The sequence below is a fragment of the Mesoplodon mirus genome (assembly GCF_964341445.2).
Source record: "Mesoplodon mirus genome assembly, chromosome: 1".
Taxonomy (NCBI): domain Eukaryota; kingdom Metazoa; phylum Chordata; class Mammalia; order Artiodactyla; family Ziphiidae; genus Mesoplodon; species Mesoplodon mirus.
The window spans coordinates 4,539,969-4,828,326 of record NC_138976.1 but is presented as its reverse complement, the minus strand read 5'-3'; the positions used below and the strand labels follow the sequence as shown (position 1 = coordinate 4,828,326).

The following is a 288,358-nucleotide window of genomic DNA, read 5'->3' as shown; positions in this document are numbered from 1 at the left end:
ATGACTGCGTGCTTAATACCCATCTCTCTTGTCAAACCGACAGCCCTACATGGGCCTGGGCCCCATCTGCCTCGATTACAGCCGCATCCCTGGGTGAAATGACCTGGCGCTCCCTGCCCACCCAGGGAGTTCCCGAGCTCTCCAGGACCATGAAGCCGGGCTCAGGTGAGGCCTCGAGCCCGGGGCGGGTATTGGAACAGAGAATGTGGGATTCAGGTCCCAGCCCCTCTCCCCAGGGAGCGAGCCATCAGGGCTGACAGGGGGTAAAAGGTGATCAAGGCCTCGCCTGACACTGGGTAACTCGCTCCAACCTGGGGTGTGGGGGCGGCAGGACTGGAGGTGGCAGTATCTCTGCCCCAGCTTTCCCTGAGCTGCTCCTGGGGTCACCGGGGACTGGCCCCCTGCACAGGCTTCCCACATCCTCTCAGGGGGATCTGCCTGCCCTCGAATTGAAGCCCGAGCTTTCTAAAGGAACCCTCCACCGTTGGTCTCTTTCCCCACCCCTCTACTCTGCAGGGAAGACAGAACAGTGCTCCCCCCAAGAAGGCCACATCCTAGTCCCTGGAACCCGAGTATGTTACCTAACACGGCAAAGGGACATTGCAGATGGGATTAAGGTAAGGATTATCCTGGATCACGTGGGTAGGCCCCCTGTGATCACAAAGTCCTTGTAAGAGGGAGGTGGGAGGGTCAGAGTCAGAGAAAGAAAATGTGATGACAGAAGCAGAGGTCAGAGACAGAGATTGACTTTGAACGTGGAGGAAGGGGCCGGGAGCCAAGGAAGCCTCTAGAAGCTGAAAAAGGCAAGGGACAGAGTCTCTCTGGAGTCTCCAGAAGGAACCAGCCCTGCTGACACCTTGATCTGGGGACTTCTGACCTCCAGAACTGGAGGGCAACAAACATGTGTTGTTTCAAGCCACCACGGCTGTGGTAATTTGTCAGAGCAGCTCTGGGCAACTACTATATATAACAACTATGCAATTTTGTATTTGCCCCCCCACCCTTGATTTCCATTTTGATATTTATTTATTTGGCTGCACCCAGTCTTAGCTGCAGCACACGGGATCTTTGTTGCTGCGTGAGGGATCGTTAGTTGCACTTGAATCTTTAGTTTGCACTTTGATCTTTAGTCGTACTTGAATTCTTGGGTTTTGCAACCTTGAAATGGCCCCTTTGGAGGATTTTTCAGCTTCCCTTTTGGATTCTTTTCAATAGTCCAGGCCACTCGAGTTGTTCATCCAGTGATTTCTGGACGACTGAGGTATTTCTGATATTAAACATTTAAAAATCACCAGCTTTGGACGGACTCCATTTTGCAGAATGGACCTTAGGGTCCTCGGTCCTTAGAGTGAGATGCTGGAGCACCGCAGACAGTCCTCTGCCCCGGGCGTGCCCCTCCTTCACTGCCCAGAGGCGAGAGTCAGAGCTGTCCGGCTTCTCGCGGGACCCCCGCAGCTCTCCCCCACCCGCCACTGTCCCCAGGCCATGCCATTAACTGCTGGCCTTGGCAAATGCACACAAAGGGAAACTGAGGCACAGCCAAGGGAACGTTGGTGAGAGGCAAGAGCCCTCCCTACCTGTTGCTCTCTCCAGGTCCCCACCCCTCTCCTCCTCCCTGCCTGGCTAGGACAAGGGGGCAGATGGCGGAGGCTGCAGTTTGCAGCTGCTCCTGTGGCCCTGGGGAGGGGGGAACGAGAGTCTCTCCCTTTAAACACGGATTAGCAGCTCTCTCCCCAGCTCCCCCTCCTCAAAAAGAGAACTTGTCAGGGTTTACATCAATAATAGATAACAGTGCATCGCTGTGGCAGGCTCCAGCCGGAGGCTGTTTTGATATTTTCTAGAGAATTTGTCAGCAATCGCAGAGTCGAGGAAGAGTGGGGGCGGGGGGGGGGCGGCGGCGGAGGAAGTGCCTTCATTAATTTCTCCTCATTTGCATTCTCGCTGTTAAATAATGTATTGATCGCTTTCCGTGTCTGCAGCCCTCCCCCGCCCCTGAGCCGCGCTGGGGTCCTCCCCAATATGAGAGATGAGCTCATCACTGGCCTTTGACAGCCAGAGGGCAGGCGGCTGCTGCGTGTCTCGGGGACACCCCACAGCCTGGCTGAGCCCGCCCCCCCACGATCCTTGCGGACAGGAACTCCCGCCGTCTAGGGCATCATTATCCACTGTTTATTAAGTCCTTACCAGGAGCTGGTCCAGAACCAAGTGGTTTATGAGGATGGCACTGTGAAATCCTTGCAATAGCCCCATGAGGTCAGCACTGTTATTAAACCCATTTTACAGATGAGGAAAGTGAAGCTCAGGCAGGTCAAGGGCCTTCCCCAGGTCACAGAGCCAGGAAGTGGTGGAGCTGGGTTTGAATTCAGCTCTGCTTGGCTCTAAAGACAGGAACTGTCCTACCCATGGCCTGGCTGGACACGAGGCCCCCCTGGATGCCGATGCCGCCTGCTGACCCCCACCCGCCTCTACTCCCTGCTTCCCCAGTGGCCTGGCCTGGTGAGGTACCACGCCCATCCAGTGTTTCTCGCCTCCACGCCTGCGATGCCCTCCTTCCAGCCCCTCTCTGTCTCCTGGGAAACTCCAAGTCGTGCTCTGCGACCCACTCAGCACCCAGTGGAGCGGCTAAAAGCCAGGAGGCTGACAACACCAAGTGCTGGCGAGGCTGCAGAGCAGCTGAAAGGGGCGTGTGTTCCCACAGGAGCACGAGGTGCCTCCTCGTGGGAGGCCTGACCACCGTTTCCTGTAACATCCGGCATCCACCTGCCCTGGGACCAGTAGTTAGATTCCTGCGAACTCACCCAAGAGACTGGAAGACACGTGTTCACAAAAGACGTGCTTGAGAGTGTCCACAACGGCCTGATTCATGATGGCCAGAAATGTCCACCAACAGGTGAAAGGCTAGACACCCCTATTACAGGATGCTGCTCAGCTATGAAAAGGAAGGAACTGCTGGCTTGCAAACATCATAGACCGCCCTGGAGACAAGCCCAGTGAGTGTGTGGGGGGTACGTTTAAAGAAACCCTAGATCAGGCAAAAGTGGTTTATGGTGACAAAAATCAGAACAGTGGAGGAGGGACAGTGATGGGGACGGTTTGTATCTTGCTCTGTGCCAGTCACATAGGCGTATAAACTTACCCAAGTGCACGTGTGAGATCTGGTACACTATACTGTACCTGAATCATTCCTCACGTACCTATCTGTATGTATCTCTGTGTGTGTTTGCGTGTGTGTGTGCAGGTGTGTAAAGACCCCCCTCCTCAGGCCTTACCCTCCCAGGGCTGCTTCCCCGATGTCCCTCGCCCCCACCGCCAGCTGAGGCAAGAACCCCTCCTTCGTGCTCCCCCGTCAGCATCTCTGTCTCGCCTTTGCTCCATTGTAATCGTGGGTCTGGCTGCTCAGCAGCCCCAGCCTGCAGGGCGCCGCTGGTGGACACTGGTGGAGCTGCATCCTCTTCACCCGTGTGTCACCCTGAGCCCAGCACCACTCCTGCCGCCTCTGGGGGCTCAGTAGGCGTTTACTGAACAGACAAATGAGGAAATGATTGCTGTGTCTTTATAGTTATGGTTTAGCTACAGTCTAGATACATGTTTATGTCCGTAACCTCCATTTCCTGTTTATATCGATCTCTGTTAAATCCATATAGAGCCATAAACTCAATTTCCAGTGCATCTGGTTCACTAACTCTCTGTGAACCTAACTAAGCTCCTGGGATGGTATAGGCACCAGTCAACCCACAGGTCCTCAGGGTTCCCGTGGGCTGACAGACCAGCAGCCTCTGCCAGCCCCTCCAGCCAGGCTGGCCTGCTTCCAAAGACCCCCTGCCACCTCCCCCTTCTCGCCTTTCTTGTCCCCTGCCAGTGTGGGTGTCTGCCCCCTGCTCTAACGTATTGCATAGAGCTCAGGGGTTCTGAGGTCAGGCTCTGAGCTGAAGAGTGCTCGGTTTGATTTCTGGCTCTGCTGTGTGACCCTGAGCAAGTCACTTATTCTCCAGGTCTCAGTTTACTCATCTGCGAAATAGGACAGTATCAGCACCAGCCTCGTAGGGATGTCAGGGGGACCAGGTGAGGTTTTGCTCATAAAGCTCTGAGCTGGGTGCATGAGGGGAACTGGCCAGCCAGGCACACCCTGTGTACCCCACAGGGGTTGTGTGACTTGAGGGGGGTCTCCAGATGCAGAGTGATGCCAGCCTTGCCCCACCCCTGCACCCGGGCAGCCTCCGGTGGCCTTCTCAGCACAAAGAGCATTTTCAGCTCAGACCAAATAGCCCTAAGCTAATTTTAAAATAAGGCTCACATGGTGGCTACAATTAATAATACTGTTATATACTTGAAGACTGCTACAAGAGTAGATCTTAAATGTTCTCACCACAAAAAAAGAGATGGCAATTGTGAGAGGTGATGGAGGTGTTAGCTAACGCTATGGTGATAATCATTCTGCAATGTGTAAGTGTATCAAATCAACACATTGTATATCTTAAACCTATACAATGTTATATGTCAATTATATCTCAATAAAGCTGAGGAAGAATATTTTAGTACAAAAAATTAGAAGGACAAAGGTTTTTAATAAGTCTGTCATTTAAATTAAAAGAAAATTAACAAAGTGATTTATATTTTTTTTAAAAAATTGGGGGACTTCCCTGGTGGCGCAGTGGTTAAGAATCTGCCTGCCAATGCAGGGGACACGGGTTCAAGCCCTGGTCTGGGAAGATCCCACATGCCACGGAGCAACTAAGCCTGCAAGCCACAACTACTGAAGCCCATGTGCCTAGAGCCTGTGCTCAGCAATAAAGACAAGCCACCGCAATGAGAAGCCTGCGCACCGCAAGGAAGAGTAGCCCCCACTCGCCGCAACTAGAGAAAGCCCGCGCACAGCAACGAAGACCCACCGCAGCCAAAGTAAAAAAATAAATTGGGAATTCCCTGGCAGTCCAGTGGTTAAGACTCTGCGCTTCCACTGCAGGGGGCATGGGTTGGGTTCAATCTCTGGTCGGTGAGCTAAGATCCTGTGGGCCATGAGGCTCAGCCAAAGAAAAAAAAAGAAGGCGGATTGGAGACCACAGACTGCCCACCCCCACCCAACTACAAGAGAAAAAGCAGAAATGAAAACTTTGAAAAAATAGTAGCCAAATGCTGGTGTGAAACTCGGTTCTGGGCAGAAGGGGGAACCTGTCCTGAACGTGGCGAAGCTCATTTCTCTTTCCTGGTGGAGGCAGCGACCAAAGGCTCTTTACCTGAGGAAGGACAGAGAGGCGGGGCCGTGTCATCAGCCCACAGAGCTGGGACCTGGGTTGTTGCCCGGCTCCACTCCTTCCTCAAAGCTGTGTGACCTCTAGTAAGTCACTGAACCTCTCTGAAGGGTCTGTCTGTTTCGGTCCCAGATCCCTCCGCAGGGCTGGGCATAAGTGGGATGCTTGATACAGACTTGGTAGAGAATGAAGGACAGTCTGAGCTGGGGGGGAAACTGAGGCATGGAGGAGTTGCTTAGGGTGACCGCAGAGGAGCATGGAGATGCAATGGCAGATGTCACCCCAGATGCTGAAGGCAAAGTCCCTGAGGGCGTGTGTCTTCCCTCTCCTGTGTACTCTCATGGCCCTGATAATCACACAAGAAATATATGTCCAGGAGAAATTAGGAACTGTAGGAAAATACAAAGAAAAGAAAAATCGCCCAAATCCCGCCACCCCGAGCCAGGTAGAGGTGAGACTGCAATGCACCTTCTTGGCCCTTCCACGCACATGTTCACATATGCCTGGTGGGCATGATTTTTATACATGGGATCACACTCCTCCGGCTTCAGGCCCAGCACTATTCACAGAATGATAATTGTGCACATCTTTTTCCATCAATAAAAACACACCTCTGGCATCATTTTTACTGGCTGTGTGATACTCTGTTGTGTGGACAGATCCTAATTTAATCAGTAAATCCCCAGTTGGGGTAGAGATCCCTCAGTGGTGTTTGTTTGTTTTCAGATATAAACACCGGAAGTAGGTGCCCCTGGCAGGTGGACATCCTTCTCTGAATCACCCCAGGTGACAGATGCTTGCTATTCCCAAGGCAGCCTCATTCCATTGTCAGGTGGCCCCAGGGCTGGGGAATCCTTCCTGAAGTGGACCCCAAATCTGTCTCCCAAGAACTTCCACAAGCCGGTGTCAATGCTGCATTGGGGTGACTCGGACTGTCCACCCCCTGGCCTCGGCCTCGGCCTCCTCCTCCCCACCCGAAGACAGCCAGCATTTTCCCAGCTCACCGCACACCCGCCCTTTTCTCTCACTCAGTTCCAGGCCTGGCTGGACACGAGGCCTGTCCTTTAAAGACAGGAACCTCTAAACTGCAAACCTCACACCCACCTGGGAGGCTTCCCAAGGCCTGTGGTGGTCACCCACGTGGAGGACCCCGATGCAGCCCAGTGGTTTGGGCTTGTCTGGCAGGTCGCTGTTTCACTTGGTCCCCACCAGGCGAGCCGGGCAGGCAGGGATGCTGCCCCGCTTGTAGGGGAGGCGCTGCCACCAGCTCTGCAGCTCCCACCGAGGCGCCTCCTGCTCTGTGTGGTGCTCTCTGGGGCTCCCCGAATATCCCACACTGTCCTGGGCTCCCTGGGGAGACCGGTGAGGCTAGAACCAGGGTCCTGCCCTCTAGGAGCTTACAAGGTAGGCGGCCCGGATGAAACCATTCCGGGGAGTGACAGATGTGTCCGAGGGCCCACCAGGTGTCAGGTCCTGCCCTGGGCACTGGGAGTCAGCGGGGGACCAGTCAGATCCGCCCTCATGCCGCCGAGGAGCTAAAACACCGGATACCAATGAAAAGGAGAACCAGAGGTGATGATAGTAATAACCGTAGCTTCCGTTTACCACCTGAGTCCTACGTGCCAGGCGCTGGGCTGATGTGCAAGCGGGGGCTGTGACCACGACAGAGGGGGTGTGGCTGCGGGCCGGTAGCAGAAACTCGGGGGGTGCAGTGCTGCCGCCCTGGGCCTTGACTCCCTCTTCTACAGGCCGGGGCAGCCCCAATCCCTGACTTGTGGCCACGGAGAGGATTCGGTGCCATAACGCACGCAGTCAGCCAGGGCTCTCCCCAGCCCTCCCTCACGGCTCTGTCCCCAGGGCCACCAGGCCCAGGTGACAACAGTGGCTGCTTCCTTCCACCTCACCGAGACCCGCCCTGGGACCCGAACTGGGAACCGTGACAGATGCCCGAGGAGGCGGGTTCCATGCTGGGCACGGTGGCCCCTGGGAGCCCCTGAGACCAAGGCTGTCCCTGGCTGAGGGGGACCACAGGGCATGGGGTGGAGGGGAGAAAAGGCAGGGACGCCCCTCCCCCGAGCTCCGCAGGTGCAGGAACGGGCTGCTGTGTACAGTGGGTGAGTCTGTGCGGGCAGCTTAGCACAGGGCCTGGCCTGGGGGGAGGGCGCCGGGCACGGGGATGTGTTATCATCCTCACATCCTTACCATGTCCTCATGACCGGGGTCAGGATGCTCAGTGTGTCCAAAGCCAGTCTTGGGCTGAAGCCACACTCAAGAAAACCAAAGTGCTGTGGGCTGAACTGTGTCCCCCAAAAGGTATGCGTTGAGTCCTAACCCCCAGGCACCCGTGGATATGACCTCTTTTGGAAATAAGGTCTTTGCAGATGTAATTAGCTCAGAAGAGGTCCTGCTGGATGAGGGTGGGCCCTAAATCCAAAGACTGGCATCCTTATAACAAGAGGAGAAGAGACACAGAGCCACGTGGGGGAGGCCACAGGAAGATGGCGTTAGAGAGTGGAGTGACGCGTCCATAAGACACGGGATGTCCGGAGCCCCCGGAAGCCAGGAGAGAGGCCTGGACCAGATCCTCCCTCAGAGACTGCAGGAGGAACCAACCCTGCCAACACCTTGATTTTGGACTTCTGGCTTCCGGGACTGAGAATAATTTCCTGTCGTGTTAAGCTACCCGGTGTGTGGTACTTTGTTGCAGCGGTCCTAGGGCATGAATACGTGAAGCCAGGAGGGCCACTGCCCCCTCTGCCTGATGCCTTCAACCCAGATCCCACCAGCCAGCTCCCTCGCCTCCTTCAAGACTTTGCTAGGACCTCGATTCTCAGACACCTTCCCCACTCACCTCTTTGACAGCACCCACCCCCCGACTCCTGATCCGGTGGCCCTGCTTTATTCCCCGCCTGGAGTGAACCATCTCTCAACATTCTCTCTGATGTCCTTACTGATGCTTGCCTGCTCCTAGGAGCAAGGCCCTCGTGACAGGGCTGGGTCCCCAGCATCTGGCACAGAGGAGCCCCCATCAGTATCTGCTGAATGAATGGCTGGGTGGGTGACTGGGTGGATGGATGGCTGGGTGGGTGGATGGGTGGGTGGATGGATGGATGGATGGATGGGTGGGTGGGTGTGGATGGATGGATGGGTGGGTGGGTGTGGATGGATGGGTGGGTGAGGATGGATGGGTGGCTGGGTGGGTGGCTGGGTAGGTGGATGGATGGACGGATGGGTGGGTGGATGGCTGGGTGGATGGGTGGATGGATGGCTGGGTGGGTGGATGGGTGGGTGGGTTGGTGGATGGCTGGGTGGATGAGTGGGTGGATGGCTGGGTGGATGAGTGGGTGGATGGGTGGGTGGGTTGGTGGATGGCTGGGTGGATGAGTGGGTGGATGGCTGGGTGGATGAGTGGGTGGATGGCTGGGTGGGTGGATGAGTGGGTGGATGGCTGGGTGGGTGGATGGGTGGGTGGATGAGTGGGTGGATGGCTGGGTGGGTGGATGGATGGACGAATGGGTGGGTGGATGGCTGGGTGGATGGGTGGATGGATGGCTGGGTGGGTGGATGGCTGGGTGGATGGGTGGGTGGGTGGGTGGATGGCTGGGTGAATGAGTGGGTGGATGGGTGGGTGGGTGGATGGGTGGGTGGATGGATGGGTGGGTGGGTGGGTGTGGATGGATGGGTGGGTGGGTGGGTGGGTGGATGGGTGGCTGGGTGTTTGCATCCTGCAGCACCATAGAGACCCCGTGCGAGGCTCAGCTGCCTGAGTTCCTGCAAAGGAAACCTACCCAGAAGGTACGGGTGTGAGAGCCGGATTTAGGGTGACAACTCCCCTCCCCACAATGAAGCATGTGGATGGTTTTGCTTCATCTGACCCCAGGTCTGCTCTTCCCTGTGTAGGTGATTAGCATGCGCTTTAATTGGCTTCGCAGAGCCGTGGGCTAAGTGAGGGGAGGGCAAGTTTGCTTGCTACCCTCCTGACCCACTAGGACCACACAACTGAAACGCAGGAAGAACAGCCACCTCTGTGGGGACGCTGGGGGCCTGACACCTGGGAAATGGCAGGGAAGCTCCGAGTCATGGCTGGGGCTCCATGTCACGGGTCTCCCATCTCCTTCCCGCGTAGCCTTAGCTCTCGTGAGCGTAGGAGTTGCTCTGCCCATCACCGGGGTCCCAGTGCCCAGCTAGCACAGCCCGTGCAGGGCTGCCATGTCGCACAGCCCAAGGGCGTGCCCATCACCTCGGGCTGTGTGGGAAAGGTGGCCCCTGGGCTTGTGCACCTTGGCAGGGCTGGTCCCTGCATGAATCAGGAGCTCAGTAAATGTGCCACCGAGGAGGGATGCTCAAGCTGCCACACTCAGACTCGCCGACCCTCCTGGCTGATCCGTGGACCCTGGACACAAATGCTTCTCACCTAATGGAACGTCCGGGTCCTCTTAGGCTCAGCTCAAGCGCCCGTCAGAACGTTACCCTCTTTCACGTCCACATCCACGCTTCTACTCCCACGTCCACGTCCACCCTCGTGAGGGCAGCGGCCACAACAGACCTTTGTGAGGTGCTAATTGTGTGCTGGGCACTGAGCGGTGGTCCTAAACAAGCCACCTCATCTCATTCTTACAACTACACGGGGTTGTTGCTATCCCCCACTTTACAGATGACAAAACTGAGGCCCTGAGAGGTGAAGCAACTTACCCAGGGTCACACAGCCTGGACGCGGCAGACAAAACGGTAGCGGAGGCCTTTCTGACCCAGACCCCACTCCCCACATCCCAAACTCTGAACCCCCCAGCCAGTGGGCATTTTAGATTCACTACAGGAGAAGGTGCTGGTTCCAGATGTCCAAGTGTTCAGGTTTGAAATGGATGGGGAATCAGGAGGGGAAGGGGAAGAGAGACAGGGAGAGTGAGGGGGGAGTCGTCATTCGGAGGCACCTCTGGCCAGTGAGCGGAGAGGCAGAGAACCACAGGTGACAGGGCAGAGCGGGAAGAAAGGCAGAGATGAAATGTGCTGGAAGCACCAAGTTAATGGAACTATTAAGTGGTTCATCCTTCCCAGCTAATGAGGCCCCCTCTACGGGAGGGAGGGGCCGGGACAAGAAGGCACTGTGGCTCAGTTTCTCAAGGCACTGGAGCTAATGAAGTCACCGGAGACTCGGAATTCCTTGGACACATCTGGCTCGGCTCCGTGGCGACGCTATTTTAAGTTCAGTCTGAGGATGACCAAAGGAGAGAGAGTCCCCTGTTAACATGATGAGCTTGGGGGACAGGAATTTGGAGGGGGGGACAGGAGCTCAGAACTTGTCTAACACGGACAAAGGACCCAGGATGGATGCAGGGATGCAGGGACCCCGAGGGGGCTTCCAGGAAACGTGTTTGAAAGGGTGGAATGAAGCTGCAGCCCACAGGATGAAGCCAGGGTTCGAGGGCAGGTGTGACTTGCTGTCCTGGGAGGTGGCGTGGCATGCACACTGCAGACACACTCAAACACACGATGAAACCCGTCAGCTAATATTTATCCAGCACCTCATGTGTGCAAAGGGCAGAGACCAGTAAGGCTCGGATCCCACGGGGCCGAGGTCTGTGGGACTCCCAGCTTGAAGCACCATCCTGCTTCTCTCGGCAGGAAGCCCGCGCTCCTCCGGGGCTGTCTCTGCCTCCTCTCTGGACACGTCTGGCGTGACCTCCTCCCTCCCCAGGGCACCGGCCTCCTGGGTCCTTCCTTCAGCTCCTCCCTCCGGGCTCCGGGCACCTGCCATTCCTTCTGCCTGGCGCGCTCTCTGCTCTTAGCTTCCGTACAACCTCAGGTCTCTGCTCCAACGTCACCTCCTCAAGGGACTGCCCCTGACTCCCTACAGGGTTGGTTCCCTCTGGAGGCTCTGACTTAATCTGTTCCACGCCTCTCTCCCAGCTTCTGGTGGCTTCTGGTAATCACTGGCGTTCCTTGGCTTTTGGCCGAATCACTCCAATCTCTGCCCCCATCTTCACGTCACCCTTATAAGGACACTGTCATTGGCTTTAGGGCCCACCCTAATCCAAGGTGATCTCAATCCAAGGTCCTCACCCTATTACCTCTGCAAAGGCCCTTATTCCAAGTAAGGTCACATACTGAGGTTCCAGGTGGACATGGCTTTGGGGAGGACGCTATTCAACTCATCCCCTGGCTGTAGAAAATTCATCACAATTGGAAATAATCCGTTATTGGTGTAATTGTCTGTTGGATGCCTGTCTTTCCTGTTGGACGTTCAGGTCTATGAGAACAAAGACTGGACTGGGCTACTCCTGCAGCCTCTGCAGTGTCCAGTCAGGGCAGGCACACTGTGACTGTTTGCAGAATGAATGTTGAGGCTGGCAGGCTCCTGGAAAGGAGGTGAGAAAGGGCACGCCCAGGGCCACCCCTGCCTTGTGCTGCATCTCCCGATCCCAGGGGGAGGAGGGTCCAGGAGGTCCCACAGATAGTAAGAGCTAGAAGGGTTCCTGCAGATTGGCTGGCTGTCGGCAAGTCCTCAGGACAGGATGGGAGGGCACAAGCGGGGGGGCCCCAAGGGGCTCTCAGATGGGGGTGCCAAGGAGAGGGTACCACAGGCCAGAGTCACTCCCACTCGCTTAGACATCAGGAGTTTCCTCTCCGTGTCTTCAGTTTTCCTTTAAATCTTTTCATTTTGCTTAATTATCGGCCAGGTGAACAGTAAGTGAGAGAACACAAAGGGTTAAGGAGGGCCGAGAGAAACTTACCTCAGGGCTGTGAGCTGGAAGAGGGGAGGATGTGGGGATGCAGAGGCCGAGGGAGATGAAGAGTCTGGTCACAGCATTAAAACGTTTTGTTCCCTTCACGAGGCCAGCAGGTCAGCGTGGCTAAGAGAGTGGGCTCTGCACTTAGACTGGCCTGGGTTTGAAACCCAGATCGCCACTCGCTAACTCAGGGAACTTGGGTGAGTTCTTTAGCCTCTCGGAGCCTTGTTTCCCCAACTGTAACACCAGAATAATTGTGTCTCCTCCCAAAATGCATTGAAAGGATGTGCTGAGAGCACCACACTGTGCCTGGCACAGGGTAAGGGCTCAATACATGATGGTGATGAAATACAGCAGAGGTCAGGGGAGGTGTGGGGCAACTCAGGGCGTTGTAACTAGGTTCAAAATCTCCGAGCTGGATTCTAAACGGCTTTTCCATTCAGTCTTGAAGGCCGGGCCATGCCTGTCCAGTCACCCGTGTAACTGTCCCAGCACCCAGCAAGGCTCTAGCGTGTGAAGGACCTCCATAAATACTGTTTAATTGACTAGAAGTTGAATGAATGAGTAAATGAATGCCAGCAACCCTTCTGTTCTCCAGCTGCCGAGGACGCTGGGTTATTTCTCACTCGACTGGCTTTTCCTGCTTTCTGAGGTCCTCGACCAGCCTCCAGACTGCGTTGGGACAATTGCTATTCACAGAATCCTTTCTAGTGTTGATTGCTGAGGTGGAACAGCCCCCCACCCCAAACTCAGCCACCTTCCTTACCCCTCTCCACCACTGGTGACTCCGGTGAGTTTCATGATCAATTCCCCTCCAGAAACGTTCTGATGAAGCCGCAGGCTTGCGCCAGGCAGCCTCCCAGATCAAGGATTATTTCACAAAGCTGCTTTCCTCTGTGACTTGTGTTCATTAGCTGCTGCAAGGGTCACACAGTTTCGCTGGTTCAGAGAGGCCATCTCTGAGCAGACAGTCCCCCTGGAGGGAGGCTCTCCCCAGCCTGCCCCCTGGGAGAGTGGGGAGTGATTGGAAGGTCACTACTGACCAGACCCAGTGGCCTGGAGTCTGTGGAGGGAAGCAGATACCTGGCAGGGGGTGGGATGTTCTCAAAGAAGAAGATATATATATATATATATATATATATATTTTTTTTTTTTTTTTGCGGTACGCGGGCCTCTCACTGTTGTGGCCTCTCCCTTGTGTAGCACAGGCTCCGGACGCACAGGCTCAGCAGCCATGGCTCACGGGCCCAGCCGCTCCGCGGCATGTGGGATCTTCCCGGACTGGGGCACGAACCCGTGTCCCCTTCATCGGCAGGCGGACTCTCAACCACTGTGCCACCAGGGAAGCCCTCAAAGGGGAAGATATTAAGATGAGCCATATGATATTTCTGATATTCAGCCATTTGTCGACTCAGGAAAACGGCATTTCAACCTAATAGGACCATCTAAGTTGCTCCTATAGAGAGGGAGGGTAGGAAGAGGAGAAAGGAGTCAGGAACCAGGTCTGGTCCTGCTCCACTACTGGTCAGGTGGGCGGCTTAGGGAGCTTGGCCTCCTCGCTCTGCGCCTGCTTGTTGAGCACCAGTAACCATGGCACCGCCTCACAGGGAGGGCCTGCAGCTTCCCCGCACCCGTACGCATCACCACCTGCCTCGGCGGTCACTGCAGAGCCAGGGCACAGTCAACAGCAGCTGCTTCAGCATTAACTAGAAGCTCCTCGGGGCACTGGCAGGGTGTGGCTGTTCTCCTGTTAGCTTTCCCAGCACTCGCTTCTTCAGAGTTGCTTTTCTGGCAAAGGCACCCCGGAGCTTCCAGAGACTTTGGAGAAAATGCGCGTTAGCTGATACCAGAGAGGTCCTCTGTGGCCCACTCCCGTTGGCAGGTAAGCCGAGGCCTCGCATCAGTACATTGCCCGACACACATAGTATACTGGGCAAACGCCTGCAGAATGGATGGGCAGGTGTTTTTTTTTTTTTTTTTCTTTTTGCGGTATGCGGGCCTCTCACTGTTGTGGCCTCTCCCGTTGTGGAGCACAGGCTCCGGACGCGCAGGCCCAGCGGCCATGGCTCACGGGCCCAGCCGCTCCGCGGCATATGGGATCCTCCCAGACCGGGGCACGAACCCGTATCCCCTGCATCGGCAGGCGGACTCTCAACCACTGCGCCACCAGGGAGGCCCTGGCAGGTGTTTTTGTTGACCTCTTGGGAGACTGAGAACTAGGCTTTGTGAGTATGAGACACACACACACACACACACACACACACACACACGCCGGGAGTGGAGGTCTGAGAGTGGGCACAGTAGGAGAGTGTGACCAGCAGTCAGAGGAGAGGAGATGAGGCTTTTATGGGGCCATGGAAATCCCTGGCATTTCGAGCCCACCGTCCAGGCGGGGCTTGCCCCCTGGGTACTCTCTGTGGTGCTGACCCACCATCTTGGACCAGGGGCCCAGCAGCCTCGCCTCTCTGCCGGGGCTCAGTTGAAGCCTCTCCGAATTCCGAGCCAGGGGAGACAAGAAGTGGCGGGGTGGCGAAGGGTGGATAGAGAGTGAGAGGTGACACCAGACAAAGGCTGCTGGTCAGACACAACCAATGCCGGACCACTGGAGGGTGGGGCTTTTCTTTTTACATGACTGCAACCCCTAAGCAATAACCCCCCACTGTGGGAAACTTGGGCACTTCTCCCGCACCCACTGTGCTCTGACGACACCTTTACGGTGAAAAGCAAACCCATTCCACGTCTCCAGACCTAAGATCTGTGCTCACACCCCTCGCCCTTGTCCACCAGCTCTTTGCAGGCCATTGCACTCACTCTGTTCCTTTCAGCCCAGGCCTTTTGCTCACCTTCCCACTGTCTCATCTATCCACCCCTTACCTCCTTCCAGGCCCATCCTCAGTGTAGCCTCCTCCAGGAAGCCTCTCTTGACCACTGCAGCCCCCTCTGCCCTCCTACTGAACTTAGAGCCAAGTTTAGCAAGCAGTGCTTCTCTAGCTGCTCCCCACGAGCCTTCTCCTTCTCACCACCCAGCCGCGGGCTCTCAGAGGACCTGATTCTTGTCCAGAAGAGCCGAGCCTGGACTGCGCGAGAACATCCCCGTCGTCATCACGATCAGCAGACCGTCAACCGCCATGAATGAGCGCTAACACCGTGCAATGGCCGTGCTGGCACTTTTTCTGCTTCATCTCACTGAAAACTCAGAATAACTCTTTGAAGCAGGTCCAGTTATTATCGTCATTATAATGGGAGGCTCAGAGGGACTGAGTAACTTGCCCGAAGCCATAGATGCACCAGACCCAGGGTTCAAGAGAAGGTCTGTCTGACCTCAGAGTCCAGCTCTTAACCGCCAGTCCATCAGATTCATAGCAATGACCCATAACTGAAACACACGCTGAAACCAGCTCAGCTCTGCTCTTTACTTACGGTGGAACTCCACCCCCCAGAGAATCAATGCTAGAAGAATCAGAGACAGTACGGTTTTTTACCGGGATGGACCAGAGCCCCGCAACCTTCCCCTGCCTCTAAGAGTTGCACTAATTTCTACAAACATTTATGGAGTCCCCATTGCATGCCATGCAGTATGCAGTATAACGAGTACTGAGTCAGACGGTCATAAATACAACACATGCTGACACTGTCAACCTGCGACAGAAGATTTTAGAGAATCAGGAACGGAGTCGGTGGCCCAGCCCCATCTTTCTCCTGGAGGCCCAGCCAATAGGTGGCACCAGCTTCTCTGCTTTCAGAAAGACCTTGGAGTATTCTGAAAATTGCACGGACTCCTGGAGAGACAAGAGGGACATTTGGGGCGGGGGCTCTGGAGTGTTCAGGAGACAGTGAACCATAGATACGCCTTATCTGGTGGCTGCTTTGCATTGTCAGGCTGTCGGATAACATCAGACCGGCCAGGGAGCCAAGCCGGTCCATCAGGATGGGATTCTGTGTATGTGTGTGGTGTCTGTGTGGTGAGAGGTGCACGTGCATGCCTGTGCACTTCTGCATTTCTTTTCAGTTAGAGATACACCAATCCTGACAAGGAACAGGTGCAGGAACACGATGAAATCATAAGGTTATTGGAGCATGGGTGTATGATGGGGAAAATAAGATAAGTGAAAATCACTTCCCTCATGTGTGTGTGTGTGTGTGTGTGTGAAATATCCAGCCAATGAGAAAATGCTGCTTCCGCCGCTCTCAGAGCTGATGCTGAGCAGAGCAGGGTCTACCTGGGGAGCTCTTGGAGTTGCAAGGTTGGGGTTAACAGGGGCCACTAAGATGCTTGTGAAGGGGCCTGGTCAAGCTTCTCTCCCTCCATTATTCTCCAACATGGCCCTCTGGGCCGTTCCTTCCTGCTCTGAGCCTCCCCTGCCCCTTGTACCCTCTTCTCTGTATCTTTCCCAAAGGGGCTGTCGTCATGTCAGAAGCCCAGGGCTTTTAAAAAAGCCCTTCTCTCCTCATCCTTTGATTCTGCCCCTGTTTCCCCCGGGTCTGCTAGAGAACAAAGTGCATGAGTGAGCGGGAATGGAATGGGTCCCTCGTGTCAGCCTTCCTTTCAGGCTCCTGTCGATGGGGGGAGTTTCGATTGCTGGCTCAGTGGCTTCCTCCTCTCCCCGCTGTAGGGAAGTCAATGTCCCCATGTCCTTGAGAGTGAGAAGGGCCTCTCAGTCACGACCACTCAAAAGCAGGATTCTATCAATCACTCCACAAATATTAGTGCCTACTGTATGCCAGACACCATTATAGTTGAGGGGATCAAGCAGATGTTGAACCTTTAGACAAAAGCTTTGGCTCTCCTGGAGTGGCTTTGCCATTTACCAGCTGTCAGACCTTGAGCAAATAACCTCCTTTTTTCCATCTTCAAAATGGAGAGAACAAGAGTGTATTGTTGGGACTTCCCTGGTGGCGCAGTGGTTAAGAATCCATCTGCCAATGCAGGGAATACGGGTTCAAGCCCTGGTCTGGGAAGATCCCACATGCCGTGGAGCAGCTAAGCCCGTGTGCCACAACTACTGAGCCTGTGCTCTGGAGCCCGCGTGCCACTACTACTGAAGCCTGCGAGCCACAACTACTGAGTCTGCGAGCCACAACTACTGAAGCCTGCGCGCCTAGAGCCTGAGCTCCGAAAAGAGAGAAGCTACCGCAATGAGCAGTCCGTGCACCGCAACAAAGAGAAGCCCCCGCTCACCACAACTAGAGAAAGCCCGCGCGCAGCAACGAAGACCCAACAATGAAGACCCAAAGCAGCCAAAAAAAAAAAAAAAAAAGAGTGTATCGTTTATTGCTACTATAATGCTGCATAACAAACAACCCCCAAATCTCAGTGGCATGCAAAAATAAGCACTTATTTCTGTGGGTGGAAGTAATATATGCCACTTCCAGGCCTGGCCCCCAAAGCCTGCTGTATGATCCCCCAGAGCTTTCTCTTTTTTGGTCTCATCAGATACAGAGGGCCCAGTGAGGGACTCCAAGGCTCTAGGGCAGTGGTGGGAAAGCTATGACCTCCCTCTGTTTTTGTAAATAAAGTTTTATTGGAACATGATCATGCTCATTCCGTTCTGTGTTGTCTATGTCTGCTTTCATACCACATTGGCAGAATTGAGTAGTTGCCACTGTATGGCCTGCAAAGCCTAAAATATTTGCTATCTAGCCCTTTACAGAAAAAGCTTGCTGGCTCCTGCTCGGGGGGATGGTGGAGCCACTAGCTGGAAGAAGCCTGGGTCCCTGGGTGACTGCATGGGGCACAGTCTCCCCTCCTGCAATAAGCTTCATTGGAATGTGCCACAAACAAGAAAGAAACCTTCATTGTGTTGAGCTACTGAGGTCGGGGGCCATGAATACACACTGCCCAGAGCTCTGATTCTGGCAGCAGCAGAAACACGGCTGCCAGGCTGTCCTCTCACCCTGTGCCCTGCACACCCTGGTAGGGAGGCTTGTCTCCAGGCCAGGGCTCCTGCAGGACCACAGTCACTTAGGCCTGGTGACCTTGAACTGTGGTCTGGGTGAGGTTACTTTTACAGAGTGGTGGGGACCCTTTTCTCCTCATGGGAGATTAAGTAGTAAGAAGACCTGAGTGTGGGGAGAGGGAAGCCCATGGGCAGCCTGTACTGGTGCCAGCCTGTTGGTCTTGGAGAGGCAGCCTTGTTCTCAGGACGGTCATCTTAGGGAACGTGACCTTGAGGGTTTGTCAATTACTGGCAGTGTGATGCTGGATAAATTACTTAACTCTCCCTCCCCAAGCTTCAGTTTTCTTATCTGTGAAACGTGATCAAGAGGACCTCTCTCCTAGAGTTGCTGGTAATGTGGGACCTTCGGCAGGGAGGCATGTCCCCCCCCTCCCCCTCCCCAGTGGCATTTACATATGGTGTCCCTTCTCGCTCGTATTCTCAGTGCTTTGGCCCCTGGAGCCCTATCCCTACTGAGGATACCCTGCCCACAGCCCTGGGTTCCCAGGCACAGCCCTGACACCCTGGGCACCGCTGCCTGCACTGGGGAGCCCGTGCTCATCTGTAGATGGGGCTGAGCCATCCGCCTTTCTCTCCTGGGATTCTGACCTAGGAGGGACTGGGATGATGTGTCAGCGGAGAGGTCATGCTGGACCACGTACCAGAGGAGCAATCGGAGGAATATCCAATGAGAGAGAAGAGTGAAGCAGACCCAGGAAGAGGAAAACCCACGTCTCTAGGAAACAGTCCGTCCAGTAGCACCTTCTGATGTGCTGTGTCCGCACGGCCAGCCGGGGCGGGCGGTGGCTTTCAGGCTCAGCCTCGGTTATAACGTGTGGCTACTGACCACCTGAGGTGTGACAAGTGCAGCTGAGCCAATGGACAGTGGGCTTCAGTTACGTGAGAGAAACGTAAACTCTGCTCACATTTATTTCATTAAATTAGTTCTAATTCAAATGTGGCAGCTGGCGGTCACCTCGGACAGCGAAGCTCTAGTGCCTTGCTGCCGTTCCTCCAGGCCGAGGTCTTTCCTGGGTAGAGGGGCCGGGAGCAACCCCTGCCACCGCGATTAAGCTGCCCCGGGTGGGGTTTCCCAGGCTGGGGGCTGGGACCTCCCAAGGCTATAGCTGCGTGCGTGTGAGTGTGAGTGTCTGTGCACGGTGGGAGAGCATGCCACTCGGGAAGGGAGGTCAGGCCAGGCAGGCCTGATGGAGAAGCAGGTGAGGCCCACCTTCTCCCCTCCAAGGGCGTGGCCTAGAACCTCAGTTTTTGTGTAGTAGTTTCCCTGAGTAGAGCCCTTAACGACAGAACTTTTGAAGTGAGCTGCCCTGGGAATACGTCTGCCAGGCCATGAATTCCTTAACCAGCATCATTTACGCCTTTCCTTCTCTGGCCAGCTCTTCATTCTGCTCCTGCATCTGACAGCTCTGGTCACCCTGGGCAAGTTAGTTAACCTCTCTGGGTCTCAGGTGACTCATCTGTCGAGATGGGGAAGTGAGCCACAGAGAAGGCCTTACAGTGGGCCAGGGCCTGGTAGCTGGGTCACGCCACACACGCTGCCTGCTGAGCCCAGAGACAGCCAGCAACTTGCTTATAAGCACACAGCCGGTAAGGAATAAACACAGCCGAAGTGCCAACTGCCATAACTCGGTACCTTCACACTTTGGAAATGAAGGAACTCCACAGACAATTAGATCTGAATCCTAGGCTAATCTGTAAAAGGGGAAAAGCTGAGGCAGGTGATGGGGGGCTGAGGAGCTGCAGAGCTGGGGGGCAGCACCAGGGCACCTCAGAGCATGGGGGGTGGGGGGGGTGCCATGATCCTAATTAGGATCTTGGAGCCGGAGTGACTGTGGGGCTCCTGGGAAGAGAATTTGGAGGCCAAGGGGCCGTGTCCCCGCCCTCCCACCTCGGCTGAAGTGTTGGCAGATTCCATGATCCTGACTGAGCCTTGGTTTTCTCATCTGTAAAATGGGATAATCTTAGCAACTTAGCAATCTTAGGTTACATACATGAGGGGGTTGTGAGAACTCAGGGCGCTGTTGTATCTAAAGCCGGCGCACAGTAGGTACGCAATCAGTGGTAAAGGTTGAAAACTCCAGCGGGTGCAGAGGAAGGCTGTTCAGAGAAAGAACTAGGAAACAGCCTGTTGGCACCTCTCCTAAGAACAGTCCCTCCTAAAGCAAGGCTGAGAGGGACCCTGACAGAGGAGTCCTGGGCGGGAGGGGCCTGGCCGTGACCATGGGTGACCCTTCCAACTCTAAAAGGCAGGAGGACGCGGGGAACCTCCTGGTCCTTCAGTTGAAGCCCCCCACCCACCCCCGTTAAGGAGACGCAGGGGAGGGGAAGGAGGAAGTGTTTTGGCTTCTATCCACCCTGACTTGCCCTGGGGTTCCCGAGAACCTTGAATTCATTAGCGACTGCAGCTCTGAACCTTGATTCAAAAGAGGCATCTTTTTTCCCCTTTCTCTTTCCCCCTCAGTTCTTTCCTGAGCAGTGATTTCAATTTGCAGCCGACTCTCTGGGATGGGGAAGAGGACGGGGCTGGGAGCCAGCTCCCCGCCTACCCAGCCTCCTCTCCCCTCCCTTTCCTCCTCTCCCCCTCCCTCCCCTCCCTCCCCTCCCTCCCCCTTCCCTACACCCTCAGTTGCAGGCCTGGATCCGACACACCTGCAGTGTGCATTGATTGCCTGATTAAGGGGGAGATTGATTGGTCCCTGCTGTCACTAGCATACAGTTAGCAGTGACCTCTCTGCCTGGCCTCCCGCGGGTGGCTCCGACCTGAATGGATCAGCGAGTCTGACAGGAAATGGGAACCTGGGGAGAGGAGGGGCAGGGCAAGGGTGGGGGGGACCTGAGGCTTCCCAGTGCCCAGGTGGGCCGGGAGTGGGGGAGTGTAGGGGGAGGCCCCTCGCCTGGCTTGGCCCAGGACCTTCCACTGCGACCAGTGGACCTCAGTTTTCCTCGCTTCTAAATGGGGAGATGAAGTGCAGTGTTTCCTAAGAAAGTTTTGTCCGAGTCAGAAAAGCGGGGGGCCCTTGCCACCCCAAACTCTTCATCATCTCCCCCACCCTCCCAGCCCCTCTGCCCACCCGGACCGGAAGCCCCCTGAAGCTGAGCTCTCCTTTCTCTCTCCAAGTACTTTCACCCTCATTGTCCCGCAGAGAGGAACGGCAGCTGCTGGGGTGTGGGCAATGGAGGCGTGGTTGGAAGGTCCAGGCCCACCCCTGGGGCGCCCACAGACCTTGATATGCACCCACACAGGACCTGAGAGCCATCGGGGGGCTGAGGGCGGGGTCCCGGGTTTATCCACATCTGTGGTCCAGCACAAACACTCTGTAGTGGGCTGAGGGCTGCCTGTCCCCCTCCCAATTCCCAGAGAATGATTTGAAGCTGTCAAGAGTACGGAAAACTAGCTCCATACACTGTAAAACAAAGCCACTCTTCTATTTGCTCAGTGGCTGTGTGACTCGAAACTTTTTCATAAAGCAACATTCGGAAACGCCAGGTGCTCTGAGAGAGGTTGGGGGTAGGGGGTGACCCCAGAGCCCCCGGCCTGGTGGAACTGCCCCTCCTGGTCCTCAGAACGACACCCTGTGCAGAGCATGTGGGCCGAGCCTGGAGAGGGAGCATGCCAGGGTGGTCTCAGCACAAACTTTGGGGTCAAGTTTAAACCCCAAATGGGTCCCTTAGCAACTCTGTCACCTTCTGCAAGCTCACAACCTCTCCGAGCATCGCCTTCCTCATCTGTGACGTCGGGTGATATTAACTACCCTGAAAGGATCTTTTAAGGGCTTAAGTGAGATCGCCGACGCGTGGTGTGGAGTGGGCCCTCGCGATGAGCCGTAGGAGGAGGACTGACTTGGTTGTTTTCACCCTGGTGAGCGAGGATATGACGCTGTATAATACGCTTTGCTTATTGACCTCCCGAAAGCATATGCCTTGAAAACAAACGTAAAGGATCACTGTGAGTTCTGTAACCACAGCAAAGCCCAGTCTGATCCGTCCTAATGTGATCGACAGCGCTGCCCAGTACCTGGAACACTGCAGGTGTGCAGATGTCGGGCGAGGTGAGGCATCTTGGACTCAGAGTGTTCCCAGGCTCTGTCCCAGGGTGCCTGGCTCAGCCCTGTGGGTTGGGACACCTCCTCCAGGGCTCTCACAAGGTGACGATGAAGTCAAGCCCAGACCACTCCCCCAGCTCCTCGGAAGGGAGATTTCCACCTGGCCGCAGCGAGAGGATATACGGACCAGTGGATGGCCGTGGCGGGGGCTGGGTGGGCATGACAGGAGAGCAGGCCTGGTGAGCACCCCTGGGCTGGGCAGATGTCTGTGTCCAGGCCACATGCTGAGATCCTGGGGGGTGGAGCCCATGAGATGGGAGGCCTCTTGGGTAAGGTCATGTATTCCTTTGCCAGGGCTGCTCTGACACAGTACTGCAAACCGGGCATCTTAAACAACTGACATTTGTCTGGAGGCCAGAAGCTTGGGATCAGTGTGTCGGCAGGAGTGGCTCTTCCCAAGGGCTCCAAGGAAAGGATCTGCCCCAGGCCTCTCTCCTTGGCTTGTGGATGGCCGCCTTCTACCTGAGTCTCTTCTATCTGTGCGTGCCTGTGTCCACGTGTCCCCCTTTTGTAAGGACATCATCTTGGAGTAGAACCCGCCCTAAGGACCTCATTTTTTTTTTTTTTTTTCGCGGTACGTGGGCCTCTCACTGTTGTGGCCTCTCCCGTTGCGGAGCACAGGCTCTGGACGCGCAGGCTCAGTGGCCATGGCTCACGGGCCCAGCCGCTCCGCAGAATGTAGGATCTTCCCGGACCGGGGCACGAACCCGCGCCCCCTGCATCGGCAGGTGGACTCCCAACCACTGCGCCACCAGGGAAGCCCAGGGCCTCACTTTAACTACGACCTCTACAAAGACCTTGTCTCCAAACAAGGTCACACTCTGAGATACTCGGGGTTAGGACCTCAACATATGAATCTGGAAGCACGGCTGCGCCGGCGCACCGAGGGGAAGCGGTAGCAGCCGTGATGGATGTGCTCCGCACGATCCGGCGCCACAAGACCACCATCTTCACAGACGCCAAGGAATCGAGCACCGTGTTCGAGCTGAAACGCATCATCGAGGGCATCCTCAGGCGGCCGCCGGAGGAGCAGCGGCTGTACTAGGACAACCAGCTTCCGGATGATGGCAGGACACTGGGCGAGTGTGGCTTCACCAGCAAGACAGCACAGCCTCAGGCCCCAGCCACTGTGGGGCCAGCCTTCAGGGCCCAGGAAGCCTTTGAGGCCCTGTGCATTGAGCCCTTCTCCAGCACATGCGAGCTTCTGGCTGTGACGAAGCCGCCGGACCCAGGAAGCCGCGCCAGTGAACAAACTGTGCGGTGAGAGACCACTCCACTGCCCCCCCGCAATAAAAGAGATTTGGGTGTCCCCCCAGAAAACTATGAATTTGGGTGGGGGGCACACATCAACCTAGAACAGGTCACTTTGAGCTCAGAGCAAGGATGGGACAGAGAGGTAGCTGTGGAGAGCTTCCTGCCTGGTCCAGCCCACGGGAGGGCAGACAGAAAGCCCCAGGGACTCAGGAAGCAGCAGCTCTTAGGGGACAAGCATGGGGGGCCAGGCTTTCAGCTGCTGGCACCTGGCTGAGACGCTGGGAGCCTCGAGCAGGGCCTGGCAAACCCGGGCGGTACCGGCCAGGGATGCAGGCCCAGCTGGCTGGGCCGGAGAAGGCTTCCTGTGAAGTCGCAGCCTTTGAAACCTTGACTAATAAGGTTTTCTTCTCTTTCTAAGTTGAATGCATCAGTGGCTTCATATAGGATCCCATCTGTCCGCTCCATTGCTGCCAGTCGGATTCTAGGCCCCTGGCCAATTAAAAAAACCAAACCAGCTTAGCATGAATATGCTTGACAAATAGTTTTGTGAGCGTTCTGTTTTCCCTCGGTGGAAGAGAGGCCTCTTGACTGCCCTTCTGGGTCCTGCTTCCAGAATAAATCTAGAATCCTGAAGCCAAGGAGCCTGGGTGGCGTTTGAATTAGCACCAGGAGGTGGAAAGCGACGAGACGGCTGTCAGCTAAATGCAAGGAAGGCGTTTTCCACCACGTTGCTCAAGGTTGGAATGGAGGACCCACGGCACCCTGGGCCTGTTTCAGGTTTAGCACTTGGTCCATGGTAGTGTGAGCTTTTCTTCACCTGGACGTCTCTCCCACGGGCCCCTCGAGCACAGTGCTCGACGCTTGTCATTAATAATTAATAACTTGTCATTAATTGTGGGATGATGAACAAGCGCCCAGGGAGGGAGCCAGGGCGTCACCAGGACTGGTCACCTATGGGTGTTCGGTCTCTTGGTGGGACCCTGGGAGGACATCCACACCGCAGCTGGCCGATGGCAGTGCCCTGGGATTCCCCAAGGCCGGACACGTTGCTGGAGGGGGTGTGTGTGGAGCGGTGGCAGGGGGCGGTGCGGGGGGGGATGTTTGCCGCTGGGCAGTTACCTGACTTCTCTGTGAGAGGGTGTGTGCCTAAAGGCGGGAGCTCATGAGGGCAGGCGCCACCCAGAGGCCAGGCTCCAGCAAAGAGTAAGCAGAATCCCTAGTGGGGGTCAGAAGAGTGGCTGCGAAAACCAGACATCTTGCTCAGACACAGCTCTTCCAGCAACAGGCAGACACGAAGCGGTCTGTGCCCGGCCTGCAGCTGAGCAGAGAAGGCCTCGGCTCCTGTGACAGCGGGCGGCCCCCAGTAGCAGAGAGACAACATCTGTCAACAGAGGAAGCAGGCAGAGGACACTACACTGGGGGCTATTTCTGCAGGGGAGACACCTCGCAGGACAGTCGACCTGTTAATATGCTCAACAAATCTCCAACAAACCCTGATGTTTTTAGGACCCTCACCACGTTCTATCAGAGCCCGGCCCTGCCCTCCAGCTGCCCTGGCCTGTGGTTCCCTGAATCCTCCATGTCCGTGACCCCTCACCACAGGGCCTTTGCACACACGGTTCCCTCTGCTCCAGGGCTCTCTACTCCCCTCCCCCAGCAGCCGACCTCTGTCTTTTGATGCCGACATGATCAGATGTCAGATCAAGCCTTCCTTTCCTGCCTTCCCTGACTCCTAGGCCGGCCCAGGGCCCTTTGTCCCGGGTTCTCAACCAAACCTTACCACTTTCCCTCCGAGCGGGACTCTCAGCTTGATGCCACACTCCGAATCACATGCCATGTGCCCGCCTGGCTGTAGGATTCCCGGGAGAGGGGACGTTGTCTTACTTGGTCACTGTTTTAGCCCCAGAGGCCAGCACAGGCTTGGCTCACAGGGTTTCTCAGAGGAGTGATGCCACCAGAGCAGGAGCCCGTGCTCCTTGGAGTGGCCAGAACTCCTGACAAGGGGGGTCAGTGGTTTAGAGAGTGTTCTTAGACCCGGCCCTGGGTTCGAATTTCCATTCTGCCATTGACTGACTTAGTGGTGGCTTCAGGTAAGTCAGGTAACCTCTCTCTCTGAGAGGTGGTGTCACCTGTTCCGTAAACAGGGCAGTGGGAGGAGTCAGTGAGAATATAAAGGCCAAGGAGCCCTGGGTGCAGGGCCTGGCACAGGGCGGGCTTGGCTGCCAGGGGGGCCAGCGATTCTGCCAGTCCCTCTCTCTCTGCAGGCCTGGATGCTGCTTATTCTTGCCCCAGGGTGGGAGCAGGGGACCTCCTCTGGCTGCCCCGGAGCCATGCAAAGCGGCAGCTGCCCTGAGCTGGCTGGGTAGGCAGGGCCCTGTGGAGACCTGGAAGGCTCTGGGCTGCAGGCACAGTCGGTGGCAGTGGCTCCAGTCCAGCCCAATGACTCTGAGAGGAGCTAGTGGCATTCACCACCGGCCCCTCTGCGTCCTGGGCCAGCGGAGCCTTTGGGAAGAACAAGGAGGGGTGGGCGCCCTGCAGGAAGCCAGCCACCTACGCCTGCCCGGACCCGCTGCCCCGGGGGCCCATGGTTTCCCCAGAGCTGCTCAGACACCAGGAGATGCCCAGCTGGGATGGAAGCCAGCAGCACAATCTCGAGGGGCTCACTTAACCTCTGGAGGCTCAGTTTCCTCATCTGTGGGTTGGGGGTGAAGATCCCTACTGTGTGCAATGCGAAGACATTCACAAAACTGCCTGGCACGAAATAGGTCCTCAACAGTCTCGGTTCCTGACTCTCAGCCCACAACTTCCCTGCACTGTGCTCCTGGCCCCTCACCTCCATCCTAGAAGCAGGGTCCTTCTCTATGGTCTTAGGAGAGGATCCCAATCCCTCTCCGACGGCAGAGTTCAGGCACAGAACGGCTTCTCCCCAGCAGGAGGCGGCGTTGATGAGAAAGACTTTGCCATTAGCCATGGGAACTGGGCAGTAACAGTGACATTTCAGGACTGGCTCTTGGGGCAAGAGATTTTCAGGCTGAATGTGACGAATGAGGGGGTGGGAGGAGGGAGAGTGAGGAGACGCTGGTGTCCCCCAAAGATAAGGCGTGAAATGCAGCTTCTCCACTCCCTGGCTGTGTGACCTTGGATAAGCCTCTTGACCTCTCTGAGCTTCCTCCTCTGTGAAATGTGGGCGGTAACTGGTGCCGATTCCTATCCCCCAGGACTGCTCTGAGGACCACATGGGCTCCATAGGTGAAGCCTCTAGGCTGGTGCCCAGCATGCGGCACGCCCTGCCCTTCCTAGCTGCTGCTGCTGTGCTTACTTTCTATACTAGGAGCTGGTAGAGCATTCGAAAAATTCATCAGCCCCAAAACCTCGTCTCCCCAGCAACAGCAGCAGGGCTATGGGAATACAGCTCGAGGCCTGGGGAGGGGCAGACATTTCCAGACTCCTACCAACCTGGCTGCTTTGAGAAAATACCTAACTTTTTGCCCTTGGACTGGCCAACCGTGTTCACGGCTGGACTGGCTTCTAGAGGGAGTGGAGGCCCAGAGAGGCCGAGGGACTCGGCCAAGGTCACTGTGCCCAAGAACCTAGAACCTATGTTTCTCCATAAACCAAGCTGCCTTCTCCCAGTGCTGCTGGTATTCCTGAGGGCCTGGCTGGTGAGAGCACTGGGGAGGGGGGAGCTCTGGACAGCCAGCATCTTGAGGCCATGGGACGGTTGGAATTTTCCAGGACCTGCCTGCAGGAGCAGCGACCCTGGCCAAGCTGCCAGTCTGTGCAGAGCTCCTGGCACCGACCCAGAGGCAGCTTCCAAACATTCTTAGGCAGAGGGCACTGGGAGGCAGCCCAGGCTCCCCCGATACCCGGGAGGGGAGTCGCCTGTCTCCGCCCAGAAGGCGGAGGGGGGAGGCTGACCAGGGCCTGGCATGGAGAGGGAGATGGCGAGGGTACAGCCGGGTGACAGGCATCTCTGTCCCCATCTCCCCTTCCTGCAGACAAGCAGAAGGGCCAGATGAGGAGGGAAAGCAGGGAGATGCAGAGGGGGAGGGGAAAGAGAGACAAGGCAGGGGGGCCTCCTTGGCTATTAAGCAGGAGTGAGGGAGGTGGCCTGGCTGTGTCCTCATGGATGTCATCATACGCTGCCATGGCCCGGGAGCAGTGCTTTTCCCGTGAAATGGCCAGGGTTTCCTCCCCTCCCTCAATGCCACCTTCCTCTGGGGTTTGACACCATCCTAGTAGAAGAAGTAATTAGGTGACCAAGTGGCCACTATGGTGGCCACTCCAAGGGTCACACTCCTATGACCCTGTCCCAGGTGGGGCCCACCTCTCCTCCCCCAGGAAGCCTTCCTGGATTGCCCTCAGCTCCACTGAGCACCTTTACCCCTCTGGGCCCGGCCACACTCTAAGCAGTTGCCATGAGGTATATGGAGGGGTGGAGGGGTGGAGGGGGCGCAGGTCATTTCACATCCATGGAATAGTGGACCCTTCACAGTGAACCATCCAGTTCTGAGGGCCTGACGGTGTCCAAGCAGCTTCCCAAGTTCACGGTCAGTATCCTGAGATGGACCAGTCTTTCCTCTGCGTGTGTCTGACACACTGGGGGCAGGGAAGGAGGGGGAAGGGAGGAAGAGACTTTGACTCTTTTTCTTAGGCTGGTTTAGTGGCATGAATGATGCTAGATGGCCCTTCGGTACATTGAGTAAGAAAACAGCAATGCTGCCCCCACTTTTTCAGCACTTCTTACTTGCAGGGACCAGGCTAAGTGCCTCCTACGCATGCACCTCTGAGATGGGCCTGACACTATCCCCACCTTACAAAACAGAGGCCTGGAAGTGGCCCAGGGTCTCACAGCCATGGCAGGAACTGGCTCTCAGCCAATGGGGAGCGTTCGAAGCCAGATGAATCACCAGCCCCACCCGTGAATTCATCCCCGTTTTAGAGACCAGAAAATAGAGGCCAGTGAGTTCAATGACCACCTCGAGGTATCACGGGTAGATCTAGAGCCTGGGGTTCTTCCCCCTGACCGGGGATGGCAGACATTTCACTGGCTGCCTGCCACGAGTCGATCTGGCTGCCTGGAGCCCTGGGCTAAGAAGGATTCAGAAGCCATGTTTGGGCCCAGTGGGAAAGGGCACTGGGTTTGATTAGCAATGCCTGCCAAGGGTGTGGGCAGGGGAGCAGCGGCCTGCCTGTCACATGTTGCCCTACTGGATTATACCCTGTTAGCCCTGAGCTGACGGACGCCTTCCTACCCTGGCAGTCAAGAAGTCAATTTGATTTCCCTGGGGGCCTTACAGGCCCATCGGTCCTAGAGCTACAGTCTGGGGGCTTCATGGAGGGACTTAGGGGACTGTGACAGCCTTTGAGAACCTGAGCTGGCACATCCACTGGGCATTAGTGGTGATGCCCTGGTGCCCAAGGCTTTCTGCACTTTGGGTTTTAGCCTGAGCCACAGCAGGGAGAATGCTGGGGGTTTTAATAAACCTTTTCAGAGAACAGCTTTTGGAGCTGGTCTGTATTATCATAGAAGAACTGCCCTGGGATCTGAAGATGAGGGGGGCCATTCGGAATCTACGGCACCATTTTCATAAGAGCCAAATAAAATTCAAACTCCAGCTGCCTTTGGCTCCCAAACCACGACCTCGGGCTGCTTCTGCATCTCAATGCTGCAATAATAAATCTTCCTCCGTGACACGTGCAGAGGTGCATTTCCCTGACCCGCTGTGGGTGTTGGGAGGCAGCGCAGGTCCTTGCGACATCGAGGGTATATTATGTGTGTCAGAGAAAGGAAGGAACAAGTGTGCAAGTACGGCACTGGACCTGCTTAGCTGTGCTGACCATACTGGCTAAAAAGAGTTTGTCTCGGAAATTGGTTTTCCGCCTTTGTTTGTCCTACCTTACAGGGCTCAGGAAACGGGGGCTCATGGTCCTCATCCAGAGCAGAGGAATCTGGAAGTGGAAATGAACAGGAGAGTAAGAAAGGCAATGGTGATGGTAATCACAGTGACGTGCCAGGTGCCACGTGCTGGGGGCTGACCTCGTGCCAGGCTCTGTGCTAAGTGGTTCAGGTTAATTTCTGCAACAGCCCCATCAATGGGTGGTGTTACTAGTCACAGATGAGGGGATGGAAGTCCAGAGAGGGTACGTGACTTGCCGGGGGGTCACACAGTCAGTAAGAGGCAGGGCTGGGATTACTGCCGCTGGCTTCTAAAGCCTCTGCTACTAGACGCATCTGTGGTGGAATTGGGCTGCCCTGGCTTTGGTGTGTAAGGCTATAGGGCCAGCCCCGGGTCAGGAGGGAGCTGGAGCCTCTATCCCAGGGGAGGTATGGGTGGGATCTTCCCAGTTCCTTCCCCTGGTCCCTCTTGGACTTCTAGTCTTGGAACTGGACCTTGAGCCAGGGCTGGGTCTCACCCAGGAGGTTTTAGAACTTTCTGGACTGCCAGAACCTTTAGACTGTAGCAAAAAATGATCACACTTTGATCCACTGGCTTGTTAGCATGAGTCTGGACTGCAGCTGGGAACAAATACATTCTACTGGAGGCCTCCAGGGACAAGGTGAAGGCACCTCAGAGGTCACCCAGGTCAGAGATCACAATGTCAGGTAAGGAAAAAGGCTCCTGGTGGGGTATGGTAACCCAGAGCATGCCCCACCTTTCCCCACCCCCAGTTTTTGTTTGTTTGCCTTTAAGTATAACCCACATAGGAAAGTGCCCAGAGCGTACGTGAGTATGTGAATGAGTGCCCACGAGTGTATGAATTTACACACACTGGACGCCCATGTAACCAGCACCCCAGAAGGTCCCTCCCATCTATGTGTGCATTTCTTGTAAGTGAAATCATACAGCATGTCCTCTTTGTGTCTGGCCCGTGTCACTCAAAATCATGCCTGGGAGATTCACCCATGTTGTTGCCTGTCATGGTAGATGACTCACTCTCATTGCTGTATAGTATTCCTTTGGGTGAGACTACGACAGTTTACCCTTGCTACTGTTGTTGGGCCTCTGGGTGATTATAAACATGCTATGAATGGTCTGAGGCATGTCTTTCCTGAACATGTTTATGTGTTTCTGGTTGGAGCAGAATTGCTGGGTCATTGGGTATGCCTATGTTCAGCTTTATTAGATTTGCCACACAGTTTTCCAAAGTGTTGTTCCAATCTACCTTCTACCAGCAATGCATGACAGCTGCAGTTGTTCCACATCCTTGCCAACTTCTTGGTATTCTCCATCTTTTCATTTTAGCTGTTCTAGGGGGTGTGTAGTGGGATCACACCACGGCTGCTCTTTGCATTTCCCCGATGGCCAATGAGGTTGAGCCCCTTGTTATATGGTTATTGACCATTTTTCTGGGCCATGGTTCTGGCCCTTTTTTTCTCCTGGTATGTTTGTCTTTTTCTTACTGGTTTATAGGCATGTTTTAAATACAAGTCCTTTTATTGCAAATAACTTCTATTCTGTGGATTACCTTTTCCTTCTCTTAGTAGGTTCTTCTGTTGAGTAGATATTCTTACAACAGTCCAATCTATTAATTTTTAAAATTTATGGTTAGTGCTTTTTTTTGCCATATTTAAGACATCTTTGCCTATTCTGAGGTCACAAAGATGCATCCTCTAAATGCTTTATTGCTTTGCCTTTCACATGTAGAGCTGTGATCCACGTGGAATGTGTTTTTTGTAATTTGTGAGGTATGTTTTTGAGGTGACTTCCTTTCTCCATTATACTGTAGGGGTGCCCCTGTTGACTGTGCTGGGTGGGTGGGGGGAGCTTCTGTTTTTGGAATCTCTCTGTTCCATTGGTCAGAATGTCTATCCTTGTGCCAATCCCATGCTGTCCTAATTACTACGGCCTCAGAATAGGTGCCATCTTGCTCTGTTTTCTTCTTGTTTGTTCTTGGCTCTTTGCTTTTTCATATAAAATTTTATATCAGCTTGTCAATTTCTACCAAAAAGAAACCACTGGCATTTTGGTTGGCATTGCATTGAGTTTAGGTATTAATCAGGGGGAAAGCATATTTACAGTATTGTAGTTTTCCAATCCATGAACAGAGTATATTCCTCTATAACCTCATTAATTTCTCTCAATAACATTTTGTATGTTTCAGTGTAAAGGTCTTGGGTGTCTTCATAGGCTTCTTCTGACTTTCAAATTTACAGCTAATTCACAAGAATAAAATAATGGCAATTCTAAACCTTGCCCACCTGCCCTAAAGATACAGCTGTTCTGCCCCCAGCTGAGTCGGCCTGTGGGAGAGGGGCCCGTCATGGCCAAATGGTCTTCAATTTTGTTTTAAATCTTGGACTTTAAAAACCCTAGACTTTGGTGTGTGTGCAGGAAAGAGGTAGCTGTGCCATAGCAGGCCTGAGACAGCTACCCTTTGAAAGGCCTGCATGCAAGGTGGGCCTTGGACTGGCATCTGGGAACTTGGATTTTGGGAGAGTGCCCACCACTCCCTAATATATGAGTGGCTCACTGTGCCCAAACTGTTGGTGCAAACCATGTGGTTTGCACCAACATGTGGGATCTAGTTCCCTGACTAGGGATTGAACCTGGGCCCCCTGCACTGGGAGCGTGGAGTCTTAACTGCTGGACCACCAGGGAAGTCCTGGGGAATCTGGATTTCTGGCATGTGCTGGGCAGAAGGTGGCTACGTGACCAGCTGCCAATAAAAACCCTGGGTGCTGAGTCTCTAAGGAGCTTCCCTGGGGGACAACACTACAAGAGCATCCTGCATGACTCCACTGGGAGAAGACTCTTGGAAGCCCGCACCTGGCTTCTTCTGGATTTTGTCCCATCCGCCTTCCCCTTTGCTGATTTTGCTTTGTGTCCTTTTGCTGCAATCAGTCATAGCTGTGATACAACTATATGCTGAGTCCTGCCAGCCTTTCAGTGAATCGCCAGTCCTGGGGGTGGTCTTGAGGACCCCTGACACAGAGGATCAGAGCCTGCTGCTCCTGGGCCAGGGCTGCTTCCAGGAGGGTGTAACTGCTGGGAGAAGAAGTAGGAGGAAGCAGGTTACATTTCACCTTCTGACGGGAGAATGTTTGCAATCTAACGCTGTGTGAAAAAGAAGTGGGTACAGAGCAGTCTGTACCACATGACATAATTTCATTTCATAAATAGGATGTCTCAGCATTAAGAAGTAAGGAAATCCTGACTCATGCCACAGCTTGGATGAACCTGGAGGATATTTTGCTACGTGAAACAAGCCAGACACAGAAGGACAAACACTGTATGATTCCACGTGTATGAGGTCCCTAGAGAAATCGAATTCATACAGACAGGTAGTAGAATGGTGGTTGTCAGGGGCTGGGGGAGGGGAAACTGGGAGTTAGTGTTTAATGGGGCAGAGTTTCAGTTTGGGGAGATGAAAAGGTCTGGAGATGGATGGTGGTGATGGCTGCACGGCAATGTGAATGTACTTAATGCCCCTGAACTGTACACTTAAAAATGGTTAGAATGGTAAATTTTGTGCTACGTATATTTTACCACAGTAAAAAAAAAAAAAAAAAAAAAAAGAATACAATAAAATAGGATGTCTCTGTGTTCACACGGTCACAGTCCTGGAAAGGCACAGACCGACCCGTTCATTCATGGCCGTCACCTCCGGGTGAAGGGATTGTGGGAGATAGTTCTCTTTCTGCTTTTCTATTTCCCACTTTTTTTGGCATGGGATATAAATTGCTTTTTTAATGTGAAAAATTTCAAATACAGAAAAGCATGGAGAAAAATAAAACAAACATTTATGTACATATTACTTTTGTAATTTGGAGAAAAATTCTATTAACAATAGATACTATGAGGGGGAAAAATATCAATGTCCTCAACCAAACAGAAATATTGGAAAAATAAGGACAACCTACTTGTTTTGCAAAAACACCTCAAGCCATACTCCAATTGGAAAATACTCTGTGGAACGTGCCAAGCCCTCTTCTGAGGAAACTGTTTCTGGCTGGGCAGTGGCCACCGGGGTCATGACTGGGAGGCCCGCGTGGATTCCTGGCCACCCAGACCTCCGACTCGGAGTCCCTAGGGGGCCCGGGTGCTGCACGGTAAAAATTCCAGGTGGTCTGACGGTTCACTGGGCTTGGGAACCCCTGTCTCTAGGTTCCCTGACACTGCGTTTGCGAAGGCCTCCTTCACCTGCTGTGGCTCTATTCCTGTTTGGTTTGGATCCTGATCCGAGTGTGAACTGGGTCCTTAAAGCCCGTCTGTAGCCAGACCCCAGGAAGTGGTGCCGTCACCCCCAGGGAGCCAAGTGGAAAAGATGGGATGTGCTAGAAGAATCCGTCACCTCTAACAGCGATGGCCCAAGGTGCTCGCCCGTGGAGGGAAAGCGCCTCACCCCACATTGTCACTGGGATTCTACAGGGAGAGGGCAGGGCTCAGGCAGCCTGTGTGACCTGTCCAAGGTCATCCAGCTAGTGGGTCTGCAGGACGGAGGGGTCCTGCAGCCCCGACTCCATAGGCCCTCTGGAAGGGCGCGGTCAGGCTGACACGGAGGGGGCGGGCTGTGTCCCGTGGCCCTTGTCTCTGGGACGGCAGACCCTGGACCGCTTTTCCAAGGACCGCTCTCTCCCAGCCCCAGAACCTCGCTTTAGCTCTTTTCCACCTCCTGGAAAAACATCTGGGGGCGACAGCAGTGGGGAGACCAGCAGAGGGACAGGCGGGGGCAGGTCCCGTCTCCCCACCCACACCCGCTCCCCACACCCTTCGCTCCAGCCCAGCTTCGCGGTGGAAGAGGTCTGCTCAGAATTCACAGCTGCTCAGGGGCTCATGAATTATGTACGGGCGCCAGATCAATCTGTCAGCACCCTGTCAGAGAGGAATCAAAGGCCCCGGCGGCTGGCCGACGGCTCTCTCTGTGCGGAGCAGCAGCGACGTGGCTTTCAAGGCCGCCGTGTGAGCCCTGTGCCCGTGCTGGCGGAGCCCTGGGCTCTCTGCTCCCCGCCCCTCCCCAGTGCCCCGTCTCTCTGTTTCTCTGCCAGGCGCAGATTTGACAAATGTCTTTAAAGGCAGGGGAGGGGGTAACAACAAAAAACCCCGGTCCGTGTGTTTTGAGCGTGTTCCAAGATGCTCCTTGGGAATAATTGATGCCAGCGCCAGGTTTGTCATGAGACAGTCACCTTGGGTGGGGATAGTTTCAGCCACATCACAAGCTTCCTGTGGAGCTGATGAGACGGCCACTCCCAGCCCACACCCCCGTCCCAGGGGCGGGTGGTCTGGCTCCTGAACAGGAGGTTCTGAGTTGCTCCGTCCAGGCCTCAACAGCTGGCTAAGCGGAGGGCAGGGGAGAGCCAAAGCAAGAGAGTGGAGGTGGGTGGGTGGCCACTGGGCAGCCCTGCCCTCAGAGAAGCTGGAGATGGACCTGGGAGGGCGATGTATCCATAACAGATGCCAACAGACCGAGTGGCTCAAGATGACAGAAATGTACCTTCTCATAGTTCAGGAGGCCAGCGTCCAAAGTGTCAGCAGACGGAGGCTCCGAGGGAGAATCTGTTGCTTCCCCTCTCCTAGCGTCTGGAGGCTCTGGCACGCCCCAGCCTTCCTTGGTTTGTGGACACATCACTGCGGTCTCTGCTTCCATCTTCACACGCTGTGTTCTCCTTTGTGTTTCTGTATCTGTGTCTCTCCTTTCTATAAGGACACCTGTCACTGGATTTAGGGCCCACCCTAATTCAAGATGACCTCAAGATCCTTACTTTAATTACAGCTGAAAAGACTCATTCCAAATAAGGTTGAGCTGAGGTTCTGGGTGGACACATCTCTGTGGGGCGGGGGGGCGCCACCATTCAACCCACTTCAGCGGGAGACACAGCAGCACGAGGTACAACAGGGCCAGAGCCGCCTGGGCCAGACGGTGGCCGTGACCTCCTCCTCTCAGGGCACAGCTAGGCCCCAAGTCTCGCCTGGGACGGAGTCCCAGGACCCCTAAAGGAAACCTCTGGGAGCCGCTGCTGGCCTAGCTCCCCACAGCTGCCCACCGCGCCCAGGTTCCAGCTGCTCTGGCTGGGACGGGATGTTTTATTACCACTTAACAGACGAGGGCTGTGAAACTCAGAGGAAGTGACTTTCTCGGAGACCCAGGCCAGGGAGCGGCGGCTGGGTCACGGTTGGCGTCTGGGTGACCTGAGGACTCTACCTTCTCTCGCTCTGGGCTGCCCAGCTGTGCTCCGGCCCCTCTGTGCTCCATCGTCTGTGCATCACCTGTGATGCCGCTTCTACCTGCGCCCATCCCCCAGCCTCGTCTGCCCTCCCTCAGCCACACCCTCCGGGCCAGCCACTGCAGCCTCTTTGTGGTCCATGGTTCTCAACGCTACGCTACATTCAGGTTCCCAACCCTGGAAATTCAGATTGAAGGGAGCGGGGTGTGTGTTTTCCAGGCACACAGCTCATCCTCCAAATAGCCTTGTACTCCTGTCGAGCAGGGGAGCCCTCTGAGAATGGGCGTAGCCCCTCCCCGCTCCCCCAGGGCCCTGCACACAGGAGGTCCTACTGCAGCTGAAAGGGGGCTGGCTCCGATGAGCTCCTCGTGGCCCCGTGGTTCAGAAACACATGACAGTCTCCCCTCCTGGATCAGTCAGGGTTATTGGGGTCTAAGCAACAGAAAGTGATGCTGGCTAATATCAGGAAGAATAAAGAAGGATTTGTGGAAGGAAATGGGGCTCACAGAATCAAAAGCAGCAGTAAACGTCTCACACCCACGAGGACGGCAATGATCAAAAAGCCAGAATACAGCAGGTATGGTGAGGGTGTGGACAACTACGAACCCTTGTGCGCTGCTGGTGGGAAAGTAAAATGGTGCGGCCGCTGTGGAGGGGTCCTCAAAAAATTAAACATAGAATTGCCATTTGATCCAGTCATTCCATCCTGGGTATATTCTCAAAAGAATTGAAAACAGGGACTTGAACAGATGTTTGTACACCCGTGTTCACAGCAGCATTATTCACAACAGCCAAGAGGCGGACACAACGTAAATGTCCCTTGACGGATGATAGATAAACAAAACGCGGTCCATCCACACAACGGAATGTTACTCAGTCTTTAAAAGCAAGGAAATCCCAACACAAGGTGCAACGTGGATGAACCTTAAAGACATTATGTAAGTGAAATAAGCCAGACACAAAAGGACAAATACTGTATGATTTCACTGATGTGGGGTATCGAGAGTGGCCCAATTCTCAGAGACAGGAAATAGAATGGTGGGTGCAGGGGCTGGGGGGAGGGGGATGGGGAATTAGTGTTTCACGGGGGCAGAGTTTCAGTTTGGGAAGATGGAAAGTTCTGTGGACGTATCGTGGTGACGGTTGCACAGCACCGTGAATGTACTTAATGCCACTGAACTGTGCACTTAAAAATGGTTAAAATTGGGCTTCCCTGGTGGTACAGTGATTAAGAATCCTCCTGCCAATGCAGGGGACATGGGTTCGAGCCCTGGTCCGGGAAGATCCCACATGCCGCGGAGCAACTAAGTCCGTGCACCACAACTACTGAGCCTGCGCTCTAGAGCCTGTGAGCCACAACTACTGAAGCTCGCGTGCCACAACTACTGAAGCCCACATACCACAACTACTGAAGCTCATGTGCCTAGAGCCTATGCTCTGCAACAAGAGAAGCTACCACAATGAGAAGCCCGCGCACTGCAATGAATAGTAGCCCCCGCTCGCCGCAACTAGAGAAAGCCCACACGCAGCAACGAAGACCCAACGCAGCCAAAAATAAAATAAAATAATTTTAAAAAACATTAAAAAAATGGTTAAAATGGTAAATCTCATGTTATGTATATTTTGCTACAATAAGAAAAATTAAACTGAAAAATACAAAGCAAAGGTGAAGAAGTCGGTGGCGGAAAGGGCAGGTGGGAGGCAGCTCGGGGGCGAGGGGAACAGGAGTGAGGCCAGGCTCTTCCTGGCTCTGAGGGAGAAGAGGCTCCAGCCGGCGTCCAGCCCTCGGATCCCTCAGCTCAGGGGTCAGCATCCCAGGGAGCGGGGGTCAGCTGGCTTGGTGAGGGCCTCGTGTCCATCCCTTGTTCAGGGGAAGGGGGCGCCTCCAAGGACAGCCCTTCCAAGACAGCATACGAGTGTCTGGCCTGGGCTGGGGGCTCCCAAAGTCACCTCAGGGTGCTGCCTCAGGATAAGGTGGGACGGATGCTGGGCCCGCAGAAACGAGCACGGCTGTGCCGGGAGAGCATGAGCAGCACTTGGAAGCCCGCCGACCACCGCAGAGTCTGAACTCGGGGACACCAGCTGTGGCTCCAGGGACATGTGCAAGGTCAGCTGCACGAGCTGCCTGCGAGCTGGAGCTGGGTGAGTTGTTGGTGGGACCTCCTATCTGGCCTCCTCCGCCCGCTGTACGGAAGCTGAGACACTTCTCCGCTGCTCACTCTGTGAGTGGGAACCGGGAGCTCCAGTCGGGTAGACCCAATCTCACCCAACGATCAACCCGTCGCTTTGGGCAAACGAACTTCCCGAGTCCCACACTGCACTACTCCTTCCCAACCTGGCTTCTTGTGGTGCAGGAAATGGGATGGCGGCTGAGGGCAGGGGTCTGTGGGTGCACAGCAGCTCCATCCTCGCAACTCTCTGCTGGGAGTGGCTGCCCAGGAGCCCTCAGGACTGAGCACTACTGGTGAGGCTTCAGGTAATGTCCCGGCACTCCCTCTTGCCTGGGCCCTGGGGTTCTTGCTCTCTGGCTGGCCCGGTCCCCCTTCCCAGCCCCTCTGTGCCTCCCCCGTGTGCTCCAAGTGACCCCTGGCCTCTTATCAACCATCGCAGCCTCGGCTGCAGGGTCCTCACCGCTTTGCGAGCTGGCCCCACAGACTCTCAGCTGCTTCCAGGCATGTGGGGTTGCTGCAACCCATCCAGGCCATAGGGGAGCTGCAGGGGGCCAGGGTTTCCCAGGTTGGCTGCGGGCAGCCTGGGAAGTGATCTTTTCCCAGAGTCTCAAATGTGAACTTGGACAGAAACCTCCCTGCTCCCAGTTTTCCTCTGGACCAATGTAGCATCCCTTTGGGCCAAAGTCTGGAGAGAGGGCACGGGGACACATGTGCTCCCCTCCTACTCTCCTCTGCATTTCTCCACTTCCTGCCCTTCCCTGTCTACCTGGAACTTCCTCTAGTTTGCATGGGTGGGAAGGGCTGGGCTTCAGGCTTCCCACTTCCTCTCCATAAAGAGAACATGCAGGGATGGATTGGTAATGTCTGCCATGGACAAGGCAGTGAGGAGGCAGGTCTCTGTGCTACTCATTTGCCACCTGGGGCTTATCCACTTCTGGCTCTGAGATATGTCTGGCCATGTCTAGCAAATGTTGGGTGGGACCGAGGACCCCTGAGTGAGAAGCTGTCCTCTGGGGAGAGGGCATCGGTTGACTAGCCTGATGGAGCAACAAACCTCAATGTCCCCTGGTGGAGATACCATTCTGAATTGGACAGTTACTTGAGTTTACCCTAGGTCTACCTCCTCAAAGATTCACACCCACGTCCAGAGGACAGGGAGGATGTGGTTGAAAACTGAAAGATTCCACTGAGATCTCTCTAACAGAATGTAACAAAAAACGAGGAGATCCTGCTGAGCTTGGAGGGTTGAAAACTCAGAAAGTCCCACCAAGAAGCTTACCCTGATGATGCTTCTCCACCAGGTTTCAGGACTGTCTCCCTTTTGCTGGGAAGACAATGATCATCAATTTCTACATGTTCCTTTTGATGACTGCTCGAGGATGCCGGTTTCAGCATTCTGGCTCCTCCAAGGGAGGACTAAGTGATATTGGTTTCTAGACGTGGTATTCACTCCTGCCAGCAAAATCATCCATCATTGTGTGCAAACGGCTTGCCTCCTAAAGGCCACATTATGAGAAGATGCCAATAAGCGTATTTACATTTGCCGTTGCTCCATCAGGGCAGCCGTGCAGGAGCATCTGCTGAGTCTGGACTTTTGTCCACATCCCCATCTGCTTCTCCAGCCCTCTTCATCAATTGTAGATTGAGTCCGTCTTGGGTAACCAATTGTTGGTGGGTTGCTGGGCATTTTCTTTTCCTTTTAATTTTCTGTATCAGGTTTAATTAAACCAAGGTGTGCCTGACCCTGTCAAATCATATCAAAACAGGTCTCCCTGCTGCAGGAGGAAAAACACCAGCATAAATTATCGATTAATCTTCATTCAAACTAATCTATCAATGACTTTCTCCGGCTCGGTGGACCTGGGGAGCCCTTAGATATTTCAACGCAAACAACATTTGAAAGCTTCATTTCAAAGACATCTGAGACTCATTCAATAGCAGTCAATTGCTTCAGCAGCAGTGGCGGGCTGCCCCTGAAATGCTGAAGTGCAATCATTCACTTTGGCCCCAGTTCAGCAGTGCCTGTGATGTGTCCTGTCTAGTCAGGGAGTTCCATCTGGTCCCTGCTCTAGGAAGGGGGCAGCTCACGGCTCAGTGCGGGGGAAGAAGGGGACAAAGATAGACACATGCACAGAACATGCAGATATAATTTGTTGGGTGCTATGATAAGGGTATTATGGAGTAATATTGATAATCACACAGAAACCTATTGTGATCATATGGAGATCTAATGTTTAAACTGACTTGGGGAAGATATCAGGAATAGCTTTATGCAGATAAATTTGAAAAGTGAATGAAACAGACAAAATGTTTTAAAAACATAACTTATCAAAACTATCACAAGAAAAATACCTATCTATTAAAGAAATTAAATCCAAAATTAAAACTCTCTGACAAAGAAATTTCCATATGGCTTCACTGGTGAAATCTACTAAACATTTAAGGAAGAAATAACCCCAATTTTACACAAAATCTCCCAGAGAGTACAGAAAGAAGGGATACTTCCAAGTCATTTTATGGGGCTAGCATAACCTTAATACTAAATCCTGACAAGGACATAACAATGAAGGAATATTATGGATCAATTATTTTCAAGAAAATAGATGCAAAAATGCTTAACAAAATATTACCATATCAAATAAAACAATATCAAAACCAAGTGGAATTTATTTTAGGAATGCAAGGTTGGCTTAACATTCAAAAATCAATCATAATGTAATAAAGGAAAAAAATACATGATCATCTTCATTGATGCTAAAAAATTATTTGATGGAATTCGATACCACCCATGAAAAGAAAGCTCTTAGCAAACCAGAAATAGAATGGGACGTCCTTAACTTGATAAATGATATATATTAAAAATCTACAGCAAACAGCATACTTAATGGTAGATTACAGAAACTTCCACTTCCCTGAACCTCAATCCTGAGACTGGAAGTGAAACAAGGTTTCCCATTACTATCACTTTTATTCTACATTGTACTGGCAATTCTAAACAATGCAGTAAAGCAAGAAAAAAAATATAAGGAGTGAAAGAAAAAAATGCACACTTGTCATTAGTTATAGATGATATCACCATATACATTGAAATTCCAACAGAATTTACAACAAACTACCATAATTCATAAATGAATTCCGCAAGATTCTGGAAACAATGTCAGAATACTCACTTTCCTTATTCCAGAAACAAACAAAAAAGAAATGAAATGGAAAATAACATTTACAATAAAATAAAAAATAAAATACTGAGGAATCAATCTATGGGAAGACATACAAGACCTGCCACTATACTGAATAAAGCCTGTAGTCTGTTTAACAGCATTGTACTGACGCCCATTTCCCGGTTTGGATATTGTAGTGTAATTATGTAATATGTCACCATTGTGGGAATCTCGGGGGAAGGGTACACAGGACTCTCTCTGCTATTTCTGCAACTTCCTGTGAGTCATCATGATTTCAAAATAAAAAGTCTTTAAAAAGTGTACACCCCTTGATTTAGTAATCCTGTTTTTGTGATTCCAGCCTAAGAAAAAATTAAAACGTACTCAAAGGTTTAAAGGATACTATATTTTTGTGCTAGGACTGCCATGACACAGAACCATAGACTGGGTGGCTTTAATAACACAAATTCATTTTCTCACAGTTCTGGAGGCCAGAAGTCCAAGATCAAGGTGTGGGCAGGATTGGTATCTTCTGAGGCCTCTATCCTTGGCTTGCAGACAGCCACTTCCTTGCTGTGTCCTCACATGGTCCTCCATCAGTGTGTGTTGTGTCCCAATCTCCTCTTTATAAGGACAGCACTTACAGTGAATTAGAGCCCATCCATGTGACCTCATTTCACCTAATTCCCTCTTTAAAGGCCCTGTCTCCAAACAGTCACATGCTCAGGTATTGAGGGTTAGGATCTCAACACATGAATTTGGGGAGGGGGGGACATAATTCAGCCCACATTATCTTATCCAAGCATTGTCTCTAGTAATGAAAAACTGAAAACAACCTATGTGTCCACTAATGGGGGATTGGTGGACTGAACTGGGGGGCACGTATGTGATGGAACACTAGGTAGTTATTTGAAAGGACAGAAACGTATGCTTATTAATGTTTAAAGATGCTTACAAGATGCTCGTGAGTAACAGAGCCAGTTACACTATGGCATGTAGTAGTAGAACCTGATTTTTTTTTTTTTTTTTTTTTTGTGGTACGTGGGCCTCTCACTGTTATGGCCTCTCCCGTTGTGGCCTCTCCCGTTGCGGAGCACAGGCTCCGGACGTGCAGCCCCAGCGGCCATGGCTCACGGGCCCAGATGCTCCACGACATGTGGGATCCTCCCGGACCGGGGCACGAACCCGTGTCCCCTGCATCAGCAGGTGGACTCCCAACCACTGCGCCACCAGGGGAGCCCTAACCTGATATTCGTTAAGAAAAAAATCTGTATCTATATCTGGAAGGGTTTGCATCCCCATAGTAACTGTGCTTCTTTCTGAGTGTCGTGCTTATGAGGAATTTTTATTTCTTCTTAGTGATATTTTCTATTTCTTGCCTTTAAAAGTAATGAACATGTATTATTTATGTAATAACTTTTAAAAAAACTTATTAAAAAAGAACTTTATAGCACATTTTATTGCCCTGGGAATTCACTAGAGAAAATCACGAAGAGAAATTCCAACAACTAACAGTGTTCTTATTTGTAAGCAATAGAACTAATTTCTAGCTGATTTAAGCAGAACATGGATTCATTAGAAGGGTGCGGGGCTCACAGACTCTCTGGAAGAGGCCGAGGACCCAGCTCAGAGCCCCTGAAGCCAAGAGGGAAGAACCAAAGCCAACAGGATGGGTTAGTGAAGACACCGCACTGCCGCTGGGCACAAGATGCCATGGGTGCTCTGACTACCGCTGCCCCCGGGGCGCCATCACCCATCACCAGGACTGATTCCGCAAGGTCCTCACCGCTCGCCTCTGGTCAAGGTCGGGGTGGGTGCCGCTAATGGGCCGAGTCTGGGGCACATCCGCCATGGTCAGCTTTGACAGTGGAAGGGGGAGGCCTCTGCAGACCCAGGAAGGCATTTCAGGTGTTGGTGACCAAACAGAATGGCATCCTCGGCCCTTATGAACCAAGAACAGGGTTAGCAAACTAGGGCCTGTGGGCCGAATCCAGCCCAAAGCCTGTTTTTGTATAGCTCGTGAGCTAAGAATTGCTTTACATTTTTAAATACAGTAGTAAAAAAAAATTAAAAGAAAAATAGTATTTCTGGACATGGGACAATGTAATGAAAGGATAATTTCAGTATCTATAAAGTTTTATTGGCACACGGCCACATCACATATTGTCCATGGGTTTTTTTTTGTTGTTTTTTTTTTTTTACGGTACGCGGGCCTCTCACTGCTGTGGCCTCTCCCGTTGCGGAGCACAGGCTCCGGATGCGCAGGCTCAGCGGCCATGGCTCACGGGCCCAGCCACTCTGCGGCATGTGGGATCTTCCCAGACCGGGACACGAACCCGCGTCCCCTGCATCGGCAGGCGGACTCTCAACCACCGCGCCACCAGGGAAGCCCCGCCCATGGTTGCTTTTGCACGATGATGGCAACTTCAACAGGGATGAGCAAAGTTGTAAATATTTACGCTCAGGCTCTTTACAGAAAGTTTGCTGACCCCTGACCCAGAACGATGATGGCCTCCAGCCACAGCCATGCCCTGTTCACTGTTCTCGTTCGTAAGGACCAAGGGATCTTTTGGGGCTCATGCCCAGGCAGGATGTAAGACGGCTTCTCAGAGACAGGAGCCGGGTCCTCACGTTGAGCTGCTTTGAGCATATGTCTCAGGTGTGTCTCCTGGTCTCTGCTTCTCATCCTGCATCTCATCAGAGCTCCTGCTACCCACCTGCTTCTTTACTGTCTTCTCTAGAGCTTTTCTCGGTAGCTCTGGGTTTTTGCTTTCTCGCAGTTTCTGATTCCTCATCGTCCCAGCTTGCTCCTGGCCCTTTCCAGGCCCTCGCTCCACCTCAGGACCCTCTCTCCCTGAATCTTCTCAGCTCGGCTCTCTGGTTGGTCCAGCCTATCTAGGCAAAACTTCTTATACCAGGTCCCCTTGTGGGCCAGTGACCAGTAAGGGCCTAGCCACTCTTAGTCCCCTCAGCATGGCCGGGGCGGGGGAGCCATGAGATACATGGCATAGACACCTACAGCTGCCCACACACAGGGAGATGTTTCTCTTTGAAGATGCTGGGGGGGGGGGTTTGGCAGATACCACCATGTCCAAGGAAACCATGGAGTGATGCAGACCAGCGATGCAAATCCTGCACACACTGTGATGCATTCAGAGGCATGGGGGAGGGCCGTGCAGAGCTGCTGAGAGTGTGCCAGGCACCCTTTCCATATACTGGGCCATTTACTCCTCATATAACCTTGAAAGGGAGACCAGTGGGCTGGTCAAGGCTGTCTCCCTTTTCTCCCAGGCACACAGCTGGATGACATTTCCTAGCTTCCTTTGCAGTTTGGTGGAACCATGTGCTGAATTCAGGCCATGGAACATGCGTGGAAGTGATAGATGCCACTTCCAGGGCTGGCTCATAAAATCCTCCTGTGTCAACTCCCTGCTTTCTCTTTGCCAGGATCTGCCAGCTGGATGTTGACACCAGGGCAACCTTGGAAGCTACATGTAGAAAATGACAGAGTGCCTTTAAGCCTGGGTCCCTGAGTCACTGTATGGAGCAGAGACCCTCCTGGTCTGGGTCCCTGAGTCACTGTTTGGAACAGAGCTCTTCCTGGCTGCTGACTGCACTTTTCATGAATGTAGTAGATTAAAGAAGGTCACAAATTCTGTGAACTTTTCCCATTGAAAGGAGGGGTCTATATTCCCTCCCCTGAAATGAGTGGGCCTGCTAACTGCTTCAACCAACAGAATACAGTGGAAATGATACCATGTCTATTTCTGGCCCCAATCCTGTTTCCTGGAGCACAGGCTCTTGGGGCTGAGCTGCTGTGTGAAGAGGGTCTACCCTGCTGGAGAGACCACAGGGAGAGGCCACAAGACCACAGGGAGAGGGAGAGGACCAGTAGAGGCCAGGCTTCCGGCGTCTATGCCAAGGCACCAGATGGCTGGCAAGTGAAGCCACCTTGAACCCTCCAGACAAGCTCAGCCACCAGTTATTTCAGTCAATGCCACATGGAACACAAGCTCACCCAGCCAAGCTTTGCCTGAATCCCTGGCCCCCGAAATCATGAGATTTAAAAAAATGGTTGCTGTTGTTAAGCCGCAGTTTTCAAAGTAGTTTTTTTTTTTTTAAAGTAAAGTGGTAGATAACCAGAACTATGAGTGAGAAATAAATTTCTATTATGTCATATCATTGACGTTTTGGGGTTTGTGTGGGTGCTGGTGTTCCCTTAACTAATTTGGGAGATGCTATCATTAGGCCCCCATTCCAGGTGAGGCACAGGATGTCCTGCCCAAGCTGATGGATAGGTGGTAAGTGCCAGAGCGAGGAAGCGGCTCCGGACCGGCTGATCTGGGCTGGCTCGGTTGGCCGACTCTGCTTCTGGCTGATCTGGCTGGGCTCGACTGCTGGGTAGATCCAGATCTGCTCTATCCGTGTTCCTTCTGGGGCAGCTCTTGAAGGCAAGAGGCAAGCCCTGCTGTGCAAGCACAACGCTAGCCAGTGCTTGTGGTGAATCTGCTTATCTTCACGGGCCCAAGCCAGTCCCAAGGCCACGCCCAGGGTCAAGGGGTGGAGGAAGTCCACTTCGCCCACTGGGAGGCCACAGCAAGGGGTGAGGACACACTGCTGTAGGGAGGGGAGGGATCAGGACCAATAATTCAATGTATCCCAGGAGGCCGAAGTCCGGATGGACGGGAAGACGAGGAGGAGGCGACTTCAGGCTAAAGGAAAAACCGCCTGGAGCTCCTAGTCTTAATACTTTAGTCCACGTGTGACAGCCTCAGCCCATCTTGGGTATTTTGTCCTCTGTCCACATTTTTTTGTTGTTGTTGCGGTACGCGGGCCTCTCACTGCCGTGGCCTCCCCCCTTGCGGAGCACAGGCTCCGGACACGCAGGCTCAGCGGCCATGGCTCACGGGCCCAGCCGTCCCGTGGCATGTGGGATCCTCCCGGACCGGGGCTCGAACCCGTGTCCCCTGCATTGGCAGGCGGACTCTCAACCACTGCGCCCCCAGGGAAGCCCCTCTGTCCACATTTTGACATTGCGAGTTCTTGTCCTCTGGGGGGGGGTGAGCTGTGGGTCCTCCACCCAGTCCCTGGGGGCTCTGGACCACCCTTCCTCCCAAGCCCCTGGGCCGGGCGGCCCTCTTCTCCCCCTCGGCTTGTTCTGTCCCCCTTGCAGGTGTGAGCAGCCTTTGGTCGCCGAAGATTTCCAGTCCTGCCAGACTGACCCTCCCCATCGCAGGCCCACTGGCCTGGGGGCAGATGAAGGGTGCCCCCCGCCGCCCTCTCCCTGCACAGAGCAGAATCGATACAAACTATCCACGCAGCTGGCAGACTTGTTAGAGGGAGCCTGGCGGGAAACTCGGGCTCCACTGGGAGAGGCAGGCCTTAAAGACGAAGGTATTTTCAGCTGGAAATTTTATGAGAAGAAAGGCTGTGTCAGGCCCGAGAGGGCCTGTTGTCCATCGCGGCCGAGGCTCCTCTGCAAAGAGGGGAGAAGCCCCACGCCTGCTTGAAGAACCCCTGCTGCTGGGGGTGGTGTCCCCTCCCACAGCTTCTGAAGACCATGCGAAAGTGCCTGGTGACTATGGGATTTGCAATTCCCGACCTCCAGCTTTCCAAAGTGTGAGAGTGAACCTTTCTGCTCAATAGCTGTGTTTTCTCTTTAGTGGGAGATGCTCCAAAGTGTCTGGGGCCCTTCTCTCATCCCAGCGTTGTAGAACCTTCTGGGTCCTGGTCCCCTTTGATGGAGGCTGTAGACCTTCCCCCCCCAATCTCGTGCAAGTTTGCCAATGAAGTCAACTTGTCTGTCATGGGGCCCTGGAGCTGGGAGAGACCCCTGGGGTCCATGGATCCCCGATTCAGATGGCCTCCCTACTCTACGGGGCACTGGACACAGGGGCTTCCCTGCTACCCTACCTCTCTCCTAGGGCAGGGGGAAGGCAGGGGTTTTTGAATTCCAGCCGTGGGACTTGGCCTCTGGTAGGAGGTGCGGGGTGAGCCAGGCTCCCAGTGATGGCAGCTCCTGTCCCAGTTTTCTGGACCAGCCTGCAGGTTTCCCACAGATGCTCACAACCCCAGCACCTCTTGCTCAAAATCCACCTGTCCTTCCAGGCTCATTTCAAATGCCACCACCTCCAGGAAGCCCTCCTTGATACCCAGGACCCTTTTCTCAATTCCCCGTAGCCTTTGTCTGTTCTTTCCTGAGGGCCTTGTGACCCCCACTGGACTGCATGCATCCAGAGGGAAGAGCCCGAGCCCCAGAAGTGGCAAAGCTTTGGTGCACACAGCTCTGGGGTGAAAGCCTACCTCCTCTACCTTATAGCTTGTGACCTGGGGCAAGTCCCTTATCTGCTGGTGGGCAGTGAGACTGTGGGCAGGGGGAAGGTTCCCCTAGAGAGGGAAGGGGGAAGCTGGTGGGCAGCCGAGCCTGGGATCCTGCCCTGACCCAGGCTGGAGCTGAGCTTGGGGAGGGAGGACAGGTACAGCTTTGGGGTGCCTGCCCCCCACTTCCAGTTCCCCATGGACGGCGCTTCTGGTGATGACACCTCACTGGGAGTTGTCAGGCCCGGGTGTCTCTGTGTCTCATTTCCTTCACACCCTCGACCTGTGACCTCCGAGGTCGTATCACTGCCCTCCCCCTCACCATCCCCCTCCCTGTACTAGCCAGCCGAGGAATAGGAGGCAGTTCTGTTATGAACACTGGCCTTGAAAGGGGAAACACATTCACACTGAAAAACACATTCATGAAAAATTCCGGCTTTTAGTACAACTAATGATCTGGGGGCCAAAACAGATCTGGAATTTCACTTCCTATTCCCCCCACTTTCTCTTCTTTAAGAAAACAGCACGTCCACACATCTCAAAAGCCTGGGTCCTCTGGTTGTTTGGGATGGAGCCAGTCCCGAACTCACTGGAGCATTGTCCCAGCTCACTGCGTAAAATGAGGCTGATTATGCCAAGGACAGACCTACCCTCTTCTTTCCCTCTGAAGGATGTTTCATTTTCAGCCTGGAAACCAAACATGGGGCTGGGCTAAGAATCCAAGTGCTTTGCTTTAAACTGATCCCAAATTACTGTCATAGCCACGACCAACAGTAACAACAAAACAGCAGCAGCAGCTGACTTTTATCTAACGTGTTTGTTGAATCTGCACAAAATCGAGGTATCATTCCTGTCAAGGAGGCCTCCAGACTGTGCTTGTTTGCCTCTCTCAAGAGGGAACTTACTACTACGAGCCACTGAGTTTAGAGGATTCCAGGCGTGTGCGCCCAGTGTCTTCCGGGGGTGCTGGCAGATGCTGCAACGCTTTTGCTTTCAGACAGCAGGGCTCCTGGTTGCAACAGCCTAAATGGACTTTGGCACCTCATACAGGAAAGCATGGGAATGGAGGGATGTCGGAAGCTTCCAGAATCAATAAGAGAAGCAGAGAAAGGCAGGAGCCGAGGCTGGCGGGGCAGCCGGAACCACAGCTGGGCAGGCGGCTGCTGCTGCCGGCACCCGGGCTGGCACCAAGGCCACTGGATGGGCACTCAACTGTCCCTGAATCTTCGCTCCGTTCTCCCAGAATCCGAAGCCTCCAACTGGTTGAGCCAGGCCCATGCCTGGCCCAGCTGTTAGTGGGGCGGGAGGTGGGGAAGAGAGGGCGGGAGGTGACAGGAAGAGCCGGCGTCCTCCTAGGACTCACACGCTGGGAACCCCGAGCAGGATGGGTGAACTCGGGCCCCCAGGCAACTACTGGGCTCACCACAGCCCAGGCCAGAGGGTCAAGTCGGACCAAGTTTTACGTGACACCCTTCTCCACAGACACAGCCTCCTTCCATCACTAGAATAATACACATGCTGAAATAAGCAGTGGGTTATCTGGAGGGGCAGGAAAAGAGCCTGTCAATGTGCTGCCTGCCCCGGCTGCCCTGGGGGTTTCATCTCAGGATTGTTTCTCATGGTTTTGGCCTCATGTTTCCAGTGGTCACAGTAAACCCCACATCTTGGTACCAAGGAGGGCCTGAATGACTGCCTTTTGCTCCTTCTCAAGGTCTGGAACCAAGAGAGAAGATAAAGACCCATGTGACATCTGTCCTAGAAGTCACCCAGCAGGGAGGAGCCAGGATCCCAGCTTCACTGTCGAATGAAGCCGTGGCACAGGAAGAAAGGTGGAATCACCGGCTGGCCAACCTGTGGAAAGGGAAACCCAGAACACGATACCCCTTTCCCTGGCGGGAGCCAGGTGGTCAGACAGAGCATGGTGTCTGCTCCTTAGGATGAGGAAGGGCCAGTCACCTCAATTTCATCTTTAAAATCCTACTATTCGGCCTGAGAGGCAGTGCGATGGTGGTTATGAACTTGGGCCCTGCAGCCAGGAAGATGTCCGGCAGCATGCGAGCTGTGTGACCTTGGGCAAGTGACTTAACCTCTCTGAGCCTGCGGCCTCATCTGCAAAAGCACCTCAGGGTTCTGTTCTGATGGCAAAGTTGGATCACGCAGACAAAGGGCTTGTGGCGGACATGGAAAGGCGCTGCCCGTGTCATCTCCAGGAAGGACCTGCTGCCCAGCTCCTGCAGTGTGGTCACCAGAAGGGCCCGGCTCTCAGCTCCTTCAGCGGGGCCTGGACTGCAGAGACCTGCCTCTCCACCCCAGGCTGTGTTCTTGGGGACAGTCGGCATCCAGTGACTGAGAGAGGCAGGCGTATAGGTCTGGCTGTTTGGGACCAGCGTGGGACCCTTGGAAAGACAGTGCTCGTCTGAGCTCCCCCCAGGCTGGCTGAGTCCTCACAGGGCCAGTGTCACCATTCAGCCACTCCCTCCGCCCAGTCCTGCTTCTGCTCTCTCCCCTTCGCAGGTGCTGATCGCTAATAAACCTCTTGCATCCATCTCAGATCCTGCTTCCAGAACCCAAGCCACAGTAGGGCTTTGCACCACGCTGGGCAAACGGTGAGTCTCCCTGAGTGTCCTATTAGTCCTGTTACATCATCACCACCATCATCATCAGCATCATCATCACCACCACCATCATCATCAGCCTCATCATCATGCCTATCCAAATATCAGGTTGAAAGACAAGTAGATAAGTTCAAAATTGGGTGGAAGTGAAAAACCAGTGGCCAAAACAAAGTGAAATGCCCAAAGAGCAAGCAAAAAGTCCTGTCTGGGAGAGGGGCTTGGAGACCTGCCCTCAAAGTAGCTGAGACTCTTAAAGGCCCAGGAGCCAGAATTTAGAAATGCATGTAAATCGAGGTAAGAAAAAGAAAATCCAAGAAGTGATTTAAACAGGGGGTGCTGTCATTGGTCACATGTGTGGCTTCTGATGTTTTAACTTGGGGTGCTGGCCACGTCTGCAGACCGAGCTGTTCTAAGCCCAAATGCCAGCCTCTTGCTGGCACCCTTGTCTGTATCACCGCCCATCCAAGTTCACGGGTGGCAGGTGACAATGTCTCATACTCCTCGGCATGTCCAACTGCATGAATCAGGGCTTGGGGGAGTCGGAACTTGGACTAGAATATCTTGGTATTTAATAACAGCGAGAAAGGATGTGGATGGGGAAATCAAAGGACTTTGTCGCTAAATGCCTTAAAAAGCTATTTTAAGTGGAGTTGATGTTTTAAGTAAATTCCACTCAGCCCTCCCATTAACCCCTTGAAATTGGTTGTGAAAGATTTTGCTCGGTGATGGTCAGAGAACCATCCGTGGAGCTGGAGGGCAGCGACGGCTCCGGCTGCACCTGGGGGAGAATTAGCTCAAGGCAGAGATGCTGGCCCCCTCGGGCTTCTCCAGGGAGCTGGGCAGCACCTGCTTGGGTCCACACTGACCACATCACTCAAGGCCACGCTTAGGAACAAACTCTTTGTCCCCGTCTGAATCCCTCCACACCCGGCACCAGTCATCCGCCAGAGGAGCAAAGGGACAGATGGGGGATTTTACAGGGCGGACACTCAGGCTAGAGTGAGAGGGGAACTCAGGGCTCCCTCATTCAGTCAGTAAGTCTCCGGATGAGGTGCTGGGACACACAGGGACTCAGTCCTTGCCTTTCACTCCAGGGGGACACAGGACACTGCTGTGAGGTCCTGCACGAGGTGGGTTGGGGTGCTGCATATATGCATTTTTCTGAGCCACTCGAAGGTAAGCTGAAGACATTCTAACCTGCTCCCCTCAGTACATCAGACCGTGTCTCCTAAGAACAGGATACGTTCCAGCATCAGCCCCCAGAAAACGGACGCTGATGCCACGTGATCTGCTGTGCAATCCCCACTCTAATTTCTCCAGCACCTGGGACCACATCTCAGGCCGCCCTCCCCAGCACGTGAGTATTGACTCCTCCCTTCCTTCACTCCACAAACATTTACTGAGCGTCACTATCTGCCAGGCCCTGTGCTAGGTGCAGGCGACGCAGAGTGAACAAGAGGATCCAGGTCCCTGCCCCTGGGGTGGGGGGCACCAACTAGTCAGGGAGAGAAAGTCAGCAGGAAGTGAGCAAAGCAATTCTGGAGATCGACACGGGCCGTGAAGCACATAAACTGAGTGACAGACTTGGAGGTGACTTCTGGGCTGGGACTTGGACGACAGGCAGGGACAGCCATGCCCCTTTGTATCGGGGTTCCAGACGGCTCCTTCATTCATTCACTCACCCACTGTCTAGGGAGTGAAGGCACCCCTGGTGCCCAGCGCTGCCCCAGGAGCTAGGGACGAGGGAGGTGTTTTCTCCCGTGCCTGACCTGGGCCTGTGAGGGCAGATCACTTGGCTCTTAGCTCACAGGTCTCCAGGTGGAAGGGAAGTGAACTCCAGGAGCTGCACTTAAGGGACTGCCTATCGTGAGGAGCTCCCTCCTACCTGGATGACGAGACCAGGACTTGGAGCCAATGCTGTGACGGGCTGAGACTTTTTTGCAGCGGGGAGTATGTCTGCACGTCCACTTGTGTCCAGAGGGCACAGTGTGATAATTTGAATATGTCCACAAAGTGTGTGGCACGTCCTCCTATAGCGGAGCCTAATTCTGCTTCCCTTGACTTAGTGACTCATTTCTAACAAAGAGAAAACAAGCGGAAGAGATGGCACAGGAGGCTAGGTCATAGGAGGCGCTGCAGGTTCCTGCTTGCTCTTTCTCTCGGTCCCTTGCTCTGCGGTGGTTGGCTACCATGCGGGCAGCACCCTTAAGAAGCCCTGCGCAGGCCTTCCCTGGTGGCGCAGTGGTTGAGTCCGCCTGCCGATACAGGGGACACAGGTTTGTGCCCTGGTCCGGGAAGATCCCACATGCCGCGCAGTGGCTGGGCCCGTAAGCCATGGCCTCTGAGCCTGCGCGTCCGGAGCCTGTGCTCCGCAACGGGAGAGGCCACAACAGTGAGAGGCCCGCGTACCGCAAAAAAAAAAAAAAAAAAAAAAAGAGAAGCCCTGTGGAGGTGCCCATCTGGCAAGGAACTGGGGCCCGAGTGGCATCTAAATCGAGGATGTGGTTTCTTTTAAGTTCATCTTCTTGATTATCCAAAACACCCACAAAACAAGGGCAGGGCCAGGTAGAGGCTAGTGGTGGGCAGGATGTGGAAAAATCCTCTGCTGGTGGTGAAACGTAAGCGGGGAACACGGTACAAGGTGAGGAAGAGAAGTGAGGACCTGGAAGTTGTTTGCTGTTACTTGAAGGCTTAATCAGCCTATCAATACGGTTCACAGGGCAGAGGGAGTTGCAGGCGTAGTGAGTCGACATGAGAAACGCACGAGGGGCCGGGGGCCTGGGAGGAGAGAATGAAAGAGCCAGCCTGTTCTATTTGTCCAACACTGGCCAAGAAATTAAATCGGAGAGGAGGAGACAGGGCGCCACGGGGATGCTGCAACTCAGAACATACGTGTGCAGCCACTTGCTCTTCACGAGGCCAAAACATGCTAATTAAGTGGCTTTTCTTAACTAAAGATGGATTCAATAACCTTTAGCAGTGTTGAACACCAGCAGAAGCCGAAATCGTGTGGGTCTCCAAAGAGGCAATAGGGGTGTTAACGGTCTTGAGAAAGGCAGCCAACGTGCCACAGGGGAAGGAGCGCTCTCAGCACTGGCAGGGCCTTGGGTGCAGCTGTGATGAACACCACATCCAGGAACGAAAAACGGCAATTGGGGGCTTCCCTGGTGGCGCAGTGGTTGAGAGTCCGCCTGCCGATGCAGCGGACGCGGGTTCGTGCCCCAGTCCGGGAGGATCCCACATGCCGCGGAGCGGCTGGGCCCGTGAGCCATGGCCGCTGAGCCTGCGCATCCAGAGCCTGTGCTCCGCAACGGGAGAGGCCACAACAGTGAGAGGCCCGCGTACCACAAAAAAAAAAACAAAAAAAACCAACGGCAATTAACTGGAACTCTCAATTAGCTCCCCAGTAAGGTGAGAGAGAAAGAGGAAAACAGGCCTCTACTGAGGTTTGTTTTAAAAACCCAACTTCACCAGTTGTCCTTGTGCCCATTAGGATCAAACTCAGCCGTAAGTGAAAGTACATCCAGAACAATGGTGCCTTACACAAGACATTCTAGCTTTCTCCTACATAAAAGAAGAGCAGGGATGGATGTCAAAGTTACCAGAGAGCCAGGCTCCTTCCATCCTGCTGCTGTGGCATCCTCAGCACGTGGTTTCTACCTCATGGTCCAGCTTGGCTGCCTGAGGCCGGCCATCATGTCCACACTTCCACCATCAGGAAGAAAGAAGGTGCAGAAAAGGCCTCCCTCCTCTCACCCCCCACTTAAGAACCCCCTCCAGCAGCTGGACATCATTTGAGTCACATCTCAATGGCCATTTAACTGTAAAGGAGCTGGGATATGAAGTCTTTATCCCAGGCTCAAATTGGGAGCCTTATTAGGGAGGGAAGAATGGAAGTGTGGCTACTGGGGAAGGCAAATAGCAGACTCTGGCCATGTCCTGAAGTCAGAATACATTCAGCCCGAATCAAAACGATGTCTCGCGTCAAAACAAGACATTGCCCTTGAGTGCAATGCAAGAGAAGGGGGAGATCGACAAAGGCGGATCATAAGCCCCACCCGGAAGGGGGAAAATGTAATGCGACAGAATGTTAAAAGGACACAGAATTGGTCATGCAAACTCTGACATTTAAGTCATGATGCTATTCATGCTGCAGAAAAGGTAAACTTTATCCAGACAGAAAAGAAAAGCCTACCTGACCATATCCACGTATTCAGCTCTCCAGCTGGCCCTCAGCACCCTGATACTTTAGTCCCACTTAAGGCACGGCAAGGTCCTCAGTCTGGACCCTGGGCTCCATGGCATGAGAAAGATCTGCAGAGTTAATAATTCTTGATCTGCACAGTTAACCATGAAACAAGCCATGAAAAAAGAAAATCCTAGGTTCCTAATATATACCTACTAATGTGCTTACAACCTATCAGGGTAACAGTCAGACACTGATCAAATATGTCCATGAACAAATAGAACATTTCCCATGCAGTCAAGGCCAAGAAAGCCAGTAAGGGGGCGTGTTAGGACCGGATTAGGCTGTGAGGGTTGGAAGACACATGTAACTGTGGCTGAGACAGACGCTGACTTCTCTCTCGACCTCTAGGGCTGGGGGTGGCAGCTCTGCGGTGCATCTGTCCTAACTTGCTCTGCACAGCGGCCTCCTTGGTCCCAGAGGGCGGCTCCTCCTCCCACAGCATGAATGGGAAGGACGGCCCCCTTTCTGGTTTTTAAACAAGTTCACACATTCTTTTTTTTTTTTTTTCATATAAAGATCCCATTTATTTTATTATTATTATTTTTGCTTTATAACAAATTTAATCAGTTATACATATACATATGTTCCCATATCCCCTCCCTTTTGCGTCTCCCTCCCACCCTCCCTATCCCACACATTCTTGACACACCTCTTATCTAGAGGTGGGGATTAAGGTGGCCACTGGTGAGGGCTGAAAGGGGAGTGAGGAGAGAAGGGGACCCTTGTCAGGCAGTGGCAGGGAGTTAGGCAACGCTGTCCCTGTGGATCAAGTGCGAGCCAGGAAACCGCCCAATGGACTCAATCATCCTCTTAAGGATACTTCCAGGCTCCCTGTTAAAGAAGCTGCCTTCCTTCTTATGGGCTAAAAGGAAACTTCTCAGTTTTTAAACTTAAAGGAAATATAAAGGAGCCATAACTTGCTGGGTGTGAAAATAAAGCTGGTTCTCATTCCTAGCCTCTCCAGATGGTGTGGGGGCAAAAAAAAAAAAAAGAAAAAAGAAAAAAGAAAAATCTCAAATTAAAAACTGGCCTCTGGGCAAAGATCAAACCAGGGAAGGCTTGTGCAATACCTCAGAGACACCTAGAGCACGGCCTCACAGCGCCAGTCACCAATTTACTGCCTTTCAGCTGCAAATTCACCCTTCATTGCCTGATCTATACAATGGATCTGGGCCCTTCGAATACTTCTTCTTTGCCTTCTGGCCCTATGTTAAGCACTGACCGCACACACTGCAGGAAAAGGGACCTTCCCCTTCCCCACCTGGCCCAAGCTGTACAGGAGTGAGCTAGGTTCCTGCAGGGGGCCCTCCAGCTCCTGGTTCCAGCAGCTTCTCAACCCCGTCTGTTCAAGTTCCATGGAAACCAGTGGTACTTTTCTCTTAGCACCCCAGCAAGACATAACTGTGTGTCTTTGGTGGGGTTAGAGCACGTGCCCACCCCTGAACCAGTCACAGTAGGACTGTGTGTGTTGGGTGAATCTCATACTAAGCTTGGCCAGGACTTCCTTCCCCTGGAGTGGGGGTGGGGAAGGGCACACTGATGAGAGACAATCTAACTGAAGCAGGTGCATTGATGGGAGGCGTCAGGGGTTGGTTCCCCAGAGGCAAGGCGAGCTCCTGTTTTATCCCAAGAAGGGTGATACCACCATGGTGTCTGGATGCTTGTGGTCACGTGCTCCCCATGCACAAATGCGGCTCATGGTAGGACAGCATCCCTGACATGCACTTGGCTGCCTGGGGCACTCAGTCATCAGGCTGTGGCTCCTGAGAACTCACAGCCTCTATGCAGTGAGGTGCTGAACTTGGAAATGCTCAGGCCCAGGTACAAGATTCAGCAATGAGACACCTTCACTGTGGGCAACGGAACTAGGCTCATCTTATCCCACTTGCCTCACATCACGGGTGTTTATATTCTGAGAAAGGAGGCAGCTGTAGGGGCCCCCTTGTCCCTTGTCACCTTCAGCCCTTCCCCTGCAGTCCAGGTACGGCACTCCCTGCCCTGAGCAGATGGCCTGGCCTGGGGTCCCTCACCGAGGCTGAAGACAGGCTAAACAGTGTCACAATTCACCCATTTACAGGTTGTCCAGGTCCGTGTGTCAGGCCCATGGCTAGGACTGGCTCACACGGTATTCAGTGTCTCTTGCTGGTATGATCTCATAACCATCCTTCGGCTATGGCCCCTAGGTTCTAAAAAAAAAGTTTTATAACTACCTGCCTGCTTCCTAATTACATCCAGCTTTCATGCTCAGAAGTTTTCTTGAACTTTGCTGGTTTGCAAACTAATGGAAAGAAACAGGTAGGAGAGCAAATTAACTCTGGCCTTTTGGCGATCATTAATATGACCAACTACCCTTTGGAAATGAAAGGCCAGTGTGTATTAGCTTTAGGGGCATCGAGTGCAAAGTCAAATATCAAAAGGCCACGGCAAGAAAGGGACTCGATTCTAATCAAGGCAGGGAGATGCAGCACGTTTCACAGAAATGCAGATAGGATAGAGAAATGGGGCGGTGTCCCGAGACCCTGACATTCTCTTCTGAGTGCTTCTGCTTTCCAAATGGCATTTTAAATCTCTTGTGCTTAAAAGATGATCTTGATGCACAGCTGAGGCTGCTTCACAGAGGGGAAGCCTTCCCCTGGGGTTGCCGCCTACCCTCTGGATTCCTTGTTCTGAATATTTTCTTCAGAGCGAGCAAAGAGAGACAAGTGGGTGTCACCAAGGCCATGGCAGAAGATGGAACAGGCCCACCTGGGTGACCACTGCCCCAGAACAAACTCACTGTGCCTGCAATGGATGTCACTGGCAAAGCTGTCTTCACTGTCGGGCCCTTTCTCGTTTGCCATGTGAATTGCATCCCTGGCACCTAGTACCTGCACACAGTAGGTGCACAATAAATATTTGGTGTGATCACTAACAGGACTTCCGCACTGGATGGCCAGAGTCACTGGCCCAATTCACAGATGAAGTACCCACACTCAGAGGGATCAAGTGACAGCCCGCCGTCACCTACTTAGGAGCAGAGAAGACACCTGAGCCTGGTTTTCTTATTCCTTTCCACTTTCGGCAAATATTTATTAAGCACCTACTGTGTGCAAGGGGACAGGGCAGTGCCCTAGACAGACACGGTTCCTTCTTCATGGAGTGGACCCTCTTGTAGGGGGCGTGGACAAGATAAACAAACAACTAATGTCCAGTGTGGTGGGCGCTCTGAAGAACAGCAGAGGAAAGGGGCAGGAAGGCATGGAATGTCCACGCTTTTAGCGAATGGCCAGGAAGGCCTGTCTGATAAGGTTGCTCCTCCTGGGAGAACAAGAGAACAGCCTGAGCTGGCACTCTGTGTGCTCTCTTCTAACTGAAGTGGAAGATGACTCGGACTCAAGCTAAGGTAGGAACGGGAGAAACAGTAACCTCTACCATCTAAAAAGAACCTACTGTCCGTGGCACTGTTTCCAGTGTATCTGTATGATGTTTGGGATAAATGACGCTAGCAGCTATTATAAAAAGAACACCCCAAATCTCAGTGATGTAACACAATAAAAGCTTTAGAAGATTACTTCTCTCACACAAAATCCGCCACAGAAGCTCCTGGTTGGGTGGCTCACTGGGGCAGCTCGCCTCCAGGCAGTGACTCAGGGATTCAGAATCCTTTCATCATCTAACCCTACTATTGTCGCGTGTCGCTGCTGACGGCGCCTCAGAAAAGGAAGAGAGAGCATGGGAAATGCGTGTCTTCTTTTAGCTGCCTCTTCTGCTCATGTTCCACGGCCCCACATAGATGCAAGGGGCCCAGGCAATTGTCTGGCTGGGTGTTTAAGAAGAGGAAATAGGTTGGGTGAGCATATGATTAATAACTGGAAAAATAAAAAAAGAGCAAACCATGGGGCTTCCTGGAGGCAGGATGTCTAGGCAGAGAACAGCCCAGAGGCCAGGAGGTGGGAACGTTTGGCGCTTCCTGAAAAGGATTCCACGTTGGAGGCTCTTTCCACGCCCCAGCCCGGTGCCCCTCCCCCTGCCATGTTTGAGGATGGTGTCCTCCCAGAGGAAGGTGACAGCAAGCATGAGGCTGGGGTGATGACAACCCCTTGTCCTGAGTGTGGGCCCCCAGGAGCCTGTGGGGGAGGGACCCTAACCCTAACTCTGGGCATCCTTGGGCATGTGGGGTCCTGCCTGGGAGGGATGGGTGCTGAGTGCATCGCGGGAAAGGGGCGGGCGATCTGCTGAGGCAGATAGCTCCTGCACCCGGCACATCTCTGGGCCCCCTCCGTCCCCTTCCCACAACAGAGCCATCAGCATGTGGTTTGGGTGGCTCGGCAGTCTGGAGGGTGGCAGCTGTGATGGGGGTGGGCGTCACCCCCAGGAAGCTCTCCCAGATTCACCTAGCAACCTCACACAGGCCTGGTTAAGTGCTAGGGACTCGGCCCCCAGCTGCCCATCTGACCGCAGGATGCTGCCCGACTGCCATCCCATGACAGGGAGGGCGAAAACCCCTGATATTAGACCACGCCTAGCAGAGGGCCTGTATCAGAGCACTGCTCTCCGGGGCCCAGGCCGAGCGGTAGAAACAAGTCTGTCACTGCCAACGCTTTCTTTTAATACGCTGTGCTGTAGCAGATCTATTTCATTTGGACACTGCAGTTCAAGTGTTTTCCTGAGAAGAGTTTTGGGGAAGTGGAAATCACGTTGACTGAGGGAGTTTCGTTCTGGTCCCCACGCTGTCCCCGACCTGCTGGGTGAGTGAGGAACAGGGCTGCAGGCCTTGGACGCCCTGAGTGACTGTCTAATAGACAGGCTGAACGAGAAGGCAGCTAAGGTCCCTGCTGGGAGAGGGGGAGAGACAGAGACAGAGGCAGAGACAGAGAGAGATGGAAGGGTGGGGGGGACCTCCAGAGAGAGGGACAGAGAGAGAGAGAGAGAGAGAGAGAGAAGGGTGGGGGAGGGGGGAGGTAAGGGCGAGCAACAACGTTCACTACAGCAAAACCACAATCTGAAACCCAGCAGGTTAGACTCAACACCGAAAGCACAACCCATGATCAAAAAATCTCATAAATTGGACCTCATCAAAACTGAATATATCTGCTTTGCAAAAGACCCCATTAAGAGGATGAAAAGAAAAGTGACAGTTGGGAGAAAATATGTGCAAATCATATGCCTGCCAAGGATTCATATGTAGAATATATAAAGAACTCTCAAAACTCAGCATTTAAAAACAATCTAATTAGAAAATGTGCAAAAGACATGCACAGACAGTTCACCTAAGACAATATCCAGATGGTGAAGAAGCACGTGAGAAGTGGCTCAACATCATTAGCCACTGGAGGAATGCGAGTAAAAAACACAGTGAGGTATCACTCCACACCTAACAGAATGGTCAAAATAAGAAATAGTGACACTACCAAATGCTGGTAAAGATGTGGAGAAACCGGATTACTCATACACCGCTGGTGTGAATGTAATGTGATACAGTTTGGCATTTCCTTTTAAAGCTAAAAATGGACTTAATATATGACCCAGCAATTGTACTCATGGGCATATATATTCCACAGAAATGAAAACTTATTTTCATGCAGAAATCTGTACACGAGTGTCCATAGTGGCTTTACTGATAATGGCCACAAACTGGAAACAACCAAACGTCCTCCAGTGGATAAATGGTTAAACAAGGTGTGGAAACCACCGGAATATTACTCAGCAACTAAAAGGAATGGATTATTGATACACACAGCAACTTGGATGAGCCTCAAAGAAATTATGCTGAGTGAAAAAAGCCAACTTCAAAAGGACGCATACGGCAGGATTCCATGTATATAACATTCATGAAATAAAATCGTTCTGGAGACGGAGAACAGCTTACGGGGTGGCCAGGGGTTAGGCATGGGGAAGGAGGTGTGTGTTGTTTGAAAACGGTAGCATGAGGGAGTCTTGCAGGGAGGGTACGGTTAGATATCTTGATGGTGTGGTGGTTCCACGAAGCTACACACATGGTAAAACTGTGTGGAGCTACATGCAGACACACAATCACACAGACACATAAATGAGTGCATGTGTAGCTGGCGAAATCCAAGCAAGCTCTATGCATCGTACCAATGTCAACTTCGTGGTTTGAACGTTGTACTGATACTACAGTCGTGCAAGACGCTGACATTGGGGGAGGCTGGTGAAGGGTACACAGGACCTCCCTATACACGCCTTGGTAACTTCCTGTGAATCCATAATTATTTCAAAATAAAAACCTAAACATCCAGGAGAGATTCATTGCCTAAATTATGGTCATCAAAGCGTGGAAGGCCACTGCCACACAAAACCCAAGGACAGATGAAACAAGGAACACAAAACCCTCAGGGCAGCATCACTTCCCACGCTCCTGACACAGGAGAGCATGCTGCTCGGCGGAGGCTGCTCCCTTCTCTTCCAGAACAAGGGTTTCCGCCGGACCCACAGGGGGCCGGTTAGAGACTGCATCCTCCCAGCAGCCCTTGCAACCAGGTCTGCCATGTGACTAAGTCCTTGTTAATGAAGGTCAAGTGGAACTGATCCATGCCACTGCTGGGTCTGGTCTTACACCTGTGCATTTTATCCTTTTTGTAAACTCAGAAGGTGCCTGTGACTCAGCTTCCACCATGCAGACCATGTCCCAGGTCACGTGGGTGAGACGACGAAGGAACAGGCTCCCTGAGTGACCACGTGGAGGACAGCAGCCCTGGGGTCTGAAGCGCTCCCTTCCTCTGGGGCGCTGAAGTGGAAGAGAAGTAAGTGTTTATATTCCTTAAGCCACTGTTTTGGGGCCTCTGTGTTGGAGTCACTTAGCCTTTGCTAAATGGAAAAAAGCAGGTTTCAAAACAGTACACAGTACGATCTGCTTTTTTTACAAAAAATGTGCACGCACCAACATGTCCATAGGAAGGTCTGGAAAGGTATACACCAAAGTGCTCTGGTCATTGTCTCTTGCTAGTGGGAGTGATGGGTATTATCTTCTTTGCTTGTCCACATTACCTAATTTTCTATAAAAGGAACACACGTATTCCTTCTGGAATTAAGAAAGTGAGGCTATGATCGAGATGACAGCCAAGAATCAGACAAGGGTGAGTAACGCGTTAAGTAACGATCCACCCCACAGTTGGGGGGCTGGTGGAGCTTGCTGGCGGCCCAGGCTGGCTCTCAAGCTCATGGCCTCTTACTGTCCTCCACCCTCCCCTCATCGCCCCCCTCGTCCCCTACCTTCCCCGTACCTTTCTTGGCCAGAGGGACACTTCACTCTTTTGTCTCTATCAAGCTGGGGGACCCATGATGCAGATGAAGCCCGCTGGTGGCAGGACCCACCTGTTCAGTTAGCACTAAGCCACCGCTCCCACTGTCCCCGAGGACAGCCAATGTGCAGCTGAAATTTCAAACTCAATTAGCACAGAGACAGGCTGAAGCTGTTCTTGAGTAACTAATCATCTAAAAGCTGCCAAGGCGATGCTCTACCTGGGATGTGCCTGTGAACTTGAAGGTTTATCTCTTTGAGTACTAATAATAGGGAACAGCCAACCAGCAGTTTATAATGCAACTTGGGGGCCTCCCTGGTGGCGCAGTGGTTGAGAATCTGCCTGCCAGTGCAGGGGACATGGGTTCGAGCCCCAGTCCGGGAAGATCCCACATGCCGCGGGGCAACTAAGCCTGTGTGCCACAACTACTGAGCCTGCGTGTCTGGAGCCTGTGCTCCGCAACAAGAGAGGCCGCGATAGTGAGAGGCCCGCACGCTGCGATGAAGAGTGGCCCCCGCTTGCCACAACTAGAGAAAGCCCTCGCACAGAAATGAAGACCCAACACAGCAAAAATATAAATTAAAAAATATATATATATAAAATGCAACTTGGGAGTGATGTTTTGAGGTTCCTTCCATGAATTCAAGGAGCGGGGGTGGGGATGAGAATGGGGGAAGGATGGCAGAGATGGGGAGAAAAACCTGCCTGTCCTAGAAAGTGAAGCCTAATTATTTCCCGAGCAGACCAACTGGAGGACAGGTTTGTCCACGAATGCCCCGCACAGGCTCATCTCTGATGCACATATGGTGTGGCCTTGAATGAGCTCTGTCTGCGGTGGACCAGCCCTGCTGGCTGCACCCCAAGAAGCAGGTGGAGTGGAATTGGCCCACCCTTCCCTGTCGAAGGCAGGACAGTGGAAGCCCCCCCCCGCTCAACTTCGGCACGCCAGTGGGGATGCGGACGCTGTGAGGCGCCGATGAGCAAGGTGGGTCGTCCTCTATCTACAGACCCGACGGCCCCAAGACGCCTCCTGTTGAGTCGGCGGGGGTTCGGGACCTTGTGAGAATCCTGGCGGCTGAAGTCGCCATTCCTTCTCCTCCTCCCAGCTCGAGTGACCTTAAAAGGCTCTCGATATAGCATCAGGCCCACACTCTGACACTCTAAATGCGATGGAGAGTTTGCACATTAACACTGAAAGATCATCATTTTGTGCCTGCAGCTTTCCGTCAGGAGTGTGAAGTGTAAAAACATCACTCGATACCAAAAGGCCAATTCCCAATTTAGTGCGGGGAAAAAAAATCTGGACAACCTTTTACGGCCCTCCTCATCCCATTCTGTCAGCTCCTAACGGGCGCCCTGCTGATTAACAGTAACCCGGCCGGCAGAAAGTACGGGGTAGATGCATCGCTGCTTATCCTGGCACAGAAGCATCTGTAAGACAGAGGTTTCCAAGCTCGGGCCGAGTGCTTCTCGGGTAATTCTTGACACGACACACTCGGCAGAGCAGGGACTGGTTAGTCTCTTTGCTTCTGGGGAGGAAGCTTTGCTGTTGAGTAGCCATGGAGCTCGACAACGCGGGCAGCGGGATACCCAGGCCCTCCGGGCCTTGAGCACACAACAGGGAAAACAGCACGAACCCGCCGGGAGTAAAGCAGACAGCATATGGAAAGCGCCTGGCACAGAGGAGATGCTGAGCTGTCAGGTGGTAATTAAGTCACGTAAAATACCTCGTCGTTCTGGCCTGGGGCTCCCCCGTGTACAGTCTCAGGAATGGGGGGCTGGCACACCCGCTGATGGCCGTGCTCCTTTCTGTAAGGGGTACCAAAGGATGGTTCCAGACCCAGTGGCTATGCCCAGAGCAGCATTAGGTCCCAGCTTCCTCCCAATCCACATCGTGGAACTGATCCCAACCCACCTCCAGCCTCTACTTTTGCCCACTTCAGGTCAACATGTTCTCCAGATTTGAACGGTTGACACACAAAGCCAGGCTCTCTCATGGGTGTCTGTTAGGCACCAAGTGTTCGGGGACCTGGCGCACAAGCCCCTCCCCCTCCGGCCCCTCTCACCTTTCCAGAGCCCATTCCCCTCCCTTTCAGCTTCCCCCACTCGGCACTGAAGAAGGAGAAGGTCAAAGGGGGGAACGCCCTAAAGGTTGACTAGCCTGACCCTTATATTGTTTCCCCTTTTAATGAGGGAAAGTTAAAAAAAAAAAATAGAAGAGTAGCACGCATCACCCACCTATCCAATGTCCAGACTCAGTAGTTATCTGCTCATGGCCAATCATGTTTCGTCTACAAGCCCCCGGCCCCCTCCAACTCTCCTGCCTCGCCATCACTGGGCCATCAGCCGGGCGTCTTGCGGGAGAGGGGACGGGGTCTCACAGAGGACGAGCGACTTGTCTGAGTGCTACAGCTGGGAGTAGGAGGCCAGAGTTGAGGCCCGGGCCCAGGCACGCCCTTGGCACTTTTTGCTGTTGCTACACTCTACCTGTGCTCTCGTTTATTTGTTTATTTTTATTTTTTATTGAAGTAGAGTTGATTTACAATGCTGTGTTAGCTTCTGGTGTGTGCTATTATTTAGTATTTTTCTTTAATGGTCTCACTTTTTCGCCTAAGTGCCTTAGTTTCACATGGAAGCTTCTTATCACGCCTGTAAATGGGGAACAGGCATCAGGGGCCACAGAGAGTAGGTATCACTGAAAACGACACAGAGAGGACAGGAATAATGTCCCTCCATCTAAGGACAAACCACCGCCTGCCCACGGCTCTGAACTCAAGGTCTGCTCTCTCTCCACTGGAAACAGAGCTCGGCGGGAGGTGGAGAGATCTTTGGGACCCACGAGGACGCTCTCAGATTTGCTGCAAACACTTAAAAATCCAAACAGCTCTCTTACAATGTGGTGTACTGTCACCACAAGCCCATCAATCATTAGAGGGCTGGTTTCCTCACACGGGAACCTCCCTGATGTGCCCTGTCAGCCAGCTGGCCGTCGGGACGCGCCTGTCATCAGCACACGCGCCATCTCACCTTGTCGTCACTTCACACGAGCTCTGAGTACCCATATGTCCTGCACGGGGTCAGTCTACTTGCCATTTAAATGCCTTCCAAAAGATGTACAGCCACGTGACAAAATATTATACACCCAATGTCCTCAATTCGGGATTTTCTGGCAACAAACAAGTGTCTTACAAGACCAAAGAAAGGAAGATAACCCGCAAGTCAGTGCAACTGTGTTATTATGCTCTATTACCGGCGGCCCTGGGAAGGGATCGCTTGTCACATGTTAAGACAGTAAGACTTGAGGCAGGAGAGACCGCAAACCCCCTTGGAAGACATGAAAGGAATTCCAGGGCAATGAAAGGCTGGTGTGACTGATTCATGTATCACAACGGATTATCATTAAAGCGTGTGCCATCGTTTAATTGGCAGCATGCTTTTCTTAGGGGATCATGAAATAGTGGTGCATCTTACAAGTGATGGCATCTTAAATGTGATAAACCCTGGTATTTAATCTAAAATCACCCGCTGAGTGGAAGTGTTCCTGGGTTGCCAGACCCACCCCCCAGAGTCACTGATTCAGCCAGCCCGGGGTGGGGCCCGAGGATTTGTGCTCCTAATAAGCTCCCATGATGCCACAGCTACTGGACCATACTTGGAGTGGCACTGTTCTATTGCTTCCTCCATCACTAAACCCCCTTTATCCTCTGGGTCTTTTTAGCCTGGCGGGGGTAGGTGTGGAGGGCCTGGGTGGTACCAGAACCCAGGTGGGAGCCACCCATTCTTCTGGACACCTCGGAAGGCAGCATCCCTCTGGTATTGTTCACCACAAAGAGGACGTTACCTGTCACCTAGGCTGGGCCTGCGGAAAGCTCTGGGGACTCCCCTGTCCTTCTCAAGACCTTCAGCAGGTCAACACTTCTTCATATAAACAGGTTAGGGCTTTAAATGTCAGGGGCGAGGGCCTGAATAAACTCAGCAGACTGGGCTGGAATCTGTTCACGGTAATATTTAGGACAAAACGGGACAAACAAGCCAGGCACACCTGTCCCGCCCGCTCACACGTGTTCTGGCTGGTAACACAGGAAGAGTCCTTTCCCTTTGGTATATGTATGTGTGAATGGTTTAGTAAAATGAAACATCTGTGTACTTTTTCCCTCGAAAAGAACAATCCATTTTTCAAGCCGCTGAAACGTCTTTGAAATGGAATATTTGCCAACACTTCCCTCTCTCCCGAAAGCAAGAAACAGGGAAATATGTCCTCAAAAAGAATTATTTCAAACGCAGGTATTACTAAGTTATTTTTCCTTCAAAAGGCCCAGATCTGCTCACATGTTCACGGAACTGAATGTAAAAGGTACTTTAAGAAAGCGGAGACAAAGCCTTGTCCTGGGTACAAAAGGTTTATTGCTTATAAAAATAAGTTATGGAACAAACCAAAAAACTCAGCACGACACAAAGGCTCACTCCAACTATAAAATGACTTAGAACATGGATCCAGGTGGGTCAATGGACTAGTACTGCGAACATACACGGGAGAACATGCTGCCTAACTTCCTTATACTGAGTCCTAAGACTGTCCCTTTGCCTTCCACGCGCCAGCTCAGGTGTACAACAGTCCCATTAACAGAGACGGAGTCTGCTCTTCCAGAAGCTCGGCCTTAGCGCACGACATGCTGTTTTGCGGAAGCGAGTGGGCGGCGGTACTGCTATCCGGGCCGCAAAGACGCATCTGAGCCATCGCTATGACTGAGGGCTTGTCTGGGAAGGTGCTGGATGGGAGTCTGCGGGCTGGCCCGGGGCTGGGGCAGGGCTACTGCCGGCAGGTGTCGTGGAAGGCTTCGAGGGTTCGGAAGTCCCTCCACGTCGGGGGAAGGCCGTCCTGCAGAAACTTCCCGCAGCGCTGGCACGGGGCCTGGAACAGCTTTATGTAACTTCTCAACCAGGTCTAAAAAGAGAAGTGAGGAGAGAAATGACAGAAATGGGATCCGGGTGCTTCCGATGTCAGCCTTCCTGTCAAGCCTAATGATCACCAGGAGAGAGAGCTTGAGTCGGCTGTGACCCCCAAGAGGTGCCCTGTGATTTTACAGAAAGCTCTGTGCAGAATCCACAAGGTCACAGCGCTGCTGATTCTCAGTTCTGGCACCCCGGGCCCCTCCCAATGAAGGGAATTTTAAAATAGAAATCCCTGCTCTCAGGCAGGCAGCGCTCCCGGAGGAGCGGCCGTGAGCGGCGGCGCAGCCTCGCGGCCCGGCGGGGGCATAACCGCATTTCATCGATCCTCTCCTTGTTCACCACCCAGAGGTGGCCGCAGACACGTGTGGAGAGAGGGTGAGTGGAGAATTCCCCACTAAGGTCAACGTGCCTTCTTTCTAACCTGATTTCAGAGGTCACCACTCCCTGTCACAGAGTGGCCCAGACACACCTGGGGGGAGGGCAGGGACGACCTGGGGCCACCAAAATAACATCATAAACGGCAAGCACACACCGGAGGGGTTCAGAGTGCAGGGGTCCTTCGGGCATCATACATAAGGATGAGACTCCAGTAACTCAATTCTCCAATTCAAGGAGACTCACAACCATACCAACCCGAGCCCACAGCAACAGTCCAGCGCGTGAGGCGAGCTCCCACTGTGACGGGGGTGTGCGAATCTTGTCACTTAACATCCTCCTGAATCGGGCAAGAGGGAACTGCCCTTTGGAGAGGTTGGCCGAGTGGACGGACACAAACTCTTCTGCTTCAGCACAGCTGCCTTCCTGGTGGCAGACCGTGGCTCACCCACCCTGTCCCCCTTCCAAAGGCCAGGGTTCCAAGTTTGGGCAATAAACATGAGGATGTCAGTGGATCATTCAGTCAAACTATGTATTCTTCCCAAACCCCAAAGTCAGTTACCAAAGGGGAACTGGGCGTTACAAACGTTAGGCTAAAGAGCAAGTCTTTCGATCCATCCAAAGAGGAGGCGCTCGCTAGAGATCGCCAACTGAAACAGTTCTCTCTACACGACAGAACCTCTGTGCGACGGCTCCACTGAGCCCCAGGTCTGCTTCTTCAGCCTCCCCAGCGTGTGAGCCCGTCAATGAGCCGGGCTGTATTTTCTGAGAAATGAACTACAGGCTCCTAGAAGCTTAACTGCGGCAGCAAACGTGACGAGGTGGATCGGACGAGCAGAACTCCGCCTGGCTGTCAGCACTGAGCAGCACTCGCTAATGGGCCCATTTTCTGAGTATGTTCTCTAACGGGCAACCTTACTGGCCAGAGTTAAGATGGGAGCGTTAGCGGCAGTCAGAGACGGAGCCTAGCGACGTGAGAGCACGAAGCCCCGTCAGCGTGGCGCTGAAACAGCTGGCCACGCCTGCCAGGATACGGTGGGGCCAGTTGTTGGCCCTGCGGAGACCGACCGGCGGGCATGTGATCAATCAGTGAATCGGCTCCAGGGGTGGGAGCCGGGGGAAGAGGGGAGTCCTGACGTGCAGGACCGATCTCCAGCACGTGAATATTCTGGTTCAATGTCAAGTCACCAACGGCCGAACAACCAGCTCGAGAAACTCTGAACGTTAAAGGAGAGCCGGCGGGAGCCGACGCCAGCGCGCCGCGGGGATGAGCCGACGCCAGCACGCCGGGGGGATGGCTGTTTCTGAGCTCTGTTTCTGAGGCTGTTTCTGGGTCACTCCCCATCCTGAGCTCTGACCTGGAAGTCTAAGGAGTAGGGATCTTGGAGGAACGGTGTCATGGTACCTGCTCAGCGCCAAGCACAGGGCCCGGCACAGATCAGGAGCTCGATAAATACCTATTGACTAAATCAACGTTGGAAAATGTGCCGGAAGGTCGCTTCTGAAACCACCATGTGTTCGGTAATTATAGGAAACACCAGCTAATTAAGTGGGACACGGTTTCTCCTAGATCTCTTCCCAGTTGAAAGGAAGTATCATTTCCAAACTGGACCGTCTCCCCCCTGAGAGGCCCTTGCGAGCTAAAGACGGTCAGCTACCTTCCGAGCTGCCTGTTCTCACTTAAGGAGCCAAGGCTCAAGGGGGACACTTGACTCCTAAAGCCACTTACCATGAAGGATCGGACCACGACGTCGGGCATCTGGGGCAGCTGGTAGTGGAGCAGGGCGGTGGTGGCATGGTCCGTCACCTGGGAACCAAGGAAAATGCCTGGGTCAGAGCTACTCGGAACCAGCACAGAGAAAACAAGATGAAGGCGCTCTTTTTATATGACGACTCGTGGAGGAAAAGACATCTAAGAAAATCTGAAGGTTGAAAATTAGTTAGCAAAGTTGGGGGAAGGGAGGGGAGGTGCGTTGTAAGCAGACAGGACACAGGTATTCAGGCCCGGAAGCAAGCAAAGTGTGGAACCGTCCAGCAACTCCAGACAGGCTGCAGCACCTGAGAGAGGCATGGCCAGAGGTCACTGGAGAGGTAAAGAGATGGCAGATCACAGTGGGCTTTATAAGCCCCGCCACTGCATGAAACACTGCCTGGACACAGAGGCTCGTTTCCAACTGTCCATATTCGACTTCATCTTTACCCGGGAACAATTTTCCTGCCAGCGTAACTGGGCTTTCTACTTCCTTTAATTCCCATTCTGGCTCATAATTTGTAGCCATACAGATTCTGTGATTGCGACCCTGATCATTTCTGATGATCTTTCCCTGAGGCCTCACAGATCCTACCGTTACCTTTCTGAAAAGCCGTGTCACTCCCAGTGTGGTCCCATCTGACCAGCTCCCTGAAAGCTGTGGTCTAGTGGGCCATACCCACTGACCCATAACTCCCCCAGCAGGGCCAAGGGCATGACTGCTTTAAGTTCACTAGAGGCATCTGGGGACCAGATACAACGTGCACTAGGTTTAAGTCCCAGCTCTGTCTGCTGACCTGATCCAACTACTCAATCCCTCTGGGTCTCAGTGTCCCTCCTGAAAAGCAAAGGGTTCGCCTACAATCCCCTGTAGTTCTGAAATTTGATGACACCATGGATTGCTAATGCCTGCCATCCATCAGCAAATTAATAGATTATTCCTAATTTGATAGTTGTGCTCAAACTCATGGTTTATTTGATTGTCTTCATTAGGGGGTCTTGCCATTACAAACATTGTGGTCAAAAAGCAAAATGAAACAAAACCCCCCCCCCCCCGATAAAATGATTAACTTTGTGAACAAGAGTCAACACGGTGTGTTGACGGGCCTTGGCAGCAGTTACGCAAACTGACCAGGTGGAAACCAGCAGGGCTGGTCCAGGTCCCGCACAGGGAGTTGCAAATGATCCAGAAATTAGTCCAGCTGTGTGTCCACACCCAAGGCCAGAGAGGCTACACCCTCAAGAGTGAAGATGCAGGCTCCCCAGTTCACCGAACCCCTAAGATGCGATCTCCCCTGGGATAAAATGGTCATGCATGTGAGGTGCTTACCCTCCAGCCATGCCTCAGGCCCACCTGCCCCGTCTCTTCTGCTCTCCCCGGCCCCTGGACTGGCCCTCTTTCCTTCTGGACTTTCGTGACCTGCCTGGAGGCTGGTGAACCCCGCTAGGCGATCAGCTTTGCAGGCGGGGATCACGCTCATCCAGTTCATGCTGTGTCCCCAAGGCCTAGAATATCACCTGGCATCTAGCAGGTGCTCAACACATATTTGTTGAATAAAGAAATAAACTTTAAAATGGCCACTCATCAAAGGCCACATACCGGAAACACCTGTACTGGCTTTCTTGCAAATACAGCAATGGTTCACATATCCAACATTGCTGAGAAATTCTTACCCAAATGACTTTCAAGATAAATGGCACTTATTCCTTCAAGTGCAAAGACTGTTTTTATTTTAAGCGTTTTTGACAGACAGCTTTCTAAAATGAGCAATGCTTAAAAAAAAAAAAAAGTAGAATGATAACTTGGCAAAATGGCGGGTAGTGATTGGCGGGGTGAAATGAACGGCTACAAAATGCAGCAAAGGAAACTGGGCCCCGATGATATCTGCTTAAAGCTTGGTTCCTACCCATCAAGATGCCTTGCAGGAAAAAAAAAAAAAACCACACACAAGTGCCATTTATAGGCCGATAAGACACTCCTTACGATCGCATTTGCCATTACAAAAGAAGCAAAGTTTCCGGAGAACTCCTTCTCCTGCCCCTACTGTTTATTTTACAAGGTTCTTAGAAGCCCCATCCTGCATACAAGCACACAGAGCAGGTGTGTCGTCATGTGTCCGCTGTCCCCCAGCTGCGGGTGCGCTCCTTTCCCAAGATGCAGAGAATCCATCTCCAGTCCCTGGATGAGTCTGGATCCGTCCATTTTGGCACCTCGGGCACCTGGCCTGGGGCCCGATTTCCCAAACAGACGGATCACCCAGAGGCCACGTCCAAGGCTGGGAGGCTTTGTCTGACTGCATGTTTTCTTTGCTTTTCTTTTTACAATTTTTAGCACGGATGACCAACATTTAAAATTCAGAAAATGTCCCCTAAGTTGGATCTTCGGCTTCTCAACACGTTGGAAGATCTGGGGGCAGTTAACAGTGCACCTGCCTGATGGGTTGCTAATGAAGATTACATCAGTCCAACCATATGATGGGTCCTGTGACTGTGACCTGGCCCTGCCCACTGGCCCCCACAGATCCAAGAGGCCACCATCAGCGGGAGCTGAGGAGGGGCAGCGCCTCTGGGCAGGGCAGGTACCTGCCGCTTGCTCTGTGTGCCGTCTCACACCCAGCCCGCTTCCCTCTGCTACCTGCCTGGCCCCTGTGGCCTTTGGATTTTAGGGCCTTTACCCAAACAGCGCCAAGCATCTCTGCCCTTCACCCTCCTGTTCGCTGGGTGCCTGGCCTGGCAAACCTGTGCTTCTTTACCCCTCCCTTCCTTGGCAGACCTCTGGACTCGACCTCTTCTGGCTGAGTTTTGATAACTGCCCGGTGCTAAGCCAGGCAAGGCATCATGCTAATTATAGGGACATCTAAGGCGTTCTTTCAGACCTGTTCCTCCCGCGTTTGTTTTCAGTAATGACCGGCCATCCACCCAGCAGCCTAAGCGGGAAACCTGGGCTTTTCCTCCCACTTGTACTCAAGCAGCCTCTTGCATTACAGCTCATTTATCTGGAATCCTTCTACTTTTTCCCAGTCCACTGTCTAAGCTTCCGCCTCCTCCTGTCGGGATGACCAGAAGAGCCCCAACTGGCTTCCTCTGGCTGTGGCACCCAGAGGGGGTGTTCTGTGGCAAGGGGTCAAGTCTGTGGCTCTGGAGGTGTAAACTCTGGCTCCACCGCTTCCAGCAATGCCACCTTGGGCAAGTTACCTCATCTTTCTTAGCTGCAGTTTTCCCATCTGGAACAGGGTGATAATAACAACCATTACCCATCACCTGGTATAATTGTGAGGATTAAATCAAATAACGTGTGCATGCTGTCCAATAAATATTAGTGATTATTATTACTAAGCTATAAATCTAACTATGTCACTTCCCCACTGAAAACCCTTTCAGAGCATGTGAATGCACTCAGGATAGAATCCAAAAGTGCAAACGTGCAGGACCTGGTCCGGCCTCCTCTCCCGACCCCCTCCCACTTCTGAGAATGTTTCAGCTCCTCGTGCTCCACCTCCTCCTCCCTCCTCCCCTCCCCTCCCTCCTCCCCTCCCCTCCCCCTGCTTGGCTCCTCTTCCTCTTTCTGGGCCTGGTCTAGATCCTTGTGCTTCCTGACCGGGTCACGTCCCTTTACTCAGATCTTGTCTTTCACAGCATTCCTCACAACTGAGCTTGTATAATTATTTTTTTTTTTTGCAGTTTGGGTTTTTCCCTAACTTGGCTGTGAACTCTGAGAGGCCGGACACCATGTCTGCCTAGTGCCTGACACAGAGGTTTTCGAGTTGTGTGTTGACTGAACGGATGATCCCTTCTGTCTCTGAGACGTCCAGGGAGACTGGCTCATGTGAGGTTTGGGGATAGAGGCAAGGGCCTTAGCGGGGTGGGGAGTGGGAGACAGGAGCTAAGGACTCTGGACCCTGGTCTACCCTTACTCTGCTGGGAATCTTGACTTTCCATCTGCTGGGAGTTGCTGGGGTTCACTGGCCGGTTCTCCCCTCCTTCCTGGCACAGGGGAACTTTCCGGTCTCTCCTGGAGTTGGGCCACGGGGCTAGTTCTGACCGAAGCATCAGGAAGCGGAAGGGGCGTGTGCTACTTCCACAGGAGATGGTGAAGAGCGGGTGTGGACTCTCCAAGGCCCCTCTCCCCCTGCAATGCTGGGAGCCACACCCTCAGATGGTGGGTCTGCAAGGCGGCGGAGCCTCCGTTAAGTCGGGCCCCAGAGTGACTGCGTGGAGCCCAGCCCTCCGACAACTCGGGATGGGTGTATGGTGGGAGCAAGAAATAAACTCTGTTTGAACAAGAACAACTATGAGGTCTGTTTGTTACAGCAGCCTTCTCTCTCCTCTTCAGACTGAAATACTGTACCCTCCTTGGATTATTCATTTCCCGTCTCAAAGATGAGCCATGGCCTTTGCGAGGTCCACGAGTCCTGTAAGTGGCGGCACACACAAGTTCAAGCTGCGACCTAGGAAACCTCCAGAATGGGGCCGCTTGAAATGTGGCTCACGGACCAGTAGCAGCAGCATCACCCAAGAATGTGCTGGAAACGTGAGTTCTTGGGCCCCAGTGTAGACCTAGAATCGGAATCTCTGGGTTGGGGCCCAGAAATCAAGCCGGCCTCTCCAGCTATTCTCAGCGATGCTAAAATGCATAAAGATGCAACTGTTACTTAGTACCCAAATCCCCTGGGGATCCTGCTACTGAGCAGCTGCGAATTACGCAGGCAGGTGTGGTGTGGAGCTGAGACTGGGCATTTCCAACAGACCCCCAGGCCTGCCCCTGCCGCGGCTGAGGGGCCAGGCCGCTCAGGGGGCTGAGTATTCTGGGCCCTACAGGGAAAAGGCATTTCACATTCTGGGGCATGACACAAAGGACTACAAACCCAAAGGAGAGCTTGTCTTTTTCATGAATCACAATGAACGACACTATCCAAATCTCATAATGGTGCTGTGGAAGGAGGGGTTGGGCGTGGTAGTGGTGAAGTATTTTCAAAATGAAATATTTTCACAGTGGGTGGCGGTGGATTGGTAGGGTTTTCCTTCCTTCTGAAAGGTGCTCTTTCAGGACTGCGGGACAATTTTATTAACCTATGGTAGCCACATTAATGAGAGCTTATGATGTATGTGTCCTGCTCATTCAATCCCCACAGTAGCTGAGGCGGGTGCTCCCCTGGGTCCATTTTAGAGACGAGGAAATGGGGACTTACAGAGCTTGGGAAGATGCCCCAGGCCACACAGCTGGCGAGGGGCAATGGGTACGTGGGCCCAGACCCTGCAGGCCCAAGCCTACACCACCTCCCTCCTAAGACACCCTGGCCAGCTCTCCGGTTTGCTGATAAAGGTGCACATCCCAGGGGCCCCGGTGTCATCTGCCCACCACCTCCCAGCCCGGCAGGCAAAGTCTACAGCAAGCCAGAGGCCCACTGCCAGGCGCAGGTTAGACCTGCAAATGTGGCTGGTAGGTAACAGGCTTCTCAAGAGCAGAACAAACTGAATTAACTAGAAAATGTCCTCCTCCAGAAACGGCTGGAGTCGCGCACCAAAGCTCTGTTTTGGCATCTGGCTCCCAGGCAGGGCACGGAATCAATTTTTACATTACTGGGCCGGCAATCTGGCCAAATTCAGCGTCTTTTTTCAAAAGGCCCAGTATATTCTCTTAATTGCCAAATGGTGGCAGCTTTTTCTAGTGCTGACATGATCGTTTAATTTCTTCAACTTCCCATCACCAATTAAAGAAATATTTTAATAGAAGGAAATAAAGCTAATTTGCTCTTACATTCTCCCTCCCTCCCTCCCAAACTTCCCCGACTGGTAGGTTCCCGTGGCTGAACTCCAAAGCAGCAGGTAAGACATGGTTGTCAGATGTTGGAGAAATTCACCTGCAATGATCTTCCTTTTTGTCAAAGCATTCCACCTTCAATATTTTTTTGTTTCCCGCTTTTCAACAACAAAGTTGGTTTTTTTGCTCAGCATCCAAGATGTGGGAAAAAACAGGCCTGGGGCAACAACAAAAAATTGCTATTAACTAATTTAAATCGACTCTGGACCAGTCCAGCCTCCGTTCGGGTCCCATTGTGATGCTGAGCTAATGAGATTCCCCTGGGAGATGAAAGCCGCCCTGTCTGGAAGCTGAGGCCACAGAAGGGCACTAATGCTCCCGAGAAAGGGAGGCCATTCATCCACCAGTGAGTGCTGGTTTGAAAAGAGCTCCGGAAAGATCAAAGCAGATGGCAAACCCAAGGAAAGAGGGAGGAGAAGACATGAAAGTAACAATCAGCCAGGGAGATAGGGGATGCGGCAAAGAGGAGTCGGGTGGTGGGGGGAGAGGCCGGGGGCGGAGACTGTGCTGAAACCAGCAAGGGCGGGAAGAGGACACGCACAGAAAAACAGAGCGGCTCCAAGGAGTATGCAGACACTGGGGACTTCGCCAAGAAATGTCCCGTTTCATCTCAAGGCAAAGAAAAACTGCAGATGCTCTGGCTTAGTCTGGGGTGGGCACCTCCTCCCCCTCAACCCCGTCTCAAGGCTGGACTGCAGGTGATTTATTTACTTAGAGTAGGGTGGCATTTCTATTGCTGCCAACACACCCACTTTGCTTTATGAACCTTTCTTTCAGTTCTCTCCTCCACCAACCAGGGCTTACTGAAATTCCCTCTCCCCCAGGCTCAAAGAGGCAGAGAAAGAAGGTTTTCCAGCACCCAAACTGATGGGGAACTCAGCTCAGAAAGGGAGAAAGGAATCTTTCAAGAGACCTTGGAACAGCTGCCAGTCAACACACTGAAGAAGGAGACTCCAGTCAAAACAAGTCTCCCAAAACTCCTCTACCATATTGCGTGCAAAGAGCTTCTGACGTCTAGAGGGTCCTTCGGAGATCAGGAGTTATTTTAGCTGAACCCTAAGTGGAACCGCCTGCACTAACGGCAGGCTTCCAAGTCGACGTCTGCTGAGCACCAGCTCTGAGCAAGGGCTGGTCTACACCACGCGGCCCGGTGAGGAGCCTGGGCTTTGGGGCCAGACTGCACAGATTTGGATCTTGTCTGTCACTTAAGAGCCGGGTGACCTTGGACAAAGATTAAATGGGTCAGTGCAGGGAAGGTGCTTGAACAGTGCTTGACAAACGGCAAACACCCACCAAATGGGAGTCATTCTATCTTTTCCTCACCAGCCCCACAACCTTGTGATGGCACTACAGGCGGAAGACGATTTCCATTCCAAGGGAGGAAGCGAAGTCACAGGGAGGTTAGGTGACCTGCCCAAGCCAAGCAGCAGAGCAGGGCCCTAGGCCTTCGGGGGACAGAGGCTGTGGGAGTGTGTGGAAAGGTGGCACGTGAGGCCACCTCCTCCCTACTAGGGAACGGACCCCAAGACTCTCAGCGTAGAGGTGGGACTCAGTCCCAAGTGCGTTCGCTTCCACCTCAGCTCTTACCACGTCCACAGCTGTCCCTCGGCCTCACTACCAAAAGCTTCTGCCCATCTTACTCAACCACCTACCTTGAACCCAGCACCTACCCTGAACAAATCCTGACACAGGACCCTCAAGAAGATCTCAAGACTGAATGAGTCTCCCTGCCTTGCAGAATGAAGGCGGGAAACGGGGCAAATGAAAGCCGGCAGTGTGAAGTCAGGTGGGCAGGCATGTTAATCAAGGAAAATCAAAAGTACAGCCTAAGGAGGGGGGCGTGTGCTAAGAAAAGGGGGAAATCCCGCTGCTGTAGTATGGCTTTGGCATACAGAGTCCACTCTGCTTCCCACCTGGGCCCTCCTTGAGCTGTGAGGGCAAAGAGAACGGGTTCAAGTCCAGCAAGACTATTTTCTGCTGAAGGTCAGCCCCTCAGAGCCTGGGTTTTATGGCGGCCAGACTCTGTTCTTCATCCATCAGGGGAGAACAAAGGGCAGAGTGGTGGTACACACCAAGGATCAGTGAGACGCAGGGATGGGACCAAAACTCTCCTAACATATTATCATCCCCCAGCAGTTTCCTCTTTTAAAAAGCAACAATGTGTTGTATTTCTTGGTGGCCCAGGGACTGTCCTCGGGGATTCCTGAGTCCACTCAGGTTGTAGGCATCGTCCTGACTCTGTGCGGGCTTCCAGGCTGGAGGGGAGAGCTTGCAGTGCAGCAGAGGTGAGGCGTACAGACTCTGGAGGCGGGCTGCCGGGCACCACCTCCCAGCTTCTGGAAGGCTGTCTAGGCTGGGGGCCAGGACCTGTGCTGTTAAAAACATCCCCCGGGGGATTCTGATGTCAGCAGTGTTGGGGAACCACAGGTGAACGGGCCGCTGCAGGTCTCTGCCCACTTCCCACCACCAGGGGGCAGGACCGCAGCCACACAGCGCGGGGTGGGAGCTGAGCCTGGACACTGGCTCCAGCAGCTAGGTGGCGCTCTTCCCAATGCAACGGACTAACGGCACTGAGTACATTACCTTACCTGCCAGCACGCAGCCCACGCAGCCCAAGCCCTCCCCGGCTGAGCTAGGAGAGCTGGGGCCTCTGCCGATTAAAAGTATGTCCCGCAAGATTAATAAATAGGAAAAGTTAAGTACAAGTGTTTAGAAGTTGCTTATTTAAAAGAGAAGTCTGGTAGAGACCCAGATCTGGCTCTCCTCCGGTCAATACCTGCTTCCACATACCATGAAGAGGAGCTTCTCTCTGGCCTGTATTAATGTGAACAAAAGGCAGCGAGGTGGCAAAGAAGACCCGGAGCTGTCAGGAGGCCGGGGTACAGTCCTGGGTTCATCACTAATTATCTGGGTGACTCTGGCCACATCACTCCTCCCGCTGGCCCTTGGTAAAAGAGCACGAGGCTGCGATCACGGGGTGCCTCAAGGTCTAGGTTTTCAGTGGACCGCACTGCAGGGCCTGACTGCACGCCCCCCGAGGGTAGCTCAGTGCCAAGCTCCACCCTCAGGCCAACCAGCGTCAAGTGAAAGCCCTTTGTTCTTTTAAAAAGGACACGCTGATCCCAGCAGGGGCAGGGGCACCAGGTTCCTGCCCCCACCTCCACCTGCTGCCCTGATGTGATGTCACGGGGTCCTCAATTTCTGGGCCAGCTACCAAGAGCTCAGAACCAGGGAGACGATCGGCACAGCGCTATTCTTGGGAACCTCTTCCCATCTCGATGGGTTTCAAAGAGACGCTGGAGCACAAACTAACAGGCAGCAAAGCCAAACATGTGTTACTTAGTCGTACACATGCTGGTCCTGCAACTCAAAGAAATATAAATAAACTTTCATCTGCTGGATATGCTTTAATGCTATACAAGGAGATTAATCCAAGAGTTTGGGTCTCTACTCCGGGTTTTGCCAAAAAAAAGACCCACCCTTGATGAGCGGGACACTAGGAATCTCTCCAAAGGAGAAAATTCTTTGTGGGTCTGGGAGTCAAAGATGTGAACCTAGTGTGTTAAATGTTTAAAGAGCCAGCAACCCTGCCAGCAATGCTCCTCCAAGGATGAGCACTGGCTTTATGAAGAATATTTAAAACAGTCCCAGAAGTACTCATTTCATCAAAAGAGGAACCATGATTATTTCAAAATTGAAGGCTATGAAGCCAGTCCTGAAAGTGCCGGGGGCAATGGGGAGCAGTGCAGAGACGGGCTTCTAAAACTGGGAAAGAAGTCCAGGAGAGCGCAAGCATGGGGGTTTAGTTTTTATTATGCAGCTGGAGTCTCTAATCTGTACCCTGGATTTGTGTGCCACGGGTTCGGCAGGCTGAGAGGCCCAAGCAGGAAGCAGCACGGTCCAGGGGGACTAGGGATTTACTTAGACAGGATCAATACTTCCCTCTCTGCTGATGAAGGAGTCATTTGCATGGGCTCTGAAGGGCTTAAAACTGTCCCCCGGAGCCTGGCAGTGCTGCTCGGGATGAGACCAGGGGCAGGGCTGTCTGGGCTGGAACTGGGGAGGGGAAGACAGACACTGCTGCTCCATCCTGCTTCAAACCCCTTGTCACAGCTTTGAGATCAAGCTCTGTCTGAGAAGGATGATATCTCGTCTGTAAAGTACAGAACATGGCCTGTGGCACAGAACAGGGCCTCCATAAAGGAGTTTTTGTTTGGTGTGAGGGGTTCCAACCCGACCCTCTTCAAAGTCCCAGCCAAGATGCCACTGATGCCCCAAAGGGAAGCCCCTCAACTCCCAGGACCCTTGAGAGCAGACTGGGCGGATCCTCCAGAGGCAGATGTGCCTCTCCCAGCACCCCGCAGCCACACCTGCAGGATCCTTCCCAACACCGCAGCACGGCATATGCGGTCCTTGATGGCCTGGGACCTGGGTCCAAGCCTTGTCTCCCTCGAGCCCCACATCACACACCAGCGATACCGGCTGCTTTAGCAATCCCTCCTCCCAGACCTGCTTCCCTGACTCTGCTCAGCCCTCAAGCCTGGAATGCCCCGCCCCTGGCTAAGTCCTTCTCTCCCCTGGAGATCGAGGCCAAGGGCCTCCCCTCCCACCCTGGGCTCTTCTGGACCCCCAGCAGCACCCTGCGGACCCTCCGGCCCTGCGCTTGCCCGACCCGTGACCAGAACACCCGCCTCGCCCCAGGCTGTGCTGTGCACTGGCCCCACTCACCTGGTAGGACCCCAAGTGAAGGAGAGATGAAGTGGGCAAGATGCTATTGACGTATTCTTGGCCGGTGGGGTTAGGGGGGCAGAGTACAAGGGAGAGTTCAGGGGCGGGAAAAGCTGAGGCCATGGGGCAGCGTGGGGAGGAGGGCCTGGGTGACCAGGGAAACCTCAGGGTGGACTTGAGGGAGCTCTCCAGGGCCCTGACCAAATGTAAGCTTCTGCCAAAGGCCTTGCGCCGGGCCGAGAGGAGCTACTCACAAAGGGTCCTTCCCGTTTCCCAGGATTAAGGAATTAAGGTTCTTCATTTAGAAGAACAAAAAAAAGTTCAATGCTTTCCAGATGGTAAAATGCCAGATTCTGCTGCTGGCTGCCAGGGAAGTCCAAGCCCAAAGATACCTGAATTGTTCTGTACCCACTTGGTGTGATGTTATTTTCTGCAGGAACAGCCTTGCAGTTAGAGAAACACATCCAAAGACATCTGGGCTCCCAAGAAAATACAGACAATACCACCAACTTCCCCATCAAAACTGAGGCAACTGCAGGAGACAGAACAGGGACCGTGGAGCGGGAGTGAGCCCTGCCCGGGAGACGGCTCTGCTGCTGTGGCGCTGGGTGCCTTTGCCCAGCCCCTGCTGGGTGGGGACAGGTCAGGGTGGAACACATCGATCTCATGTGCCTTCTGCGGGTCACCAGAAGTGCCACTGGCCCTCTCAGGACACGAGAGACTGTTCCAGGTCCTGGGACCGTGACTGTACGTCAGCGTGTCAGGGCTGCCCACAGGGCACTGCTGGGGGTGGGTGTTAATGTGGGGTGCCAATTCCGTGAGGCAGGTACTCTTATGATCTCTGTGTACAGATGAGGGAACTGAGGCAAGTGAGGCCACACTGAGAGCAGTGGTCAGCTGGGTCTGAACATGGGACAGCCCAGCTCCCAGCCACTGCCAGACTGCTCACTGGGGGGAACGTGACAGGAGGCCGGCCAGGACAGGGGAAGGGAGGGGGCTGGGGCTCACGGCGGGGCGGGCAGACAGACATGCTGCCAGGAAGGTGCCCTCAGCGGCGGGTGGCCTGTGGGGTGGTGGGAAGGGGCCCGGGAGGGCAGGAGGCCGGGCTTCCCAGAAGCGGCTGCTGGGTTCTGACCCGGGGCACACGAGTCCCGGGCAACCCCTCAGGAAGGAAGCAGCTGCGAGATGAAGGCGAGCGCTCCGCGCCTCCCTGATGGCAGAGAACCACAGACCGCTTCCAGCGGCGGGCGAGGGGGCGTTCCGGCTCCACACTCACCCTCAAACTGGGGCGCGAGGCTCGTGGTCATCACCACCCTCAGCAGCGGAAGAGGGAGCCCTGCAGAGGGAAGGTGCTGGGGTATCATAAGGGGAAAACAAATGATCAAATCTACCCCGGGTTTCGGAGCTCGTGAATATTCAAACACGGCCCTTAGGAGACAAGGTGGTGATAAAGGCTCTTCAGCTGCAGCGTGAATGGAGTGATCCGCCCAGCCCTTCTCAGCTCCCAGGGACCTGGGCTAACCCTTCACAACGTCCCCTCCCCTCTTCCTTTTGCCCACTCAGCCCGGTGGTCCGGCTCTCAGCTCAGGAAGGGGATGCCCTCCGGGATAACCCTGGAACTGTCCGTCGCCTCTCCTGTCCCGAAGCTTGTCGACAGCCCAGTGCTTGGCTCCTGCAGGGTTGCCACCCGTGCACGCCCCGCCCCGCCCCGCCACTCACTGAGACCACGGACGGGAACCTCTCTTCCTTCGTGAGGCTGCCCCCCGGCCCTGCCACCGGTCAGAGTTGCTCCCTCGGCTTTCTGATTGGGGCTGCCAAGACACACGTGTGAGGCAGCGACGGAACACACAGAAACAGGACGCCAAGGCCACCATATTCGGTCCATCGTACGCAAGCTCTCCTCTTGGAGGAAGCTGGACAGCATTTGAGAGAAAAGGGGACCACGAGAGCAATGGGATCCAGCAAAAGCAAAGGGCCCTCCTACGACATGAGACCGCCTTTTGGAGGCTGAGGGGTCCCCTCTAGGCGCGGGGGCCTCTGCCGACGGCCTCACCTGGGCAGGGCGCCTGCCAAGGGCGAGGACAGAGACGTGGCCCGCTGCCTTTGGGCTCTCACCACAACCACAGCCTCCTCAGGGGCCTTATACGTGCCGTTGGAAGAGGGGCTTCTGGAAGGAAATGGAAGTGAGCTGGGAGGAAGAAATGTGAGATGTTCTAGAGCATGAGATTGAGAAGAACTGAACGCCTGTTGACTGAGCCCCTCTGGTGACGTGCGACGCTAGAGCAGGTACAGACACTCAGCCACGTGGGGACAGCTCCCCTTCCCGGGGCTTGGAACGAGCAACAAGTTAGGTCCGCCACATACTATTTGGGTGGGCACTCGATTGAAGCCAGGTACTCAGTGTCTCCAACAGTTCAGAGAATCGGTCCTTCTAGGGCTCACACAATCTTGTCTATTGACAAGCACCGGGTGGCCGCTTGATAAAGGCTGCCCCACAGAGGCCAGTGTTTGTATCGAAGCATGAACGAGGGAGCGAAAAAATGAACGAATGAGCGAACACAGGAATGAAGAAGCCGTGGCGGCCTGCTCAGAACATTATCCATCACCTGTCCACGGCTAAGCTCTGCACGGGACCGAAAGGGTTACTTCTCCCTCTGCTGCCTCTAGAATAACGTCTGTGGACGAAGAACCAGACACCCGCGGCTACGACGTTTGTGCTCTGCCTGCAAGTGAAGGAGCTGCGACGCAGGTGCCAGCTCCTCCGCCACCGTCTCTCTCGTCCCCACCTGCCCACCTGGAGCTGCACACACACTCCAGCGCTTTCTTTGGCCTCCCTGCCAGGATTTAACGCAGTTAAGTAGCTGCAGAGTTGCTCTCGCTCTTCCTAAGTTACTGGATGAAAATGCCCACTGTTTTGAAGTTAGGAGGTTAAAGATCAAAACAGTGGGTGCCCCTGCAGAGTTTAAATGTCAGAAAAACATGAACACGCTTGAAACCTTTCCCAGCTCTTTGTGATTCTGCCCTTTCAGACGGTGCCCCCTATTCCGAAGTTCCATTCTCTGAATCTGCTCTGTGGGAGGCTTGCTGGCTATAAAAAGCTCCTCTGCCCTAGGACCGAGTGCAGAGAGCCTCTGGGACACCGTGGTAAACGATGGGAGCCTGTCGGCAGCCACGGCTCCACAGCCAGCTGTCCCCAGCCCTCCACCGCTGGGAAGGGGGCTAATGAGGAAGAGGGGAAGGGCTTGCTGACAGCCCCCGTCACAGACAAAGGCAGGTCGCATTTAGCTTCACGTGCTAGGATCTGCCACGGGACCTCGTGTGCTTGGCTTTAACCTGGGGAGCCAGGCACAGCCCGAGGAGAACTTGACAGGTGCGTGTTTCCATTCTCTCAGCGCCTGATGCTATTTTCCAGAAATAAAAAGGCGAGTGTAAGCTTGGCTTGGCTCTGCGAGGCAGTGTCCCCTCCCACCCCCGGCTTTGTCACCTTGAGGGAAAGACCTGGGAGGGCTTCCCGCCTTCCCATCAGGCCTCTCTCTGCAGTGGCCACCGCTGCTACTTGTGGGCAGGAAAACACACACAACACACAGTAACTGCAACCGCATAATGAGTGCCAAGGAAAGGAAGCGCTGGGGCCCCACCTACAGCAGAGCAATGCAGGGAGACAGCTGCCCCAGCACTGCTCACGGAGCCACGGTGGTAGCTACTGTCCCCACCTCAGAGCTGGGTCTGGGGCACAGTTCTGGCGTCTACCCACACGGTTAGGACACTTGGGAACTGTTTCCTGCCCGAGAAATGACCTCTTATCGGTGACCAAGGATCCTCTTTGACCTTGTACTTCCCCAATCACTTTTTTTTTTTTTTTGCGGTACGCGGGCCTCTCACTGTTGTGGCCTCTCCCATTGCGGAGCACAGGCTCCGGACGCGCAGGCTCAGCAGCCGTGGCTCACGGGCCCAGCCGCTCCGCAGCATGTGGGATCCTCCCGGACCGGGGCACGAACCCGTGTCCCCTGCATCGGCAGGCAGACTCTCAACCACTGCGCCACCAGGGAAGCCCCTCCCCAATCACTTCTACTCCTGTTCCAGGTTGAGTCTTTCTGGATCAGGTTGACAACTGAGCCTCCCCCCGCCGGGTTACTTGGATGGGTGTAAGCAGGTTGATGACGGGCAGAAGGGAACGTTTACCACTGTGCTCTCAAGCAGCGTCTTTCTGGGAAATGCTACAAGCAACATCAATCAGGACACCTCCAATTTAAGTGGATGGACAGGAAGAAAGTAGAATTCTAAGCAAAAGCTGATACTAAAAAGCAGAGTTTGGAAATGTTGCCACCTAATCTTTTCTTTTGGCATTTTGAGTTTGAAATGTTAAACCTCACCCTGTCAACTGGACCAGGCCTTCAGAATCTGCAAGGAACACGGCGGTGCCAGCCTTGCTTTCAGTGCACAGTCTGGCTGTGGAATAGGGAGGGCTGCCCTCTGACCCTCAACATGGCCTGAAACTAACACAATGAAATAAGCCCAGTGAGGTCACCCCCCATCGTGATTCCACATTCCACATTCCTCATCTTCTTTACCAACATCTTCTGCAAGAACAAGATCCCAAGCCCCTTCGAAGCAACGATGATTAGTTGGAAAGCTTTACTGATAAAGGATTAAACTGAATTCTGTACTACATTATTTTCCAATATATTCCTTAATTTGACAGCAAATGGACAATGTTTCAGTAGGGGCGAGCACGGACTCTGTAATCCACTAATTCTTACCTGACCCTGAAAAAGGAAAAGAACCTCGATGTTACCTGCCTTTTGTTCTCATCAGAAAGCACCATCTCCTGTCTCCAAATTATGGTTCTTTAATCTAGTACAGGTCAGTCGCAGAGGTCAAGTCCATTTAGTTAAAAAATAGGTGAGGGGAGGGATGATAAAGGAGTCTCAGAAAGGGCTCTGCATAAATACGGATAGCATGCCATTCACCAGTTGAGATAAAATTCCCATCTCTACAAATTCATCCATTTTTACTGCTTCAAACATGTTACATAAACTACGAGGAGGCAATTGGCGGGTGATCCTAAATCTCCCCAACTAACCAATATCAAATTTTAAACACTGCTGCACTGTGCGTTTGTAGTTTTAAACAAACATAAAGAGTGCTTGGCAGGTTATTTTTAGGGGTGGTAGAATAAAAATATAGCACTTTCTCTCCAAATCTATGCTTCACCAAATCTGTGTTTCACACATTTTACAACTTCCTAATAAACTTTCTGCTTGCATTCAAAAATACTTTAATACTACACAGAACATTAAAAAATGTATTTGCCAAGGCAAGCCTGGGCAAGGCCCTCCCTCATAAAGGGTATCTGAATGGAAATTGGACATGGTTAAAATCCCAGGTTATGGGTCTGTGATGCTCGGGGCCCCTGAAGTCATTGCCCGCCTTTTGTGGAGCCAGAAAGTAACTCACTGAAATACCACACAGGACACTAAGATAAACCAGGTTAAAAAAAAAAACAAACCAAAACTGTTTTAATGTTCTTCACTGGGAAAGCAAAACAAGATGCAGATAACGAGCAGTGTTCTTTCTCCTCAGAATGCTTTTCAGCCAGCTGCTGGGGGAAAATAAGAGCTGTCGGCAGGGACAAAGTTAGCAACTAAGGCCGAGGCTTTATGCAAGCTGAACAGGTAAAGGCCTTGGGTATGGTCACCTAGATAAGAAGGCCAAGGTTAAAACGTCGTTGCCTACACTAAAGCCCACATGTGACTACGCACTTTTTTTTGGGGGGGGGGTGTGCTGCATTGGGTCTTCGTTGCTGCGCGTGGGCTTTCTCTAGTTGTGGCGAGCGGGGGCTACTCTTCGTTGCGGTGTGCGGGCTTCTCCTCGCGGTGGCTTCTCTTGCTGCGGAGCGCAGGCTTCAGTAGTTGTGGCTCGTGGGCTCAGTAGTTGTGGCGTGCAAGCTCTAGAGCGCAGCCTCAGTAGTTGCGGCACACGGGCTTAGTTGCTCCGCGGCATGTGGGATCTTCCTGGACCAGGGCTCGAACCCGTGTCCCCTGCACTGGCAGGCACACTCCCAGCTACTGCACCACCAGGGAAGCCCGTGACTATGTCCTTCTTTCCCTTAGGCTCTGGCCCAGGGAGGGAGGCTGTTTTTGCCTTTCTGCGTCTAGGGAGCTCGGCTGGGGGAAGGACTGGGACTCTCAGGAGAGCCAACACTATGACTCTCTCTTTGAGATGAATTTTAAGTTTTGGATTAGTTTCAGATTTACAGAAAAGTTGCAAGCGTGGTACACATAGTTCCCATATACCCCTCACCAGGTTGCCCCATTGTTAGCATCTTTCATTATCGGGTACGTTCATCACAACTAAGAAACCAGTGTTGGTTACTTATTATTGACTCAAGTCCACACTTTATTCAGATTTCACCGTTTTTTTCCATTAATATGTTCTTTCTGGTTCAGAATCTAGTTGTGATAAGATCATGACATTTTCACGCTTACGTAGGCTCCCTAAATGTGTGGTGTTACGCCTCAGACCGCTCCCCAACCCTGGACATCTGTCCTTTGCTTCCCCCTTTCAGTGTAAAGGGGTCCAGGGAGCAACGCGAATTGAGGTACATTAGACACCAACAGAGGGCTGGCCCGTTATGCTCCTTTGATGCGAAAGCCCAATGCTCACTGCTAAATGGGGATGGGGTTTCCTTTGGGTGATGACAGTGTTTTGGAATTGGACAGAGGTGGTGGCTGCACAACAATGTGAAAGTCTAAGAGCTATGGAACTGTTCACTTTAAAATGCTTATGTTATATGAATTTCACCTCAACTGCAAAAAACCCACCATCCTATGCTAAGCAACCCGGCACACCCTGGACACAGTTTTTACTCAAGTGGGGATAACTCGGGCCCAGCTTTCAAAATCACATCCTTCCTCCACACTAATCCCTCCGCTGGCTTCTCACTGAATTGACAGTAAAATCCAAACTCTGCACCGGGACCGAGAGGCACCTGCCGAGCCGGCCCTACCTTGTGTGCCTTCCCCGCCGCCCTGTGCCTGCTCCCATCGCACGGGTCCCAGCGGTGCTGGACCGTGCAAGTCCCTCCTCCACAGCAGCTTTCAGGGCTGCTGCTTCCACTGTCTGGGACCCTCTTCCCATGGCCCTTCGCATGGCTGGCTCCTTCTCCTGCTTCCCGACTCAGTTTAAATTTTGCTGCATAAAGGCCTCCTGAGACCACCCTGATGCGAAGGAGGTCCCTCCTGTTCTCGACCACAGCCCCTGGTAATGACCTGGAGTTCTCTTATTGATTCTGCTTCCTTGCTTGTCTTGTTTCCCCTGTATTCCTAGCACCTAGCATAGTGCCTGCCCACGGCAAAGGGGCTCGATAAATAATTGCCGTTGAACGTGAGGAGGCAGTGAGTGGATTTACAACCAACTCTATTATTTGCACTGCTGGATGGAAGCGGACACAGAGGACGGATAGCACAGAAGAAAGTGGCTGGTGCCCTGCAGGGGACCTGGCCTGAGGGCCACGAGAGAAGCCTTCAGAAGCCTCTTCAGAAGCCTTCAGAAAGATTGAGCTGGGCCAGGGAAGGGACCCTTCTACCACTGGGAGCTGGGAAATGGACTTTCTCTGGTCACATTTCATTTTTTCTGACATTTCCCAGAAAGTATTTCTTGGGGAAGCCCAACATCTGAAAAAGATGCCATTGTAATACAGAGTGGGGGTGGGGTAGGGCCAGCCCACATTCCTCAGCCCATCCTTAAGGCACCTGTGTAGATTACAGGGCTGTGAGAAACTGAATTTAAAAACTGTGGCTTGAGTCTGAAGCAACTCAAAAGCCTCTGATTTTTTTTTAAAGGTATAATTTATATACAGTAAAATTTGCCCTTTGTAGGCATATAGTTCGTTCCGTGAGTTTTGAAACATACAGCTGTGTAATCACCATAATGAAGACACAATATTTTCATCACCCAAACGTGTCCCCTTATAGCTCCTGGGGGACAATCTCATTCCCTCGCTCCTAACCCCTGGCAACCACTGATATGATTTCTGTCCCTAATGTTATCTTTTCCAGAACATCACATAAATGGAATCATACAGTGAGCAGCCTTTTGTGTCTGGCTCTTCTCACTTTTTAAAAAGCCTCTGATTTAAGACCAATGTTTACACCTCGAAGTATTCATATTTCCCTTAGTGCCTCTTGAGGAAGAAGCAAAAAGTACAACTTACCTTCTGGAATACTTGATAGTTGGATTTGGACCATATATCAAGCTGTGGGGGGAAAGAGATAAAATATCAGCATCAATTTTAGAATTTTGGACTCCAAGAAATGATATTGTAACTACTGTTATTAAGCTTGAAAAAAAAAACATGATTATAGAAAAAACAGAGTCTTGGGGTTGAAAGGATCCTAAATGTCAAGCCTGAATTTCTTCTTTATCAACCTGTGGTGATTTGAGAAGACGATACGAAGAGATATAAGAAGTCAACCTGAGGCACTTGCTGCGTCCACAGCCCCATGAGCTGAGCCCCTCGTTCACTTCTCTAATTTTGACCCCTGCCACGGTTCTCTTGCGTCACCCAACATGCCAAGGTCAGTCCTGCCTCAGGACCTTTGCACCTGCCGTGCTCTTCGCCTGGACTGCTTTTCCCACAAACCCTCCCATGGTTCCTCCTTCACTTCCTTTGGCTCCAACATCACCTTGTCAGACAGGCATCTCCCAGTTACTCTAAAATATTCCCATACCTGTTGTCTTGCTTCTCTTTATCCTTTCAAAAATTAAAAATCTTCATAGCTCTTAAAACTAACTGAAGCTTTTATTTCTTTTGTTTACGTTGTCCTGGCACAGGACCTAGCATGTTACAGGCATGCGTGGAGGAAAACAGCCCCCCGCTGTTGAACACCTGTTCCATGCCAGGCACGCACTGGTCGTTCCACACGCACTCTCCCACTCACTCCCCAGAACAAGCCTGTGTGGCTGGTCCCATTAGCAACCTTCCTTCCCAGATGATGAGACAATGGTTCGGAGCCATTCAATTGCCCATGGTAATCTGGAGAAGCTTCTTATGGATGGTCTCGCTTGGTGGTGCTCAAATCTGGGTGGCGTCAGAAGCCCCTGGGGGAATTTCTTTTGTTTGTTAATATACAGATTCCTTGGTCCCTCCCCTGGAATGTCTGAATTAGTAGGTCTGGAGTGGGCCCGAGAATATGTTCATTTGTTGGTTTGTTTTCACAGTGCTCCGCAGGTTCACTGTGATGGCTAGTCAGCTCAGGAGCCCTGGACCCCTTGGTCAAGGAAACAGAGGTCTGAGATGAAGTGTGGGCAGAGTTCAGAGTCCAGTCCTCCTCTGGCCACACTTGGTCCTACACAGGGTAATCCGTGGCTCAGCCTAACCAAAACCACTCTGGTTTGACAGGTTGTATGAGAAATCAAATCGGTGCCTTCTCACTGTTTCAAGAGGTTAGAACAAACGGAGTATGGCAAAAATAGAACCACCCCCAACACAGTGCAGAAGACAGAGCAAGGACAGTGCACATTAAAAGAGGGGCCATCACTAGGTCCCAAGGGTGCTAACAAGTCAACTTTAATATACGAGTTCAAGAGCTGAGCAAACTGAAACCCCTGGTCAACGGGCCTCTTGAAACCTGCCTTTGGGGTTGGCCAGTGGTCAAGGTGGAAAGCCGAGACACGGCTACTTAAGCCTGTGTGCTGTGTGATGACTCTGAAGCATCTGGGGGCATGGGGACCTGTCAGATGGGAAGACTCCTCTAGGAAGACCGGAAGGGAAGCGCTGCGCCCGACGTGGGACAGTTCGGGGTTCTGTTTCTGTTCTGAGGGCTTTCTGAAAACCGCCCTTGGCAGTGAAAGGCTGGGCTGCGAACAAGCATGTGTGCAGTTTCTCCTGGCTTCTTCCTGTTCATAAGTGGAGGAATCTGGGTGGCGCTGAGGACGCCCCCCTGGACTCGGCAGGGCTCCGGCTGGAGAGCATAAGTTTAGCGGATCCAAGTCCAGGGACGACAGCGGAGGAACTGTGATTGAACGTTTATTTGAATCTGTCTGCCTCCCCCCGAACCCCACTGCTGAACCATCTCCTTCCTGGATTTCCACAAAAGCCCCCACTCCTCTCCTACTCCAGCTAAACTGCTCTCCAGAAGGAAGTTGTCAATTTTTAGTCACTGCTCCCCAACTCAGGCCAATTGATGGAGTAAGAATTTTTAAAAATCTTAAGGCATTAGATTTTTATTTTGACAGGTTAGCAATTTGCAGAGGAAAAAGTGACATGTGACCTCCAGATAACTCGGAAGGAAACCTCAAAAGAAACATATGAAGTTAATTCCCTACGTTATCAATCCTGTTGAAGAAAACTGTTGGGCAGCGGGTCATATTTGGGAGGATAAGTCAGGTTTATATCAGGATCTTAGCGCCGCGGTTTAGCGCAGGGCTCAACAAATGTAGCATTTAAAGACTATTCAGACATTGCGGAAGGAATAAGAACAACTTTTTGTATCTTTTCGTTTTACCAAATCACTGCCAAGATGACAGGGAGATGCCAAAGATTCTAAATCTAAATTATTGGAGAAGTCACCTCAGTATCTGAACTAATACAGTTCTCTTTCCATTTTCAGCCCACAGCTGTTTCTTCTGAAGTTCTCTGCTGTTCATCCTTCCTGCCTGTTCACATCATACACAGGCTGACATAAACACAGGGCCATGGAAAAAGAGAAAAGGAAGAATCTGCATATAGAGTGAAAAGTTCGTTTTAATTTAAAAGAGAAAATTACATACATATAAAAAAAACCTTCAGTGTCTGCAAAATGTTTTAAATAGAAAAATCATCCAGAGAGAAATACGCACAGGTTTAATTAAGAGATGGACTCTCTAGCCTGACTGTGGCTTCTCAAAACACACAGCGCTCATTCCAAGTGAGGGTGTTGCTCTTTTTGAAGGCATTGAACTACATTATTCAGTACCCTAGGGACCAGTTCTGACCACCTGGGATAGAAGGACGCTAGACAATACGCCCTGCTTCCCAGGCGCACAGGGGTGAGAAAGGGATCTGAAGACAGTGGCTTCCCCTTTTGCTGTGAAGGCACAGCAGGCAGTCTGTCCTTGATTTTCTGCTAGATTTATGCCAAAGAAAGCCATTTAAGCAGGCCTTCTAGAGTTAGTGTCCTGCCTCTCCTCAGGTCCAGGAAGATTTCAGAAATTCATTTCAGGGAGCCGGGACTGATGCAAGTGAATATTTATTAGCTTCAGCTTATTTGCTACAAAGGAGGGCATGGCTACCAATTTTTTGCTGGCTGCAATATTCAAAAAGGAGCATTCTGGAAGCTACAAACTTTCAGCCCCATGAACGAGAAATTATGCTGAACTATAGTGTCAGGGAAAAGAAACTAAGCATCCCCCAGTACTCTGGGCAAGCATTAGAAAGATCTTAAAATGGAAAAGCCAACCTTATGGTAATTGGGGCTGAATCTGCAGTCTTAGGAGCAGCCTGTGGGACTCTGGGGATTAGAATGAGTATTTTAGGGGTGGGAATGTGGTCTCTTTTCAGATAAAATAGAAACAAACCCCACAGATGACCAACTGCTTCAGCATGGATCCATCTGCTCTAAGGTTACACGTCAGATGTCAAAGGTCCTCCTAATGCACAGGAAGAACTGGTGATAACAGTGACAGTCAAATTCACTCACCGAAATGAAAAATCCGAATGCCCCCAAATCAGTAGGCAAAGGAATGCTGACTATGATGCCCATCTGCACCTCCGGCACAGCCAGAGAGGGCAGATACCATCTGCAGGTGACCATGTGTTTAGCCTGCACTGCACCTGCGTCATCTTTCTAAAGTCTCCCAGCAATCGCACGAGAATGATAAAATTATTTCCAATTCACGGATGAGGAAACTGAGGCCCAAAGACGTTAAGCAGCTTGTCCAAGATCACATCGTTAACATGTGGTAGAGAATTCAAAACCAGGTGTGTCTCCAGAGGCCCAGCTCTTAAACTGGGAGGAAGATGGCCCTGTACCTAGAATTCAGAGGGAATGCTGACTCACAGTGCCCCCCCTAAGCTGTCACAGCTCAAAGTGGTGGTGGGACACTCTTGCAAAGCTCAAGATGACAAACCTTTCAGGTCTACTGATGTGACAAACATCGCCACTAAAATTCCTTTAGCAGCAAGTGAAAATTACGGCAGCTTACCAGAAAGTTATCAATTCTTCATTTCAAAAAATAGTATAATGAAACTGTAAATTATCTAAAGTTAACACTTCCAAATAAAACTCATAAGCCTCACAGGCACTTCAACGTCTAAAACTTTTATTTATTAGTAGCTTCATCTTGCAAGGTCAACAGGTGATGTGTCAGTAGGGGTAGGGTGCTATAAACCAGCAATGGTGATGGATTTCTCCATGGTCATCCAAGTTTTCAAAACCACAAACTTCTATTTGTTCATCTGCTTAAGTCTGCCCACCCTCCCCTGGAGAATAAAAAAGTGAACAAGTTTTACAGGTCTGTTCTTCTTCAACTTTTCACTTGCAATCAGGACATGCACTTGTTACTAAAAAACTGCTGAAAGCACAATTTCAGGGCATCCTCTGCATATGAATTAAACCGGATTCCCCTTCCCCAGCTTTCACCCTTCCCCCATAAGTAACAAGAGGCCATTTTCCTGAAGGTTGTCTGAACAATTTCAAAGGCTATAACAAATCAAAATGTTCCCTGCATCTAATATCAAACGGGGCTGATGCCAACACTTATTAGAGGAATCAGATTCAAGCTTCCCCCAACCCCCTCGACCGAAGCGCACACACACACACACAACTCTGAAGTGGGAAGAATGCGGGGATCAGAAATTACCCTGGAGACAGCTCTGGCTGTCTTTGAAGGTTCCCTTTGATACCACCATTTCTTTTCCTCTCTTGTGCTAGGAGGCTAAAAGTGGCCTTTTTTTATTGATATGGGATAATTAATGAAGCTATAGCATTAACATAACCTAAATCCCCTAATAAGATAAATTCAACCAAGACACATAGTTTTTCAGCTAAGTCTGACTGGTGTAAAGTCAGGACAATGGCCAGGTGTTCAACACGCTGAGTCATGGCTCTTTGCCACGATGACAATGAAGAGTAGGGTGGTAAGTCTTAACAGCATTTTAATATTTTGTTCGAGGAATCAGTCTGCTGGTGCTTGGCATCAAAAATATGCATCACAGGTAAAGACACAGGATGATCAGGGTAGAGGTAGTGGTTGTTAGTGCAAAGTGAGAGATAGGCTGGCTGGGATTCTAATGGGGGGAAAACCTGCCAGAGCTGGAAATCGGGGTGGCGTGGGGCCACTCTTGTAACGACAGGGCTAAGCACCCTTTCAGAAGCTGGTTGCTTTCGGTTTGGAAGAACACAGACAACTGCACAGGCAGGAGGATTTCGCAGTTCAGACCCCTAAGCCTAGGCAAGGCTTTCCAAGCCACACCTAGTGCATCAGGGCAGTGATCCACCCCTAGGCAAGCGCTTAGGCACCAACTCAGCAAATGCGGGGCTGCGCCTTTGGAAGAGCAAAACTGCAGGCAACGATTTGTTCTTAGACCACACTTGAAGCTCCGAAGGCTCCTTCCAAACGCTGCATTTTATTTGGGATGTGCCAGACGGGTCAACACGTTAACTGCACTACTGCTTGTAAGTATATACATGTATGAGTTCACATATACCAGTCTCAGCACTAAAAAGAGAACACGGATGCTGGCTGCACACCTGTATTTACCATTTGTACGGTACTCTGAAAACAAAGGGTGAATCCAATTGGCGGGGCTTAGATTCTGGGCAAGCTTCTCTGACCAATGCGGTAAATGTGCCTTTAAAACAACAAGTGGGGACTTCCCTGGTGGTGCAGTGGTTGGGGCTCCAAGCTCCCAGTGCAGGGGGCCGGGGTTCGATCCCTGGTTAGGGAACTAGATCCCACACGCATGCCACAACTAAGGAGCCCAGGTTCCACAACTAAGGAGCCCACGTGCCGCAACTAAGGCCTAGCGCAACAAAATAAATAAAAAACAACAAGAACAAGTGGACTCAGTCCTCCTAATCGTGCTCTTCCTGCTTTTAGGGTCCCTGCTTATCTCTAGGCCGATGTATGCAGCTGTAAAAGGGAGCAAGAGGTCTCCTGTACCACCTTTGTGATATGACTCAGAATTCAGGCTCCCAGACACACACTCACTTTCCTCCTGGTGAACAGAGAACCCATGCTAATCCCTCATTAGGGAACCACGACCCATGTGCACGTGCGTGCTTCCTTTATTCTTTATTTACGACTTCACTCCCTGTTGCTTCGTCTAGTGCCCGTCTCTCATTTCTTTTTTTCTTCTGGCTCTCATTTCTGATTCTCCATTCTTCCATCCCACCTGAAGCATTTTCACATCCCCAGGAGGCTTTTTCATTACCCCCTCCCACACATTACTATTCTACTGTGTTTCAGGCACTGAGGTATATCCAACAGGAGGGAGAGAGTGTCGGGACAGAGCCTGGACCCTCGAGGAGCCCCCGGCAGATGGAGGTCTGGGATCTGGCTCGGTGAGTGACCGTAGGCAAATCATGTTACCACACTGGGTCTCAGTTTCCTTGTCTGGAAGATGAGACTAACCGTGGTACCTACGGTTCCATAACCACTGGAGGCAAGGTCTGCTTCGCACAATGCCTACCAGACCAAACATGGAGGACGCTAGAATATTCATTAACTGCAAGACAGACCTGCAACAAATAATCAGGACGGACGAATCCTAGTACTAGAGGAAGAGTGTTCAAAATGCCACGGAGGGTCGAGTGGATGACGATCACTTGTGCTGTGAGTAGAGGCAAACCCAGGCCTGACACCTCCAGAGCCTGTGCTCACAGAAGAAGCCTCTGGGAAAACGGGGGCCGGATGAGAAGGGACAGGGCACTCAGCCAGGGTAAAGCCAGTGAGCTCGCCAGGTGGACGGGAGGGGGCGAGCGTCCCAGGTCAAGGGCGCAGAGCACAGGTGCAAGTGTGTGGAAGAATCTGGCACGTTCTGGGAGCCACAAGGAGCACAAAAGGCTGGAAAGTAAAAGACGAAACGTATGTAGAAAGTGACGGCAGATGAGGACGCAAAGGCGGGCAGAGGCCAGACCACTAGGCTTTTCTATGCCTTGCTAAGGGGTCTGGATTTCATTCTACAAGCCAGAGTTTTCAGAAGTGTGTTTTGCCAAACACCAGTGTCACAATATGCTCCAAGAATAAAGGAAGAAAAAAAATGGATGGTCAGATTCGTTAGGAAAAGACTGCATACTATGTACCCCTCTTGGGAGCTTCATAGGCACTTAGGCAAACTAAGTGTTTAAGAATTTCCACAGCAAAGAGAGAATCCGACGGAACGTTCTCTAACCCAGGGTTTCTCAGACTTTTCTAATCATGGACTGCTTTGCGCTTAACATCTACTAATACCCCACTTTGCTGCTTAGGGCAACGGGGACAGGGCAGAAAGCAAGAAATCATCCCCTTGGCTGTGTATTTCAGGAAGACATCTCTGGAGGCCAGGTGAAGGAGAGACGGCGGAGGGAAGCGGGACGGCAGACTGGAAGTGAGGAGGCTGGTGCAGCGACTCAGCGGAGAGAGAAGGAGAAGCGAGGAGGAGTGAAGATGGATGCAAGGGGCCCAGCTGGAGGGATAAAGAGGGAGACTCGCCAGAACCCACTAACAGACTCCATATGCAGACAGCGGACGGAAGGCCTGAGCAGTGAGGTGGTACAGTCACCCTGGAGAAGGACCAGCTGAGGGAAGCTGAGGCTGATTTTGAACAGGCTGAGCTTGAGGTCTGTCTGGGGAGGAGAGGTCTGACCTCGACACACATCAGGAGTGATCCCTGTGCGGGGGGACATGTGCAACCACAGGGGTACATGTAAGAATGGCCAAGGGGCATGAGAGGAGAGGGAAGAGAACCCCCAGTAATCTGGGAGTCAAGGGGGTAGATGGGAGGAAAGGAACTACCCATAGCAGCTGAGGAGGAATAATCAGAGAGAAATTCCAGAAGAATACATGTGAGACTATTTTCTAATTCCCTTGTTTTAAGTGCAGAATAAAAATAATACTAATCATTTACTGACTATTAACTAGGTGGCAAACCGCTTGTGTTATTTTGGACACTTTCAGTATGGGGTAGTTAAATAATATCATGTTAAAGATTGATATTGATATTGCAAAATAGGTAAAATCTCTACTCCTTATAATCTACTTTCAGAGTATGCTTCACTGGCATCCTGAATTTGGTATCTCTTACAGCACGGTCATTATTAGTACCTAGCTTTTATATATTTATTCTTTATATCCCCAAGTCACTTGTAAGTCCTTGGAGAGCAAGGGCGTGTTTCATAGCAGGGGTGACTATAAAGTGGTAAATCTTGAACAGAGGCAACAAGAACCCTGTCTCTAGATGACCACTGACTCGGGCTCTTGGCGAGGGTCTCCACCACCCCAGCCTTGCCTCTCCTACTGCGAAGGAGTTTGGCATTTCTCGTTTAGAATCGCCATCTGAGTTTCTGAGTCACATACACAACAGATCACACTTGCCCCAATTATCTATTTTATTCTCCACACTTGCTCCAAAGACACTTTGGTTTTTCCAAAAAGAAAAAGGAAAGCTTCCCTGGAGGACTGCTTTTCTCTCAATGGGGAGATTTATGAGAACTCTGCAGGACCCGGGGAGTAAGAGTAGCTTCCCATAGGGACAACACTCAAGTGGAACGTGGAAATTCGAAATGCTGGGTTACTTGTTCAAAATACAAACCCACTTTACAAACCCAAAGTACAGACCCACTTTACGGGTCACACCTTTTATATAACACACTGTTATGTGCTAAGCTACATTTGTCACCTGTTTTTGGAGAACATTCTATCCTCATTATAATGTGGCCGTTGGGTGGTAAGTGCTGGTACAAACAAACTTTTAAATTTTAATGGGATTCATGAAGAGAAGGGAAAGCTCCAGGGAGAGGTGAAGATGGAGGCTTAGTGTCAGGAAGTGACCAGGGTGTACCTGGGTGGGTGTCTCTGGCAGAATGCTCATTACGCTCTGGAAGCAAACACAAATGAAGGCTGTCGACTCTCATTAGCATCCTCTGGTGCTCTCTGTATCTCCATATGGAGAGTGTGCAGTCAAGAGAAATTAGGGGTTCACGTGGGTGAACTTCGCATGAAACAAATCACTCATGGAAATAACTCATCTTTTTTCAACTGTAGCGTTCAATACGGACTGCTATGGACAACCAACTTCTGGGGGCTACTTGCTAGTTTCAAGGAAAATGATCATTATCAGGTTGTGTGTCAAATTAACTTGAATTTCCCTCATGGTTCTAGGAAAAGCAAAATGCTGAACCCTGGGCTATTGATGTGCGGCGCGACTAGGCAAAAAAAAAAAAAAAAGAAGAAGAAGGGAAAGAAAAGAAAGGAAGAAAGAAATCCATTTCCTCAGAAGACACATTTAATGAGGCAACTGGGGGTCTAAGGTGATAAATTAGAAATTCAACTAAGGGTAACAGGCTTAAAGGAAAACGCAGAAGCTTGATGAAAAATGCAAGGGGAGAGAGAGAAATGTTTTTTTGTAAAGTGTTCAGCTTCATACTGATAAATCTATGCTTGTTGATCATTTTAGCTATGATTGCTAGTGTTTAATGTCATTCATCTGGGACTCTATTACATTTGTTCTGGGATACAGAAAATAAAGGAAAAAACAAAAGACTCCAGAATGCTTACCTTGCCGTCTTCCGTGTAGACATTCTCATTATACCCCTTTACTATTGTTCGATCAATGAACAGGCTCCGCATGACGACAATCACTTTCAACACCTTTCCCAAGGTCACCTGTCAAAACACAAGTGTACAAACATGAATGCTTACACTGGAACATGCAAATCACATGAATTGGGCAAGACAGTGAGAAGAAGAAAGGATCACCTCTCCTCCTGTTCCTGAGAGACACACCAGTGGACACTCGGAGGAAAGGCGCGGTGGTGGCGCCTTGTGCCAGCCTCCTAAGGCACTTAAGACGGCACAGGTCCCAATTCATCTAACTACCCTGAATTTATTTATAATATTGGCTTATAAACTCTCAGGATAATTTCCAAATGTTTACTATCTGCTGGATAAAGTAAGTTCCCCCCTTTTTTTTTCCCTTGTCTTAAGATTATCTTCTTCAAAGACTATCTTACAATTCTGGCCTTCTAGGAGTTAGAGCACATTTGTTTTCATATTATGTCATGAGCCTATGTACACCCATGGACTATGTAGAGAGTACAATAGAGAGGTGAAAGGCAGGCACCAGATACCCTCTGGTTGAACTATCTTTTTTTTTTTTTTTAATATTTATTTACTTGGCTGTGTGGGATCTTCGTTGCGGCACGAGGGATCTTTTTTATCTGCGGCATGTAGGATCTAGTTCCCTGACCAGGGATTGAACCCGGGTCCCCTGCACTGGGGGCACGGGGTCTTAGCCACTGTACCACCAGGGAAATCCCTGAACTATCTATTTTTAACAGCTGGTAAAAAGTGGAGCAGTTCTGAAGGTAAATGAAAAGTAGCTGAATTTTATCTCCAAAAAGGAACATGATCCCGTAAATACACTTAAGTGCATTTACTCTCTTAGAACCTAAGCACATGTTATAGATTTTAAAAATAACAAAAAACCCTAAAAAAAAGTGCAGTTTCATACATGCCGGGGAAAAAGTGACCTGCTGGGCTTGCTGAACAGGCTCAGCCTTCAGAATAGAAACAGTGCCTTCTTTTCTTTTAGGGGCTCACAAAACCCTTCTGATACTTTGTCAAGCCTCCTCTTTCATTTCCTAGATGAGACCCTAAAAGCAGACTCGGCAAAGGACCCAACCCAAGGCGCACTGTCTGGGTTGGTCCATGAGGCTCTGACATCACAGAATTGGCTAAAAGGAGTCCTGCTGGGCTCAGACAAGAGTCTCTGCCCCAAGCAGCAACCGGAATCCTGCAACTCAAGCAGCAGGCCCTTTCTCGGGACGCCACCTTCAACCAACCTTTCCTTACTTCCTCATTCCTTGCAGTTCTTAACCTACTGCTCAAAACAACAACGGTCTTCTCTTCTTGATCAGTCCTGGGTGTCAGTGAACATTACTAATACCTAGTTCCTTCAATAACGTCTAGTGCTGAGTTGATCTCTATTTCTATATGCCCCAAATAGTATAGAATATAAACGGGGTAAGATAAAGATATGACATGTTTACTTACATTTAAGAGAATGTTAAGAGTACCTTATTTCTGGATAGTACTTTTAAATATTGCTATACCGTGTAACATTTAATAGGTCATTTCTTGCATAACTGGAAATCACTATTTAAGGATGCCAATAAACCAGCAAGGTAGTAATAGGAACTCTGTCTCTAGTTTACATGCAGTCTTGGAAGGAAGCAAGGGAGGGAGAGGAACCCAGTTATAGTTTTGACAGTCATAAGCACTGAAATTAACAGCCTCTCGCTGGGTTACAGTGAAGGTCCAACATACCCCGTCCAACAGTGCCACCATTTTCTAACATATTTTAACTCTCTTTGCTAAAAAGTGTAGATAACTAAGCAATTGTTTCCTTAAAAGAAACGAAATCGGGCTTCCCTGGTGGCGCAGTGGTTGAGAGTCCGCCTGCCGATGCAGGGGACACGGGTTCGTGCCCCGATCCCGGAAGATCCCACATGCCGCGGAGCGGCTGGGCCCGCGAGCCATGGCCGCGGAGCCTGTGTGTCCGGAGCCTGTGCTCCGCAACGGGAGAGGCCACAGCAGTGAGAGGCCCGTGTACAGCAAAAAAAAAAAAAAAAAAGGGCCTCCCTGGTGGCGCAGTGGTTGAGAGTCCGCCTGCCGATGCAGGGGATACGGGTTCGTGCCCCGGTCTGGGAGGATCCCATATGCCGCGGAGCGGCTGGGCCCGTGAGCCATGGCCGCTGGGCCTGCGCATCCGGAGCCTGTGCTCCGCAACGGGAGAGGCCACAACAGTGAGAGGCCCGCATACAGCAAAAAGAAAAAAAAAAAAAAAAAAGAAACGAAATCTAGCTGACTTTAACTGATAAATTACCTTAGTAATTTCTCAAGCTTCTTAAAATGAAATTAAAAAAAAAAAACCAGGGCTTCCCTGGTGGCGCAGTGGTTGAGAATCTGCCTGCCAGTGTAGGGGACACGGCTTTGAGCTCTGGTCTGGGAAGATCCCACATGCCGTGGAGCAACTGGGCCCGTGAGCCACAACTACTGAGCCTGAGCGTCTGGAGCCTGTGCTCCGCAACAAGAGAGGCCATGATAGTGAGAGGCCCGCGCACCGCGATGAAGAGTGGCCCCCGCTCGCCACAACTAGAGAAAGCCCTCGCACAGAAACGAAGACCCAACACAGCAAAAATAAATAAATAAATAAATAAATAAATAAATAAATAAATAACAAAAACCAACCAAACAAAAAAACCACACTAAAGATACTAGAAATGTTATATTTAATTTTTTTGTTTTATAAGTGATTTTTGGTATTTTAAAGTTAACTAATAGTAAAATAGTTAATAAATGCATATTATTATGGAACAATCTAAAACTAGAGAAAAAAGGAATAAAGTAATTGTTTATAGACTTTCCATCCAAAGATAATCACCACTTTAACATTTTGGGGTACTTCCTTTTAATCTTTTTACTATCAAAGATGCATGGTTTTGGAATTTTTCACGTTTATAATTGAAACTAAACATATAATTTCAAGTCAAAATTTTATTTAAAATTATGAGGTAAGCATCCTTCCATATTGCTGTGTAGTCTTCAAAACTGGCATTACAAGTGGCCTGGCATTCTACTGAGTGGCTATACTATAATTTCTTTAACCATTCGCCTACTGCTGGACATTAGTTGCTTCCAAATTTCCCCTAATATTAATATTAGGCTGCAATGTGCCCTTTTGTTCACCAAATTTTTGCTGCATTTGGTATTACTTCCTGAGTATAGATTGGTAGAATTGTAATTACTGGGGCAAACAGTACAAATATTTTAAGGCTTTTGATACAACCTACCACAAGGGTTAAGAACACTATGGTCAGCACTCCACTCGTATCAGCAATGGGTGCTATTAAATCAAAACAAGACAAAATAAAATCCACCCCCTCGAGAAGTACCGACTTAATTACCTTCTTTAAGCCTTTTATTATGGAAGACTTAAAAAAAACATATACAGGGCTTCCCTGGTGGCGCAGTGGTTGAGAACCCGCCTGTCAATGCAGGGGACACGGGTTCAAGCCCTGGCCTGGGAGGATCCCACATGCCGCAGAGCAACTATGCCCGTGAGCCACAGCTACTGAGCCCACATGCCACAATTACTGAAGCATGCGTGCCTAGAGCCCATGCTCCACAACAAGAGAAGCCACCGCAATGAGAAACCCGTGCACCACAACAAAGAGTAGCCCCTGCCCACCTCAACTAGAGAAAGCCCGCACGCAGCAATGAAGACCCAATGTAACCAAAAATAAATAAATAAAAATAATAAAATAAAATAAATTAAAAAAAACATATACAGAAGTAAATGAAATAGTATAAAGAAACTCCATGGACCCATCCCAATGTCAACAGCTACAAGTCTCGGGCAGATCTTTGTTTTACCTACACCCTCACCTACTTTTCCCTTCCTGAATTATTTTGAAACAAATAACAGCCATGGTATCATTTTATCTGTAAATACTTCAGTCTGTATCTCTAAAAGATAAGGGCTCTGAAAACAAAAAAACACAGCCATGCTGCCACTCCACACTCCACATCTAAAACAACAACAGGAATTTTCTAGTGTTATCAAACCTGCAGGTTCGGTCAGTGTTCATTTCCAACAGTCTCATAAATGACACATTAAAAAAAAAATTTGCTTGTATCAGGATCTGAGTATGGTCCACACAGTGGAAATGGCTGACCTATCTCATAAGTCTCTCCTAAACTAAAGGTATCCCTCTCTCTATCCCCTCTCCCCATTCTATTTGTGGAAGAAACTGGGTCATTTTTTCCATAGAGTTTTCCACAGTCTGGATTTTGTGGATGGCGTCCCGGTGGTGTACATGTTACTCCTTACTCTGTACTTTCTGTAAATTGGTAATTAGATGAGATTCAGGCTTGATTTTTTTTTTTGGCAAGACTACTTCACAGGGGTGTCACAGACTACCAAGAGGAGGCATGTGAGGTCGGGTGTCTCAGTTTGTGATGCTGGCAGCTGATGACCCATTAAATTCACCAGGGGTTACAGATGGTTGTATTCCAATGAGATCAACAGGCTTCATTATTAGCTGGAACACTTTTATAAAGAAAAACTTCCCCTATCTACTGACTGGTTACCCAGCGGTAGAATTTGTTATATATGTGAGAGAGGATAAATGCTCAATTCTTTCCATTTATTTACCAGCTTTCTTTTTTTAAACTTTTAATTTTATATTGGAGTATAGTTGATTGACAATGTTGTGTTACATTCAGGTGTACAGCAAAGCGATTCAGTTATACACATACCAGTTTTCACACAATGCACTGTTTCACTAGTTTACTTCCAATGTAGATGGCTTAGTTTTTTTCCCTTAACATTATAATAAACTCAAGGAGTGAAACATATTTGATATATGTGTCTGACGCAATTGTTCTCCTAATGGATGCTTGAACTGCTCTGTCTGTGGCTGGTGGGCACCTTTTTGAGGCTGAGTCCTTTCGTTGTAACCCTAGTCTCTGTGATGGCTTCCTTGCTGTCTGGTATATATACCCCAGGCCTGTCCTGTACGGTTCCCACCTGAGGTCATGAATCAGCCATCTCCTCAAGCAACTCTGGTTCCTTCCAGTGGGACATGGTATTTCAAGACTGCAACCAGAGCAAGGGGCAAATCATTTCCTGATAGGTTAAATTTTTTGTTTTTCATTCTATGAATCTGGATTAGGATAGTTGTTCCTTTCCCCCCCTTTTTTCTTATCCTACATTCATTTATGTATTGAGGTTTAAGCGTTTCAACTTCTTTTCTAATAAAAAAATAAGGTCCTCCGCAGTCATACGGCCCCCCCACTCCTGCCCCCCACCCTCAGCCCGTCATACCTCCCCCCACCCCTCCTGCCCAGTTTGCTCTGGAGTCCTGGGATAGGCTGGTTCTCGTGCGCTGTGGCTTCACGCTATCAGGGAAGGTGCGTGAGCCAGGGAGGCTCACGAAGTGCACCCCTCCAGCTTGTGTCTATCCCGGGCTGTGTTAGTTTATGGGCACTCAGTGCTGTGAAGTCTGGCTCTGGTTTACTTTTATCATCTCTTGAACCTGTCAAGGTCTATGAAGTTTGTCAATTCTTACTTTTTATAGAGCCAGAAAGGACCCTGGTACTCAACTAGATTGAATATGCATAGAGTTATGGCTTTTTGAATTTCTAACATGGTCATAATGAAACTGCATACACTATTCTGAAGCTTCACATTTCGAGGCTTTGGAATCAGGCGCATTTGGAATCGGGTCTTGGCTCTGCTGCTGGAAAGCTTGGCCCAGTTACTTACCTTCTCTGAACATCACCTTCCTCCAGCTAATGGAGATCAGAAATGCCGCGAGGAGTCAAGGAGACAAGGCGCCTGGTAAGGGGTGTGGCGCGGGGCCTGGTTCCCAGGGGCAGCTATTGCTACTCAGCCCAAAACCTTGTCTGGACTTCACAGAGGCGAAATGATTTGAAGCCAGCTAACGTCGAAGCTGGAACCAGAAGGGCTGCTACCTCCATTCCAGTGAAATTGCCACCTAAGCTAATGTGACTTTCTGCTGACACACCTGGGGCTAAAGGGACACTGCAGAGAGTGGGTGACGGTTGTGCAGGCCCTGAAGTATGAACAAAAATGTGCTCCTGTTGAATGACTGCTGAGAGTCTGCAAGCCTGGGGTGCAGGCGGTGCGGGGAAGGTACGAAGCTGCCACGTGGGATGATCTTGCTGACTCCCAAAAGAGGCCATTGACTGTGAAGGTCAAGTGCACTGGGACTCTGTGCCACACCTGTCCCTTACAGGCAGGGTGACCAAGGGTGAGTCGAGTCACCTCTCGTGCCTGCTCACACAGCTGCAAGACGCGGAGGGGCCCGCTGAGGAATTAAATGCGACGACAATCCATGGGAGACACACGGCCGCGGGCGGGGCGCACCACACAACTCACCATCCATCAGCCTTCGTTCTCCTCAGAGGTGGTGCGGTGGACAGGGTCCTGTGAGCCCTTTGAGCCCTGCCCTCAAGATGGAGCTTCGTGCGTGTTCTCTAACGTTCTTCCCAGCTCGCACGTCACCCTGTAATGATTCAGATTCTTGTGTATCTGGACGGTGCCAGTTCCTAACATATCTGGATGCAGCAGGTTGCAATGACCTTGGAGTTTTGGTAGACTGATACTGCGGTGCATCATATACAGGCCAACAGACACGGTTCTACAAACTAGCCAGTGCTGGCCATGGCTGGAGCAAAATGCCCGGAGACGGGACCACAGGTCGGTGCTTGGCAACTGCTATGGGATCCCACAAATAAAGCTAATGCATCTGGTAATGAAGTGGGCTTGCCGTTGCCGTGGTAACCCTTCTTCTACACTGAGCAGGTCACTCTCTGCTTCTGTGTCTGTCCCCGTGTGTTCAGATGGCAAGTTGAGAAGAGGCTAGGGGTGCACTGTGCTTCCCCAACGGGAACCGAGGCGCGCTTGGAAAGGAAGCCGCTGGGCTGGACCACCCAGCCGGCCGTCACCCTTCCAGGAAGTGCCCTTAGAGATGTGCTGTCACAGCCCATCCCCTTGTGGGGGCTGTGCATCAGCGGTCTTCTCTATCTGTTCTACGGCAGTCGCCTACCAAGCTGTGTGGCGTTGGGAGAATTTCTAGTTCACTATGGCGAGGCAAGTCGCAAAGTGGGAGGCAAGCTGAGGAGAACAGCAAAGATATTTCATTCTGCTCTGCCGCTGACTGCTGTCCAACACAAATGTAACAAATCTGGTAGTTGAGACGTTATCTACACTGGCAGGCCAGGTGAGCTCGGAAGGTGGGAGAAGCTGAGCGCTTGCAACCCCACTCCCCTGGGCTTGTGCAGGGAGAAGGCACCCTGAGCCTGAGCAGTAGCTGTGTCTAGGATGCAGCGGGGGCGAGCTGACCAAAGGCTTATTTGCACGAGGAACCTGGACTGGACACAGCACCCCCTGGCCTGGCATAAAGCACGTGTGTGGGAGGTGACATGGGGAGCACAATACTTGTCACTCAGACAAAGGCTGCATGGATGAGCTCTGCTTTGGGGGCAGGGATACAGTTTAAAAAAAAAAAAAAAAAAGAAGCCAACCATATATACATACATGTGTCCACAAATGTTATTTTTTAGGTACAAACAAGGTAAAAGTTTACTGTGTAGGTGTCCTTAAGGGGCCTGCTGTACTTGAAATGATGTTTTTCAAAGTGTAGTTAGAAAGGGGTGGGGAGGGAGGGAGAGAGGGGCAGACGGGCACCTACAGGAGGTTCAGGAACAGTTTTTCTTCAGTACAGAACCAAGAACCTTCCTCTCTGTACTAATGACAAAGAAAGATGAGGATAAAGTGAATGATCCCAATAAGCCCTTATTTATTGAATATGTAAGTGTATGTATTATGTGAAGCACTGGGCAAGGACACTACTTCAGAGAATCATGTAACTTGAGAGCTGGCAAGTTTTAAGAAGTCATTTTCTCCAACTCCCCCATTTTCAAAGGGGTAAACTGAAGCCTAGAGAGGTTAAGAAGTATCAAATATGGCTCCTACCTTGAAGGAGGTGATAAAACTGACATATGCCTGAACCAACTGGAGGGTGGTACACGGCGCTTGACCACATGGGGCTCACCGTGTACTTGAGAAGTTTGGGGGAGAAGAGTGCTGCGTCACTGAGCTGTCGGAACGTGCTGGGTTGGGTACCCCACGATCTGAAAGGCGGAGTTGGTTGTACAGATGAGCACTCCCCAGACGACGTCCCATGAAACATTCCTCCAAGAGATGTTCTTAGATGTGATCTGGAAAACGCGTTCCCCCAGGCTGTTCCCTGACGCCTGGGGGTCTTCCCCCGAATAATGCAGACACCCCCTCGGCTCTATGACAAGGACTGGGGCGCGCCCACGGGGCTGTGGTTTCCTCCTCTACCTAAGAACCCTGCAGTACAGCCCAGGCACGTGTCTCAGTCTCATTCTGAATAGAAGCAAGCTGAGGTTTAGCAAGCTTTCAGGGCAAGGTCACTGCTGTTCTGCGCAGGGCCAGGCGCCTGCCTCTTGCTGTTTCCCCTTCTCATGCCTGGTCCATGACCCCGCAGCAGTGTCTCTGAATCACAAGACACGGCGACCACAGAGCCTTGGACCATCTAATCCTCAAACGGCCAGCCATATTTTCTGGAACTCTGGTAAGTGGCTCAAAACCGTGCTTCCCAAGGCTCCTGGCTTCCCTCCCAAATGGCTTTATACTCACACTCCTGACCTCATCTATAAGATGCCACTAAAACACTTGCTTTGTCTAATTTTAGTGTTTTTGTTTTTTGTTTTTTTTTAAAGTGAGCGCTCTGAATTCTGCACAGCTGCTAGGTATGTGCAGCCCTGACAGAACTGTGCTGGGCGGAATTGTTCTCTCGACAGCAGGCCTCGCAAAGCTGCAGCAGCAAGAAGGACCGGGGCCTAGAGGTACAGAGGGAAACTGGCTGCTGCTTCTTTCTAGGAAAACTGTAAAACAGGAAACAGCCAAGAGAAGACGGAGACAGACCAACCCTGAAAGGCTGAAGCGCTGGCCAAGCTGAGGTAGCGAAGATGAACTTGCTGTCATGGCTGGAAGAGGAGGTCACTGGTGCGGGGAGCTGGGCAGTAACCCAGTCGTAACAAGAAAATGGGCTGCGTGACTTGGAAACCAAGAGGTCAGACGGAGGGAGCATCGAAGATAAAACTGATATTCCTCTACGCTGAAAGTCACTTGTTTTTTGCTCAATGGGGTGGCTCAGTTATGCCTCTGATGATAAAATGCAATGCAACGTAGTGTGATACAAGAAAGAGAAAATCAGACTGGAAAGTGACTCCCATGGATGGGCTAGATTTGAGATGTGAAGTTGTTACAGCCTCAAGATGTGAATTATACCTTCCCTTTTGACAAAGACCTAGGAAAAATAAGGCAGATAAGCTGACTTTAGGTTCTGTCTACCAACAAGTTAGAAAATCAACTTGCCAGCAAGGCAAGCAAGCATGGGGGTTACGTTTAAGGACTCTGGGGGAAGGAAAGACCTGAGTTTAGATTTCAGCTCTGGCCCCTCCTGGCTGTGTGACGTGAGCCAAGTTACCTGGCCTATTAAGCCCCGGCTTTCTTGCCTGTAGGACCCAGCATAAGGCTGCTGTGGGGAGGAAATGACACCAGACTTGTGAAGGGCTTAGCACTGTGATTCAAACATGGCCAGCACGCCATCCGTGGTCATGCTGGGTGACTCCCTCCTCGCCCTTGTCATGGGGGACAGGCAGCATGGGGAGGGGGCAAGGGCCAGGGCTTTGGAGCCTGAGAGACCCAAGTTCAAATTCTGCCTCTGCCATGTACAAAGCAGCGTGGCTCTGGGAAAACCAACTCACGTGAGCTCTGGCTTCCTCGTCTCTAAGATGGAACCCTTTATAAGGACTGGGCATCCACTGCTATTACGTGTCCAGGGGAGTCACTACTGTCACTCACTACATGGTAGCAACTGCTGTATCACTGCGGTAATCTTTTTTTTTTGCGGTACGCGGGCCTCTCACTGCTGGGGCCTCTCCCGTCACGGAGCACAGGCTCCGGACGCGCAGGCTCAGCGGCCACGGCTCACGGGCCCAGCCACTCCGCGGCATGTGGGATCTTCCCGGACCGGGGCACGAACCCGTGTCCCCTGCCTCGGCAGGCGGACTCTCAACCACTGCGCCACCAGGGAAGCCCCGGTGATCCTTTTTAACAGTTACAAAGCACCCCGCCCAATAAGACAGGTTCATTTTTCTTTAGGTGGCTTGTTCCCTTGATGAGTACATTTGAATCGCCTCCTAAGGAGCCATCAGTGTTAACCATCTGGGCACTTCTGATCTTCCTGAACCCGTTCCTCTCTTCAAAAGTCACAACTGCCCTGGTGGGAGTGGAGTTTCATCAGAGAGGTCTTACTCATTTTCCAAATTTGTTTTCATGACAAGGAAGGATTAAGAAATAAGTTTCCATTTCATACGATAAATAACAACTTCCTCACAGCCATCCTCTCTCATCTGGCTTCATGTTCCCCTCAACAACAACAAAATTCACACACAATGTAAAGAAGCAAAAAGACCACAGAGAAAAACTGTGCTTCCCGACCTTGGTTCCTGGCTACCTTATAGGGTTTCCCTTGCAGTGTCATGAAAAATCCCCCAAACCGTCAAAACAGAATTTAGTTCATTTCCATTTATAAAACATACATGCAAATATATAACATAAACCCCTCTGGGAAAAAGGAGAATACGACGCCTGTATAAAAATAGGGCATCAAGATTCCAAAAAGATGTTGAGAGAATCAAGTGGGATACGGGTTAGCTGACAAAAGGAGAAGCTGACTATTGTTTTCTCCAATATGCTGAAAACGTCAAGTTTCTACTAAGGGATGTGATGCGGAATCCCCATCAGCACACACACCCTTCACTTGTCCCCTGCCCTGAACACGGCAGCAAGGAAGCCACCGCACTCAACGCTCCTGTCTTGCAGGACATGCCTGCTGCCCGGGAAGCAGCTATTTTCTGTCCTGGGCAGGACCAGTTGGCCCAGGGGTAGGAACTGGGTCTGGTACAGAAGGTTCTCCCCATACTGGCTAGACCACGTACACTGCCTCCTTCCAGAATCTGGCCTGGAGAACATGGAGAAGACTGGGAACCAAAAATAGCACTCCTCTGAGAAGGAGGCCATGTAGCGAGAGAGGGCGGAGGAATGAAGTGCTGGGGAAAGGAGGAGGGGAGACGGACGGACGGACGGATGCACTGGAGCCTGGAGCTGCCTTGAGGTGCAGACGGCTTGCTTTCCAGCCCTCCCCCTCCTTCCACCCAGCAGTTACTTGCTAACGCACGTCATGTGCAGGCCTGGCATCAGGTACACAGAGGTAAACGAAAGAGACCTTCAGAGACCTAACAGTCCTGGTGCAGGAGACGGGCAACAAATAAGTATATAAATAAAAATGTAGGGCCTCCCTGGTGGCGCAGTGGTTGAGAATCCGCCTGCCGATGCAGGGGACATGGGTTCGTGCCCCGGTCTGGGAAGATCCCACATGCCGTGGAGCAGCTAGGCCCGTGAGCCATGGCCGCTGAGCCTGCGTGTCCGGAGCCTGTGCTCCGCAACGGGAGAGGCCACAACAGTGAGAGGCCCACGTACCGCAAAAAAAAAAAAAAAAAAAAAAAAAAAAAAAAAAAAAGTATAATTTGCCAAGAGTTTTAAAGGAAATAAACAAAAAGGGAAGGGCTCAAAGAGAGACTATTTAGGCAATACCTATGTGTGAAAAAAATGACATTTAGATCAGATGATTCAACTGTTCGTTCGTCCATTGAATTCACTCCAATATTTCTTGGACACTCACTATCATACCAAGCATCGGCCTAAGGATTAGAGATGGAGCAGTGGACAAAACATCTCATAAGGGTGCATTCTTGGGGTGGGGGGAGGGGATGAGCAGACAATAGAGAAACAAAAATATATCATCTGTGTGGGGCTAGGAAGGCAATAAAGCTGGGTGAGGGGGCAGGTTCACATGCGATAGAAACCTACTACCTAAGGTGAAGCTAGGCCATGCAGGGTGCTGGGGCAGCGGGCCCGGCCATGGGAGGAGCCTGGCAGAGGCCTGGGTAGGAAAGACCCGGGGAAGGAGGAGGCAGCCGGTGGGTGGGGAGGGCAGGAGAGACGCAGGCGCCGGGCAAGGGTGGGCCGGGGTGCTCGAGAAGGGCAGAGGCTCTGACGAGAGGCTAGCTGCATCCGGGGTGAAGTGGAAGTCACTGCGGGGTTTCAGCAGAGAAATGACAGGTTTGATGTGTGCTTTAAAGAAACATGTCCTTGGCTGCTTGGTGGAGAGATCAAGAGAAGAAACAGGGAGACCACGAGAGGACGATGACAGCTTCGACTGGGGCTGTGGCGGCAGAGGAGGTGAGACGCCAGTAGATTTCAGATAGAATGAAGATGGAACTGAAGACAGGATTTGCTGACAGATGGGCTGTGAAGTGAGAGAAAGGGGGGAACTAAGGAAGCTTGTAGGTTTCTGGCTTGAGCACCAATTAGACGGTTTTGCTGTTTACTGAGATAAGATGGGGAAGCAAAGGGGTAAAACAGGGGGCAGGGAAAATCACTTCTCTTTTATGAAGTTTAAGACACTTCTGTGACGTCTCAGTGGAGAGATGTTAAATGGGCAATTTGGAGACTGAGACTCGCGGCTGAGGTCTGGGCTGGATAGTTCAAGTTTATGAATGATCTTATCAGGCCCTCATTTTCAGGGCAGTCTGGGTGAATTCAGATGACCTGAAACCTCACCCTAAACCCACGCAACCGAGCAGCATTACCTGGGCTCTGAGGAGCTCAGGGGTGTTCTTCCCGGAAGAAGGTGGGTCTGTGGACTTAAACAGGAACCATCCCATCGACCGGGCGATTCACGTCCAGGTGAAGGTGATCCCCACATAGATCTGCCACTTGCCACCTGCATTAGAATGGGACCACGGTGCCCTCTGGCACATGTGACCCCATTACACCTCCACTTCTGTCGATACGCTGTTAGGCAGCGCTTGGCTTTTTAATATTTCGACTATAGGATATGTGCCAACTTGACCTTGATGTAGAAATTTTTAATTCAAATCAATACACGGCCAAGGTCACTTTAAAGTCCAATTAATATGAATGGGAAAATATGCCCCACAGTTCTGCGAGCTGAAAATGGAACACTTGCAAGTTAACAGCAACAAAAGACATAGCCACACAAGCCTGTCTGGGTCCTTCTGTGTTTGATAATGCAGCTAGCTGTGTCCTTAAATACAGGCAGGTCTTAGAACACCGAAAAACTTTACATGGTTTTGGCTTCTGTTTAGGGGAGCTTAAAATTAAACTGTAGGTTCTTTTGAAGAAAAATATAAAATGTACTGAAAACTGTGAATTCCTATAACCTGATTTTAAATAAATTAAACCCTGGACTTCAACTCACCCAGGAATCCCTAGAGAAATCTAAGACTTTAATAGAGTTTGAATAGTGGCAATGTATATTTATATAGAACACCTGCACAAAACTGCTTGCAATGATAACCGTAATGTAAGGGGAAACTGAGGCAGATATTTCCGAGACCTACTTCTACTAGCAAAGGCAACCAGGGCTACAGGTCGCTTCCTCCTCAGATGTACCACCTTTGCCCCCACATTTACTCCTTAGTGATTTTAGAGAATTGCTTACTCTATACCAAGAATCAGAGACTCATGCAACCAATGATGAGGACACTATGATGGCTGGTTCTTCCAGGCTGTTCTCTCTTCCTTCGGCTTCATTGCCACCCCATCTGGAACCCCAGCTTCCCTACCCTTAAACCAGCTTAGAATAGAATATAAATCAAGCATCCATCTAAAAAGATAAAACTGCTTTGTAACTTTGAGGAACGACTGCAAATTATGTAAAATTGGTATGAAATATTAGGGGTGCCAGTGAAATACCATAAACCTATTTCTCAATTTATTTTATATTTGGATATTTAAGAAAAAAAAAAAAAGGCTGCTGAAGGGATTGGAGCTGAGCCGTATGAGGAAAGGCCCACTTTGGGTGGCCTTTTCAGCATCCCAGGGAATCCTCATGGATTTGAGGTGCAGATGTCCTGCAACATGGGGCTGAAAAGAAAGCTTCAACCTGAACGCTGCCGGCTAAGGTCACGAGACAGTCGTGTGAGGGCGTGTGTTCACCTCTCCAGATTACACGGCGGCAGCAAATGAAAAGCAGCCCGAGTCTCTGCAGCCAAAGGACAAGCTGCTGCCTGGCATAATGTCTGTTCTGTCCTCCCCTCGTGGACTGGTTCAAAGGATCGCTTTGCACTCTCCTTCATTCGAAAATAATACAAACCAGCAGACTTCCCGTCCATCCGTCCCTCTCCCCACCAAACGCCAGTTACCTCATCTGTTGCTAGCATGAATGCTCTTCACACACTCATTATTCTTTAACGATGCCTGTTTGTAAATAGCAAGATGGGATGCAATTAAACCATGAGAGGCTCAATAAACACATATACTAATTAGGATCTTTACAAGAGATTTTTTTTTTCATGTATAGACTGGAATTTACCTTTCATTAATCTAACTTAATTGCAATAGCGCACCAATAAAGAGTCAACACAAATTAAGTGCTCTAAATAATCTCCCCATATGAAGGGTGAGCAAGTGATCCTTCCTTTGGGTGCCAAGCCCTGTTCTGCAGGAGGGAACGAGACGGGAAACAGCACCGCCAAGCAGCAGGACAAGGAGTTCGGCAGTGCGACGGGTGTCTCAGCACTGTCACGATGCTACGCTGCAGGTGCCTGAAGGCAACGAGGTCAGGGTCATAGGTTCACACTGCAGCCTCCACCCCTCACGAGTCGACTAGCTTTGCTCAGTTCGGAGGTAGCAGACATCACCCCTCAACATTTGTCAGCTTTCTGTCACCGGCTCCAAGAGAGAAAGAGTAAAGGTTTGGATCAATCAGTTCAAATCCATTCCCACCCCTAGAATAATAACGCCCAGAAACATTCGCTCTGTGGCAAGGCAGTACACAGCAGAGATTTCTGCACAAAAGGGACGTCTGTTAAGTGCAAGAAAAGAAAAAGTTCTGGTGTTTTAACCTTTGATTCTAGAAGGCGTGAAGGATTATATACATTTGGCAACTAAACTGAACTGAAGCAGAATATGATGGTGTAGCAACATCAGACGTCTTTTTTGCAAAGGCCTCTGAGTACCAACAATTTATTCATTCAACAAATATTGACTGAGCCCCTCCAGGTAGCAGGCGCTGGCTGGATCAGGCTCAGGAAACTACTTTAGGAAAAATGTCACTCGCTCCAGAACTCTTTTCACCTTGTACATATTGTATTTGTCCTTCCCTGATCACTGCTGCTAAGTCATGTATCATCTTCCTCTTTGTCAAGCGCAGACATGCACGGATGCACAGAGGCCCCGGCTTCCCTCCTGCTTCCTAACTGGGCCAGTGGTGCCACTGGCCTGGGGACTGCAACTCTGAAAAAAGCCAGGTCCTGAGAGGTCCAGAGGGGCAAGATGACTGAGGCAACTGCCCTGAGGACCTGGGACTCTACATTCAGCGACATGACCAAGACGGCCTCAACCAGATTCCCCAGTTCCTGATTTTAAAATAAATACTTGGGATGTTCTCCATGACAACATTTCCCAAACTGTATTCCATGAGAAGGGGTCTGTGGCCAAATAGGTCGGGGAAACTGTGTAGACATCCTCCTCCTCTTGCAGATGCACAGCGTACAAGGGCGTATGAAAGGCTCTGCAAAGGACTGCAATGAAGGAACCTGCTTAACTGGCTTTGTTTAACCAGTGGGTGCTTCTGAAACTTACTGCACACATCACCCTCCTTAAGAATTCATGTTGCAAGAAATCCACTGCGGGAAACACTGTTATATTACTACCAGGAAAGAAATACCCTGCCTATTCAACCAGTCCCCCGCAGCCTGGGTCCTGTTCCTCCAGGCTGATACTACACCTCAGCTCGCTCCCTGCCTGCCTCCCTCCCTGCAGGTAGAAACAGCACTGCATCGCCGACCCCAGAGCCTGGCACCCACAGGACCCAGGATCACTGCACACCAGACCAACAGAGGCCCCGATGATAGAGAACGGCTCCCTGACAGACTGTGGATAAAAATGTATCAACCCTAAGATGTTTAACTGTTCCCAGTTCAAGAACTTCCAAAGATTCACTCAAATTCCTTTTTATGGTGACATTAGAAGTCTCTGAAAATCCTACTCTTTTAACAGCAGTACCGACAGCCCTCACTTAATCACTCTGGTAGATCATATATAAAAACAAAATAGAGCTAAAAAAATTCATTCCATGTTAGTGAGCAGATGTCTAGCCCATTCGCAATTAATACGACCCACTTCCATACAATCAGACTGCTTAAAATTCCTGGAACAAGATGTAAAAGTTAAGATGCAAATGTTCTGATTTTAATGAGAATGAATGGAAGCTATAAAATCCACTCTCCCTTTGAGGGTAGGTACAATCTACATAGAAGTCCCAACTGCACACCAAATTTATCAACAAAACAATCATTTGATAAAGCTTGTGTGAAAGAAGAAAACAGAACTGGGAAAGTCAGGAGTATATTTGGAAAGCATTTCCTACCAAGATTAAATGTTATCAAAGCCATTATTCTTTTAAGGAGCTTTCAAGAAAACTTGACTCATTTCAGTACATTTCCCCCAGTTACCTACACGTACTAGGAGATTCTTGTACTCCTTTGAGTCCATGAGACCTCGTCAGTGGACAGTGCAGAGGGTGACAGAAAAGACCATGACTTTGGTGCTTCCTGGATCACCCTTCAAATCCCAGCTCCATCACTTCATATGACCTTGAGCGAGTTAGTTACCCTTCTGAGCCTCAGTGTTCTGTCTATAAGATGGTGATAACATCTTGTGCTGGTGTGAATATCAAATCAACAGGGGTGTATTAAAGAGCCAAACAGAGTTCCAAGCACATGGCAGGCATGTGAAGCGGCAGCGATTATTAGAAATATTATATTCATGGTGGCAGGGGCATACTTGTCTAGGATCTGAAGACAAGTCTCAACTTTCACTTTTATTTCTCCCTGCTTGGAAGGCCCTCCTGTTGGCTTACCAAAACCTTACCCCTTCCTCGATGGTCCAGTTCGGAAGTCTCTCCTGTGGTCTGTATTTTCACTAGGCAGCAGTGGGTTTCTCAAGGTGTGGACCCCACAACTCCATCTGAATCAGACACCCCACCCCTGGTCACCCTATTGGCTCTGGGCCGGAACTGACATTCCCAACAAGCACCAGAGCCTAGCCAGTCTCTGAACGTTGGGGAGACGCCTAACTCGGGTGATGCTCAGTCGGCCTCTGTTGAATGAAACAGCAAAAACCGAGAACCTGAACTCTCACAGCACTTACTTGTGCCCCCTGTGTTCATTCATTCGTTCCGCAGCTATGAAGGAAGGCCCTCCTCTGGGCCAGGCACAGTTCTAAGCCTGGAAAGTTGACAAGGACCAAGAAAGGACCGGATGACATATCTTCCTGGGGGAACTCGCAGTTTCCTGGGGGATTTGCTCCAGGAGGAGAGTAGACGGGCAGGGGCCAGGCACGAACCCTCCTTTTCTCTTTCGTGACTGGCACAAGCCCTGTGGAAACCAGACACTCAGAAACGATTTGATGACAACCATGAACAAAATCAACAGGGTAAGTCTTCAAAGGCCCAATAAAATTCTTAGAGCTCTGGTAGTAGCTTGGAAACATCCAGAAATGACAGGGCACGCAGTAAAGCAGAAAGAACGTGTACTTTGGAGGCAAACTGACAGAGTTTAAACCTCAGCTTTGCTACTTATTTGCTACCTGCTTAGGGCAACTTATGTTGCCTCTCTCTGTGCCTTACCTACCTCAGAGGGCTGATGGGAGATTACACTGCAAACGGCACATATGTTCATTGAATAAATGTTTATGGGGCACTCAGCATGTGCCGGGCACTGTTCTAGGCACTGCGGATACAGCAGTGAACAAAACAAAGTCCCTGCCTTCCAAGAGCTCGTCTTGTGGAGGGTGGAGATTGACAGTAAGGTAATACATAACGTGCCATATGGTGAAAATGCTATAAAGAAAAACAAAGCAGGGTAAGGGACAGAATGGCACGGGGTGGGGTAGGGTGCTATTTTAAATAGTGCCACCAGGGGAGACCTAGAAGCTCTTGGGAAGCGAAGGAGAGAGCCAGGGGCAGAGGGCACAGTTGGTGCCAAGGCCCCGAGGCCGGAGCAGGCCCGATGTGCTCTGGGAGCAGTGAGGAGGTCAGTGTGGCCGGAGTGGATGGACTGAGCCAGGGGGCAGTGGCGGGAGATGGGGTCGGGGAGGAAGGGGACCGTGTAGGGTCTGACAGATCGTGGTAAAGATACCTCCAGGTGCGATGGGAAGCTGGTAGAGTCTTCTAGGCAGAAGAGTGACATTTCAAAAGTAGTGCTCTAGCTGCAAAGTGGTTACAGTGTGTGAAAGGTGCAAGGGTGGCAGGAGGCTGCAATCAGCCAGGTGAGAAGGGACAGCAGCTTGAACTGGGGTGTCGGGTGGAGCTGGTGAGACGTGAGTAGATTCTGGATGTATTTCTTTCCTTCTTTTTTTTTTGACTTTTTTTTTTTTAATTGGAGTATAGTTGATTTACAGTGTTGAGCGCATCTCTGCTGCACAGCAAAGTGACTTAGTTATACACATACAGACATTCTTTTTTATATTCTTTTCCATTAGGATTCTGGATGTATTTCTAAGGAAGAACCCGCAGAATTTACCAATGGATTGGCTGTGAGAGAAAGGAGAGGCAGAGGCCACTCCAAGACTTCTGGTCTGGCAACAGGACGAATGCAGTCGTCATTTACTAACACCGGGACCACTGCCCACGCGCAAGTGGCAACGTCAACCGGCACCTGGGCCTGAAGTCTGGGGAGAGACCTGGGTGAGGATGTAAACCTGGGCTTCAGCAGCAACTATTTAAAACATATTTAAAATCCTGGGATGGATGAGATCACCTAGGGAGTACGGACAGAGAAGGGACCAGACCCAAGAACTGAGCTCGGGACACGCCAATGTTTTGGGAAGAGGAAGAGGAATCTATAGAGAAGACTGAGAAGGAACAGCCAGGGAAGTGGGGGAAGATCCTGAATAAGTAGCAGCTAATATTATGAATGTTAATTTTAAGGCAAAACCCAACAAAGCCCCTACTTCAAAATTCTGTTTGACAATCCTCACATCTCTGTAGTTGAACAAAATGGAGAAATAACGGATGCCCTATAAAATAAGCATGATCACCGAGTAGTCACCTTAAAAGCAGACACAGAGACAGTCACTATGTAATTTTAACTAAAAATATAATTCAAGAACGAGAAAAAGGAAGGTGAGAATTCTCACCTATGTTTAAGAAACAGGTCCCACATTATTGCAAAGGGTTTTTGAACAGAAACAAAGAAACTTTTCTTATGTTCACAATGTTTATGACCAACAGTCAACATGGTAATTAAGCTATGAACGAGGCCCATACAAGTGCATGATCTTCAACAGATGTCTAGCAGAAATCACTGCAATCCGCCCCCCCATGCCCTGCCCCCACCCTGGCCGTCTGAGCTCACCAGCGGCTGGCCTGGCTCCAAGGATTAAGTAACCAGGTGATCTTCACAACAACCCCATGAGAGAGGACTCTGATCAGCTCCGTTTTACACGGGAGGAAATGACGGCACAGAGACGTTAAGTGACTACCCAACGTCACACGGCTGGAATCGGCCAAGCAAGGAACTGAACCCTAGCCGCCTGGCTCCAGGTTTGCTTAGGAGCTGGGTTGATTATGATGGTGATGAGAATGATGACAATCACTACTCCTGTAACTACATACAGCACAACCAGTTAATTTTAATTAAAATTCAATACAAGATAATTTACATAATTAATACTATAGACCATATTAGTATAAACTCATGCTCATCTTTTAATTCAATTGCCAACCGAAAATGGATTGTGTATGTCACTTTTATTAGAATCGAGCAACTGTTTTCTCTCAATGCACAGACACAATGAAAAGATTAAATGGAGGAAAAATCAACTGCGTAGACTGGGATTAGGGAATAAAGTAAAATACCAAGATAAACTGCTTTTAAAATCAGTTGAAGATTTAATGCAGCTCTGGAAAGTTTCGATTATTTACACGCTTGGTCTATGCCGTGTAAATCTGGGCTAATGAGATTCAATTGCTGTGTATAAATCTGAAGCAGGACAACCCGACTGTCTAAAGAAAATAGCAGCTTGGACTCCTGTGTTAATAACTCTTCAAAACAAAGATTATGATTCAGGAAGAGTAACATCATTTTTGCTTCACATTATTGATTGCAGGGGTATTGAGAGAAATGGCTCCATTGGTCAAATATAAGCTCTGAGACAAGCTGCCAGGGAGTCAAAGACTCTACTGATCAGTATTACTGTTCTTCTAATAACAAGACCAACAATGACTATTTATTTATTTATAATTTTATTTATATTTTTTATTTTTGGCTGCGTTGGGTCTTCGTTGCTGCGCGTAGGCTTTCTCTAGTTGCAGTGAGCGGGGGCTACTCTTTGTTGCGGTGCGCGGGCTTCTCATTGCAGTGGCTTCTCTTGTTGTAGAGCATGGGCTCTACGCGCACGGGCTTCAGTAGTTGTGGCATGCGGACTCAGTAGTTGTGGCTCACGGGCTCTAGAGCGCAGGCTCAGTAGTTGCGGCGCACGGGCTTAGTTGCTCCACGGCATGTGGGATCTTCCCAGACTAGGGCTCGAGCCCGTGTCCCCTGCATTGGCAGGTGGATTCTTAACCACTGCGCCACCAGGGAAGCCCAACAACAACAATTTCCATTGTCTCTTTGCCCTATGGAAATTATGAAGCCCCAAGAGAACGCTCCTTCTTTGTAAAGTCCCCCGTGTCTAGTACCAAGGGCTATGTAGTGCTACACACGGGGGTGGATCACAATAGATCCTCACAGGTACCCGGCTGGGTGGAGCACTTCCCCTTAGGCTCTTCAGAAAGGTTTTGTGCACAGTGGTACACAATTACAGGTACTGTCAACTGCATCTTAAAGCAAAGTGATCCACTTAAGATCAGTCCAGGACACTGCTGCACGCTTTTTAACACAGGCATCAACAGGACTTCAGGAGCACAAAGGATGGAACTCTCTCGGCCTGAAGAAGTAAGGGTGGGCTTCTTGAAAGGTAACGTTAGACCCCGATCTCAAAGAAGGCACAGCAGTTTTGCCAAAAGGGGCAGGAGTTGGACAAGGACACCACAGAGGGAAAAGCAGGCACAAAGCACAGAAGCAAACGGGCACGGAGTGTTGGGGGAATCTTGTGGTTTCTAAGGAGCCCCTGGAAACGAGGAGGTATTTTTGCTTGTCACATTGAGTGTGGCATTTAGCAGTCTGGGGTCAGGGATACTAATCCTTCTGCAAGACACCACCAGCTCCATACCAGGAGCGACTGTCCCGTTCAGTGCCTCCACTGAGAAACACGAGAGGGTGCCCAGGTGGTGGGGGGAGACAGTAAGAGGGGAAGAGGCTGGAAAGGAAAACCGAGGCCGGGTTACGAAGACTGCCCACATACGCTTCCCTAAGGAGAAGGGCTTTACCCTGCAAGCAAAGGAGTAGGAGACTGGCTTGGGGAGACCTGCCCTTTGGAATGAGCACTAAGTATGGAAGATGTAGTGGAGGCAGAGACCAGGGGATCAGCTAGGTAGCTGCAGCAAGAATTCCGGCAACGGGGATGAGAGCGGGGAGGTGGGCGGGGGGCCGACGGGGAGGTGGGCGGCAGGACGGACAGCGCGTCGGGGAGAGTGTGCAGGTGGCATTTTGTGTGTATGGGGATGGCTCACTGCTGGAGCTTACCATTCGGGGTCATCTTTCACATAGTGTTTTTGATCAATACAATTCTTGTATCTGCTACAGAAATGAAGATAAGTGATGGAGCAGAGAGCTACCGAATTGGGAGCAGGTATAAGACAAGAAGCCTGGAACTCAGGTACCCTGGAAACAGACCCAACACTTTCGCCATTGAATAAAACTGAATTAAGCCACACACACACAAAAGATAGTTGTGGTTTTACTACTGCTTTTTAAGGTAACTGTGCATTGACTCAACCCCTTTTTCTGAATTTTGAAAACAGTTTTACCCTGCCTCAAAAAGGTAAGTGCCGGGCTTCCCTGGTGGCGCAGTGGTTGAGAGTCCGCCTGCCGATGCAGGGGACACGGATTCGTGCCCCAGTCCGGGAAGATCCCACATGCTGCGGAGCGGCTGGGCCCGTAAGCCATGGCCGCTGAGCCTGTGTGTCCGGAGCCTGTGCTCCGCAACGGGAGAGGCCACAACAGTGAGAGGCCCGCGTACCAGAAAAAAAAAAAAAAAAAAAGGTAAGTGCCACAGGTTTCCACTAGACATTAATTTCATAAATCAATTAATAATATTTAAAGCTAAAATCCAATGAAACTCCTTTGGAGTTCAAAGAGCGTTCTCCAACATTTAAATTCACTATTATAAATGCTAGCCTAATGAAATATACCTGGTAGAGTTGGTGGAATGTGCTTCCCAAGTTTGGGAGGATAAACGCAATTGAGATGTGTTGAGGGAAACTAGAGGTCTGAATCATGGGCTTCCAAGGCATCATTAGAAATGACAGACTCCAGGAATTATTGGCATATTAGCATCGGGGGTGGGGTGGGGGCGGTTCTGGGATGCCTAAGTAGGTTATGCTTAAGTTAGACTCAAAATTTTTAGGGAATCTTAGGGACACTATCAATTACCACTGAGCCCTAAACATACATTCATGTAACAGATGTAAGTGTCCCACTGCCTCTGGGAGCAACTGTCTTGAACCAATAGGTAAAGAAACTAAAGAAACAACATACACCTAGTAAATAGTATTTGTAAAAAAGGAAAGTGGGGGGAAGGAAGGAAGGGAGGAGGGAGGGGGAGGGAAGGGAGGGGGAGGGGAGGGGAGGGGAAGGGGAGGGGAGGGGAGGGGAAGGGGAGGGGGAGGGGAGGGGAGGGGGAGGGGAGGGGAGGGGGAGGGGAGGGGAGGGGGAGGGGGGGAGGGAGGGGAGGGGAGGGAGGGAAAGGGGAGGGGGAGGGGAGGGGGAGGGGGGAGGGGAGGGAAAGGGATGGGGAGGGGAAGGGGAGGGGGAGGGGGAGGGGAGGGGAGGCGGAGGGGAGGGAGAAAAGTATAAACTACTCCTTGAAATTAGTTCTAAGGAAAAAAAATGCTTTTGTCAGAATATAAAAACGATGTAACTAAAAAAAATTATTTATGCTTTAGTTGTCATTAAACTGAAAAACACCTTTAATGCCAAGCATTTTGGGTAAGTTGCTCCACTCTGGTACCTTCCTTCGCATGGCCATTCTCTTTAAGAGCAGTGTCTCTAGCACTGTGCTTTAACCTGGAAGCCACCAGAAATACAGGTGGAAATGAAGTACAGCTGTTAAAATATACTGAATATAAAACAAGAATATGAACGTTAGAGGCTGAATCAGCAGGTAACCAGAGAGCCTCCCTGAGAAAGGACTTAGAGCTCCATCAGGGTTTAAGACCAGTGTCCTTAACCTTCTCTGGGAATTAACCACCCTTTCTAATGGGAGCCACATACCCTCCCCTCAGAAAAAGGCACATAAGTGTATCTACACACAGGGGTTCTGAGATTTCCTGAGGCCCATCCATTACCTTCTAGGAGTTCACGGACCAGCTGAAGATCCCTGGGATTACGACAAGAGCTAGTTTCAGAAAATTAAGTGAGAAGAGGAGAGGCAAAAAATGCCATCTGTATGTGTGAAGGAGCACCGTATCTACACACACTTAAAATCACAAGCCTCAGGGCTTCCCTGGTGGCGCAGTGGTTGAGAATCTGCCTGCTAATGCAGGGGACATGGGTTCGAGCCCTGGTCTGGGAAGATCCCGCGTGCCGTGGAGCAACTAGGCCCGTGAGCCACAACTACTGAGCCTGCGCGTCTGGAGCCTGTGCTCCGCAACAAGAGAGGCCCCAACACTGAGAGGCCCGTGCACGGCGATGAAGAGTGGCCCCCGCTTGCCACAACTAGAGAAAGCCCTAGCATAGAAACGAAACCCAACACAGCCAAAAATAAAAATAAATAAATTAAAAAGAAGGCTCAACATTAAAAAAAAAAAAATCACAAGCCTTCAGAAGATAAAGCCAAGCATGACTTTGGTGTACATATTCAGACGGAAGTGCTGCAAATATTTTGCCTAAGAAACCTCAGAATCCAGTGGGCCCTGAAAAATTATTGAGCCCGTGACCCCCTCTCTGCATCCCTAGTGTAGTCTCCCCTTCTTGGTTTGCTTGGTCCCGAGTTCATCTCTGGTACCACAGGGGCTGGATGCTCCAAGGGCAAGGAGCACTCTGAGGAAGCAGCAACAACACGCTTCAGGGCTGGGGATGAATGAAATGACATCTGGGCAGCTTCAAGGAATTTTTTATTTTAATGGGTGAAGGTTTGAGCTCTCGTGTCACACAGACTGGGGCCTGAACTGTCACTTACTATTGGGGTTATCTTTCTGCTGTGTGACCCTGATCCTCTGCAAGGCCCAGCTTATTAACCTGGAAACGGGATAAAGTCACCTACCTCCTGGGGTTCCAGGCAGAACTAGTGAGGCGGGGTGTGTAAAGACCTGAGCTTGGTGTCTGGTACAGAGAGAGCACTGACTAAACAAAGACACTTACTGAGGAATCGGTAAGATCGGGCCCGTATTTCTGTTGCCAGTGAATTTTATACTTAAGAGGACAGTTTTTGTTTTATAAAATTTAATCCCAAGAATAATGCATGGTTACAATAAAAGAAATCAAATAATATTTAAGTGTTTCAAGTAGAAAGTTAAAGAACTAACTCCTCTCCCCCTCCCCCCATGAGATAACCACTGCTCTACCAGGAGGGTAAAGACAGCCCCTCTGGACTGTTTACAAATGAAGGTACAAATAGGAGCATGTCCATTCCCCTCAAAGCCAGGATCACACGGTCTCTACTCCAGGCTCACATCCCCTAATAGCTCATCTCAGTATTTTTTATTTTTTATTTTTTTTTGCGGTACGCGGGCCTCTCACTGTTGTGGCCTCTCCCGTTGCGGGGCACAGGCTCCGGACCCGTAGGCTCAGCAGCCATGGCTCACGGGACAAGCCACTCCGCGGCATGTGGGATCTTCCCAGACCGGGGCACGAACCCATGTCCCCTGCATCTGCAGGCGGACTCTCAACCACTGCGCCACCAGGGAAGCCCCCTCATCTCAGTATTTTAAAAAATCTTTTAATTCAGCTTCTTTATATATACACACATCAATATGAATGAATATTCATTCAACACATAATTACTGAGCACCTACTATGTTGCCAGGCACTGGTCTAGGGGTTTGGGACACATGAATGAACAAACAGACAAGATCTCACTCTTGTGGAGCTTACAGTCTTTCTGGAGGAAACAGATAAGAGACAATAAGCATAGAGAATTCCCTGGTGGTCCAGTGGTTAGGGCTCTGTGCTTTCACTGCCGAGGGCCTGGGTTCAGTTCCTGGTCATGGAACTAAGATCCCACAAGCTGCGAGACTCATGTAACAGACAAGAAAATCACATACTATCTTAGAAAGTGAAAAGTACTATTTAAAAAAAAATAAAGGACATTCAGGCAGATCCGGGGCAGGGGGTAGTTACACATACTGGTCAGGTGAGGTCTTACGGAGAAGGGATACGAGAGCAAACCTCGAAGGATATGAGGAATGAGGCCTGCAGACGTCTAAGGGCAAAGGCCCCAAAGCAGGAGGGGCGCCAGCAGGGATGGGAGACTGAAGGTGGAGTCACCGCAGACGAGGAGCCTTAGGAGGACTGGGGCCTCTACCGGAGTGAAATGGGGAGCCTTCGCAGGTTCTGAGCAGAGAAGACACGCTTCTTGAGCTTCCCTTTAAAAGACTCTCTGGCTCTGAGTGCAGAGCAGACAGGGGATGGGGGGAGACCAGTCAGGAGACTGCTGTACTGACCCAGGTAAGAGGTAATGGAGGCGTGGACAGGGGTGGTGGCAGTGGAGGAGGCGGGGACAACGGTCACATTCTGGACCAGACACAATTTCATGTAATGTAAAAATCTAAATATGCTCGCTTAAAAATGTTAACTTCTTATTTTGAAATAATTTTGAACGATTTCAGACTTACAGGCCCTATATGTTAGCGTTACGTTGCATGAGCTTGGGCCTGGGTCCTTACATCTGGCCTCTCTCCACACACACACACACACACAGGTGTGCACACACACACCCCCACACACAGAGGTGTGCACACCCACACTCATACTGTCTGGCATCAACCCTTCACCCATTCATTTTAGCATTCATTGGTGATTCTTGATTCTTATGTAAAACAATGATTACTATGGTGGCTGCCAAATTTTCTAATTCTTTCTGCATCTATTAGTTCACATTCTACTGTAAGGAATGGTTTTCCCATAGCTATTTTTATGTTATACTGATACCTCCTCTTTCTTTCTTTCTTCTTTTATTTATTTCAGTCAGTATGGACACGTGGATTACGATGGTTTCTGTGGGCTGTAATCCATTACTATCACATTTATCTTGGTGCTCAATGGTCCCAGGCTTGGCTGACAGGAGCCAAACTGGCTTCTGTGTCCATGGCACACCGCCCCATCATTCTGTGAGCACTTCCCTTGCTTTGGCCTGAGAAGATGTTCCAGGTTCACCTTGTACTTTCTCTGCCCATGTTCTGGAACCAGCCATTTCTCCAAGGAGCCTAGTTCTTGTTAGTGAGAATGCTGTTTAAAAACAAAGATGGGGACAAGAGACGCACTCATTGTTCCTGGAGTCTCACTGCTTGTAGACCATCTCAGCAGACGGAGTTGGGACATGTGTGCACATGGGTATGTGTATACACACTTGCATCTATTTCTATATCTATCTGCATATACATATCAAAAACAATTAGCTCATACTGATACTGCCAGTTTCAATCCAACACCAAGGGTTTATTCTAGCCTTTTCCTTCTGTTTGGTAATGTCCCTCTTCAAAAGGGAGAAATCTGGTTCCCATTATCTGCAATTTACTTCCTTATTTCCTCAATCCTAGAATACATATAAAGCCGTTTCAGAACTGTTAACCCATACCTTCTATGAAAAACTGGCAAACTACCAAGAGGTTAAATATTTATGCACAGGTATAACAATCCTTAGCCCAAGGATCTAGAGTCACAATGCTGTGTTCAAAGGTTACTAGGGTTAGCTCTCCATCCCTTCCCCAAAGTGTGGTTACATTATTCATTTGAAATACAGTTAGGTTTATTTATTTCTGTTTGCATTCCTTTTTTAAAAAAAATCCACTCTAGTCGACTGTATTTATTTTTTGCATACATGAAACATTACCATGGTTCTAAAAGTCAAAACTAAACAAAAAGGTATTCTGAGAGACACATCCCCCTCCCTATACACATCCACCCTACCCTATTCCCACCTACCTCCCTCTAACCAATTTCTTTGTTTCAGGTTTCATCTTTTCTGTGTGTTTCCTCTACAAATGAGAAGAGAACAGATATTCTTTATCTCCTTTCTTACAAAAGAGGAAGCATATTAAGGATACTCTTACACTTTGGTTTTTTTCTCTTAACAATGTATCCTAGAAATCACTTCAAATGAGTCATAGAGGTCTTTCTCATTCTTTTATAGAGATGAGAAAAAGCAGTGGTGTGGCTCCACTGTGTGGCTGTATCATAATTTATTCAATCACTCTCCTCTGCACAGGCACTGAGGTTACTTCCAGTATTTTGCAATTACAAACAAGCTGTGATTAATAATCTTGTGCATGTGTATTTTCATATTGTTGGAGGTGTGTCTTCAGGGTAAATACCTGGAAGTAGTACTGCTGGTTCAGAAGGTAAGTGCGTACAGAGCCTTACCAGACGCTGCCGAAGTCCCTCCAAGATGGTCGCACCAATTTGCATTCCCACTAGCAATGTACGATGGTGGCTGTTTCCTTACAGGCTCACCAACAGAATGGGTTGTTATACTTTTTAATTTTTGCAAATCTGGTAGGTGAGAAATGGCACCTCGGTGCAGTTTTAATTTGCATTTCTCTAATTATGGGTATGGTTGAACATCTTTTCGTATGTTTAAGTACCACTTTTATATCTTTTCAGAGGTTAATTGTCTGCCTCTTTTCCTCATGTTCTATTCTATTTTTGGTCTTTTTACCCTTTTTAAGAGTTAAAAAACGATCTTAGGTATACTAGCCCTGTATCTGTGATACACGGTGCAAACATTTTCTCCCAGCGTGTAGGCTGCCTTCTGACTTTGTGATTTTTTTTTGCCACCTAAATTTTTTCCTTTTTATGGTAGAGGCCCTGTTGATTTTAGATCCTACCTTTATCACACGTAAATTTTTAAATGTAATTGAGTCTACTTCTAGTCTATTTTATTCTACGAGCCTATTTGTCCATCCACGAGCCCGCACCACACAGTTTTGGTTTGTTTTTCACACAGTTTTAATTATAGAGGCTTTAGAGTATGTTTCAATGTCTGACAGGGCAAGATCCCCTGGTAGCTTTTCTTTTTTGGTTTCCTATCCTTTCTGCATGCTTCTTTTCCAAATGAAGTTTAATATCAGCTAAAATGAAACTTTTTAATGAATGTATTATATTTGTTCACATTTATTGATAAGACTGATACATGTGGTCTCAACTTGGTCACATGATTGTATAGTTATTATGTGCATCGTATTTCCAATGCTTCTTTCTCTAAGTGACGTTTTCTTTGCTTGCTCACTCGTTTATTGGTTGATTGATTAATTGTATTTAGGAAGGTTTATATTTTTGTTCTCACGTTTACCCTTGTACTTACACATTTTAATGCCCTTAGACACCCATGTTCTTAGATACTATTTTAGCATTTTGTTCGTCAATTTTTAATGGCATCCTTTAAACCTTACCTCTTACATATATAAAAATCAATGAGCTCATTCTACTGTCATCTTTACCTATTCCTTCCCCCATTTTTTGTTGAGATTATTTTTACTGTGTTAGAATACGTAACATTTATATATTATTACTTTACCCTCATCACCTCTGTTTTAGTCTTAGATCAGCAATTAAATACATTATATGCTCACTATGAGTCCTTAGGCTGAAGTTTCCCCACTCATCTCATTGTTGCATGAATCTCATTCTCCAGTAGACTCCTCAACATGGGCTAATGGGTAGAGAATTCTTGCATGTTTAAAATGGTTTTTCTCTGATACTTGAAAGACATATATACCTTTGATTCATACTTTCTTTGAAAATGCTGCTCCATCATTGCCTTGCTTTATATATTGTTTTTGAGACATCCGATGGCAGTCTAATTCTTTTGCCTTGTAAGTTATTTGATGTTTTGCTTGGAAGCCTTGAGGATCTTTTTCTTTATCTCTGAAGTCAGATAGTATTATCAGAATACATCTTAGACTTGATTGTTGCTGGTCAATTTTCCCAAGTACCCAGTGAGATCTTTCAATGTGCAAATTTAGACCTTCATTTGTAGGAATTCTTCTTAGATTACAGTTTTACATATTGGTTCTGTTCCATTATTTTGTTCTCCTTCTTCATGGCCTCCAATTATATATGTGTTGTCTCTTCTCTGTCTGTGCCTCACTTTAACCACTTTCTCTATGAACCTTTCTACTTCTTTCTTCATCTGATTTTCACTCTCTTGGTTGTTTCTTAGCCTTTCTTCAGTGCCCTTTATTAAATGTCGTTTGAATCTATTTTTCCTTGAGCATCTTGAAATTTAGTCTTAATTTGAGATAATTTTATCATTTTTTCCTCAGTACAGTAAATCCTTTTCATTGCTTCATCTTTTTGCCAGTTTCTGTTTTTAATTTCTGAACTCCTGACTTAAGGATTTGTCTTTTCACCTCTCCAAATGCTTGGGGGTATTAAAATCAGTTTGGAGTGCTGGCTGTGTTAAATAGCTTTCTTCTGCTTTGTGGTTTTTGCTTCCTTGGTGGTGGGGGCTATGTGTATGGGGGATTTCTTTAGTTGAAGTGTTTATTCCTTCAACATTTTATTATGAAAAATTTCAAACATCTAAAAAGTTGAAAGAATTGTCGGGTAAACACCTGTATTCTCATGAGCTAGATTCTATACCTGTTATCATTTTGTTCTATTGCTTTATCACATATATATTCATCTATCTGTCCATTCATTCACCTTATTTTTTGGAAGAGTTTGAAAGTTGCAGACATTAGTATATTTCATCCCTAAACACGAAGGCAAGCATATCATTAAGCAGTTTAATGTTTGTTAAAAAAATGTTTTCTGAGGTAAAATTTGCCTCCAATAAAGTACATAAATCTTTAGAATGTACCATTCTCGGAATTTTGGCAACTGCACACAACCATATAAGCCACACCTCTGTCAAAATGCAGAACCCTTCCACCACCGCACAATGTTTCCTCATGCCCTTCCCAACCCATGCCTGCTCTAAGCCTCCCAGGGGAAGTGCTGTTCTGATTTTTATTCACCTTAGTTTTGGCTCATTCTAAAACATCACGTAATGCAATCATACAGTATGTACTCTTTTGTATGATGCATTTTTCCCTCAGCAAAGGTTAACAGTGGGTGTGCAAGTGACAGCTCATTAGGATTTGTTTGTTTTTTACTCACACATAATTCGGAGTGTGGGTGTTCTTGGTCTCTCAGCCGTGTTTAACGTATGGTTTTTGTAGTTTTATTTGTTCTTGTTTTTCCATATTGTTTGGAAGATATGTGGAGAGACTTGAATTTAAATAACCATTCATAACATTTCTGAGTGTGAACATTTTCAAACATAAAGGAAGACAGATTGCTTAATAACCACCTAAATTTAAAAATTATCAAAATTTTGCCATACCTGCTTTATTTATCCCTCCGTTTTCTTTGTTGAAGTATTTTTAAGGCAAACCTCATACATCATGTCGTTTGAGCTCTACATACTGAAGCATGTGCCTCTAAAAAACAGATCTTTTGTTTTATAACCATGAGAATGTTATTAATCCTAACAAAATTACCAACAATTCCTTGGTATCCTTTGAAATTCAGACCATGTACAGCTCCTCTGGATTGCTTAGAAAACATTCTTTTACAGTTGTTTTTTTGAATCAGGATCCAGACAAGGTCCACACGTCACATACTGCTGTTAAGCCTTTTAAGCACTCCATCCTCTCCATTTTCCCCACATTAAGTTAGTTGTCCTGTAGAATGTCCCATATTCCCTTGACTTTTACTTTTTGACCTTTTTTTTAAACCTCAGAGTCTTTAATCACTAATAAGTCTCCATTCATATCACTGCCATTGCAACAAACATTTCTAGAACCACTTTTTGAAACTGAGTTTGATAAACTGTTCTGAATAGTCTTTTAACATACTTCTTAAAGCAGCAGTTCTCAAACATTTCGGTCTCAGGACCTTTCTACACTCTTGAAAATTATTGAGGACCTCAAGCAACTTTTGTTTCTGTAGAATACAGTTGTCAATATTTACCATATTAGAAATAAAACAGAAATGTTTAAACCACAAGACTACAGGAGCCAACAGGTGCCCACATGATGATGTCATCCCTCACGATGTAGCCTCTGGAAAACTCCACTGTGAACTTGTGAACGAACAAAAGTGACAAGGGAAAGCGATGTCTGAGTATCACCATAAAAACACTTTTGACTCTGTGGACCTCCTGAATGGGTCTCTGTAACTCCTTGTTGCCAAACCATAATTTGAGAACTGCTGTTGTAAAGAATGGGTCTGATGTTTGGAAATAAATGTCCTTTGGAACCAGGTTTGGCAAACCAATTTTTTATGTCTCAAAAGTGAAGCAGCACCATAAACACTGACTTTTCTTATAAATCTTATAAGATGGCACTTAACAAAGAATTCTGATAATATCCTGTGCTGTGACAAAACATGGGTACAGATTCATGAAGTGATTGCTGTAGCATCAGAGAGTTTTAGCACTGGATGGTCTCAAGAAATTTCCGAAGGACAACTGAAGTTATTTCTGTCTTTGTATGTTTGGGAGAAACCTGTTTTACCACTTCAGAATTGTTAGTGGGGTGTAAATTAGTGCAACCGTTGAGGGAAACAGTTGGCATTTTCATGGGAAGTTGAATATTTGCATGCCCTAAACCAGGGTTTCTCAACTTTGGCACTTTAATTTGGGGCTGGACAATCCTTTGAAGTGAGGACTGTCCTGCTCATTGCAGGATGTTGAGCAGCATCTCTGGTCTCTACTCACTAGATGCCAGCGACACCCCTCCCCCCACGTTATGACAGTTAAAAATGTTTCTAGACATCACCAAATGTCCCTTGGGAGACAAAACAATCACCCCTAGTCCAGAACCACTTCCCTAAACTAAGCATTCTTCTCCTGGGAGTCGCTCTAAGAAAAACCTTAGCCCATGGGTCCCCAGGAACACGAACAAGAATGTTCAAAGCAGGGCTTCCCTGGTGGTGCAGTGGTTAAGAGTCCAACTGCCGACGCAGGGGACACGGGTTCGTGCCCCGGTCCGGGAAGATCCCACATGCCGCAGAGCGGCTGGGCCCGTGAGCCGTGGCTGCTGAGCCTGTGCATTCGGAGCCTGTGCTCTGCAACGGGAGAGGCCACAACAGTGAGAGGCCCGCGTACCGCAAAAAAAAAAAAGAATGTTCAAAAAACAAAAAAACATAAACAAATCAATGACCACTGATAGAAAAATGTATAACTAAATTAGGATATATTCATATAATGGAATATTTCATATCAGCAAAATGAATAAGCTATTGTAGCTAAACCAACAATTTGAGTAGAATTTAGTTAAAAAATAAAAAAAAGAATGTTGAGTGAAAAAATTAAGTCCCTGAAGACAACATGTGATACCTTTTAAAAATCATTAAGATAAACAGGCAAAATTAAAGCACACACTATCCATATGTATTTAGGAATACATATATTGGTGTTAAGCCCTCCCTCAAAAAAGGAAAGAGAATGACCCACAAAGGGAGGGATGACAGTTCCTACAGGACAGGGGCCGGGGACACTCACAGGGAGGGAGGCTGCAGATAACGTTCTAGCTCTCGGGCTGGGGGGAAGGTTCACAAGTGTTCACTCTATTATTAAATAAACAAATACGAAAGGGCCACATCTGGATCAATGATGACAGAGTGATCATCAAGCAAGGATTCTGATCGATTTAACCGGAAGTTAAAATTTAAAACATCAAGTGCCCAGCCCTACCCACAGTCTGTGAGGCCCAGAGCCTGGTCCCTGCCTGTTCTGTTTCAGAAGTCTCACCTCCTCCCCCTCTTCCCTCGCTCCCTGCACTCCAGCCAGCCTAGCCTCCTCGGTGTGATCTGCACACAAACTGTCTTGGGCTCGGGTCTTTGATGCTGCGCTGCCTCTCATGGGCCCGGCTCCAGGCTCGCCTCACTTCCCACAGGTCTCTGCTCACAGAGGGGTACCCTGAGCCCCAGCTCCCCGTACCATGCCCTCCTCTCTCCAGCCCCTGTCTGGCTCTGCCCCCCACCATCATATTATGCAACACCTGGCTGGTCTCCCATCCATGAGTGCAATGCAGGCTCCATGAGTACACGGACTGTGGTCAATGCTGAACAGTGCCCAGCACTATGCCTTCCTCTCCTGGTGCTCAGTGTTTACTGAATAAATATATGAATGCTTTAGCAACCTAGCTCACAAAAGGGCCTGATGCTTGATCTGAGACGTATCAAAAAGGCCCACCTTCATTGGAACTCCAAGGGCACAATGGTTTAACATTATGCTTTTTGAAACGTGCTCCACAGATGACTCGAGACTCGGGTGGGAAATGTGGCGTTGGGGCTCTATCCCAGAGCTGCTGAATCAGAATTTCTGGGCTGCCTGCCAGGAATATGCATTTTCCACAAACTACACTGGTGATTCTTGGGCCTACTAAAGTTTGAGAACTACTGAACCCAGCAGAGAAATCAAGGCCCAAAACAGTTAAGCACTTTAGCTGTTCAACAGTCTTCCTACCTCATAGAGCGTGGGATGGAGTGAAATGAGATAATGTGTCTAAACGGTTTAAAACAGATGTGTCATTCAAAAACAAGGCATGAATATGTTAAAGAAACTGAGGGTTGGTAAAAAGTAGATTAAAGGGATTGATAAATGAGTTTTATCTGTTGTAAACCATATAATATATAAAGAAAGATTAATCTATAAAGTATTAAGGTATGTTTCAAATATCATGGTTGAAGTTTCATCTTTTTCTTCTTCTCTTACATTTTCATACCTAGTAGATCAGTAAAAAATTGTGGGTTAATATTTTAAATGCCAAAAGAAGCCAGCTGCTTGTTCTAGTCTGACTCAGTTAAGCTCTTACAATATTTTGACTGTTTGAAGAAAATTAATAATGGGATGTAAGGTGGTAGATTAACTGAAACTAAATATCAACACAGCTAGATTTATTTTTGGATGACTGAGCTCATCTCTTCAAAGAACGGGAACAGGATTTATTTTATCATGAGTTATTAACTTACACAACACCAAAACAGCCCCCGACCAGAGCGGAGAGAGCCAGCCCGAGTGTAGTTAAGGATTACGTAAGAGGCTGAAAGTTCAGATTTCATATTGGCCAGGACTTGGCCTGTCCAGGCTCCAGTCGATGACCCAAGGCTCACAAAGATGCCAGGAGAAGTTAAGGTGATAACCACCCTGAGAGTTCTAGAAGCAGGCTAGTTTCCTCTCCCCTGAGGAGCAGGTCCCCATTGCAGCCGTGGGGAGAAACCGGTACATCCAGAAGAGAAAGATGCTTTTCTGCGTCATTCGTGCATTCACTCAGCAAACACTGACTCAGCCCCGATCTGTCCTCCCTTCCCTCCTCCTGAGCCTGCGCTCCCTGTGGGTCCACAAGCAGGAAGCGGATACAATGCCTGGGCCTCCAGGTCAAGCACAGAGCCCAGGCCGGAGGTGACCGCTCCCACGTCTGATGGGCTCTGAAGCTCGATGTCTCCAGGCCAACAAGGAAAGGCAGGTTTAGCTTTCAGAGGAGCAAAATTGACCCCAAATCGCCTTAAAAGGTGCCAATTTGATATACAGTCCTCATTTTTTCCTTTCCCCTCTACATTGTGAAGAAGCTGTTGGTGACAGGCTGAGGCTCCCAGGTACAGATCTTCGTACATCTAAGGCACCCTGCTGCTTCCTGGCAGGGATTGCTTGGTGAAGGAGGAAACCAAAATGGGATCACCAAACCTGCCCTTTGTTCACAGAATGCTCTGGAGTTCAATGACTTTATGCCATTTTTCCATGTGTGTGCACAAAAAAATCCAAAAACCCCTCTGTGCTCACACTCCAAAACCAGAAGAGATCTACAGTGACAACAAAATCAGTGGAACATGCTGACCGTGGACACCAGGCCATGTTAACCAGAGCTGCTTCTGGACCCCTCTGTACACCAGTGTGGACACCAGGCCACTACATTTCACAATTCAAGTGACTCTTGGAAAAGGCTGTCCGGGGCTTCCCTGGTGGCGCAGTAGTTAAGAATCCGCCTGCCAATGCAGGGGACACGGGTTTGAGCCCTGGCCTGGGAAGATCCCACATGCCGTGGAGCAGCTAAGCCCATGACCACTGAGCCTGCACTCTAGAACCCACGAGCCACAACTACTGAGCCCGCGTGCCACAACTACTGAAGCCCGTGTGCCTAGAGCCCGTGCTCCACAACAAGAGAAAGCCACCGCAATGAGAAGCCTGCGCACCACAACAAAGAGTAGCTCCTGCTCGCCACAACTAGAGAAAGCCTGCGTACAGCAACGAAGATCCAGTGCAGCCAAAAATAAAATAAATAAAATAAATAAGTTTATTTAAAAAAGAAAGAAAGGAAAAGCTGTCTGCTCCACTGCTCCCAACACTGCCCTTCCTCCGCTGCCTCCGTGGCTTGGGCGAAAGCTTAAAAATATATTCTGGTATACGTGCAAGAATGATCATGCCACCATCATTTAAAAAGCAAAACCGGAAACAACCCAAACACACAATGACAGGCGAAAGAATAAAGTGTGTACGGTCACAGAATGAACTATTACATAACCATGAAGATGATCAAATTATCAGATACAACTACCAACATGGCTACATCTTAGAAACAATCACACAATATGACACTGCTCTTATAAAGTTCAAAATTCAACAAAACTCAATGACACATTACTTAGGGACACATGTCCATGTGGTAAACTCATACTTAAAAAATGAAAAGAAGGGGATGATAATCAGGATGGTGGTGATTTTGGGGGGAGAGGCAAGGACTGGGGAGAAGCACACACTGGTTATCTTCGGCTTCTTAGACTGGGTAGTGAGCTCATGTGTTTATCATTACACTTTTAAACTGACATACACATTACATATATTCCTCTGTATACATCAAATTACACAATGAAAAAAAAACAAGAAAAAATTACCCGCCTGGTGTCTGATCACCCAAGTCTTACTCACCAGCACTACGAAGTATAATCAGAGACGGGAGGAAGAGGCACCCTGGAGGCCTGGAAGCCGTGTCCTGGCTGCACGAGCCTGGAGAAACCACGACCTCCACTACCTCAGTTTCCTCATTTGTGAAATGGAACCCATCGGCGCTACCTACCTTGAGGGCCTCTACGAGGAGGAAAGGAGATGAGCGCTAGGTAAACAACAAGGCTCCGCGTGGTTCCGGGGGCAGGGGACATGTACTCTGTCATACGGATTGCCTTCTCGGCCCTTCCTCTCTTCCCCTGAGGAGTGACCTCCTCCACTCCACATGCTTCTCGGGGGCTGCCAAGGCAGGACCCACCCCCCAGGGGGAGGGACAACTTCAGGTTAGGCCAGCGGGAGTGTTTCTCCTGGGATATATGAGCACAGGCGCAGGATGAAAGGACGAAAGGCAGTTGAGGTCAAATCACTTGGGCCACAGAGTCCAAAAGGGACCTTGTCCTGCTCCTGACACCCCTGGAGTGAACCTGGTTTTTGTCCCTCCGGGCAGGGCAGCTCTATCTTCATGTCTGTGAGCATCCAGCATCATTAAAAAGCAAAACAAAGACAAAAGCCAACCCTTTTCTTGCTTAAGTTCATCAGAGCAGGTTTCTGTTGCCCGCACTCATGGAAGCCTGGCTGACTCAGGAGGAAACGCTGCTTTATTACAAAGCACGGGTGCACTTGAGGCTTCGGCCGAGCAGGCAGAGATGTCAGCAGAGACTGCGCACGTGTGTCCTGCTTCAGTGGCCTAGGTGGTCTCCCCATCAGTCTCACCTGCCTCCCAAAGCTTTCAGAGTGCACCACCTCCCAGGTTCACACAATTGACTTCAGAAGGATCTCCAGAAAACAAGTTTCACGCTTGCCTGGACCTCGTGCAGTGGCGCCCCGCTGCCTACAGCACGGCTCTCACACTGTCTCCACCGGCCACAGGGCACAGGTGACTAGCAAGGGGACGAGGGGAGGTGGCAGCCGCCGGTCCCGCTCTCCGCCCAGGTGAAAATTCCCTTCAACCTCAGAGAAGATGTGTGTGGTGACAGCAAGTGGCCTAGGAATCTGCAGTCTAATAAAATACCATCTTTAAAAGTAAAAGCCAAATAAAGCCATGATGTGAAAACTATGATTATCCACCTGGCAATTTAATTCCGAATCAGATCACCCACTGCTCTTCCTATAAACAGACACCACCTTGTGTGAATTCCCATGTCACCTAAGGAAGATGACAGCTTGTTGGCCAGATGCACAGTGATCTGAATTAGCCACTCATGGCAGTGTGTATAAAAGCGAATTCTGTCCTTGATCGAGCCCCTAAACTCTCATCATCAGTCTATTAAAACAGAAGCTCAGTGAGAAAGCAGATGAGGCTGACAGGTCGTTGTGAAATAAAAGCCCACTTTCTCAGGTGGAAGTAACTCTAATATCTTAGACCTGTTTGCCTAGAATCCTGTTCTCCCTGCTCATTCCTGTCAATGCCAAATCCCTACCTTCATCAGGAAATGGAGGCTCAATGACCCAGAAATAATTTGAGCAAACCCATCTCACTGTGGACACTTTCACTTTTATCTTCATTAACTCTTTGGTGCCTGTCAAGTATCCTGGAAGTGGGATTTATGTTTCAGCTGCTGGGTCTAGAGGATCTTAACATTTAGACAATTTGTACGCTTAACCGGGGCAGAAAATATTGCATGTTTTTCTAGACGTATACAAACTGTTTTCTTTTTCTAGCAAAAGAACACTGTGTTATCTCATTCGCTGTATTTTTTAACTGAAAGAATTTTAAAGAAAAGTAGCATGTTACCCAGATGAACGTCACCAATTTTGCCTCACATGTGAAATCCCGCCCAATTAACAATGCAACGTCTTTTCCTTTCTTAAGAGAAAAACACACATGCACACACAAGAAGCCTGCTCTCTTCAGGTGAGTGGACTGAGTGAATAGTCACTTGTCCTGGGTAACTACCTATTTATAAGAGTTTACAACGGTAAAACGCTGAAGTCCGGGGACTTCATACCAGGCCCCAGAGCAGCGGTGCTAGTGAGACGTAAAACAACACTCAGTCCTGAAGCTTGCCTTCCTGATGTCCATCAAAATCCACCACTCTTAACCAGTTAATTCTCCTTTTCTGTAAAACGTGGCGGCTCCTCAAAATCTGTGCTTGAGGAAGGGCTCCCCAAGCATGGGTATTAGTACCCAGAGCGCCAGAAAAGCACCTCATCACTCCAGAGCACCAGAAAAGCACCTCATCACTGCAGTCTCCGTGCCTTTCTAACTGCTACTATAATTTAGCATTTCTATTCTACCGTATTTCCCAAACACACCTGCCTTTGGTGAATTTATGTGAATACAAACATCAGTGATGAGGTCAGGAGGCCAACTTGCTCAGAGCAAACCCACATCAGAAACAACAAAATCAGACTTCCCTGGTGGCCCAGTGGTTAAGAATCCACCTTCTAATGCAGGGGATGTGGGTTCGAGCCCTGGTCGGGGAACTAAGATCCCACATGCCACAGGGTAACTAAGCCTGCATGCCGTAACTACTGAGCCCACGCACCAAAACTAGAGAGGAGCCTGCGTGCCGCAGCTAAGACCCGACACAGCCAAAAACAAACAAATTAATAAATAAATATTGAAAAAAAGAAAAGAAAAAGAAACAACAAAATCGGAAACCGTCAGTGATAAGCACTCAGACACTTTCTTCAAATACGGAATGGATTTTATAAATGATTTCCCATAGCAGGATCCAATAGGCGAGCATTCCTATTGTCTTTGGTACACTATAAGACAGGTTCACCAAAACACCATGAACTGATTCACAGGGGACAGGGTCTCACACTTTATTTCCTGTCTGGGTAACTCTTAGACGGGCTCTGCGATTTCGTTCAAAAGCATGTAGAACGTACTACAGAATGCCGGTAAAGAGAAATAACGCTGTTCACCATCAAACTGGGATTTAATTTCCATTCTAGAGCTCCGACCACACAGAAACAGGTTAACCTGGAGGCCAGTGTCCTTGCACGTGTCCCTACAAACAGGTCAGGCAGAACTTACGAGAAGCATGGCGGACGTCCCATTGGGTCTGGATAAGTGGATGGACATTTCAGGGAACATCCTGTCAATGCGGCTTATCACATCGTCAACATATCTGAGAGGGAGAAAGACACACAGGTGTAAGAGCTGGAGCCCTAGTCACAGAAATACAAACCTACAGTACGCTTTTCTTCTCAATTTAATTTTTCATTAGTGAAATACGTTTTTAAGAAGGCAGCTGGGATTTATAAGCCTTTTAAGGAAAAATACTACTCCCCAGTTCCCCCTCTTGCTTTTTAGTGATTTAGTGACCGCCATTTTTTTAGTGATTTCTGTTGGTATTTACTGCTGTATTTCCACATGATGTGTTTTTTTTTTTTTCAGTACGCGGGCCTCTCACTGCTGCGGCCTCTCCCGTTGCGGAGCACAGGCTCCAGACACGCAGGCTCAGCGGCCATGGCTCACGGACCCAGCCACTCCGCGGCACGTGGGATCCTCCCGGACCGGGGCACAAACCCGCGTCCCCTGCATCGGCAGGCAGACTCCCCAACCACTGCGCCACCAGGGAAGCCCCATGATGTGTTCTTAATGCCAGTTCTTGGTTGTTCATTTTAAGGTGTGACCTCGTGGCTTTCTTCTATAGACCAGAATTTAGTTCTGCCACCTTCCTGGCCACTGGGCTCCAATTACAGGGCCCCTCCCTCTGTCCTTCTGGTCTAGGGATGGAAGCAGCTTCCCGTTTTGCTCACCTCTGTTTGCCTTCCTGTTTCCTCTTTGGCTTCTCATCTCAATCACCTCAATAATCAAGTCTCTGGATTAAATTCCTTCTGTTTTAAATACCTGAAGTCATTCCTGTTTTTCTGGTTTGAGTCTAATTCAAACAACCTCACCATTTTTGCTTAAATCAGTATTTACTGTTTACATTCTAAAATATCTGCTATATATATATATTTTTAATAGCTGAGCTGCATAGTGGCTTGTGAGTATATTTATTTACTTGTACAGTTTTCTGTTTCACTGGATTTTCACTTGATTCATTTTCTGTGTACCTATTACAATTTTTTCCCTTAAACTCTCTACCTGACTCTAAAACTTCTCTGACTACGGTCAAACATATCAGACATATCAGTTTCCATTTTTTTCTTGGAAACATCCCTCTGAAAGGCAGTCTTCTGTTCTTCCGGCCCAAACGGAAGCTGTACCTATTACGATTTAATGATCATTGAGATTACTGACATTAAGCACTTAGCATGGCATAAACTTAGGGCTCCAAATTTATAAATACTCTTCCTGGTATATCATGGGCATCGTGGGCATGGTCTGCAAAACTGTCCTCTCTTAGCAGGAAGAATCCCTCCCACCCCCAATACCCCAGTGGAAGCTCACTGAGAAAACACCAACCCACAGCATCAACAGAGCTGGGTCTGGCTAAGATCCTCTGAGAATAAAATCACAGCAGCATTTGTGCTCACCGTCCAATCACACGGACACAAAAGGGATGTAGAATACGGTAGCTGAGATGCAAAACTATCTGTTAAGGATTTTTACATTGGATTTCGTATCTGTTGGATATGACAAATTAAATTAGATGTCCATTAGATCAGGGACACATAAAAGCTATGTTCTCTTGGGGGAAAGAGGGAGACTTGCTGTCCACTCACAACATGAACAGATTTTAGTTTGAAACCTGGGGCTCATGAGAGAGAGCGGACAACACAATGCCAATTGTTAAAAAGTGAACTTCAACATATGAGCTATGGGAGTCAGTAATCTTGCTGATTTAACCTATCAGGTTTTCCCTAGGGAACGTTATATGCAGTTTTCAACTTCAAGTTGAAAAAGGAAGGGGGAAAACTCTAGAAGGCCCAGTGGTGAGTAACAATGATAGGAAGACCAGAGCGGAGACAAGTGAGAAGAGGTGGAGGTGCGTTGAAGGCTACTTGCTCCTGCAGAAAAGAGGGCTGCCAGGGCCTCCCTGGTGGCGCAGTGGTTGAGAGTCCGCCTGCCGATGCAGGGGATACGGGTTTGTGCCCCCCCGTCTGGGAGGATCCCATATGCCGCAGAGTGGCTGGGCCCGTGAGCCATGGCCGCTGAGCCTGTGCATCCGGAGCCTGTGCTCCGCAACGGGAGAGGCCACAACAGTGAGAGGCCCGCGTACCGCAAAAAAAAAAAAAAAAAAAAAAGAGGGCTGCCTGTGGGGAGACTCGGGTATTCTTCAAGTGTGCAAATGGCTTTTAAAACTCAGTACCAAAGAGCCATCTTCCATCTCGAGAAAGGACCACAAGGTGAGGATGTGGCATTAAAAAGTGAACTAGCTTAGGAAGAAAAGAGGTATAAGAGGTACTGCTTAAAGGCAAGGCTCCATTCTGTTGATTTTGAAAATGGTTTAGAAAACAATCTTTCCTGGATGGCTGAGAGCCAGACTCACTAAGACATCGCGCATCGTCTCCCACAGTCCCTTCTAGATTTACAGCTTCACGATACACAACCTTGGCTCTAAGTTTAAACGCTACAAAAGAGGCGAAAAGGTGAGGAAAGGAGGAAATTAACTCATTTTTCACGACTGCCTACTGTTTCTTGAGATGGTGGAAGACAGGTGGCAACATTCATGTCAAAAGTTCACACCAGGTCACTGGAGACATTTCCGCATTTACAGACTGCTTTGCTAACTCTATGCGTGCGATTTAAACCCAGTTACTTCAGACCCAGCAGGAAGCAGAAACCCACTCTCCTGTGTGGATGGAGGTCATTGCTAAGTATATGCTAACGGGGAGGGGGACAGTCAATGTCTTCTGAAGGGATCCTCAATCAATAGCCATTATAGCTCTGGACAGTAGAATGCAAATGAATATGCAGAACTTCAGCACAAAGTTGACATCATAATTTGCTCTCCCTTGTACCTTTCACCTTGAAGATTTCAAAATACTTTCTAGAAAACTTGTCTCTCTAGTAGGCTAGGAATTTAGGGGGATAGGTAGGTTAGGTGATGATTCCAGAAACCAAGTTCAGTGTGTAGATTTCCAGGATTCTATGCCAACTACTTGACTTTGCTTGCTTTTAGAGCAGGGTCCAGAGCTCTAAAAGGGCAGACAAATGTTCCTTGACATTTCTGGAACCTTCTGTATACGAGCTCTTTACTTGTAAAGGGAGGCAGTGGCAGGAGAAGAGTCCCAGAAGAAATACGTGATGCGGACATGGGAAAGTAGAGAGGTCTGGGGCGGTATTGTTTGTTCCCTCCCCACCCAGTGATCTCAGATAAAGCTCAGCAAGCTCACTCCACAGATTTTATTAAGCAAAAATGCATTTCAAGGAGACTGTTCTTCATTCCCACACCTAACATAAAGGAGATGCAAATTTCCTTTTTACAGGTGACATTATGTATTTGCCAAAAAAGAGAAAGAAAGTCAGCTGCATCTTTCGCTGAGGAAAACAATGTCGAAATCCTAGAAGCAAAAAATCAAAACATTTCATTTTCAAATAGACCCAACCTTCAAAACGCAAATGCACCACTACTGACTTGACAGAAATAAGGAAAGCTTGGAACGGCAAATTAAAAAGCTGGAGCCGAGATGACATTTTCTTTCTGCAGAGGGTGGAGGTTGGCATGGGAGGGGCTCCTGGCTTCCTCTGTGTGCCCCGCCAGCCCTGCCAGCGCCTGCAGAGCTCAGAGCGCGGGCCCAGGACAGGTAGGAACAGCGCGCTCCCCTCCCACACGCCACCATATGCTGCACTCCGCTCTGCGGCAAGATCGGATTACTTTAATTTTTACCTTCGGAATATAGGCAAACAAGCAGTAACACAGCAGTGGTGACTAGTTTACACTTGAGCAGACGCGGTGCAGAACGACATTAATTTAGTGCCAAATTGAGCAGTGAGTCACAATTTGCACATATCTGTCAACCTGTTAACAGGGTAATAACTTGGAAAGATTGCTGTTCCTATTTACATTACAGAGGCCTTTCGAAAATGGAGAGCTGCTTGGTTCTCCTCCTGGAAGCACTCAGCTGATCAGCTGGCTGGCTGGTCCAAGAACCAGGTGTTTAGAAACACAAACTCCTAGAAATCACAGGTTCAGATCGAGGTGTGATTCATAGTTTCAATATTTTCAGGTAGAAAATGAACTTTTAAGCAATTAGAGAATTCCATCTCCCTGTCCTGCTCCTCAGTTACTGTCAGACTCTCAACGGTTTCTGATCCAGTTTCCCCAGTGCATCCGACGGCTCCTTCTCAGGCTTTCCAAAGGCTTCCTTAGTACCAAGCTTCAGTCTTAACTATTCCAACATCTCTGCTGCATCAGAAACAATCACGCCTTTCTCAGAATCCTTACATTCGTCTCTGAAGCCCTATAAACCTTGTTCTCTTCTGATTTTCTTCAGGTAGCTTGGCCTGCTCCTTTAAATGTCCTTAATCAGAGAACTAAAGAACACCAGGATCTCAGAGGTCCTCTTACTCAAAATCCCCGTCAATCTAGGGACTTAACAGCATCTCCAAGAGACAGTCTGCTTAAATAAACAACCCGGTAGCACACCTTATAAGACAGCCCCATGCACTGCTGGACCAGCAGGCTGCTTCCAACCCACTGACCAGTATCTCCCTCCACCCAATTACTTCCTTCAGCCTTGTGAAATCACACACAAATATTTCTTCTGAAACCTAAAGGCTTTCTGCAAACATGTAAAAGACTACTGGTTTTCCGATTTATCAGTGTTTTTAAATCTTTCTTGGGTCACAGATCCCTTTCAGAATGCACTAAAAACTAAAATATATGTCTGCACAAAATTTTGCATGTCATTTCCTGCAGTTTATAGGTCCCTTAAAGTCCATTCGTGGACCCCAAGTTCAGAATAACTGTTCTAGACCTGTTCTAGAATGAAGGTATCTGGTTTTCTTCTTTAGTCCTTTCTGGATGGAAAATTGTATTTTTCAATAAAGCTATCTTCATTTTAGAAACATATATATATTTTTTGCAGCCTAGAAGTGAACATAACTGAAGTGGAAGTACAGGGGGTACAACGGGTCTCATAGTTCTGATCATCTTAAAATCATGCTTCCATGTTGGAGTCCAAGGTTAGTGTTTGTTTTTCAACTACTGTCTTTCACTGCTAATCTTTCCAACAAAGTCAAGGACCTACTTCCGTGACCTCAGAGGTCACCTGATAGTAAGTAACCCTTTCTGCCTTCTACAGCCACGTCACCTGTGCTTTACAGAAGCTCCTTGCTTGTAAAAAGAGAGAGCTCCCTGCTTTCTGCATCACTGCTTAAGGCACAGCTCGGTGGTGAACTTAACCTCAAGTCCTCGGAGGGCCAACGAGGCCCCGAGGTCCAGCTGCTGCTCTGCTCTGGCCTGGCCCCACCTCCTCCCTCTACGTCCAGAGCAGGCTCGCACTACCTTGCACGTTGTGCTGTGGACGTTCCACATTCTCCGCCTGGAGGATTCCTCTCGTAACTCCTCCCACCCCCTTGCCCAGGTCAGCCCTGTGCATGCTTCAAGTCTTTGGGTTCCAGCTTAAATGACACTTCCTCAGGGGAACCTTCTCTGACACTCCCCCGGGCGCCCCCATCAGTCAGCGTGCCCTTCATCTCACCTCTTACGGCACTTTTTAAAAAATAAATCTTGGGCTTCCCTGGTGGCGCAGTGGTTGAGAGTCCGCCTGCCGATTCAGGGGACACGGGTTCGTGCCCCGGTCCGGGAAGAACCCACATGCCGCGGAGCGGCTGGGCCCGTGAGCCATGGCCGCTGAACCTGCGCGTCCGGAGCCTGTGCTCCGCAACGGGAGAGGCCGCAACAGTAAGAGGCCCGCATAACGCAAAACAAAACAAAACAAAAAAAACAAAAAAAATAAAAATAAAAATAAAAATAAAAATAAATCTTTATTGGAGTATAATTGCTTCATAATACTGTGTTAGCTTCTGCTGTACAACAAAGTGAATCAGCCATAGGCATACACATGTCCCCATATCTCCTCCCTCTTGAGCCTCCCTCCCACCCTCCCTATCCCACCCCTCTAGGTCATCGCAAAGCACTAAGCTGATCTCCCTGTGCTATGCAGCTGCTTCCCACCAGCCAACTATTTTACATTTGGTAGAGTATATATGTCGATGCTACTCTCACTTTGCCCCAGCTTCCCTCTCCCATCCCATGCCCTCAAGTCTATTCTCTATGTCTACATCTTTATTCCTGCCCTGCCACTAGGTTCATCAGTATCAATTTTTTTTTTTTTAGATTCCGTATATATGCATTAGCATACGGTATTTGTTTTTCTCTTTCTAACTTACTTCACTATGTATGACAGACTCTAGGTCCATCCACCTCACTACAAATAACTCAGTTTCGTTTCTTTTTATGGCCGAGTAATATTCCATTGTATATATGTGCCACATCTTCTTTATCCAATCATCTGTCAATGGACATTTAGGTTGCTTCCATGTCCTGGCTATTGTAGATAGAGCTGCAATGAACATTGTGGTACATGACTCTTTTTGAATTATGGTTTTCTCAGGGTATATGCCCAGTAGTGGGATTGCTGGGTCACATGGTAGTTCTATTTTTACACTTTTTAATTCTCTCTGTGTCTCCCGTCCCAGTTGTAATTAAGCAATATTTCCGAGTGATTACTTAAGGTCTATCTCCTCAACAGGTCTCTCCAGGGGATTGCATGACCGCCTTCTTCAAGGCTGAATCCCAGCACCTGGCCACGGTGCCTGGTACCCACCAGACACTCCTTAAATATTTGCCGAAGGAGCAGACAGGACATTAAAAGTAAGCTATGCAGACGCCAGTTAGGCAGTTATGAAACAACTGCAATGCAAAGTTCTCTTTAGCAGGTGAAGATGTGACGTGCTGAGGTCACTACATTAGCCACCAAAGGTCACCAACAACGGCAACCACAGAGCCCCTCAGAACAAAGCCCAAAGAAGGCAGCACAGAGTCTTCAAAGTCTTAAAGCTTAATATGCAGCTACAAAATCCCTGCATCTGTTTTAGGAGAAGCTCGATGTTTCTAAGAAGCAAGCGTCTTCTGAAGGCGTGCATTGCATTATTGACATGCCACTTTTCAAATGCTGCTTTTAATGAACTAATTAATTCTGCAAAAACATTAGTACAAAGATGTGTGCTATCAAATCAGGATTACAATACCAAAATGATAACAAAACAGAATGTGGAAGACATTTCTAAAGATATTGGTTTTGCAAAACATTAGTTGTCTCCCCTACACACTGAAATATATTGCAGAGTATCTGTTATTAAAGCCTTAATATAACTTGCTGGACAGATGGCTTAGTTCTCTAAAGTCTGACCCTTCCTCAAAAGAAAAAAAAAAACAAAAAAACCCCAACAAACCTGGACTCTAGCCAGTGATCCCGTGTTAGCGAGATGTTTAGCAGCTCAGACCAGATTTAAATAGCATTTACCCCACACAGTGTGTACAATACATGCTGTTTATTTTCTCCACCCATACAAAATCTGAAAGTTAGGAATGCATATATTAATAAACCACCTTTCTGGGGAAAGGGTAATGCCCAGCAGATAACAAAAAATAAAACAAGAAGTAATTTGCACTATTTGAAAATGATTTAAAATTTTCCTCCACACCTGTCCAGAATGATGAGACCAAGAGGACTTTGTCAGTGGGTGGAAACAGAAGGGGGTTTGTTTAATTACTTCATGAGAATGAGACTGCCTGAAACTCCAAATATCAATCTCAATATGCTGAAGAAAGAGAACTGGAAACTTAGGTCAAACTTGCTCACTTCCTCCACTTTGGTCAAATTTCTCAGGTTAGTAAAATATTTGTATCATCACGTAGGTCAAAGATGTTTAGTTATTCTCTAACTGTACGTAAAAAAGCAAGACTAGATGAGTGACAGACAGAAAGAGAAGCTAAGATTCCTCCACCGTCTCTCACCACACTCCCTCCCTTGCCACCTCTACCCAGCTAGCTACCTACCTACTGTTATTCTCTTTCAGGAAAAGACACTCAAAACTTCAAAATCTCTTCATGGAAACTCAACACCTAAGCAGACATGGCTGTCAAGAGTAGGAAGACCTGCTTCCTCAGAGCGGAACTGCAGCCAGGCCACAGAAGTAGAAGGGGAGCTTTCCCCTCTTCTCTCCTGAGTAGCTTATGAACTTTGAACTACGTGAATGTGTTACCTGAACAAATTTGGGAGAACCACCTGGGCAAGCAAACAAAAGCTACCTCCATTTCCATAAGTTGAAATAAATGCACAAACACTCACCATAAACTGAAATACAGAAACTAACCTTCCTTCTTCTATTGGATGTCAAGCAGCCCAGTAAGCCCTGAGTATGTATGAACTGGAACACATGGCAAATACCATCATAAAGACAGAATTCTTCTTATACACGATTTAGCATGATTTAGAGAGGTAAAGAATTCAGTTTGTAAACTATCCCTATTATCTATTAACAAATATTTATTGAGTGCCTATAGTTGTCAATAATTACTGTGTTCAGGGAATGATCTTAAGTACTAAGGATTAAAGAAAAAAAACTGTATTAGCTGGTTCACAGCAGGCTTTCTCTGGAGGGACAGGTCCAGTCTGTGCTTTCTGCTGGAGAAGAGTCAGGTTGAGCAGGAAAGTAGGCCTTGCTTTCCAGTTTTCAAAGCACTTTTGTATTCTTTATCTCATTCGAACTCTCACTAACTCTGTAAAATAACAAGGGCAAGTGCAAAACTCCTACTTCATAAATGACAGAAAAAAGGAGGTTAAGTGACCTGCCCGAGGTAACAGTACAGCTAAATGGCAGAGCTGGGCCCAGAAATGACGTCTCTGATCCCCATTCCAGGGCTTTCCTGCACATCACAGTGCTTTTATAGGTCTGTGAGGATTGCACGGAAAAAGCAGATTGCCTTTTTGTCATTCCCCGGGCTTTATAAGACAACTGAGAAAGTTCTGAGTAGCGTATTGACAAAATGGAATCAATGCATGATTTTCTCTCTTCCCAGTCGTTCAGTAAATATCCACTTGGTGCCTAACTGAGCCCAGGGACATAGTGATGCTCAGGGGGTCTCCGTCCTCAGGGGGCTCACACTTCATTTGGTTACAAGCCATTTTCCTTCAAGATCACAGGCTTATTTCCAGGAAAAAACAGGACAACTAAGTTAAATTTCCTTCCATTCCCCAGTTGGAAGAAAATTAAAGTGCAAAGTTGGTAGGTTACAGGAAGGGGTGAGAAGTGAATACTTGTTTTGCATTTTACTTTACATTAATAACTAAAAGGTAGACGTTTTTCTCAATGTCTGCTCTTCTTGCATTAAAAATTTATTCGGGGGACTTCCCTACAGTGGATAAGTGGATAAGACTCTGCACTTCCAATGCAGGGGGTCTGGCTTTGATCCCTGGTCAGGGAACTAGATCCCACATGCGTGACACAACTAAGAGTTCACATGCCACAACTAAAGAGCCCATGTGCCGCAACTAAGGAGCCCGCCTGCTGCAACTAAGAGCTGGTGCAACCAAATAAATAAATAAATAAACAAATAAATAAATATTTTAAAAAATTTATTCAGATATTGGTGGGTCCCAGTTTTCCCTAAAATGTTGAAACAATGTATTTAGCTTGGGAAAGAATTATGATTTCACTCAACATCTACCTCCTCTACAAGCTCTTCCATGTTACAGAAAGGGAAAAAACCCCCAAACAAACAAAACACCCATATCGAACTTTCCAGCAAGACCAATTTACAATAGTTGCTAAATCAGTCACCTCTGTCGGATCTGCGAAAATGACCCTCAGAGCTCACAGCCAGCTCCCTTTCATGCTGGGTTCCTGTAACCACACTCACCCGCACCCCTCAGGGGAAGGGCTGGCCTGGGTTACTGCACTAGTCCCTGTGTTTTCCCACACCTGCCTGCACCTCTGGAAACAGGCCCTTTAGAAAAGACTCCTCAAACTGGAAACCGTCCCTTTGCTGGAGGCACCTCCCGGAACTTTAAAAGGTTCCCCTCAAATAAATCCTATGACGTTCCAACCAACCTTGCAATTCTCCGGCTAGAACAAGAAATCGGAAAAATAAATTCAAAAATAGTTCAACTAATTGAGAACAGTAGTGACACGACTATTCTAAATTGGTAATGAAGTAAAACTTCACATACACTCTGCTTAGCACTTTAGTTCAACATCATTCATTTAACAAGTGCTTCCTGGAGTGTTTTAACGGTGGATGTGACTACTTTTGAAATTCATGGCATTTAAACAGAATAATGGGATCATAATGAAAGTATCTGCCTCACTGAGAAACTGTTACCCAGTCTTCTCCTCTCACTGCCCCTTTCTCCTTAAAGGGAACATGTCCCTCCACGCTGCAAGCACAAACCGTTCCTTCTCAGACCACTGCCAAGTGCTAGTTTGCTTTTCCCTCTAAGTTCACTGTCCAGTTCACATTTGCCCCAGACCAACAATTTCCAAAGTGTGACATGAAACTCACAGTGGCATGTGGGGTGGTGTTAGGTGATCTATGGATGAACACTTTCAATGTATATAGAAAAAGTACATAAGTAGCAAATAAAACCTGTGATCTCATAGATATTACTTCTTAGAAAGGGGCTAAGTTTTAAAAATGAGTTTATTTAAAGAAAAATATTACGCAAATAATAGAACAGCTGACCAAAGATTATGGCAAAAATCCTACAGGTGGTTGAAAATGACTGAGTGTAGAAACGCCCTGCAAATAAGGCAGGAAATTAAACAGCTTTGTTTCAAAAAGGTTTTGCTTGTCTTTGTAGATTGCGAGGTTTTTCCATTCTTAATGAATCTTCACTTTTAGACCTTAAAAAAAAGAAAGTTTTCACCCATACATCTGGAGCTATTGAAAAGAGGAGATGTAGCTAAGCAGTCTAGGAGAGGGTAGGCGTTTAGGTCAGCAATACTGGGAGGCAAGGGCTGCGGCTGATCCATCACCCTGGGAGCTGACTACACTAGAAAGCGCGTCTGGGAATCTGCTACATGAGCACGGGACCAGGGCCTCCTTAACAGAAAATAAAATGGCTTCCACTCGGGCACCAGCATGCATGGCCACTGGCTCCAAACTTCCTTTTGCCACCCTCGAAGGAGTTAAAAATTGTACCAGAACATATTTCTCCCAGTGGAGCCAAATCTAGGATTCTACCGGTGGCAGGTAAAAGATGCTTAGGGCACCCTGAACAAACTCTCAGAGGGCGCCCCCTACAGGTTTACGGTGGCCTCACCAAACCGGAGCCAACTCAACATTTACCGTATTGCCATAAGCTGAGAAATCTTGCGGCAGTCTTTCAAATCCTGGCATAAGCTTTTACGCTGCACATCAGAGGAGAAATAAAGTTAATCAATCTGGGGCTTCCCTGGTGGCGCAGTGGTTGAGAGTCCGCCTGCCGATGCAGGGGACACGGGTTCGTGCCCCGGTCCGGGAAGATCCCACATGCCGCGGAGTGGCTAGGCCCGTGAGTCATGGCCGCTGAGCCTGTGTGTCCTGAGCCTGTGCTCCGCAACGGGAGAGGCCACAACAGTGAGAGGCCCGCGTACCGGGTAAAAAAAAAAAAAAAAAAAAAAAAGTTAATCAATCTGACCCTCTTGCTCACCCCCCTGAGTCCTGCCTACTTGTTCCTCTCCCACAGCACTCCCATCCCAAGGAAGCTTTCCTCTGCCCAGGGAAAGGGGAAAACTTCAGAAGAACAAAGCCCATCATTTACAACAAGGAAGGTCATAAGAATGATTTGAAAAAACAAACAAACAAACAAAAAGCTTGGAAGGGTGACTTCATCCAGAAAATGTTCCTCAAAACAGTCAATAACAGGCCTCTCTCAGTAATGAACACAACAAGCAGATAAAAATCAGTAAGAATAAAGATTTGAACAACACTCTCTACTAACTTGACCCAAATGACATATATATTCTATGTCCCCAAACAGTAGAATACACACACTTTTCAAGTGCAAATGGAACATTCATCAAGACAGACTACAAGCTGGGTCTTAAAACAAGTCTCAAAATTTTGCAGAATGTGTTCTCTGACCACCACTGAGGTTAAAAATCAACTTAAAAAAATATATCAGAGGGGGCTTCCCTGGTGGCGCAGTGGTTGGGGGTCCGCCTGCCGATGCAGGGGACGCGGGTTCGTGTCCTGGTCCGGGAGGATCCCACATGCCGCGGAGCGGCTGGGCCCGTGGGCCATGGCCGCTGGGCCTGCGCGTCCGGAGCCTGTGCTCCGCGATGGGGTAGGCCGCAGCGGTGAGAGGCCCGCGTACGACAAAAAAAAAAAAAAAAAAAAATCAGGAAAACTCCCCCCGATATTTAGAAATTAAACAACACACTTCTAAATAACTCATGAGACAAAAAAGAAATCACAAGGGAAATTAGAAAACATCTTGAACTGAATGATCATAAAAATATATCAAAATTTGTGGGATGCAGCTAAAGCCAGGCTTGGAGGGAAATTTATAGTTTAAAAGACCTTAAAGAAAAAAAGAAAAATGACTAAAAGATCAAAGATCTAAGCTTTCATTTTAAGAACTTAGAAAAAGAAAAGCAAATGAAACCTAAAGTAAGAAGGAAGGAAGTAATATTTGTAAATGAGTGAAATACAAAACAGATAAAAAATAGAGAAAAATCACTGAAATCAAGAGCAGATAATTTGGAAAATAAATAAATAAAATTGAGAAATTTCTAGCTAGACTGATCAAAGAAAAAGAAACAGAAGACACAACTTACCAATATCAGGAATGAACAAGAAAACATCACTCATTCTAGAGACATTAAAAGGATAATAAAAGAATATTACAAACAACTTTACGCAAATAAATTCGACAAGTTAGATGAAATGAACAGTCTTTGAAAGATATAAATTATATAACTGATATAAGAAGAAATAAAAATCTAAATTGCCATATATCTTTTTTTATTTATTAAATTTGTTATCAAAAGTCTCCCCATACAGAAAACTCCAGGCCCACATGGATTCACTGGTTAATTCTAACAAAAATTTAGGGAAGCAATAATACCAATCTTAAGGAAACGCTTTCAGGAAACAGAGGAAGAAGGGACATTCTCAACTGATTTGATGGGGCCAGAATACCCTCATACTGAAACTAGACAACAGCACATTACAAATAGAGAAAACTACAGACTATATTCCTCATAAACAAACACACAAAATTCCTTAACAAAATATTAGCAGATAGAGTCCAGCAATACATAAAAAAGATAACACGCCACGATCAAGTGATTTCTAGAAAGGCAAAGTTGAATTAACATTGAAAAATCACCCCATGTTGTGGTATATACATAAAATGGAATATCATTCAGCATAAAAGGGTGCATTTTGTGTAAATTCTACTTCATTAAGGCTGATTTTTTAAAATGTTTAGAATATGTGTTGAATTCTCTGCACTACCGTCAAATATTAATGGGGTGAGAGTCAAATTAAGTCATTTTAGATAAGTCTTCGGGAGACAAAGAGAGAGACTGGATCCCTCGGGGACTCTCGGTGGTGAGAACTTGGTTTGCTGCACTAAGTCTGTGTGAGTGTTGGGAAGACCATGAGCAACAATGCAGCCCTAAACCAGGCGAGGGGCAGGGGCCGCATGTGGAGTCACAGTCCTCAACGGCTCGGGAGCAAAGCTGGGTTTCATCATCATCACTGTCTTCTCATCAGAGCCTGGGACCAGTCCTTACAACTTCAGTGTAAATGGACGTGAATCCATAAAAAGTACGAGAGGAGATGCAGCCTTCACATACCAAACACGCCCACAGCAGCAGAATTTCAGCAGGACAACCTCATACCGTGATGCTCTTTCGGCCTCCGTATTTGCCCACCTGGGTTATTAAGCATTTCACGTGCATTTAAATATAGAAAACATTTTGGATATGTTTAGACCTGTGCATTACTATTAAAGCAAGATATTTCCCTCAAAACAATTTTTGGATACTTTCTTTTCAGATGGAAAGGGAACAACAAATATTTTAAGAAGGCAGTACTGTAGTTCAGATCATAAGATCGCGCGTTGCATGGGATGGGTTCAAGTTCTAGCTCTGCTAAGTGAGGCAGATTACTGGGCTTCAACCCTCATCTTGAAACGAGGATAACAACAGTATCTTTCATACGGTGGTTTTAAAGACTAAAGGAGAACTTAGCACATTTCCTAGTATAACGAACACACACATACACACAGAGCAATAGTAGGTTATACGATGATAAGTCAGTACATTAAACTCTCGCCCCGAATCCTAGTAACTGGGTCCTTTTGCCACCATCTTCTCCATCACCCCATCTTAGCCCAAAGTGTGTAGGGCAGTGTGCGTAGCTGAGAGGATCCTGGATTAAGTGTAGAAAGATCTGGGCTCTATCCTGGTTCTCCTGCTCACTCACAGGGCCACAGTGGGCAAATCATCTAGCTCTTCCAGCCTTGGTGTCCTCTTCTTTGGACTAGATGATCTCTAAAGGTCCTTCCAGCTCTGGTCAATTCAATATACACTCCCTAAGAGCTTACTATATGCACAAAGAAGCAATTATACACTTTCTAAAGACTATCCATCTTCGAATGGTACGTATGGTAATTATTCTAGAAAATTCAATCAATCAGAACACCCCATTCCTTAACCTTTGTGAATAACTGGAATCTATTGTACTGTAGTAAAATTCATCAGTGTTTTAACAGCAGGACTATTTCAACTATATAGTCCTGGCATAAAACACATTGCCTTTGTCACTGTCTAGTGGGGCCCATTGCTAGAAATGTCTGAAGAAACATATAACTAGAAAGGATTCCTGCAACCAAGTCTTAGGACTAAAGATGAGTGTCTTAACAAGAACCCAAGGAAACAGCAATTCTGTAATCAAGGAAATTTACAGGAAGGATTCTACCCACTAGAGTTCACACATGAATATTTACTGTGGCTGAGCAGGACGCTCAGAGGGCATGTGTAATTAACGGGCACACAACGAATGCATCTTTCACCTGAGGATCTGAGAATAAAACAGAGAAAATCAAATATTTACTTGAATGCTAATGACTTTAGGAATAGAAGTCAGGAACATAAGCATCCAGGTCCTTAAATTCTTAAATTTCAGACACCCACTCTCGTAAACAGAAGATCTGCTACAACAAACAGATGCAGCTGTAACTCAGATTTGGTTATGTTATATCAATCACTCCATGTAATGCTCCAAATATCACCACATACATCTACCCTCTGAAGGCTTTAACTCAGTTCTGACCCGTGAAGAGGGGTGTGTGTGTGCAGGAATGCACGTGCACTGGGGACACAGCTCATAGTGATGGAATGTCCGTTTCTCCCGCTCGGACCCCTCCGTTGTCCTCGACACGGAGGACTCAGTGAATCACCCTGTGAATGAGTCGACAACACAACGGTGCCCAAATCAAACGCTTGGAACTGTGTTAATCCGGAGGATTACGTGTAAAAGGAGAGAGAATCATTCCGTTTTGGTAAAAAAAAGGTGTAATACCAACGTGAATAATAACAAAGGGATGACAGATTGGAGGGTATGCTTAGAAGATGAACACACCACGTAATCCTTTTTGGAAATAAGGTGTACAAAGACTTAAAACCAGGGGAGAGAGTCTGTCTCTAACAGAGAGGAGATGATACAGTTACTCCTGAAACGTGCAAATGGAAGTTGCTGAGTGAAGACAGATCAGTTATTCTTGGTCGATGAGAATAATAAGGGAGAGTTCCAGCAGGGAACACCGAGGTTAAATATCAGGCACAACTTTACAAGTGGGAGGATTGCTAGCAGAGCAGAGCGGCGGCCCGGAGGCGAGGAAATGACCGCCTGTAGAGGCATTCAGGGTTAAACTTGACACCTGCCTAATTATGCCTGGAATTATTCCTGCCACAGTTCAGGAGAACGGCAGAAATGTGCCATCAGAGAGGTCTGTTCTGGTCCAAAGGGGGATGAAAACAAGGAGGTTAAACTCCTGCTTTTCAACACTTTTAACCCTCTGGTATAAGTGAGGGTTTTGCCCACTGGGCAAAACTCTTGACATTTAAACCCATCACAAGCCTGTTAAAATGGCCTGCATATGCTGCATCGGGCAAGAAATCAAGATAATGGCGACTTGTTTTGGAGAAAAGAAAGGCAGCCGTCTTCGAGGTCGCTCTGGGTGATACACACCACACCCAGAGAACAGTATTTCTTCCCTGCCTGCAATGTTCTATGACATTTTTCAGTCTTAATTCAAAGCCTTCTTTGTTGAGTTCCAAACGGGCATATTACTTGTTGTTAAATAGTGTAAAGTGTTTAAGCTTGATTAGCATGACTCAGAAACTTTTCATCATTTTCAGGAAGGTTCTAAGGGCCTGCTGACAGCTCTGGGAAACAGGAGTTTTTTCAGATTTCCACTGCAAATGATGACTGACCATTGGCCTCTGCATTCCAAGGCCTAATGAAGGCAGCAGGGTACAGGACAGAGCTTGCACCTTCATTAACTAGCTGAGGAATCCCGTGCTGGGGAAAGACCTAAGCTAGCAGAGCCCACGCACGCCCACTGGGACCCAAACGCTCTAAGGCTAAAAGGCTTTTTGCTCACTCTCTGAGATGACAACGCATACAGTGTCACTCCCAGCACTTTTTTTTCCTCCATGAGAAGGACTTTAGTGAATCTGCCATTTTTGGAAATACAGTCCAAGAGTTGACAGATTTAAGAATCCTAATAATAGGGCTTCCCTGATGGCGCAGTGGTTGAGAGTCCGCCTGCCGATGCAGGGGACACGGGTTCGTGCCCCGGTCCGGGAAGATCCCACATGCCGTGGAGCGGCTGGGCCCATGAGCCATGGCCGCTGAGCCTGCGCGTCCGGAGCCTGTGCTCCGCAACGGGAGAGGCCACAACAGTGAGAGGCCCGCGGACCGGGGAAGAAAAAAAAAAAAAAGAATCCTAATAATAGCCCTCACAAAGAATCATATAATTCTGGAGCTGGAATGCAACTGAGAGGATGGCTAGTCCAAATTCTTTACTCTTTGGAAGTGAAACTGGGGCACAGAGGCTGGCGGGCTTGGGTAAAACCTTCTAGCTGGTTGTAGGCCAAGCTGGGATTAGAATGCAGACCTTCTGAATCTCTTCCGGTCCTAGATATGTGGCTACTAATAAACGTTATGAACCAGTAAACTCTTCCAAAAGACAGATTTAAGAGCCTCTTAGAGTCACGTGTAAAAAAGTTGTCATTGTGGGCTTCCCTGGTGGCGCAGTGGTTGGGATCCGCCTGCCGATGCAGGGGACGCGGGTTCGTGCCCCGGTGCGGGAGGATCCCGCGTGCCGCGGAGCGGCTGGGCCCGTGAGCCATGGCCGCTGAGCCTGCGCGCCCGGAGCCTGTGCTCCGCAACGGGAGAGGCCACAGCAGTGAGAGGCCCGCGTACCGCAAAAAAAAAAAAAAAAGTTGTCATTGTATTTTTCCACTGCAGTTTTTACAATATTCTTATCCACCCTCATTGTTCCAACAAAACATTCTGGTCATAGTTTAAATGTACTTGAAATTATGCCACACGGTTTGGAGAAATCTTCTCGATCTATTTTCAAGCACAGACTTTGGAGAAATAATGAGTTTGTGTTAAATGCACGCTTGGACGTACTCAACTCAATCTAGGCAGGATGCTGCCCCGTGCTCAATACCTGCTTTAGTATTTTCTGAAAAACTTTTGGAAAAAAAAACAATAATCCAGTTACACGCATTTTCAGCACTCTTCCCTTCAGTGAAGAGGTAAAGCTGGATGAAGAATAGAGTAAAATGGTTTCATTTTATGTGGATTTCAAGTAACGGGCTAATGATTTTCATTCTGCAGATGTGGATGACACTTCAGCATTGATTCGAACACGCTGGATTCATCCATTTTGGTTTGTGAGAAAGTTTCTACTCTAAAGATAAAACTTTAAAAAACTGAACATATATTTCGAAAACCTGTGCTGCACTGACCAGTAAAATATTGAAGCATCATGTTCAACAAGGCCATTTTCAAGCCATACATCACTTTCTGTTTGGGTCCGACCCAACTGTTTCAAAGTTCATTTTTACAGTGTTCAGGGCTAATAACAACCGCATCATTCACAGGAGCCATGTCCAGTCAGTTTCTACAGAGAGTAAATGGAATTTTTCCAAATAAATCAAGTTTTAGTGGAGAGAACAAAGACCCCCTGGGGTTAGTATTTCTGCAACAAAATGGCCAGAAATTAAGTTTAGGTCATTTCAGGGTATATTTTTCAAGTGTGACTGGCTCAAAATGGGAGGGCTGCCACCTTAAACATGACATTTTTTTTTTTTTTTTTTTTTTCGGTATGCGGGCCTCTCACTGTTGTGGCCTCTCCCGTTGCGGAGCACAGGCTCCGGATGCGCAGGCCCAGCGGCCATGGCTCACGGGCCCAGCCGCTCCGCGGCATATGGGATCCTCCCAGACCGGGGCACGAACCCGTATCCCCTGCATCGGCAGGCGGACTCTCAACCACTGCGCCACCAGGGAGGCCCAACATGACATTTTTTAAAGTCCCCAGAAGCAGCAAGCAGGAAAAGAAGATGTGAACAACCGAGATTCCTGTATCATGGCAAAAGTGTTTCTTTTTTTTTTTTTTTTTTAATTAATTAATTAATTTATTTGTTTTTTGCTGTGTTGAGTCTTCGTTCCTGTGCGAGGGCTTTCTCTAGTTGTGGCAAGTGGGGGCCACTCTTCATCGCGGTACGTGGGCCTTTCACTATCGCGGCCTCTCTTGTTGTGGAGCACAGGCTCCAGACGCGCAGGCTCAGTAGCTGTGGCTGCTCACGGGCCCAGTCGCTCCGCGGCATGTGGGACCCTCCCAGACCAGGGCTGGAACCCGTGTCCCCTGCATTAGCAGGCAGACTCTCAACCACTGCGCCACCAGGGAAGCCCGCAAAAGTGTTTGTGATACCCGTGGCTGTAAGGGGCAGGACCTGCAGCCTGGCTGCATTCGTCTACCACTACCGGACAATGGGCTGTTCCTTGTCAGCAAAGGTTTCAGAGGCCTCACGCCTATGTCTTTGGATGCCTGAATTTAGTTTTATCCATTTTTATGACTATCTTTTTAAAACACAGATATATGTATTCCTAACAAGAAAATAAATTTATTAACGTTATAGGCATCAACTCAAGCCCTTGTGCTTTATATTGAAAGTTGTTTTTGGTTTTTTTTCTGTTTCTCTTCCTGTTACGTAAGCATCGGCTCCTGGCTGTTGTCAGTGTGTGCGCTGCATGTTTCCACACGCGTTACCCTGACAACCCAAAGCAAATGGGCTCTGCAGGAGGGTCTTCGACCGTCTGGGAACATGGCAATAGCAACATCAGTGAGGCCCTGGCTCACGCTTCTTGGTTCTTGACTATGTGACCATTTGTCATGGGGGCCAGAGACGGAACAGTGACTGAGCGGGGGCGCCCCATACGATGCTGGTAAGCCACCTGGCATCAAGCCCCTCCAGTCGGACTGTGAGGCAATGGAGCAGGCAGCAGAGACGCTGAAAGGGGTGAACACGTGGGCTCTGGGGAACTTGGGCAAGTCAGTAAACACTCTCAGCCTCAGTTTCCTCAACTAAAAAATGATGGTAATGGTTGCATTTAGCTCAGAAGGTTGTTAGGATTAAATAAGGTGTTAAGTACTTAGAACAGGGCCTGAAACCGGGTAAGTACTCAGAAAACAACAGCTGCCTGAGGTGGTGGTAGTGGGCGGTGGTGATGATGTACGACTGGGATGCAGTATCCCGGCTCATCTGTGCCTTTGTTAATTCCTTCAATGCCAAGATGGTCAACAAAAATTTCATTCACTGAGGCAAATCACTTTGGCCCCTTGTCAGGCCCACAAATAAAGCACCATGGGGATTTTTTTTTGTTTTTTGTTTGCTTGTTTTTTGCGGTACGCAGGCCTCTCACTGTTGTGGCCTCTCCCGTTGCACAGGACGCGCAGGCTCAGCGGCCATGGCTCACGGGCCCAGCCGCTCCGCGGCATGTGGGATCTTCCTGGACCGGGGCACGAATCCGTGTCCCCTGTATCGGCAGGCGGACTCTCAACCACTGCGCCACCAGGGAAGCCCCCACCATGGGGATTTTTAATGATGTAAGAACAAGAGGAAGAAGAGGGGAGTTGGTGATGGTGGTGGTGGGGGGAGATCTTGGTCTTGTGATGTTGGTACCTAACCCCTGTCCCAATCTCTCTTATTTAAACCTTGAACCAAGGATGTGCAATTCTTATAAGATGGTGGTCTGTTTTAGAAAGTGGACAGCATAAGGTTTAAGCACAAGGGATCAAACTGGTCTGCTCTGATGGAGTCCTTTCGACACAAGGACATATTAACCGTATTTCAAGCTTTCCCACAGCACTATGCTAATGCACGTTCAATGTTACATTCTAAAATACCTCAACCCCTCCAGCAATTCCATTCTCAGTTATTTTAAACTCACTGTATTTATGTGACTGTACCTTTCTCAGGAAAGGTTTTTTAAAAGTGAAAGTATATAAACTTAGAGATATCATGTATGCATTACGAATTTTATTTACCTCGATCTATATCATTTATAGGTATTTTCACTTAATGTAAAAAAGGTTTGGAAAGGTGAAAAAATTCAGATCCCTTAATTTTTTCTTTTGCAAATAAATTATTCATGAAGCTCTCTCCCTCATTCCCAAATGGTTAGGTTTAAACAACTGCTTAACGTGCTGTTTTTAACTGAAGAACACATTATTCATAAAGCCTGCAGCCCAGGAAACACTTACTTGCTAACTGGTCATTTTCATCTGATCAATGACTTCACAGCGCTGAAACAGACCGCAGTGGAATATGCTTCCAGCATGAGGCCAGTGGCATTAACAGCCTGCCTCTCATAAACAAAGCAAGTTGGTTAATGGTCATTTTATGGTCCCCTTATTACCCTGAAAATCTATCACTGTGTGGCTTAGTCAACCTTCTCTGAAATGATCTGGGGGTACTAAGCACAGTGGGAACCTTCCTGTAACAGGTCAATGGATGAATTTATTTATTTCCAATTTGTTCTTTTCAAGTTGAAAAACCACTGAAGACTTTCCAAGCAATCAGCTCAATAACCACGGGGTGAGGCCATCACACTGGATGTGGTGGTCTCAGCCCTTCTCTGGCATCTACGGTTCCTGGGTCAGTGCTCTGGCTCACAGGCGGCCCCGGAGCCGAGTCCAGCAAAGACACAGAGCCTGGCTTTGTCTCCGTGGGGTCTACGTGTCCACCAAAATCTTGGGCTATCTTATGTTCAAAAGTATCGCCGGGACTTCCCTGGTGGTGCAGTGGTTAAGAATCCGCCTGCCAATGCAGGGGACATGGGTTCGAGCCCTGGTCCGGGAAGAGCCCACATGCCACGGAGCAACTAAGCCCGTGCGCCACAACTACTGAGCCTGCGCTCTAGAGCCTGCGAGCCACAACTACTGAGCCTGCATGCCACAACTACTGAAGCCCGTGCGCCTAGAGCCCGTGCCCCACAACAAGAGAAGCCAGCGAGATGAGAAGCCTGCGCACCGCAACGAAGAGTAGCCCCTGCTTGCCACAACTAGAGAAAGCCTGGGCGAAACAACGAAGTCTCAACGCAGCCAAAAGTAAATAAATAAATAAATTAAAAAAAAAAAAAAAAAAAAAGTAGCACCAGGCTTCACTTTTTCTTAAACACAAACCCAAAGTTAAGAAACAGTTCAAACAAAAAAAATAAAGGATTCCATTTAAATGACAACGTATAGGCCACTCTCCTTTTTCGATACATATTCTCAAATTTCTCATAAAAAATGTCACTAATTTTAGATTCACCACCCCTCCTCCCCAAAAAAACTGGGGGAATTCTCTTTTTAAATTACTGTCTTTCAAATATTAACGCTCCAGTGCAGAGTAACCAAGCAGCAGCAGGACAGCGGGTGATAATCACAGATTCAGGAGTCCTTAATGATTCCTGGTGACCACGGGTAGCTACAGGTGCAATACGGTTCTGTCACCTGAGATTAAGAGTGCATTCCTGCTAATCCCAAACTCAAGATTTTAAGGCCTGGGCAGGTGGAAGTTTTCTTTTTGGTGAATTTCAAGTCACTTGCAATAGGGCTAAAAACTCAATGTTGTCCCTAACGTAAAGGAAGAACGACTTTTGCAGTTTCTGAGGATTCTTTTGCTCTTCTAGTACCATTTCCAGTGACATGGCTGAAAGTGAGCATTTGGAGTCTTTGTGTCAGTCACCATACCGTTGCCGGGCAACATCGGACAGCGGACAAGAACCTGGACTCTGGACACGGACCGCCCTAGTTTAAATCCTCGCTCTGACACTAACTAACTATGTGACCTTGGCTGAGTCACCTAACCTCTCTGTGCCTCAGTTTCCTCATGTGTTAAGGAAACATAATAGTACCAACCTCACAGGGATTTTGGAAGAATTCAACGGCTTAATAAATGCAGAGTCCTAAGACGAGAGAGCAGCACCCCGTACGTACTATCTGAATGCTCGCTAGAACTTGACCTCTGTCACTCTTCACTAGCTGTGTGGCCCCCGTTCACTTTCTCGCATCCCAGTTTCTTCATCTGTAGAACAAGAACAATAATAGTATTTTCCTCGGAGCGTGGCTAAGAAGCGCTGCATGTAACGAGTGCCTGGCACAGGGTCCGGTACACAACACGTGCTCTGTGTGCACAGTGACCACTGTCATTCTATCAGGAATCGAACACTCCTCACATTGCGTTCTACTCCATGCAAGAATCTTTGTGCTTGAATAAACAATATGCCATAAGCTTACTCAAGATACAAACCCTGGGCCATTCCAAGTTGTGGGTGTTAATTCAAAAATTTCAGAAATGCCTGGTAACTATTTCTGGAACTGTACTTCACCAAGAAATCTCTCTTTTTTTTTATTTTTTATTTTTTTTATTTTTTATTTTTTTTTTTGCGGTACGCGGGCCTCTCACTGCTGTGGCCTCTCCCGTTGCGGAGCACAGGCTCCGGACACACAGGCTCCGCGGCCATGGCTCGCGGGCCCAGCCGCTCCGCGGCATGTGGGATCTTCCGGGATCGGGGCACGAACCCGTGTCCCCTGCATCGGCAGGCGGACTCTCAACCACTGAAGAAATCTCTCTTAAATGTATCCCCCAAGACACCACTGCTGTGAATCAACAAAAAAATGCTCAGTGGCTGCTTGCAAATGGATAACTGTCAAATTAAACTGAAGTGCATTTTTTTAAAGGTATCACTTCTGCTTTCATTATCAGATTACATTTATAGCAGAGACTCCAACTCAGAAAACACTTGTGTCTCAGGAATCTTATACTCAGGGGCTGGAATGAACTTAAGCTAACAGATATTTATCAGAGCTGAAAGGAATCCAATCCCCTTATCTTCCGATGGATGGAAACCTAGTGGCATCAAGCGGTAGGCCCAAGGTCACGTCATTACTAAGGGCAGAGGTGGGCAAGGATCTTGCTTTGCTTCCGGCTCCAAGGCCGTCTTTCTTCCCACTATATTAGAAGGCTCTCCAATGCAGACATTCTATTTGTAAATTTAGAGTTTGCCCTGTCTTAGACGCCAGTTCCTATTCCGTCTTTAGCCACAGTATGTGTCTACACACACGGTGTAGTGGGGGACTCCATAACAGAAAGACAGAGACTGAGATGTCAGTCCTCTTTGCTGGGACATGGTAAACCTAGAGTTTAAAATGTCTGATGATACTTAAGTCAGCATATATTACATTACTATGTTAATATCTTGGATGTTTTTAGTTTAAGGGGCTTTCAAAACATTTTCGAGAAATATTTTTCTTTTACTTATTTTTCATGGTAATATAATTATAGTAAAAAGGGTGTAATATAATCATAGTAAAAAGGGTTAGAGCTTTTGGGGAAAGTTTCACAATTTATAGGGTGGCCAGAGAGGGGTGGGGCCTTATGTGCCCTTGATTCACATCTACTGTCATGGGGCCACCACCATTCTAGCTCAGTGGGGATTCAGGAGCGAGTAAGACAGCCCTGACAAACAACCAGAGAATGAAGAGAAGCTTCTGTTCAGGTGGCGATGGGCATCGTGCACAGAGCTCAAAGGGGGTGAGACGGCAGCGTATGAGGGTGGCTGCGTCGAGGGTGGTCAGCACGGCTTCTGAGGCACCATTTAATCAGATGGAGCCCCCATAATTGTTGGAATCTCTCTCAATCTCCTGGAAACTAGACAGAGCAACTAGAGAGCAACAGTGAGAAGGGGATGAAATCTTCAGTGAAACTTGATTTTAAAAATTCCCCACGAACCACAGAATATAGGTGGGCAGGACTGCACAGGGTCAGCAGCTGGGAGGCTGGGTGGTGGGAGGGGAAAAAGGACAACTGATTGGCCCCAGGGCCACACACCCCCAGGCCACCAGGAGACATTTCCTCCAAAAACAGGGGCCCTACCAGAGCGGGAGCCCTGAAACCCGGGGCTGGAACAGCTGGCAAATTGAGTGCGTCTTCTCAGTGTCTGAGTGAGGAGGATCGCAGACGCCCACGAGGGCTCCACGAGGGCTGACGGGTCAGCCCAGGCCATAGAGCCGTCCAGCAAATGCTCCACTCAGAAAGGCAGGTCCTCCACGCCTGAGGGCGTGTGCTGGGAGTGGCAATCCCATGAAGCAGGAGAGGAAGCCCTGAAAGGCAGGAGGGCGGGCCGTCCAGAGCAAGTGCCCAGTAGCAAACACAGAACCTAAAGGCCGGGCCCCCAGCACCCTGGAAGGCCTGCGCAGCATGGAGCTCTGAGAGGCAGACGCCTGGGTCCTTTATGAGACAGGGAGGCCACCCGGGCCGCCACACTCCCTCCACAGGTCAGGGAAGTCCATCTCCCACCCCGGGACGCAACAGAAACGCGACCCTGCCCCATTCAATACAAGAAAAAAGAAGGTGCGATTGAACAGACTAGTAGTCCACACCACGAAAAAGGGACCACAAGCAGATAAAAACTGTAACCAATTATTTCACATGGAGCTAAGAGAAATTCAGAACACAACTAACGGATGGTTTGAAAAAACAGCACAAATCAGAAACAGAAGTTCTCAGAAGTGAGGTGGCCTGACAACAAGAACACATATAATGAGAACTAACAAAATTCAGGAAAATGTGAGAACTACTCTCTAGAAATCAGACCAAATTAAAAGAAACATAAGAGCAAAGGGCCATCACAGAAAGCACAGTCAGAGAAACGGAGGCAAGAGGAGACAAGTGAGGAGTGGAGAATCAAATGTGCCGTGTGGACCTTGGCTGGATGCTGATAAAAAGCAAGCCAACTGGAAAAGGACATTTTCAAGACAACTGGGGAAATGTGAAGATGGGCTGAGTATTACATGATGTGAGGGAATTACTGTTAATTTTAAGTGTGATAATGACATTGTGATTATGAAGTGAATGACCTTATTTTGTAGAAACAAGTATTCAGGAGTAAAATGACATGATGTCAGAGGTTTGCTTTCAAACATTACAGCAGAAACAACTTTAAGAAAGCAAAAAACAAAGGAAAAAAAAAGATAAAATGAGGCCAAATATTGGTGATTTCGGATTTAGGGTTAACTTTAATTGGTGAGGGGTACCTTCCTGCTGCTTGATCAGGGGAGGGCAGAGAAGGCAGAGGGAACAGTGCTGAGGCTCAAGGCAGGAACTAGCTTGGAGATTTCCAGGAACAGGGAAAAAGCCTGTAGCAGCTGCGGGGTGACGGGGGGGGGGGGCGGGGAGGTGTAGTGGGGAGGGAGGTCATAGGGGAGGTCAAGGGGGAAGTGGATAGAGCTGAAGCTATGGAACTAAGCAGGGGCCACATTATGTAGGCCTTTGTAGACGAGGAGGAGGAGTTTGGAATTTGTTCTTAATGTGATGGGAAGCCACTGCAAGGTCTAATCATTAGGGACAAAACTGAATTTATGTTGGAAAAACACTGCTGTGTGTAGGGGCAAGAATGGAAGTAGGGAGACCAGTGAGAGGGGTTTGCAGGACTTCAGGTGTGAGATGGGAGCAGCTTGGACCTGGGCCACATTAGTGGTGATAGAAGGGTGGGATTTGACATGTAATTTAGAGATACCGCTAGCAGACTAGATTGGGGGGACGGAAAAGTGGAGGTGAAGAAAAGAGACATTCACTCTTGGATTTTGGTTATCATAATGATCTGTCTAATTGCAATCTTTCTCCAGAAATGAGAAGAAAATTTCCCAGTTCTTTATGGTTATCTCTATACCATGCTCTATGCAAAGGGCCCTCTTTCTCTAAAAGAAAATTTCAAAAGCACTGTCAGATTTAAATCACCCTCAGAAGCCTGATGTACACATGCCCTGGCTCAGGCCACTCCCTACACAGATAATGAAGCCATAAACATACAGACTATGCAGGTAAGTGACAGAAGAGAGTTTACTGCAAGGCCCACGACACTCTCACTTAAAAAAAAAAAAAAAATCCTACATTGGCAATTGTTATCTTCCCCCCAACCATCTTAGCTCTAGTACAGGTATCTCCTAATTGGGTTTGTTCCAGCACAAACCTAAAGGTTTCAAATATAAAAGGTTTGAACCATCGAATATGTATTTCAGAGACTTTTGGAGGAATGAATACTAAAATGAACTGTCCCTTCTCCTTACGTGGGAAGTGAGGTCAAATTTCATATTCCATTTCTAATTGGAACAAGTCCTCCGTACAAAATAGTGTCTTTAGGTTTACCGAAAACTGACAGTTTTAGCAGGCTATTCCTCAATCAAACACTGATCTTCAGAGATGTTGTACTGTAAGCAGAGGGACAGACAGTCAAGCAGGGATGTCTATGTAGTCAAGGGACAAAGAACAGAAATATCTGCAAGGCAGCAAAGAACAAATGTTACTTCCAGCAATCAACTCCTCAAAAGTCAGATCCTCCTCCTGAGGGCACCAAAGTCTAAGGTGACAGGACATGTCACCTGTGTGGTGAGTCCTCCTCAGCACCCAGCACTGGGCCTTGCAGACATGGGGGGCTCAGGAAACATCCACTGAAAGAATGAATGAGTGTTGTCTTTGATTCTAACGGTCCTTCTCCCCTGAACTCTCCATGTCCCTGAGCTGAATGAAGAGAGGCTCAACTAGGGGCAATGCTCCAGAGGACACAGGTGGAGAAAACCCCTGGTGACATCACAGAAAGAACTGTCATACCACAAAAGCTATAGTCTGGATGCTGGGCAGTCTACCAAGCTTGCTCCATTGGTCCTGTTCAGAAAATCAAGACCAAACTAAGCACCAACTTACAAAGGGAAGAAGTGGGAAACGTATAATGCAATCATGGTAAGTTTTTCAGGAGAAAGGTGGAGGAAATGGGTCACCTCCCAGCCACTGAGGAAAAAAAGAGGCCCTGTGGGCGTGAAGGTTAAGGCCAAGAGGCTGAGCTGGATACGAGCCTCGTTATCAAGTAGCAAGTGGGCCACAGTGTCTGAAGTTTTCTAGATCTTTATCAGGAAAAGAGTAAGCAGCTGCATTATTCCAAATAAAAAGTGGGGTCCTTAAGAACACACACTTCATTTGTTTTGAAGCATTTAAAATAAAATTAAGCCTAAATGTATGCAGGAAGGAAGATAAGGAATGTTCAAACACCATTTATTTAGTATCCACCTGTAAAGGAATTTTAAGAACAGCATGTCATATCATGTCATAATATAATCAATCAGCAAGCATTTAGAAACAAACTTCACAGCTTTAAAAAAAATTGAGAATTTTTTCCAAAGAAGACATACAGATAGCCAACAGGCACATGAAAAGATGCTCAACATCACTAATCATTAGGGAAATGCAAGTCAAAACCATAACGAGATACCACCTCACACTTATCAGAATGATAGTTATAAAAAAGACAACAAATAAGTGTTGGCAAGGATGTGGAGAAAAGGGAACCCTCGTGTACTGTTGGTGGGGATGTAAATTGGTGCAGCCACTGTGGAAAACAGTGTAGAGGTTCCTCAAAAATCTAAAAATAGGGCTTCCCTGGTGGCGCAGTGGTTGAGAGTCCGCCTGCCGATGCAGGGGACACGGGTTCGTGCCCCGGTCCGGGAGGATCCCACATGCCACGGAGCGGCTGGGCCCGTGAGCCATGGCTGTTGAGCCTGCGCGTCCGGAGCCTGTGCTCCACAATAGGAGAGGCCACAGCGGTGAGAGGCCTGCGTACCACACACACAAAAAAAATCTAAAAATAGAGTTACCATATGATCCAGCAATTCCACTCCTGGGTATTTAGCCAAAGAAAACAAAAACCACTAATTAGAAAAGATTTATGCACCCCTATGTTTGCTCCAGCATTATTAACAATAGCCAAGATATGGAATCAACCTAACTGCCTATCAATAGATGAATGGATAAAAAGGATATGGTATGTATGTGTACACACACACACAGGAATATTACTCAGTCATAAAAAAGAATGAAATCTTGCCATTTGTGACAACATGGATGGACCTAGAGAATATTATGCTAAAAGAAATGTCAGACAGAGAAAGACAAATACTACATGATTTCACTTAAATGAAGAATCTAAAAAACAAAACAAATTAACAAATATAAAACAGAAACGAGTTACAGATACAGAAACAAACAGGCAGTTGACAGAGGAAAGGGTGAGGGGAGAGGAAAGAGGTGAGGGAGATTAAGGGGTACAAACTTGCAGTTGCAAAATAAATGAGTCACAGGTATGAAATGTGCAGTGTGGGGAATACAGTCAGTAACTATGTCGTATCTTTGTATGATGACATATTGTAACTAGATTTATAGTGGTGATCATTTTGAAATGTACAGGGACATCAAATCACAGTGTTGTGTAACAGGAACTAACAGTCTTGCAGGTCAATTATACTTCAAAAACAAACAAACAAACTTGCAGAAAAAGAGATCAGATTTCTGATTATCAGAGGCAGGGGGTGGGGGAAGGGAGAACTGGATGGTGGTCAAAAGGTACAAACTTCCAGTTATATAAGATAAATACTAGGGATGTAATGTAAATACATTAAATACTAGGGATGTAATGTAAACATGGTAAATATAATGAACACTGCAGTACGTTATATAGGAAAGTTGTTAAGAGAGCAAAGCCTAAGAGCTTTCATCACAAGGAGAAAAATTTTTTTCTATTTCTTTCATTTTGTATCTATATGAGATGCTGGATGTTCACTAAACTTATTGTGATAATCATTTCATGATGTATGTAAGTCAAATCATTATGTTGTACACCTTAAACGTACACAGTGCTGTGTGTCAATTATATCTCAATAAAACTGGGAGAGAAAAAAAATGAGAATTTTTTTCCAAAACAGATCACGTACTTTTCTATATTGAAATGTATAGAAAGTCATTACTATTACAGAATTTATAAACAATTTAATGTATCAATAAAAAACTGCAAACACCCAAATGCCCAGAACAAGAAGATAACTGACATTAATCACAAACCGTCTTCCTGTCACCGACTCCTATCTGGAAGAATCCTCAACCCTGTCAGTATACTTTCCTGCTTCAATAGTTATCCGTCCATTCCCTCTTTCTTCCTGGTAACCCAAACCCTAACTGTGTCAGATATCATCCAGCAGGGAAGGCAGCCTCAGCCCGAGCCACAGCTGGAGGGTAAATCCAGTTGAGGTAATTCTGGGTCCCTGGGCAATGACCTAGATGCCAAGGGGCATCTGAGTGATGTGCGACCTTTGGGCCAATGAGACTCATGGGGAAATCAGCTGCAGGGCTTCTGGGAAAGGTTTCCTTTTTCTTAACGGGAGGCACCAGAATAGGCAGAACCACTTCCATCTGGCCTTTACCTTGTCAGGACCAAATGGGCTGCAGCCATCTTGCAACCGTGAAGGGGAGAAAGACTAAGGACAAGGGTCAACATGCTGAGAACAGCAGTCTGGAAAGATGATATCCACGAGCTACTAAATTACTGTATTTCACTGGATTCTAAGATACATTCTTCCCCCACATTTAATCATCTCTCAAATCAGATGTCTTTTATAATCAATAGTATGTCATAGTTTAATTGGCAGAGATTTTTCTTTTTCAGTGGAGCGTAAAATGAGGGTACATCTTACAGCTGGTGACATCGTAGATTTGATTAAATATAGTACACCCCAGCACACTCCCTATCTTTGAACTTCTTGTTATAATAAATTGTCTTGTAAATAAAATGTCCTGCTGTTTAAGTTAGTTATACTGGGGTTTCTGATACGTGTGGAGTAAGGTACCAGGCTTAACTGATATACAGTCGTCCCTTGATATCCACAGGGGATTGGTTCAGGACCCCCTCCCTCAGATACCAGAATCTGAAGATGCTCAAGTCCCTTATATTTATATAATGGTGTAGTATCTGCATATAACCTACTCACATCCTCCTGTATACTTTAAACCATCTCTAGATTACTTAATACCTAATACAATATAAATACAATGTAAATGCTTTGTTGCTTTTGGGAACTTGCTAGAATTTTTTTCCTCTGAATATTTTCGATCCGCAGTTGGTTGAATCTGCACATGTGGAGGGCCGACTCTACAGATCAAACAGGAATAACCTGGGGCTCCCATGTGATACTGAGTCCACATACTGATTTCCATTCTTTTCCACCTGTACTACTACTAGGCTAGGTTGTTAATGACCCTAGTCAGTCAGGATGTGTGATTATATCTAACCATGTAGATAGGGTTTTTACAGTGAGAAGGGGCCTTGGGAGATTGCCACATTTAATTATTTCATTTAAAAAATGAGAAAACTGGGCTTCCCTGGTGGCGCAGTGGTTGAGAGTCCGCCTGCCGATGCAGGGGACGCGGGTTCATGCCCCGGTCCGGGAGGATCCCACATGCCGCGGAGCAGCTGGGTCCGTGAGCCATGGCCGCTGAGCCTGCGCTCCGCAACGGGAGAGGCCACGGCAGTGAGAGGCCCGCGTACGGCAAAAAAAAAAAAAAAAAAAAAAAGAGAGAGAAAACTCAGGCCCAGAGGGAAGTGACCTGTCCAGAGATGTGGAGCCAGTCAATGGCAGAATTTGAGAGTCCTGACTGTGTGATCTGGGGTGTCCGGTACACCCACTGGGGCTTCCTTGTGCCCACATGCCCAATGGTGTAGCACAGGAGAGAAAACTGGGTTAACCGGAGAGAATGGGTTAACTCCAGCGACATAAATTCTCATCCCATTAAACTCTCGGGCACTATTTTTGCACTGGGCGCTTTCTCACCACTTCAGCTGTGTCCCCATGATCCTCCTCTATTTGTCCCTTCACTAGACAGTGCATTTGAGACCACTTCTCCTCAGTGCTGGTTTTCTATGTATCTCCTCCATTTCCCATCAGTTCAGAAGGGCGTCTACATTTTTTTTTTTTAAGAACAGCAAACCCAAAAGGTGCCAGAGAGAACTGCATGATTCAGGCATAAAAACTTTGGTGAGAGTGGGTGATCAATGGAATCTAAGCGATTTTCTGTCTGATACGCTTGGTTCTACGTTTAACTCTCATCTATTTTCATGCTGACCTTTAAGCCAATGTAAAAAGCCATAAAAAGAAACTTAATTACTTTGCGGTCATTCGTAAAACTTGTTTTGGTTACTGTTATTTATTTTTTATCCTTTAATATGTGAGTTGGAAAAGGTTTGCTGAATACTCAAGTAAGTTTGTATAGTATTGTGGAGCCAGTATTTTTAAAAAGGAATGTATCTCCCACTTTATCACCGAATAAACAGCAGGTTAGCATCACACCTCTGTTATGATAAGTTCCCCTAATTTTTAATATTGTAAGCAGTCACCCCTCCGTATTACAAAGAGTATATATAGGAATGTGGTTAGTGGGCTGTCCAGACCGTGTTACTTTTCCTTTGAGCTTGCTGGCCAACCCCATTGCTTATTAATTCCTCCAACAGACAGTGGGCAGAAGCAAAGACAAGTTCAGCTACATGCTAGTGTAGCCAGAAAAGAGTGCAGGAAAGACTGGGACACATGAGGATGGTCATGTCCCAGGTCTCAGGACCGCCAAGTGTGGGTCCTTGGCTTCGTGCAGGAAAGACTTCAAGGGCTAGCCATAGTAAAGTGAAAGCAGGTTTATTTAGAGAGATACATATTCCATTGACAGACAGAATGCGGTCCGTCTCAGAAAGTGAGAGCAGCCCTGGGAGAAACACACTCCACAGACAGAGTGTGAGCCATCTCAGAAGGGGAGAGGCCCCGACATAGAGGGCGGTTAGTTTTTATGGGCTGGGTTATTTCACAGGCTAATGAGTGGGAGGATTATTCCAACTATTTTGGGGAAGGGGCGGAGATTTCCAGGAATTGGGTCACTGCCCACTTTTTGACCTTTATGGTCAACCTCAGAACTGTCACAGCACCTGTGGGTGTGGCATTTAGCTGATGTGTTAATGAGCGTATAATGGAGCTCAAGGTCTAGTGGAAGTCGACTCGTCTGCCATCTTGGACCTAGTGGGTTCTAACCAGCTTATGTCATGTCCTATGGCTATGTCCTTCTTTTAAAGGTTGTGCCTTGGGCTTCCCTGGTGGCGCAGTGGTTGAGAGTCCGCCTGCCGGTGCAGGGGACACGGGTTCGTGCCCCGGTCCGGGAAGATCCCACATGCCGCGGAGCGGCTAGGCCTGTGAGCCATGGCCACTGAGCCTGCGCATCCGGAGCCTGTGCTCCGCAACAGGAAAGGCCACTACAGTGAGAGGCCAGCGTACCGCAAAAAAAAAAAAAAAAAAAAAAAAGGTTGTGCCTTGCTCCCTTCCTGTCTCACCAGAACACCAAGGAAAGAACTAACAGAGAAGAAAGGAGACTAAAACTAAAACCAATGGCTACAGAGAAGCACAAGTTTGATAAAAGTTGAGTTCTCATCCAGTTGCTGCTTCTAAATAAACAAGCTTCATAAAGTTTGAGCAAATATTATCTCTCTTGGTTTCAGTTTAAAAAGTAGCTGTGTCTAGAGTCATTCATTCTTTTAACCAACATTTACCACATCCTGTACTATCAAAAGCACTGGGAGCACAAAGATGAACATGATACAGTCCCTGTCCTCAAAGAGTTCCTGGTCTAGAGAGGCAAAGAGAAACATCCACATGGAACACCGGACAAGATAAGGAATGACACAGACAAGAAACACATGGGCATGATGAGGATACAGATGTCTCCAGGATCAACTGGGTGTGAGACAGGAGGGAAGGGGGCAGGGTACAACCTTTAAAAGAATGACATAGCCACAGGACATGACATAAACTGGTTAGAACCAACTAGGTCCAAGATGGCAGAGGAGACTTCCACTAGACCTTGAGCGGCAGTATACGCTCACTGTAACACATCAGCACGCTGAATGACACACCCACAGGTGCCATGACAGTTCTGAGTTTGACCAGAAAGGTCAAAAAGTGGGCAGTGACCCAATTCCTGGAAATACCCACCCCTTCCTCAAAACAGCTGGAATACTCCTCCACTCATTAGCCTATGAAATTACCCACCCCTATAAAAACTGAAAACCCCATACCCTGGGGCCTCTCTCGCCTTCTGAGATGGCCCACACTCTGTGGCGTGTGTTTCTCTCTAAATAAATCCAGTTCTTACCTATCACTGTGTCCCTCACTGAATTCCTTCTGCAATGAGACATCAAGAACATGAGCTTCATTAAGTCCTGAGAGCAGGTGTGTGATCTCAGTTAAAAGACCACGGGTTGGGGCTTCCCTGGTGGCGGAGTGGTTGGGAGTCCGCCTGCTGATGCAGGGGACGCAGGTTCGTGCTCTGGTCCGGGAGGATCCCACGTGCCGTGGAGTGGCTGGGCCTGTGAGCCATGGCTGCTGAGCCTGAGCGTCCGGAGCCTGTGCTCCGCAGCAGGAGAGGCCGCAACGGTGAGAGGCCCGCGTACCGCAAAAAAAAAAAAAAAAAAAACCCATGGGTTCAAGTCCCAATCTGAGTTTCATGGTTTCAGGTGCAAGGGACAGGAATTCACTAAAACTAAAGGAAAATGAGGGAGTTCATTGGCAGGACACCCAAATAACAGGAAAGCTGCCAGTCCTCTAAGGGAGAAGGCCTAAGAACTGAGGGGCTGCTGGGGATCTAGGCAGCATCTCTGTCTATCTCAGGGCCCACAGCTATTCCACTCAGCAGGGTCTGTGATGGAGGACTGTGGGGTGTGAGGTCGGCAGCTTGTGTAGGAAGGGGTGTGAGGGCAGAGGAATTGGTGGAGACAGAAGGTTCTATAAGGACCAGAGTGATATTACAGAGAGGAGTTAAAAGAGATCTTAGAACTATATTAGTCCAACTTCTCATAGTTAAAAGTGAAGAATCTGGGGTGAACCAAAGTCTTGTGGGCCCAAGTTCACCTGGCTAAATTGAGAGAGCCCAGAAAGGATGAGCCTCTGGTCTCTCACTAAGCCCAGGACTCTAACGACACCCCTGCTCTAAAATGCTATGATGCAAGAGATTCAGTTATTTCTCCATTATCCTAATCAGTTGATGATAAGTTATGATATGAAAATCAAAGGCCAACGATTCTCAAAAGACATGAAGCCCTGAGGCTTGGTAAATACTCTGGAAAGCAGAGTCCAAATCCAAAGCGATGCGAGGGAACCAGAAATAAAAATGAACAGAATTTCTCAAGAAGCAATTTAATAAAGATGGATGCGTTGGGACGGACATACATACACTATTGATACTATGCATAAAATAGATAACTAACAAGAACACACTGTACAGCACGGGGAACCACTTAATGCACCGTGGTGACCTAAATGGGAAGGAAATCCGAAAAAGAGGGGATATATGTATATGCATAGCTGATTCATTTTGCTGTACAGTAGAAACTAACACAACACTGTAAAGCAACTATACTCCAATAAAAATTAATTTAAATTAAAAAAAAAATCAAAGGCCAAGAGGAAAAAAAGAGAAAAATGAAACAGACATGGGTGGGGGGGAGGTGGATTAGGTTATTTTATTACTGGGATGAGTGACAGGATTAATCGAATGCTAGTCCTGAAACAAAACAGTGAACAAATGTTATCACTAATCCAATCTTCCATTACTGATAGGCCTTGCCAATGGATTAAAACCAATCCTGCTGGGATAAACGAGGCAATCTAGGGAAGTGAGCAAAGAAATATCTTCAAAGTCTCTTTTCTTCCTTGATAAGCTGAACTTTTGACTAATTTGCCTCATCACTTGCTTTTTAAAAATCTGTAAATATAAACTGTTTACAGTGATTATGGAAATAGCTACCAAAAGACATCCAACCAAATAACAAACACAGCAATAAACTAAACTGGTCTGAATGTAATCTACAATGCTATTATCTAATCAGGAAAGACTAAAAAACAGATCATTATGTAAGAACGCTGTAATTATAAAAGAGGCCCCCCCCCCGTTTCCCGCCCCCCCCGCCCCCCCCACCCCGGGTTTTGCTCTCCCAAACCCTGATCACAACACAGTTATTTCAAGATTCAACTTGCAGGAGCTCCAGTTAAACAGGAAAAGCACTAACTGGGACTCTAGCGGCAGCTGTACTACTTTGATGTCAGTTGCAAGGATGAACTTGAGCAGAATTCTTTACAGCCCTGCCAAAGCCAGAGTTAGGAAGGTTAACCCTTAGGCAGCTCGTTCATCCAGTCCTGGTTTCTGGAGCCCTATTCAAAAGTTGCTTCTGCAGAACACTCCACATGTGACACGTCCTCTGACTGGGTCCCTGTGACTATCACAGAGCAGTCAAGTCGCAACTGAATAAGTCAGATAAGGAAGGGACGGCTCCAGAACCCAAGGCAGTGAGGTCAGAGCCTGGTTTCTGGAAACGGAAATGTCTTGAAAGGTCGAAAATTTGGTTTCCATTTACCATTACTGCTGTAGCCTTATACAGGAGGGAAGGGCCTTATTTTCCTTGAGTGTAAAAGTAAGTTGGGGGCCTCCCTGGTGGCGCAGTGGTTGAGAGTCCGCCTGCCGATGCAGGGGATACGGGTTCGTGCCCCGGTCTGGGAGGATCCCATATGCCGCGGAGCGGCTGGGCCCGTGAGCCATGGCCGCTGGGCCTGCGCGTCCGGAGCCTGTGCTCCGCAACGGGAGAGGCCACAACAGTGAGAGGCCCGCATACCGCAAAAAGAAAAAAAAAAAAAAAAAGTAAGTTGGTCTGTTATGGAGCTGGATGGATGGTGCTAATGGCTGCAGAACAACGTGCAAGTACTTAATACCATTGAACTGTGCACTTACAAATGGTTAGGATGATAGACTTTAGATTATGTGAATTTTAACACGATTGAAAAGAGAAAGACCCAAAGAAAGTAATTTGGTCCAGATGATTGCTAAGGAGTATTCCAGCTCCTTAAAAACCAAAATGAGGGCAAACTGATTTATCCAGCCCACCCACTACAGGCTCTCGGTGGTGCAGACCAACCTGCTCTTCTGGCTGGCCCCTGAAGAAGGCCTGTCCCCCCCTACTCTCTCTAGTGGGGGTTCTGGAACCCACTCCACCCCTCAGCTCCCCAGTAGCCGTGGGCTGCTCTAGGTCCATAGGAAGGACATAAGCCATCGCAAAAGTGAGTGTTCCTGACCAAAAATTTTAAACTTTAATTTAAAAATAATTAGAAAAACGGTGAATTGGTTATTATTGACGGATGCTAGAGAATCAACCCTACTTTGAAAACTGATGGATAAAGGGAAATTAAGCATTTACTCTGCCTGTCCTAAGTAAGTTGCACCACTGGATAACCAAGCAGTTGATTGAGGGGACTGTGTCCTTATAGAAGCGTTCCAGCGAGTAGATGAACAAAGGAATGACAGTATTAATATATTGCATTGGCCAGAAAGTTTGTTCGGGTTTTTCTCTAACATCTTATGGAAAAACCTGAATGAACTTTTCGGCCAGCCCAATATTACCACTCTGCGCCCTAATGACTCTAGACACTGACCATAAACAGCTGCTAGCATCATCAAAAAAGAGAGACAACTAAACATTCTGTGCCTCCCGATAGAAGACAATAGCATTGATGAAGTAGCCTTGGCAAAACAAGCAAATCAAACATGACTGACCAAGCTTCTTGATCCAACTGCCAGTCTATACAGTACACACAGAGGATAGAGAAACATGATCAAGAAAACCATGCAGATGCAATCAGCAAAACCCAGACCATGGGAAACTATAGGACAAACAACCGGGTCTCTTCAACAACAGCAACAAAACTGTGAGAAGAAAGAAAGGAAAGAAAGGAAGAAGAGAGACTGGAGAAAGAACTAGTTTGTGTATGCTCGAAATTCTCCATTAAAAAAACTTAAAAAAAAATAAAACATTAACAAAATTATTGGGGAAGAATTGGTAGAGAACAGATAATTTTTAGGGCAGTGAAACTATTCCGTGTGACACTATGATAGCGGACACATGTAATTACACATTTGTCAAAACCCATAGAATGTACAACACCGAGAGTGAACTCTTTGTAAACTATGGACTTTGCGTGATAATGGCGTGTCAATCTAGTTTCTTCAATTCCAACAAATGTACCAGTCAAGAGGGTACACATCTGCTGGATGTGTACACATCTGTACCAGTCTGGAGGGTACACATCTGGAAACACATCTGCTCGGTGGCAGAGCCACTTATCCCAGAACATTCCTCACCTTCGGACAGGGTTCTTTGCACTAGACCATGTTACCTACCTCCTTGCAGAGTAGCACCTGACCCCAGGAAGAAAGACAGATGGATGGACAAACGGATAGATACACGGATGGATGAATGGATAGATAGATCATAAAATCCACTCACCCACAGAATTCTATAGGATCTCTTTTTCCTTAGGCTGCTTGGTCTGCCCATACTGACATTTCAACTTTTTATTGAAAACATAATAAAACTATATGGATCTCCAATTCAGAATCTCAGCTCAAACTGTAACTATTTCTCTTTCTTTTCTTTCCCAAGGGAAATATACTCATTTATTAATTTTTTTTTTTTTTTTTTTGCGGTATGCAGGCCTCTCTCTGTTGTGGCCTCTCCCGTTGCGGAGCACAGGCTCCGGACGCGCAGGCTCAGGGGCCATGGCTCACGGGCCCAGCCGCTCCGCGGCATGTGGGATCTTCCCGGACCGGGGCACGAACCCATGTCCCCTGCATCGGCAGGCAGACTCTCAACCACTGCGCCACCAGGGAAGCCCCCATTTTTTAAAATTTTATTTATTTTTTATACAGTAGGTTCTTATTAGTCATCAATTTTATTTTATTTATTTATTTTTTAAAAATTTAATTTATTTATTTTTATTTTTGGCTGGTTGGGTCTTCCTTGCTGCACGCGAGCTTTCTCTAGTTGGAGTGAGTGGGGGCTACTCTTCGTTGCGGTGCGCGGGCTTCTCACTGCAGTGGCTTCTCTCGTGTGGAGCACGGGCTCTAGGCACGCGGGCTTCAGTAGTTGTAGCACGCTGGCTCAGTAGTTGTGGCTTGCGGGCTCTAGAGTGCAGGCTCAGTAGTTGTGGCGCACGGGCTTAGTTGCTCCGCGGCATGTGGGATCTTCCCGGACCAGGGCTTGAACCCGTGTCCCCTGCATTGGCAGGCGGATTCTTAACCACTGAGCCACCAGGGAAGTCCCAGTCATCAATTTTATACACATCAGTGTATACATGTCAATCCCAGCCTCCCATTCATCCCACCACCACCACCACCCCCCGCCGCTTTCCCCCCTTGGTGTCCATACGTTTGTTCTCTACATCTGTGTCTCAATTTCTGCCCTGCAAACCGGTTCATCTGTAGCATTTTTCTAGGTTCCACATATATGCGTTAATATATGATATTTATTCAAACTGTAACTATTTCTTTAAATGACTTTTGGTCTGCAAATTGCCAAAAGTACAAATATATCACTAACAAGAAAATCACTGTTTCTTGCAGGGAGGATATATAAAACAGCCTTAACAAGTGGGTAGAGGGGAGGGGAGAGGAGAGAAATTGAGCCGCTGCCTAACAAGAGCCATAGCTATAAGCACTAAACTGCTTTAGAAATGAACCGGTCACCTAATTCATTAAATATCAAATGCTGGACCAGGCAAGAATTTCCTCTCACTCAGGGCACACCTGATTTTGACCCCCAAACACAGACTACTGTAATCAGCAGAAGGCTGCGCCGATTAAGAGATTCTAGCATTCAGGAGAGCTGAAAACAGACTGGCAGGCACCAGTTCTTGTACACAGTAAGCTATTTCATGTGTCTGCACTTTGTCTTTCCATAAAACACATGGGACCTTAGGGCAAAAAGGTAAGGGGTACAAAATAATACATCACTCTTCACTTACCAAGAAGAAGCTGACAGGAGACAGTGCTGCTTCCCAATTAGTTCTTAAAAAAAATCAGTGCACACTATTCAATCATTTTGTGAATTTTGCTCTTCTTGGAAACTCTCTTTTTAAAATGGGTTTTGACTGTTTGCTGGAAAAGCTGTATAGAAACATCAGCGTGCCTAGTCCCATTTTTTCAAAAAGGCACAAGAGATGTTGAGCTTTAACTATTACTTCACTGCTCCTAAGGAGAGCCTTCTTAGTTCAGGGAATTCTGACACCTCTTGCAGGAGAGAGCAGTCAGCAAAGACACAATTTAATTCCTTGTTAGTGGAAGAAACAGTTCAATGGAGCAGATTAGGAAATAAAACCCTGGAGGAAGAGTTTCAGTCACCTAAATTTTTTGACAGAATTTGCACATTGTAAAAGCAAGGATTAAATCCCAGGTTTTCACCAGAAATCAGCAGAGCTAGCTTTCTTTTTTTTTTTTTTTTGATTCTATTATAAATGGAACTGTTTTCATTATTTTGTTTTGTTAATTGTTAGTGTATAGAAATACAACTGATTTTTGTGTATTGATCTTGTATCCTACAACTTTGCTGAATTTGTTTATTAGCTCTAATTGCTATTAACATGTGACCCCTGAGCTAGTCCACACACTTTCTTTCATCCCTATCTAATTGCTGAAGAGAAAGAGTAGATGAGACTTGCCCAAGGTTCTACTGCCCCTTCCAGCTGAGCTCCCATGCGGCTTAGCGCTCCAGCTCACCCCCTTAACTGAAGAGGTTCTTTTCAGTGTACTATGCACACACAAATTCCAGCAGGTGCCCTCTGCAAAGCCTCCTTCCTGTCCATCTCTTCCAACTTCCCAATCTCTACCTCCTGTTTGCCTTCTTTTAACCATTATCACGAGCCCAGCTGGACTCCCACCCCAACCCTGGCCCTCAGCTCTAGCTGTCTGGTCGCAGAGATAACACTCAGTAAGTGAAAACCCAGGACCCTTTACCCCCAATCTCCTACCTGGAGCAGAGAACCACAGGGGGCATCCACCACCTCGGTTCCCCCCCAGCCCCTGGTAACCCTGGTCTCCAACGAGACAGCCCTGGTCTTAGGTGTCCCAGAGCTCTGCACACACGGCCCTGGCAAGGTCAGACCCTTTACCTGCAACACACCTTCCAGGAAAGCAGGCAAATTCAGAATGCAAACCAGATTTATTTTAGGAGTTAGCCCCCCACCCCACTTGGAATCTGGTCTTCATGCTCACAAAAAGGCAGCCCTAAAGGTGGGACTCCCATCTCCAGATCCAGAGAAGCTCCGGCCTAGCTTTCCTTATCAAGAGCTAAATCTGGACAAGGGTATCATTTCTCAGAGCAGCAGGGCTCCTAACTGCGACAAAGAACACCACTGAAATTGTTACCCAAAATATAAATACGATTTCAGAGCTGTTGGCGACGACTCCCATTTTGTGACTGTATGAAACTTAATTTCACACCTTGTATAAACATTTGCTCATTCACAGCAATTGTTGCAAGTTCTAAGGAAAAACCACTATTTGTTTTAGCTAAATTACAATAAATTACATGCTTCTGATTTCTGCACAGGGTGAGAGCTTAAAGACATTTTCCCTCAAAACTGGCATAAGACGAGTGTAAGCTCCATGGAGTCTGGGCCCATGTGCTGAAATGAAACAAAAATACTGTCTCCGATAATGAAGAAGTCAAACACATAAGAAAATGCACAGATGATCCCCAATGCCTTTTTCTCTAGTTCGTTTATTTCAAAATGTGGCCCTTTGTGAGAAATAATCCTAACTGATGCAAGCGGCACAGCTCTTCCTTCATCAACTACTCCAAGGAGAAGAAATGACTAGTCCCAAAGAGGAGGACCAGAGGGGACTCGCAGGATTTACAGCCACCTGGGTGGTCGCAGCTGGTATGCAGCCACAACGGCAGGAAGGCAATTTACCATATGGACACAACCACAGAGCAAGGCTACAGCATGAGGAAGGAGGGCTACACTGAGCTGTGTGGGCCCAGAATCATCATACAGCAAGGGGAGCTCGGGGACAGGGGTACACTGCCGGGCAAGGAATTAACACGCTTTCAGCCAAAAACCGGCCTCAGATTTCCCACCAAATCTGACCACTGATCTGTTTTCTTCCTACTTTATTCTGAAGTGGTAGGGAAGGTGAGAAAAGGGATTCTCATCAGAAAGAAAGCACTCGGGGAAAAGAGCTTACTAAGTACGCTTAGACCAAGCCCCCCATCCCACTTAGATATGTATAGGCTGGTGGCATTGGCAACAGTGGTAGCAGACAGCATTTATTCTACACGTCGTACGTCCCTCCACGTGGAGGAGTCGGCTACATGGATGGCCCCCAGTGGAACATGTCCTGGTATTTACGCCCTGGTGTTGGGCAGTCCCTTCTCCTTAAGTCTGGGATGACCTTGTGACTTGCTTTAGCCGACAAAATGTGGCTGTATTTCGATGTAACTCACTCTCAATGCCTCAAGAATGTTACACTTGAGAAGGAAAATTTTAAGATGTGTATGCAGAATTTAGATATAAAAGCCAACCTGCCAACTTTCTCATTTCCTAATCATTCTGTAAAACTTTTCCCTCACTAAATAGGTACTGTTAATTGCCTGGGAAGAGTCTCCTTTTATGTCAGCAGTAGTTCTTATTTCAAAGGCTACCTGTAATGCTTTACAAAACTGGCTTTGACTTTGGTGTGAGACAAATATATGGAAGTTTATTACTACATTCAACCTAGACTTCCCTTCCAGTAATTAACAATAAATATTTTTAGCATCGAAAATGTGCATCTCAGACAGATATGTAAATATTTAGCGCCATCCTTTTGAGACTGTTAAGTTTTCATTTTCAGTCATGCAGGCGTATGTAAGTGTTTTCATTAATAGCCTAATTATATCGAATATTTTCATTCTGCACAATATTTTGCTTCTATATTTGAAATAATTGAATTCATCTGCACCAATAAATGTTCTAAATGGACATGTTAATAACTGAAATCAGCACATATTGTAACCCTCAGAACAATATATAAAACAAGGACGAATGTTTATATTACACCAAGGCAAAACTGCCCATGACCGGTAGCTTGGCTCAAGGTCACATTTCAGTTTAAATTCCTTATGTCGCTCCAACTGATTCTGATCGGGCCGGGGGTGGGTGGGTGGGGAGAGCTTACCACACTGAGACCATTTTTTTTACCTCTAGTCTCACAAACAAGACCCAGCATCTTCACTTGCTGTTCCAGGCCCCACTTGTCTTTACAACCTTATATTAATGCTCCCCATTCTTCTGTGTTCCTCTGACTGGAACTTTTCCCTCAGAGGCCTACATGGCTAAGCCTCCTGTCACATGTGCTCGAAGGTCGCCTTCTCAAGGAAGTCTCCCCTCACCATTCCTTTAAAGGCAGCTCTCCCAGCTCTTCTAACATTCTATACATTACCTATCTATTATGGTTACTGTCTTCCACACTCTCTCTGCTAGGAATGTAGACTCCATGAGGAAAGGGGCTCTGTTTTGTTCACGGAAATATTCTGAGCACCTAGAACCATATACACATATATACACACATACATATAGCAGACACTTAGTAGGTATCTGTTTACTCAAGAATGACTTATCTGCCAGGCACTGTTCTGTTCTAGGCCCTGGGGCTACGGCAGTAAACAAGACAAACAGGGTCCCTCTTGCATAGAGATTTCAGCCAAATAATTTTAAAAAAACAAAAACAAAAAAACAAGACAATAAATCAATAGAGGACAGCAGACAGTGATGAGTACTACAAAGATCATTAAAAGGTAGTAATGATAGAGTGACTGGGGAAGCTACTTTAGACTGTAGTCAGGGAAGGCCTCTCTGAGGAGGTGACATTTCAGCTAAAAAACTGAATAAGGCGATATCTGACTCTTGCACACGCTTGTTTTACCTTCCATGTCCCCGATCCGCTGTGGGCTAAGGCGAGTCACAGGGCCCCCCAACTTCTGCCCGGTCTCTGTTTCTCCTGGCACTTCTTGCCTTTATACGGTCAGTACTTTGGCCCCAGGTTTACCTGTTATGGCCTCACTGTGGACTGTACACTCTGTTGTTATGACGTTTCCCTCTACAGCCATTTACGCCGTGTGTCTTTTATTTTACTTTACTTTTGTTTTTGGCCGTGTTGGGTCTTCGTTGCTGCACGTGGGCTTTCTCTGGTTGCGATGTGCGGGGGCTACTCTTCATTGCGGTGCTCGGTCTTCTCATTGTGGTGGCTTCTCTTGTTGCGGAGTGTGGGCTCTAGGTGTGTGGGGCTTAGTTGCTCTGCGGCATATGGGATCTTCCCAGACCAGGGATCGAACCCGTGTCCCCTGCATTGGCAGGCGGATTCTTAACCACTGTGCCACCAGGGAAGTCCCATGCCATGTGTCTTGAACTCAACTTTCTGGCATTTCTATCACAAACTTAGTTTTCTCTTAGTTAGAAACACAGGATCTGTTTTTGTCCAATATTCCTTGAATATTGTACATAGTAGGATTTTGGTTTGGGGGACAATCTGAGTCTTTTTACTTTAATAGGTATTTCTATTGGTATTTATTGACAATATAGATGTGTAGTCTAAAACTGGTCATGTTATTTTATGGTTTTAGCTATTAACGCTTTGTTATTGTTTTTATCTCTTGCTATATGGATTGTCTTTTCTGTTGCCTTGGGGGTTTATACTGCACCTTCTTTCTTTTTTTTTTTTTCAAGTTCTTTCTAATTTTACATCATATACTTAAACCTCTATTTCTTGATGTTTAGACACATCTCTGGCTCCCAAATAAGATGAGAAAGTACGCCTACCCAAACTCAATTCTATTTGCTCTACAAATGTTTCTACATTCCCATGTTTTATAACATTTACCTTCTCTTTTTATTCTTGACAATTACTTGGCCTTGACTATTTATTCAAAATGACAGATGGCTTTGCCATTATTCACCAGAATGTAAACGTCTATATTCCCTGTGCCTAGAACAGGGCTTGGTACACAACAGGCAGTCGATATACATTTGCTGAATGAATGAAGGGACACAGTTGATCCCTTGACTCGACTGGATTTTTGTCATTAAGTATGTATTTGAAGAAAGGTTCATGGGCCTTTCCTAGAGTTCACGCTTTATCCCCACCTCCTTTTTTTTTTTTTAAAGAACACTGTTATTAACACTGCTATCTTTCTGTATAACACAACTTGGCTGAATATAAAAATTCTTGGGTCAAGCTTTCCACACAAATTTTGTGGTATGCTCCACGGTATCCTGGCATTGAATGAATGCTGTGGAAAACAATCTGAGGCAACGGTTCCTGTAAAGGGTGATACTTTCTCTGGTCACCAGCTTTCAAGCAGGTTAAGACCCTTCCTTTGATTGACTGGTGCATCTTTTGTGGGTTTTAACTTCTTTTTTGTTTCTGGCATTAAGTTTTATGAGAAGAGGCCTGGTGCAGAGACCAAAAATCCAGGAAGTTTTTGAAACAAGGACTAAGCAAAGGTATAAAGATGAGAAAGAGCAGAAGGATATGGGAATGAGCAACCGTGGATATGATGTTTCCCTAAACCGGCCCCGCAGAGGAATTCACTCAGTGTGGAAGGGGGGATGGCTGGGAAGGTGGGCCAGCAGGAGCTGGAGCTCTCTTCCTTCATTCTAAACAGGTTCCATCTTCAAGAAATCACTACCTCCCCAAATATCACACATGACAACGCACGAGATCAAAATGTTTTCCTGATGATAGTAAGTCAGTCTTTTAGGTATTTCAAAGGCATTCTTACTTTCTTGCAAATTTACTCAATTTTCTATTCCCTCTTGCTTTCTGTTTACATTATCCCAACTGTCAGAAGGACAATATTTTGACACAATAGCGAGCAATTAAAATGCTACAGGCAGTCATGAAGAATTATGCATGCAACTGGTCCTCCTCCTACTGGAACGAGTACCAGAAAACCTCATTAATCTGGATTCTACTGAATCAGTGGGGAAAGCAGCCCACTAGGAATCGGGACGCAGGGGATTAGCTCTGGCTCCCATCCTAGTTGTATGTAAGTTACTGTCCCTCCCGGGGCCTCAGAGTTCCCAGTTAAGCAATGAGAGTATATGCCGAGGTCCTGGGGCAGCAAAAAACCACTGGAAAAGGTCGGAGTTTGTGTCTCTTAAAACATGGACAGAATTAGCTGACTTTTAGTTTTACAATTTGTTTTTTTTAAATATGAGCTAGGAAAATTATTTCTGTAAATACAACAGTCACAAAGTAAAATAAAATCATGATATTAAAGGGATAAAATTATGAGCTCTTTTTAAAAATTTGTCTAGCATAGTGATTACTCGTATTTTTTTATTTTAAAAAAATGACAGAGTAAATACTGAGAAAATATCCTTTGTCAGCCACTTAGATATGCTTGTTTACACAGGAATAGTTATTAATGTATCAACTGTGATTTGTCCATTAAAGAAGCCATTAACTTTGCAAGCCTAGCTCTGAACAAGGATATGCAGAGGTGTGGGGAGATGGGAATGGTGCTGGGTTTCTTCATATTCATCATCTCATTCAAACTTCATAACAATTGCAAATGTTACCATCCCTATTTTGATAAATGATAACAAATGTTATCCTTATTTTGTGGGTGAAGAAACCAAGGCTATGGCAACTATATAAGTAGCAGGTGACTATAAGAAAAGAATATTTATAACACTTTGAAAATATTACATTATTCAGACTTCACTAATTAAGACTGAGCTTCCTCTTAGCAAAACCATGAAGCAACGAAACTGGTGTGGTTCTAATATTTTACCTGGAACTTCCCCCTCAGGACAAAAGCAGGAGCCCAGGATCTCCCTTGACCTTTCATCCCATAAAAACATGCCTGAAGAGGCCTCAGCAGTGGGTTCTGTGGCTGTAAGCCACACTCTGATATTACTCCTTTGTAGGTAATGTGGTAAAATACATAACACAAAATTTTACCGTCTTAACCATTTCCAAGTATTCAGTTCGGTGGCACTAAGTACATTCACAATGTTGTGTAACCAACTATGTCATTTTTAACTTAACTTTTTATTATGGAAATGTTTGAACTAGTCCCAAAGTAGAGAGAACCATATAATCAACTCTCACATCAGCCAGCTCCAGCAATTATCCATCCTATTTTATTTACCCACCCCCCATATAACCATACTTTTAAAAAAACTAAAATAGAATAACACAAATTCATTATCAATTCACCTACAATCTACTTCAGTATGATATGGTAGTATCTTAACACCTGCCACTGGGAAGCAACAGATTCACCTTTAAAGTAATTGAATTATGAGCACCCTGCTCAAAATACTTTGTTATTGACCACCTGCTAGCTAAAACCCACCTTCAGCCAGCACCCTCCCATGCCCCTGCTTTCACACAAACCAGGCAGCTCACGATTTTCTTCTGGTCATGCTGCATGGCTTGTGGGATCTTAGTTCCCCGGGGATTGAACCCGCGACCTCTGCAGTGAAAGCATGGAGTCCTAACCACTGGGCCGTCAGGGAATTCCAGGTCATGATCTTTTCCCATCTCCGGTTTTCCTTAGACTGTCCTCCTCCAGTCCACCTAATGTTTCCTCCTCACACCTTCTCTGTTCAAGAAAGGCTCTGCTTCCTTCGAAGTCCAGCTCCAGTCCTCTCTGCAAAGGGCTGGGGCCCTAACGGTGTTCTCCTTCCCACAGGTGAGCCGACAGGTACGTTGTAATAAACACCTGTGGCTCACCTCCAACAACGCAGTGATGCTCCAAAGAGTCAGGTCCTCTGGAACCTTCCTGCTCTGATGGGCATCTTCTGTTTTGTCCATGGGCCTCTTTCTGACCGATCCTGAGGCTCTTGACGTGGGGTCCTGAAACTGCACGCGCTGTTTACATTGCTCGCAAGATTATACTTTCCGTGAGACCAGGGATCTTGTCTGGTTAGGTATCCCAGATCCCTAGTGCCTAGAACAGCAACCAATTCCACCCATGTTTATTGAGCATCCTATACATTTTCCAAAGGTGGGGAGTGTCTCTTATTCCTAAAAAGGTCCAGAACCTCCAGCCTAGTCCTTTTGGATCCATGCCTTGGTCATACAGCCCACCGGGTCACTGGTTTAAGGGTCACTTCAAGAGGGTGTGGTCTCTTGTTTCACCCTGAATTCCATGCTCTGCAGCTTGAAAGCCAGTCCTGCCTCAGGGTCCTAGGTTCCGACCAGTAGAGGACTTCCATTAGAGCAGGAGATTTGGCCAAATCTTACCTCCCGGATGACCTCCGCTCACAATAATCTCGCGAAGCACTGTCTATACACATCGTCAGGGGCTGATATTCCCTATCTGTCTCTGAACACAGTCTCACCCTTCAATCGGATTGCAAGCCCCTCACAGTCAAGGGCACATAACACTGTGCACTCATCAGACACAGGGTGGGAAATCCATAAACACCTGTGGTCAATTCATTAATCAATGCCACTGGCATTACAGGGGCAGGGAACAATGAGAAACGTGGAAGTATGCTAAAGACCAGAGCGAAGTGAGTCCTGTCTTTTAAATCGTAATACAGAGGCACTAAAAGAAGAGCCTGTTTTCCCTTCCAAGACACCTTGTGACAGTTTTTCATAACTGCTACTTGTACCCAAATATCTTTAAGGCAGATGCACAAAACAACAGACGCTTGCTATGTAAAAGAACAGCTGCATTTCAAAAAATGCAGGTGCCATCAGAGACCTAAGTCTGCACCTGTGGAGAGAGAACTTCCCCGAGACACCACCATTCAGAACTTACATTTTAAAGCAGAGCTGTTACTTCCACATCCTCTAAGCCAGCCAGGAACCCCTTAGAAAACAGACAGGAACAACCTAATTTTATTAGTTGCTACAGAAATCCAAAGCAATCTATTTTCTAACTCCCTGCTGGAAGCAAGAAAAATACCTTTGACACTCATCCCTGCCCATACCCCGCAAAGATCTGAATCAAACTCAATAAGGGTAACAGGCAAATCTCCACTGAACTTTGTAAATGATCTGTCCTCTCACAAAGCCAAAGTATTAGCAATCTAACTTCCTGTTTTATGGCAACACACTTAACAAACATAAATTAATAATTTTCAAAATCAAAACGCAATAAAACATACAACACAAAATACATAAAACAGAATTTAATTTTCCTTTGAAGGTTCAGGAAGGAACTCAGATTTTTCAGTGTTTTGGATTAATTTAAATCAGGACATTTACTAAAAATGCCTATTAGTAGAGCTTTTTATAAGTTCCTTTGGTGACCTCTGTTGTGATATTTTATTATTCTTCACTGCCCAATTCCTGTGATATTACCTGGAAAGAAAGCAATGTGCTCCCATGTATACTCTGTGTGTGGGGGGTGGGGTGGGGGGGGTGTCTGTACTCAACAGAAAAGATACAAGCCAACAGGAGACATAATTTTATCTGAGTTTTAAACTGATGAGAAAAACAGGAAAGGAAGGCCTTGTTACTGTTTCTATCACCATTAACAGGAATCTTTTTACTTTGTAGGACATGGACGTGGAAGACGGCTATATGCAAACAAGGATAAACATCTACAAAATTCCAATCTATCAATATTGTTTCTCTTTTGGTGCCATGTCTTAAAAGGAATGCACATACTCCTACAAAGGATAACTCTTCAGAGCCCACCTCCTCCACGAAGCCTTCTTCACTGCCCCTCACTAGAACTCCTGACCCATAATATTCATTTGGTGCGTACTACTATCATCTAAATAACAATATGCATAGTAAATAAGCAACTAGCACTTAGTGAGTGGTACTGCCTTACTGTCCCATTATTATTAGCCCCATCAACCAATGAGAAAACTCAGGGTGAGAGAGGTTAATTAAGAAGCCCAGAGACACACAGAGAATAAATGGGAGACCTAGGGTTCAAACCCAAGCCGACTGACTCCCGAAGCTATTTTTCCAGCCTATACTTCCTTGTTTATTTTTCATGTGCACTATGTTCTAAGTCCCCTTGCCTGTGAATGTCTAAGGACAGGGGTTCTCTGTGTCCCTAGAGTCTCTACCACCACGCCTGACATAAGCTTGCTGAGAGTACATAACACCGTAGTTTAGTATCAGTTCGTATTCATTATAAAAAACAAAAAGCCCAGACTCTTCTTTTGCAAGCCCTTATTTACCATGTTGAAATGTTACACAGAATGCCGCGTTTTATTGTGCTTTGCTTCATTGTGCTTTGCAGATACTGCGTTTTTTACAAATTGAAGGTTTGGGACAACCCTGCATTGTCTGATGATGGCTAACATTTTTTAGCAATAAAGTATTTTTAAATTAAGGTATGTACATTGTTTTTTTAGACAAAGTGTTATTGCACATTTAATAGACTACACTATAGTGTAGATATAACTTTTTTTTTTTTTTTGCGGTACGCGGGCCTCTCACTGTTGTGGCCTCTCCTGTTGTGGAGCACAGGCTCCGGACGCGCAGGCTCAGCGGCCATGGCTCACGGGCCCAGCCGCTCCGTGGCACGTGGGATCTTCCCGGACCGGGACACGAACCCGTGTCCCCCACATCGGCAGGCGGACTCTCAACCACTGCGCCACCAGGGAAGCCCTAGATATAACTTTTATATGCAATAGGAAACCAAAAAATATGTGTGACTTACTTTGTGATATTTGCTTTATTGGGGTGGTCTGGAACCAAACCCGCCGTATCTCCAAGGTATGCCTGTACAAAAAAGATTAATACTGGCGGTAGGGGGTAGGAACTAAGACCAGCATGCTGGATCCTAGCCATACAGTAACAGTCTCATGGCTGAGAAAGATTACGGCAGACAGGAGACACACCTCTCAGATCCCCTTTGGGAAGGCCTGGCCGCCTGGCTGTGGGGAGTGCAGTCAGCAGGCAGCCTCCAGCTGCCAGCTCATTCAGGGTCAGTGTCAGCAAGCCACTTCTCTGTGTTAACACTAATTCCCAGAGACCTAAACCTTCCTCATGGTCTCCCTGTTAAGAGTGGGGGGGACTTCCCTGGTGGTCCAGGGGGTAAGACTCTGCACTCCCAATGCAGGGGGCCTGGGTTCGATCCCTGGTCGGGGAACGATATCCCGCAGACATGCCGCAGATGAGAGTCCGCATGCTGCAACTAAAAGATGCCGCAGGCCACAACGAAGATACCACATGCCGCAACTAAGACTCGGCGCAGCCAAAATAAATAAAGTAATTAATTAAAAAAGAAAAAAAAGAGTGGGGGCCCATGGGGGTCAGGAAGCAGATGAAGCCCTAGCCGAGGCCCGGCTTATGGCGGGTCCATCCACGGGGTCTGCGGGCGCAGCTGGCGTGCGCCCTTGAGGCCAACGTACTTGGCAGTCGGCACAACCACCACTTCAGGTCCTTGGTCTGTGGGGTTAGACCTTCCATAGTGGAGAAGGCCAAGTGGAAGTGTGATGCTGCACTGCCCCGCCCCACCACTGTCCCCCAGCCAAGAGAATACTGCACCCCACGGCAATGGCAGAGATTAGTACCATTTTTAAGGATCTCAAGGATGCAGAGGAAGTGGTCTCCATCCTATCTGGACTGGTGTAATTTGCCAGTCTGACTCCTGCAGAAACCAGACAGATCCTGGAGGAAAACTGCAGACTACTGAGGGCTCAACCAGGAAGGCAGCCCTGATCACAGCCACTGTGTCAGATGCAGCACCTTTTCTAGAGCAGGATAATACAGTCTCTGATCATACAAAGCCATTGGTTTAGTGAATGCATTTTTTATTCCAATCAAACAAGAAGATCAGAAACAGTTCATATTCCATGGTACAGTACACGTTTAGTCTTGCCTACGGGCAAACTTCTGCCCTCTGTCACAATATAGCAGGAAGAGCCCTGGACGTCTAGACATCCTCTGACCGTCACAGTGATCCATGACATAACGACATGATACCGATCAAGTCAGATGAGCAGGAGGTGGCCAGGTCGTTGGAGGCATTGGTAAGATACATGCTATGTCTTCCCCATCCATAAAAATGTTTAGGGATCCGGAGGCCAGGTGCATGCCAGGACGTCTCACTGTAGAGAGACAGCCCTCTGCAGATTTCTCACACCCTATACATCGGCTGGGTATGCTGAGAATACAAGGCCCCAACCACTCTTTATCTGGGACCTCTCTCAAGGTTGTGCTTGCAGTGAGCAGCCTTGAGGGATAAGGTAACATCTCCCTGCAAATAAAGAGCAAACTTGCTGACAGGCTGCTATAATGTGATGGGTTTTCCAGGCTCAGTGTCCCTTCCTGTGATGTAACCCACTGTGAGGGCAGGCATCCATCTAGGCCCACCCGAATCACCCCTTATGGGATTCAGGAAACTAAGGAGACCCTGCTGACAGCCTGGCTACTCCTTTTCCTGGGACTTCTGTCAGCATCTCTGTGACTGTGATAAGCTAACATTTTAGCTTGCAAAAAAGAAGGGGGGGAGGTAAAAGTCTCAGACCTTTCACAGCTCTTGACACCTATATAAAGTAAAACATAATGATTGCATTTTGCATCTCTTATCACGAGGAAAAGACGCACCGTGTCTGGTGGGCCTCTTTGGGTGCTATCAGACCCACCAGGTCCTCAGGTTGCACAGGCCCAGCCACAATCAGCTCTGAGATGGAAGCAGTACACCCTGGACTGAGCATGAGGAGAACCAGAGGCCTTGGGCCCTAGGGCACCACCACGCTGTCTCAGCATCCCTCCCGCAGCTTGTGTCTGTTTGTATAGGGAATCCCATACGATCGACTGGAGGAGGAGGAAAAAGCCCAAGCCTACTTTACAGACAGGCCACCTTGGTATGTGGGTACAAGCCAAAAGTGCACGGCAGCTACATTACAGACCCACTTGGGATGAGCATAAAGGCCAGCAGTGAGGGAAAGACCTCCCAACAGGTAGGCTTTGAGCATTCGCAGCAAGGTGCCAACCTTGTGTGGAAAAACAAGTGGCACAGGTTAGACGATATATGGGCTCATGGGCAGTGATGAGTGGTCCAGTCAGATTGTCAAGGGCCTAGAAGGAAAGACTGGAAGGTCAGGACAAGAAAGTCTAAGGTGTAGACATGCATGAACACATGGGGGTGCGCTGAAGGGTAGAAGATCTCTGTATCACCCACCATGGAAGAGCACTGGATAATCAAGGGGAAAAAGTGACCTGACCACTTAATATCAGTCAACCTTGTCAGCATGATGGACCCATGAACAAAGTGGCCACAGTGGCAGAAATGGGCTCAACAGCACGGACTTGCACTTAGAAGAGTTGACATAGTTACTGATGCCAACAAATGTCCAAACTGCCAGCAACAGAGACCAATACCGAGCCGTACAGTAATAGTGGCGTGGCTGACAAAGAGCGTGATAGGCAAGGACATGCAGCAACAGGTCCCTCCTTCAAGGAAGACCTTGCTGCCCGGCTACGGGAACGCGGTCAGCACTCGGCCTTCAGCGGTCAGCTCACCCAGGGACAGCCTCAGAGAGCCACCCCACTGCAGTCACGGCCTTCCTGGAGCCACCTGCGTCTGGTGACCGAGCAAGGCAGGATTATAAAGGCCAAGCCTGCTGGCCGACGCAGGACAGCTCTTACAGGCCATGCTCGCTCCGGAGATCTCCTGGGCTTTGTCAGGCTGTATTGCAGTTAACCGTCTTCCCCTGTCCAATCATGCTTCTTCCCCCTTCCTCTGACAGGTGTTGACCCCTAATAAATATACTGCACCCAAAACTCCATCTCAGCATCTGCTACCAAGAAACCTGATCTATGACAGAGGTGAATGCAAGGCACAGCTCTACCTTGTACGGCTCAGAGGTGTGGGTTCTGGAGTCCCAGTGCCCAGGACTGAACCCTAGTCCCGCCACCTCCCAGCTGGGAGACTCTGGACAAGGTACAGGCAAGGAGAGTAGCAGTACCTCTCAGAGGACAAATGTAAGAATTAAATGGGTGCCTTTTGTTTTGGCTTTCATTATTAACCAGTCCTGAGCTATTTCTTCCCTCACTGTAGATTCGGCTTTGGTTGGTTGGTGATCTCTCACCTCATTTCTTTGAACCCGGAGTCTATAAATCTGGGCTCATTTGTAGAACAGAAATATCTGTCCCTACTGGCTGATAAAGTATTGTTTCTCTGCCAAAAAGAAGTGCTAACAGGGCAGAGCTCCAGGGCCACAGGGAGCACTGAAGCAGAGAGCTGGAATTCGTAACACACAAATGCTGAAACCACCCCCTTCTTGCAAAGAACCAGAAGCAAGGGCTGTGTGGCCTCTGCTAGGCTCACACACAAGACTCAATAAGCAATCAGTGAAGTTATCCCACGTGGGGAATCTCAGAACAGCAAACAGGGGTAGTGATTCTATGACACCATCCAAAAACATCACCTAAAAAAAGATGCAATTTTTTAATATCCTGTTTTGGGGTGTTTTTTTTCTCTCTCTCTTCCTCCTCCACTGCCCCACACCCCCCCACTGAGTCAGGAGAAATCGGGAGAATATCAGCAGGAGCAGAACAGTCAGGGGTCCAGTCCTGGCTCTGCTACTAATAAATCTCTGTGACTTCTTTGAGAGAAACACCTCCCTACCTGCACCCTCAGTTTCCTGCATGGTGAAATGATGGGAAGGAAGCAGCTGCCTCCTGGCTCTTCTGGGTCTGGGTTTTCGTGACACTCTAGACATGTCCCTCAACAATATGAGAGGTTCCTTAATGGGCAGGACAAGGCCACATGCTGTCTAAATGTCTGTTGGATGAACTGTATTAAATTAATTGGTCTTAGGAGACTTTAAATATTTAAGTACCCTTTGTTAAAAATAAAAAAGTGTGAAAAAAAATCTTTTAAAGGAGAGGGGAAGTTAATTTCTAAGAACCCATCCTAGCCCTCCTCCGATCTGTGAAGTGAGGTTCTCTGCGTGCCACACTTGGGGCTGAGGCAGGGGTGGGAGGGCGGGGCCTATTTGAACTGACAAGAGAATATGGGAGTTCTGGCCAAGAGAAGGAAAAGGGATTTGGTGCCTTTTATTTACTTAATTTCAGTTATTTTATTTTATTTTTCCCAAGGTGCCCAAGTCAACGGGGAAAAAAAATCTAAATCTATTTTGTTATATGTCAGATAGGAAAAGAACATCCTTCTAGAGCTACTGTGCTTGGGATTTATACTGGCTTAATGATATGATAAAAATGAAATGAAATTTTACTTAAGACTGTGAGAGACTTACAAGGATATTTTCTTTGGGGCACTGAGATGTAAAGTAGGCGTAGATAAGTGGAAGGAAAAGGACCCTAGGAAACACTTCTGGGGCCGCAATGAGTGGGGCTAGGATTGGAGAGGGGACAAGTTATTGAACCTGTAGGTAAAACCCCCTAGGTTTCTTCTCTGGAGACAGTAAGTCCCAGCAAATCTAACTCTGTGTGAACTGGGGCAGCTGTACAAAGAGAAAGTTCCCAGAGCCAAAAGTTACATTCCTTCCAAAGATCTACCTGGGCATGTCTTTGCCTGAGCCCCCAGGACATCAGGGTGGGGGAGATGGAGGGGGCATGAGGACGTTCTGCTCAACAACACATAATGGCGTCAGTCTGTGGGCAGGGCACTCAGGGGAATCCCGAAAGGTGGTTCCGTCCTATTACGAGTGTCCACCAGTGCTTAGAGACTAGGAACTTCTGCAAGTTTGATCCCAAGCCTGGCAAAGTCTCTTGTTGTGGTTATTAAACAGTAAAAAAAAAAAAAAAAAAAACCTAGGTTTCCAGGGACAAAGATGAGAGGGGGAAGGGAGAACAGCAACCTCAGAAAAAGAGCCAAAGAAAGGAGCACGGGATCTCAGGCCCGCTATCACGGCCGTCTCCCAATCCTTTTCACATCACAGTACCCACAGATGATGTCTATAGGACACAGTGATATAAGGAACTGCTCAAAGCCCCAAGCAAGTTTCCTTGAGAGCTGAAGGGATCAGTATCCCCTCACGACTCCAGGAAGTGGGCTCTGGGAGAAGGGCCAGGTAGAAGAGTGACAGGTGGGATAGAGTGGCCCCATTCAGCAGTTCCCACTTCTCAGAGTCTTGCCTTTGCCCCTTCCTTTTAGGGGTTAGTGGGGAGTGGGCCTGTTTTAGGCTGCTCTAATATGAGCCAGCAACATTATATTTAAGTCCGTTTGTAGGGAATTTCAACTTTTCCGAGTCCACATCCTCCAAGGAGCCTTCCTGGTTCCCTTGGGTTGATTTCATATCCTTCTTTTGAACCCTAATGGCCTCTTTACTTGTCTCCCCAGGGCACGCTTAAGTTCTTTAAAAGAAGGTTTATTCATCGCTCAATATCCAGCATCTAGCATGATGGACATCAGATTTTAATATTTAAAATTAATAAAAAGCAGAGCAGACTAAATAAATACCAATTAAAGATAAGGAATAGGGCTTCCCTGGTGGCGCAGTGGTTAAGAATCTGCCTGCCAATGCAGGGGACACAGGTTCGAGCCCTGGTCCGGGAAGATCCCACATGCCGCGGAGCAACTGAGTCCGTGCACCACAACTACTGAGCCCATGCACCTAGAGCCCATGCTCCACAACAGAAGACACTGCAGTGAGAAGCCCATGCACCAAAACGAAAAGTAGCCCCCACTTGCCACAGCCAGAGAAAGCCCACACGCAGTGACGAAGGCCCAACGCAGCCAAAAATAAATAAATTAATCAATTTTAAAAAAACCGATAAAGAATAGCAAGAGTCTAGACTCCAGTGGTTCAGAGACCAGAACCCCTACCAGAAAAATCAGTACAAGTGAAATTAAAATCCTATCCCCAGCACCAATCAGCTCCAGACCCACAGCCATGACACAAGTACAGGAAAGAAGATGGACATGGTGAAGAAAAACCATGACACATTCAAGTAAAACGTGCAGTGTTTGATCACCAGGTGCACCAGTCCCCGATGACCATTTCCTCTGAATTCCTCGCAGCAACTGGGAGAACGATGAGCACACAGTAGGTACTTGACAGATACTCGACAATATATAATAAGTTATCTATGACAGGCTCTATATTAAGGCATTTTCAAAGCCATAAAGGAAAGGAGACCTACATTTCTCAAATTTTTGCACTTCACCCAAAGAAAATATACAGATGGTAAATAAGCACGTGAAAAGATGCTCAACATCATTAGTCATTAAGGAAATGCATGTTAAAACCACAATGAGATACCACTACATACCTATTAGAATGTCTAACATTAAAAACACTGACTACACCAAGTGTTAGTGAGGCCGTGGAGCAGCTGGACTCTCACCCCCTGCTGGAAGGAATGTAAAATGCTACAATCACTTTGGAAAGCAGTTCAGCAATTTCTTAAAAAGTTAAACACACACCTACCATATGACCTAGATATTGTACTCCTGTTTACCCAACAAAAATGAAAGCATATGTCCATACAAAGACTTGTACATGAATGTTTATACTGGTTTTATTTGCAATAGTCAAAAACTGGAAACAACGAAAATGTCCAGCAACAGACAAATGAACAAACAAATTGTGGTATATCTGTTCAATGGAATACTATTCAGCAATAAAAAGAAATGATCTGATACGTGCAACACTATAGATGAATCTCATAATAATTATGCTGAGTAAAAAAGTCACACTGAAAAAAATAATATATACTGTATGATTCCATTTATATAAACTTCTAGAAAATGCAAACTAATCTATAGCAACTAAAAGTAGCTCAGTGGTTGTCCAGGGACGGAGGTATGGGGTGAGCAAGATTACAAAGGGGCATGAGGAAATTTGGGGGGTGACGAATATGTTGATTATCTTGATTATGATAAGTAAGGTGATGGTTTCACAGGTATGTCAAAAACTATATACATTATATGTGTGCAATTTATTATATTTTTGTACATCCCAATAAAGCTGTTAAAAAAAGCTATAAAGAAAAATAAGACACATCGGATCAGCAATGAACTAAATTGTGTACTTCTGATTTACACAAATACATTTAAAAGCATCCAAAATGACAATGCAACATGCTTAGTTGTAGATACTAGTTTAACTAGAAGGACCAACTACTAATATAAAATAAAAATACATTGAAAGGAAAAAAAGTAAAGTATCACCAGACCATCTTATTCTGTGGACCAAAGAGTCACAAAGCTAAATAAAGCTGGTCAGGGAAATAAGGTATTGATGACACCAGATACATCTGGGAGCTGATGAGGAAGCAACCAAGTTAGGATCCACCTTTTTCTGAGTTTTAAATCCCAGCGGGTTCTCATCAGTAGCCTTGAGCAAACAGGCTCTACCAAATTTTCCCCACAGCAATTATTCCCCTCATCTTATAGACGTTCTGACAAGTGTTTTCCCAGACACCTCTATGCCTGGAGTGTTCCTTGCACCCCTCCTGGAGCAGGGGTCCTGAATATCAGGGGCAAACAGGAACCACCCTGGGAGCTGTTTAAGAATATGGATGACTGGGCCTCTCCCCACAAAAAGCTCCCTATATGTTTCTAATATGCAGCCGGGGCTGGGCATCACCGCTCTAAAGGCTCCCTCATCTCTGGAGAAGAGCTGGGCCACCACATCCGGCTGGTTGGTCCCTTTACTTGGGAGCCCGTTCTAGTCCACTACTACCCAGCTGTCAGAATGTCCCCAGAGGGACATCCCTGGTGGCGTAGTGATTACGAATCCACCTGCCAACGCAGGGGACACGGATTTGAACCCTGGTCTGGGAAGATTCCACATGCCACGGAGCAACTAAACCCGTGCACCACAGCTACTGAAGCCTGAACGCTTAGAGCCCGTGCTCCACAAGAAGCCACGGCAATGAGAAGCCTGCACACCGCGATGAAGAGGAGCCCCCACTCACCGCAAGTACAGAAAGTCCGCGCACGGCAACGAAGACCCAATGCAGCCAAAAATAAACAAATAAATAAATTTTAAGTGTTTTAAAAAAAGGGGGGGGGCTTCCCTGGTGGCGCAGTGGTTGAGAATCTGCCTGCCAATGCAGGGGACATGGGTTCGAGCCCTGGTCTGGGAAGATCCCACATGCTGAGGGGCAACAGGGCCCGTGAGCCACAACTGCTGAGCCTGCGCGTCTGGAGCCTGTGCTCCGCAACGAGAGGCTGCGACGGTGAGAGGCCCGCGCACCGCAACTAGAGAAAGCCCACGCACAGAAATGAAGACCGAACACAGCCAAAAATAAATTAAAAAAAAAAAATGTCCCCAGAGAGAGGACTGACCTTGAGAGCTCATCCTAAGAACCAGCAGACCTTGAGCTCAGAGCTTAATCTAGGTTGAGAAACTGGCTCCAAACAGAATGACAATGACCGGTTCCTTTACACTAAGCAAACTTGGGGAAGTGATATATCTCAAGTCTGAGGAAGCTAGAAATAAGTATAACCTGGGCTGAAAATAGGGTTTTTTAAAATTATTATTAAAAATTCCTGTGTATCTGCCATGAATGAGGACTATCAGAGTGACTGGCATCACCAGATCAAAATCCATTCTTCCCTAAAAAACTCAAGCTAAGAGACAAAGCCATTTCCTAACTCAGGCCTATTCCCACACTACCGAGGTCACTGTACCTGTTAAAGCTTACAGAACAGTTTTCAGCACAGATAAACAGAGACACTGGCTCAGTGCTTCTTGACTATTATAACTCTAAATAGGGACTTTCTGGGCCCAAATCCACAGGTTACTAATGGCCTACATGGCAGACAGAGAAAGAAAAAGAGCCACATCAAGAGACCACCAAAATTACTTTCCATTCCAAGAAAGAACAGAAAGATTAAAAAAAAAGAGAGTTTCACTTAAAACCAGCGTGGGTTGCGAATGGCATAGTGTGAAATATTAACAATCCTGAAGCTCTCTTTGTTATGCAAAAAGGGATTTAAAAAAAAGATCCAGCTTCTATCTGATGAGTGTACTATTTAACCACCCATTTCTTTTCTTCCTTTGCCCAGGAATGGCCGGAGTGATGTAATTACCACACTAGACAGCTGTCTTCCTGGATAAAATCACCTTGTAAAGGAGAAATGCAATTAGAGGATGCAATGAAAAATAATTTTTAAACTGATTTTGCAGGCTGCCACATTCGAGTTGGTGCTTAATGGCCAGCTTCTTTATCACAGCTTTCTATTTTATGCAATTTCTCTTTGATTCAGTATCTATGGAAGACATGGAGTCTTAAATTTTAGTCCATGTCACAAAGGGTCTGAGATAAATATAGGACAGATCAGCTGAGAAGCGAGGCCAGGACCAGAACCAGACAATAAAGGGCCGAAGTGCCACTTGACGGCGGGGCAAGGCTGGGCAGGGCGGCAGTGTCCTTCGCCAGCGCTTCCTCTGCGTGCCCTCCTCTGGTCTCCCTCCACCACCCCTGGCAGAGCCTACCCACTCCCAAGACCTCTCCCATCACGCCTACACTGCTGACTGCCGAAACTCTACTTCGTCAACAACAATCCAAGCTCCAGACCCATATTTCCAAAAAAAACCATTTTGTTGTGAAATTTAAAAAAATATACTCCAAGGTAGATAAACGGTATAATGATCTCATCGACAGTATTACATTCTCATGATCCAGTTTCAACAATGAGCAACTATTTTTATCATATCCCGCAACACTTTTGAGAAGTGGAAGGCTGGAGTATCTTAAAGCAAGTCGGGTCCATCATACCGTTTCCCCAAGGCTTAGGGGCACCTCCGATGTGCTTCAAAGGGAACTCATTCTCTTTTCCGTTGGTCTGTAGACAGGAGTACTTCTGCACCTTTAGATTGCCTGCTTGATCAAGCATACACGTAGCCTGCAGAGAGGGCTTGATATATGCGTGCAGAGTGAACAGTACATACGTAAACACACTCGTGCGAGCACGCACGTGCACACAAGCACGCACGTGTGCACACACAGTAGCAAACTAGACGGCATGAAGCAGAGGTCCAGACGGAGGGTCTAGATAATGAGACGGGCCAGCACTTCTGAGAACGGGTGAGCACAAGGAAACCCTCCGGCTGAAGCAGGGGCGCACAGCAGTTCTCCTGTCCGTCTAAAGTATGACAGATCCCAACCAGTTATGGGCTTCAGCAGGCAGCTGTTAGTTGAACCAAACACGGTTCCCTCAAGGGGACAAGAGGATCTTTTACAACACATATGCTAATGAAGCACAACGACATAGAGCATTTAAAACAAAATGGCCCTATATTTAGTCTCCATAGACAGACTTTTACATTAATATTTATGAGGGATTCCTCGTTTACTTCTCCCAGAGATTTTTCTCCTGCCCAAATAGAGGGGATAAAAGATAAGTAACATGAACCAATTATCTTTTAAACAGCTACAAAGGACCACCGTATTTATCTGCATTCTGCTACTTGATTAATCTTCCCAACACACCACCTTCGGCACACCAGCCCCTGCCCACAGGCCCCAGGGCCTGCTGCTCCCTGTGGCGCCGCTGCCAAGGCCTCTGTCTGCCTTTCGGGCCCTGCTTTTGCTGCCCCGGCCTGCAGATCTAATCCTACCACCCGCACTCAGCAGAGCCCGACCCACAACTGCAAATGCTCACCTGCCAGCATTCCTGCACCTGGCTACCAGCCATTTATATACCCAACGCTTACGCTTCCAACTTATCAAGAGGTGTGAGCAGTACAAGCACACATCAGCACATCTTGTAAGACACTCTTGCCTCACCAGCTTGGGGGCGGGGGGGGGGGGCGGCACAGAGGGGAACTAGCCTCCAGGGCTGGTTCACTCAGCCATCAGTATGTGAGCCAAGGCCAGGCCGGAAAGGGACACAGGGAACCCTGGTCCCCAAGGAGTTTCCAGGCTTAACAAAACACAAGGTAGACAGTGGCAAATGCCGTGGAAGGGTTACCAAAATCAAGCCGTTCAGGAGTTCAGAGTTGAAGGTTTCTATCTGCCCAGTCACTGAACCACATTTTCCCTTCCCCAGTCAATGCCACAGACGGAGAAAGACACTTTCCTTCTCCACCTGCCAATAACACAAGCAATAAAAACACAAAAAAGGACATTTCAAGAACTATTACTGACTGTGTCTTCTCCAGGCCCTTGAATGGAAACTCTAAAGAGCAGGAACAGGCAACAGTGGAGCCTGGATACATAAGAAGACTATTCCACACCCCTGGCCTCAAATGCCTTCTGATTCGATTTCAAGGCAAATGGAAAACAAATGTGAACAGCAACAAAAAAGCAGAGGAAGAAAATGAAATGATGCTTGTGCAGTTAAACTTTTACAATCCAATTGGGTGAGGCCCTGGGCTCTTTCTTCCCTGTTCCCACGCTGAGATTACGGGTGCAGGCTGGCTGCATGAGCTCAGAATACCAGGTATCTGACCGCCAAGGGTTTCTTTCTGTCACGGTGTCAAGATGGTCTGACAACATTTTATAGAGTTCTCACCCTTTTCCCAGCCACAGTCATAAAACCTCAAAATAGCTAGGTATGCTAGTTCCTACCAACCTTTTAACCTGTACAGGGAAAGCTGGTTGAAACGAACAGGCTGAAAATTATTTTGTTGACAACACAGAGGGATACAATGAACTACAGGACTGAAGAGCCATATACAGGTAACCCCTGCCATATGAACACTCGTATCCAAACTCAGGATGCTGAATAGATTTGGATACATCTTTTTTTTTTGATAAGACTGGTATCCCTCACTATTCCGGGACACAGCTCCAGTCTTATAGGAAAAAGGCAAAAGAAATACTGAGTCAGACAAGCTTAAACAGAACTGATGTTAATAAATGAACTTCTGTAGTGTTGGCTATTGGTAACTGATCTCCTCCTTATTAATAGGGTCCCGCAATGGAGAGGAAGATTCTTCCGTGTTCTAGAATGCAAACAATGCTTTAATCTTTAATTATATTCTCAATTTCAACTCTTCTGGAGAATTACAGCCACCTAGGCCTAGGATTATTTCTTTATTACACAGCCTCTCAGTGGTATCTAATGAATATTGTTGCTTAATACTTGCCAGCAGGGGAAAGGAGGCTTTAGTGAATGTCTACTCAAGTTCTGATGACTTTTTGCAGAACTGCAAGGAAACTTCCAGCTGCAAAGTTCTCCGTTTCCTTTCGGGAACGCTTGCTCTGGTCACCTGCCCAAGCGCAGAGAGTCGGCCTGGGAAATAAGCATCCCTGGAAAAGGGGGTTCAGGCAACGATGCTGTGTATTTCTAAAGCTCCCGGCAGTGAACCGGTTTGCTTCTCATTCGTGGTGCGTTCACGGTCGCTTTGCTCAGAGACAAACTAAACTCTAATAAAAAGAGATGCCAAACATTCTTGTTCAAGGCTCCTACCACCATCTAAGTTGAAGAATTTAATATAAACTTATCAACATACAACCAAATTCTGCCCTCAACAAAATATCAAGATCCTCGGGAGGCAAAGCAAAGCCCAAGTGATCAAGAAGAAAATTAGGTCCCTGCAAGGACGCAGGTTCACAGCCACTATCAAACGACATCTGTAACAAGGTTCCTGTAACAGCATAGCAAGTACAGAAACTTGGAGTTTCATCTCTGTGTGGCTGAGAAAAAAAGCTAGTAAAAAAGGTCTGGAAAATCAACAACAGAAGAGATAATGATGTAACAGCCAGGAAGCTACAGGAAGAGACTCTGGGTTTGGTGCGCTTCATCCTGGCAAATATTTGCCTTTCTCAGTTTAAACATCAATGACCACAGTAAGTGGAGCCCCCTCGTTCATCACTATCACCAAGGACGGATTCATGTCACCTCTCTGCTCTCCATGATTCCTGTAGGTTTCATGTTAAGCAAAAGACAACAGAAGCCTCCGCCTTTCAAGAACAGAAGCTGTACTTACCACACATATTGGAGAGAATCCAATCATCTGTATAAGCACCATGTGTAATTTCAAGTGGATGATCTTCTTGGGAATTAGCGTGCAAGGCAGTGGCAGAAGATGAGCCTCTTTCAGTTAAACTCCCAGAACCAAATCAGTGGCCACCGCACCGAAGGCAATCTGTTGTTCAAACACGGGACCCCCTAGGTGTGCGTCATTATCCCTGTCACCTCCTGAATTGGTGGCCTTTCTCTCCAGCAACACTTGTCCCTGCACACAGTTTTTGTGTGTTGTTGCTGCTCAAACCTGAGGTAGGTCATCCAAGAACGGGAGCATGAAGTGAAGACTCCCCTCCCCACACTCTCGAAGGTATTAGACAACATTGAAACAGATGCCGAATGGTGAGGAAATGCCACTGGCAGGCTCAGAAGAACACCAAGGAATCCTTTTCAGCAATAAAATGGAACGGCGCACTGACACACACCACATGAATGAATCTCCAACACACCACATTGAGCAAAAGAAACCAGGAGGAAGGTATTATGTTCGGCATGACTCTGTTTACGCTGAGTTCTAGAAGAGGAAAACTAGGGAGCGGGGATACAAATCGGAACAGTTGTTGCCTGGGGTGGCTGAGAAACTGGAGACATGTACAGTCGACTCCTTCAAGGAGGTCTGCAGTGAAGAGGAGAGAGGGGAGCGGGGAGCTGGAAGGGGGAGGGGATTATGAGTCGGGTGTTCTCCCAGGAGATGGTTTTGGAACAAGCATGTCTGCATTCTACCAGGAGTGGGCCAGGAGAAGGGGAACACTGATGGAGCAGGACAGAAACAGGAGAACCACACGGAGAAATGGCTCGGAGCAGGTGAGAGGGGACTGGGCCTAGTGGACAAGCAGCGGGGCTGCTCTCGGCTGCGAGCGGGGACGGCGCATCCCCAGTGACTAGGGAGAAGGCAGCCTACGGAAGGTCCTTAATTTCGTAGGCAGGACCTCTTCACACGTGATACAAAAGAAACTGCCTGGCCTGACAACTTCCGGGGCAGGGGGTTGGGGGGGAGGCAGGTAATACTTTTACAACTAACCTTTCTGTAAAACAATTTATGTTTTTTTTCCTGGAACCTAAATGAGATCTGTGTGTGCAGAAAATACGAACACAGGAGAGTCTTTCACCTCGGCTGCCCCTGAAAGCCAGCATTTCCTCAGGCCAAGTTGCTGAACAGGAGTCACAGGCCAGTCAGCTTGGCCATACTGATTAAAACCAACATCCCACGTTGCCACAAAAGTACACTAAACAATACAGCATAGAGTTGAGACTGCTACCTAAGAGAGCACAAGTAAACGTGGCTCCAGCTGACATACAGTAAGTACACAGCGATCTCAGGATGCAACTCACAGATCCATCAAGTACGACAGCCACTTCCCAGGCTGATCCCGATCCTACGAAGGTCAAAGGCTGACAATGTTTACCCTGCAACAGGGGACACAGCTCCTTTATGGAAACGATAGTGTCTGCCTGCAAAAGACTTAATATGAACACTCGGGAATCACGGAAGTGAGGTCGCTTCACCAGTGCCCTCTGAAACGCTAACACGGGATCAAAGACCTTTCATCATGAACAACATCTTTGTCTCCTTACAAGCTTCTCTGGAGGGGGAGAAAGATATGAATCATTAATCCCACAAATCACTAATCCTCTGGGAACTCAGGGGAGAATCTGAGTTTTCAAAGACTACTGCTATTAAAGCCAACCGCACTTAAAAACAAACACCTTAACGCGCGATACAACTCTCCTGCGTTGTTGCCACGCCTGTGGTCTCGGCGCAGACTGTGGTTTGGTGGCAGTAGCTTCCGTGCCACCCAACTGCTGACACAAGCCAATGCAGAAACTCAACTGCCACTACACTAACAGGCGCACAGAGTTCCAGGGGTGGGCGAGCGAGGGGCCCAGCCCCTGGTCCTTCACCAGCCTCCTCCACTGTTTAGAAATAAACCCTTTCCTGGTGAGCTGGGACGAAGTGAGAGAGTGGCACGGACATATATACACTGCCACGTGTAAAACAGATAGCTGGTGGGAAGCAGCCGCATGGCACAGGGAGATCAGCTCCGTGCTTTGCGACCACCTAGAGGGGTGGGATAAGGAGGGTGGGAGGGAGACGTAAGAGGGAGGGGATATGGGGATATACGTATGCATATAGTTGATTCACTTTGTTATACAGCAGAAAGTAACACACCATTGTAAAGCAATTATACTCCAATAAAGATGTTAAAAAAAAAAAAAAGAAAAAGGTCATTGGAGAATATAACACAGAAAAAAGAAAAAAAAAAGAAATAAACCTTTTCCTTAGAATCCTGTAGGCCTATGCAAGAAAGCATCCAGCTCTCCATAAAGGAAAGCCTCCATCCTTCACAGCTGGCAGTGGAGAAATTGGGTGAAGTTTGGCTGGGCCTCCCTGCATGGATCTCTCTCAGCATCCTGCCTGTGGCCTTCTCGGGCACGTTAGGATCGCTTCCTTAGGACTTGGCACACTCGACTATGATTCCCTGCTACTTGTTTTGTTCCTCTATTTCTACTCAGAGTGTCCTGAAAGCCGAAATTCTATCTTATTCATCTCCAAATCCCCAGCACGGAGCACAGAACCAACCACCTATAGGCCCCGAGTAAATATTTGCTGAATAAATAAGTCAATGGGGCTCACAGGCTCCGCCACTCTTTCCTCTGTGTAATGTCTCTCCTCATTGGCAACTGGGGCGCTTTTAAAATATGTCTGCAAATTCTTTTTTATTTTTAAATTTTCTAAATCTTTTGGCTGCGCCCCGCGGCTTACAGGATCTTCCTTCCCCAACCGGGGATTGAACCCGGGCCCCTGCAGTGAAAGCTCTGAGTCCTAACCACTGGACTACCAGAGAATTCCCTGAAATATGTCTGCAAATTCTGACACTCCTTCCTTCACAAGGGAGAGGCTCTTCCCCCCCACACCTTGAATGTCAGTGAGATGTAGTGAATCATTTCTAACACACACTACAGGGTGGAATCGATGCTACATACCTCTGAGGCGAGGCCATAAAAAGGACAGGCTCTGCCTGGCTTGCCTTCTTCTAGATGGCTTGCTCTGGAAGAAGTCACCCTTAAGTCCAGAGGACACTCAGGCACCCTGTGGACAGGCCCACGTGGGGAGGAACTGAGGTCTCCCACGGACAGCTGGCACCAACTTACCTGCCATGTCAGTGAGCCACCTTGGAAGTGACCTTTGAACCCTGGCCCAACTTGCAGACGACTGTGGTCCTGGCTGCCATCTGACTGCAATATTATGAGAGGCTCTGAGCCAGAACCATGCAGCCAAGCCATTCCCACGTAGGATCCACAGAAAATATGGGCGATTATGTTTACTGCTATTAAACCACTAAGTTTGGGGGCAACTTTTTACGTAGCAATAGATGACTACTGTAGCACCCCTGGAGGATTCGTGTGTTGTTTTATAAGGGAGTTCAAGGGATTTCCGTAATTACAAAGATAGTTTATGGTCATATCACACTTACAGTAAAAATTCTGTAATGAGTCATGTCCTACAGATGAAACCACAACATGGCTGATTAACAAGCAAATTTAAGTATTCCACAGGTCAAATTATACTACCTTAAAATCTAAGAACTACGTTCAATAAATGTTGGGATGTGATACAGAACAATATTACAATTCTTCTTGAAGGTTGTCTTTTGTTTTTAAAAATTATATATTACATATGCATAGAAAAAAATCTAGAACAAGGTCCATCAAAACTTTAACAATAACTTTCTCAGGGTGATGGTATTATTATTTTTTCTTTTCTTTTTTGATACCTTTGGTTTTTTCAAAGTGTACAATATGTATATATTACTAGGGTCCTATTTTTTAGTCTAAAAAATATATATATGATCCAATTAGGCCAGCAGCTATGCATTACTGGTGTCTCTATTCTGGACATCTAACACTATAAGTGGCACATAGTAGGTGCTCAATAAAAGTGAACAGAATGTCCTTTAGCTGTAGATCCTGCCTACTGGACAGTCACTTTACAAAGGGATTCCAGGATAATGTGAGCCCACAAAGCTCAATGATGTGAAAAGGTAGCAGTCAATTTTCACAGGAAAGAGGCTACTAAGTAAAGGAAATCATTTCAACGTTGTATTCTTAGGATGCAGTAACCACTTTTCTCTTCGAAACTAAGTATTTTGAGTGATTTATTATAAATTTATAATGACAGTTGTGAACACCAGTTGTTTCTTTTTTTTTTTTTTTTTTGGCATGCGAACAGAGTCTGTTGATTGCCTTGGTGCTTAAAATAGTTTCTAAGTGTCCTCATAATAGCATGTCACCTATAAACAGGTTTCAAGCCAATGCAAATTAACAAATGGTGAACAGATGGACTAAGAACTGACTTTTGTCAAGAGAGAGTTAGCAACAAACACTTTTGGCTCCAGTCTTGTGGGACCATTAGAAAGTCTTTCACTTCTCGCCAAGCGTCTTGCCTCAGTAGACAATCCAAGCAGAGAAGGTGACAAGTTATAAGGGCCCATTAGACTTTTGAGAGCCGAAAGCTGAGATGTGCAGAACCACCACATCAACACTTGAGAAGCATCAGACAGAAGGAGCTTCCTGCCAAATGGTGAAAACTCTATCCTGCATCACTCAAAGAAACTGTCCCTGTAGTCTCCGGAAAGGATGGCACCTGTGCATGCAGCAGACAAAAAATAACTTGTTGGAGGCTGGCTGGTTATGTTCATCCCATCCTGGAAGCACATGTTAACTGTGAGGAAAACCTGAAAGTCACAGAAATGGTGGCCTATGGGTGTCCACTGGTGAGGGCAAAGGTCCCCAGAGTCATCTCCTGCAATCTCCCCAGCTCCTGAATGGCCCTTCTCCTCCTCGTTCTCCGAGCCTCCCCCTAATGTCAACTCCTTGGAGAGGCCTTCTCTGACCACCCGTTTTAAGCAGTCGCCCCTCCTTACCACCCTATGTGTTCCCTTCCTAAGTACTAAACATAACCAGAAATCGTTGTATTAATTTGTTTAGGGGTACTTGTTTTTTGTCTTTTCCCCCCAGTTAAACCAAAAGCTGCAGGAAGATGGGACCACGTCTGTCTTGCTCATGATTGCATCCCCAGAGCCTAGGGCAGTGCGTGGCAGAGAGCAGGCATAATAAATAGTTGCTAACCAAACAGAAAATAAATGAGATCCTGTGTAAAGGCAAACAACCGAATCTCCCCTGCAAACACTCCTTTGGACTGGAAATTTTAAGATGTAGTTTGTAACTGAGGATGTAAGCAAAAGAGGGTACAACAGGAGGGCGGGTTGGGCTGGGCAATGTGTTTAAAGACCAAGTCGAGCTTTGGGGAGTAGTGCCCCTTTCAGGGGAGTGTTCATGTGGATAGAAAAACTACTGGCAAAGACTGGTGTGCTTCAATTTCTGACTTCACATCACTGACTGAGCCTTGGCCTTCATCTACTGGGGCTTCTAGTAAAGAACAACCCAACTGGTGGAATAATTGTGGCATATTCGAAGGAATACTACACAGCAACAAAAAAGAACAAGCAACCTGGATGAATCTAACAGATATTGTGTTGAGTGAGGACAGTTGATATAAAAGATTACATATTGTGTGATTCCATTTATACGAATTTCAAGAACAGGTAAAATCAATTGTTCAAGGAAGTCAGAACAGCTGTTAAACTTAGGGAGGGAGGCAGCACTGGGAACATGAGAAGAACCCTGTGGGGTTCTGGAAGTGGTGGCCACGTGGCTTGATCTGGGTGGAGCTACACGGAGGTATACACATGTGAACAACCAGTGATCTGTACACTTTACAGTGTCTGCTCTCTCTCCTCTTGGGAAAAGGAAGAGCACATATATTACTATTTTAAAAAAGAATAAGTGGGCCTAGCACTGATTCTAATCCCAGCTCTACCGGACTCCCTAGATGGCCTGCAGCTTATCACAATGTGCTCCTCGGCTGTCTCATTTGTAAGATAAGGAGAACTGCCCTCATGCTCTGCCAACTCTGGGAATGTGACAAGGAAACAAAGAATAAGCTCTGAGGTATCCTGAAGTCCTAGAGTCACACAGAAACCGTGTAAACTATGAAGTGCATTATAACTGCTTCTTTTAAGACCTATGCTGTGACAAAGCGAGAGAGAGGCACGGACATCTATACACTACCAAACGTAAAATAGACAGCTAGTGGGAAGCAGCCGCATAGCACAGGGAGATCAGCTCGGTGCTTTGTGACCACCTAGAGGGGTGGGATAGGGAGGGCGGGAGGGAGACGCAAGAGGGAAGAGATATGGGAACATATGTATAACTGATTCACTTTGTTATAAAGCAGAAACTAACACACCACTGTAAAGCAATTATACTCCAATAAAGATGTAAAAATAAAAATTAAAAAAGACCTATGCAAAATAGATTACCTACATGTTTGGTTTCTAATCTTAACAGATACCTTTTTAAAAGAAAGAAATGACTTTGCAAAAACCAGTTTCCACTAGTTAAAAACAAGCACAAAGCAGACGTCACCCAGGACAAAAGTATGTTTTTTAAACCCAGCACTCACTGAGGCGGTAAGACAAGAGTCGTGGGTTGAGCCTTTGGTCTACGTTTAGCAGATACTCCCATCTGGTTAGCAGAACGTTTCAGCGACTGTTGATTCAAAAGGCCAGATGCCAGACCTGCATGGTACTGCAACTGCAGAGAAAAACCAAACAAAAGGGGAAGGAAAATAACATTTGGTAAAAGCTAGACAAGGGGTATTACACTATCAATACTTGATACACCTTACCGGCTCAGAACATTCTTAATAACTTCAAATACAGCTGCTAACATTTTGCTTCAAGGAATGTATTTATAAGGAGATAATCAGACAAATAGGAAAAGAAACATGAATAAGGTGTTCATCATAGCATTACAAAATGATAAAGAACTGGAAACAATCTAAATGCCCAACAATAACTGGGAAATTGGGTAAAAAGAACTTTAAAACATCATTTTGTTGAATTAAAAAACAAACAAACAGGTTACACTGTAAACAGAGAGACACTTAAAACCATGTTCTCTAAAATGTTAACAGTGTATTTCTAAGTAGTAGAATTGGGATAATTTTTTACTTTGTTTTTCACTACTATTCATACATGCTTTATGTAAATGGTTTTAAAGCTTATGTCATTTTTTAAAAGAGGAGCCAGTGGGTTTCCTTAAAGACAGATTAGTTCTGGGAACTCTGGCTACTGTCATGTCTTGCTTATAATAAAAAGCATATAACTCATAGTCCACTGCGGTAAACCAGGAGCACAACAGGCTTATCATAAACAGATTCAAACATACCGCTGGGCTGCTGTTTCCAGTGGTTAAGATACAAGAATCAATCACAAGAATAAGCACATGAATATATCTTACAACAACGTATACAAATGGATATAGGTTCACTGAACAGAACTGGTTGGAGGAGTTAATACCACTCCATGTACATGCAACTGGAACAATACAACTGGGGTAAGGAAGCAGTAGACTTTAAATGGGCTGAGAGCCAGCATCCTTTGCTTTGTTCACGACAAACTGCTGAGTTTCGAGGTTACTTAGGACAGATCATCTTACTTTTCTAGACTTTAATTTCTCTATTGGAAAAGAGAAATAATACTGCCTCATTCTAAAACAAACAGGACTTTTCAAAAAATCTACTTTATTGAGTTATAATTTACATAAAATAAAATGCACACATTTTAGGTGTACAGTGTGATGTTCTGACAACGTATACCTGTGACACTGCCACCCCAATCAAGATACAGAAAATCTCCATCACTGCAGAAAGTTCCCTGGCGCCCCAATGCAGTCAATCTCCCTCGCCCCCAACTCCGATCATGAGGATCTTTCAATTTAAAATACAACTCATCACTCTCACTCATTGCCAAAGGAAGCTTATATCTATCCAATTTGACATGGGACCATGACTCCCATCTTCCTTTTTAAATCCCATACTTTTGTATTTTAGATCTTAAGAGCTGTCATTCATCTCTATAATAAAATTATCCTTGAAAGGTGTCCCAATTTTCAACAGATGTAAATAAAGCATTCAGATGTGAAAATGCCAAGCTAAGAATTTGGATTGAGATCATTTATAACATCCAGTATGTTTCTTCCTCCCTTCTCAAATTAAGCAAGGTCTTTCAAACGTTTATTTAGAATTAACTAATATACAAATAGTAATTCATTCTGAAGCTCTGAATCAATTTCTTTTCAAAATGCTCTTCCAAGGCATAGATTTCCTTTGCAGAGTCAGCTACATTACAGCTCATGGTAATGAAACTGGTGACCACCATATAAAAGGGGCCGGGCCCTGGATGCAAAGGGTAATAACATTCTGAAAAATAAATGGCCTCACCTAAAGCCATTGGGCTGCACACAAATACAAAGTGGAAGAAAACAAAACCAACTGAAATGATCTGCTTCTTGAAAGTGGCTATAAAAATGAAGATATCCAGTGACCCAGTAATACTGAAATGTCTGTGTTTGGAGCATCCATATTGCTTTTTAACAGGCTCTTGATTTACTTGGTCGATTTGCTGTGGGAGCCTTATGGCTGCACAATACAAGACAAAGATATATCACATTGATAATAAGAACGGAGCTCTTCTCGGGGTGGAAAGGGGGGGGCATAATTTGGCTCTAACAACTCATCGCAGACCAATGAATTTTGCTCAAATTTGTTTTTCTGCTACAGATTTCTTAAATGGGAAATCGATGGAAGCAAGGGACAGTACAAGTTTGAAAGACGATGTTTCAAAATGTCAGCTACTTGGGTTTCGATCTTCCCCACCAGAATTTGCAATGAGTGCAATATGCATGGAGCTTTATGGAATTAAAGGGAAAGACAGCTTGGCAGGGGTCCCCTCCTGGCTCAAGGAACCGTCTCTCCTTTTGGCTCTCCTTCTTCTTTGTATCTTATTGGGGTCCATGCAAGCTCAGCCATTCCAGCCCTGCTGACTCTTTGGAGGGGACGAGTCCTGCTAACCACGCAGAGCAGCACGGTGATTTTGCCCACCTGGCATCAGTTTGATCATTTGCCCAAACAAACAAACAAACCCAAAACAGCAGAGATGCATGCTAGCTGCTGTCTTTCAAAGGGTTCCTTTGAAACTTCTACCATCTGGGACGCTCTTAATGTACACCACACCCCTAAGAGCACATGAAGATGGAAGGACTTTTCTTCCCCCCAAACGAAACCTGCCTTTGAAAGCTGACTCACAGTGATTAAGCAACATTTGTTCACCATATATACATTTCCCAGTTTCCAGGAGCACAGCTCCGACTGTCAGGATCTATAAGGAGCCCATTAAATATTTACCGAACCATCTTTATAATGGGAGAAAAGGTCAAAGTTAATAAAACTGACAGGCAGCTCCTGTCCAACTGGATTTATACATTATTTAAGCACTAAATACTCCATTCCATGAAACACAGTTTAGATCTGAAGAGACTCTTGGAAAATGTTCACTCAGACAATGGTTCTAGAACAGCAGAAGGGAGTCCAGAGCTAATCTACAAATTAACATTAAGAACATATCACTCCCCAAAATACTGCCGTAAGTTTTCAATTACAGGCTCTGTAATATTTTCTATGAAAATACATTTCAATAAACATATGTGGCTTGGGAACAACTCTATTTCAAAGGGCAACTTATCAAAGTTATAATGTGATTTTTCTATCCAAGATCATTTCTCCATTAATCAGCAAGAATAAAATGCAAGAGGGAGAGAAATAAAGCAGTCCCTTCTTTTAACTTTCGCGTCTCACAGCTGTGGGGAATGGGAGCGTTCATGTGGTCAGCTGGGTGAAGGGCTCTTTACTTACTGGTAAGTGGCCACTCTGCAGTAGCTGCTATTTCCATGCTCTCTGGATTTTGAGAACATTTCTCTCAGTTCCTGTTTTGCTGTCTATTAATGTCAAACTTCTATTTTCTACGACTAACCTCGGATTTTTCTGTCAGTTCTCAACCTAAAGCCCTTTCTAATCAATTATGTCTACTAATTAGCTCTATGTCTGAGATATTTTCAACAACTCATAATGATCTGAGGGAAACACCATTTTGAATTAGGAAAACCTTGATTTACTGCATATTTCTTAAAGTACTGCTGTTTTATTAACATTAAACATGCACAAGTGTTGAATGTTACCAGGTAGGGTCCTGGTAAACTCTAATGTACAGACTAAGAGCCTCTATAACAAGCATTCTCTTTGAAAATGTGCTACTGAACTCTGCTACTAACAAGAGCTGCGCGGTCTTACACATCTCACTCCCCTCTCTGCAAAACGTGTGTTATGTTTTCTCCAAGGATCCACCTAGCTCTAAGGTTTGATTCCTCTAGGTTTCTAAAGAAGTTACATGGGTATTTGACTTCACCACAAAGTGTTGAAGTAATGTCCCTACAATTTCATACAACAGCAAACCCTTTTCCTCTGGATAGCCTAAGTCTTTACTGCTTTTAAAAAAGTCCAAATCCAATTAGCTTTAATATGCTTCAAATTACAAGTAACAAAATGTACTGGAAGGAAATGACATGAAAGGTAATTATTTTAAAAAACAGGACTCAGATGCAAAGTTTCTGACTTAAATCTCGGGTTCAGAAAATCAGATGAGCAATGATCCCCCTGCTTAGTTCTCCAACTTGTTTCACGTCTTCCACGTTGTTCTGAATGCTCTACCTGCTCCAAAATAGATAAAGGACATGTTCTGCAATGGACAGAAGTTTGAGAAGAAAATAGAAGGAAATTCATCATGCCGATTACATTCAATATACTAATTAAGCCAGTGGCGTTCAATTAGGCCTAGTACTTAAAAGCTGTAGTGTTTCCTAGAACCTCCCAGGGGTCCATGGTACAGCATCTATTCATAAGCAACACTATCCTACCCATGCCATATGGCCTGAATCTCACTTTAAGAAAACTGACATTCAAAAATCTCAAAATTTATAAGCCAGATCAATGAAGGCTTGATTCTTCCTACTCTGAAAACCATTATTTCGTTTTCAAAGACTCACCAAAGGCTTCTTTAAGGGTGGGGGCAAGTTCAACGACAACAGCAGCAAGACTTCTCCGAACCTTAAGGCATTTCACTTTATTTCTAAAAATCACTTTACACAGAATTACATATACGTTCCTAAGAACACTAGGAAGATACATCGGTACTTCCAGTAACTAAACCCTTTGGATGAAGAATGAGACAGAAGTCAGTCATAATAAATTCTGGCTGGCTTAGAGCAGGGCCACAGGAGCGGAAGAAGAGATCAAGGCTGGGGAGCCCCTGGGCCTCCTCCAGTCCCCCTCAGGCAGCTCCCTTCTCCCAGCAGAGCTCCTCTCTGTCACTGGGATTTGGCACCAGGTAAAGTAGCCTGGTGTTCTTTCTTGGTCCAGGAGTGACGCTGGCCACGAGGGAGACGTACCTGGAGGATACAGCCTTGTTACTGATTAGTCTGCATTCTCTGCAACCTGCAGGGTAGTGCATGACGTACAGGTGATGCTAATGAATTTGTCAGCTCTTAAGTGGACTGGCAGATTGGTGAAACTGCCCTGGCCTGGCCTGGCCTGTCACTGGAGCCAATCTAGAGAACAGAATGACTCCATCAGACAGTCCTCTTAAGGCTGGTCTCTTACAAAAGCAAACACACAGCTTTGCAGGTGCTCACTGCTGTGACAGAGCCATGAAGGAATCCTTTCTCCCTCTTACTCTAATTGCTAAAAAAGCGGGCACGTCTGAACCTCTCCGCAGGTTTGAGTTCAGGAAAAGGCATCCATGGGGACTGCACTCGGATTACTTCAAATCACAGAATTCTCATGTCAGAGAGGAGTCTTAGTGAAGCCTCCCCTCACCACACCCCACCCCCACTTTACGGGAGAGGAGACTCTGACCTTAAAGAGGTTACACATATCACAAGAGGGAAAAAGGCCATTCAAGGTTCACGTTACATATCTTTTTCCTGTGGTTTTAAGTGTGCTGCATCTTTCTAACCGGAGGACCTGGCATTTGTTATCTCTGCTTCAGCAATGACACACAGGTATTCTTCTCGGGCAGGCGGGAACTAGAGCTAAGGGAGCGGGGACGGAGCATCACTAGCATTCGCTGGCTCTTGTCTGCTCTGTTCGCTCTGACCTCTTGCAGGCGCTGAGATGTCACATGGTTTTCCCTCCTACTGACTCCAGTCATGTCTAAGGTGGGGAGTTTGGGGAACTCATTCATTTTAAGGTTTTAATATCATTCGGCATCAAAAACGTTAGAGAAAAGAAACCAAGGAACCATAGAAACCTCAATGTTGTCAGAAAACCTAAATTCTAGACTCAGCAGTAACACATCTGACCTTCCTAGCAGCCTTGATATCAGTTGATGGGGCAACTGTGCTAGGGCTTTCATGGGTTTTCATAAATTATCTTATTGTCCAGGAGAATCCACATGTTTTTACTTAGGGATCATCTTTGAGAATTTGTGTAATACATCATGGTAGTAAGAGGCAAGGGCACTATCCACGTAGGACCGCTTCCCCTGCAGATCACTGACCATAACAACCAGAGCTGGTTGGCATAAGTGTGCAAGGGTGCACGCCAAGCTCACGGCCCCAATCTAGGGACATCTGACACCGGGATCAGTTCATGCCACAAACACCTGGATCAAGCCACACGCCATGAAGCTGGCATATGTGTATGTGGCACTAGCAGGGTGGGGGAGGCTAAGGTGAGATTTTCATACAGTCATATTTCTCCTAAACCATTAAGCTTTCAACTAAAACCAATGTTTGTGCAAAACTAGGAACACTGCGTCACCACTTCGAGTTGCAAAAACCTTTGCCCCTCATTATTAAAATGTGTTTTGTTTCCAGCTAATGAGAAAGAACCATGTATTACAATAAAGCTCTGTTTCTTCCTTGGAACATAATTCTAAGGAAAGAAAGAAGCAAGGTTGCCTGGTATTATCTGTGCCAAGGAAAACAACTACAGAAAAATAACATAAATCTAACTGTTTTGCTCAGGTTTTTATCTAAATATCAGATAATGATATTAGCTTCTTTCCTCATTTTATCTCCTACTGCTTCTTTCATATAGCCAATATGAAAAAAAAGAAAGAAAGAAAGAAAAAACAACCTTAGATTTGAGCTTTTATGGGTAAATGATTTTTTTTTTACTTGGGCAAAACAGCATCAATAAACCATAAGGAAGCCTCCAATTTATTTATTTGCCTATTTGTTCTCTACTGGGAAGCTGGGTTTCAGGCCTTTCAATTACCATGAAAGCCGGACACCAAATCAGGGCTGTGCTTCTGCTCAACTGTGGCATCATTTCCATGCTAAAGGCCATTTGGGTTTCTTTTTTCCTACATATGAATCCTCAAATGTCCAAACTTCAAAACTGTCAAAGAAGTAAACAGAGAGCATGGATAGCAGTCTTTTTCTTTCTTAAATATCTGCAATGTTTAGAGTTGTTTAGAATTGTTCCTCTGGAGTGTTCCAGAACTCACACCTTTATTAAGTGGCCTTTCTCCACAACTGCCCCTCTTTACACTACAGCTGTACGCATGTTATCATACTTCAAGGAGGCCAATCAGCTGGAAGAGTTATCACTCATATATCTAAACAGATCCAATAAAAAGCAAACCGTGAATGTGGCTAAAAATGGAGGAAACAACCATCGTAGGGACTGTTTGTAGAGGCAGAGAGAAAGCAGACAAAAGAAAGCGAAAAAGAGACCCTAACAGACAGACAAGGGTACACGAAAACTGGTGTTCCCCATCTCCTGTTAACCACCTTGCCTTTCATACCAGGCTTTCAACCTGTTTATCCTGCACAGTCCTGGAGAGCAATGCACAGGGTCATAAAAATCATGTTGGAGGGCCCCTGGGCCACTGAAGAAGATGAAGGCAGGATATACAAATAGGATCAAGGCAAAATCTGACAATGCACTAATGAGAGCATTCTAACAGACTATTAAACGATGGGGACAATGAGAACATGTCCTCTGAAGAGGGACAACATGGGGGCAGTCTTGCTCACCTACATTCGTATTAGAGGAAGCAGTCCATGCCAGATGGGCCATCATGTTCTTGTCTCCAACTAAGCCTGAACCACCCCAGAATAATTATCCATTTACACACTACACTATATCCAACAAAAACCAAAATGTGTCCTTGACCTTTCTCTATCACTGACCAAAGATAGAAGTAGCAGGGAAGAATGACACGCCCGAGAATTAGCTTTATATTTCCACCAGAAATGCCAAATACTAGTTTTCTATTGCATACCTAGGGCCTGGATCAAAAGTCTAAAATGGAAGGCTAGAATTAATTATGTCTAAGGTGACTTCTAACACTGAAATTCTATGATGTTGTATTTCTCTATGAAAATGCAGTCTGAACTTGCATTGGTGAAATTTAAATACATTTTTGAAACACAAACATTTTATCAGTCACCAGAAGTCTCTACTTAAGGCAGTTAAAGAAGGGAAAGGGCTCTTTGTGATGTCTGATGCTTGGTTGTTAGTTGAAATCTAGTGCAATGCTAGAGGTCTAGCAAGTAACAAATGTTTGTTGACACACACTACTTTGTTATTCTTCCCAAACATTCATAGGTGAGGCCTGGAGGAAGAACTGAATATTCCCATATAATAGGTGTGTCCCTGGATATTTCTTTTTTTCTCTTCCTCCCAAAGAAAACAGAGATTTTTCAACTGAGAAATGAGTAAAATGACAACCACTGGACACTTCCATATCTCAATTCTAGACACTGAATTCTAAGCATTAGTCATTTGCCGACTTATCACTGAAAAGATTTCAGTCGAGAAACCAGTAAACATGATTTTTAAAAAATTACCAATCTGATCAATTTAAAATTATGATTAGATTATGATAAACTTCTTTTATGGGTAGTAAAAATGATTCCTATGTGCTCATAGTCAGTCAGTTTAGATTTAGTTGGACAGTTTAACTCTCCCTTCTTCTAATGTCATGAAATGCTGAGTTCTGCTTTAAGCATCATTTTCATTACCATCAAAAGCAGCCCCCATTGGCTTCTTCTGCTTCCTTCCATAAACATCATAAACATCGTCAGCGGGAGCCAACTGGCTCCAAATCAGGGATCTGATCAGCCTCAGCCCCAGCCCTTGCTTACTCAGGAAATGAAGCAAGGAGGCGGGGAAGAGGGAAAGGGAGCACAGAGAAAACTCAGAAGGAAGAAGAATGGGAAACAGGCATACGATCACTGACTTTAAAAGATACATAACTATGATGTCAGACAAGCTGAAAATAACAGGAGTGGAAGCAAAAGGCCAGTGGCTCAGGTCGGAGGCCTGTGAGAGCAGGAATCAGGAAATAGAAGAAGACATTCAGGAAGACGCTTTTTTTTTTTTTTCTTTTTGCGGTATGCGGGCCTCTCACTGCTGTGGCCCCTCCCGTTGCGGAGCACAGGCTCCGGACGCGCAGGCCCAGCGGCCATGGCTCACGGGCCCAGCCGCTCCGCGGCATATGGGATCCTCCCAGACCGGGGCACGAATCCGTATCCCCTGCATCGGCAGGCAGACTCTCAACCACTGCGCCACCAGGGAGGCCCAGGAAGACGCTTTTTTTTGTTGATCATTTTTAACAACTGCCTTTTCCCTTCGGGAATAGGAGGAATAAGGCCTGGTGGCTTGGGGGCAGTAAGTTCACGGAGGCACGTGCTTTCCTTTGTGCTCTGGCAGCAAAGGCTGCAACCCCAGAGGCAGTGTGGTCCCTGGGGTAGGAGGATGAGCTTTGTAGTCAGACAGCCCCGAGTTCAAACCTCAGCTCAAGTACGAGTTATTCTGGGCATTTCTGGGTGTTTCCTCTTCCCTGTGAGCCTGTTTCTCCATCAGCCCAATATGGGGGAAAGAAAAAAGATTTCTCTCGCAAGGACAAAGCTGTTCTCTTGTTGACTGAGCACACTCCCTAAGGCAGACTTCGCAAGTGCCTTTTCCTTATCTAACAACAACCCCATGGAGAGAGGTATCGCAGCCTCCTTTTACAGATGAAGAAACAGAAGGTCAGTCATAGAAATTAAGTGAAATGGTTCGTGCAGAAGATGTAAGCACAGGGCCCAGCGCCCTGGGAACAGACAGAGTTGGCCTTGTGATTATCAGAAGTGACTATGCCCCAAAATTCGCCTCTTCCAACAATGCCGAGAATGACCGAATTTTCACAAAACTGATTAAGAGTATATCACCTTTCAATCAAATACTGTCATCCTAAACATGTCAGATAATAAACTGGTAAGTGTAATGGAAAAAAGGAAAAAGTACCCCCCATCCCCGCTGTTCTGAATGAGTGAGGTATGCTGAGAAGGAGCCCCAACTTGGTTCCTCTTGTACAAACGAGGAAAAGGATCCATCACGCTGGTGACGCCTCACAGCCAACTCTGTATAAAACTCTCCATAAAGCCCAGGACAGCTGTATGGAGCCTAGGGAGACGCTGTAAGCACTCAACACGAAAGGCACCCAGAGGATCAGCTGGGAAGCTCCTTCTAGCACACCGTGGAGAGTGGTTTTTAAAGCTACGAACCACCTAAATGCCCAGAAACTTGGCTCAACCTTGATGCATTAAACAAGCAAGTTACAGAGTATTTCTTAGGCAGCTAACAAAGTATTCAGCACTGGAAGATCAAAGTCTCTCTGCAGACTCCCAGAGTACAGTCTTCCCTAGGTATCCACGGGGGACTGGTTCCAGAACCTGCCGTGGATACCAAACTCCGCAGATGCTCAAGTCCCTTATATAAATGGTGCAGTATTTGCATATAACCTACACACATCCTCCCGTATACTTTAAGCCATCTCTAGATTACTTATAATACCTAATACAATGTAAATGCTATGTAAATAGTTATAAAAACAATGTAGATGCTATGTGAATAGTTGCCAGTGAGTGGCAAATTCAACTTTTGCTTTTTGGAGCTTTCTGGAATTCTCTTCCCAAATATTTTCGCTCTGCAGTTGGTTGAATCTGAGGATGCGGAACACACAGATACAAAGAGCCGACTGTACTTGTTTCCTTCCTTATCGGCCTGTTGAAGGTTTTTTGTTGGTTTAAGTTCTGACTGTCAATGTCTACACAGGAAGTATGAGAAAAGGCAAAGCAGGAGTCCATGCAGGATTTTCCTATGATAAATGTGGGGTTAGGATTTTTTCTTTTGGAAGGAAACAAAGGCAAAACTCATACATACAATGGGTATGTTTTCGGTTTAAAATGAACAACAGGTCAGTGTGAAACTTCTACTGATCAACAGGACTGAGGTACGACTTCTACTGATCTTAATCTAATTAAGAGAGTAGGTATGTAGTCAACTATGTGGATATAAACCATGAGCCCTCTACTTAACCACCCGTGAGCTTCGGTGAGTTGTTCAACTTTCCAGAGCCTCAGTTCTCTTCTATTACTGGAGATAATACTGCTACTTGATACCACTTGATTACCCTAGAAACGACCTAGGGTTTCATGGAGCAAAACCACAGCCAGCTTCTTGGAGTTAGCGAGAATTAAGTACATGAAAGCACTGAGCAAAGTGGCTGGCACAAAATATACACTCAAGAAATGTTAACTATGATTATTATTACTCAGCTGAGGCTGTTGAGCCATTAACAATTAGACTGAGTGTGAGGGGTGACTAAGCCAATAACTGGAAGGCCTTGCCTCTGATGAAAAAACCTTAGAGGAGATGGACCAGTGAAAAACGGGCCTGTTTCTGGGTGGATCTGGGTGAGGGGAGTGCACAGAGTTTGGCAGGACCATAAGAGAGCTGAGCCCCTGACACAAAAAGGGCTGCTCTGATGTGCAAGTTACTTACTTCTATGATGCTTGGCAGCCCTACTCAAACCCCAAATTGTGCTGTAAAGAACAAGTCAAGCATACAAAATGGGGACAGCAGGAGGCAGCTGGGAATGTCCAAGAAGGAACAGTGACAACACGTCTATAACCAGCCACATCCATCCAAAGGTGAGAAGCAGCCTCCTTTTGGACCAGAGAAGGGAAAATAGTAGGCAACTGGTGCCACAGCCAATGTTTCCTTTTGTTACACAATACTCAAATAAATACATTGCCTTTCCCCTTAAGTACCTGGCAGGTAGGAGCTGAGAAGAGCTGAAGCTAGTTCAAGCCAGTCCAGAAGTCTTTCTGAAGCCCCTTTTATAGGGCTGACCATTAGAGAATGCAATAAATGTTTGCTGGGAACGGGATGGCTTGACGGATGCAGAGCATAGCGCTAGACATGGATGGATATAAAAAGAAATGTCCTCTGCTTTTAGAGGGCCAAGATCTGCCTGGAATGCACGCTTCATAAGAGCAGCCAAGAGCACCGCAGAGCTCCTTAATCCTCATCGCTAGGTGCCCTTGTCTAGAACAACGCTCCGCATGACAGTAATAATAACACGAGCCAGTGTGTATACAGTACTCATTGTGAACTAGGTGTTATTCTAATTCATTTAACTCAATCAAACTATGCAACCACCCTATGCGGTAGGTACTATTATCTGTATTTTACAGATGAGGAAATTGAGCCACAGTGGGTAAGTGGCCTGCACAAGGTCATGGAGCCCAGTCAGTGGCAGGGTCAGGCTTAGAATCTGGACAGCCTGGCCCCAATGTCCCTGCTCTGTAACCACTACACTCCACGGCTTCTCCAGAACTTGGCATGTTCTCAGGAAGGATTCTTAATTTTATTTTTATTTCCTTTTTGCTTTTTTTTTTTTTTTTTAACAAACCCTTGTGTCGAAGTATTTTTTAAAATAAATGAATACATGAATACATAACTAGCAGGGGACGGCTAGGGGAGATCTGAACTAAATGACAGAGTACAGTGGGAATCTGGACTCTGAACCACCTTCTTGCGTAAGGTCCCCACAAAGTGGGAGGATGATGGGCCTCTACTGCCTCCCCTCCCTCCCTTTCCTCATCTGTAAAATAGAGATAATCGTACCTACCGCACAGGGTGGTTGCATAGTTTGACTGAAGTAAATGAAGTAGAGTAACACCTAGTTCACAATGAGTCCTGTATACACACTGGCTCGTGTCATTATTACTGCTATGCTGAGCGTTGTTCCAGACAAGGGGAAAAGGCCCAGCTCAGCCTTATCAGGGTGCAACGAGCAGTCACACCCAGTTAATAAGGGTTTGCTGTGAGGCTCCCTGGGAAGTAGAGAGAGCAGACGTGTCCCCAAGCAGGCCCCTTAGAAAACGGGAGCAAGCTCGTGCCATGCGGCCAACTGCTGCCCAGCTCACGGCCACTCTGACTGCTGGCACTTGCCGCCTCTTCCAACTCCCTGTAACCAGATGCTCTTGACTTGCCCTGTTCTCTTCCAGGCCTCCGCCTGCTGCTATGTGAGTGGACAAATTCGCACACACCACCTTTTCACCCAGTTAGTGCCTTCTCACACCTGAGAAACAAAGGATGGACAAGAAACTGGCATTACAGAGCCACAATTCTTTTTTTTTTTTTTTGCAATATAAAAACGTGTAAAAAGTTTTCAAAGTCAAAAGCTTTCTCATCGGGGCTTCCTTGGTGGCGCAGTGGTTAAGAGTCCACCTGCCGATGCAGGGGACACGGGTTCGTGCCCCAGTCCGGGAAGATCCCACATGCCGCGGAGCGACTGGGCCCGTGAGCCATGGCCGCTGAGCCTGCGCGTCCGGAGCCTGTGCTCCGCAACGGGAGAGGCCACAACAGTGAGAGGCCCACGTACCGCAAAAAAAAAAAAAAAAAAAGCTTTCTCATCAATACAGGCGCCAAAGCTCCTGTGGCAGCAAAAACGGACATGAACTGATGTGAGTCTATTTAAATCTTAATTTATCTCACGTAGTGTGAATAGTCAAACGTTTTGCTACACAATATTTGATTACAGGGTACTGCCCCAGACCCCGCTGGAGACATTCGTAGTATATGAACCATACTACCTTTCAATAATCCAAAATATTCAAAATCCAAAACACAGTCAGACCCGAAAGCTCTGGATAAGGAGCTGTGAAGCCGAGCCAGGCAGTGGCGAGCGGGCCGGGCAGCACGCGTGACTTCTCATCACGCGGGTCTCAACCTGAACTTCACCTTCGCAGAGAGCTTCCTCTGGCCACCGGATCCAAAGGCGCCTCTGGGTACTCTCCATCACACCGCAGTGCTTTACCTTAATGACGGCAGTAAACCCAAACAGGTATTTTATACGTATTGTTCGTTTCTTTGTTTAGTGTTTACGTCCCCCGCTCTACCCCACCCCCAACACATACACTAGAATAAAAGCTCCACTGAAACCCAGACTCTGGCTCTCTTCGTCACCACCGCAGCTCCGACACTCAGAACAGTGTCTGGCACACTGTTGTAGCTCAATAAGTGCCTGACAAACGAATAAATAAGAAAACACTCAGAAAAGGCACGGAGGCATCGCAGGAACGGTGCACAGCCAGACCCACACACCCTGCCTACACAAATTAAAAATCCATATACTCCCAAGCAGTATGGATTTTTTCACACCCTCTGTGGACTTTACTTGGTAGGCAGTCGGGGGAGGGGTGCCCCTGAGGATATCAGGCAGGGCAGTGGTACAACCAAAGGGTGCTGTACCCTCATTCTTCAAAACAGCCCGAGATCCTCTGCCATCAGAATCACCTATAGGGTGCCCAGCAAAAATGCAGATTCCAGGGCCCCACCTTAAATCTGCTGGATCCGAATTTCTACCAGGGAGCCCAGGAATGAACACTATAAGAAGCAACCCAGGCAGCTCTCAGACACACTAAACTCTGAATCCATTCACAGTATAATCTCAAAAACATTTGTTGACTCACTGATTGAAGAAGTCAGTCTCTAGCTGGAACCCACCGAGAATACGCTACACAGGGAAACCTGAGACAAGTCACCATTAGCTAATCTAAGGACACAACACTAGTTGGACCACCACGTGGATTCAGGGTTTTAAACACAGATGCAATATGCGTCCAGCGTTGAGAAGCTTCCATCTTTCCAAATCCTATAAAAAAAATCTGACTGTTTCATGCATATATTGTTGAAGACTGGTGGAGACAGCACGATAGGGACACACAGTAGAGACTGAAAGAGCGTTTAGAATTCTGAGACCCTACTCCAGCTCTAACCTACACTTGATTAAGCAAATACAAAACCTGCATTGCAAGAGTCTTCAAATAGTTAAAATTTCAATCTTTATAAAAAAGAAAACCCATCAGATTTGATTGATAAGTGTACTTTTTAAAACTAAGAGTAAAAAAGTGAAGATTGGCAACATTTTTTTGCCACATAATTTGCTTTCTTTGCCTTTTTCCACAGCACTGCACATAAATCAAAGAAATGCTAAAGAGGTCCATATATCACCAACTGGCATCTCAAAACTATTTACCAAGTCTTTAACAGACACAGGTCAGAGTATGGAAAACTATGACCACGGAGGCTGAAATTAAAGGGAGAAAATTAACTCAAACACTAACAGAGAGTTAATTAAGTTTACAAGTAACTTTCCAGTGAGCAAGTTATGATATTTAATAAGAACAGCCTCCGTGAAGCAGGGTTACAAACTATGCAGGGGGGCGGGAGGGGGGGGGTGAGGAAGACAAGCCAACAGAATTTTCCAAACAAGAATGTATATTTGAACAAGCTGCCTTTCTATGATTAAGCACCGAAATCTGGGAACAAGGCTGGGGAAATGATGTTTTAATAAGGTATGAGACAGGCTTGTGAGCTGCATTTTGCATTACCCTTGCAAAAAAAGGGGGGAGGAGGGGTGTCCAAAAGTTGCAGATCAAAGTATACAGGCTACTATGTGTGTGTAAGCTGCTGCTAAAGGTGGCACAGAGGTCAAGAAAGGTGGACTTACATGGGCTCGACTTCCCATACAGAAAATGCAAAGACCCCTCAAAGGCAGCATGCTGAAATGGGTGGCTTATGTCCTCATTTTCAAGGACAGGAAGAGATCAGATGTAAAAGGCTTTTTACTTGTCTGCCTTCATCAGCTCAGCTTACCATAACAAAACACTGGGAGGCTTAATCACAGACACTTATTTCTCATACTTCTGGAGGCTGGCAAGTCCAAGATCCAGGTGCCAGCAGACTTGGTTCTCAGTGAGGGCCTTCTTTCTAGCCTGCACAAGGCCACCATCTCACTGTGTGCTCACGTGACCTGTTCTCTGTGTGCTCCAGAGAGAAAGCGCTCTGGTCCCTCTGCCTCTCCTAATAAGGATGTCTAATCCCATTATGGGGGCCCTACTCTCAGGACCTCATCTAAGTTAATCACCTTAAAGGCCCCACCCCCTAATACAATCACACTGAGGTAACATCAGGGCTTCAACATATGACATTTGGGGGGTTATAAACATTCAGTGCATTAAATGGTCCATCTGTTCAAGATGGCACAGGCCTGGGGAGTGCCTGGCCAGGTGCTCCACCATTATTCCAAGAAGCAGGGCTGTGTGCACTGGTACCAGAGCCATGCTTAGTCTCGGGGACAGCACCCCTCCTCCCCGTCACTAGAGCACTGCTGGCCTTCCCCTGTCCCAGCACAAGGGTAGCGGCTCTAATTTTAATGGAGTCGCTGCTTCTTTGAGAAGTTCAGCTTCGAACACTGCAATCACCCCCCACGTACTCTCGCCCTCAACTATCACTCCGGAAAAGCTAACTGCTGATACCCAAAGTAAGAAGAAAGCTCCGCAGGGCTTCCCTGGTGGCGCAGTGGTTGAGAGTCCGCCTGCCGATGCAGGGGACACGGGTTCGTGCCCCGATCCCGGAGGATCCCACATGCCGCGGAGCGGCTGGGCCCGCGAGCCATGGCCGCGGAGCCTGTGTGTCCGGAGCCTGTGCTCCGCAACGGGAGAGGCCACAACAGTGAGAGGCCCGCGTACAGCAAAAAAAAAAAAAAAAAAAGAAGAAAGCTCCGCTGAGAAACAGGTTTTAAAACAGCTTGTAGGTAAAAGAGGGGGGAAAGGTCAGTCTTTTCTTCTCAAGAATTCAGTGTTTTATCATCTCTCTTTGCTGCTACATAATGAAATATTAGCATCAGACAGATCCTCTTAGAAGGCATACTAGGGAACCAGAGACATATTACTCTATTGCAAATCAGCCAGGTGCAAGTGTCTGCACAAATTTCTTAGAGTCGTGCAATGAAAAAGAGGCCTTTCATGGAAAATATGAGCCCATTACAACAAAATGTGCTTTTTAAAATACTCAGATGTTGGAAACCTATGTGTAATAGGAGGCAAAATGTATCCAAAACAGGAGCCAGAGGTCTTCTTGTTGCACATGGTAGAATGAACACTCATGTTCACTATACTCCCTCCCCAAACCACAAAAACGACAGCAAATAAATAAACAGGGGGTGTTAAGTCCCAAGGATAAAGAGAATAGGAGAGGAGACGACAACAGAAAAGAGGTCAACTAAGCCGTAGAATATAGAAAGCAAATGGACCGGCACTAGGCACTACCGCAGCAGAGAGCAGTACTTGAAACCTCGCCTGGCTGGCAGGAGGTGGGAGGGAGAGGGGAACAGGGTTAAGGCGGTTGGTTGGGAGAATGAGTCAATAACGAGCAAAGTGAACTAGACTAGAATTTCCAAAGACTGAGGGAGTGGAGGCACCCAGTGTGGTGGAGGGCCAGTGGGGTGGGAGTAAAAACAAGGAGTGTCGGTTGAGTCTTTTGTAAACATAGATCCCTACTCCCATCAGAAGCCAGGAGAGGCTGACCTAGAGAGTCTCAGAGACAAGTGAAAACAGGGGGACAAGTCTGCACTCGGAATGGCGAGACAGCCTCCCACCCCCAGCCTTCACAACAATCGTGGTTCACTATATGGCTTGGCTGTGAACAACACTTCATAGTCATGAAAGTATAAAAACTGAGTATCAGTTAAATCAAATTGGTGGGGAGAAGGTGGGATATGAGAGTTAAATCTGTCCTCCATCGTGGAGTCAAAAGATGACATCTAAAATAGCAGTCTAAGCAAGTTGTTAAGAAAAAATGTAGGCAAGTATCCAAAGAAACAACTGAAAGAGTTCAAAGGAGTTCCCTCCAGGGAGCGGCATGTGGAACAGTCAAAGGACGAATGCTTTTGTTATAAATCTTGTAGGATTACTTATTCACCTTTTTGTATGCCTTTGATGAAAATAAAAACTACAACAGAAAACAGAAAGTAGAGCTGCAAAGGTAAGCAGGTCCTGAAAACGTAAGCCCCTGCATACTACAAAATGTGCGTCATCACCTGGGGACTATTAGTTTACTATAGTAACACTTAATTTTATTTCAAGTTTTACTGCAGCAGTTAAAGGTTTTTATAACAGCAGATGCCTTCCCTCCCACACATCAATTAATTTGCAAATTATCTCAGGTTGCAGAAATAATGAGGTGCAGAAAGCTTTTTTCCACTGGTGAGCACTGCCATCAGAAGGTAGATGTGGTGGGCGAGGTGATAACTGTGATGTTAGCTGCAAGCCAGAGCAGACCGGGCTCTGGAGGACACTCTGCCATTAGCCCGCTAGCCCCGAGGACCCGTCCCTGGCCTCAAATCAAGAGAAAGAACGTAACAGCAACCACCATGAAAAATGGAAAAACAGTGGAAAAATTCTAGAGACGCGCAAGGGAGTGAGAGACAGTCTCTGCCTCATGAAATAAAACCATGGTTTTTATGCTCCTTTTTATAGGTTCTCATTCGGTGTTTGCCACAAAAGTAAACTTTTTGAAAAGAAATGATGAGGGGCTCTCAGTTCAACTTTGGACTGTGGTTTGGCAAAACCACCTGTCAAGCCCACACGTTTGATTTCTTTTCTTTTCTTCTTTCTGAAAGGGCTGAACCGAAGTAACCGAAGTTGTTTCAAAACACAGGGTTGAAAACAGTTACACCGCTTCTGGCTCTGCCAAAGAACTGCCTCTTTTCTCACTTTCACTTAAATCTCTCTTTTTTTAATGACCCAAATGATAAGATGAACAAGAAGACACTTTGTCACTTTCACCTATGCAAATAACGTTTTGTACAGAACAAGGCAGCAACTGTAGATCTTAACACCTTGAGGAGCTGAGAGGGCTCGTGATGCAGAGCCCATCGGTAGGAATGGCAAACACCCCCATCACCAGGGTCCATTTCCCTGGTTCCACTTGCTCTAGGAAAGCCCTCTTTTCCACCCAGCCTCCCTCTTGGCATCTTGTCCCCCCTCCCAAAGCCTTGAGTCAAACCCCTCTCCTCATGGGCAGCGCCTGGCACTGCAGCCCAAGCTGATCCATCTTTCTGATAAATTGTCTGAGTGTGAATAAGCACTTCAGAAGGCTTCCTGCTTTGAGAATTCACCTTTCCAACAAATTAAATAGGTGTCTACAGCAGCCTGACAGATAGCAAACACACATTTTCTCCTTCACAACTGGTCCTGTCCGGAAGTAAACTATCACGCAAATATTTTTCATTCCCCACCAGCCGAAAGCAGTCTCATGCACGGCGTTTGTCCCTCTAAACACACCACTCCATTAAGAATGAACGTCAGAGCCTCTGGAGTTTGAGGACAATAATTTTCTTTATACGCTTGTGAAAGCAATCCGAAGTTCCCCTGACATTTTCTGACCTGGCATTGTCTGTAAAGGGCACAGGTTAACAACGTTTAAGAAAAGATCACATACAATATAGAAATCATGAAGATTCCTGGGACATTGTTTAGTCCAGGACTTCAGATTCAATACCATTATCACCTAGAAAAGAAACAGCTTTTCCTTCCACTTCCACTTTTCCTTCCACACCACACTGGGCTCCAAAAGCACCATTAAAATGCCAACAAAGGCATTTTCGGATCTACAATCATTTGACATTTTTGCTAAGGAAATTCAAATTTGAAAAACTTTGGTAAATTTAGAGTCTTGTGAAGTACCACCCGCCTCCCCTTCCACTCCCCTAAAAAGGGCAAAAAAATTCATCATCAAAGGTTACCCCTCCCTCGAATGTCATCAGAGTGTGGTATTTCAGCACATACATTTGTGTATATAAATCTCCAACTGTTCTGAGATCTCCACCATCGCTGGCATAACCGGATGAGTTAATAATGGAACGCCTGCCTTCCTAAACTCCTTTTTATTTTCTCGTCCTTTCTGTTGGTGTAACTTAGACCCTCGGTGTTCTGTGCAAGTCTCTGGATTCTATTTGGCCTAAATGTAAGAGGAAGACACCTTCCTTTCTTCCCCTACCAGGCCCCCTCTCCCCACTCAAGAATCCAAGGACATTCATAACTTGGTGATTAAAAATACACTATTTTTATTTCAAAAATTCAATCATAGCACATTCCCTTCTTTAAAAATTTTATAGCATCTACCACTTTCAATTTGGCATTTCTCATTCATGCTAGGTGAGCCTCTTATGTTCTATATTAAATGCAAGGCATGTGTGATCAGTACTATTAATAATATAACAGTGCCAATCTCAGAAGCAGCAACACAGCACTGACACACAGCCCCTCTGAAGAGAGGTGGAATCGTGAGCGCCACGGCGATATTATTAAACACATGGGGATAAAGAATGAGCCTTACTCTGGTCTGCCCCTCCCAGCTAGAGAATCAGGAGGAACTTTTCCTTTCTTTCCCAAAGGCATAACATATCATTAGCTCTCATAAATATAAACAGATATGAAACAAAAACAAGGGATTACCTTTATTAGATTCAAGGAAGAAGGAGAAGGTGAGTTTTAAAGTATTCATGGGATAATCAAGATTATAAATTCATCAAAGTGTATCACACTCAAGGATTTAAGGTCACTAAAGTCACCTTTTATGATTATGACAATAAAATAAACCCCAGTTCTCACTTCTTCAAGAACCAGTTTCCTAACAAAGCGTGCCCTTCACTTTGATATCATCACAGTGCTCTCTCCAAGGATGCAACTTGGGAAATGTTCTCTAGAGATGTCTGTAGAAGAATCCAAGGTATACCTCACTCCCAGGTCCGAAAGAAGGCTAAAAATGAGCAAGTGGTGGAGAACAGAACCTCAAAGTGATAGCTTGGGTTTCTGACATGTTATCATGAAGACACTGAACAGCACCCTCCTTGCTTCCTCAGCAATCCCAGGTACTAGTTAACTTAGGGATGGCTCTTCCCTTTGCATGCAGTGGATTCAGGCAGAGTTCCTAACTGGGCACAGTCTGTGGCCATCACCCTTCTCCTGTCTGGTTATGAGCACAGGTCAACGAGAAAGAGACTCAAGGTAGGAGGACATTACATACAGGGTTTGTTTTGTTTTTCATTTCATTCTTTTTTTTTAATTCTTTATTGAAATATAGTTGATTTACAATGTCTTTATTATAAAACATCCGATTGTCGAGAGTAAAAAATGGGGACTGTTTGTGCTGAGACTTCAGCTCACAGGTATGTGAAGGTGGCCTAGTTCGTTCACAGCACGAGAAACTCGCCAGAGCACGTGCACGTGTGTGCACACACACCCGTGTACACACACACACACTTACCTCAAATGAGCAGCACAGAAACAGAAAAGACAAATCAAGACTCCTAGTCTACACAACTTCTGAAACAGTAACAATAGCCTCTAAGTGTCTAGTGAGTGCCAGGCATTTAGTACTTACGACCCAATAAAGGAGAAGGTGTTCTCACGAACCCCACTTCACCTTTAAGGGAAGAAGCTTAGGGAAGTTAAGTCACTTGACCAAAGTCACACAGCTGGTCTCAGGTCCAGATGAGCCCAACCCTGCAAGTTTAATGACTAAGCTATACTGCCTTGTCAAATAGAGTTTCACTCATTCAATAATGAATGATTAAAAAAAATAATAATGAATGATCGTTATAGATGTGCATTGCAAATCTAGTATGCCTGGCACCGCCCTAAATACAATGCTGGAATAAAGCAACGAACAAAGCAGACTCCCATCCTCGTGGCGAGTACATTCCAGAGGGGCATGGCAAAGACAGTGAACAAAAGGAATAAGGAAAACACGCAGGATGAGAAACGTCAGGAGCGTGGAGAAAACTGAAGCGGGGGAGCAGATGGGGGCAGCGAGGCGGGTACAACACTCAGTAGGGTGGTCAAGGAAGGCCTCTCTGAGAAGGTGCCATTTGAGCCGAGACCTGGAGGTGCAAAGGCATCTTGAGGAACCCAAGGAAACTTTGGACGGAGGAGGAGACGCAAGCACGGTCTGTCTGGCACGCCCTGACGCTGAGAACCCCAGAGGGGAGCCTCTTTCGGGACCGCTGCACATTATACCCGCGCTGCTTCTCTCCCTTGGGCGCCCGTGGGTGGGTGAGCAGGTCTCCGGCCTCACCGCCGCCCCCACACGTGACGGCTGACTGGGCTGGTCCTGAGCCCGGGCCTCCTCTCTCTCCAGCTCCATTCGCCAAAATGCATCCAACACGAGGAGCGCTCCTCCTGACACTGCTCTTTCCACATGTCCTCCCACGCCTGGTCACACACAGGTAAAAGTGTGGTAATGCACTTCTGTTTGCCCATTGGATTAACAAAGATCTAAAGACTAGATGAAATCGAGTGCGAGGCAGAAAACACGCACTTGGTCTCTGTTGGTGGAGAGTGTAAACCGGTACAACTATCCTGAACGGCAAGCGGACAGTATCTACCAAAAGGGTAAACGCGGCTCCCCTCACGCCACAGACTCCTCTAGAAACTTCCTGGACATCTGGGCAAACACTAACACGCCAGGATATCTGCTGTGGCATGGACTTGAATAACCTAAATTATTATTATTAATGACCTAAATTCCCTCTATGGAGAGCTGGGCATGGCACCTCCACAGAGTAGGCTCGGAGCAGCTGTTTAAAAAAGAATGAGGTAAGGGTGGTAAGGATGAAATACTGGTCTTTCAAAAGAATACGTCTGACAGGAATTGCAGCCGTAAGTGAAGATCCCTTCATTCTTAGTAGTAGAGGGTCAGGATACAGGATATCTACTCTCCAATGCTTTAGCAAAAAATATAATAATGAGAGTATGCATAATGACAAAAATAAAGTAAATGCGGTTGAATCCAGTTAAAGAGTTTAAGGCACTATTCTTTCTTATGACTTTTCTGAAAGCTGGAAATATTCTCAAAATAAAAAGTTTACGAAAAGTGTCAAGACCATGGCCCGTCATCACTGGGGGAAAGCTCTACGACACGTAGATGACCGGGAGCCCCTTCAAGGAGCAGGCATCCAGGCCGGCACCCGAAGCAGGCTGAGAAAGGGCAGGGGCGGAAGACCTCTCTGTGGCAATAACTAGCCCAAAGCTTCAGTCAGTCAGTGACCACACCATCCCCCGACCCAGCCGGAGAGCCAATAACGCAAGTTCTGACACAGATGCTGGGTCAGGGGCCGTGCAGCCCACGCTCCCACCCACACATCTTCCCAGTCCAGCCCAGCGGGAGCTGACATTCTGACTGATGGCTATGAAGGACCTGCAAACTCCTCAAAAGAAAAATAAAAGAATAAACAGGATGAAAATACATTTGTGTGCTGGGTTACTTAAAGTAGAAAAAGAGATATTTTGGAAACACCTGAAAAAGCCAGAGAACAAAAATATTATCTGGCTAGCTTTTTTTTTGGGGGGGGGGGTGCACCGGGTCTTAGCTGCAGCAGGCGGGCTCCTTAGTTGTGGCATGTGAACTCTTAGTTGCGGCATGCACGTCGGATCTAGTTCCCTGACCAGGGATCGAACCCAGGCCCCCTGCTTTGGGAGCACAGAGTCTTACCCACTGTGACACCAGGGAAGTCCCCTGGATAGCATTTAATAAATAAGAACACCTCATTTTCCTAAGCATCTGGATGCACTGGGAATACAGGTCATTTGGTTTATCTGTTATTGTGTTTTAACTGTATTAGTAATTTGTATGCCAGGACTGCCAACATCCCCTGCTTATTAAGAATGAACGTGTTGCAATAGTTTGGGTTTGAATCTTGGCTCTGCCCTTTAGGACCTGAATGATCTTAGGCAAGTGACTTAACCTCTTTTTACCCCAACTTCAAAAACATATAATACACATAATTTCATAGGGTTGTCTGTGAAAACTAAAACACACCATTCACTGCAGAAATATTACTGATTCTATTTCCAGGTATAGTGCTAGGTGCTAGGGATACAGCTTTGAGCCTCATGGAGCTTACAGCCTGTTAAGTATAGCTAGACATTAAATAGATAACCCCCGAAACTAAAAATTCACAAACCTTTGTGACAAATGCCTCAACAAAAAGGCCCCATGCTAAAAGCCTAGGCCAGAAGGACATTCCCAGCAGAAGGAACAGCATGTGAAAAAGCAGAGGGAAGGGGGAGCTTGTGAAAGTGAAAGGCGAAAGTGCGTGTGAAATGCTGAATCGCAGTGCTGGGAGCAGGGGAAGCCCTCCACAAAGGGCGACGGTGACAACAGAAGCCACTGGACAAGAAGCACACCCTGACCATCGTATGCACGTAGTACTCCATTTATCGTGGAGAATGGGAAGCCTGAGTCACAAAGCAAATAGGCAGAGTTGAAATGAGTGTAATCTTAATTTACGGGCTCACTAGATATGGGGCTGCTATATTCTGATGACTTTCCGAAATGACTTTCTGACAGAGTGTTGCCTATGGAATGAAAGCATGAACAGTAACAGCTGTGTGAGGTTTTCAAGCCCACGGTTCAGTTCTGTACCTGGGCACCAGCTTGTTCAGCCACAAATCACCCCAGGCATCTACACAAAATAAGAGTAAGGTAGGCTCTTAGAACAGTGGTTCTAGCAGTTGAAAGACTAGTTACTGGCATACAAAACAAACAGCAAGCCATTGAAGTCCACAGAGCGGATGGTAATTCATATTTCAAAATCTGAAGCTTGGATGGTAGAGAGAACAGATGGCTGTGCAATATGCAAACACATCCACAGCAACAATGGGCTCGAGCTGCCTTCGGTGGCCGAGAGCGAACTGGAGCTGCCGGGCGGTGAGGGGAAAGGACGGCGGTCTGGCCAAGAGGCTCCTGGGGACATCACAAAATGCCAACAGGCAAGACAGGCAGGGCTCTCCCCGAGCAGCTGGGCCCGGCAAGAAGAGGCATGTTTCTTGCACACAAGCTTTGGCCAAAACAGAGCACGTTCCCGCGCCAGAAGTAAGAGGAGCGTGCAGATCTCTGGATCCAGCAGTGACGTGTCACCTGTCTCCCCAGTACCAGCTAAATCCCGCCTGCCCCACGGATGCCACAAGCTGGGTAGTGGGAGGACGGATGAGTGACGCAACGACTAAGGTGCAAAGAATCCGCAGAAGTTATAGTCGGGAGGATGCGATCTTTCATCTAGTACACGCTGCTACATATTTAAGAAAAAACAAAAAAAGACCCAAAGAGAAACTGGCTTCACCAAGGCGACACTTTCGTCCATTTCTTTCACTCATTCATTCGTTCGTTCAACAAATATTTATGGGCTGCTTCCTAAAATGTGCCAGGCATCTTCTAAGCCCCTGGCAAACATCAATGAAATAAACAAAGAATGTGTCCTAGTAGAGAAAGACAGACAATAAGCACTTTTCTTTTTTAAAGTAAAATATACGGTGTGTTGGAAGATGAAACGCGTTATGGTTTTAACAGGTGCAGGCTAGGGAGGCTGGAAGCGAGGGTGCTGCAATGTTAAATACGGTGCTTACTGAGAAGATGAATCTGAGTAAAGATCTGAAGATGAGGATACAGACATGTGGCTGTTCAGAGGAAGGACGGTCGGCCCAGAGGCCCTGAGGTGGAGACGGGAGCACACCTCTGGGGTCTCGGAACCAGGAAGGAGGCTACTGGCTGGAGCAGAGACAGCAAAGGAGAGGGGAGAAGCACAGGGCTGGGAAGGGTGGTGGGCGGGTCTCACGGGGTGTGGAAGGCCACTGAAAGCATGGTGGCCTTTACTCTGGGACAGATGGGAGCCACTGCAGGGCTTGAAGCAGAGGAGTGACATGCCTGGACTTTCCTCACTAAAGGACACCCTGACCGCTGGTCAAGACTAGGCCACAGAAGCAGGGAGAGTCACCAAGTCCAGGGCAGGCCCAGAACAAGAACATGAATGTCAACCTGGTTTAACAAGGGCTTCAGATTTAAGTGGTAATAATTTGGTCCTTTTACTTTCAACTTAGACTTCTAAATTGCAAAGAATGTCATAGACCAAAATAACTCCCCACAGGATAAAGAGCTAATGGTTTTCAGATGGGAGAAGAACTTCTCAGGCTTCAAAAAACAGTAAGAACACAAACAGGACTATTAGTAGTTTTGATGTTCAAATGCTTTATCATCAAACCTGTCATTTACTGCGTGAGTGCAATGTGTCAGGCGCTTTGCTGAGAGGCAGGAGGGCTCAGGGGCCGGCGCAGGGCACGGCTCTGGGGCAAGACTTCACCACCACCCCGCCGTGGAAGATAAGCTCTCAGCCCTCTGAAGTGAGAATGGTAATAATAACTGTACATATGCCCTAGGGCTGCTGTGGGGATTAAACGTGTTAATTCACGACAAAACCTCGCCCACTGCCTGGCGCATGCCAGGGCTCAATAAACGTCGGCCACTGTCATTACTAGCTGCCACAGTGCAGTCGGCGTACGGGCCCCAGGTCGCCACACTGAGAGAGGAGAAGGAGGCGGGGCCTCACGGTTGTGGACACTGAGCTGAACCGCCCCGCCCAGGCTGTCTGATGTCAGAGGCCACGCCGGGTCCATGTCAGCTTAGGAGGGAGGCCTCCTTCAAGCGAGTCCACCTGGAGAGTGAATGAGGACGCCACTGCCCAAGGATGAGGAAAAGGAGCCAGGGGGCGGGTGTCCACCGGAGCAGAATCACGCCCCGTGTGGGCCAGGGGACACTATGACACACACACTGGGTCCCACCTTGAGGCGGTTTCACAAGGGACACCCTTCACCTCTGTGACCGCAGGTCCATCCCTTATGAAAGATTATTACCTATGGCCTCTCTTCTGGCTCTGAAATGTCATGGTTCTGTGTTTTGGATTCTTTTGTTTGCCTGTTTCTTGAGACCACAGAAGGGGGAAAAGTATCAATAAAAAAGCAGGACAATTTGATAAAGAGAAAACAGACAACACGTATTCCCCCTCACAAACACTTTCTGATATGATAAATCTCACTCACGGCACCACACCGTTATCAACCATTGCACGTCACTTTTCAAGATGTTGTCAGATAGAAATCGATTACTTGTGAGATTTCGGCTCGTGTGCTCAGCATCAGTCCTGACACACGGGTCAATCGACACTAAACAAGACCAGGCCTTTCAAGCCGTCGGAGCCTCACTCTCTTCCCTGAGGCGGGGAACTGAATTATTAAAAGATGAATAGCAAGTGTCGCCACCTTTTTGCTTTTCTTCCCGATGGGAGAATAGGTGAAACTACACGAGGTAAGAGACTGCATGGCAGGTGACTTCAGAACAGTCACTTATAAAACACATCCATATAACACGGGGGATGGAGCGGCGGGGCAACGGGGAAAGGGGCTGAGCGAGCCGAGGTGGCTCCACACACAGAGAAGGGGTGTCACCTGACGGGAGCCTGCCCACGCGAATGTCACGAGAAAGCTATAAATAAGGCCGCAAATCTATACGCTGGGCAAAAGTGTGACGCGGCAAACAAATACTAAGGCAGCATGTTTACTTTTAGCCGTGTCCTGATGGGGACAGACGGCGGGCTTAACTACACCCACACCTTTGAGCCCATTGAGATAAATCTGGATCAAGGACACGAAGGCCCCAATAAGAAGTATGAGAGGTGGCAAAGTATTACACTGACTCAGCAGGTTCTCACTTCCTCCCGCTGGCGCGTCCCAGGCACGTGCACTCCGCTCCACACTCACACACCAGCTCGCACTTCAGGATGTGCTGGGGCGGCTCCAGCAACATTTTGATTTTCCCCCTTCTTTTGCTAATTTCAGAGATAACGGACGCTTACCTTAGTCATTTTGCCTCGTGCTGAGACTGGGTGAGGGAAGGGATCTGCAGCCTTGCTCCAAAGAGCCAGGCTGCACCCGCGGCCAGGATCCAGGGCCACGGGGGTTCCAGCATGACTCCGGGGGGTGCCGCAGTGCAAGGCAGGGACGCATTACTCACATGACCAAACCATGGGCAGCAAAGAAGGATAAAAAGGAGGAAAGAGAAAGAACAAAATCAAGCTGAAGAAGAGGGGCAGAAAGGGGAGACACAAAAAGAACAAAAGGCAGGTCAAGAGAGGGCCACCAACACCAGCATCCCTTAGTGCCTGACCTGGGCCGTCAGTGGAGGCCGGAAGGATGGAGAGGAGGAGACGCACTGACAGAGGGGAGAGGAGTGTGGTGTGGGGAAGCGAAGGACGCAGCACAGACACGGTCACGGGGGAGCCAGGCTTGAGTGGGTCGGACTGAGCACACAGACGTGTGTGCGTGTTCTCCCTGTTCTCACGTCCTCTGTCTTTCACCATCAGCTTGGTGATTCAGAGGCAAGGAGCAACTGCGTGGACACTAAGCTTTGGAAAGAACAAGGTATGGAAAGCGTAAGGGAGCGGCACTGAGTGGACATTTAACTTCTGAGAATCCAGCCTTGTGCCGGCGAGTGGCTGTACGACGCCCACAGAGCTCATCCGCGCCCCCTCCCCGCCCGGGGCTGCGGGCTCCCCTCGTGGAGTTGGCCGGCCTGCAGTGCTCCTGTGTGTGTCGACAGAGCTCTAGTTGTGAGCTGAACCCCTGCTACTGAAAAATGTGCAGTCACAGGAGCTGTGGACCGAAAAAAAAATTATGTTTTTAAATTTTTAACTATTGTGTGGCTTAAAAACTTAGGACCGAAGTCCAAATTAGTACTGTGTGGCAAGAAGAAAAGGGGGCGCTGGGGGGGAATTCAGTCTGAAGCAATTACGGGCAAGCACATGCATAGGGTCTGGCCTACGATGGCAGCTGCCACTGACTTTCTTCTTCTCAAGAATGCAAATGATTAAGATAGATTAAATACCTACTTTGCTTGAATACTCTTGATAATGAGTTTCTTTCCTTCTTTTAAGGGTGTTTGATGTTGGCAGTTGATGGATCTTGAGTTAAATTGTTTTAATTCAGAACAGCACCATCTGTTGTTAGGATCTGCCGGCTCAAGACAGGAGGCAAGACACCACTGCTGAGAGCCAGCGAAGGTGAGAAGCAAATGGTGCAGATGTTGGCGTGGAGAGGCGGTGGCAGGGTGGAGAGAGCACTGTGCGGGGAGTTCAGAGACTGCGATTCTTGCCTCAGCTCGGCCTCTGGGTGCCCACGAGATCTGGGACTCGACTTCTTCCTCTACAAAACGGGAGACTGGCTTAAAGACGGCGATGACGGTGACACTGGCAATCATGACTGGCAGCTACAATTCTTAGTGCATGCTGTGTGCCTGGCACTGAGAGTATTACACAAACGAACTCGCCTATACCCTTTTTATACCTTGTTTAAACTCCTCACGCCCGACAGTATGTGTACTAATGTTGTCCCCATTTCACAGCTGAGAAAATCGGACTCAGAGAGGTAAAGTCACTTGCCCAAGGTCACACAGCTAGGAGTGGGAAAGCCAAAATATGTGTCTGACTCCAGAGACTGCGCTCGTAACCAGGAGCTGCCCAGCAGCCACTTAAGAGCCTTTGAAGAGCCCTGGGATTCCCGCCCTTCCAGTATCCAGAGCCCAGTGGCTACAATCTGCCTTTGCTCTGAGTCCTCACTGAAGCAAAAGCCAAGATGAGAGCTAAGCCATTCTGCTCCTGGAATCTCAGATCTGGGAGTGGACTCGGCTGCACCCGGCAGGACTGCAAGACAGGTCTCATGTCACTGGGCTCCACTTTCAGTCCACATCTGTGACCCGAATATTGAAGTGAGTTGTAAAAATTAACAAAACCTGAACTAGATCCAGTGGAAAATCCCCAGCATTTGATTTTTGAAAGGCTCGCTAAGTATCTTCCAAGATATGCTTATTCACTTGGAACCATGGCATTGACTGTATAAAAGGGGTGACGGTGTTCCCATTAATCGTGTGGACATTACCTCGACCAAGCCTAGATATGGGAACAAATTAGGGGGGCCAACAGGTTACCTTGTGAGGGGCAAGGTAAGTTTTCTAGTAACATCTGAAGTAGGCAAATATAAAACTCTCAGTAATAAAAGCCCTACCTCCAAGCAACTTGAATGTACTCTTCGGAAATCTATATAATTAAAATTAGGAGGATGAGGAGGACATCCTACTCCCAAGACAATGAGTAGATAGTGCAGTGTTTCAAAAGAGAAAGGAAAAATAACAAACTACCAGAAGCTCAAGATTTAGGTGCTAGCGTCACAGTTACTTTTACTGCCAGACTCTGGGCAACTCGTTTAACCTTTAAGGCTCCATTTTCCCATCTACCACCTTAAAAAAGGGGGGGGGGGGGGGGGGCGGGGTAGTAGGTAAAAATGTCTGCCTTCAGGAAATAATAAACTCAAAATCGGGAACACTGCATGGTGGGGTGCACTGGGGGAGCTGGAGGGGGAGGGGCTCAAGCACCTGGGCAGGAACTGTCCCCTGGCTTGGTTTCTTAAACTAGGAGTAGGTACACAAGTATTCACTTTCTTATTATTCATGCATTTCAGTATGAATAGCTTCATAGTTTACATATAAAATCTGGCATAATTTCAAAAAGAAAAAACTCTTCTGATTGCCCTAATGTGGAGAGCAAATGAAAATATATTCTCTCAGAAAACAGTAAACGATGACTTCGATTAAAATTTAAGTTAACAGATTTAAAAAAGAATTCTAATGGTCAGTACCGTAATTTATGATTCAGTAAGAAGAGTCTTGACGTGAGAGAACCAACATTCGACAGCACAGTGGACAGATACCAATAAGATAAACGAGAAACCATCCAACCGAAAGAAGGGCCAAAAACATGAACGAGCAAAGTGCAAACGAAGACACACAAATACCACTTCCTCCTGGGGAGCTGGCAGAGCTCTTCTTCCGTTAATATCCGGTATTGACAAAAATCACGGAAATGGCATCTGCACACGCTGTGGTCCAGAGTGTCAGCTGGGACTTATTTTCTTCCTCATAATTGCTATAATTTCCAAATTTCTGTAATAAACCTGTAACTTTCATCATGTGAAATGTAATTTTTTAAGTGACTCATGAGTTTACTGAAAGGAGAAAAGAAAAAAAGGACAAGGGGTGGACAGAGAGCCAGGAGAAGGGAAGGAGGGAGAAGAAGGAAAGGGGAGCCTGAGGCTTGGCTCCAGGCTCGGCAGCTGCGGGCCTGGCACAGGTCACTAGTTCTCCAGGCTCAGTTTTCTCCTCCATGAAAGAGGGACAACGATGCATATGTCAGAGTTGCTGCTAGGTTGAGAAATAACATAAAGCACCTAGCACAGTGTCTGAGAGTCTTACAGGTGCACAACGAATGCTCTTTTTATTATTACTCCTATTTCTCACGGCCGCCACTTCTTCAGGGGTCTTTCATCAGAAACCCTGGAGGGAGAAGGGGCTGGTGCCCAGGAGGTCTGTCCTCAGGGGCGATGACAGAGGCAGGAGGAGGATGCAGGCTTCCCCCATCCCCGGGGTGGCTGGTCTATTGGCAGCCTGTCTGCCCAATGCACCACATTTTTAGTTTGCAAGCTAACGTTGTTTCTAATTATCTGCTTTGCAGTCGGATCTGCTGACCTCACATCTGAAGGACAACACTGTATCTGTTTAAATGATCAAAAACAGTGCACATTTTACCCACAAAGTCCATGGTTGGAAAATTACCTGTAGAAATGAGTCAAAATGAAGACACTCATTTAATTTGTTTCGTTTCTGGTCAGTTTTCATTTAACAAGGAGCATGCCATTAACAAGGCAAAAATAAAATTTATTTAATCCAGTGGAAATGCATTAAAAACAGGGAAAGGTTTTAATCGAAAGTGTTATCTCACGCCACACACCAAAAGTAATTTTAGATCGATTAGAGTTAAAAGTATGAAATCAAGTCACAGAAAAACATGGGAAAAACAAGATGTGACCACCTCACAACTACTTTCTTCGTTTAAAAGAGACATGAGACAAAAAGAAAAAGACCAACAGATTTGACTAAATAAATACTTTAAAACTTCTGTAGGGGGCTTCCCTGGTGGCGCAGTGGTTAAGAATCTGCCTGCCAATGCAAGGGACACGGGTTCAACCCCTGGCCCAGGAAGATCCCACATGCTGCGGAGCAACTAAGCCCGTGCGCCGCAACCACTGAGTCTGAGCTCTAGAGCCTGCAAGCCACAACCACTGAAGCCTGTGCGCCTAGAGCCCATGCTCTGCAACAAGAGCAGCCACGACAATGAGAAGCCTGTGAACCACAACGAAGAGTAGCCCCCACTCGCTGCAACTAGAGAAAGCCTGCACGCAGCAACGAAGACCCAACACAGCCAAAAGTTTAAAACTAAATAAATAAATAAATTTATTTTTAAAAAAACAAAAAAACAAAACAAAACAAAACAAACTTCTGTGGGTTAAAGAAATATATATATAACAAAATCTAAGGCAAGCAACAAATTGGGAAGAATATATACAAAAGCAAAAAACCTTAACAGTAATAATGTTAATGAAAAATATTTGCACAAAGTATGCCAAGATATGTGTTCAAGAATACTCCCTGCAGCATATTTTTAAGTATAAAATAACTAGGCAACCTGTCTATCAATATGAGAAAGTAAAATATAGTGGCTATATCCATATAGTGGAATAGCATATGTATGGTGTACATACATATGATCTATATGATATATTACTGAATGAAAGAGAATTATAAGATGTTTTGTAAGATCCACTTTTGTTGTTGTTAATTACACACACAGGAAAAGGTCCTAGAGAACTATTCATCAAGCTGTTAATAGTGGTTATATCAAAAAAAGGAAAAAAAAAAGTGGTTACATCTGAGTGGTAGGGGTAAAAGGGTGGGAAGGAACCCCACCCTAGCCCTTTACTTTTTAGACCTCTGTGCTTGTTTGTTTTACAACAAACAGATATTATCTTACAATTCCACAGAAAGCAATACTGTGGCAGCCACTTCCAACTACTTGTCAGTATCTATTCTCCTTTATTTTCTTAGAAACAGAAGCCCAAGTTTTTAAACAGGAGCCACTGCTGCCCAGCCAAAAGACTGTATTTCTCAGCAACCCTTGCATCTAGGTATAGCCAACTGTCTAAGTTCTGACCAACAAACAAAATGTTCTGGCAGCTTCTGCGAAACCTTAAAAGCTCATGATGACTGCCCTCTGCTCTTTCTTCTTTCAGGTTGCTGCTAGGACTGAGAATGTGATGATGGCTGGAGCTCCAGCAGCCATACCGGACAACTTGGGAATGAAAGTTATGCATGGCAAAGCAATAAGATAAACGGAACCTTGGTCCCTGACCATATGGAGCTCCCGTTACCAACCCTGGAATATTTTGAAAGGACTATGGCATCTACAGCCAAACCTGATCCTGATATAAATACATTTATATGTCTAAACTTAGCAAATTAATAGGCAATGATCTGAATTGACAAATAAAGAGAAGAAAAGAAATACACCTAGGAAATAATATAGAGGTGAAAGTTCAATCTCACTACTAATTAAGGAAATAAACACAGTAAGCTGCTGTGGTTCACCTGTCAGCTAAGTAAAGATGGGAATATGTTTGTCTTATTTTGACAATTTTCTCCAATACTCACCTTTTCACACACTGAAATAAACGGGCCAACTGATATTGCCATGGATTGTCAAGTGGTATAGTCATTTTGGAAAGCCAGTTGGTAATATGTACCAAGAGTGTTTTTAAAAATCCATACCTCATATCAGACCCAGGTAAGAGTGAGCATTCTCCACCCTGCCTCTCCACTGACTGCAGCTATAAAACCTGGACAGCAGGTACGGAGCAGTTATGTGAGGAGTGTGAGAAGTAAACAGTAGCAGATGAATTAAGGAAGAAGACCAGAAGGCAAAGTACCACTGAACCAGGGATGAGCGAACCATCTGTTTATCCTCTAGTATCCCCCAGCCTGAACTCAATGCTGCCCCAAACTGGAAGTATGCATCTCTAGTTCTGGCTCAAAGAGCGGGAAAAGGGTCACCCAGTTCAGAGAGAGTGGGCAGAATCGTCAGCTGTTGGGCTTTTTTCTCCTCTCCATCCTCTCATGTCCCAGCTCCTCAGCAACTGTAGCAGGGACACAGCATTAGCAGCTGCAATGGGAAACCAAAAGGGCCTAAAATTTTGAGGGGCGGTAAATTTCCTTTCCAATCAGAAGAGCTGTAGACCAGAGGGAGTGGAGGAACATGCCCCACCCTTTTGTCCTCTCTCTGCCCTCCCATTACTTTGTCCCAAGTGCAACAGTGGGAAATACGTATCAGGGCAGGGCAAATAAAGCCCCAGCTTTCCAGCCACGGACCAGAAAGGAGAGGCCCACAGAACCAGAAAGCAAGAGAGATGGCAGAAAAAGGTGTGCCTGGGGAAGCAAACTCCTGAAGTTGTTGATGAACTCCTGTACAAGCATGGGTTTGCCCCTGGAGAGCATAAAATATATTCTTACTTAACAACTCGACTCTGGGACACCAAGTCACAAACACGGAGTGGCATAAACATGAAACAGACTGGAATAGCCACACAAAGCCTTTGAAAATGAAACACGGAAACCACAACCCATTGAAGGCCGATCTGAACCCGCAGTCTAAAACCCAACGGGGTCGACTGCCTGCTAAAACAAGAAGATCCATACTCTCCACAGAATTTAAACAGTTTCCTAACGTACTAATGAAAATGTCTAGGATACAATCCAACATTACTTGGCATATAAATGATAAGGAAAATTTCAATTCAAATAGGTAAGGTAAACATACCACTACAAGATGACAGAGATGTTGGAATTTTCTGCCAAAGGCATTAAATGGCTATTATAAAGATGCTCCAACACGTAAGGGCAAACACTCTTGAAATGAATAGAAGAATAGAAAGTCTCAACAAAGAAAGAGCAGATACAAAGAAGAGCTAAATGGAATTTTCAGAAGTGAAGAACAGAAACACACACACACATATCTTAGACCACTTGGCACCTCTGCAGTAGTTCAACTGGTAACCTATGGTTTCATAATAAAGCCTGTCCAAATCCTGAAAAATAAAAAAATCCATACCCTTTGACCCAATAAATCATACTTCAGGGGCTCTATTCTTAGAAAGTACTCCTAAGCAAAGATAAAACTTTGTGCATGAAGATGTTTATCCCATCAATATTTGTAACAATGGTAAACTAAATGTCCAATCTAACAGGGAAATAGTATGGGAAACTATGGTACATGTCCTGAATAGAATATTATAGTTTTTAAAATTTAAATTTTCTGAATACTACAGAATAATGTTACAATATCATTAAAAAAATTCTTGAGATATAATGGGAAACGGGGTGGGGGCAGTTTTGATTGTATATGAAGAATGAATACAACAAAGCTAAACACAAAAACAGTTACCTAGGAAAAAAGACTAGAAGGAAAGAATATTAAAGTATTAACGGTGCTAAACTAAGTAAAGGGATTATAGATGACTTTTTTTCTTCTTTCTGCTTCTCTGTTTTTCAGATTGGAAAAATAAGCACATATTACTTTGAAAATAATAATTAACTACTTCCTGCCTCCCCCGAAATTTTCCCTATCTTGCACTCTCAACATGATCTCTCAAGATACTAAGTCACATTACAGATTTTCCAACCAAAATTTTTCTCTCAGGATTGAAAAAAATGTTTCTTGAATGCAGGAATCTCAATTACTCTTGTTTCTAACCCTCCAGTCAAACACTTGGCAAGGGAAAATATTCCTACTGCTGATGTTTAATAAGTAATGTGAAATTATTCAGAACTACTCAAATCAGAACAGTCCTCCTTATTAGGAAAAAGATTTTTAATATGACACATTTGCAAGAACACCATTCCAAAGTAGCTTGGTCTCTATGGACAATTACAGAATGTCAAGCTGTCATACAGACGCCATTAATAACTAAACTGTTCTTTTGATTCCTCCTAACTTAAAGGTCCCCACCTTCCAAACTGTCAAGGAGGCCCCTTCCCCTCCATCTGTTCTACTGTACCAGGCTTAACATGAAAGGCCAACAGCAGAACCCCTCTGGGCCCGTCATCCTGGCCCTTCAACCACATGGATAAGCCAGCCCACTCTGTGGCCACGGTCTGTCCTTCATCCGACACCCTGGTCACGGGGGAGGGGAGCAGGGATTGGCAGCATGCTGGGGTCTCATCACTCACGTTACAATTTCCAGAAGCAAAGCAGACCATTCCTAAACCACAGAAAATTAGCTGTGACTAATTTTCAGGCTAAAAAATGCACACTGGGTTTCTGCCCTTTAAGCATTGGTGTAACTGCTTAGTTAATTAGAGATGTGCTGTTAAAAGCAAACAGCGCCAAAGGAGAGCACAGGGTCAACTACGGTACCTGGGCAATTTGGTATCTTCTTCAATCTCCCTGAAATGTGATTAAGCATAACCTTTAAGAGTAGTGGATCACCAATCAATTTTGGTGAAACAACCTTGCATGGGACACAAGAGCGTGCCCTGTAGAGGGAGGAACCTACCACGGCAGCAGGGCCTAACCATCTCACTGTGCAGAAAAAGTTACCGAGATTTATCTCAATTGATTTTACTTGCAAGGAAAACACATCATAAAACTGCAACCTCAGCAGGACACTAAAGGTCGGTCTTGGCTTCTTGAGGGATGAACTTGATATCAATAGTTATTAGGACACATTCATACAAGATACACAGGAGAGGTGGAAAGAAGATGCTGGTAATCTTACTTAATCCTGATGCGGCCCTAAATCAGGCTCTGCCGACTGTGGGAAAAATCAAGGAGAAACTTCAGTATTCCTGAGATGAGATTCTGTGTGCATGTGCTCATCTTTGGAGCCAGAACAGCAGCAAAGTGATGATTCTAGAGCCCCATGAAGGGAGACATTGTGCAAGGGGCTGGAAGATCACCAGTGTCGATGCTTCACTGCTCCTGCACTTCTCGGTGACAAGTTAGTGAGACCACAATCACAGAACGCTGAGACCTGGACAGGACCTTACAATCAGAAAGGGTTGAGAAAGAAACACAGCAATTCGAGCACTCAGCAGCTGATACTTATTTCTGCTCCACCAACTGTCGACAAGGCTGGTTCCCAGAACCCCACGTTACCCTAACCACACATTCAATCCTCGGGAAAAGTAGAAAAGTGAAAACACTGCCAGAAAGAAATGGAGGCAATCCAAAGAGAGCAAGAAAAGGTAAAATTTCTTCAAAAGAAACCAGAGTTGGGATGTGTGTGTGTACACACAGGTTTTACACGGTTTTAAAATAAAGTTATTCCTTTTTCTTAAACCTAACACCACAAAGTGTTCTTGAGCCCAAGAAATTGGAGGAATAAAATGTTTCTTACACTGTGGAACAGGCCTGATCATATTTATTACCAATTCAACAAACATCGGGGCATTACTTGTGATGTAATACAAATGGTACTTAACTATGAATCAGGAAACAAGGGGTCCAGTCACAAGCAGGTGACATGGGAAAGCATCCCAGAAGAGGTGAGGGCAGGTGGGCCTTTTGGGATAGGGAGGATCTGGGAAAAAGTGAGGAGAAAAGGATGTTTCAGAAGAGGCACAGTATCAGCAAAAGGGAAATGTGGAATCCAAGTTGACAGAAGACTGACTAGTCTGCCTACAGAAGGGTACACTTAGGGCAACAGATGGGAGAGGCAGCCAGGGTGGGCTGCGGTCCGAATGCCAGGCTAAGGAGGGCAGGGGCCACCAACGGCTCACCACCCAGGACATCGCCGTGGCAGGAAGAAGGCAGGCCGCAGGTGGCAATTTACAACCTGATTTTGGCTGCAAATGTCCAACAAGGGAAGTCACTGCAAGAGACAGGGTCCAGGCCCTGTCATATTCATGGGGAAGAGAACACGAGGAAGTCAATATAAATTACAGATGCCGAGTATCTTCATTTGACAGTACAAGATACTAACAGCAACCACCGTAGCAGAATGCCTTCAAAGGACTCTTGCGTTGGATTTCTCGCCGTTTCTCTGTAGGGAAGGCTCTGCCCGGTAGCTCCCTGCAAGAAGCCTCTGACTCTCACACAGGCCTCCCGGCTCCCCACCTAAAGGAGCCCCACCCCCATCTGTCCCTAACCTTTCATCCTGCTTTAGTGTGCCTTTAAAGCACTTCTTACTACCTGATGTTATTTACATTTTTTATTTGTACCCCCCCACCCCGACCGAGAATGAAAGCTCCATGCGGGCAAGGACCTGAAGACTTTTTTCACTACTATATTGACAACGTCTAAGCATATAGTAGGCATTCAATACATACTGGATGAATGACTGAAAAGACTCAGTGATGGCCTCAATCAGCGTTTATCAATCATAACTTGTCCAAGAAAACCCTAGATTCAACACATACATACATATACATATACCTATATATACACATACACACACACACCCCCATGCACATATACCTCACCCAACACACACATACTGCTGCCAACGCTCTAATCAATCTATCCTTTTCAAGTGTCAAGACAGTAGCTTTTATAATCAATTGTGAGATGCTTCCCAAGTAATGTGTTCCCAGTAACAGTTAGAGTACGTGAGACTGTCAATTATTTACTGATAAACAGATCAGATTCAAGGTTATCCCTCTAACATGTCTGCCACTCATGTGCATTTCAGTAAGCTTTCTTGAGTGGGAAAGAAAGGAGTAGAATTACAGCTGGCTGGTACATGGATTTCTGCAAAGATTAGCCCAAATGCCACATGTACTTCGTTCTAAAATCTGACAATGTTGGGGAGAAGAGAGGGCTTGTCTTAGCCACAGACTGACACGCTTTAACTGAGGGTCCGCTTTCTTTCCTCATCCCGTCATTACAATACTTTTCAAAGACCTAGGCCATCTCTTGCCCACATCCCTGAGCCAGACATCAAGACCGTGGAAATACGCACAGTTCAATAAAAAGGAGGGTTATAGCACTGATCTATATGGCCCAGAGTTCTTTCCAGCCTCTAGATCTGTGTCATCCGATACAGTGGCCACTGGCCACATGTGGCTATGTAATTTAAATTTAATTTAAAAAAATTAAAAATGGAGTCCCTCAGTTTACACTAGCCACACTCCAAGTTACATGTCAATAATACATGTTACATGTCAACAGCTACAGGAGTAACCTAGAGAATATTTCCATCATCACAGGAGGTGCTATTGGTGAGCACTGCTCTGGATTCCTAAAATGAGTATGTCACGTGCCAGACGAACTGCAATGGAGGAGCCTGAAGTGCCAGAGCAGGCCTCTTCCCTTGCCATCTTAACCGTGACGGGGCATTCAGCTTATGATCAACTGTGCAAAAGAGGAACCATAAAATAAAACAAACTGTGGTCCAGGAAAAAGGGCAACAGGAGAGAGTAACAGGGCTGCCATTCACTTTCTGACTCATTTCATCCAGCCCTAGCATTAGCTTGGCCGTGATACGCGCAAGCTGCACACAGCGAAGCTGTCGCAAGCAGAGACGGATGTGGCCACACAGAAAAGGGACGGCGAGGGAGGAAACCCACGTCAGCGAGTACCTGGATCTCTTGACTCCAGGAGAGTTGCCTTAAGACAGTTTCATTCTTTCACATTTCCTTTAAAAGGAAATTGCCTATTGTCTATTGTCTACAAACTTCTGCTTCACAAGCAAAACCAAAACATCTTGGAGAAGGGCTGACATTTAATCTGCAAACAGTCCCTTTTTTGAGGTTTCATAATGAAAGATTAATTCCACACAGTGGCTATCTAGTAGTCATGCACCGTGTGTGTTTTTTGAAATATACAATGGCTCTCAGGTTAAAGCCTAATAACTCTGTGCGTAACTAACATCTCAAAGGTAAGACTTAAATATACACACAATGAGAAAAAAAAAAAATCTCTCTGTAACAAAACCCAGTCAAACTTAGGAGCAGTGAGATTCTCCACACCACACTCCAGGTCAAGCGAAATTACTGCTCCATCCTGTTCTTTATGAATCGGCCACTTAATAATTCCATGGAGAGGTGGCTCAGAAATCTGTTAGTTAGCTAGGCTATAAAGAAAAACACAGTAAGGAAAAGAAAGTAATAGGGCAGGAGGTGCTAATTTCTTTACACTAAGCACCGAAGATCTGAATACAGACGGGGGCTTCTGGGGAAGTGGGGGAAATAGGCAGGTTGGTTAGAGGAAAATGCTTCCTTCTTATACACATGGACACGGACACTCTAGTGAGTGCTTACTACATGCCAAACCCTACAGGGAGTAATCCATAGATATTATCTCAATCCTCACAATAACTCAATGAGGAGGACACTATTACCCCAATTTACATGCAAAAACTGAGGCACAGAGACATTAAGCAACATGGCAGAAGTCACACAGCCAGGAAATGGCAGAAGCAGGCTATGAACCCAGAAAGCCAGGTTCTAGAACGCAAGTTTGAAACTCTGGCGCCACAATCCCGATGTTACTGCTCTGCTTCCTCCTACTGTTCCCTTTTGTGTGCGTTACGTTCCAGGCAAACCAGTCGAGTCTCATTAGCAGAATACAGAGTTCACCAAAGTGTGTAAGATGGTGTCTACCAGCTGAGTCCTGGGCTGTTCCCAGGTGAACACCGTTTTACACATTAGTAGCTCTGTATTACAATGTCTATTAGAAAACCCATACATAATTAATCATTAAAGAAGTCACAAAGTTTCCTTTTCAAAGAAAATATATTAAGGAAAAAAGTTAATCTATTTAAAAGGTATCAAGTAATCAAAAGTAAAAATGACATGGGAAGAAGAAGAAGGTGGTATGGGAATCTCATTTTTTCAGATCGGCAAGTTCAGAAACCTAGTTTTTTAGCACCTTAACTTTTTGTTTTTGTTTTTTAACATTTGCTCACACTGCCCTTTCCACTTGGAATGTTCTTCCCATTTTCTTCCCCACCCTCCATGTCTGCCTGTCAAAAGCACGGACATCTTTCAGGGTCAGGTCAACACCGCCCGCCCCCGGCCCACCCCCCCCCGCCCCCAGTCTTCTTCAGGGTGTACTGACCAGGGTCGTCTCCTCCAGAAGACCCTCAGGGGCCCTCTGAGCCTCCCCGGTGTGGTTTTGGCCCTCTGCTCTGTACCCCGCAGATGTGTCCTGCTCTCTGCTCACTGCACCGGAAGCCTTGCGAAGGCGGCCTGGTCTTCTCCAGGGCCCCACAGGGTCCAGCACACAAGGCCCTCCAGAAACATGTCCTAAAGGATCGTGCTGGGGCTGTGCCGAGCATTCTCAGGAGACGAGATGAGGTACTCCTCACTTCCGTCCACAAAGCAGAAAAGGCGCAAAAGAGCTATGTTCCAAATACTTCCTGAAACAGAAGTCTCCAGCAGAAAGGTCGGGAGCCAAAGCTATCAAGAACTGGAGATGATTTTTTCACTAATGCTCATCAAGTGTGATTGCAAGTCTGCGGGCCTAAACCAGGACTGAGCTGTTTGTAAGTCCTCCACAATGTGCCTCACCTTCTATGAGAACTTTATAAACAAAATACAGTAATTAACCTTGGGACCACTGAAAACCACATGTACAACCAGACAAAATTAATATTTACAAGATCAAACAGGACAGCAAAGACGATTAAATCAACAAGGATTTAGATGTGGGTCAACTCAGACTCCAAACCACAAATGAAACCTGCTGCTAAGATGCCTTCCGCTCACTCACAGCACTGCTAAGCTGCTTCCAAGACAGAACACTAGGAAGGGGGAGGCATGTGGACTAATATTACACCAATGGAGGGAGGACTGCTCATTACCCACGTGTTCACTGGGTCAACAGAGCAGCCAGGACCACTAAATCCACAGAGAGTGCAAAAATCTCATTTTAGTCAAGCCTCCATCACGACGCAACTGTAACGAGTAGTCCTGCTAAGAAAAGGAGCTATTTACTGAGCCCTTATTATATGTCAGGCACCACTGAAAGTGCTGCAGGCATATGAATTCACAGAAGCCACACAACACCCCAGTGGGGAGGCTGCTATGGTTAGGCCCCCTTCTCAGATGAGGAAGCGCAGAGGGGCTTGTCACTCACCCCCAGGACACCCAGGAAGGACTTGGCAGAGAGGCAGAGCTTGAAGCTGGCATCAGACAGAGCCCAGGTGCTCAATCGTCGTGTCACATTCTGTGTATCTAGCTTTGCAGTTTTACCCTCAAACATAACTGACATAACATTTGCTCCCGTTTCCACCACGATAATTATGGCATATTGTTTATTTTATGCCTTCATTAAGTAACTTCATTAGGTAGGACAAATAATGGCAGTTTTTACAGCTCATTATTAGTCCTACAACGCACACTGCTCCTGTGAGAAACAAAGATTAATCTTCCTACATCTGCACGGACGCCTGGTTGGGGCCATCATGACGGCGTAAAGGAGGCGCCGACCTCAACGTCATCAGTGGGCGCCCTGGTAAACGCTCACACGGCGACCCATCCCCCGTCCCAGCGACTACATGAGAATTGCTGGGTGAAAACATCACCAACTTCCAAGCAGGCATGAGCCATTTCAGAAAAGCAACTTTCTGCCTTTCAGAGTAAGAGAGGAAGGCATAGCCATGGTCCCCGAGGATTCATGACGTACGGAGGAAGCTTCTGACTGGCTCAGCATGACTGACTCCTTCCTCTAAGAACTGTCCGCCCCAACTCCATGGGCACATTCATTGGACCAGAACAGACAGCTGATTCCAGATTCCCTCGTGGAAAGTGGAACTGCAAGGTTCTTCGTCCAGCCCCTACTGCTCACATCAACTGAGGTGATACAAACGCCAAGGCCATGAAGCTGTCTTGCTCGACCGAGTGCACCCATCTGCAGACAGAAAAGCCTGATGGAGACACACAGAGAGCCAGGGACAAGGGACCATGAGTCCTAGAGTACCGAGACAGGCAGAGGCGTTGCTCTGGTTCCTGACCTCTTTCTGGTTCTCAGTGCCATCCCCCTGGAAACCGTGGCTCCATTTCCTGCCTGCTGGTCCCATAAAACACCCCATAAATGCCCCCCTTTTGCTTATTTTCCTTGAAACCAGATAAGCCTAGAAAAGGTAAAAGTAAACATCAGCCTGCGTCACGTGAGGTAATCCTCAGCCAACCCCATTAAGCAGGATTATTTAAAGTGCTGGGGCTTGTTTGGGTCTCATCCACCTCTAAGGGGCGAGAGAGGGGGTGGGATCGTGGAAAGAGCCCCGGGCTCAGCCATCTCAGGGTTCAGGCAAGGCACCTGCCTCTGCGCACCAGCAAGCACGCAGGGACCACCATGCTCAGCTGGCCTGACGTGCACGTCTCTGGGAGGTCCAGATGCGATCGCGGATGGGACTCTGGGCTGTGCTCTGCTGGGAGCAATTTCTCCAGGAGTGCTAGGTGTGCCTTAAAGAGGGAACACAGAGCTGGGCACTTAAATATTCTCCTGCGTTTGTAGCCAGTTTCCTTCTGCCTGAAATAATCAGCAATAACTTAAGCGGGACCTCAGTACACTTCATTTTCTCTAGGATAAATATCAGCACGTGGCAAAGCCAATGGGAAGCCAAAATTTCAATTTCTCAGATATTAAATTAGCCAGTGACTAGAAAATTCTGCATATATCTGGGATTTTCTAGCAGGTGGTCCTAAACATTACTCATCAAAGTGAAAAGACTCCCTGAGTTTAGGACTCATAAGCCCCCTGAAGGCAGAAAACCAAGTTTATCTCTCTTCAAGATGCTGAATAATCGACGTCCCCCTCCACTTTCTCAGCCCCTTCTTGACAACAAGGATGAAGCTGTCACCACTATGGCTTCCAGTGAGGCAACAACTACAATGGAATATTCTGTGCTCAAGGGAAAAAATATGAAAAGTGACAATCCTATTTTTTTTAACGTTAAGAATTTTGTGAGACTTAGCCACCAGCTTAAAAATAAAATCTTAATATCAGGCTGAATGAAATATGTTGATCATATGAGATCATTCAAAAGTCGTACATAAAAAGCATGATACAATATGCATGATAAGGATTCCGGTTCCCTCTTCCTACTCTGCACAGAGAGGCAAAGTGCATTACTTTTTTTTTTAGCAACTGGAAGGTCATGTAAAGGACACTGACAAAAATGTCTGGGCCCTCCAAATCCACATCGCTACAACTTCAGTGAAAATGCATCAAAAGCTAAGGATTTTGTAACCAGCTCCATTATCAATACACCATATTTCATTTATTCTAAAACCTTCTGAAATCAAGATACATCTGAAAATTCTCTTTGGCAGCACTCTTTCTCGTGTTTTCCCGGTGGTACATAACATAATGATGCGTCTTACAATCAATGGCATCTCACAGTCAATATAACAGAAGCTATTTGGTGAAGGCGCCACCCCACACATTTCACACCACCTTCCCAACCCTGAAAAGCACTAACAAACCCACAAACTCGAGCCGCATTCTGGAAATCCCGCTTTATCTGAAAGGATGAAGCAACAGCAGTGGCTAGATGTCCTCACTACATCAGAGAGAAATGAAACGTAACTCCCATGCAAGGATCAGAGTGAACAGTTCTCCACAAGTCAAACAAGACCTCTGGGATCAGAAGCCAAACAAGTGTTTTTCCTTTTTCTTAAAAGCTTCTAACTAGAGTATTCACTTTGGAGAGAGGCTCGTATCTCAGGGAGGGCAGAAGAGGAAAGAATCACCCTCAGAGTGACTTCAGTGAAGAGCTTACAGACCAGCATGGGGCCCGGTTCAAGGGAGACAAGCTTCAAGTTTAAATAGTAATTTGTGCATAATTATCCTCACAGGTTGATACAAGATAGTTAGATTAAATAAATTAATCAAAGTACAAATTGTGCTGGCAAGCTCCAGCGTCTGGCTTCTCCTAAGGCCAACCTGCCAGCAGCACCAGGGCTGCGTTTCACAGCCCCCAAATCGGAGCTGGCAGGTGACGGGGGCAGAAGAGAGGCACTCACACTCCCAAGCAGGGGAGCCAAGGTGACAATCAGAGGGGCGGGTGGAGGGAGGGCTCCGTGGAGCTGTAACAGTGGAAGCCTTAAACACAAGATCCATGACAGCCCGAACACCCACAGCCATTTACACATCACGGTCGGAAATAAATCCTCGGGAAAGCAAAGATCAAGGGGAAGCAGCAATTAATACGCCTTGCCCGAAGCCCAGCTCAAGCCAGATCTCTTGTCTGCCAAGAGGTGTGACCGGGACGCTCTCTTTCTCTCACCCGACCCCCTCACTTGGAAGTCAGGTTATTATCAATATATTAGGATCAATGCTAATCTATTTCATTAGCATACTCCTGAGAACTAACATTTATTGAGCCCTGGGCAAAGTTCTTTACTTAATGCTGGTAACCCAAGGAGGTAAGAACTATTATGATTCCCATTTAAAAGATGTGGAGGGGCTTCCCTGGTGGCGCAGTGGTTGAGAATCTGCCTGCCAATGCAGGGGACACGGGTTCGAGCCCTGGTCTGGGAGGATCCCACATGCCGCGGAGCAACTGGGTCCGTGCGCCACAACTACTGAGCCTGTGCGTCTGAAGCCTGTGCTCCGCAACAAGAGAGGCCACGACAGTGAGAGGCCTGCGCACTGCGATGAAGAGTGGCCCCTGCTTGCCGCTACTAGAGAAAGCCCTCACACAGAAACGAAGACCCAACACAGCCATAAATAAATAAATAAATAAATAAATAAATAAATAAATAAATAAATGTATGTTTTAAAAAAAAAAAAAAGATGTGGAAACTGAGACTCAAGGACCAAGGGACCTGCCCAAGGTCACCCAGTGAACAAACCACAGAGCCTGGGATCAATCTAGATACACAGCTACACGGTCGGGGGAGGAGAGGAGGTTCAAGGTAGAAAAAATATTAACATAGGAACGAAAACTGTTTCCATTTCTTTGTAAAAGAATAATTGATTTGCATGAACATGATGCCACGTGTAGAGATTCGTGGCAGAATTAGTAAGCGGGTCCCTGCTATGAGGTGAAGTAGCAGCGACACATAATCTGACAGAAACACAAACCCATGGCCACCGGCAGATAGGTGCAGCCCAAAGAGCTGGGTCAAAGGAACAAGGGAGAAGAACTGACGGGAAAGTTGTAAAACACCACCTTGATCTTTTCGGCTGTCAGCTCCATCTATACCCATCAAGCCAACCAATAAACATCTTTCTTTGCAGTTGGTGGGAGAACAAGCACACAGGGACAGCATCTGTTGCTGCCCTCCGACTGGGACCCCTGCACAGTCCCATTCAATGGTCCCGTCTCTCTGGAACCTTCATCGGAGTGTCACCCTTTCTGAGCTTCTCTGCAGGAAACCTTTGCACTCTCCACCCATCACACTCCATTACTCAGCTTCCAAATTCAACTTTCAAACAACCTGTCTCAAACATCTCCTATTTTCTTTCAGAGGAAGGCATGCACGAGCTTTGCCTTTGTGTCCTGTCACCCCACAAGTAGCTCCAGATAATACAGTCACCCCTCATCTACAAAGGACTGATACAAGACTCTTTCTGCAACACTGAAAGATACTTTAGGAAAGAAAGCACAGGCAGGAGGAGAGGGACCACGGGAAGGAGGGACAAGGAATGGGTAAAGCCGTGAGGAATGGAGGCTGAACCTGGACTCTGGGAAGAAGTCCTCAAATCACAAAGTGAGGCAAGGCTAAAAAGACTGAAGGCGCCTAGTTCACAGCACACTCCTGCAGCCCTGCCCCCCAAGGTTCTAGGGCTTGGCTTCGGGAAGGTCTGTCCAGCCCACCACAGTCAGAGCTGGAGGTGAGGTTGTAGACATAAAAATAACAATACTCCTGGGGACCTCCCCGGTGGTCCAGTGAGTAAGACTCTGCACTCCCAATGAAGGGGGACTGGGTTCGACCTCTGGCCGGGAAACTAGATCCTGCACGCATGCCGCAACTAAGAGTCTGCGTGCCGCAACTAAGAGTCCGCATGTCGCAACAAAGACCTGGCTCAGCCTAAATAAATAAATTTTTAAAAAATAAATTAAAAAATAACAATGCTCCTAGACCTCTTGATGTTTGTTACAAGACTGTGCTTTTTATACTTATGCTGGTAGTAGGTTGCAAATGAAGTTTGATGTGGCAAACTTTTAAACTATATTGTTTTAGCTTGAATATTCTATACTTTTTTTATTTTTTTATAAATTTATTTATTTATTTATCTGGCTGCATTCGGTCTTCGTTGCTGCACGCGGGCTTTCTCTAGTTGCGGCGAGTGGGAGCTACTCTTCATTGTGGTGCGCAGGCTTCTCACTGCAGTGGCTTCTCTTGCTGCGGAGCACGGGCTCTATGCACACAGGCTTCAGTAGTTGTGGCACGTGGGCTTCAGTAGTTGTGGCTCATGGGCTTCAGTAGTTGTGGCTCATGGGCTCCAGAGTGCAGGCTCAGTAGTTGTGGCGCACGGGCTTAGCTGCTCCGTGGCATGTGGGATCTTCCCGGACCTGGGATCGAACCCATGTCCCCTGCATTGGCAGGCGGATTCTTAACCAATGAGCTGCCAGGAAAGTCCCTGAATATTCTATAATAAGCTTTTATAAAGTATAACATTCTAAATCACTACAAAATTTGTTGTACTGTAAGAAGGGTGTAAATAGTTTATTAATAAAATGCTTTGTATGCAAATTTAAAAGAAAAAACCAATACTTCTCTCTCTGTGGCAGTGGTTCTTGAACTGTGGGGGCCACAGACCCCTGAAAGGATCTTGATGAAAGCTGAGGATTATTCTCCTGAAAAATGGACCTACAAACATTCAAGACCAACAGAAGTCTGACCGCAGACCCTAAATTAAGGACTCTTAACTTTGTGAGCTACTTTTTGACGACATATATTTTATCAAACAAAAACAGGCAAGCAGCAGTCAGGGTGGGAGGGAGTGGACAACCGACAGGCACAGAATATATATAATTCAATGCCCCCTTCAATCAAATGCTTAAATTATTTCTATGACATCTCGGCCACATGCCAGCAGAAGCCGCAGGAATGGATGAGTACTGTTGTGATGACCAAGATCAGAGATCATTTCTACGGTCCTGAAGCTTTGGGGAGCTAAGTTATGTTTTAGCAACTCAAATTTAAAGATAACAACAACAAAACCCTGAAAATATGACATAATATAGCTAAATAAGGGAATTACAATTCACATAAGAAATTCTCCTTTGCCAGCCCACATATATATTTAAAATGAGATTACAGACAATGACCTTTGTGACTTATAAAAATGCTTGGGGTCACAGATCTCATAGACAGTTAGTAAACTTCTGGAAGTTTCTATCCAAAGATTTTACCTAAAAGAAGAGCCATTTTCTAACAACGCCCCCGTTATAAAGACACCACCATGTTCTCCAAACAGCAAGCAGTTGCCCTGCATCTGTGCCATTGAGACAGCAAAGGCACACTAGAGAATAAAAGGATCTGAAGTCAGATGATCCATGCCTCTTCCCGGTGGCCTGGGGCAGGTCTCTTAACTTTTAGGAACCTGAGCTCCCTCTTCAGTAAAATAAGGCTAAGACGCAGAGTTATTATGATGATGATGATGATGATGACAGTGACAATAATGGTGGTAACTGACACATACCAGCCCTCTTCTGAGCCCCTCGCATATACTAAGCTTTTGATCTTCACAACAGCCCTGAGGGAGATTAACTGTCATCAACCTCATTGTACAGATCAGAGAACAGGAGCAAGTTGCCCAAGGTCACAAGTAGTAAAGAGAAGCAGCAGAACTTGAACCCAGGCAGCCAATCTGGTCCCAGAGCTCCTGCTTTTATCGCCACGCTACACAGCCTCTCCGGCTGGATGAGATGATGAACGCTTCCACACTTTAGAAACTGTAAAGTGCTGAAACAGGGACTTCCCTGGTGGCCCCGTGGTTAGGACTCCACACTTCCACTGCCGAGGGCCTGGGTTCGATCCCTAGTTGGAGAACTAAGATCCTGCAAGCCGTGCAGCGCAGCCAAAAAAATAAAGTGCTGAAATACAACATAAGACATTTCTGTAACGTTCACTGTCTCCTTTCTTTGCCCTTTTCATATCTGCCTCAAAATAAGATAATCTGCCTTCTGTTTGTATCCCCAAACTAGTTAAAAAAAAAAAAAAAACTTAATATGCATTATCCTTCAGTAAGTCAGGCCGTGAGTGGAGTACACAAACCAAATAAAGACACCTCAGCAGCTGTGCACCGAGGAAACACAGCGGCTGAGAGGCACCTCCTACCCAAACGTCAAGAAAAGTGGGACCTGGAACCCTACAGCCCCACCTCCCCCCTCAAAAACACGTCACTGGAATTTTAATATTGACTTCAAAGACAAGGAAGCTACTTAGTTAACTCAAAGTGTTTTGTTGGTTTGTCTTCTTCTGTTGGGCCTCGCTAGACATTGGAAATACCCTGGTGAACAGGCAGGCAGCGTCCCTGTCCCCTGCCGCAGCTATCGGTACTTACAGTCCATCGCGAATCACGCCACAATGTGGGCAAGGGGGGCTGCAGGAGTACAGGGGGGTTACCTCACCCTGACTTGGGGAGTTGGAAAAGACTCCTCCGAGTATGTGACCATAAACAAATATGGAAAAATAAAGTGAGAGAATATTAGCCAAACAAAAAGAGGGGTGGGGCCGGTTGAAATAGGCCACTTCAACAGCATGAGGGCAGGAGGGCGTGCAGGTTGAGTGCGGAGCTGGGGCACCACGTGAGCCAGACCGTTACCAGCTACATTACAGAGTCTGTCTTCATCCTGAGCGCACGAAGAAATCATCACCATATTTTAAGCAGGAGACTTGTGAGATCAAACTTGCACATTTAAAGGTCACTGATGCTATGTGGGGAGAGACAGGAGGTGGTGAGACAGGAAGGCCAGTTAGGAGACTTCTGCAAATGTCCCGGCTATGAGAGAAGACGCCCTGAAGGAGGGTGGGAGTATTCGCTCATCCATTTAGCAACAAACACTTACTAAGCACACGCCAAGCACTAGAAACCATGGTTCGACCCCAGTGCTGGAGGTGTAAGGGTCCAGCGCAGCTGACGTGCAGATGGAGTGAAATCCAGGAGGCAGGGATGCTGCCTGACTGATCTTGCTGGTTGTCCTTAACCCACCCCAGAGCCGGTGCTTCCAGCACTCCCCTGGCCATCAGCTCCCAAGTCCCCACCTCCCTGTGAGGCTGGCCTTATCTGATGAGTGGGAGTAGAAGGTGGAGGTACGTTGGGAACTGCCCTCCAGACCCCACCGGGGTGCAGATATTGTCAATGTGCCTTTAGGATCAACAACAAACTGGAGGCTTACGAGAGCCCTTTCCCATCTTGTGACTCATCAGAATAAAACAACTGCACCCTCCGTGAACCAAAAGCTCTGAAAACCTTCCTCAAAAGCCACACGTGCCCGTCACTTTGTGACTGAGAAGGACAACACGTCCCCACAGGCGAGGCAACGTCCCCACAAGACGTCTCACTAGGAAATCACCGCACTCCGGGTCTATAAGCCGAGGTCCCCAAGCACGGCATTTTGGCCGAGGATCCCAATGAGCTGCCAGCAGGATGATGTGGTGACGCTCTCTGAGCTACTGTGAAAATGCATTAAAATCTCAATGTTTGAGCTCATCCAAGCAATTAAAATGAACACGGACGGCTCTGGTTTAGACTGGGAAAAACAAGGATAGGAGAGCGCTGGCCTCTACAATCCTCTGAGGCTTCTCGGAACATTTTGAACGCATTTAGATAGCACCTTTGCTATCCAAACCAGGCTGACGGTAATCTAGTTAACCAGCAACACCTCCACTGGCTCAAATTCAGTGTTATGGGGGAGAGGGCGTGGCGAACAGGAACTTGCAGCGCTGGAAGGAAACGCGTACCCACCAAGGGCTTCCTCTGTGCTGGCCCCGTGCTAAGAGCATTACCTTCCCAGAAAAATAAGTGTCTTCACAAGCATTTTTCGGGTGAAGAGGACGAAATCTGGAGAGGAGCTATATGACATGGAACTATATAACATAGAACTATATAACACGGAACTATAAAACACGGAATTATATAACAAGGAACTATAAAACAAACACGGAACTATAGAACACGGAACTATAAAACAAACACGGAACTATAGAACACGGAACTATAAAACAAACACGGAACTATAGAACACGGAACTATAAAACACAGAACTATAAAACAAACACGGAACTATGTAACACGGAACTATAGAACACGGAACTATAAAACAAACACGGAACTATAGAACACGGAACTATAAAACACGGAACTATAAAACAAACACGGAACTATAGAACACGGAACTATAAAACAAACACGGAACTATAGAACACGGAACTATAAAACAAACACGGAACTATAGAACACGGAACTATAAAACAAACACGGAACTATGTAACACGGAACTATAAAAAACGGAACTATAAAACAAACACGGAACTATAGAACACGGAACTATAAAACAAACACGGAACTATAGAACACGGAACTATAAAACATGGAACTATAAAACAAACACGGAACTATATAACATGGAACTACAAAACAAACACGGAACTATAAAACACGGAACTATAAAACAAACACGGAACTATAGAACACGGAACTATAAAACAAACACGGAACTATAGAACACGGAACTATAAAACACGGAACTATAAAACAAACACGGAACTATAGAACACGGAACTATAAAACAAACACGGAACTATGTAACACAGAACTATATAACAAACACGGAACTATAAAACAAACACGGAATTATAAAACACGGAACTATAAACAAACACGGAACTATATACCAAACACGGAACTATAAAACACGGAACTATAAAACAAACACGGAACTATAGAACAAACACGGAACTATAGAACACGGAACTATAAAACAAACACGGAACTATAGAACACGGAACTATAAAACAAACACGGAACTATAGAACACGGAACTATAAAACAAACACGGAACTATAGAACACGGAACTATAAAACAAACACGGAACTATAAAACAAACACGGAACTATAGAACACGGAACTATAAAACAAACACGGAACTATATAACACGGAACTATATAACACGGAACTATAAAACAAACACGGAACTATATAACACGGGACTATAAAACAAACACGGAACTATAAAACACGGAACTATATAACACGGAACTATATAACATACGGAAACCATCGCAGTGACTTTCACAGGAAAGAAGATACAATTCCACCTGATCACTAAACAAAACTCTTCAACGGCTGCCTCCTCATTTTCTGCTCACTAAGAAACAGAGGTCGAGAATTCATTTTATCTTGAAACTCGGGTGGTTCAAATTCTCATCACAAACACCATGGATAATGTAGGATTTCGAATCAACTCATTCTCTGGGAAACACACTGAATTATCAAGTATGATTTTAAATAGTGAGCTAGACAAATGATTGGATGGACAGCCAGGCAGGTGGCCAGGCAACAGGAGAGGACACAGTGCAGGCAGCGGGCCCCAGCCCGCCCCTGGTGAGACACTGAAGTCAGTGCACAGGGCCAATCTCACCCACGGGCAAAATCAGCCTTCAGGGCTCCAGGTATTTAAATGAAATTTAAACAGACCCATTCGCTGGGAATTCCCTGGTGGTCCAGTGGTTAGGGCTCGGCACTTTCACTGCCAGGGCCCGGGTTGAATCCCTGGTCGGGGAATTAAAATCCCGCAAGCCCCGTGGTGAGGCCAAAAAAAATAAAAATGAAAATAAACAGACCCATTGACAAATAAGAGAGAATAACAAATGTGCAGCACCCTTTGCAGTCACTAATCCATATCAAAAAAACAACACGTGGAGAGTTCTTTTAGGACACAAACAGTCCAACTGGGTCAGGTCTCATGTCAACGGTGGCAAGAAAGTCAGTACCCTGACTGATTGTTTTTTTGCCTTTGGACACAAATATAAGATAGACATTTAGTGTTCTCTTAAAATCAATGAAAACCCCTTAAAACAAGCACAACCTGGGACCTCCCTGGTGGCGCAGTGGTTAAGTATCAGCCTGCCAACGCATGGGACACGGGTTTGAGCCCCGGTCCGGGAAGACCCCACATGAGGTGGTGCAATTAAGCCCGTGCGCCACAACTACTGAGCCTGCGAGCCACGACTACTGAAGCCTGCGCGCCTAGAGCCCGTGCTCCACAACAAGAGAAGACACCGCAACGAGAAGCCCGTGCACCGCGACGAAGAGTAGCCCTCACTCGCCACAACTAGAGAAAGCCTGTGAGCAGCAACGAAGACCCAACACAGCCCAAAAATAAATAAAAATTAAAAATAAATAAATTTACTTAAAAAGGAAAGAAAAAACAAGTGCGACCTTAGGCTACAGCAGAATATGGGCAAACTGGTGACATTCCAAGGGCAAACAAACCAGAAAAGTGTATATTACAGCAATAAATTTGCATTTGCGTTAAGCACAAGACAGAATTAAAATGCACCAAACTATAAAAACAGGATGATATTTAAGATCTCAGGAGTGCAAGACAAAATTTCCTTTACGTTCAGGCCCTGTTCCAGATAAGTTACAGGTGTTAATTAAGTCACCCAGCACCTATCAGTTATGCTCCTTTCTGACAGTAAAGACAGGTAAACTGAGGCATAGAAAGGCCACTGATTAAGGGGGGAAAAAGACCAACAGTGGAGTCAGGAATTATTGTTAGAATCATGTGCTTTGGGCATGCTGATCAAGTTAGAGAACTGGATATATGCTAAGTTCCAGGAAGATGGGAACTGATCAGTTTCATTCACTGTGTCTAGAACAGTGCCTGAAACATAGTAGATGCCCAATAAACACGTGTTCAAAAGATGGATTAGATATTTCCTAGCAAACAGCACACTACTCAAAAGCAGTTTGGAAATTAATATGATTGAGCATTTTATACCAAGTGCACCCACTTTCTCACATATGAACGCACACACACACTCAAAACCTGCAGACTCTCTCGCTTCCCAATCTCTTTGTATGGTCATCAGAAGAGCACCGAGCCCAAATGCTCAGGGGCAGCAACCACTAATAAGTGATCAGTAATTTGAGAAGCCTACTGACTGAAAATCATGATGGTACGATGTAACCCTCCAACCCTAAAACACACAGAAACATCCAAACGGGGAAAAAATAAGAGCAACTGGCATCCCATGAACCCACTGGAGGACTAAGTACAATTCCTGTTAAAAAGGGGAAAAAAGTGGGCAGGGGGCTTATCTTTACACAGTCATCCCTGGGGTCCCCACCCATGCCAGGAAGGGGATAAGAGGCTCCACAGCAGTACCTTTCTTTCCACGACATGCCCAGCAAACATGCCAGTGAGTTGCTAAGATCCTAACTTCTCATATCATACTTATCACAGCGGAGCTTAAAGCAGATGAGGGTACCTGCCTCTCTGAATCTGCGGGGCCTGGGGCTGCTCTGCTCATGGAGGTCAAGGCAATTGCCCTGAGCCACATCCATGCCTAGGCTGGGCCCTACGCAGTCTTGGTCTGCGCACAGACTGCAGCTGTCAATGGGTCACACCCACCCCCATGGTTCCCTCTGATACAGCATGTGGACTGACCACTGCTCCTGCTTCACTGACAGGGGGATCAGCAGACACAAAACCACAGGTAAATGGCAATATTTTAATGGGCTTCAACAGCGGAAGAAACCTCTCTGCTTGCCTGAACATCCGGATGACATTCCCTTTTCAGGCTACCGAACACTGCAGGTCCCAGTTACAGGGCTGGCGGTGTGGCCCTTGGACAAGTCACTCTCTCTATAAAAGAAGGGGCGCTGCCCCACCTGATCGTGGAGGTCCCCTTGAGATCTAACACTTGGCCAGAGGAGGCACAGTGCCTGGAGTCTGTTTGGAAATATGGGGGGACTTGGGGGGCTCAATTACGAGTGTCTACTTTGTCCCCGATGGAGGGCCTTCAAAGTGACACCAGAGCCCCAACCCTCGAGGAGAGGGGACGGACCTGGAGGGCGAGCAGCTACGGCAGTGCAATCAGCACAGCTGCTGAAAGCCTGTGGGGCAAACACAGACCAGATCAGGTCTGCCTGGTCATTCTAGAGGCTTCTCTGCAGCAGCGCTTTAATCTCTGGGCTCCTCCCAGAGGAACCGGGCTGCGTCTAGCGGAGCAGCCACAAACGAAACTAGAGATTTCAGAAAGAGCCTCCAATCCACAGGGTTGAAGCAAGTTTGACGGTGCAACAAGCTACCGACTTGCCAGAACCTACTAGATGCGTATACTGTCCCTGGGGGGAGTGAGGGTCTTGGGAGTTTCGGTTACTTGGTCAAGTCAGCGAGGAAAAGCAGCAGGCCAAGCAGGGCCCCGGCCCAGGGAGCGCGGCAACCAGCTCCAGAGAGGCTGCTGGAGCCTCCCAAACAAACACGTGACTGCTGCAAAAGAAGGGGAATGCTGACGGCACAGGCACAGGACCCACGGGTGAACCCCTGAGCCCAGCCCAGAGGTCCTTAAGATTACGGCATGGCCGCCAGAGAAGGGATAAAGCCTCTAGGCGCTCCCTTCCACACCTCCTCCCTTTCAGTTGCCCCACACCCAACAACACAAAGCTGCAAAAAGTCAAGGGCAAGTAAATCGCAGCAGACTCAGAAGGGAAAAAACTCAAACTGATCATCTAAAAAGGAAAGAGGAAGAGATTTAGAGGCTCCAATTTACTTAGAAATAGCTACTAGCAATAACAACTATTTACTACAGGCCACTATACATCCTACCCTGAACCAGAAACTTTATATACAGCTTCTAATTAGACATTCAGACCAATCCGATGAGATTGGTATTATGTCCATTTTCTAGTCCAGCAGGCTGAGGCTCAAAGGTGTTAGATAACACCCAAAGTCTAAGTCCTAACACAGGACAAGGCTTACCCTTGTGGGGATAACAAACAGGCAGAGGAGGATAAAAGCTGTCACAGGTGTAAACGCAGGGGCACCTAATCTGGGTACATCTCAGAAGACTTCCCAGAGGAAGTCTAAGATCTAAATGACTAAGACTTTTCCAAAGAAAGGAGGGAGAAGGGAGAAGAGCGTGTGCAAAGACCCTGAGATCAGAAGATTCTGGGGAACCGCAATGCATTTTGCAGACGAGAATTGGCAAAAATAAGAGCAGGGCAAGTGGGAAGAAAGGAAGCTGAACGCTGAAGGATTCACGATGAAATGACATGATGTCGGGAATTGCTTTCAAATACTCCAGTCCTCACCCCTGACCCCCAAAAAGGAGAGTAGGGGGATGTGGAAATCAATGAAATAAGAGTGGCAAAATATTCTTAATTGTTGAAGCTGAGTAGACAATGGCTCATTAGATAATTCTCTTACTTTTGTGTAATTTGAAACTTTCCACAATAAAAAGTTTAGGGTTTTTTTTTCCCCCAGAAAGGAAGGAAGGAAGGAAGGAAGGAAGGAAGGAAGGAAGGAAGGAAGGAAGGGTGGGGGCTAGAGAAGGGAGCTGGTGCCAGACCGTGAGGCCCTGCACCCGGACTGCTAACGGTAAACAGGTCATCTGCCAGGCTCTGCGCTGCATACTCAAGGGAGTATTCACGTAATCGTCACAGCCACCCTAAGACGCGGGACTGTTGGTGACATTTTGCAGATGAGGAAACTGAGGTTAAGAAGTCTGGCCAAAGGTCTGTCTGCTTCTGGACTCAGGCCCCTGGGTGCGATAACTAAAATGCCTCCCAGTGTCAGCGGGAGCTGGAATTAATCCTAAGGGAGATGGAGGAAACCACTGAGGAGCAACCAATCAGGTGTCTTCTTTGTCCAGGTCCCTGGGAACTGCCGAGCGGAAAATGGCTGCAGTGGGTGGGGAGGGGCAGGAAGCCAGAGGGGAGGCAGGAGCATTGCCCCAGGCAATAAGGGAGGCCTGCGCTCAGACAGCGGCAGTCAAGGTGGAGAGGAAAGACTAAGCGGTTTTGGAGGGGCGGCATCAGTAGATCTTGGTCAGCAGGTGTGAGGGTCCGGGCACCCCGCCACGAGGAGCAGGTCTGGGGGCGGGGGCAGCGTTTCAGTTCTGGGCTCCTTCTGCCCAGGAAGCCTGTGAGTCCCAAGTGCAGATGTCCAGCGGGCACTCTGACACAGGGGTCAGGATCTCAGGCGAGCTTCTAGGCTGGCCGGAGTGCGGTGTCATCCGTGTACGGCTGGCAAGTGAAGCAGCAAAACAGATGGGCTGGCCCAGAGCAGGCGCAGACCACAGGAGAGAAGCACTAGTTATCTCTCAGCTCTTTCCCAGCTCACACCCGCCATGAGGAAAAGAAGACAAGCAAAAGGGGAGGCGTAACATCAGATTCTTTCTGCACCTGTAATGATACACTTCCTTCTCCACCGTCAATGTGCAACTTACCAGGAACAAAAATGATATGGGACAATTTCCTGTCTACTAAACATTCCTGGAAGAGAAGAGAAAGTGCCCTTTTCAGGCTCCGGTTACAATCTCCACAAAGCTTTGGGCAAACCGCACAAAACCAATCAGCCCAGAAAAGGCTACTATAAGACAGCCAAAGAGGGCCTCAGGCTGAGTTACCCTCACCCCCAGCCCCGGACAGAGTGACTCCTGTAGGGCACGCGTGACACACAGCCGGCAGCCTCTGCAGCCTGCCCAGGGCAGCTTCTCAACAGAGTTCCTGCTCCTTTAGAAAAAAGGCAGGAGGGGATCACACATCTGATTCCAGGCCACAACAAAGTGACAATTTTCAGAAACCACAACTAATAAGTAGAACATAAAGATATGGAATTAGGACAAAGCCTTGGGGTGGAACCCACTTAGAACTAGGGGGGCATCAGGTGATTTTCATGACGGCTTACACTCGGTGTGTTACAGGAGGCTACTGCTGTCTAGAGAACCTCTGAAAGGTTATCTTCCCCTAAGGGCCTCTAGGGCTGCTGCTCTCTCCTGGTCTGTTCTGAGATGCTCTGTAGTGTACACAACAGTTGTGCTTAAGAAATGTTACTGGACAAGAATTACTCTCCTCTACCCCCCGGGTTACACTTTCATTTCCAAAACCACGGAAATGCATAAATGACTCCACTGCTCCTTCCCAAGTGACAGCCAAAAGGGACTCGAGAGATCTTCAGTCCAGCTCTTCATTCTACCAACAAGGAAGCTAGAACCCAGAGGAACAAAGCCACGGGCACAAGGGCACACAGCTGGACAGCAGACAGCCAAAGCCAAATCCCGGCCTCTGGAGACCTCTGTCCAGTGCTCTCCTGACCACCGCTGCCTCGACGAAGCTTGGCCAATAGTATTAAAAGGAGTAAGAAGAAGCACGAACACCATTGCACGCTCACTACACACTGGGCACTGCTCTGGGTACCTCAGGTGTACTACACTCATCAGTCCTCACAACAGGCCTATAAGGCAGAAGTGTTATTATCTACTTTTGACCGATGAGGAGGCTGAGACAGAGGGAGGGTATGAACTCACCCCAACTCACAAAGCCGGGGAGTCAAACCCAACGGAGCCCGACTCCAGAGCCCTGTCTTTAATGAGCACCCAATTTACCAAATGGATACCATCCAAGTGTTTATTTTTACACGAGCCCGTGTGTGCAAACATTTTCCTAAAGAAACAGCACTAGAAATCCCAGACTAGCCTATGATGTTTTCCCCACCAGGTTAAGAGGACTACAGACCAATGGGAACGCTGAGCTCTGGGAGCAAGGCCTTATCAAGTGCCTAAGTGAGAGGATTCCTCCTCAGTTTGCACAGATGGTCTGCTCTGGGCAAGACACAGCCCTTCTCCCCAACCTCTCTGCCATCCCCTCATTCCTCATTTCTTCCCAGGCCCCTCACCCTGTCTTCACCATCCCTCAAGTCCCACATCCCATCCAAACCCCTGGCTCCATATCAAAAGGTTACCAAAAGGTTAGCTATCTTCCTCACCAAACTCCCAAACCTCCAGGTTTTATGAGGAAAGAGACCCCTCCCACTAATTCATACTAATGTGTGAATTGTTGATATCTATGCCCAGGCTTCCTCTGGGGGAAAAGGTGCTGATTGCCTGAAAGAATCTGATTTGTAGAACTTCAGAACAATACACTGAAGTCAAGCTTGGGAGGCTGTGTGATACAGCGGAAGCCACTGGAAGACAGGCCCGCACTGCCTGGGGGCCTGTCCTCGCCACTTTGTTAAGATAATAATACCAGCCCCAGGGCTTCCCTGGTGGCGCAGTGGTTGGGAGTCCGCCTGCCGATGCAAGGGACACGGGTTCGTGCCCCGGTCCGGGAAGATCCCACATGCCGTGGAGCGGCTGGGCCTGTGAGCCATGGCCGCTGAGCCTGCGCGTCCGGAGCCTGTGCTCCGCAATGGAAGAGGCCACAACAGTGAAAGGCCCGCATATTGCAAAAAATAATAATAATAATAATAATAATAATAATACCAGCCCCTAGAGAGTATTTACTCTATGCCAGGTAAGTGCTGTACTTATATTACCTCATTTAGTCTCAACGTATTTTTCTGTGGTGGGTACAACTATCGTCCCCATTTTAAAGAATAGAAAACTGAGGCACAGAGAGGGAAGCTTCATCATTGTCAGGTAGCAGAGCTGGGATGTGAACCAAAGTGGTCTAGCGCTGAAGCCTATGCTCTTAACCACTGAGCAATACTGCCACTCCGTAAACAAACACACACACACGCTTAGTGTGCCAGGAATTATAACTACCATTTATACACACTTATGACATGTGAGTTGTTCTAAGGCACTTCATACGCATTATTTCATTTAATATTCCCTATAACACTATGATACAAATACTTGTATTACCCCCATTTTACAGACGAGGAAACGAATGCTTTAAACAAGTTTTTCACGTGTTCAAGGCACAGCGTAAGTGCAGAGCTGGATCATATCTCAGGCAGCCTAACTCCAGAACTTACAGTTAAGCCTTGACATTTCTGACTGTACCTTCCTTTACTTCTGAATCCAACAGTATCTGGAAACCCCAGAGACTGGTTTTGTTTGGTTCTTTTTCCTGTTTGGTTGTGTTACTCTTTGTTCTTTTCATAATGGCTCACACAGTATCAGGGCTTTGGGTGGGGAGGGAGGAGAAGGGTGCAGGGTTCAAGGCCAACCAGGGCAGTCACTACAGCAGTCAAACTTGCTCTGCTGGTAAGTTCATGCTGAGTGACAGGGAGCCAGGAAGGTTAGGTTTAGGTGTAAGAACACCTCCAAGGATGGTACCTGGCCCCTCTGCTAATACTAACAATCCAGAACAGTGCCTGACCCAAAGCCATGATGATTAAGGTTTTGGGGGGCATTTACGTGATTTTGTTTCCTCATTATGTTCTGAATGAATCCGTATTCCCTGAGTGAGTCGGGGGCGGGTCTGGTGATAAGGAAAACACTAGCAACAGAAATTAGTTATTGATGACACACCAAGTGGGATAATCCCTAAGAGGCTGACGGAGTTGACTCGCCTCTTCCCAGTTTTCGCATTTCTGCCAAAACAACAGCTGCCGCAGAACACCTGACATCAGGTGCTGTCGCTCAAATGAGCCCGACTCAGTCAACTCCGGACGACGTCTACCAAGTCCCATCCCCTCCTGAGCACTGGCTGTCAACCTGGCTCTCTCAGGAAGGGAACACCAGATGACAGGCAACATAGATGAAACCTCCAACCTCAGCCCTCAAAGAGCTTATCAGCAGTTCACCAACTGACCTCGCCTTCCCTTCCAAATTACCCTTCTGGAATCTGGCCCTGGCCTCCAGCACAGGACCTCAGAATTTTCTCTCATCTACAAGTGGTACAACTAGATTTCTCAGTAATGGCCCCAAATGGAAATGTCCTGATGGCACTTCTTCAAAAATACAAGCAAGCAAACCACAAAAGGGGTTGTAAATTAAAAATTCAACAGAAAACCCTTTTTACTTATTCTTTCATTCATTCAGTGAATTTTAACTGAATGTGCACTGAGTACCAGGAGCCCTGCTAGGCGCTGGGGACTCCCCCCTGGGAACGAGAGGGACACAGTCTCCCTCCTCAGGGACCTAAAAGAGGACGGGGCCCCTAAGGGAAAAGGCTCCGTGTTGCAGTTTTAACCAATCCTACCCGTCCGCTCCATGATGCCAAAACGTCAAGAGCACCTTCAAGGCTGGATGTGAGGGACACAAATGTTATAGCAACTTAAAGCCACTGAGTAACTAGATTTGGGTAAGAACAGCTCGGGAAGGTAGAGTGGAGGAAATGTCTTCAGACTTTCCAACTGAATACCCTTGGAATTGAAATGTGCTCCTTCTCTAATAAAAGTGGAAAATTAAGCATGCAAAAACAAAGAAAAGGCAGCGCCAGCCCCCTCCTCAGGGCCCATTTCCCAACCCTGGGAGAAAGTGACACTTCTGGGGTCTTTGCTCCTTGAGACATCACCAGGAAAAGGCTGAAGTCTTCGTCCCCTTTTCAGGCAAATACACAAGCAGCCTCCTGCCATAAACAAGTGAAGAAAGTCAAAGCGGAAATCAAAGCCTGGAGACAGGACACTGGAAACCTTTGGAAAGGGGCCTTCAGAATAGTTCAGCCTAACTCTCAGCATATCTGAACGTAATAAGCGACAATAATCATAAGAACAATCCAGAACAGTGCCTGATCCCAAGTCATGATGATTAAGGTTTTGGGGGGCATTTAAGTGATTTTCTTTCCTCATTATGTTCACATTCACTATCTTACAGCAAGGACCGCGTTGACGCCAATTATTTTTTGCCGTCGTCGAGAGCTTGTCATCTCTCTACAGAACAATAATCTATAGGTGCACAAGAGTTGAAAGCTAAATTCTTTCCCCAACTCAGCATGGGAAAAGTGCTGCTCCCAGCAATTTGACATCATTTCATTAGATTAGATTAGTTTTTATTTTTCTAGGTTAATTTTTAAATGTGTTATCCTAACAATTATGCCAACTACCATGTAATTAATATTCTGACTTTACAAAAATTACAAAATCCCCTAAAGAAAATAATTAGTCAGTAAGCATGAATGAGACTTCTCTATGGCCAACGGCACATAAAATAGAAAGTTCATCACATAATGGGTGGTATCAAAGCCTTTCCCACACTTCCGTCAATTCTTAGCCAACAGTGCAGAAAGCTGACATTGGCAAGTTACCCTCAACTTCACCTAACATATTAAAGCACTTTCCGGTTTAAACTCTTCGAGGCTAAAATGAAGAATGATGAAAGCTTTTGCAATTAAAAAGCTCTTTTCATTTGTAAGACAGGCATGATAAACACATATCATTGCTGCTTCCATATCCCCAGCTGGAAATTAGAATACTGGCTTATTTCTTGGGGCTACTTCTTGAGTTTATTAAAGAAATGTACATATGGCATCCTTACCCTTGTTTTCCTCTTTTCTTTCAAGGTTTGAAGTACAGTATTCACATAATAGATCTTAAATCCCTTCTAGGGTAAGGTAAAGTATAAATAAGCAATAGTCAAATAGGACATTCTCTACCATAACAGAAATAAAAAACATGTTTCCCCTGTAGCCCACCTTTGAATAATTGGCAGGGGCTGCCTAGCCCCAGAACAGAGTTGTGAGCCCAGAGGTGGCCTTAGCGGGAAAGAATACAGAGGGTGGTTGATGATGTCTGCCCTGGACAAGAGTGACAGTTCGAGGACCATGTCCCATGTATCTGCCATCTCCATCCTTCAGTAAACCACTAAAAATGAGTAAAATGTGATACCAGTTCATGAACAAAATATAACATATGAGTTGCTCCTGTGATGAAGGTTAAAGGGGGAAAAATATTTGCTATCGTCAAAACCTTAAGCCAAACCTGATTAAAGCATCAAGTTTTAGAGGAAAGAACACTGACCTACATCAGGAAAGGCAAATTCTAGTCTAGCTATGAAGCCATGAGCAGGTCGGTTCACTTGGCCTTGGTCTGCTTGGCTATAAAATAAGGGGGTAAGCTAAGCATCTCTTAATCATTCTCTTTATTGTGCCAATTAATGGCATAAGACTCCAAAACCCCCTCTCTGCTGGGGCACTCGGAAGCTGGTGCTTTAGAGGCATGCACCATGCCGGGACGTGACTGAAACCCCTAAAGCACTCACACCGCTCAGGTGGGACTTGACTTCAAATCTGTGATACATTTTCTACATCTAGTTGTAACCTGTAGCATCTCCAGGACAAGAATTTCCACATACGTAATATTTCTTTTCCTTAACACATCCTCTTTTCCACCTGAGGGCAAGGGTGGGGGGCAGGGACAGGGTCTTCTATTTTAATACTCTAATAAATTCAGCAAACAATTAAAACTACCTTTATTCAAAAGAGTCACCACTTCAAGTTAAAACCAGTCGCTTCCACTGGAGTCCCACGTACTCATGGTTTCGAGATCAGCCTAAGTCTTCCCACCACTGAAAAGTCTCCATCCCTCAAGCCTATTCCAAGAACATTACCCACATGATACATGAACACAGCTTCCACGTCCAAACACCAAAAAGCAAGACTTTCTACCAGGAGTCCAACCAGAAATAAGTCACCCAGAGATCAGAGCCCACCCAATCACCAGGTAAACTCACATTAAGATGTCCAAGCGTGCCCCTGGGGAAATAAGGAAGCTCAAACAGAACAGCCTGAGAGGGCAGGGCTATCTGCGTAGGGCCAGAACAGTCTCAGGTCTGGCCCTGGCAACTGCAACAGACATCTCTAATTTCTTGTCTGCCCTGTGTCCTCTCCTGCCTCTATCTAATTCCAAGCAGCCCCAATTCCCGTGCTTCAGCTGATCTGCACTGGGCAGTCAGAGAATCCCACCCCCTGAACTCAATGAGCTATCTGGGTAGGTAGGGGCCACCTACCAAACAGGGCCAGAATCCATTTTTAGGGTCTGGTGTGGACACCTGGAGATCACCTGGTAGAAGGACCATGCAAACCTACAGCTGCCAGTGTGTCTTTTCCACCACTGGGAGATATCAGGCCAACACTGAAAAGCAGGCGTAGACAGGGCAGGAGAGTGACAGATCCCCATACCACCTGGGCACCCTGATCCTCAAGACTGAAGTGGGTCTCTGTCAACAGCAGCCCAGAGCTTGGAGGACAAGCCTTAGAGGTTAAATGCACGCATCCCAGGTTCAAGCTCCTTCTTGAAGTGCCCCACCATAAATCATTTCTCCCTGAGTCTCAGATTCAGCCGCCAGGGTTCCACTGCAAACCAAAGAATGTTAAATACTCCTCCAGACAAATTCAAAGGAAAAACTCTACACACTGGAAACACTGTCAAGGCTCACCTGTCACTTAAGACCTGAGAGGGAAAAGAACCACAGGAAAGAGGAAAAGGATGCCGGGTAACTGGAGGGGGAAGAGCAGCTCACAATCAGTAACTGTAGGAACAATCATCTCCAGGGAGGCAGCGGTCTAATGAGAACAGCTTCCCAAAATGTTCCAAACATATATTCTAGCTTTCTCTCAGCAGCAAAAAAACCAAACAAAACACAATAACCCACAGCACCCAAACAAGAGGAACTTGTTAGTAAACCAACTAACTGTTTCCAGGCTTATGAGCCTAACTGTTCCTGTTATTTTTACACTACAGCTGAGTTTTCCTTTTACAGCTGTCCTAAGGTCTACGCCACGGGCCTGCCTACTGCAGGAAACCATGAACAGCAAATTCTAGGGAGAGTGTTTAGAACAATCTCCCTCAGACGGGTGTAGAATAATTAGAGAAAAGAGAGTATTAGGAGGTTATTTATTTTATGCATAGTATACACACTACTATGTATAAAATAAATAACCAGCAAGGACCTACTGCTGGTTATCTATTTTATAGCACAGGGAACTATACTCAATAGTTTGTAATAACATATAAGGGAGAGAATCTGAAGAAGAATACACACACACACACACACACATATACATATCACTGAATCGCTGTGCTATACACCTGAAACTAACATGATATTGTAAATCAACTACACTTCAATAAAAAAAAAAGATGAAGAAAAAAAAGAGAGATGGGGACTTCTCTGGCGGTCCAGTAGTTAAGACTCCGCGCTTGGGTTCGATCCCTTGTTGGGGAACTAAGATCTCGCAGGCCGCGCGGCACGGTGTGGGGGGCGGGGAGAGAGAGACAGTAATCTACCAAACAGTACTCTAGTGATGTTCTTCCATCAACCATGGGGAGGACAGGCCAAGCAACATAAGCCATGTGAGTGGCTGCACACTTAGACCAGCAGTCCTTCATCTTCTGGGGGTCGGGGACCCCTCTGAGAATCTGATGAAAGCTAGGAAGTCCTCCCCAGAAAAACACACACACACACAACATTCTGCATGTGATTTCATGGGGTTCATAAAAGCTGCTCCCTACACCCAGCAACCAGGTTAAACGCACCTGACTCTGAACAATCCTCAAAGACTTCAAAGGACTACATAATCTCTCATAGGGAAAGTCTGAAACTTCCAACTCTGTAACCCGATGCTGAATCAAGAACAAAAAAGGAAAGAAAAACCCTCACTCTCTGCCTTTATGAAACGTAAGAAAACTTGTTTTTTCCTGTATTAGCTCCATGTCTGACACGGCCCCCTTACCTTGTTTGACCATTTATAGGCCTGAAGGAGCTGACTGTAGAGAGGGGTTTTGTCCTGCACGGGATCCAGACTCAACAGCCCGCTGTTATGCAGAGGATGGTTCTCAGAAGGCTTGCCGACCAAGTTGCTCAGACGTTCCAGTTCACTGAAAAGTAAACAGATACAGCAAATAAACCCGAGTCCACTGAAACTCCAGTGCTGAGCCAACCACATTGGTCAATGGCTGTTCTTCAAACTGCCCATCAAAAGTCCCTTAAGAAGAAATACTTTCTGAAAGGTTAAGAAGGCTAGGGCCACTTGAGACAAGCCCTAACTGGGGGCTGATCTCGTTTTGCAACTGAGCTCTCTAGCGCCATGCTAAAGGAGAACAAGAGTTAAGAGCGATGACATCAATAAGCCTCCTAAAATCAGCCTTGAACAACTCGAATCATTCTCTGAGCGGGGGTGGGGGGAGAGGAGACTTTCTGGAATTTTGAAACGCAATATAACACTGCTCCTCACTAAGAGTTTTCAGACCCACGTACAGATCAGTACCTTTGGCAGAACAGCAAGCACCTGAATAAATGATGACGATTTACCATTCACACAGAGATAGATGTGTACGTGGCGCTTCACAGATGGTAAAACTTAACAAAGAAGAGGTAAAATAAACAAACGAATGGGAAGACACCACCGAGGGGCTGTGTTAAAGAAACACGCTTCAGTCTAGCAAAAAAAAAACCTCTAGAGCAGCTTTCTCGGGATCAACAGTAGGCCTGAGGGCTTCCCTGGTGGCGCAGTGGTTGAGAGTCCGCCTGCCGATGCAGGGGACACGGGTTCGTGCCCCGGTCTGGGAAGACCCCACATGCCGCCGAGCGGCTGGGCCCGTGAGCCATGGCCGCTGAGCCTGTGCGTCCGGAGCCTGTGCTCCACAATGGGAGAGGCCACAGCAGTGAGAGGCCCGCGTACCGAAAAAAAAAAAAAAAAAAAACAAAAGCACATTCCAGAAGCACGCCCGTCTGAGGGGCCAGTCTCAAAGTGTCAACAAAGGCTTTGCAGGAACAGCTTCTCGTGCCACGTTCATTCTGGAATCTTCAACCACCTTCTTCTTGGTACTGCTGTCTAAAGATTTAAGAAGGCAAAGGGGTGATGTCAACATTCTTAAACTTTCTACAGTGGTGAAGGGTTACAACATCCTGTATATTACCAAGGGAAGCCAATCAAAGAGGAGACAGAAGAGAGTTAAGAACCACCATCGCATCCCCTCAAGCAGGGAAAGTATGAACTGGCACTGCGCCAGAGAACAGCAAGTGGGTGTGGGAGTTGAGAAGGGGTGTGTGATTTCCTGGCTTTCCCCCAAAACAAGAATGGCAACTACTTAGAGGAATATAAATAAATAAATAAAAAGAGGCTCCCATCATTTGGTCACCACCTCCTCTTCCATCCTACCTCCTCCTTCCATCTGGTTACTAAGGAGACCAAGTTGAGATGGGGGAAAAAAAAAAAAAAAAAAAAAAACCCAGCCACTCCAGAAATTATAGGATGACTAGCTCACCCAATGCCTTCCCCTGCTAAGGTCAGTTCTGAGAGGTAAAAGGCAAAAAATCCTGCAATTCTAACCCTCCTGGAAAGGACTGACTCTCATAAGCAGGGGAAGGCAAGTCCAGGACCTGGCCAATTAAAAAGGGCCTACTATGTGCCAGACATTTTACAAACATCCTCTCACTTAATTTCACTTATAAAGTAGAAGAAGGTGACTTGTAAGAAAGAAATATACAATCCTTAACCCTAAAAGACCACAAATTAATATTTGTTGGGGGGCGGGGGGAGGTGTAAGCAGAAGTGATTACGCTGGTTAAGGCTGAGATTAGGTCTCTCTAGAGGCAGAAACTTAACAGGACCAGTGAGAGTGGGAGTGAAAGTACTGATCAGGTGGTTTCGGAAGGGGTAGGGGAAGAAAGAACAAAGCCTATTTTGTCGCGTTTGGGGGTGGGTTAGAGTGGAACTGATGAATTCCAGGTTCAGGGACGCAAACCTGGGGCCAATCAGATGGAGTGCACTTGGCTTTGGGGCAGCGCTGAGCAGGTCCTGTTTGGTACTATTTTATCAGACATGGTGGGGCCCAGAGGGCCCACAGGTGAGAACCCTGTCGAGCTGAGATGAGGAGTGGAGGTTCCTGGGAAGAGCACGTCCCCCAGTAAGAAATGGAAGGACCACTGAGGAGGTCCAGGACGGCGGGAAACAGCCAGGACCTGGAGGCCAAGAGAAGGGAGACGAGAAAGCGGGGGTGGAGGATGAGGTGGCCCTGAGGGGCAGGTAGAGGCTTGGAGAGGAGGGAGGGAGGGCAAGAGAGCAAGGAAAATGGACAGCAGCCCCTGACTGAGGAGACTCGCGCGGGGTCGGGACAGGGTGGGAGGTCCCCGGCCCCTTCAGCCGGTACCTACTTGAGGTCCCGGTTGACCGAATGCAAGTTGTCCTGGAAGTGCGCAATGAAGGCCTTCTCCCGGCCCTCCAGCGTCTCCTTGTTCCGCATGCCATCCTTCAGGCAGTCGAACACCCTGCTCACGCTGGAGCGCAGCGCCTGGATGGCACTGATGGCCTGGGCAAAGGCTTCCAGGTTCACGCCGACACTTAACACGTCCGCCATGTTGCCGCCGCCACACCGGGCTCTCCAAAACCAGCGAGCAAAAAGCCGCGCTTGCTGATGACGCAAGCCCTCGAAGGGCTCTGGGAAATGTAGTTCTCGCGGGGCGGGGCGGCCCACATGATTCCTCAGAGCCCTGTCCCAGAGAGGGTTTCCACCTTAAACATGCGTGGGCAGGAAAGTGATCCCCTGGATCTGGGGAAGTCGGGCTGCACGCTCGGCTTTCCTAATGGTGACAAGGAAATACAGAAAGTTCCCTCACTTCCCCAAACTTGCACTCTTGGGAGTCACATGGGAAAGAATTGCTCAGAGCGTTAAGGTGTCCGTGGTGTAAAGGGTTGAATAAAATGCTTCCAAATTCGTAAATCAATAGGGGTGAAGGGAAATTTCTTCCCTACAGTAGAATGCCAACTAATAAATGTAGAAGGAACGATGGAAAGAAAATTACCATTTGGCAACCGTTAGATTAATAACCGATTCAGATAGGAATGGAAGGATGCTAATGCGTGAAAGTGTGAGGAGTAAGAGCACAGTTACAGAGTCTCAACGTATCATTTCACAAGAAACTTGCTAATTAAGAAGGGAAAAATAGGTAGGTGCCCCGCAGTCGCGCCGGGAGCAGGAAGCATGCGCGGCAACTGGGAGCTGGGCGACGCGGCTGGAGGCCCGCTGCTGCTGTGCGCCGCGCTGCTGGCCGTGGGCTGCGCACTGGGTCTGCGCCTGGGCCGCGGGCTGGGGGCTGCGGACCGCGGGGCGCTAGCCTGGCTCTGCTTCGACGCCCTGGTACACTTCGCACTGGAAGGCCCTTTTGTCTACTTGTCTTTGGTAGGAAACATCACAGATTCTGATGCCTTGATCGCTTCATTGTGGAAAGAATATGGCAAAGCTGATGCAAGATGGCTTTATTTGGATCCAACCATTGTGTCTGTGGAAATTCTGACTGTCGTTCTGGGTGGGTTTCTGGCATTGGTTCTCATTTATGCCATCGTCAAAGAGGAACATTATCGGCATTTCATACAGATCACCCTGTGTGTGTGTGAATTGTATGGCGGGTGGATGACCTTCTGCCCAGACTGGCTTATGGGAAGCCCCAACCTCAACACCAACAATTGGCTCTACTTTTGGGGCTATCTGGTATTTTTCAATGGTGTTTGGGTTCTGATCCCAGGACTGTTACTGTGGCAGTCATGGGTAGAACTCAAGAAAATGCATCACAAAGGATTCAATTCAGGCAAAAAGTTTCAGTGAATTTTCAAAATCATAAACACCATCAGCGTGCTTTGAGCCAGAATGAATCAGACCTGTTTGTTGGGCCAAAATGTAATACATTCCAGTCTATACTTTTCTTTTATATTGTCATTCTTGAACAACCTAATTGCTTTCAATTGAATCAATTTCAAATGGACTGTAAGGTTGACAAGTTTTGGCTGTTGTTTTTTCCAGTTAAATGGCAATACAGGGAACAGAGAATAAATTTTAACTTGTAATAATAACACATTTAATTATATACTTTTATGGCTAACATTAATTGTTCTACATTAATAAAGCCAATTATCGTGAAACGCTGGAAAAAAAAAAAAAAAAGAAGGGAAAAATAATGATCCAGCAATTTCAGTTCCGGTTACATACTTAAAAGAAGGGAAAGCAGGGTCTGGAACAGATATTTGTACACCCACGTTCATAACAGCATTATCTACAAGAGCCAAAATGTGGAAGCAACCCAAATGTCCATCATGGGATGAATTCATAAACAGCATGCAACATATACATACAAGGGAATATTTATTCACCCACGTTCATAGCAGCATTATCTACAAGAGCCAGAATGTGGAAGCAACCCAAATGTCCATCATGGGATGAATTCATAAACAACATGCAACATATACATACCAGGGAATATTTATTCACCCACGTTCATAGCAGCATTAGCTACAAGAGCCAGAATGTGGAAGCAACCCAAATATCCATCATGGGATGAATTCATAAACAACATGCAACATATACATACAAGAGAATATTTATTCACCCTTAAAAAGGAAGGAAATTCTGGGACTTCCCTGGTGGTCCAGGGGTTGACTCCGTCGGCACTCCCAATGCCGGGTGCCAGGGTTTGATCCTTGGTCAGGGAACTAGATCCCGCATGCCACAACTAAAGATCCCGCATGCCGCAGCGAAGATCCAGCACAGCCAAATAAATAACTATTTTAAAAAAACAAGGAAGGAAATTCTGACACATGCTACAACATGTGTGAACCTTAAAGACATTATACTAAGTGAAATAAGTCAGACAGAAAAGGATAAATACTGTATGATTTCACTTATATGAGGTACCTAGAAGAGTCAAATTCATAGAGACAGAGAGTAGAATGGTGGGTGCCAGGCGCTATGGGAGTGGGGATGGGGAATCAGTGTTTAAAGGGAACAGAGTTTCAATTGGGGAAGATGAAAAAGTTCCATGGATGGTGGTGACGGAAGCACAGCAGTGTGAATGCACTTAATGCTACAGAACTGAACACTTAAAATGGTTAAAATGGTAATTTTATGTTATGTATATTTTACCATGAAAGAATTTAATTCAGGAATGTAAAGGTAATAGGTAATAGTGACTTCATAGTGGAGAAACCTGGCTGACACTACCCTTACAAGAGATCAAGGTCAACGTCACCAGTGTAGGACAAACCACCCCCTGATATGATCCACTGAGGAGAGCACAACATGACTTCTGTGATATTCCTGCCAAAAATGCAAAACCTGAGTCTGATCAGGACATCTGACAAACTCAAAGACATTGGACAAAATAAATGACATCTGAAAGAGAAAAACAAATACTGTATGCCAACACATATATATGGAATATTAAAAAAATGGTTCTGATGAACCTAGGGGGAGGGCAGGAATAAAGACGCAGACGTAGAGAATGGACTTGAGGACACAGGGAGGGGGAAGGGTAAGCTTGGACGAAGTGAGAGAGTAGCGTTGACATATATACACTACCAAAGGTAAAATAGATAGCTAGTGGGAAGCAGCTGCATAACACAGGGAGGTCAGCTCAGTGCTCTGTGACCACCTAGAGGTGTGGGATAGGGAGGGTGGGAGAGAGGCATAAGAGGGAGGGGATATGGGGATATATGTATACATATAGCTGATTCACTTTGTTATACAGCAGAAACTAACACAACACTGTAAAGCAATTATACTCCAATAAAGATGTTAAAAAAAAAATCACAGATGAGTGAAAGAGCTTAACAACTGAGTGAATGGCTTCCATGTTTCCTTGAGAAGCCAAGAGTGTAATCTGTTAGATATTCTCCAGAATAATGAATTGGCATGATCAGCTCTCTGAGTTAACGCCTCTAAAACACGGTCAAATAAATTTGTGCTTGTCTCTAAAAAAAAACCAAAAAAACTGACATCTGACAAACTCAAAGACGTTAGACAAAATAACTATTGACCTATACTTTCTCACAAAACACTTGTGTCACGAAAGACCAAGAAGGATGGAGGAGCAGTTCCAAATTAAAGGAGACTAAAGAATGCAGCCCGTGATCTGGGATTTTCTTTTGCTGACCCGACTGAGACAATTGGTGAAATCTGAATAAGTTTTGTAAACTAGTTCATAGTATTTTATAGGTGATGATTTTGTTCATCGTATAGTGGTTATGGAAGAGGATATCCTCGTTTTGGGGGAAATATACCCTGCAGGGCATAAAGGAGCATTGTTATGTCTGCATAAAGAAGAAAATAGTATGGATATGTTTATTTAGAGAGAGAAGGATAAAGCAAATGTGGTAAAATACTAACAGTTGTGGAAACTGGATGAGGAGTATACAGAAATTATTTGTACTATTCTTGCAATTGTAAGTCTGAAATTGTATCAAAATACTTTGTTTTCAATGGCCATCGACAAGGGGCATGGAAGGTGTAAACACGATCTAGGTGGCAAGAAAAGCCTTCAGTTCTACCAGGCTGTGCGGACCAGGATTTTGAAATTCTGTAGTTTATCTCAAGCCCACTTCCTTAATCATTCCGCCACTCTTCTCCAACCTCACTCCCCTCACACCCCCTCAATTAAAATTCTCTAGTTCTGGAACAGTAAAGATAAATTCTGCTCAAAAAGTGGGCTCTCTTGGGGCTTCCCTGGTGGCACAGTGGTTGAGAGTCTGCCCGCCGATGCAGGGCACACGGGTTTGTGCCCCGGTCCGGGAAGATCCCACATTCCGCGGAGCGGCTGGGCCCGTGAGCCATGGCCGCTGAGCCTGCGCGTCCGGAGCCTGTGCTCTGCAACAGGAGAGGCCACAACAGTGAGAAGCCCGCGTACCGCAAAAAACAAAACAAAAAAAACTGGGCTCTGATGTTGCTCTCCATGAGTATTTAAATTTAAATACCATTAAAATGAATTAGCAGTCCCATAAGAAAGAAAGGTGTTTTATTGTCTTGGGTTTATAGAGTTGCTTTCATTTTCTGACATATACCTCACTTTTCTAGTGTGGCCATTTACAGCGTTTCCTAAGGAGAAAGGGTAGAGATAGCAGGAAACTTCTAGATGTGGAATTTTAAACAAGTCACTGAGCCTCACTGAGCCTCAGTTTTCCCATCTGTAAAATAGGTCTAGTAATAATACCTTTTCTTATAAAATAGCTGTGGGGTTTATAACACCTTGCAGGCAAACTTTTGAAATATTGTTCGGCATATAATAATCACTCAGAAGATCATAGCTGTTAGGAGGATGTGCTGAGAAAGTTTCTGATGGGGCTGTGACATGTGCTCCCATCCCCCACTTGAAGATTCTTTGCACAGAATCAAGAAAGGATTAGCAAGAGATCTATTCAAATGATCTCTAATGACATGACCCTGTTGCCAAGAGCTTGTCAGTAAACTGTGTCCTATAATTCACTATTTTTAATGGCCTTTTCTTATCTCCTTTGTAGTGCAGGGGGGTTGTTTTTATTTTTTTACGGTTTCTGTAGAAAATATTTTTTAACTTTTCAAAAGTAAAGTATCCACGTCTGTTGGCTTGTTTTGGTTGTGGCTTCAGTTCATTCCATTCTTTCTAGGGGAAGGGTAGAGAAGGCTAACTCCATTATCATGTTTTTTCTCACCTGAAGGCTTAGAGAATATGATTCCTGCTGTATATTTTGTCCCCGGGGTGGGGGGGGTGGGAACTGTACCAGTCTGTTTCTGCCCACACCCATGTGTATCTATAAACATGAAGTTTTGCATACAATTTCAGGGGGTTCACAGCCCCCACTAAAGCCCAAGCATGAACCTCTGGTTAGAATCATGCTCTAAGGCAAACACCATAGGAGGATGGCTGGCAACTAACTTGTAACCATCAGGTCTCCAATGCCTTGGGCACAATAGATGTTCGCTCTGTGAAAGCAGTGCGTTAACCCAATATATTATATTTGCTCCTTAGATCCTCTCCCCAAATTATTTCATCTCTTTGTACACTCAGATACCATCTCTCCCTCCTGCTCAGCCTTCCTCCTGCCACCCACCCCGACACACACACACACATACAGACAATTCGATTTTCCTTTGTCTCATTCTGTTTCAGTGGTTTAGACTCTGATTGGCGCAATAAAGTACAAATATGCTCTGTTCCCACTGTCATTAGTTTTCAGGATTTCTCTTGGGCTCTGGTCTTCTGGGAAACTCAGAAATTGATCAGTGGAAATATATATTTCCCCTGAACCTAGTAAGGAGTCTTTCATCATGTCAACAAAAAACTTGTCATTAGGGAAAGGGATGGACAGAGTTTCTCTAAGGTGTTGTAAATTCTTGAGACTGTTGGCACATATATGCTTGCACCTGTGTGTGTTTGTGGGATAAAAATTACGTCAAAGGAGTTCATTTTGAGAAATATCAGACGTTAATTATCACGATCTTATGTGTGGGTAAAAGGCAGCACCCTGCTACTAATACCTTCCAGAACGAACAAGCCATTAGCTTGGTGCTAGCAGCTGAGGCGTATTAGAATGAGCATCAGGATTGAAGTTGTTAAATTAAATTAAAGTTGGATTTAATTAAAATAGGCTGCAACTCCCGTCATATTCAGAGAGCATGTGTTAAGCACTGAGACTGAGAAAGCCCCCTCATCAATGAATGATTATTAAGGATTCACTAGACGCAGAACGCTGCATTGGACGGTGGGCAGAATGTCACCAGATAGATTTAAAACCAAATTTTCCTTGGATAAGCCACAGCGGAACGGAGCCGCCTGTCGTAGTCAAGGTGGCACAATGCCTAAGACCTTGGGGGTGGCCCTGAGGATCACGCTGAGGCAGCACATGGTTCTGGGGACATGGTAGGCATTCAAGTTAGTCGATCAACAAATACAGATAATGAATGTGCTCGACATTTTGCTAAACACCTGGGGAGCCAATGGTAAAACCAGGCCCAGCCTAGCCTGATAAATATCACTGAAGATATCTTGAAGTAGATTATGTGTTCTTCCCCATTCATCTGTTTAAGGCTCAGGGCAGCCGTCATTTTTAAATTGCTTAGAACCAGGTTTACTATAATTAATTGAAGCAAGTTTGGTAAAGAATCCTCTTTTGGTCTCTTCTGAACCTACCCCTGCTCCTGTTTTCCTCTTATTTCCTACTTCTTATGATGTTGACACAGTGATGATGATGATGATGATGATAACAGTGATGATGGTGACTAAAGTGATCCCAAGGACCAAGAAGTTTCCTGGAGGTCAAGAAATCAGCCCAGGCTCGGCCCCACTGGGGTCTCTCAGGCAAATGAGTTAACCCTTCTGAACCTTAGCTCTTGCATCTAGAGAATAAGGAAGTGGGATGGCCCCCAGAACTAACCATGAGGCGTATAAGATTAGAGGAACTTTTTATTAATTCAAGAGCAGGGAAAGGGAGAGAATCATTTGCCTTTAATGTCGATCACAAGCACTGCACCAGGGTTCCTGCACTCCCAATGCATTCATTTACCTGGAGACATCCACTGAGTGAAAGGATTAAATAAGAATCCGAATAGAACACATTCCTGTCCTCATGGCGTTCGCTCACAGCCTAGCAGGGGAGACAGTCACAAATGGGACATGCAAAGCAGTGAGGTTCACGTGTGGGGTAAGAGACCTGAATGGAAAATTTTGGAGGCCTTAGAGAGGGTGGTCACAGCATCCTCCTGCAGAGGGGAGGCCTGGGCGAAGCCTGCCAAGGTGACTAGGGGCTAATCAGGTGCAGTTGGGGTGGGGGAAGGGTAGAGGTAAGAGAGTTCAATAGACAGTTCTAAGTGGAGGTGTGACATGTGGAGATTAGATCTGTGTTTGAAAGTCCATTCTCTAGCTGCAGAAGTGATCAAGCCTAGAGGCAGAGAGACTAGAAAGCCAGGGGGACCTCCACCTGCAGAGCAGACAGCAAAGGACCACATGCGAGCCATACGCTTCCCATCTCAGGAAGCCAGGAGGTATTTTAAATATTTTAGTAAATTATTGATTGCCCATTCGGATGCTCGCTTAATCAACAACGAGCATGTTGTTAGGGACCTCCGCTTTCTGCCACGTTCATACGTAATTAAGTACAAAACATCTCGGGAATGGACCCTTTTACCAACACATTAGGCTGAATCAAAGTGGAACAAAACACAAGTTGTTTGCGCAGGCTTGACCGCAGCCCATTTGAGGGAGGAATTGCCTTCTAATTCCATTACTGTGTTATGTGGATGGTGCATTTTAATTAAGAGGAACCATGGACGGCCAGCATCAGAAGCTACCAACCCTGGAACCCTCACCCAGAACCTGGGGGCAGATGCCAAGCTTGTGGGCTCCCAGGGAAAGCCAAGACGTGGGACAGCCGCAGCAGAGCAAGGATCTTTGTCTCAGAAGCTCTCATTCAGCACCCCTCCTCCCCGTCACATGCCCTTCCAGCTCCATGTCCCCTCCTCCAGCTCTTGGTAAGCCTCAGGAAAGACAACACAAAGAAGGCATATCAGATTCCTGACAAAGAAACGATCCATTCACCTTGGCGATGAAGTCTTATTTTTTTTAATGTGTTGCTTTATTTTTCCTCATTACAAATACACGCTTACGTTATAAAGCAGAAACTAATAATAAAAAAAAAACCTTCAAACAAATACACGCTTACTTTTGAAATCTTGGAAGATGTAGACAAAACCTACATAAGAAGATAAAGTTATGCATACTTCCACCCCTCGACATTCTGGCTATTCACACGTACACATTATTTTACAAAATTGGAAGCATACTATTTTGTGACCTCCACTTTTCGTAATAGAGCCTAGATACCTTTCCCTATCATAAAATAGTCTTCGAAAACATTTTAATTATTGCAAGGATTCCATTCGATGGTTTACAGAATTTCTTGAATCCCGTATTGTTGACCATCTAGGCTTTTCTACCTTAAACAATACAGCAGTGGACATCCTAACTTGTAAATTTTTGTGTGTAAAGTGAACCCATTCCTTGCAATTGATGTCTGCTCACCATTTGGCTGCAAATTACTTTCCCTGTTTGGGGATAAGAGGTGTAGAGGAGAACCAGGAGACCAGTTTCCACCTCCTTGGTATCACCAGTCCATTCTTAGGAGGCAGTGGACGGGGGGGCAGAGGTAGAGGGAGCACAGGCCTTGGAGGACAGACAGACACATGTTCAGGTCCCAGCTGCACCACTTAGGAGTGATCCCATTAGAGAAGTGTTTGGCTGCAACTAACAATCACAGAAAAAGCTAAAGGTAGTTTAAAGAGAGGAGGGCTTATTGGTCTCATGTGGTAAGTTGTCTAGAGGTACATATGGGCTGATGCAGTGACTCATCAGGGACCCACACTCTTTCATCTCTCTGCCCCAGCACCCTCAGCCTCATTTCTGTCACTTCTTGGTTGCAAGAAAACTGGGTCCCAACTCTGCATTACAGGCAGGAAGGAGGAGGGAGGAGCAGAAGTGGCACAGCAGCAGACTTGCGCTCACACCTCGTTGGCCAGAATGATGTCACATGGCTACCTTTACCTGCAAAGGAGGCTGGAAAATCAAGTTTTATCTTTCTTTTCCAGCACAGCTGTCCAATAGACATATAATGTGAGCCACATATTTTCTACTAGTCATAGTAAAAAAGGTAGAGAACCTCACACCTACTAGGATGGTTACTATTTAAAAAAAGAAAGAAAGAAAGAAAGAAAATAAATTTTGCCAAGGATTTGGAGAAACTGGAACACTTGTATGCTGTTGGTGGGAAGGTAAAGTGGTGCAGTATGGAAAACAGTACGAAGGTTCCTCAAAAAATTAAAAATAGAACTGCTATGTTATCTAGCAGTTCCACTCTGAGTATACCTTCAAAAGAATCAGAAATGGGATCTTGATATTTGTACACCCATGTTCATAGCAGCAGTATTCACAATAGCCAAATGGTGGAAATAACCCAAATGTCCACCAATAGATGAATGGATAAGCAAAACATGGTATGTACATACAATGGACTATTATTCAGTCTTTAAAAAGAAGGAAATTCTGACACAAGTTACAACATAGATGAACCCTGAAGACATTATGATAGTGAAATAAGCCAGTCACAAAAAGATAAATACTGTATGATTTCTCTCATATGAGGTACCTAAAATAATTGAATTCATAGAGACAGAAAGTAGAATGGTGGTTGCCCTGGGCCGGGGATAGAGGGAAATGGGGGGTTGTGGTTTGATGGGGACCAAGTTTCAGTTTTGCAAGATGGAAAGAGGCCTGGAGATTCACTGCACAGCAAAGTGAATGTATTTAACACTACTGAACTGTACACTTAAAAATGGGCAAGATGGTCAGCTTTATGTTATGTGCATTTTACCACAATTGAAAAACTAAGGACAAACCAGGTGAAATTTCAACAATAGATTTTACTTAACCCAATATATCCAAAATATGATCATTTTAATATAAACATTACTAATGAGATCGTTCACATTCTTTTTTGCCTACTGAATCTTTGAAATTCTTTGTATGTAGCTAGTGGCTATACTATTGAACAGCACAGCCCTAGAATAAAGGCAGGCCAGGGAGAATCATGAGTGGGAAACAGAGGTTGGGTCAGCCAGCTTGACCCTTGGTCAGGTTAATTAATCTCCCTGAGCTGGGGGATGGGACACGGGCGGTGTTCTATGTGATTGATGCAAGAATTATGTTGGTTAATATGTGGAAAGCCCCCAGTAAACTGTCGGGCACAAAATAGCTGCTGCTGTAAATAGTAGTCATTGCTATTCATGTTTTCATGTATCCATGGAGAATGGAGATAACAATTAAAAAGGACATTATGCGAACTGTTTCTTTAAAAGTTTGTAAGACAGTAAAGGAAATTTGAACATATTTTGTGGGGTTTTTTTAAGGTTCATCTTTTAGAGGGATACACTGATATATTTCAGGATAAGATGATATAATATACGAGCTTTGCTTCTCAATAATATGGGGGGACAGAGGGAAATGAGGGAAAGGGTGAGAGAAGATTGACTGTCAGCCGATAATTGTTGAAGCTGGTGATGCGTTTGTGGGTTTCATTATATTGTTTGATATTTTTCCATAATGAAAAGTTTGTTTTTTTAGGGATATCATGTGGGTATTGAACATGCCTTGAGTTTTTCAGATTCTAGGTCTTTTTTTTTTTTTTTTTTTTAAGGATTTGTTGGTTCTGTTGACAGTCTGGTAGAAGTAAGTGGTCTAAGTGGCTTCTTGGGCACCAAAAGCAGCCAGCACACTGTCCACTGTGACGGTCATTGCTGGAAAGGAAGAAGAAAGCATGGTATGGCCAATAATCACTTTATTCCTCCTGTATAATTTCCCCAAGAAAGAGACTTCCATTTTCTCTCCACCCAAAATGTGATGGCTTGTGTTATCTGTGCTGAGTTGAAGGCTGTTTACGTGGTATTTGACTCTATTCAACTACTTGATTTTCGGGTGGGTTTTTGTGTTTTTCTTTCCATAATTGAAAATATGTAAGAGCTAACCATAGTAATCACTTTTATTAAGTGTTCAATTACTGAAAGGCAAAGAACTTTTCTAAAAATAACAGCCTCTGGGCTTCCCTGGTGGCGCAGTGGTTGAGAGTCCGCCTGCTGATGCAAGGGACATGGGTTCGTGCCCCGGTCCGGGAAGATCCCACATGCCGTGGAGCGGCTGGGCCCGTGAGCCATGGCCGCTGAGCCTGCGCGTCCGGAGCCTGTGCTCCGCAACGGGAGAGGCCACAACAGTGAGAGGTCAGCGTACCGCAAAAAAAAACCACACACAAAAAAACCCCCCAAAAAACCGCTTCATTGAGATAGAATTCACATACCTTAAAATTCACTTTTAAAAGGTTTTTTTTAGCACATTCACAAAGTTGTACAACCATCACCACTATCTAATTCCAGAACATTTTCTGCTCGCCTTAGTCCCTGGAAACCACTCATTATTTTCTGTCTCCGTGGATTTGCCTACTCTGCAAATTTCATATAAATGGAATCATATGATACATGGTCTTTTGAGTCTGGCTTCTTTCACTCATAGTGTTTTCAAGGCTCGCCTATGTTGTAGCATCTATCAATACTTCATTCTTTTGTGGCAGAAAGGAATGGACATGTCACCTTTTGTTTATCCATTAAACAGTTGATGGACATTTGGGTTGTTTCCACTTTTTTTGGCTATTATGAATAGTATTTCTGTGAACATATGTGTACAAGTTATTGTGTAGGTATATGTTTTCAGTTCTCTTGGATATTTATCTAGGAGTAGAACTGCTGGGTCAAATATTAACTCTTCTTCAATTTTTGAGAAACTGCCAGAGTTTTCCATAGTGTCTGCACCTTTTTACATTCCCACCAGCAGTGTATGAGGGTTACAATTTCTCCACATCCTCACCAACACTTTTCATTGTCTGCCTTTTTGCTTATGCCCACCCTAGTAGGTGAGAACTGAAATCTCATTGTGGTGCTTATTGACCATTTGTATATCTTCTTTGGAGAACTATCTATTCAAATCCTTTGTCCATTTTTAACTTTATTTTTTTTTTTTTTATTTTTATTTTTTGCCATACATGGGCCTCTCACTGTTGTGGTCTCTCCCCTTGCAGAGCACAGGCTCCGGACGCGCAGGCCCAGCGGCCGTGGCTCACGGGCCCAGACGCTCCACGGCATGTGGGATCTTCCCGGACCGGGGCACGAACCCACGTCCCCCGCATCGGCAGGCGGACTCTCAACCACTGCGCCACCAGGGAAGCCCTATTTGTCTTTTTATTGTTGTGTTTTAGAAGGGCTTTTAAAATTAATTCTGAATAATACCTAACATTGTAGTGAACATAACTGAGCACACAGTAAACGTTCTTTGAGATATTCATCACACGACACCTCACCCAAACCGCTAACCAGCACCCCACAGTGTACCAGATATGACAAGCTTTCATTATGAATAGCTACCATAACCAAAATATCTCCAAGCCCTTTCCATGAAAGAGAACAGAGGGAGGAGGAGGGTGCCATTCATTTTTATACCTTGTGTTTTCCGGGCAATTGCTAGCATCTGGCTGAGTGATTGCTCTCTGGGTACTGCTCTTAACAGGAGAGATGGGAATGCAAGTCAACTAAAATTCAAACTGCTATTAAGATCAAGGCCATATGAATGGTGACCACCGAGTTTGAAAAGAACTTATAGAAGGGAGAGTCACTTTATCTGGGAGGCAGAAAGGGCTCATGAAGGATGTAGCGTTCAAGCTAATCCAGCCATTCTCAAGTCTGTCTGAAGGATATTCTGGGATTGATATCCATAGATTGATATCCACATCTTGATTCTCAAATATTTATTCAATAAATATTGATTAATCGAATATTATAAGCCCAGGGGATTCAGCAGGGTACACGGTGAGATAAAGTCCCTGCCTTGCAGAGCCTACATTCTAGTGAAGGGAAGCGGATGGTAAAAAAGAATAGCTGTATCTATAATAGGTCACGTAGTGAGAACTGTTCAGAGGGAAAATAAAGCAGGATGAATGGACAGAGACGTGAGGAGGCAGCCGTTCTGATAGGCTGGTCTGATAAGGAGAGCTTTGAGTGGTAACCAGTGTGAGGTTAGGGATTGAGCTGGGTGGATACCTGTGGGAAAGGCATCCCTGCAGAAGAGAAGGCAAAGGAGAATTCACAGGAGACAAGATCACATAGGGCCTTTCATGCAAACATCTACCGTGGAACAAAATAGCTCTTGGTCCACACATCGATGTTACGTTGATGCATTCCATCAGGTCTTTGTTGGAGTCATCTCGGTCATCTCACTTTAATTCTGGCAGGTTTGTTGTCATGTTGTTTTCTCGTGGAAGATGAGAGGGAACCAGTAGGAGCAGAAGGTCTGAGGGGTCTTCTGACTGAGTGGTGTGGTCTTTAGGCCTTTCCCTTTGAGAACCTCTGTACTAATGCGAATCTGGTTTTCAGCAAAGTCCATACCTCTGAAGAGACCGTACCTAGAAGCTGTGGAAGGAATAGAAGTTTGGGGATTCAAATGAAATAAACAAAATATTGGCCAAATCTGGCTTCACAGAGGTTCAAGACATCTTCTCCTTTGTCTATGTGTACTCTCCCCTGTGGACAGGTTCCTAAAAAATTATGATATTTCTTACTGGAGAGAACCTACCCAAGTCGTCATCTTCTTTCCGTAGAGGAGCTGGATGTGCTTCATTTGTAGCAGAGAAGATGAGAACAGGAAGAAGGTCATGATGGTGACCCTCAACTTACCTTTGTGTCAACCATGGGGAAGACTCCTGTGTAATCTAGTGGCAATAATGAGGACCAGTTGTAGGGAGGAAGATCTCAACCTAACATTACAAAGGACTTCCTAGAATCAGGAAGGCAGTGAGTCCAATGACTAAAAGTATTCAAGTAGAAAATAAATGGGCATTTACCTGGAGTCTATGCAGGGGATTCTGACACTGGTTGGTAGGGTAGACCAGAACCCCCTTAGAGTGAAGAGTCTATAATCACATTGTACTGTCTTTCTTCTAGGTAAAAATCAAGACCATTCATGAATGGGAACCCCATGGAACAACTTGAAGGTCATTTACAGTGCACTCTAAGTGTTTTTCCTCGAGTTACATGCTGTTAAGGGGGCTTTAATTAAGCTTTCCCCGCCGGGCACAACCAGGCTGTTTGTGGTGAGTGCAATATGCCGTCCCAGAATATGTCAAACTTCATTTGCAAAATATCAGACTGCTGTTTTTTTCCCAGAGCCAATCTGCAGAGTAATACGTTCAATAACTTTTGCTCTTTTCACTCTCAAAGATAGGTCTCTTTTTGGAGTCGATAGCGCAATAAATGCGGAATCTGGTGCAAATTCCAATGGAAAGAAAAGATATTGTTATTTAAAGGCCAAATAACGGCTTAAAATTAGAGTTGTGAAGGCATTGAAAAACACCAGACTTCCCAGATGGCTTGGAGATAATTCACTGTGCACTCAGTCCGTTCACACGCTAAAAAAAATACTTTTGACTCTGTTTCTCCTCAGATTGAAAGTTGGTGCCTGCTTTAAACATATGTGCTTCTCTCTTTAAATTTAGCTCTGAGTCATGTTGTATTACATTAGGAATTCAGCAGGCAGGCACTTGGAAAATGTACATCAATGCGTTTATTTTTAAATTATACAAAAATAAAAATATATGTTTAAATATATTAGGCTGTATTTTTGCCCAGTTTCAAAATGGTTGTTCTCAAGAACAGATTAGATAAAAACAATAATAACGATGATGACACTGATTCTGGAACGCTGCCCATTCCCAAGGATCCCAGAGCAACTTGACAAATCCTATCTCTCCTCGCCCCCAGCCCAGCTAAGCACGGGATTCGTCATTGAAACCTCCGCCTCCACCACGGACCAGGCAGCTCCCTTAACAGCTGCAGGGTGGCCTAATTAAGATGCTCCTTCCCCCAGAGTGTCGGGTTGCTGGGCAGAAGTCAGCTAGGGGTAGGAACGGTCAGAGGGGCAGAGGCGGACAGTCTGTTGGGACATCTTTAGCTTAGAGGCTACACTGGTGGACTATTGGGCACAGAAGGACAATGCTGGGTTCAAATCCTGCCCTGTCCCTCCTAATCCATGCATCCTTGGAAAAGTGATGGGATGGGGCCTCATGTGGGTCTTGGCTTCCTCATCTGTGAAATGGAGAATGGATCCCATTTAGGGGTTGCTGTGAGGACTGCTGA

At 47.5% G+C, this 288,358-nt stretch overlaps 2 protein-coding genes and 1 pseudogene across 3 annotated transcripts; 2 read left to right on the top strand and 1 right to left on the bottom strand.

Moving 5' to 3' along the window:
- Positions 1-22,846: 22,846 nt before the first annotated feature.
- On the top strand, positions 22,847-23,301 carry LOC309801694 (elongin-B-like; annotated as a pseudogene). The gene has a single exon. The product of its transcript is annotated as an elongin-B-like (transcript).
- Positions 23,302-65,593: 42,292 nt separating this feature from the next.
- MED27 (mediator complex subunit 27) lies at positions 65,594-273,238 on the bottom strand. Its single transcript, XM_082611957.1, has 8 exons — positions 272,994-273,238; positions 270,571-270,715; positions 205,648-205,778; positions 136,094-136,187; positions 96,579-96,686; positions 87,055-87,096; positions 68,270-68,347; positions 65,594-66,157 (listed from the first exon to the last, which is right to left on the bottom strand). The coding sequence occupies exons 1-8, from the start codon at positions 273,194-273,196 to the stop codon at positions 66,023-66,025; spliced, it is 936 nt and encodes a 311-aa protein (XP_082468083.1). The 5' UTR covers positions 273,197-273,238; the 3' UTR covers positions 65,594-66,022.
- Positions 273,239-273,811: 573 nt separating this feature from the next.
- On the top strand, positions 273,812-274,845 carry LOC309804731 (emopamil-binding protein-like). Its single transcript, XM_082622283.1, has one exon. The coding sequence runs from the start codon at positions 273,821-273,823 to the stop codon at positions 274,439-274,441; it is 621 nt and encodes a 206-aa protein (XP_082478409.1). The 5' UTR covers positions 273,812-273,820; the 3' UTR covers positions 274,442-274,845.
- Positions 274,846-288,358: the final 13,513 nt, after the last annotated feature.

Excerpts from the sequence above, each read along its gene's own strand:
- LOC309804731 (XM_082622283.1), top strand. The coding sequence starts at position 273,821 with ATGCGCGGCAACTGGGAGCTGGGCGACGCGGCTGGAGGCCCGCTGCTG.
- MED27 (XM_082611957.1), bottom strand. The coding sequence starts at position 273,196 with ATGGCGGACGTGTTAAGTGTCGGCGTGAACCTGGAAGCCTTTGCCCAG. Across the intron at positions 205,779-270,570 it reads CCTATAAATGGTCAAACAAG|TTGCAGTACCATGCAGGTCT; the intron begins GTAAGGGGGCCG and ends TTTTCTCTGCAG. Across the intron at positions 68,348-87,054 it reads ACTATCAAGTATTCCAGAAG|GTGACGGACCATGCCACCAC; the intron begins GTAAGTTGTACT and ends CTTGGTTCCCAG.